Genomic DNA, 275,478 nt, shown 5'->3' on the forward strand with positions numbered 1-275,478 from the left:
TGTTCTCTTCCCCTCTGAACAACTAACGGAAGATCACTCAGAGGGTGATCAGATGAAAGCACAACAGCTTTGGAACCCAACGATACAACCAATATGCTCATGGGAGGAGAACAGAGATAAAGAGAGATACAAATTGAAAAAGAGAAAGAAATATGGGAGACAATTGGTCAAGCTGACTGTCTCTATATGAGGGGTTAGAATAAAGACAGAATATGCGTCCCAAATGGCACCCTATTCACTACATAGTGCCATAGACACTACTCCATTGGCCTTGGTCAAAGGTAGTGCACTACATAGGGAATAGGGTGCCATTGGGCACACAGCCAGACAACTGCCATTGAGGGAGAGGTTTCGAGTCTCTGGTGTACCAGTGCCACTAGTGTGTCCTAGTTTTTGTTGGGGGTTGATTCGACTGAACGTTTATAAGACACATGCACATGGTTGTAGATGTATTTGCAGGGAACATTGAAATTCTTAAGCTCCGAGCTCCAACAGTGCAGGTCAAAAAAAGAGAAGTGAATGAGACAATAATAATAACAATAACAATAATACATACACATTTACATCTGTAGCAATGATACAGTGGGGCAAAAAAGTACTTAGTCAGCCACCAATTGTGCAAGTTCTCCAATTTAGAAAGATGAGAGAGGCCTGTAATTTTCATCATAAGTACACTTCAACTATGACAGACAAAATGACAAAAAAAAAATCCAGAAAATCACATTGTAGGATTTTTAATGAATTTATTTGCAAATTATGGTGGAAAATAAGTATTTGGTCAATAACAAAAGTTTATCTCAATACTTTGTTATATAACCTTTGTTGGCAATGACAGAGGTCAAACGTTTTCTGTAAGTCTTTACAAGGTTTTCACACACTGTTGCTGGTATTTTGACCCATTCCTCCATGCAGATCTCCTCTAGAGCAGTGATGTTTTGGGGCTGTTGCTGGGCAACAGGGACTTTCAACTCCCTCCAAAGATTTTCTATGGGGTTGAGATCTGGAGACTGGTTAGGCCACTCCAGGACCTTGAAATGCTTCTTATGAAGCCACTCCTTTGTTGTCTGGGCAGTGTGTTTGGGATTATTGTCATGCTGAAAGACCCAGCCACGTTTCATCTTCAATGCCCTTGCTGATGGAAGGAGGTTTTCACTGAAAATCTCACGATACATGGCCCCATTCATTCTTTTCTTTACACGGATCAGTCGTCCTGGTCCCTTTGCAGAAAAACAGCCCCAAAGCATGATGTTTCCACCCCCATGCTTCATAGTAGGTATGGTGTTCTTTGGATACAACTCAGCATTCTTTGTCCTCCAAACACGACGAGTTGAGTTTTTACCAAAAAGTTATATTTTGGTTTCATCTGACCATATGACATTCTCCCAATCTTCTTCTGGATCATCCAAATGTTCTCTAGCAAACTTCAGACGGGCCTGGACATGTACTGGCTTAAGCAGGGGGACACGTCTGGCACTGCAGGATTTGAGTCCCCGGCGGCGTAGTGTGTTTCTGATGGTAGGCTTTGTTACTTTGGTCCCAGCTCTCTGCAGGTCATTCACTAGGTCCCCCCGTGTGGTTCTGGGATTTTTGCTCACCGTTCTTGTGATCATTTTGACCCCACGGGGTGAGATCTTGCGTGGAGCCCCAGATCGAGGGAGATTATCAGTGGTCTTGTATGTCTTCCATTTCCTAATAATTGCTCCCACAGTTGATTTCTTCAAACCAAAATTACAGGCCTCTCTCATCTTTTTAAGTGGGCGAACTTGCACAATTGGTGGCTGACTAAATACTTTTTTGCCCCACTGTACATGTCCATTGGGGGGAGGGGGCAGGGGTGGTAGAATATCCATAGGGGGAGCAGCAAGGGTAAGGGGGAGGGGTAGGGGTAGAAAGTCCGGGGAGCAGGAGTTGGACCGGTGAGCAGGTAGCTTAACATGGGTTATGAGAAATGAAAGAGATTCTGCTAACAGTTTATTTTGATTGTCCCTATATATGCTAAAGAAATAGTCTACTAGCAGTAACACGCATGTATTTTGAATTGCAACAGGGAAGCATAAAGTAACTGTTAGCATCATTTGTGGGTGATTACAGGAGGATCAATGGATGCACAATAGACTGTCAATATACAGAGAATACTGAATAGGAACATCAGGCAAATTGTAACTAAAGTGAAGGGAACCAATGAAGCCAGTTACCTTTAAACAATGAAGTTTTAGGGCATGTTCCCAATCTGCAAACTACTTGGTAAACCTCAGTACTTTCATTGTTACCTGGGGTGTTTTGGGGTGACAGTGTTTTGATTTCCACTGCTGCCATACTGAAATGTTGGATAATTCAAAACATATGGTCATTTTTACTAGATTTACATCCAGACAAGTTTTTTATTCGGTGTGCAGGTGAAGTCAAGAGTACGAGGCCTGTATGTGAGCGTGTGCACACACACTTGTACAGACACGTGCACAAACAAGTCCCCCAAGCTGGGGTGTGGTGGTGCCCACTGAATGGCAGGCACCTGAGCGGACGAAGCAGCCCTGTCAAGCAGTCTGTCACTGTAGTTTCATGTGCTCTTGATTTATGAACTTTTGGCTGTGCCCCCGCTGGCACTGTGGCAACACATTTAAAATAACATTTCTCTCTTTCTCTTCCACGCGCACGGACACACACACACACTAAGTAGCTCCCAAACACAGCGGGAGGGCCCGGCGCTGGGTTCATATCCCTGTGTTTAATTTGCTCTGCGCCGCCATTAACCCCACGCAAAACACTCAGCACCCCAAAAAAGATCTGAGGGTGAAGTGGCAAGAGCACGGCCCCAACCATTTTTCAATCATCACACAGCCTTCCACTGCCAGGGAAGCAGCCGGACGTGCTAGCTGTCAGCAGCTCCAACACTGTAATAAATTAGGCAGGCAAGGCCACTGTGGTGGCATGCTGATATGTCTCATATGGTTGTGCTATAAACATGCACTGCACACATAGGTCTGTTGATTGTAGGCATACCTGTAGACTATTCATACTATTGATATGACCTTCAATCACACACACACAATTACAAATACACAACGTACATATAACGTTGATTATCTATGCATTGTCACTTTACCTCTACCTACATGTAAATATTACCTCAATTACCTCGACTAACCTGTCCCCCCGCACATTGACTCTATACCGGTACCCCTAGTATATAGCATTGTTACTGTTATTTTTTCCCATTTGTATTTGTATTTATTTATTGTTTTCTTTAGTCTATTTAGTAAATACTTTCTTAACACTTATTATTTCTTAAAACTGCATTATTGGTCAAGGGCTTGTAAGTAGTAAGCATTTCACAAAAAGTCTACACCTGTTGTATTCGGCACATGACAAATACAATTTGATTTGACTTCCAAAGATCCATAGATGTACAAGGGTATAATACACACACACACTAAAACACCTACAGTCCATCTGCACCTTCACCCACCCCATGTACCACTCACATGTAGCCTACACAGAGCCGCAGAGAACAAGGGCCAAATTGGATTTCCGAGGATGATTGTGTGATGAAAGATTGTGTGTTTTTCTCATCTCCCCACCACAGTTAGTGTGATTAAATAAAACCTTGCCCAAGTTTCAATAAATGTATTATAACAATTGCATTGCCTTGACAAAGATTTAGGGACTGGCGTGATGGGATTTGATTACTTTGAAACGTTGAGGTTTTTTAATGCTATTTCTCCTTCTTTAAGTTGAATGTACACCTCCACTTGAAGAAGTTCAAAGGATTACTCTGCTTTTCAACACATGGTTAACAGTACTTTGATGACGACACCGGTGGCTTGAGTTCAGTCCCTCCCAACAAATTTGCCCAGATTGTAAAAGTACCATAAGGAACCATATCCAAAATGGGACCGTATTCCCTATATAGTAGAAAATATAGATTAGCAAGCTACCAATTACTTCACACTGGAAGAAGTTAAGCAACACTTAAGCAACCCTTAAGAAAATATAGCTTACTTAAAGTTACTTAGAAAAAAGTTACTTAAAGTTACTTCGTGAAAAATGATCGCATCTAAATCTGAAATTTCATAGACTACAAATTGCAAGAACAGATCACTCTGGAGTCAGATATTAAGAGAATGTGTGATTAGCATAATAAACACAAAGTGAGAATTAGGCACATATTTTATCCCAAAAAAGTGTAGTTCCAGTAGTTAGCTACACCACTACATGGTAAAAAAGCAATTACCTACCAAGATTTGAATTAAGTTAAACTACCACCAAGCTACTGCAAAATGTAAATAAATTACTATTTGAACAAAATGTAGTTCAATATTCCCCAACACTATACCTTGTCAGACACTGACTTAAGAGTACAACAGGCTAGTAATCACAGGTAGGGGGAAAAAGGGAAATGAATATGTTTTAGACTGTCTTTAGGTGTATGTATAGTGTCTATCTGAAAATAGTCTAGCAGTATGACCAGACAGGGTTACTAAGTCTAGATGAGTGCTGACACAACCAGAGTCTACTCTACTGTTCCTCCATATGGGGTGACTCACAGGTGGGCCTGACGCATGCTTTCCACTGCATCATGAAAGAACGCGAGAGAGAGTGGTATACCCAGGTGTGTACGTTGGTGTGGGAAGATTCCTTGGAAGCCCGGTTTGATTAAAAGTAATGTCGGCCTGCTCATTGATTTACCACTCCAAGGGTGAGAAGCAGACAGGTTAACGGGCAGACCCAACCCCAGTTTGTTCTTGGCAGGTGGTGACAAGCAGAAAAATATCTTCCACACATTTTTTCTTCTTACCAAGTTAACTTCTGGCGCAACACATGAGATTGAATATCAGTTGGGAGCCACAGATATCCTGAGTGATCGTCAGCTACACTGGGATCTGTTTTCACCTCTCTGTGTTCCCACACGCCACTCAACTCGCACTGTAATAGGCCACATCGCGTCATCCAAGAGAGGCAAGGACGGATCCTGCTGAGTTGTGTGGGCATCTGCCTGTCTGTCTGTATATATGCATACTGTATATGACTGTGTCTGTCTGTCAATACACACATACTCTATGGGACTGTGTCTGTCTGTCTCAGTGGATTTGTATGAGTACTAAGTCTACTGTGTGAGAGTGCTGGTTGCCCCTGATACTGCCTGACATAAGCCCACTACAGCAGTACAGAAACAGAGTGTGTTTTCCTGTCTGGAGGCACATCTGCTCCCACAGCTGCATCCCCCCTCACCTTGAGTCATAGAGCGGCTCTGCTACTGCCAGATCAGTGGCACCACTTCCTGTTGGCCATAAACAAATGATAATGTTAAAAACTAGCTTTCTGTGTTGGAATGGTGTGGCGTACACCAACAACAGAATGGTGTGGGCGTATATCGGTCATAAAAAAATATTAATCCGCGTAGACCACTAATTGGTCAGCTTATCCTCTGAGGAAATAGAAAATCAAATCAAATTATATTGGTTGCGTACACATTTAACACATATCGTGGGTGTAGAAAAAATATTTTGTTCCCTGCTTAAACAGTGCAGTAATACCTAACAATACAAAACACATAAATAACCAAAATTAAAAAACAATTATTAAGAAATATATAAATATTAGAACGAGGAGTGTCAGAGTCCGGACTATAAATATATACAGTGCCTTGCGAAAATATTCGGCCCCCTTGAAGTTTGCGACCTTTTGCCACATTTCAGGCTTCAAACATAAAGATATAAAACTGTATTTTTTTGTGAAGAATCAACAACAAGTGGGACACAATCATGAAGTGCAATGACATTTATTGGATATTTCAAACTTTTTAACAAATCAAAAACTGAAAAATTGGGCGTGCAAAATTATTCAGCCCCTTTAATTTTCAGTGCAGCAAACTCTATGTGTCTATCAATTTTGCACTCGAGAGACCAGAATTTCAGTGAGGATCTCTGAATGATCCAATGTTGACCTAAATGACTAATGATGATAAATACAATCCACCTGTGTGTAATCATCAGTCTCCTGTATTTGGTATAAATGCACCTGCACTGTGATAGTCTCAGAGGTCCGTTAGGGTGATGAGCGCAGACAAAGCATCATGCCAAAAAGTTCCAACAAGAGAACATGTCTCCCAGGCAGGTAAACAACACTTTTTAGATACTGTTGTGAAGAACTTTAAAGCCAGATTTGGATACAAAAAGATTTCCCAAGCTGTAGCTGCAGTTTAAACATCCCAAGGAGCACTGTGCATGAGCTGAAATAGAGGGAATATTGAAATGGAAGATGTTTAAAGCTTGGGAAATCAGACCACTGCAAAGTTCTACCAAGACCTGGCCTGCCTGGCCCTCTAACCTTTCAGCTCATACACAGTGCAGGTGAAGACTGATCAGAGATGCAGCCAAGTCATTTAGGCCCATTGATCACTCTGGATGAACTGCAGAGATCTACAGCTGAAAATGGGAGACTCTGTTAAAAAGGACAACAATCAGTCGTGATATTGATTCTTCACAAAAAATCTGGCCTTTATGGAAGAGTGGCAAAAGAAGAAAGCCATTTCTTAAAGATAGACATTATGGACAGTATATGAATAGAAAAGGTGTACACAGCAGTAGTTGCTAGTGGGGTGAAAAGGCAGTGGCTCGGTTTGCTGAGGTCCTTAATGATCTTCTAGGCCTTCCTGTGACACCGGGAGCTGTAGATGTCCTGGAGGGCAGCCAGTGTGCCCCCGGTGATGCCTCCATCAGTGCCCTCACCTTCCCCCTATAGGCTGTCTCGTCATTGTTGTTAATCAGGCCTTACACTGTTGTCGTCTGCACACTTGATGATTAAGTTGTAGACGTGCCAGGCCACACAGTCATAGGTGAACAGGGAGTACAGGAGGGGACTGAGCAGGCATCATTGTGGGGCATAGTGGTTGTGTTGTTGCCTACCTTCACCACCTGGGATCGGCCTGTCAGGAATTCCAGGAGCCATTTGCACTGGGTGGGGTTCAGATCTAGTTGATGAACAGATGGGATAGGGGAGTGTGCAAGTGCGATGGCGTCATCCGTGGATCTGTTGGGGAGGTATGCAAATTGTAGTGGGTCTAGGGTGTCGGGTAAGGTGGAGGTGATATGTTCCTTAACTAGCCTCTCAAAGCACTTCATGATGACAGAAGTGAGTGCTGCAGGGCTATAATCATTTAGTTCAGTTACCTTCAACGTTCTTGGGTACAGGAACAATAGTGGACATTGTGCCTCAAGTGGGGAGAACAGACTGGAACAGGCAGAGATTGAATATGTCTGTAAAACACTCCAACCAGCTGGTCTGCACATACTTTGCTGTATGGACGGAGGCAATATATCCAGAAACAGCCATGATTCCATGAAAGAGAATGTCACAGCAAGCATTGTTTAAACGTTCTGATTGAGATAAGTTTGCAGTTGGGATTTACAAAAACATTTATTTTCTCAAATGTTTGTTTCGGCCACAAATAGTATAGGATGAGTCAACAACATTCTTTGGGTATGAGTTAAAAGAATATGAGTTAAAATAAAACATCTTTGAACTGAACAGTTACTTTAATAATATATTCAATGAATACAGGTATGGAAGTTGAACAATGTACATTGAGGACCTTGTAAACAAACACACACACACAGTCACACACACGCACACACTTATTCCTCTGTTCAGGGGCCAAGAGCACGGGGACTGTGAGGAGAGGGCCATATTCATCATCCCAGAGCCAGGCTGGCACCCCCACTCAATCACACCGCCTTGTCAGAATGGTCAAACCTCATTCACATCTTTAAACATTCAATCACTGGCTTTACCCAGACCACAGACAGACAGATAGACAGGTATAGCCCTCAGCTATATGTGACAGGCCTCTACTTTATCCAAGCTCTCTACCTCTAACTTGCGATAGCACACATTATACCTATAGCTCATCCACTATCTATCTACATGTCTCTTGTATCTGACATCTGATCCACTGAAATTCACAGAACTGAAGTCACACCCAATGAGAGGTGACACAGAAAGACATAACAGAATAATAGATAGTATTCTAAAATATTCTTCATAATGGTGTTTCTGACTACTGTGTTTGAGGCGTAGGGCCCCGTTGCATAGCTCACAGTAGAGTAACTCTCTCTGCCTGAACAGGTCTCCTTGGAGGGAAAGGCAAAAGGCTTTCATTTATCCTGAATGGAAGACAAAGCACAAAACACAAGTCCCCAGTGGCCCCCTGCACTAGGAAACTACGCGAACACCTTGCCCCAAATATCTGATCTTGGAGGAGCAAAAATAGCATCCGCTGTATTTGTTTGCTGGGACGAATTCTTCCAATCCCCAGACATTGTCTTGTCATTGAACATTTGCCGCGGTGTGTTAGGAATATAAAAATGCGTTTCTATAACAAAAAAAAACACATAGCATACTGCTCAAGAACAAAAAGATAATTGTATTGATTTGGATGTGATGTGCAGAAGTTGAAAACTCTCACCTGGGTTATAATGTTTGCTGTCAGATGGGCTATATTGACTGAGTTGTTGACGCGGGAGCTCTGCTCAGAAATGGATCAATGAGTTGGTTTGAACTCCGCATGAAAAGAAGAAGCTCAGGTACGGTAGCTCAGAGTAAAAAACATCACCAAGTTCCAATGGATATGAGTTCAGTACCTTTGAACTGAGAGAAAGAGAGATGTGTGTGTGTGTGTTTCTGTTTGTGTATCTGTATGTGTGTTTATGTTTATGTCTGTGTCTGTGAGACAACAAGAGAGAAAAGTGTCTGGTATGGAGGCTGTGAGAAAGTGAAAGTGACTGCGAGCCCCTGAGCCATAGGACTGAACATAGCTGGTGGGTTTGGTGGGGCGGGAGGCTCAGTAAGCAAAAGCTGCACACACTGACATCAATTACACTGAAGTAACTAACAGTAAATGGCAGTTGTCAGTTTGGCTTGATGGCTTGGGGAAATATTTCCTCACCTGAAGGTTATTGGCCAGCTCTGAGGAAGCCAGGTTTTGCTTGTTGCAGAGCAGGCCCACTTTTTCTCTCTCTCTTTTTCACTCCTATCCCCTCTCTCCTCTCTAGCTCCGAGCTATGGTAAATCAAATAGATTTGCATGATGATAAACATGCTGGGGCAGCAATTTGAGTGGAACAGCACTCACATTTATAAAAAGCAGAGCAAGATGAAAAACACGCACGCACGCACGCACACACCTATTGCTACAGCAAGTGTACAGGAGGACTAGCAAGGCAAGAAATCCAAACGGCAGTCACAATCGCTGACATCTCCAGGACGCTGTATGCCTGCCTGCCTGGTTACACCCCGTCCAGCATGCCACAAAGTCAGCTAGCCTTCAGCCCTGCTCGTAAAACCAATGACTAATTTCCATTCTCTCTGCTGCCATTCAGCCTCAAGGTGGACACAGTCTGTGCTCCCTCAGCACACACAGATACAGAGGGGCAGGCAAGCTCTCTCTCTAGCTCTCTTTTTGCCTGGGAGGGACTGCTGTACAGTAGCTGGGCAGGTTGCTGTTGTGTGTAGAATCCAGTGAACACAGTGTGCAGTGTAGCACAACCTCCCTTTTTCTAGTCCCCCTCTGTCTGAAACAGACCCAGGAAAAGGGAGGCCCATGGGTCAGGCAGCCAGTCTCTCCCCAGAGGGGGTGTTCTCCAGGGGGGGCTGGGCTAGGTCGGCGTGTGGCTGAGGCAGGTGGTGGTGGGGGGGCAGTCAGCAAATCGGCACCTCGCTGCGAGGGCCCACCCACACAAACACACACACTGCAGACTGGAACGTTTTATCTACTGATCAACCCTAGTCGCCTCGCCAGGGGGCTTGTGGGACACCCCTGGATTTTGGCAGCAGGTTCCAGTTGCAGCCAGCCCTCTTTTTTTCATAGCAGAAAAGGCTTGTGTGTGTGTTGCTGTGACTGTGTGTAGTCACAGAGCATGTGTTTTTATTTATGCCTCCAACCCTTTTCCTGAGAACACACATGCATAGCCACTCCTGACCCCTCCTTTTATAGCCTCCTGTCTGGCTGTTAAGGTTGCCTGCTTGCATTAATTACCTCCCGCCCTGCGCTCCCTGGACACCCTCATTCCAAACCCACCTTTAGGGTCTGCCGTGTAGGAGTAGGCCTGACCAGGGTTCAAACCAATTAACAAACAGCTTTCCTTAAAGGAGTCTATGCCTTTATTCTCCCCTCCCTCCAAGACAGAGGCTAGTACCACCTACCTACCCTGAGAGCTGGCATGCCCTGCGTCTAGCTACCTCGGTTAGTTGAATTAAAGAAATGAATAATGAATCGACTTCACCACCCCAAGACTTTTTCGTGCCTCTTGCGTTTGCACCGCAGCTCATGTAGCCCTCCCATCAATTAAGCATGTTAATACAGCCACGGTTATTCATTTAGGTGTGCTATTGCCTACTCAGCATGTTGTTTGCAGTACTTTAGAAATGCCATGGTTTGCTTAGTGGCTTTATGCCCAGTGGCGTGCTGACGGTGGTTCCGTCTATGTACCAAACGTTTGATGGGTTTGATCTGATAGCGTGGCAATAGGTGCAGTCGGAACGTATCAAGTCCTCCGGTGTGAAGTTGATGTTGTGGTGGTTTATGGGTGTCATGGCTCGGTTTGTGTTCTTCTAAGCGCAAGCCTGTACATGCAAAAAAAATATTCCACAAGAAATGGGATGCCTGCTACACATACACGCACACACACCTTTCACCTCTACAAAAACTACAAATGACACCCATGTTTATTTTGTCATACCTATAAATAACACAAGACTGAGTTTAAGCACAAACCAATATTAAACAAGTATACAGTGACACTAATACATTTCCTGTTGTCAACACTTAAACTGACACAGATACCATATTTACTGTGTTTCTATCCCACAATTCCTGCTTCTCCCTCTAGCTCGTCTTTCAAACGCCGCCTGTGCTGCCCCATGCCCCCCTCTTATTTGGATTTCTTTGGGAGATAATATCATTGGTATGCACAATGTTAAAGGGGAGAGAGAAAATGGCAACCTTCCTGCCAGAGAGCCAAGAGAGGCAACATTTATGATTTACGAATCCTCAAATCCTCACCTGGTTGTCAAGACGATGTACCTGTGCAGTGGAAACTCAGAAGTTGAGTCATTGTGTGCGAGTGTGTGAGAGAGAGAGAGAGAGAGAGAGAGAGAGAGAGAGAGAGAGAGAGAGAGAGAGAGAGAGAGAGAGAGAGAGAGAGAGAGAGAGAGAGAGAGAGAGAGAGAGAGAGAGAGAGAGAGAGAGAGAGAGAGAGAGGCTAAGCAAAAGAGAGACAGGTGGAAAGTGGAGGCAATTGCTGATTCAGGATATCACTATTTATTTACACTCCAAAGATGTTTTCATCATGGTCTTGCTCTTCAACACAATGCACATCACACCCTAGTAGCCAAACCACAAATATCTCTCCCTCCACTTTCCACCTGTCTCTCTTTTGCTTAGCCTCTCTCTCTCAGGTACAAATAGAGAGATGTAAACAGGCACATGCATACACCATGTTTTCAGTTAGATGGAGGAGATAGCATTCACACAGAGCTGTACAGCAGGGGCCGATACTCATTCAGCTGACTCACTTGCTGTCCTGGGTGATGATGACGCTGGATGAATCCAAGACGACCTCACTTCTTCTTCCTGTTACGTAACCTCTGGATGACATAAGAGCCCTCTGATTTGGCAAGGCCAACTTCCTTAATCACAAACCATTGGTTGATGAATGCGACGTCCATTATCATTCTTGTCCAATGTGATATCAGCTTGTTTAGCGTGTTCGTTTTGGTGCTGAGGGGCCAGTGGTTTAATGTCCATTCCTTTCCACTCTGTCCTGTCCGACTACAAGGTTCCACTGAAAAACATCAAGGGGAGGAATGTGTGTAACGTTTTATGAATCCAACACAATTAAGCCCATCGTTTCCTGTAGCCCGGAGCGGCCTGTAGAAGAGCAACTGTCTCAGCAGAGCCCAAGTGACATGTTTTTCTAATTACCACACACACACACACAGCCCCTTCACATGGTTAGCGTTAGATTTTTAAGTAAATACAGCTGATCTTTATTGGTAATTTCATCAAATAAATTGGGCTGTATTAATGAACCACATCAGGTTTTCCGGCATCAGAAAGTGAATGAATGGACGTCCTGATTGAAATATCAGGTCCCTTCAAACTCCTCTGTGAGGTTTTTTTATGAGTACCATAAGGAAGTCGAGGATAAGACAAAAGTGCCTCCAGTCCAGTGGGACCTGGGTTACATCTTTCTTAATGTGTTGGTTTATCTAATCAAAACATCTGTATGTTTATTCTCAGGTAAAGCTCTGCCATTTCCCTCATATGTTTGTAATTTGACCAATTTAGTCCGTTCATTCCTCACGATTTGGTGTAATTTGTCATATTATTATTTTTTTCCCTCCGTTGCGACTGTTACATTATTGCTCAAAACCATGCCTCTCCTCTATCCCTTTTCTTCAGCTTCATTTCTGCCATACGACATCCGTTCAGACTGGGCCTACATGAAATGAACAAACAGAGAGTGTTTAATCTTACACAGATGACAATAACGGCTGTTGTTGTGACCACTCTACTGATGGCAGTGACCGGACGCTGTATTGATCAAAAGGCTTTTTTTTCTCTCTCCACATGCAGACCGTTGAATGTGTTGGTCTGTGGTGCTAGACAATGCTATTGACCGACAGCTCTCTCACTCTCTGGGTGTATTGGTGAGAACATCATATGTGAGAAAGAGAGAGAATTAGAGAGAGAGAAACGGACAGAAGGAGAGAATCAGAGAGAGAAAGACAGAGAAAAGGAAGGAAGAACAATAGAGGAACATCTAAGTTGTAATGTATCCTGACATGGCTTATTGTGTAAAGGTGAGGTAAATCAAGACTCCAGATATTAAATCAAGAAGTTTGACCTCGCCCACTCCAAGAAAATTACAAACCCAGAGAAGATGGAGGATGCTGTCTAGGGGGCGAAATAGCAGAGGGAGGCATCAGTCTCCAGTGTCTTATTAAACCCCTTTAGGTCTAAGTGCTTAGATCGCAATATCTACTAAACTACACTACATGGCCAAAAGTATGTGGTCACCTCTTCATATTAGTGTATTCGGCTGTTTCACACCGTTGTTGACATGTGTATAAAATCGAGCACACAGCCATGCAATCTCCATAGACAAATATTGGCAGTAGAATGGCCCGTACTGACGAGCATAGTGACTTTCAACGTGGCACCGTCATAGGATGCCACCTTCCAAGAAGTCAGTTTGTAAAATTTCTGCCCTGCTCAAGCTTCCCCGGTCAACTGTAAGTGCTGTTACTGTGAAGTGGAAGCATCTAGGAGCAACAATGGCTCAGCCGCGAAGTGGTAGGCTACACAAGCTCACAAAACAGGGCCGCAGAGTGACGAAGCGCAAAAAATGTGTCCGTCCTTGGTTGCAACACTCTACTGAGTTCAAAACTGTCTCTGGAAGCAATGTCAGCACAAACTGTTCGTCGAGAGCTTCAAGAAATGGGTTTCTATGGCCAAGCAGCCGCACACAAGCCTAAGATCACCATGCACAATGCCAAGCATAGGCTGGAGTGGTGTAAACCTCGCCACCATTGAACTCTGGAGCAGTGGAAACGCATTCTCTGGAGTGATGAATCACGCTTCACCATCTAGCAGTTCGACGGACTAATCTGGGTTTGGCGGATGCCAGGAGAATGCTACCTGCCTTGTTTTTCATGTTTTTCCCTTAGTTCCACTGAAGGGAAATCGTAATGCTACAGCATACAAAGGCATTCTAGGCGATTCTGTGCATCCAACTTTGTGGCAACAGTTTGGGGAAGGCCCTTCCTGTTTCAGCATGACAATGCCCCCGTGCAAAATGTGAGATCAATACAGAAATGGTTTTACGAGATCGGTGTTGAAGAACTTGAATGGCCTACACATAGCCCTGACCTCAGCCCCATTGAACACCTTTGGGATGAATTGGAATGCTGACTGCAAGCCAGAGCTACCTAATCACCCAACATCAGTGCCCGATCTTACTAATTCTCTTTCTATTTGTATTTTATTTAACTTGGCCGTTCAGTTAAGAACAAATTATTATTTACAATGATGCCCTACCCCGGCCAAACCCAGACAACGCTGGACCAATTATGCGTTGTAATATGGGACTCCCAATCACAGCCGGTTGTGATAGAACCTGGATTTGAACCAGGACCTGCAGTGACACCTATTGCACTGAGATAAAGAGCCTTAGACCACTGCACCACTCAGGAGCCCAAGTATTTGATTTCAAGGGGGCACCAGGATTCATAATATGAATTTCAACTCACTATCTGAATAGAAAACTGAATTGACCCCAACCTTGGTACTACTCAACATGGACCTCTGTAAAGGACCAATAGCCCTGCAATACCTGTGTTGCATTGTGTAAAGAGAAGTCTCAAAATACAGTATCAGCTCAAAATATCAGTATCAGCTCAAAATCTGGTATGATATAATCTAATATAAAATTGCTGAAAAAATGTTTTTTCAACAAACACAAAGGACTTGGCTACTGTAAACAAACCAATGGGGGCTCGCCATGAGAATCCTGACCAGCTGTGCTGTACATAAGTCTTAAAAACAGCTAAGTACATATACCACAGCTTATTGGATTGTGTTGTGTTCAATGATATACGATAGGAAAGTCACGTGCACAAGTACCGTGAAATGCCTTCCTTGCAAGCTCTTTCCCAACAATGTAATCATAATCATTAGCAATTTACATTATAGTACTATAAAATAAAGTAAAGTACCATAAAAACACACAAGAAATAGAAATAAGAAGAACACGAGAAAGTAAGTAAGCTATATACAGGGTCAGTTCCAGGGTCAGTGCCAATACCATATTTACAATGTGTAGGGATACTGGAGTGGTAGATACTGTATGTATAAGGGTAAAGTGACTAAGCATCAGGATATATGATATACAGAGTAGCAGCAGCATATACGATGAGTATGTGAGTGTGTGCGTGTGTAGAATCCGTATGAATGTGTGTGCATGTATGTGTGAAAAAAAAGTAAAATCCACCGCACTAGGCCGTTAAACATAACCAATTACAGTTGCTTTTACATGTTAGCATTCTAGTAAAATCCGGGTTTTAAACCGTCAAAAAATGCTCTTGCACCGAGCCGCCCACAGCCCAGGTAAGGCCCCTGAAATCCCCAACTCAACCCAGTTAATGACCATGAATAATGTCCACTGCTCTCCTCTTTGTCTTGTCTGGGTGCGCAGCCTAATCCGGCCTGACAGTCAGCTTTGCTCTTTTATTAACTCTGCGTCACTTGTAATCAGTGACAGTGAAGTCAGGCGGCAGGCAGGGCGTGCTTGTGTGAACTCCCACCACTGGCCCTGTATGGCTGTATCTGTATGGCCTGGGCCAGCCTGGCCAATAATGCAGCTACTGGGGCACAAACACCACGTAATGAAATAACCCTGGTCCGCCTGCTCTGCTGTATGTGGGTCAGGCCCATACAAAGCTCTATAGATTTTTGCTGTGTGTCCGACTGTGACCCTGTCGGAAAACCATCATCCTCTACTAATACGCACACTGCTGCTGCAGACTTTCTCCCGGATCACACCAGAGCTGATGGAGATGGGGTGTGTTTTTTTCTCTCTCAGCGTCCCCTGCATTGGCAGACAGTGGAGTGGTTTGATAAAAAGACAGGCTGACATTCGAACGGGCAATTTGTGCGCGAGTAGCAACGAGGAGGAGGGGGATCAGGAATTGACTTTACTCCCTTAAAATGAATATAGCGTTGCCCATATGTCCGTCTACCCTACTACATACTCGTCGGAGTGGAAGAGTTCGGATGGATGCTAGAGTGCGCTCTCTTCCTCTCTCACTCACTCCACCCCTTTCGGCAGGGCTGACGACACTCTCTTCACTGTCTCCAGTGCTGTGCTGCAGACCAAAAAGCCTTATGCTATTTTGTCTATCACATTAAACTGTGCACTGTCCATCTAGGACGGTATATAGGCCACAGCATGGTGAAGCAGAAGGAGAGATGGCCTCATTCCCAGCCGAGGTGAAAGAACGGGCGAGCGGCATTTCACACGGAAACATCAAACATTATGAACATTTATAATGGAAGGCTGGAATGTTACACATCCTGAAAATCCAGCATTTCTTCTCTCGAGTACAAAATGCCTGAAAGTCTGTTAAAGTGCTTTTTAGAAGAGCCACTATTCATTCTCTTAAGTACAGGTTTGAAACCTGTATTTACTCCTGCCGACCTTTTGACCCTAGGACTGGCTAACGTCTAATTTGTAAAATTGGCTAATTTGTAGAATGGCAGAAATTTTGGTAAAACTACTTAGAGGTAATGGGGGTCTCATTTCAATATATCAGCCATGCTGAATGGAGGGGAATATAGGGGCAGCAGAGTTACTAGAAGCTACAGTGAGCCAGGGAAGGTCCTAGTATTTGCTGGAATTGCCCATCTCTCAGCACACAGCTTTTTTCCCAACATCAATCTGAACAGGCTTTTAGCACTTCCATTAGCTTCCTATTCGTTATCATGTATGCTGTAGGCTTTTTCTCAATTACAGTCATTTATGACGGCGAGTAATTACATTAAACTCAGTTACCTGTAAGGTGGGTAACTATAAATTAATTTGGAAGTTTCTGTCTTTTTCTTTTCATTTGGAAGTAACTGGGGCTGACTGGTATTATGCAATGCAACCAGGGGGCAGAATTCTGATGCAAGACACTGACCTCATGAGGAAAAAAAGAGACAGAATTTAAAGTTCAGAGCAATTTCATCGTGCCAGGAGATAGAACACGATATGTGACAAATGATGCTAAGCATGCACATTGTCTACACCCGACACAGAAATGCCTGCAAGTATTTTAGAACATGCTGCCTCTCTCGCCATTATTCCTAATGTTAACCATTATGCACATGGTTAGCATTAGTCATAACAAATGATTTTGTAATTTTTAAACAGTTTAGGGCATGACATGAATATATTTCCTAATGAACCTCTCCGTATGTAGCACTATCACCTTCAACAGCTTTTGAAGTATGCATCATCCCTTCTATTCCAACATATTATCCTGTTTTAGAGGTGCTGGCTGACAACCGTTTGCTCATAAAAAGACATGGAAAATCCTCAGGGTCTAATACAACAGAAGTGATGTGTGAAAAACAGGTTTCCCTACTTTCACAATACATACGGTAACTTAACTCCCTTAGTATCAACTGGCTATGTGCTCTGCAGTTCAACTGAGCGCTGAGCCTAATTCTATAATTACTGATATTGATGACAATGGAATGGGAGTTTTTTTTTTTACTGGGCCTTACAGAGAGCTATCTGCAGTTCTGCATCTGAACTTTAACTGCTACTCTAAGGAATCTGTTTAGTGAACATCTTGTGTGAAAATGTGAAATTCTTTTAACCTCCTTTGTAAATTAAAACCTTGGTGTTTTCCTTCCTTTCCCTTTGCATGCTCTCTCAAACCAAGCTGATCATCATCCTACTGCAGTGCTGCTGCTACCCTATCACAGGTGCACTCAACACATTTAGCATAGCCCTTCATTTGTGCTCATCGTTTAGGCTAACAGCTTACTCAGCCTGTTTATTGATGGTTCCTGAGAGCTAAATTAATAAAAGAGGCTTTGGGGACCCAGAGCCGAGTCATAAGCAGGATTGTAATGATCGTTTGCATGTCGAGACACTCACAGCAACTAATTACCAATTTGCCTCTCTCTCAAATCCTATTTCGAAATATAGCTCTCAACATACTCTTTGTTTTTAGGTACCCTTGAGCTATGAACGACTTTAACGCAACATGTTGAAGGGTGTAACTTCACAACTTGTTTTGCGGAAGGAGAGGGCGAGCTCGATGCGTATGCTGTAGGCAAGCAGACGTTTAACACCTGCTCAAATTAGGATTCTTCAACGAGCACATCTGTCTCCTATGATTTGACTGACTATTCATTTTACGTCAGTCTTTGTCATTCACTTTGAAGGATGCTGCAGCGAGAAAGCCAGTCTTACTCTGACATTTAAAACCTTCCATGTAATCAAAAGCTAGAGTTGAGCCACTGTTCATGGATTGAAGGAGTATCATCTGATAAAATTCCTATGGGGTGAGAGAAGTCAAATACTGAGGGCCTTAAGAGCCTACAGAGGTGAATCGGCGGTAAAGGGAATGAATGATTGTGAAGGCAGTATTTGTCATTCACTTTGAAGTATGCTGCAGTGAACCAGCCAGTCTTTCTCTGACATTTAAAACCTTCCATGCAATCAACTGGTAGAGTTGTTCCCTGGTCAATCAGCACTTTCAGGGTTGTTACTGTCAAAAATATACAATCACAGAACATTGACTTGAATGGGGTTGTCCATTCCAGTAAATATATTTATATGAAGACAGTAGTAAGCTCCAACCTATTACCTACAGACCACAGGGAAAAGTGGCAACTGAAACAGCCTCAGTGTTCAGCCACACTGCATCTTACAGACCCACTTCCAAGTCAGTTATCGTTTATCATATCCGATTTGTTTTGCCGAAGGAACTCTATTTTGGTGACTTTTTTGATTGGAAACGTGTGTTTTGGTATTGTGTAGAAAGACATGACAATTTAAATTACTGAAAATCAGAAGTACTATTTGAGTCGTTTTTTGTGGGTATCTGTACTTACCTATTTGACAACTTTTACTTGTACTTTTACTCCACGACATTTCTGAAGAAACGATGTACTTTTTACTCCCATACATTTTCCCTGACACCCAAAAGTACTTGAAACATTTAGAATGCTCAGGTAGGACAGCAATATGGTCTAATACACGCACCAATCAATATAACGTGTTGTCATCCCTACTGCCTCTGATCTTGGGGACCCACTAAACAACAAATACTGCATAAAAACAAGAACATTGTGGTGTCTGGTTTGCTTAATATAAGATATTTGATGTATAGCATTTACTTGAAGTTTTTTATTTTACTCAACTATGACAATTTAGTATTTTTCCCACCACTGTACTTAAAGGGATACGAAGAGATTTAGGCAATTAGGCCCTGCATCTACTTCCTCAGAGTCACATGAACTTGTAAATGTTATGTATCTGTGTCCAATATAAAGGAAGTTTGAGGTATTTTCGCATGCCAATGCTAACTAGCGTTAGCGCAATGACAGAAGTTCTATGGGTATCAGGCTATGGGTATCTGCTAGTATGCTAGGTCCCTAAGCACAATCTATGACTAGGGTGGCTGGAGTCTTTGACAATTTTTAGGGCCTTCCTCTGACACTGCCTGGTATAGAGGTCCTGGATGGCAGGAAGCTTGGCCCCAGTGATGTACTACCCTCTGTAGTGCCTTGCGGTCGGATGCTGAGCAGTTGCCATACGAAACAGTGATGCAACCAGCAACCATGCTCTCGATGGTGCAGCCGTAGAACCTTTTGAGGATCTGAGGGCCCATCTCAAATCTTTTAAGTCTCCTGAGGGGGAATAGGTTTTGTTGTGCCCTCTTCACGACTGTCTTGGTGTGCTCAACCTGCTCCACTACATGTGGGGGCGTGCTCGGTCCTCCTTTTCCTGTAGCCCACAATCCTCTCCTTTGTCTTGATCATGTTGAGAGGTTGTTGTCCTGGCACCACACAGGCCAGGTCTCTGGCCTCCACCCTATAAGTTTTCTCTCTTCATTGTCGGTGATCAGGCCTACCTACCACTGTTGTGTCATCGGAAAACTTAATGATGGTGTTGGAGTCATGCCTGGCCGTGCAGTCATGAGTGAACAGGGAAATACAGGAGGGGACTGAGCACACATCCCTGAGGGGCCCCTGTGTTGAGGATCAGCATGGTGGATGTGTTGTTACCTACCCTTACCACCTGAGGGCCGCCTGTCAGGAAGTCCAGGATACAGTTAGAGAGGCAGGTGTTAAGTCCCAGGGTCCTTAGTTTATTGATGAGCTTTGTGGACACTATGGCGTTGAACGCTGAGCTGTAGTCAATGAATAGCATTCTCACATAGGTGTTCATTTTGTCCAGATGGGAAAGGGCAGTGTGGAGTGCAATTGAGATTGCATCATCTGTGGATCTGTTAGGAATAGAGGTCGACCGATTAATCGGAATGGCCGATTAATTAGGGCCGACTTCAAGTTTCCATAACAATCGGAAATCGGTATTTGTGGGCGCCGATTTGCCATTAAAATAAATAAAAAAATAAAAAAATGTATACATTTATTTAACTAGGCAAGTCAGTTAAGAACACATTCTTATTTTCAATGACAGCCTAGGAACAGTGGGTTAACTGCCTCGTTCAGGGGCAGAACGACAGATTTTCACCTTGTCAGCTCTGGGGTCCAATCTTGCAACCTTACAGTTAACTAGTCCAACGCAATAACGACCTACCTCCCTCTTGTCTCTTGAGAGGTTGGAAAGCTAGAGCCCAACTACTGGATAACCACTGAGGAAGTACAGTTCCCGCTCAGCCCAGTCAAAACTGTTCGCTGCTCTGGCCCCCCAATGGTGGAACAAACTCCCTCACGACGCCAGGACAGCGGAGTCAATCACCACCTTCCGGAGACACCTGAAACCCCACCTCTTCAAGGAATACCTAGGATAGGGTAAGTAATCCTTCTCACCCCCCCTAAAAAGATTTAGATGCACTATTGTAAGTGGCTGTTCCACTGGATGTCATAAGGTGTATGCACCAATTTGTAAGTCGCTCTGGATAAGAGCGTCTGCTAAATGACTTAAATGTAAATGTAAATGTATAACAGCTAGAACACAACATAACTCAAATATAACCACAGATGGAAGCAAAGAGAAAGCAGAGATTTACAGATTGATGGCTGGGGCTAATCCAATGGTAAAACTTGTAAAAGCATGCACGCTGAGTTAGCTATCAAGCTAGGAGGAGTGTGCTTCACCAGCCGATGGAGAGTCAGGGAAATCCAAAATAGATAGATTCCAGATGTCTGTCACCTAGCGCGCTAGCACTAAGCCAAGATGAAAAAGTTACAAAACTCCTGTAGCCTACTTCACAGAGAACATGACAAAAAATGTGCTAAACAAAAAGGAGAACAGACGAGGTACTACAAAATTAGAGTACGCAGGTAATTAGGCATCAAAGCCTGCCATGCTAAATGGTTTCCACTAGATAACATAGTCACAAAGTCCATAAAAAGCAGGCAGCATGGCCACACTTGCTCCTTGTTTACATCACACTTCCTGTGACTGGTGGATTGTAGCTCACCAACCGCAACACATGGTCTGGAATGTAATTTCCTGCTAGTATGGCTAGTGGCTAACGTTAGCCAGCTTGAGTTAGCTACCGAGCTAGAATATGAACTCGGTAGCACAAAGTAGATCCTCCATATGATGTTGAGAAATAGTACATTGTGGGCAGAAGATATCTGGAAATAAGTTAATACATATGCAATGACCCAAAAACATAACTATGTTTGCACTTATAGGTAACCAGATCGTGACTACAACTACATTACTATGTCGTTGACCACAGTGTGTTGTTAAATTGTTGAGTAAAATCTCATGCTTCCTACCCTTTAATTGAACATTATCATTCGGAAGGCCCTATCATTTCTTGCCTGATTGTGTTTAGTTCTTTCCCAAATTATGTTTTCTCCATTTTGTATTTCCAGGTTTCTGTTTTTTTTCTTGCATGTTTTTTGGGGTGTAGTTACCCTTTAATTTAAGTGAGCACCTAGCAAGAGGCTGTTGTTTTGCATGTTTTTGTAAGGCACATGTGATGATCGAGTTTGCAAAACAAATACCCACCGGATTAATGAAAATAACTATGATATCAGTCTGCCAGGTAAGCGTAGGCTACTTTGTAGTTAACATTTAACTGAGAAGGTTTTGGAATAACCCTTTCCATCTACCAGAAGACTGTTTTTTTTAGCATCAAAGCTAATGGCTACACAAAATGGTAGACTCGCACCCACCACAATGGTCGTTCTCATTGCTTCAGAAAGTTGCAGGAAATACAAAATCACTGATGCATTCTGTTCATGTCTTATGATAAACTTGGGCAAATTAAACCATGTTCAATAGGCCTACATTTAGTTGATTCCCTATTAACATTATTTTAGCTTATATGAGAGATTGTAGGCCTACAGTCAGTGTCCAGATTTCAGTTACTATTCCATTTCACCAATATGAACTTAAACGAGGAATATTCTGTTTATTCATGGATACAGTGATCCTCGTCGTGAGCGGGATATTAAAGGTGCATGTAAACAGCTTGTCCCGAATAAGACCTTAAACTGGATATAAGCTATTATCCAGAATACTGTGTGCATGTAAACTTGGTCAGTGTAGCCTACCGAATCATATCGGTGAGAGAGCAGTTTATTTGCGTTGTTACTGATAGGTCTAGGCTTTTTTGCAATTATCTGCAGAGAAATTATGAAAACATTTGATGAAGATGGTGAATCATCACTGCAGCAATAGATAGTGGAAAGCCTCATTCTGGTCCAATTGTGATAATTAGGGCTCTCACGGAATCCAGGCATTAAAACAGAATTTAAAAAGAATAAAAAATGTTTTGACCTTAACTCCTGCAGAATTATGCATTTCATGCAGTAAAATGATACAACAAATGTTAATTGTCTCAGGAACAGGAGTGGAAATATGATTTCTTTCTTTCAGCATCTCTTGAGAAAATGTGAATGTGTGTGTAATGTGTTATCTTTGACACTGTCATGCAAGCAAACAGTATTTCAACCACCTAAAATATGCACCAAAGACAAACTTAAGTCTTATCAGAAACCATTTTTCTCAGCATTACATTTCCTTAAAACTGGTCAAACTGATGACATTTTGAACAGACGTTTTCCACTGTTTTGAAGTTATTGCGTTTTCTCCCAAGTCCCTAAACGAAACAGACAACTTTACCAGTGTTAACTATTACTAATGCATTGCGTTTTCTCCCAAGTCCCTAAACGAAACAGACAACTTTACCAGTGTTAACTATTACTAATGCATTCATTCTATTAATGTAAGACATTATTTTGGTGAGCACTACTTTATTTAGTCTTCTGGGGCAACAAGTGATGACAGAAGGGAAGCTGCACGTATCTAACTATAGTTGACAAACAAATGGTCTACAAAATGTCAGAACTTATAAGCAGAAAGCTGTCTAAATTAGGGGTGAAAGTAGTGGTAGATCGAACTTCGTAGGTAGCCTACTTCTTGAAGTCATTTAGTTGACAATCAGATGAAAACATCATCACACAACACCCATGATATGCGAAACTGAGCCTGCGCAGACAGCGAAAAACAACGTTAAACGGGATGTTTACATGCCACAGTATCCCGTCAAAGATCAGCATATCCCAGGCATCTTAACCGGGTTTATCATAACAGGGATACACGCTTTTCGGGTTATTGTAAACGGGATATGATGTTTACGTGTCAACTCAAAAACAGAATGCTTGAGTATCCCGAATAACGGGATATTGGTGTACATGTAAACGTGGTCACTGACTGACTGGAGTCGCTCACTTTAACGTCACTGTCTGACATCTACGAAAGGAAACCTAGGAAATATTTTGCTTTACTTGTCGGGATGCGATACCATGTAAATCAGCGGAGGCTGCTGAGGGGAGTACGGTTCATAATAATGGCTGGAAACCGTTGCATGATTTATGAATGGAAAAGGGATATATGATATCGACTTTATTCAGTAAATTTGACACATTTTATAAACTAGTCAACACTTACTGTCCAGTTGTCAATAAAAGCACAGTAGGCCAAAAATGCCTATGTGCCACAACTCTGCATGGCTGGCTATGTGAAACACGCGAAATAAAATACATGAATGTGCCAGAAAACAATAACTAGGTTAAGTGGATTTTGACATACAAATTCACAAGCATCCTCCTCTACGTAAAGGAATTTGACTGCAACGAACTAAGAGCACACAAATTGTACCGGGAGGCGGGACAGACAGCAGATTGCGTTTACCTGACATTGCTCGCATTGTGACCAACAGGCACCTATCATATCAATAGATCACTAGAATATGTATAACGTACATTCTAGCATGAGAGGGCTCGACGGACTAGCGAACTGAAACTTTTAAACGAAAAGTAGCCTAGTTAATATGAAGTGGAAAAAGTAGACTGTTGAAAAAGAGTTTAACAGGTTGATTAGCCGACGGCTGGCGCTAATGGCAAACACTGCAAAATGATCACAACAATGGCCATATATACAGACTACACAATCCTAAATATGACACTGCCTAGTCTGAGAGATTGGGGAATGTATATCCTGCAAAATGCTATAGTTCACCTCATTGTTCATGTGTATATACAAACAGAGGCCTGTGATCATAGTGGTCATGCTTGAGCTGCTGTCTGCAAAAAGCTCTTGTGCCATGAGAATGAACAAATCTGCTTGACACTGACAGCATGCATTAACTGTACATTTTCCCCTCCCTTTTATGTACTTTCCTTCTCTGGTTAAACAAATACTGCACAATTACTGCACATCTTTACAGTAAAAAGAGTTTTCATCCAACCTCAATCTTATATTAGGAATTTAATTCAGAGCTCCCCTTTTCAATGCAATTAAAATAATGGAATAAAAACCTTGACTTGACATGTGATGCTTCATCCAGTCTCTGTCAGGACAGATAATGAGTGATGGATAAGAGGGGAGAGAGAGAGTGAGAAGAGAGATGAGTGGATGGAGAGGGAGAGAGAGAGATGGGTGGAGAGAGAGAGAGATGGGTGGAGGGAGAGAGATAGGTGGAGGGAGAGAGAGATGGGTGGATGGAGAGAGAGAGATGGGTGGAGAGAGAGAGGGTGGATGGAGAGAGAGAGAGAGAGAGAGATGGGTGGAGAGAGAGAGATGGGTGGATGGAGAGAGAGATGGGTGGATGGAGAGAGAGATGGGTGGATGGAGAGAGAGATGGGTGGATGGAGAGAGAGAGCGAGAGGAAGTGAAGGCAGACCTTCAGTTTTCCCCACTTACGGTAAGTTAATATGGTAATACAACACACACAGTAGTAAACGTAGCCTTAAATCATTAACTTGGGGAAAATAGATCATTAAAAGTTTAAAAGATACTGGAGTTAAACACACAGGGTGAACATTACACCCCTTTTAAACTTAAAAGGCAGGTGACGGTCCACTCTGATCTTTAGGTCAGTGTAGCATGTCTAGTTGAGGATTAAAGCTAAGGGAGTCACTTGAATACATTTCAATTCCAAACACACTGCTGAAATCACACAACAGTTATCCAAAGAGATGATTAACTGAGTTTAGCATCAGTAGATTGCAGTGTCCGTCAAACGACGACAACCTCCAACTGTCATTACGCCATCTCTGTGGAATTCTTGCTAAGGGACAGAAGGGGTGTCAGGGGGTTTCATAATTATTGTAATCACTGCACCCCCTTCTCAGCCAATTAATTGCATACTTACTGAATAGATGGGGTCATTGTCCAGTGGAGGAAGCTAAATCCAACCAAGAGCTGATTGAATCTACATTATTTCAATCACTAGGCCGAAGTCTATCATTTTTACATCACTATTTCAATCACTAGGCCTAAGTCTATGATTTCTACATCACTATTTAAGTCTATCATTTCTACATAGCTATTTAAGTCTCTGATTTCTACATCACTATTTCAATCACTAGGCCGCATTCTATCATTTCTACATCACTATATTAATCACTAGGCCTAAGTCTATCATTTCTACATCACTATATTAATCACTAGGCCTAAGTCTATCATTTCTACATCACTATTTAAGTCTATCATTTCTACATCAATATTTAAGTCTATCATTTATACATCCCTATTTCAATCACTAGGCCTAAGTCTATCATTTCTACATCACTATTTAAGTCTATCATTTCTACATCAATATTTAAGTCTATCATTTATACATCCCTATTTCAATCTCTAGGCCTAAGTCTATCATTTATACATCACTATTTCAATCTCTAGGCCTAAGTCTATCATTTATACATCACTATTTCAATCTCTAGGCCTAAGTCTATCATTTATACATCACTATTTCAATCACCAAAGTGATGTGTGTCCTAGCTCTATATAGAATAACTGCATAGACTATCAATGGCACTGCTGATGATATTCGTAACTCTATCTGCACAATAGACTCTTGCCTGTAGGATAAGGAGCAACAACCATGTGTTAGGTTCCAGACGAGTCAAAAGCAAGCACTGCATTTGTCAATCACTGAACAGGCAATATGGTCCAATGAACAGGGCCCTGCCACTGCCATGGAGCAGTAGTATATCTCATACATGTCACCCAGTCAAGCACTATGACACACTGCAGCCGATGGCACTTGACCCGGCAGGGACGGTCCCCGCCATCAAAGCGCTGACGCTGTAGCCTATTTTTAGCATAAAGTTTCATCATTCCTATTTCCTACAGTTGTCCAATTGTTCTTTTCCTAAAGCGTTTGCGAGAGCTCACAGTGTGCTAATCAAAAAGGAAACTTGCTGCCTGTCAAGAGACGCATAATGAATCCTTGTCAAGAAACGCGGCTGTTGCATGCTAGAGACAATCCTTATTGGTGAACAATATGTTCTCTAAATGGTCCCCATGGTCCCAATTTTCATAAGATCATGCCCTAATGATGACCCAAGGCCCATTTTTAATAATTATTTGCGGTGCCCTTTTAACAATCATTCCACTTCTTTGCACAATTTGACTCTGAACCCAAGATGGATTCCTTGCGTTCCCTTCCCTGCCTCGTAGACATAATCTTTTGAGGACACATTAGTTTCTTGTTTTATCACAAGCAGCAGGCATGATGCATTCAAAGAAAGCAGAACATTCTGGTAAAAGTCTTTTTCTTTCTTCTCTATGCATATTAAATATATCATGCTTGACAGACTTCATTCCCCCTTTTTTTCCTCCCCTACACGTTCCGAGTGCAGAAAAGCTCTTTCCCAAAAGCTATGCTGAAGCGGAGCACAATCTCACAAAACATTCAAACACCCACCACCCTTCACTCCTTACGTGCAGTACAAGTCTGCATGCACTCAGAGGTTCAAGGGAACTAGTGATGTTTAATACTTACACATAAATGGAAGTGCAGAACTAAGCAAGCAAGCTAGAAAATACTTTGTGACAGCTTGAATTACAGAGATTTCAAGATGAACTCTAAAACATTCTTAGATAAAGCTATTCTAAAATAAACAAAAATCAACTTTATTGGGCAAGTTGGTACAGTGATCTTTTTTTTCATAATAGTGAGACTGAGATTTTTTAAAGAATCATCTTTCCATGTTTGTGGTGTGAACCACTTCCCGTCACGATGACTGAAAATGATGTGTGTTCTTTTGACAACAACCTACTCGGCCAATTTACTAATTTTATATTTGGTCTTTATAATAAATATCCAAAAATATTGCTCAAGACATTAGCCTAAACCTAAGTTGACATGATCAAAGTGTATAAAATAGAAATACTAGGCTTATGATGAGTGCATTTCTAGGTTTCAAAAGAGATTAAGTTCATACAGTGGCTTGCAAACACTGCGACACTACATTCATGTTTGAGTAATCTAAATGTGAATAATAAAGTAGCCTTCAGGTTTATGTATTTTCCCTTCACCGGTCTGGTTATTTATAGCTTCATCTATCTTACAAGATTAAATACACTATATGACTAAATATTTTGACATTTTGATGGCAGAGAGAGCTATAGGTCTACAGTAGGCCAACATTTGCTTAATCAATCATTTGTTTATGAATAAAGTCAACTTAAAATGATGTGTTTGCTCAAATTGTCTCAGACATTATGGCATAGCAGGAAGATCAGAATACCATGAACCTAGAGGTTGTGGGTTCAAATCCCAGGTGATGACATGTTGAATGATATTTAGTGTATAAATGAACAAGCACAATGTAATCATGTGTGTCAAATATGTAAGTTGAAGACATTGTATGTTAAAATTACTATAACTAGTTCCACAGCCTTTTTTAGGTAAGATGGCCAAATAATAATTTCTAGTTGAATTAACAATTTCAACAAACACATCATTTTAAGTTGACTTTGTTTGCCTATGTTTTTTCAAGTTGGAGTTAAGTTTGGGCCAAGAACGTTTTTTTGTTTGTTCAGGTAACACAAAGTTTAGTAAATAAAACGAAAAAAGGCTGTGGAACCAGTTACTTAATAATAATTACACTGAACAAAAATATAAACGCAACAATTTCAAAAATGTTACTGAGTTACAGATCATATAAGGCAATCAGTTAATTTAAATAAATTCATTAGCCCATAATCTATGGATTTCACATGACTGGAAATACCAATATGCATCTGTTGGTCACAGATACCTTAAAAAAGGTAGGGGTGTGGATAATAAAACCAGTCAGTATCTGGTGTGACCACCATTTGCCTCATGCAAATAGAGTTGATCAGGCTTATAATTGTGGCCTGTGGAATGTTGCCCCATTCCTATTCAATGGCTGGATATTAGTGGGAACTGGAACGTGCTGTTGTACACGTCGATCCAGAGCAACCCAAACATGCTCAATGGGTGACATGTCTGGTGAGCATGCAGCCCATTTACAGCTTTCAGGAATTGTGTACATATCCTTGCATCATGTTGCCGCGCATTATCATGCTGAAAAATTAGGTGATGGCGGCGGGTGAATGGCACAACAATGGGCCTCAGGATCTCGTCATGGTATTTCTGTGCATTCAAATCGCCATCAATAAAATATAACTGTGTTCATTGTCCGTAGGTTATGTCTGCCCATACCATAACCCCACCATGGGGTACTCTGTTAACAACATTGACATCAGCAAAACACTCGCCCACACGATGCCATCGTGGGCAATTCAAGACCCTGATGAGGATGACACAGATGAGCTTCCTTGAGACCGTTTCCGACAGTTTGTACGGAAATTATTTGGTTGTGCAAACACACAATTTCTTCAGCTCTCCGAATGGCTGGTCTCAGAAGATCCCACAGGTGAAGAAGTGGGCGGACCCAAGGTCGAGTCCTACGGTGCGTCACCGTCCTCTTCCACTCGGTGTTTGATCATCCCGTGGAGCGCCTACTCCGACTACGCCAGGGATCTAGGACCGCCTCGGAGTTCGCTCTGGAGTTCCGGACCATCACGGGCCTCTACCGGATGGAACGAGTCGGCTCTGAGGTACAGATGGAGTTAGCCTGCCACGATAACAACCTGTCACTTGACCAGCTCATCAGCATGGCGATTCGTTTGGACAACCTCCTGCGGCCCCGACAAAGACCTGCGCGGAATCCGCAGCCCATGGCTACACCTGCTCCGTGGCCAGAGCCGACGGAGGTGGGATCTGCACGTTTGCCTGAGGCAAAGCGTGGGAGGAGGAGGAATCTTGGCCTCTGCTCCTATTGTGGAGAAATTTCTTCCCGACCTGTCCTCTATCCACTAATAGGCGAGGAGGTGACAAGCCAGGCAATTCTCCTGCTCCAACCCAGGTAGGATACAAGATCCCCCCTCCTTTTCTGTCAAATCAACCAGCGTGTTTTCCCATTAAATTGTCATAATCTCTAGCCCCTCACTCCTGTTAGCGCTGATTAATTCTGGAGCTGCCGGGAATATTTTAGATAGCGCACTGGCTACTGCAATACGCATTCCTTTGGTTGCCCTACAGTCACCCATTCCGGTTCGAGCGCTGGATAATAGTCCAATAGGGGAAGGGTTCGTACATCACATCACTGTTCCCGTTTCTCTGCTGACCCATGGCACTCCTTCAGAACAGATCAACTTTTTGATTATAGACACCCCCACGCACCCCGATGTTTTGGGTCTCCCCTGGTTGAGTTGGCATTACCCTGTTATTACCTGGTCTGAGGGGAGACTGCTGGGTTTGTCGCAGGAGTGTCACGTGAGGTGTTTCGCGGTGTCTATCAACACCACAACGGTGGAAAGTCTGGACCACGCCCCTCAAGTGGAGTTACCGGAGGAGTACCAGGATCTGCACCGGGTTTTCTCAAAGACCCAGGCTACATGCCTGCCTCCTCATCACCCCTGGGACTGTTCCATTGACCTACTGTCTGACGCATCCCTCCCGAGGACATGTCTATCCCCCTCCTATGCGGTGACCGAGGCTATGGAGACCTACGTACAGGAGAGCCTCCAGCAGGGTTTTATCTGCCCCTTTACATCACCAGCCTCCTCAAGCTTCTTTTTTGTTAAAAAGAAAGATGGGGCACTGGCTCCCCTGATTTGATTATAAAACTCTGAATAAAGCCACCATTAAGTTCACCTATCCTTTACCCCTCATCCCAACCATCATCGAATAAATGCACGGGGTGCAGTATTTCACGAAATTGGACTTGAGGAGCGCTTACAATCTGGTGCGCATTCCTGCAGGCGACGAATAGAAAACTGCCTTTTCCATGACCACGGGCCATTACGAGTATCTCTTAATGCCTTTTGGCATGTCTAATGCTCCTTCAGTCTTCCAGGCCTTTAGTAACAAAGTGTTTCGGGACATGCTGGGACGGGGCGTAGCGGTTTATATAGACAACATTTTGGTCTATTCTGTTGACCGCGCCCAGCATGTCTCGTTAGTCAGGTCTGTGCTGGGAAGACTGTTGGAGCATATCCACGGCGGGAGTGGAGATGGAGGAGCAACGCGTCAGCGCAGTCAGGTCATGGCCCATCCCCCAACTTCGTGAAAGCAGTCCAGCAATTCCTGGGGTTCGCCAACTATTTCCAGAGGTTCATCCGGTGCTTCAGCATGGTGGTCGCGTCTCTTACCTCCCTGCTGAGAGTATGTCCCCAGCAGCTTCATTGGACGGTGGAGGCAAAGAGGGCATTCGAGACACTGAAGGCACGCTTCACCACTGCTCCAGGGTTGGCACATCCCGATCCCTCACTTCAAATCAAATCAAACTTTATTTGTCACATGCGCCAAATACAACAAGTGTAGACTTTACCGTGAAATGCTTACTTACAAGCCCTTAACCAGCAGTGCAGTTCAAGAAGAAAATATTTACCAAGTAGACTAAAATAAAAAGTAATAATAAAAAGTAACACAATAGGAATAACAATAACAAGGCTATATACAGGGGGCACTGGTAGCGAGTCAGTGTGCTGGGGTACAGGCTATTTGAGGTAATCTGTACATGTAGGCGGGGGCGAAGCCACTGCATAGGTAACAAACAAACAAACAGTGAGTAGCAGCAGTGTACAAAAGGGGTGGGGGTCAATGTAAATTGTCTGGTGGTGATTTTATGAATTGTTCAGCAGTCTTATGGCTTGGGGTTAGAAGCTGTTGAGGAAACTTTTGGTCCTCGACTTGGCTCTCCAGTACCGCTTGCCATGCAGTAGCAGAGAAAACAGTCTATAACTTGGGTGATTGGGGAATCTCTGACAATTGTTTGGGCTTTCCTCTGACACCGATTATTATATAGGTTCTGGATGGCAGGAAGCTTGGGCCCAGTGATGTACTGGGCCGTATACACTACCCTCTGTAGTGCTTTACGGTCAGAAGCCGAGCAGTTGCCATACCAGGCGGTGATGCAACCGGTCATGATGCTCTCAATAGTGCAGCTGTAGAACTTTTTTAGACACATGCCACATCTTTTCAGTCTCCTGAGGGGGAAAAGGTTTTGTTGTGCCCTCTTCACGACTGTCTTGGTATGTTTGGACCATGAAAGTTTATTGGTGATGTGGACACCAACTCTCGATCCACTCCACTACAGCCCCATCGATGTTAATGGGGGCCTGTTCGGCCCGCCTTTTCCTGTAGTCCACGATCAGCTCCTTTGTCTTGCTAACATTGAGGGAGAGGTTGTTGTCCTGGCACCACACTGCCAGTTCTCTGACCTCCTCCCTATAGGCCGTCTCATCATTGTCGGTGATCAGGCCTACCACTGTTGTGTCGTCAGCAAACTTAATGGTGGTGTTGGAGTCGTGTTTGGCCACGCAGTCGTGGGTGAACAGGGAATACAGGTGGTGACTAAGTAAACACCCCTGAGGGGCCCCAGCGTTAAGGATCAGCATGGCAGACGTGTTGTTGCCTACTCTTCCCACCTGGGGGGCGGCCCGTCAGGATGTCCAGGATCCAGTTGCAGAGGGAGGTGTTTAGTCCCAGAGTCCTTAGCTTAGTGATGAGCTTCGTGGGCACTATGGTGTTAAACGCTGAGCTGTAGTCAATCAACAGCATTCTCACATAGGTGTTCCTTTTGTCTAGGTGAGAAATGGCAGTGTGGAGTGCGATTGAGATTGTGTCATCTGTGGATCTGTATGCGAATTGTAGTGGGTCTAGGGTGTCCGGGAGGATGCTGTTGATGTGAGCCATGACCAGCCTTTCAAAGCACTTCATGGCTAACGAAGTGAATACCACAGGGCGGTAATCATTTAGGCAGATTACCTTCGCTTCCTTGGGCACAGGGACTATGGTGGTCTGCTTGAAACATGTAGGTATTACAGACTCGGTCAGGGAGAGGTTGAAAGTGTCAGTGACACTTGACAGTTGACCGTGCATGCTTTGAGTACACATCCGTCTGGCCCAGCGGCTTTTAGAATGTTGACCTGTTCAAAGGTTTTGTTCACATCGTCTACCGAGAGTTATCACACAGTCATCGAGAACAGCTGGTGCTCTCGTGCATGCTTCAGTGTTGTTTGCCTCGAAGCAAGCATAAAAGGCATTTCGCTTGTCTGGTAGGCTCGCCTCACTGGGCAGCTCGCGTCTGGGTTTCGCTTTGTAGTCCGTAATAGTTCTCAAGCCCTGCCACATCCGATGAGCTTCAGAGCCGGTGTAGTAGGATTCAATCTTAATCCTGTATTGACGCTTTTCTTGTTTGATGGTTTGTCTGAGGGCATAGCGGGATTTCTTATAAGAATAATACAGATGAGAACTATCTTGGTAGATAGTGTGGTCTACAGCTTATCATAAGGTACTCCACTTCAGGCGAGCAATACCTCGAGACTTCTTTAATTTTAGACATTGCGCACCATCTGTTATTGACAAAAAGACACACATCCCCACCCCTCGTCTTACCAGAGGTAGCGTCTCTGTTCTGCTGGTGTATGGAAAATATATTGTCTGTATCTTCGTTCAGCCACGTCTCGGTGAAACATAAGATGTTACAGTTTTTAATGGATAATAGGATAATCTTAATTGTAGGTCATCAATTTTATTTTCCAATGATTGCACGTTAGCAAGAAGAATGGAAGGAAATGGGAGTTTACTCGCTTGCCTCCGGATTTTCAGAAGGGTGCCTGATCTGCGTCCTCTTTTCCGGCATCTTTTCTTCACACAAAAGGTGCGGATCTGGGCCTGTTCCAGTGAAAGCAGGATATCCTTCTTGTTGGACTCGTTAAAGGAAAAAAGTTTCTTCCAGTCCGTGGTGAGTAATCGCTTTTCTTATGTCCAGAAATTATTTTTGGTCATAAGTCTCTTAGCAGCAACATTGTGTACACAATAAGTTCAAAAATAAGTTACACAAAACGCAAAAATAATAACAAAATACCACAAGTGGTTGGGGGAATGTAAAACGTCAGCCATGTTTTTTGGTGAGATTGGTACCTCCGAAGTTGGATACCTCCGAAGTAGGAGTCAGGGCAGTGCTGTCCCAGCGCACCGGAACCCCTCCAAAGCTGTGACCCTGTGCCTTTTACTCCAAGCAGCTGAGCCCTGCCCAGAGGAACTACAACTTAGGTGACCGGGAACTCTTGGCGGTCAAGAAGGCTCTGAAGGCATGGAGGCACTGGCTGGAGGGGTCCAAACACCCTTTCCTGGTGTGGACGGACTACTTCAACCTGGATTACATCAGGGCAGCGAAGAGGCTAAACCCGAGACAGGTTCCAATTCACACTTTCTTATAGGCCAGGCTCGAAGAGTGTGAAGGCGGACACCCTGTCTCCCTCTGTCCCGTATCATCGTAAGAGTAGTGTGGGACGTGGACGCCAACATACGGAACCCGTACCTGCACAGTGGCCGGAGAACTGCGCCTACGTGCCCACGGGTGTGGGGGACCGCCTCCTTGCCTGGGCGCACACGGCACCTGTGACATAGAGGTCCTGGGGTGGCGTCGTTTCACGTGGTCTGCAGTTGTGAGGCCGGTTGGACATACTGACAAATTCCCTAAAACGACGTTGGAGGCAGAGAAATTAACATTACATTCTCTAGCTACAGCTCTGGTGGACATTCCTGCAGTCAACATGCCAATTTCACGCTCCCTCAAAACTTGAGACATTTGTGGCATTGTGTTGTGTGACAAAACTGTACATTTTAGAGTGGCCTTTTATTGTCCCAAGCACAAGATGCACCTGCGTAATGGTCATGCTATTTAATCAGCTTCTTCACTTTACATGTTGCGTTCATATTTTTGTTCAGTATTGTTAAAACAACTAGATTTTTTTTTACAGTGTACTGTTTGACCTTGTATATAAACTACAAAAAGTGCAGAAATCAATTGCTCCTCTCTGAAGATGCCGCAATATAATATTTTGGAGCTGTGAACAAAGAAAGTAAGTAAGATGAACAGCTGTATTGTGATAAACCGTCACCCCATATGCTGAAGGAAAACAATTTCTATGAAGTGGGAGAAAAAAATATGCTTAATCAACTAACATTGATATTACTTCTGGCAATTAGGAGCATGCTGATAATGATATGAGTTTTCAGCTGTAAATAATTATGCTGCCTGCAGGCCATGCTTTAATTCTCCTCTGTATCTATAAACAATAATCAAACCACTGGGCTAAAAAGTTGGATTTGGCGGTTGCGGTGCGTACTGTAGTTTGGGGAAATGCTGCTCAGTGGGGCCCTGTGATGCTGCCTGTGGCAGGCTTGACCTTCAGGTGCTCTGAGTGCTAATGTGCTAGCACTATCGATCAGCCTGCAAGCAAACCCAACCAGCTCAATGCCCAGGCCAATGCCAGACATCAAACAGCCAACTGTCTGCGAGCCTCTGTGCTATGACAGGAGGGTTGGGGCCGGTGGCTGCTACTGTGGCCTCTGTGGTCCGCTAAATGGGGACATTATAGGGGAAACGCTGCAATTGCAGCAGACCACAATTTGTTAATGAGCAATGTATATTTGGGCCCCATGCAGCTTCATCTTAATTGTTTATACAGTTTATACAGTGCTGCTCGCCCATGTTGCTGGAAGAGTAAAAAAATAACTCCAATGAATGTCACAGTCGGGGTTTGCCTAATTGCTATAAAAAATACATTCAAAATGCATTAACAGTATGTGACTGTGTTGACTGCTGTTTGAGTATAGCTGGTACAATGATGCTATGCCACCCTTATATTGTAGATCATGCAAGCAACTATTAAATGCAAGTAAGCCTATAAAACTATTTCACTAGTTTCAAAGAACTAAAGTATATGGCACAACAGGGAGAACCTAGTTGCTTTGGCAGGGAGAGTAAAAAAAAATACTAAAATGTACGTAGAATGTATGCACACATGACTGTAAGTCGCTTTGGATAAAAGCGTCTGCTAAATGCCATATATATAAAAGCCTGACAGCTAACTTTACTCACTGTCTACCACGAGGCGTATGTCTGCCAATGTCAGAGGACTAAGATGAAGAACATAATTAAGGAAACATATGAAAGCTGGAGCTGGGCTTGAGATTAATTAGCCACATGTCAATACTCTCATCAATACCCGATTAACAAATGACACATGGCCCAATGAAGGCTATTGATTCCCCTTGCATTCTGCAGCGTTAATAGGTTGAAGCTGATTCTGAAAGCTGACAAAAAAAAGAGAGTTTTCAAAGTACAGTTTGTTGCTGAGCCTCGCCGGGAACAAAATAGCAAATCTAAAGTCTGAAATCACCCAAAGTAGCAAAAATCGCTTGCAAATCTCACGCTATCCCTGTGATTGTTTTGACCGCAATTGAATGTATTTGAGAATTTCCATATTTTCAGTCTTTACCGTAATTACAAATGACCCCAAAGCAAAACCAAAACGAAATGAAGCAAAAAAGGACTCAATCTAAATTAATGGTGCCAGAACGGCCAACATCATAAGTTAGTCCCTTTATGGTAATGATAGTAATGAACACTTAGATGAGGGATGAACAATTCCTGTTCTAGAGTCGAATCCCTATGCAGGTTAATTAGGTAAGATAACATCATTAACCAGTCTCATGCCTACATTGAGAATTAATTGGATAAGATAGAGCCAGATCGTAGATTTAGGTCTATATTTAATCATTTAAACGATCAAGGACAACTAAGCTGGAAAATGGGCAGTCCAGATCGGTGAATGTCTTATTTAGATCACATATACAACCAGTTTATTAGGCACAGAGATGATGCTAAGCTCTGTAGTTTGGTGATTGTATAAGCATAATTATGTTTTACTGAACAAAGGACTTTATTTCAGGAATTATATTATTGATTTGGTTCCCTCTGTTTTGTTTAGATGTTTTGTTTTCTTTCTATTGTGCATGTTCTTCACTTTAAAGGTAACCTGTACATCTCTGGAACTAACCAGTTGATGTCTAATGTACATTGTCTAATATAAATGAGGTGAATGTTAGTTTATCATATTATTCATGATCAAACATGATAACATGGATTCAAAATCACTAAAAGAAACAAACAAACAAAGGTATTTCTCATGCAAGCAATCTCTCTCCCTCAGATGAAAAGGCCACCGACGGCCTAGGTAGTTCCTCAGTAATAAATAACAAAGCTAGGGCTGTTTCTTCTTGTGGAGACATTAGCCATGCCCTGTGCCTATTGTGAAGGAAGCAATCTGCTGTGTTTTGTACCTATTCTTCACACCAGGTTGTAATGCACTCCAGGTTTTCTTTGTGACAAGAATGTTTATATGAACCATCCTAAATAATTCATGGGGAACCTTTGTGTAAATTGTCATACTGCATAATGAATGTTTACAAAGCTGTATGATGGCTTTACCTTGGATGGGACCTCATTACTGTAATTGATGTTGAGAAGTAGCAAAGTCATAATATCGCTCCTCCCTGGAAATACAGTGGTGGTGAAATCTCTTTGAAAGGTTGTCTGAAACCATGCAGATCTGCTCTGCATAAATAATAAATCAACATTTAAAATACCAACGGTGGTGCCATCTGGCAGATGTAGCCTACCCGTTGCTGAAACCTTATCTTTGCACTCAACAGTTACACCAAACAGTAACAGTGTTGCTCACGTGCTCATAATTTGCTGTTGTTTCCCGTTTGCCCAAATTTTGAATTATAGTATCAACGTAATAGTTACAAACACCAACGTTATAGCCATACTGCCAGATGAAAGGAAATATACTTTGAATTCGACACCTGGGATAATGTAATTTAGGCCCTTTGTACGCTATTTAGACACAACACCGTTCTCAATTAATTATGTTTATATTTTACGAAAAACTCAGGATACATTGATAAACATTTGAAAGCTCAAGCAGGACATTTTGATACTCACCTGTAGTAATGACCTCAGCATGTGGGAAAGAACGTCACCATCACCTTGGCTACAGGATCCTGTCTTGGTGAAGGCCGGGTAGAGTTCGGGGGGAGAGAGGCAGGCAAAACCGTGTCAGGTAATTTATTCTAAAATCCTATTCCTGTTGCATATTCGCATGTTTTAACATTTACTCGACGTAATTTCAATGTAAGATAGATCTGAGTGATGCTATCAACCGACAAATATCAAGTTTTATCCGTTTGTATCATGAGTTGACCAAGGTCTTGGCTTGTAACGTTAGACTTCTGCAGGAAATGTGAGCTTTTATTCGTAGACGTTTGAAGTCATGAAGTAGGCTACAAGCTTTATTTCGACATGTAACATAAATTCCACTCACATTAACTTATTTCAACGTATTTAAGGGTACAGTTTGCAATTCTTGTGCTACCTTTGTCTGATGTTTTGAAATTGCAGGTGCCTGCCAGACTCAAGAGCGCGGTCCCATACCTTTGGGTCGTTACTATTTACGACATCCACAAAGTCTTATGCCGCGTTCAAAACAACTGGGAAATCGGAAATCTTTGACTTCCGATTTCAGTGCGTTCCGAACTCCGACTGGGAAAATCGATTTGAACGGTCATTCAACTTAGAATTCCAACTCGGGAATTCGGACCTCTTCACAGAGCTCCGTCTTTGCGACCTGTAGATCACTGACGTCAAGTTCCCAGTTGTTTGGAACGCGGCAATATACCCCACAAAGTCTTCTTAAAATGTGATTTCAAACTTTAACCCTAACCACACTGCTAACGTTATGCCTAACCTTAAATGAATACCGAAAAGCTCATTTTCCCCCCCACATTTTTGCGATAGCCAATTATGACATTGTGGCAGGTAGCCTAGTGGTTAGAGCTTTGGGTTGCTGGATCAAATCCCCGAGCTGACAAGGTAAAAATATGTCGTTCTGCCCCTGAACAAGACAGTTAACCCACTGTTCCTTGGCCGTCATTGTAAATAAGAATTTGTTCTTAAATGAGTTGCCTAGTTAAATATATATATATATTGTGGGAACCATACCTTTGACTTATCTTTGCATGCTTCAGAACTCACACAGGTAGGTAGCGCTAGTGGAAAACAGTACGGCTAATAGGCATATACGTTTCATACCAGTTTATGTAAGTCTAAATAATGCATTAGTAGATGGCCTATTTCACGACTTTTCTACAAATAATAGCCTAGCTAAGCTTTCTGTAGGGTAGTCGGCAAGGCCTTGGTCAACTAACTCATGATACAGATTAATAAAACGTCTTATTTGACGGTGGCATATGTGTGTGCAATGTTTCTGCATTTGCCTGCTGCTCAATCAATCCAATAATGTGAACTGTATATGGAGAATATTGTTTACGGGGCAGACAGCCTGTTGTTAAACAAACTGAGAAACAACAACAATATTGCACCTCAAGTGAGGCCTTGTCGACTACTGCAGGAAACTTCAGCTATTATTTGCCTACTATACATACATTTTTTCTACATTAACATATAAATTCCACACACATGAAGTTGTTTGCATATTTTGTGAAACAGTTTGTCATGCTAGTGATATATTGTTGCTCTCAATTTGCAGGCATCCCACATCCTGAGTAGGCCTACTGTATGCACTCACAGATCAAGTTCCACATGCAAGTGCTAGGTTTCTCCATTCAGCTGTTACTCATTCCATCCAGTTGCCAGGAATGTGAACTTCATAAGAAGAAACAGGTAAATACAATAGAAGTAGTTGTTAAGTCATCTATATTGATAACAGGGCAGGTAGATAGGCTATTGTCAAATAAACAACTGGGGAGCAACAATCAAATTGCACCTAAATGGCATGCAGGAATTGTGGCCCCTGTGTCCAAGACAAGATAAAATACATACTTAGGAAATAATTGTGGCCTGTGCCTCTGTGACTATGAAATTACATCCTTTATCCCTGTTGGTGGAAAACAAAGAATGTCAACCAAAAATGTAATGTCACACAAAGCCTTAGTGAGCGGAAGTTCTTATGCATAGCAACATAGAACAGAACACCCTCTCATTCAGGATTAAGGGTTGATTGAGCTTTGCTGAGTAGTTTACCTAGGAGATGATGCTTCTCAGGGCAGAGGAAAGGTAGGGGGTCAAATAAGTTATTTGTATCACTACATCCTGTTGAAACCGTATAGAACTGGGTTTCATTTTCTGTTAAGGTAATTTCACACTTTTCATAAGCTCTCTTTGGGTCCATTATTCCAATGGAGCACAAGATTTATTGGAAGAATGGTACATTTAAGAGTTGTAGTAACAGTTGTCATGACATGTGTTTTCTTCAAAGTCTGTATTTAACAGGATTTGATGTTATTGGTCAACACTGGCACTGTATGGCATGGATCAATTGTTTACTAAGCATGAGATAATGTAAGACGAAGCAATGAACTCATAGCCAGTCATCACTGGATGGGTGCTTGTGTCGTTAACTTCAACCCACAGAGTGTGTTAAACTCAAAGACTGTAGGGCGTTGTGTACATATATTTGCATGGCCTTTGCAGAGCCAGAACCCGAAGCAGTAATGAGTCAGTCATTTCTGTGGTTAAGAAACTGTTGGCAATCACATTACTTGGAGAACAGCGTTTGGCAGATAGAGGCTAACAGCTTTTTACAACCAATTGTCTGGGGCTCTCACAGCATCTCGTTTTATGACCTCTATAAAACATTCAACCACCCATCTCTATTAATAACTAAGAAAAACAAATCACCAAATGAAAAACATGAATTTGAAAACTGCCTTTAATTCAATAAAATGCACATGTACAGGAAATGCTACAAAGTAGCTCTTTATCCGAACATAGCCCTAATCTTTCCCTTATCCCAGTGATAAAGAGGAATGGAAAGGAATAGATGCAGCTGGAAATATAATTAAATAGTTCCAACAACTGAGAAAAATAATAACTATTTAGTTATAGCCCATATTAAGGTGTAAGGATATCCCGTGGTCTTTCCTTTCTAGTGTGTGTAATGTGGACTACACACTGGATCGTTTTCACCTGGTTATTACGCAGAGTGTCATTTGAAATAATTACAAAAACATAGGCCCACTTGTTACAACATACATTTTCCCTCACACATACAACACACAGATTCAATAGCTTAATGTTTTTCAATCACACCCAGTGGAGCAGTGTTTAGTGTGAAAAAGTGTAGCATTTCATCCTAACTCACATGGTATGGGATCATCTTTCACATTTTGCCTGGGGTTTGTTTAGCTATTTCTGCAGAAAATTGTGGAAGCCATGTGAATTACCATAGGAAAAGGAGATAGAAAATACCAAATAGTATTGTATCAGATGTAAATGAATAAACTATTTGAATAATAAGGGCAAATAATTTGGTATCTCTGATATAAATAAACTGCACTTAGCCTGTAATTCTCCTAGACGCATTTAAAAGATTATAGTCTGTAGATCTAAACACAAACAACAGAGGGAAATTAAAGATATGTTTAGTACTGTATGAAATGAAGCATTTTGTGCTATAGGGTCTGCATAGGCATACAGTAAGAACTTTCTGTAATAACAGCATACAAAAGTTTACTATATTCACTCAATTCATTTCCAACTTTTTACAAATATATTTTTTCTTTGCGATTCATTTAGCAATTTTCGTATGCACAGGTTCCATCACTGTCCAGGGATCAGAGTCAAATGCTCCAAGATCGGTGCAGTGAGCAGTCATGGACACTTCTGGCAGCGTGAGTAAAGTTTTACCACTAGCCCCGTAGCCAAATACAGGGGTTAGGCCTTCATACCTCCATTTTCTCTGAAGGTGCTGGGGCAGGCTGACCATTGACATTTAGCATTCCTCCAAGCTGCCTCTGAGATTTCAATGGGGATTGAGGGGTGTAGAGGGCAGAGCTGGGGCTGTGGAGAGTTCTCAAGGAGAGGGAACAAAAAGGCTCTTGGAAATCCCAAGGAGTTCCCATGATCCTTGGTGAAACCTTGATCCTTCTGTGTTAGATTTCCATTATTTGGTTTAGGGCGCACAAAAGTCCATATTTCAGTGATTTATTTTGCCTCTTGCCAAGGCGTTAAACAATGAATTTGTGAGATTTCCCCTGTTTTGGGAGTGAAATGTTTAAAATGGATTTGATAGTTATGATCTTTGTTTTTCTCATTATTCAGGCCCGGGAATGTCTGGTCCGTAATCATTGTGTATTCTGGGTCTGCACTGACATTTCTTTCAGCCTTTAGAGTAGCCTGTGGTGACATTTTGTCATGAAAAGTTTTCAAAGTCATATTTCAAGGTTCTCCCTGTAACATACATAATCTGTTAGCATCAAAGGAGCACACATGCATAAATAATTGACAAATTCACTTAAAGGGGCCGGCATAGATGAATTAAGCCTGAATACTAATTATGTTTTTCTGTCTACACCAACTGAAGCTGTTGTTTAATGTGAAGCTGTTTGGTGGACAACAATTACCACAAACCTATAAGACTATTTATATCCTCTAAATGAAAATAGGTTTAGTTCCGATTTAATTTGAAAGATTATGTTTTAATGCTGTTGTAGGACAGAAATGTCAGCTAATTCCTATAATGTTTTAAGTCAGGGGGGTATTGTAGTATACACACTTTTAAACACATATACCTCTATATACTGTACCTTGTATTTCCATCATTCACATTTTGCTGATATGACTTTTATCTCAAACTGATTGAAAATAGCTTTTCATGCGGTACAATTTTTGAATTGGAAACTGCATATGTATTTGAAAGTAGATAAAGCGGGCCTACATAAAAGATGACAACAAAAGCAATTTCTGCCAGCATTGATTAAGCAATTTGTTGTTTAGTTCAGTCCCAGCCTGCAGAAACCTTTCACTACACGACTATATACCTGTCACACACTTGCATATAGATTGAAAAAAGATTCAATTCCATTGTCAATTTAGATATGCATCCATTTACTCTGTGTGGCAGTTGTTTTCCTTTCATGGGCTAGATTGGGAGAATAGCCTGTAAACTAATGCACTATCCTAATGATTTTAAAAACAGTTGTTCAGATTTGGAGCTCTCTAATATAATATAAGGATAGAGACACAAGACGTCAGCATCAGTACGGGCCTAATGTATTCGCCCCTTTAAACCCCAGTAAAACTCTGTCATTCCAAAGAAGCTCCTCTCGTTGACTCTGTGCCTGCTGCACAGACTGCTGTCTGGAAGTGGTAGGCTTTAAGTTGCTTGTTTCTGACACAGCGGACTTGGGCTGTCCTCGCTCCCCTCGTAAGCAGATAGGGATGAGGGAGACAGCTCAAAGCGGGGTTTGTTTACAGCCGGATAGAAGAAAACAGCCAGACGTAAATTAGGGTTGACGGTTTCATGAAGCACAATTGGTTGATGGCAGATTCAATGTGACTGGCCTGAACTGGGCGATGATCCGTACAGTATGCAAAATTTACTTTCTAGCTGGTCTGTGCCCACCAGCCTAGCAGCAGTCTTCTCCCCGAGCCCTCACAGCTCCGGCTTTGAATGGAACCCGAACTGAACAAGGCATTGTTGTACCCAATTCCTTTTGACAACAATCACATTCTTTTAAAAAACTTCATAGATTTTTCTTGTCACCAGTTATAAATGATTTTTTTCTCATCTTGACCACAAAGTAAGCATTTTTTTAATGTGCAGATTCAATTAGGGAAGGAAGGGGCATGGTTTTGAGCAGTAGATTCCTTCAAATGACAACACAATGAATTCAGGGCATTTTTTACTTTGGTATTCAGGGCTTGTTATAATACACTAGAGCTTCTTGGCACATGACTCCAATACAGCAACATGCATTTAATATATTTATGTTCATTGGAAAGACATGTCAGAAGATATTTGCCCCTCTGTAGTTTATCCTGCTCGTGATGTTGTTAGAATTGGAACAGTTGTTCTGATTCCTAAAATCCAAGCTGGCAGAATCGTCAGATTATGCCACCGCTATTACCTTGTTTTTGTCACTTGCATGTTTTAGAAATGAAACATCTGCATGCTGCATCCTGTTAGGGCACACTGGGTGACTGTTGTTGTGGAAACCAAGGAATTAAAAGAGAAACATGGATTCTGTTAGCTCTCTAAATGGAGTGGATTAAGTTAAGTTTTCTGAATTCGATTTTTACTGACAATGACCAAAAGCGTTCTGCCCGCAGCATGTGGACTCTCCATGTGTATGTTTACTGAAATGGTCTACTGAGGTTTATCTTTAACAGGAACTGAACTCAAGACAATACATTCATGCAAATCTCAAAATGTGTTGACATTTTGTGGAAGATAGAGCTAATTCATAATTTGAGGAATAAGACCAACTTCCATTTTTAATTTAGCCACACCTGATGTGCAGATGTACATTTCAACGTCATGAGTTTGTCTTTTGATGTTGGTTTTAGTGTTACTGACGGCAGACTACAGTTTGCCTTTCTAAGCAGCAGATTGATGCACATAATACAGAACGTCCTACGACATAACAACAGACTCAGCTTGACTCATACAGATAGGGAAAACATGTCTGGAATAAGCCTGGGCAATAATGCAGCATTATCAAGAATCACACGACAACAGTACATGTAAATGCACTGAATAAGATGTCTCTTTAAAGGCAGTGTTAAAGGGATTGGGAATGCTACATTTTTATATTTTCTATAGGGAAGGAAGCAAATATGGATATTTCATAGTAATACGAAGGATGTATAGTTCATTTTATTCTGGCCTAAGATAAAACATAATGCGCGATAATTAAATGGGATTTATGTGAGTTTTTTTGCCTTCCTCTTCAAAGTGCCTTAGTCTCAAGGGCAAAAACAATGATTTGAAAAATAAAGGCGTGCTATCCGCCCACATTGTGCTAATTTGATGATTAATTACACTAGCTAACTAAAGACCAGCCCCAAAAATGTCTCAATGTATCCTACAATACCACATACAATTACATGCCTACTGTCATTTACTGTCAATTGCTCACCATGCTGCATTACTGCATATTCTATACAGTGTTTTTGAAACGTAAACAGCAGTTTCATAGTGTATTCATCTCAAATTGTCCTTCAATATGATGATGAGTATGGTTTGTAGGTTACCATGAAACTTAAACAACAAAAACCCAAGCACTATTTTGCATGCTGCTGCATCTTTTTTGAATGACTAACTCAGCCTGTTACAGAATCATATAAACTGGTGTTCATATACACAAGGCGATGTTCATTATGTGTCATTTTCCTATTAGCAAACTCATTACTTGCTTCTCAAGTAGCGATACTATTATAACTTCCTCATTTACTTTTGGATATGAACCAAAAACTGTACAGTATGTGTTTAAAAAATATGTTCGACACTGGAAAAGGAAACTGAATCTCATGCTACAAACTCTGGTCTCTGGTCAGTGTTTTAAATGTTACTGTTCTCTACAACTGGGAGAAATTGATTGGAACTCAGTGGAAAGAGAAAATGGTTTTTAAATAAGTTACAATTAGATAACCATTCATCTCTATGGTATAAATGAATGTCTTGCTGTAGGGCTTGTTGGATGTAAAAACAGATTTACAAAACTCTTCTTTCCAGATTGGAATGTGTCCTCCACTATTTTAATTGCTCTGTCATTTAGAATGAACTCCCCCCCTGCCCTCCCATACCCCTGATTTTGTCTTTGAAATTAAATATTGTATACATATACATGCTGTTCATGGGCATGGGCACCGTTCATCATCAGAATCTGCATAAATGATTTTTGAAATTGAAGTTCCAACTAAATGCTTTGAGGCTATAGCTAGAGATCTTAAACATAAGGATATGCATGTACAGGGAAATAAACATCCATAACAAAAACAACTACTAATGTGATTTACCTGGGCTTTTCTTGTTGTTCTTCTTGTCCACAGAAATTAGAGGCTCATCATTTTGTTCCACCATTTCTTGATTTCAAAGGGGATTTCTACATTTCTAGTTTCCATTTTCATTAGTATACCACTCTCTGTTGAATGTCATTGCCTCCAACAGTATATGGAGCATATAGAAATAGCTATGAAACATGATGTCAAAATCCTCATTATTGCATTGAAGTGCTCATAGCGAAAGACCCATTATAGGCCTACCGTGCATGTACTCCTGTAGGTGGCTTTCAGTGATCACGGTTTGTATTTCCCTCTTTCATGTATTATCTAATAATGTTATATTGTGGCCATGTACTGTAGGCTATTGAATGGTCTTATCTTTGGAAGGGGAAAAGGGATGCTTCATCAAACTTCTTTGGAGCACACTGGATCTTAGCAAAACTATTTTCGGGAAGAGTCACAATATGCTGTGATTAAGTGAAAATGTTCCATGATGCTTGGGGTTGTACATCAAAGTTAACAAATGGCTATGGAGCCCAATTACTATGGGGCATTCATAGGATATTATGAAAGGTTCGCTGCAAGTTGGGTTGTGTTTGGGCTTTGCTATGCAATTTGCTTTCTATCACATAAGGGATTTTTTTTTGCACTTCCCATAAATCGAGTATTGAATATTTTTCAAAGCAACACAAAAAAATAGCAGAATCCTTGAACTCTCTGATTTTAAGGACCATTTTTCTCCAGACTTTTTAGGATGTGTTCATAAGAATGTACGTAATGAGCAATGTGCTTGGATTTCCATATTCATTTGCACAATGAATCTCCTCCACACACTCACAAAGCCTGTGTAAAAATGCATCATTTTCCAAGGGAGAGAGTGTTGTTTCCCATTCATTTGGAAAAAGGAGGAAGTATTTTAATGTGACCTTCATTACGCATTCGTGACAACTTTTCTTATTTATTTATGATTAAAAATGTTTCCACTCCTGTTGTTCAATTAGTGCTTGACCCCTTTAGCGGCGATGTAAATTAAATGACATTTCGGTGTCGTCCCATATTTAAAATACTGCGTTAGTTGCGGATCATAAATGATGATCTTCATTCTGCAGCTAATTTATTCATTTAACAATTTCCCTCCAGAAGTTACAGCAGAAGGCTCTGCAGCAACCTAAGCAGAAGAAATCCAAGTCGGCTGAATTTCTGATGGGTGAGCCCTGCTTGATGAGTTATTGCTCATAATTTGTGTAAGGATTAATTAACTAATTACAGACAAATGGCTTTGGGCTAAATTTTGCTCTTGCTTGTCAGGGCGCAATTTGTAATTATTTTAATCATTTCTTCTTCTTCTTTAACCCCCCCGCAAGATTCAGATTTAATTTGAACCTAATTGTGTTTTAGTGACATTCGAGGAGGATGCACATCAGTATTTAGGGGGAGAGGAATCACTAGCAGGAATGTTCTGGCGCCATTAAATGTACTTTGGTATAATGCGCCACTTTTGACCTTCCTGTTGTGTTATGGTGTTTTTTCTTCTCTTTTTTGCAGGCGGAATGGAGGAGAGTGCTGTGGTGGAAGGCATTGAAAACCCTGTATTCGATGGCAGCTACAGCACAGAGCTTTCAGCTTCTCAGGCTTCAGCAGGGAGAGAAATTCAACGTGACAGGCAAGATAGCACCCTTGCAGCTCACCAACAAAAAATGGAGCTGCGAGCCCCTGCCAAACCAAGAGGTGAAGCTTCATTCTTCATTAGCCTCAAACCCGTTGACAGTGGATTTGTGGATTTGTTCCCGATCTAACCTTTTGGGTTTCTGAGGGCCTGGTCCTCACATTCCAAAGCTAGCGTGTCCTAACAAGTACCCCTCATATAAATTCCACCTAACCGGAGAATGTCACAAGAGTGGGGGTGCCAGAGCACCCTGACGGAACCAGCCTCTCAACTCACACTAACAGTATTCTGCCTTCTGGAGGGCTGGAGTCATCGAAGAGAGCATTTACTTAGCATACCACTACCAGCATATACACACTATCTTTATAACGTATAGTGTACATAACGTCCCTGAAACAGAGCTGATGGCCCATCCTGCAGGAAAATATGCCCCCTTGTAATTTACTATGTCAGTGAGACTCTTGAGCGATATGATGTTACACACACTGTGATGTGTTCAAACATTAAAAGAAATGCCGGTTTGGTCTTGATAGGTCACACAAGTCAGGTATTTTGAATTAAGAGATGTTTTTATTTATTGAATTAATAATCTAGTAATTAATTGAAGCTTAATGTTAGTGGAGAGAACTTCCAACATTTGGCCATCACTCAAACATACACATACATTTTCTGGAGCTGTTGAGAATATTCATTGTCTCCTGGCTAAGCTTAGGATAATCACTATTAACGCCTCTTGGTTACTTTTTTTCATGGTTGTGTCTGTTCCTTGACAAAGTTAAGGGATATTAAGGGATCATTCTAAAATATTTTCAAAAGGTAATACTGCCAGGTGGAGTGAGACACAGAGAGAAAGAAACCGTTGGGGTTTAAATCACACACAGAATGTATAGACACATGATCATAAGCACTATAGTTCTCTTGGTATCTTTTTGAGTTTCCCATGTACCAAATTGGTGTATCCCATGATCACCGTAAACTCATTAGTGTCTTTTATACTGAAGAACATGGAATATTCCTTAGATCTGTTGTATTACAGTAGTTTTGATTAGTGGCATTTTATTGAGGGTAGCAAACCTCATTCAGGTCTAGTCCATTTTGCCCCCACCCAGTGCTGGGTAGAGTAGCACATTCGACGACAATGGTGCTACTGAGCTGATCCATCTGATACAGTAGATGTGGTGTCACCCATTGGCACGCCAGGCAGGGAGCAGGGCTTTTATGAATCCCAGGGAAGTCTTCTCTCATCAGAGATTAAATCGATAGCATCTGCCCCGCACGTCTCTGAGTTGTCAGGGAGATATCTTATGACTTGCACTTATTTAAAAAAGAAAGAAAGAAAAAGGAGAAACAGTAATACTCTGAGGCCCCCTGTGTGAAATCAATCATTCATGGGAAACCTTCTCATTGGATGTGTCTCGTGTGGATGGTGTGGTGTGTGTGTCTGCCATTGTGTGTGCATGTGTGCAAGTGCATGCCCCCAAGACTTTCAATGTGTGTCAAAGTTAACACTGAAAAAATACCTTATAGTTGAAGGAGCTCTAAATGAATGAGTAGTCTCATCAGTTATGGATCAAGGCTTCTTTAGAAATGGTACATTTATATGTAGGGCTAATAAAATATGTGCATTACTGAGATAAAACGTTATTTCTACAGAAGTGTATCGTAAGCAATGCTACAATTGTCATTGATTTTGTTTTGATATTTATGTCATTTCCTCCCCCTAGTAAATGTAACATTACGTCTAGAATACGATCCTATGTATTTGATAAATTTAGAGTTCTAAAATTTAATTACAAATTGAAATAGAGCAACCAAACATGTGGTCTATTTCTCCAACAGGCACTGCAGTTATTTTCATATTCAAAAAAGGCATATATTAAATCCCATTGCCAGTGCACTGACACACATAGCAACAGTCTGTAGAGCCTGTACCTCTATATAATAGATGCAAGCAGCAGCTCTCTCATGTTTGTGACACTTCTATTTGGTTATCCTCAATATCTTTCATCAAAACTGCCTGTTAACAGTAGATTTGAATGGAGAGAAGTAGTGTGGGTTATTGATAGCTTGCATGTAAGAACAGGGAATTGCTATTTTTATTAGAGGCGAAGAACTGGAGGACAGCCAGACTATTTAGGTAAATCAAAGATATGATTCAAAGGCAAGATCTTTGAGAGCTGCCGCCATTATGCAAATGTAGATTGAAAAAAGGCTTTCATAACCTCAAAGCTATTGCAGCAAAATTGTTAAAACTGTGTTTACGACGTAAAGGGACTTACTTGTGAATTTTACAGTTAATTTATGGTATCACTAAAATTCATAAGTGCAGCAATGAATATACAGGACTCCAGCCTAATAAGTGTCTCTATTTGACAATTTGTAACTGGCGTTCAACAGTGAGGAAGGTATGTAGAAAAGCTTGTACAATATATTACATAAACACAAATAGAAGCCTAAAGAACTCTTGGTGGGTGGGTCCTATGCAGAGTAGAGGTCCTATGCAAACACACTTACTCCACATTTTTATGCATCCCAGCGTTGATCCTCTCCCTCTAATATAAATGTGATCCTTGTGTGCAAAAATGTTTTTACACACACCTCTTCATTTAGCCCCACCGAGTAATACAAGTAAAGCAATTTAGATTGAGGATATAGTCTGTGAAATATTCAAGCCAGGAGAATGATTTCAGGTTAAGAAAGCAACTCGGTGGGGTGTACCTGTTTTATTAGAAACACCCCTTGAGGTGCTGGATTCCCATAAATTGTAGCAGAGCAGCTTTGATGCACATAGGTCAGCGATTGCTAATAAGAAGTCAATGGGACACGGGTTAAGTTATTTTCCTTCTCTGCCTTTACTCGGCCCAAACCGACCGGGTTCTCCCAACCGCCGACCCCAGAGCATTTAGAGGGGTATTGTCTTTGAAATTCCAGGTACTTTTCGCTTGTACAGTTTCTCATTAGTTCCTTTTGAACACAAGTAACATATGGCAATCGTATTTAAGAGATTGCCTGGTGTGACCTTTCGCGGCATGCTAATTAGGCCCCAGAGCTCCACTGGGCCCCGGCGAGCCGCACTCATGTGAACGGACTGACCGGCCAGGGCTTATCAGGTAGCAGACGCTGGCTCTCTGGCCAGCCTCAACAGTGTGGCTTTCAAAATTAACATTTTGCTTCATATGCTTCTAATAAACACTGACCTCCACCAACCTGCCGCTCCACCACTCCCACCTTCCTCCTCCTCTCTCACTCTCTCTCGCTCTTCTGGCGTAGTTTCCACAGGAAATGAGCGTGCCCGAAATTACTTTGACCCAGCGCTGGTGCAGGAAACCAACCCAAGGCAGTGCGGGATGGCGGAGGTCGGCACAGAAGATGAGCTGGAATTAAGTATGCCATTTCTCATCATAATAGTTCTCCTCAGTTCATTAAAGTGAGGTGAGAAAGATCACTCATTGCCAGCCAGTTTCTGACGGCAGGGGCGGTACTATGTAAATACATTTACTACTGATGGTCCACGAGATGGCTCATACATAGGACAGTGTGTTAGTATCCAGCTCGTTGTCATTGATGAAGGTCACGTATCATTGGTCAGTTTAATTTCGCTCCAGCTTTTCTTGCGCTCCCATCAAATGACAGACACCAGACAGAGCCATATCAATAGTTGCACCCCCTCCCCCCCATGCCTATTAAAACCATGCTCTTGGGAGTCAAGTAATATGCATGTTATAATGAAACATGGCTATTAACAGAGGAGCCATTTCACCTGTATCTTTTGGATATCACTTCCTTGTAATATCAAAGGAGTCCTAAAGCTCAATCCCATCAAATGATGCCAATCAACCTAAGAGGCATATTCCTGCTCCTTTTTCATTACCTTTGTAGAAATGTTATTCCCTACCTGACCATTTGCTATTACCCCATGAATGAGAATGTTTTGCATGTTTGCATATATATTGACTAGACTTGACAATTTGAATGTAATTTCAAGCACAAATATGTGTAATTTCAAGCACACATGTATTTATACTGAACAAAAATATAAACCCAACATGCAACAATTTCAAAGATTTTACTGAGTTATGGTTCATATAAAGAAATCAGTCAATTGAAATACATTCGTTAAGCCCTAATCTATGGATTTCAAATGACTGGGAATACACATATGCATATGTTGGCCACAGATACCTTAAAAAAAAAAGGTGGGGGCGTGGATCAGAAAACCAGCCATTATCTGGTGTGACCACCATTTGCTTCATGCAGCGCGACACATCTACTTCACATAGAGTTGATCAGACTGTTGATTGTGGTCTGTAGAATGTTGTCTCACTCCTCTTCAATTACTGTGCGAAGTTGCTGGATATTTGCTGGAACTGGAACACGCTGTCGTACACGTCGACCCAGAGCATCCCAAACATGCTCAATGGGTGAAATGTCTGAGTATGCAGGCCATGGAAGAACTGGGACATTTTCAGCATCCAGGAATTGTGTACAGATCCTTGCAACGTTGGGTTGTGCATTATCATGCTGAAATATGATATGATGGCGGCAGATGAACGGCACGAAAATGGGCCTCAGGATCTCGTCACGGTATCTGTGCTTTCAAATTGCCATCGATAAAATGCAATTGTATTCGTTATGCCTGCCCATACTCAAACCCCTCCACCACCATTGAGCACACTGTTCACAAAGTTGACATAGGCAAATCACTCGTCCACACGATGCCACACACGTAGTCTACAGTTGTGAGGCCAGTTGGACGTACTGCCAAATTCTCTAAAACAACGTTGGAGGCTATTTATGGTAGAGAAATTAAAATTAAATTATATGGCAACAGCTCTGGTGGACATTCCTGCAGTCAGCATGACAATTGCACGCTCCCTCAACTTGAGACATCTGTGGCATTCAGCACAAAGTGCACCTCTGTAATGGTCATGCTGTTTAATCAGCTTTTTGGTATGCCACACCTGTAAAATAGATGGATTATCTTGGCAAAGGAGAAATGCTCAGGGGATGTAAACAGGGATGTAAAACACATTTAAGCTTAAAACTTGAGAGAAATAAGCTATTTGTGTCACACCCTGATCTGTTTCACCTGTCCTTGTTATTGTCTCCACCCCCCTCCAGGTGATGCTTGTTTTCCCCAGTGTATTTATCCCTGTGTTTCGTATATCTCTGTGCCAGTTCGTCTTGTATGTTCCAAGTCGACCAGCATTTTTCCCCTGTACTTCTGCCTTTGCTATTCTCTTTTTTCCAGTCCTCCCAGTTGTGACCCTTGCCTGTTCTGGACTCTGTACCCGCCTGCCTGACCATTCTGCCTGCCTTGACCTCGAGCCTGTCTGCCACTCTGTACCTCCTGGACTCTGAACTGGTTTTGACCTTTTGCCTGTCCACGACCATTCTCTTGCCTGCTCCTTTTGGATTATTAAACATCTTAAACTCCAACCATCTGCCCCCTGTGTCTGCATCTGGGTCTTGCTTTGTGTCATGATAAGTTGTGCGTATGGAAAACTTCTGGGATCTTTTATATCAGCTCATGAAACATGAACAACACTTGACATGTTGCATTTATATTTTTGTTCAGTATAGTTCGATTTGAAAAAGAAGCGAGCAATTCTGAGTTGAAGTAATAGTTATCAGGAGATTGTGACATTTTATGTGACATTATTTGTTTGATTTGTAGAAATAATGAACCAAGATGAAAAGGGCCTATATCAGAAAATGGCTGAAATGCTGGACGCTGACGACGACATAACCATCATAGAGTTACCAGGTATGTTCTCAACATTCCAGACCCTAAAAACACATGTAAAACAAATTCCAAAATGATTCAACTGCGACTATAGAGTAAATATGCAGGCAACTGCTCAATCGAAAACATGCTGTTTATTTTCAGACAGAACAAAGAACACTTTAAAGGGACACAGAGTAGAATGACTTGTTCCTAGCTTTCCAGGCACAGGCCTATTGTGGTGCAGTAGGCGTGCCTTTTCCCATTAACAGAAGACTCATTTGAATATGTACCCAAACAGGGGGAAACTGGGGTTGGTTTAAGCTGGCATTGTTCTGGGGGGGAGACAAGACAGTCGCACCGGCTCCTGTTGACATGACGCATCTCTGTTGTAATTCCAGTGCAGAAGTGATGGGCTTAGACCTGCTCGAACATGGAAGAATTTTGCCTGCTTGTATTATTCGGCATTGTCATGGATTTAGCTGTAGCAGTGAGATTAGCAGGCCCTTCCATTGTCTCAGAATGTACATGAAATCCGGTAAAAAAAAAAGTAGAGGATCTTGGATTAACAGTTTTATGCAATAGGCACAGGCAGAGCCCTTCTCTCGCCTGCACTGCAAGCGCCCAACAGCATCGACTGCCAGAGCTCTCCGGTAAACCACAATAGACTTTAAGACAATCACCTTATGCTTTTCTATGGATGCCTCCCACCGATATAGGCCGCAGCCTGACTAGGCAGGCTCTCTCTCTCCTCCTGATCCTGATGCATTGTGACTGGAGCAGGGTTTACTCTTTCTCTTACAGTCGTGCACAAAGCACACGCACAACAAAACGAGGAGAAAGAAACAGAACATTAATGAAATGGAAAAGGTCCAGTAAAAGTAATTTCCGGAGGGATTCCTGGATAAATCCCCCGCAGTGCGGTTGTCATCTCATCTGTTTACTTCTTGAAATATTGTATCTCTTTGGTTGACAAAGAAGAAAATAATCACTTTAGGCATTGATTGACTTCATCTGATTCACACATTGGACTGCACACGTTGTCTTTACCTATAAGGGGCACTAACAATACCTCATAATCACTATTAACGTGGCTATGCAGTAGCGTAGAAGATACGTTTGACTGTTGAATCCATCCTCTATTTGTAACAGAAAACTATCTAGCTTTGATAAAGGCATAGTTCTACTCTTGTTTACTTTCCAACGATGACCAGAGCACAGAAGCCAGCATTCTCAGCCCAGCTTAATATTTATCCCTGTATTGCAACACAATAAACTCCCTCAGAATTTTGAGACCAAACTTAGAAACATCGATACGTGGTGGGTATAGTGGCAGTTTCTATCTTGGAGCTGTGTTGAGTCTGTTTGTTGACCTCAGACTTTTTATGGAGAAAGTGCTGCATCAGTGGCCTCTTGAAAAGCTAGCTAGGCTAATCCACCAGCAACAATTCATTGATGTACTGTAGGAGACTTGCAGTAGCACTGGTGGTGATTTAGTGATGGACATTAGTCAAGGCTTTGCCTTATATCCAGATCCACACTGAATGCACACTATTACAACATGTCATTGACATGGACATAGATGGTCAGTGGAGTGTAAGATGTGAGTTTGTCCTGCTTTTTTGCCGGTGCTTATAAGAAATAATGTTTCAGGCAAGTGAATTTTTCAGATGGTGTTTGGTACTTTGCATGTGAAATCTAAACTGTCTACTACTTGTGCATAACAGTATGTGTGTGCGTGCATGTGTGTTGTGTATGTGTGTGTGTACATCCATCTGCGTGTGTGTGTGTTAACTCCACACACTCCCCTGTGTGTCCAGGTATGGCGCTCGCCCACAGGGAGGAGGAAGAGGTGTGGAAGGTGAGGGCCGGTGATCCAACGCTGCGTGTCGATGCCGGTGCTGCAGGCCGTGGGCGCTTCATGGCGGCAGTGGAAGAAGGGGAAGAAGAGGTGATCCCCCGCTACGCTCAGCAGCTAAGGGAGCGCATGCTGCCTGACATGATCACGCTTGGCAGCCTTTCACTGGAACAGGTCAGAGCCACAAAGAGGAATATCTATGTCATCTCCTATATTCACCAGCACATGAGCCATGTCCATTACACACTCCGCCTAATGGACAACACTGGGTGCTTCGCTTCCCGCCCCTCACAGACATTTCTGTCTGTGTTGTGCTTCCTTTTTTAAAATTATTTTTTTAGTGGCCCTTTTAAAAGTTGCCCATTTGGTTCCTAATGTAGTTCATGTAACTTTCAGATTGAACTCTTTTTATGCACCGAACTCTGAACTATTTTTATGTAACTTTGATGAATTGTAAGTTTCTTAAAGCCCATTCGATTCATCTCGATCCCCAGATTTGCCTATTTGATCGTATCATACATTGTGTGTGAAAATAGGATATCGTCCAAACTATTAATTTGTTAGCGTTTGTTGTTTTTGGGATTATTCATTACTATGCATTTGTCATTGAAGCCTGATTTCCGCCTTGGTTTGTCAACCATCTCTTTTCAGGAAAAATAGAGCGTGACAATTTTTTCTCCCCACCTCTTGTTTTGGGAGAAGGGGATTTTGTGAAATAGCATAAAGATCTGAAGAAGCTTATGAAATGAGTGTTGATACTCCATCAGTCAAAAAATGGGGTGAAAACAGGAACATGGGGTTTTCATTGTTCAGCGCTATTGAGGTAGCCAAACCCAAACATTAACGCATATCTAAACAGAAAATAAAAAACTATCCAGTATATTTATAGCTGTAATCTGACTTGAAAGGGAAGAAGAATTAAGGAGTTCCAAATTAACACCAAGAATATGGAAGGAAAGTGAAAAATGGATAGATCTTGTGATGGTAAGACTTGAGTCATCGTTTCATGTATTGATAATCAGTTCCATCTACGTAATATTGTATACTAGCGGGGTTCAGTGTTTTATGCTATCATAATGTGTATTCACTCCCCAACTGTTTGTGCCCACTTCTCATTGAAAGAACATTAGGCTATGCACCGGAGATTTCCTCATCTATTTTGAAGTAATAGGACTTTTTTCTCCCGTTTGTTACACACAAAAGCTTTCATGGTTGCTCGCGAGACGCTGTCATTTAACAGTGTCAATGCGACTGAATAGCGGTGTAAACTTGCTGACTGAATGGTACCGGCTGGAAGGATTCATCAACCCGTTACATGTCTGTAGGCTCCAGGCTGGCTGCTATTGATTGCCTGCAGATTGCATTACCACGTTGTTTCAGAGTTAGATGCTGTGTACTTAATTCACACTACACCTCCCTATCACAAAGCTAAGCCAAACTAAGGGTGTGTCTGAAACCCTATTCTCTAGCACACTACTTTTGACCATGGCCTACGCAGGGTGCCATTTTGGATGCACACTAAGTGTGTGATTTTATTTTTGGCAGGATACACATCTTCAAAGAGAAGGGATGTCTCAGGAAAATGAGTGGGTGAGGAAGAAAAGACTAATGTCCTTCTTAAGGGGAAATGCAAAGGTACTTTGCTGTGTCCATAAAGGGAAAGATTACTTTGTGCTATGTAAAATTATATTTCCTGAAGTTGTATTGTTAGTATTACTGGGATGATTTGAATACATTGTGCCAGGTTCGCTGAGAGGCATTTTAATCTTCTTCCTCTTACTGTGTCATAGAGTTGTACATGTAATCGAAGCTGTTATAGTAATAAAAGCCAGAGAAATCTCAGTGAAATGGTTGTAGTTCAAGTCATGCACTATTTCATCAGTATCACGTCTTCATGCTTTTGTTTTGTGAGTCTATTTCTTTTTACTGGCTGCAAAATGCCCATGTTGACAAAAAGTTGGCTCATTCTTTCAAAGGAACCCCAGGCCCAGTCACACAGAGACTGTGACCAACAGGAGAGGATACTGCAAGACAGGCTGTATGCAGCGTTCCAACGGTATGTTTCCACTAATGTTACATGAATGAAATAAGCATTCATTGTACAGAACGTTCACCATATTTATTTAGCTGCCATTTGAGAAAACATGTAATGTGACTGTAACCTATATGGGCTCTATGTTGCAATGCATTGTGGGTAAAAGGCTGTGAGGCATGAAAATCTGCCCGTGTCACTGGACTCAGAGGAGCATCAGTTTGTGTTCCATCCACATCAGTCTGGAATCATGCATCTCCTCCCTCAGCCCAAAGGATATAATAGCATGTAGAGTTTTTTTGTTGTAATTATGGCTTACCATCCAGCCTGACATTATACAGAAAAAAATCAAGAGAATCTACATGAGCCTGTTGTGCTCACTGTTTACTATGGGTGTTGGTTTGGACACCATGCCTGTCAGATGAATACCGTTTGAGTTTAGCAACGATGACCTTCTCTGCGCAGCCTTGGCCCTTGCAAATTCCTTCTGATATCATTGGTGGGTGGCTATTAGACATGAGAGGTTTTAATACACATCACCTAGGGCTACGTTTTCTGAGATTCAATGAGAAATGATCTCCTATTCTCTAGAATGGGAACGGGATGCCAAGCTGACTTTCTTTTTTTGTTATGTGTAATTTATTTCCTTTCACTGTTTTTGATTTAACAGTAATTTCATTAGGGAGAGGGCCCCCATTCTGCTGCGTTGTTAACTGACGAAAGCACATGTAATACTTTTGATCGGGCGAGCAGAAAATAAAGTTGGTGGCTGGCTTTGATGCCGCACCGATGAGCATTTATTTGCTGAATTATTCTTACTTTAAAGCCATCTTATCCACTTTAGCAGGCGGGCCTATGATATTGCTTTATTTTGAGGAATTAAGAGAGGTGGCTGGGAGACGGAGCGTAGCAGCAGTTTATTACATTACCCCAGATAAGATTGAAAGGCCAAGCGGGCTGAGGAGAGAGAGAGAGAAAGAGAGGGAGGGAGGGGGGAAAAAGTGGAAAGTGTTTGTTGTTGCGTTATTAGATTCTCCGCTGTTGGCTACAAAGTGGGAACAAGAGAGCACAATATGCAGGTGGCTGGTTAACAGGGTTACCACTTGTGTTTCGCAGCGCAGAGAGCCAGTTGCTGAAGGCGCTGAGGGAGCGCAAAGGTGAAGTGATCGCCAAATACGGCGAGATGACAGAAGCCTCCGCAGCAGCAGAATCACCGTGGGCCAGGGAGCCAGGCCTCGGCTGGCAGGTAGGATCTGTTAACCCAGCCATCAGACATAAACACAGGAAGTAACATGGCACATCAACAGGAAGTACCACTTCTATATCGGAGACTTATTTCCACCAGGGTTCAACCATAGAAGAAATTATGATATCTCGCAAAATATGTTTGTGGCCCGAGAAACAGATAGAGGAATGTTTTTTTTAAAGTCAAATGATGTAATTATATGAAATCCTTGCTGCCGTGAATGGAATCTGTCAGCAGAGTCTCTTTTGCAAGCACACTCATGCACGTGTGAGCATACTCGCACGCACACACACACACACACACACACACACACACAAACATAAAAGGCTTCCCTGTGTTTACCATGGAACACTGGGAAAAACCGCCGTCTCTCTTTCTCCTTTATTTAGGATGTTTTTCATCCCCCAGTGTGTAAAAAGCCGTCTGGTGTCTTAAGGAAAGTAGAAAGGGAAAGAAGGGAGAGTGAGGAGGAAGGAGCAGCATCAGGCAGCAGCCTTAGCATCCGTAGGAGTGTGCTGTTGTTAGGCTGGGGATGAGGCTGCTCTGCCACCATGCAGGCTTAGAGATGTAATGAATCTTCTATCAGCCCTTCCTGCCAGGGTGACAACTCGCTTTGAGGAAGGTTGTAAATGTGGGAGAGATTGTGGTATAATTCCTCAGACTGGCATTTCTGCCCCCCAGTCACCATTCGATTATCTCCCAAATTGCTGTGTTTCAGAGAGATAAAGATTTTTTATGGCTTGCTGACTTGAAACAACCGGCACAGCCAGGAAAAGCAATGGCCAACCTGCCATGCATAGTAATTCCATTGGTAAATGACAAAATCTTTGTTTATATGACATTTCCAAAATTACTGCGGCAGATGAATCTAAAATATAAAATGTCACATTTGGCATGCAAAACTATGAAAATATATTTCTGTGCAAAATTCATGGAGGCATTTAATTTAGAACGTGTTTAATAACTAAGTCTGCCTGCATCAGTAATCCTGCCTGGAGGTCCCAAAAAGATTGTCATATTTATTCACTCGTTTTCTCCCCCCCCTTTCCTTCATTCCGAAGCCAACATTTTTAAGGGTAAATGTTCATTGTTAATTAAGATTTACTAATTAAAATGAAAATAATTAACGAGAAAGCTTAATCTCCGAATATTAGGCTATACTTAGAAAGAAAATATGTTTTTGTATGTGGCATTTCCTGTGTATTAAAGAGTTCAATTTGTGGAGCAGTCAATGTAGGAACCTTGAAAAGATGTTTCAGCGAAGGACGCGCTGCGTGCCAAAAAAAGCTGCTGAGGATCCGTGGCTGAATGCTTTGATCTCATCTGTAGGAGTGGTGTAATGTTATGGCACTTTAGGCACAACTAAGGCTCCGGGCAAACAAACCACCTTCTGATATGGAAAATTGGCTCACTTTGCCTTTTACCTTCCCGAATTTCTTGACTTTCCGCCATACACTTACCGGTCCATGCATGAGAGACAAATAATAACAATCTCTAAAGACATATATAGTGAAAAATTAACACTGGTGTGCTGTGAAGTTTTTATTGTTATTTTTTTACCCTTTCTTTCTCCCTCAGCAGTGTGGGGGCTTAGAGACTTAACCTCCTGGATGTGCGATGTGTGGGCTAAACCGCTTTACCACCAATTATACTAATTTCACTTCTGCCTAAATTGTTTTGTGTTGTGGCGTATGCAAAGATGCTCAGCAAGGAGATTGCCGGGCATAACGGCAGGGCTCGTCAGACACCCTCTGAGGGTGGCTTTGCGCTGGGCACTGCCAGGCACCGGCATGCACGTGGCGCTGGGTGTGTATCTTTTTACATGTGTGTGTGTGTGTGTTCCAAATGGTTAATATGGGCCTTTAACAGTCAAAAAGCAACACTGCCAGGCACACAGTGCTGGGTAGGTGAATCCCAATAGTGCCACCAGTATACACCGTTTATGTAGAGTGGCAACAATCAGAGAGCGGAACATGCAAATTGAGTTATATTTTTGAATATAATAGATGGTTTAAGATAAGGTGACTGTGTGTTGAACTGTCATCCCTGTGCTGTTTGTGGACATGTGTTTGTTTTTGTGGTAGGTGAATAACACCAGGATATGTCCCCTAGGCTTCTGGTCAACCGCCACTGTCTAGCTCCCGGGTAGCTGACTGTATAATTCAAGACCTGCAGTATCTTTTTACACATTTTATTACATTATAGCCTTATTCTAAAATCGGTTAAATCTATTTTTTCTTCATCAATCTACACAAAATACCCCATAATGACAAAACAAAAACAGGTTCAGCAAAGTTATGAAAAAAATTGAAATATTACATTTCCATAAGCATTCAGCCCCTTTACTCAGTAATTTGTTGAAGCACCTTTGGCAGTGGTTACAGCCTCAAGTATTCTAGTGTATGATGCTACAAGCTTGGTACACCGGTATTTGTACCAAGCTCTGTCAGGTTGAATCTCTGCACAGCTATTTTCAGGTCTGTCCAGAGATGTTTGATTGGGTTCAAGTCCGGGGTCTGGCTGGGGCACTCAAGGACATTCATACGCTTGTCCCCAAGCCATTCCTGCATTGTCTTGGCTGTGTGCTTAGGGTCGTTGTCCTGCTCGAAGTTGAACCTTTGCCCCAGTCTGAGGGCCTGAGTGCTCTGGAGCAGGTTTTCATCAAGGATCTCTTTGTACTTTGCTCCGTTCATCTTTGCCTCAATCCGGACTAGTCTCCCAGTCCCTGCCGCTGAAAAACATCCCCACAGCATGATGCTGCCAACACCATGCTTCACAATAGAGATGGTGCCACACATGACACATGGCATTCAGGCCATATAGTTCAATCTTGGTTTCATCAGACCAGAGAATATTGTTTCTCATGGTCCGAGAGTCCTTTAGGTGACTTTTGGTAAACTCCAACCGGGCTGTCATGTGCATTTTACTGAGGAGTGGCTTCCGTCTGGCCATGCTACCATAAAGGCCTGATTGGTGGAGTACTGCAGAGATGGTTGTCCTTCTGGAAGGTTTTCCCATCTCTGCAAAGGAACACTGGAGCTCTGTCAGAGTGATCATCGGGTTCTTGGTCACCTCCCTGACCAAGGCCCTACTCCCCCAATTGCTCAGTTTGTCCAGGTGACCAGCTCTATCTAGGAAGAGTCTTGGTGGTTCTAAACTTCTTCCATTTAAGAATGGAGGACACTGTGTTATTTTTGACCTTCAATGCTGCCAAAATATTTTGGTACCAATCCCTAGATCTGTGCCTTGCCATAATCCTGTCTCGGAGATCTACGGACTATTCCTTCGACCTCATGGCATGGTTTTTGCTCTGACGTGCACTGCCAACTGTGGGACCTTGTATAGACAGGTGTGTTCCTTTCCAAATCATGTCCAATCAATTGAATTTACCACAGGTAGACTCCAATCAAGTTGTAGAAACATCTCAAGGATGATCAATAGAAACAAGGTGCATCTAAACTCAATTCAGAGTCTGATATTAAAGGGTCTGATTAGTTATGTAAATAAGGTATTTCAGTTTTTTATTCTTAATACATTTGCAAAAAAATTCTAAAGACCGGTTTTTGCTTTGGGATTATTAGATATTGTGTGTGTAGATTGTGTGTAAATACATTTTAGAATAAGGCTGTAACATAACAAAATGTGTAAGGGGTCTGAATACTTTCCGAATGCACTGTATATTGTTTGTTGTATGCTTAATGTTTTTGAATATTAATGTATAACTAGGTACCAGGATGCACTTTTCCATGGAAACTTTTTTGGTTCTCTGCGCTTCTGTACTAGATAGATACAGTGCCTTCAGAAAGTATTCATACCCCTTGCTTATTCCACATTTTGTTGTTAAAGCCTGAATTGAACATTTATAAAATTCTTCTATTTTTTTCACACCCATCTACACACAATAAATACCCCACAATGGCAAAGTGAAAACTGTTTTTTTGAATTGTTTGCAAACATATTGAAAATGAAATACAGAAGTATTCACACCCCTGAGTCAATACTTTGCAGAAGCATCTTTCTGTCAAGTTCTGTCAAGCTGGTTGTTGATCATTGCTAAACAAGCATTTTCAGATTTAAATCAAAACTGTAACTCGGCCACTCAGGAACATTCATTGTCTTCTTGTTTAAGCAACTTCAGTGTAGATTTGGCCTTGTGTTTTAGTTCATTGTCCTGCTGAAAGGTGGAAAGCAGACTCAAATCAAATCAAATCAAATGTATTTATATAGCCCTTCGTACATCAGCTGATATCTCAAAGTGCTGTACAGAAACCCAGCCTAAAACCCCAAACAGCAAGCAATGCAGGTGTAGAAGCACGGTGGCTAGGAAAAACTCCCTAGAAAGGCCAAAACCTAGGAAAAAACCTAGAGAGGAACCAAGCTATGTGGGGTGACCCAGGTTTTCCTTTAGGATTTTGCCTGTGCTTAGCAACATTCCATTTGTTTTTTTATCTGGAAAAACTCCCCAATCCTTAACAATTACATGCATACCCATGACATGATGCAGCCATCACTTTGCTTGAAAATATGGGTGGTACTCAGCAATGTGTTGTATTGGTGCTGTTCCAAGCATAACACTTTGTATTAAAGACAAAAAGTGAATTGCTTTGCAATTTTTTTGCAGCATTACTTTAGTGCAACAGGATGCATGTTTTTGAATATTTTTTATTCTGTACAGGCTTCCAGGCTTCTCTATTTGGTTTGGTCAGGGTGTGATTTGGGGTGGGCATTCTATGTTTCGTTTTCTATGATTTGGTGTTTCTATGTTTTGGCTGGGTATGGTTCTCAATAAGGGACAGCTGTCTATCGCTGTCTCTGATTGGGAGCCATACTTAGGTAGCCCTTTTTCCCTCCTTTCTTTGTGGGAAGTTGACTTTTTTTTTAGGTCACATAGCCTTTGAAAATATTGTCATTTCACAAAACCATACCAAAACGTAGCAAAACTAACTGGAACAAGCTAGCTCGCTAGCCAAGTTGCTAGCTAGCTAAGTTAGTTAGCTAGTTTATATTAAAAGTAATACAAAATGCAACTAAACGTTTTAAAACATTAGCTGACACCTTGAGGCTTGATAGGGGGTAAAAATGTTTTTCCCAGAAGGTTAGACATTTTCGTTATTTGTTAGCTATCTAGGCTACCAGTTAGCATTTACCCCACACATCAAATTAAATTATATTTGTCACATGCGCCGAATACAACAGGTGTAGTAGACCTTACTTTGAAATGCTTACTTGCAAGCCCTTAACCAACAATGCAGTTTTATGAAAATACAACAAAAAAGTAAGCGATAAGAATGACAAAATTAAAGAGCAGCAGTAAATAACAATAGCGGGGCTATATACAGTGGGTGTTGGTACAGAGTCAATGTGCGGGAGCCCTGGTATTGAGGTCAATATGTACATGTAGGTAGAGTTATTAGCTAGCTTACCCTACTGTGTGCTGGACAAATTAGCTAATGTTTCGTCATTTTAGTTACTAAGATAAATAAAACATCTCAAATTAGCTACTCACTGTAGCATTAACTTCTTTTGAGTTACTTCTTTCTTTCTCCAGTTGTCAGTTCGACCACACACTGTTTATGCACTCATTTGTGTAGGACAAATTCAGAAATTACAGTTGGAACTCCACAGCAGAAAATATGTGATTGTTGTTGCTAGGTTACCAGTTACAGTGCTTGCTTTTAGCTTGCGGTTTGCGCACACCTTTATCCAGAGGGAATACAACAATTATAGCTAGTGTCTGAAAGAATGATATGGATTTAATATTTGTCAAATTATTGAGCATATCCTCAAAACTCAAATAATCATCAGAAGTTGTCCTTAATTAGCATATCAAGATCCTGATATGGACCACAGTCAAGAGCATATGCATTGTATGTGTGGAGAAAATGGGTAGTGTAAGGGTTTGGGTTAGGTGCTACCCAGTATGATGAAGAAAGGAGTGTCTTTTTAGTGTATTTATTTTCGTGTGTATTTGGTGGGGGGGTGGGCTTAAGGGTAGGCTTTGTCAGATAGGTGGGGCTTTAGGAGGGCCTGAAAGATAGTGATGGTCTCAGAGTCATGGATGGCTGGAGAGAGTTCCAGAGCCTAGGAGCAACCCTAGAGAAGGCCCTGTTGCCGAAGCTCTGGAGCTTCGACCTGGGGATGTCAAGGTGCTGTGGTGCAACGGAATGCGCATGTGGGTTGGTAGAGGAGAAGGTCTGAGAGGTAAGGGGTGCTGAAGGGCTTTGTAGGCCAGAAAGAGGATATTGTAATAAATGCATTGGGAGACAGGGAGCCAGTGGAGCTCACAGAGAACAGGGGTGATGTGCTGCCAGTACTTGGTGTGGGTGAGTTTTGAACAATTTGGAGTTTATGGAGGGAGCTTGAGTTGATGCCGAAGAGTAATGAGTTGTACTAGTTAAGACGGGAGGAGTTGAATGCATGTATGAGAGTTTCAGCAGCAGGACGGGAGAGGGAGGACTTGACTTTGGCAATGTTGCGGAGTTGGAAGAATGAGGATTTGATAGTTTGTCTTATGTGGTGGCGAAAGGAGAGGTTGGAGTCCAGAATGACGCCAAGGTTGCATGCATGGAGGGAGAGAAAGAGAGACAGTGGTCTCGTTAATGGTGAGGTTTCCAGCTTTGGTGAGGGTGGATTAGGTGCCTATGAGTACGAGTTCCATTTTATCACTATTGTGCTTGAGGAAGTCTTGTTGCGTAAATTTTTTATTTCAGAGAGGCAGGATTCATTGTGGGTCAGAGGTGGGTTGAGGAGGGTTTTGGTGCAGAGGAAGATCTGGGTGTCATCAGCATAGCAGTGGAAGGTTGAAGTGGCAGAGGATCTGACCTAGGGGGAGGAGGTAGATAATGAAAAGTAAGGGACACAGCACAGAGCACTGGGGGGCACCATGTATAACTGCAGCTGAGTCTGAGGTGTGGCCATTAAGGGAGATGTAGTGGGTCCAGTTTGTGAGTTATGATTGTTGCCAGGAGAGTGCAGTGCCCTCAACACCCAGAACCTCAAGCCTGGTGAGAAGGATATGATGGCTCACCTTGTCAGAAGCGGTACTCAGGTCAAGGACAATCAGGATGTTGAGGGCACCAACATCAGCAGAGGTGAGAAGGTTATTGATAACTTTGAGAAGGGCAGTTTCAGGAGGGGTGGAAACCAGACTGGACGGGCTAGAACAGGTTTTTGATTAGCAGGTGGGTTTGTAATTGGGAGACAACAGTACGATCCAGAGTCTTGGCAAGGAAGGGGAGGTTGGAAGTTATTGAGGATGATAGTGTCCAGTCCTGGCTTTGTTAAGATGGGGGTGACTCACAGATTCAAGGACCCTGCTTTAGCGGCCAATTTCGTCAACAAGAACGTGGAAGCAGCTTTGTACCACATGGTGTGGAACAAATGGTTAGCTGGTCTTCTTAGCAGGCAAGTTAGCAGGCCGGCTGGCAGACTGGTTGGCTGGCAGACTGGTTGGCTCGCGAAGCCAACTTTGCTGGGTTCATCGACACTTGAATGTCATTCTCTTTTTTAATTTATTTTTTAATTTCCATTTTCATTGGTGAGTATACAGTTGACGCTATAATGTGTGTGTACTATTCCACTCACATTATTGTTTTTTGTTTGTATCATTAATATTTTATTTTGATCTAATGCCAATATCTGGCTGTTTTCAGTAGTTTTACCATTTGTATTGCTCTTAAACAAGGTTAGTTTTCCGTAGACTCTGCTAGGGACCAATCTATGTATGTTTACTCTGGTTAAATAGTCACAAATCTCAGGTAGCACAGAGTTATAATGCTTTGCTCTAAACTTTTTTAGTATTTAGGGTTTTGCTTGCATCTCAGTTGGGGAGATGCTTCGGCAAGGGAGGGAAGGGGTTTTCCCTCTTTATTTGTATATAGTTTTTATATGTTTTTTTTTGTGCCTCTTAGCTTTTCTTTGTTTTTTAAATTTGCGCTATTAGGTTCAACTAAGATCTTTAGTTTACATTGTACCTTGTCCTTTACACATCCTCAATTAAGACATTTTAAAATTATTTTACCTTTATTTAACCAGGCAAGTCAGTTAAGAACACATTCTTATTTTCAATGACAGCCTGGGAATAGTGGGTTAACTGCCTGTTCAGGAGCAGAAAGACAGATTTGTACCTTGTCAGCTCGGGGGTTTGAACTCGCAACCTTCCGGTTACTAGTCCAACGCTCTAACCACTAGGCTACGCAGCCTAGTGTAGCCCATCCAGCTGGAGGGAATGGCTTTAACTTTCTTACTTGGAACTGCAGTGGCATAAATAACCCAGTTAAAAGTAGTAAGGTGCTACACCACCTTCATCAATTAAAACCTCACAATCTTTCTCCAAGAAACTCATTTGAAGGTATCACAACACTCAAGTCTTAGGTGCAGATGGGTGGGTCAGGTGTTCCATTCCTCATTTCAGAGTAAGGCAAGAGGGGTGGCTATTTTACTTCACAGATCGGTACCTTTTACATGTTCTAATGTGATTGCAGATCCCCATGGTAGATACATAATTGTCAGTATTAGGCTGCTCAATACGAATGTACTTCTTGTTAATATTTATGCTCAATGGTGGGACAATGGTGATTTTTTTTCAAATCGGTTTTCTCTACACTGCCCGATATGTCTTCTTATATGTTGATATTAGGTGGTGATTTTAACTGTTGGTTAGACCCACATTTGGATCGATCCTCCACTAAACCTACTACCTTGTCAACCTCAGCTAGAGTTGTCCAAACCTTTATGTCTGAATTTGCAGTTTCAGACCCTTGGAAAATATGCTTTTCCAGATAGATTAAACACTCCTTTTTTTCTCATCGGTTCACCACACTTTTACCCGCATAGACTACTTCTTTGTAGATGACAGACTTCTCAATTCCATATCTTCATGTACATATAATCGAATTGTTGTATCTGACCACGCCCATGTTATCATAGAAGTCTTTCAAACTGTTGACAATCTGCGACCGCCTTAGCGGCTAAATACTCAACTGCTCAGTAATGAACACTTTGTCAATTTTGTTTTTGGTCTAATCGACATTTTCACGAGTATAAATGGAACCCCAAACATCTCTGCATCTACTCTCAGGGAAACTTTGAAAGCTTATATCAGGTGAAATTATTCATGCACCGCACATGAAAACAAACTGAAAAGGGATAGGCATTCTATGTTAACACGCTGTATTGCCCAATTAGATGATATTTATGTCGTTTCACCATCTACGGATATTTATAAGGAGTGTTTAACTTTGCAAGCAGAATTTGACACATTATTAACCTCTCTGGGATATTCGAGACGGTAGCGTCCCACCTCAACAACAGCCAGTGAAAGTGCAGGGCGCCAAATTCAAAACAAGAGAAATCCCATAATTAAATTATTCAAACATAGAAGTATTTCACATCATTTTAAAGATAAACTTGTTGTAAATCCAGCCACAGTGTCCGGTTTCAAAAAGGCTTTACCACGAAAGCACACCAAAGGATTATGTTAGGTCAAGGCTTAATGCTATGCTAGGCTATCAATACTGTTACACAAATGCTTGTTTAGCTATGGTTCAAAAGCATATTTTGAAAATCTGAGATGACAGTGTTATTAACAAAAGTCTAAGCTTGAGAGCTAATATATTTATTTCATTTCATTTGCGATTTTCATGAATAGTTAACATAGTGTTATGCTAATGAGCTTGCAAAGAGAATTACACTCCTGGATACATTTTTTTTTCGTAGCTAAACGTGATGAACAAAACGGAGCGATTTGTCCTACACAAATAATATTTTTGTAAAAACTGAACATTTGCTATCTAACTGAGAGTCTCCTCATTGAAAACATTTTAAGTTCTTCAAAGGTAAATTATTTTATTTGAATGCATTTCTTGTTTTTGTGAAAATGTTGCATGCTGAATGCTAGGCTAAATGCTATGCTAGGCTATCAATACTCTTACACTTTGGAAAATCTGAGATGACAGTGTTGTTAACAAAAGGCTAAGCTTGAGAGCAAATATATTTATTTAATTTCATTTGCGATTTTCATGAATAGTTAACGTTGCGTTATGGTAATGAGCTTGAGGCTGTATTCACGATCCCGGATCCGGGATGGTTAGAATGAAGAGGTTAACCTCTTTAGGCTAGTATTTTGATGTTTGGATGAAACATTTCCCCAAAGTAAACTGCCTATTTCTCAGGCCCAGAAGCTAGAATATGCATATAATTGGCAGATTAGGATAGAAAACACTCTAAAGTTTCGAAAACTGTCCAAATATTGTCTGTGAGTATAACAGAACTGATATGGCAGGCGAAAACCTGAGGAAAATCCATCCAGGAAGTGCTGTTTTTCTGAAACTACTCTTTTCCATTGCAAGCCTATCCTCTGTCATGACGTTGGCCTGAGGGGTAGGTTTATGACAGTCATAAATACCTCTTCCCCCCTTTTTCCTCTCTCTACCCTACTGATGTTACATTTGCAAAAACGTTGGTTAACATAGAGATTCTGGGAACATCAAAAGGTGGGGGGAAATTAACTATATTCTGGTAATCCGAACAATTGAACATATGCGGTGGTACTTAATGAATATGATGTCAGTTCGGTTGTCATCTGAGACATTCTCATCAATGATAAGATGACTTAAACTCTACAGTGGAAAGTCTACACATCAGAGTTATCGGATTCACATAGAATTGTTGTTTAATTGAAATGTTTGAATATGAAATGATTCATGATGGGATGAAATGTGATTTTAGCTTCTAAAATGTGAGAAGGGCTGCATAAGATAGGGCTGCTCAATCAGTGGCCCGCCCCTGTGAAGGAACATGGGCTATAAAACTTTTCAAACACGCCCTCCTCTCCCTTCCTATATAAGCCCTTGACGACAATATAACTTCCTATTCCGATGACGTGAGGATGACGGTCCAGTGTCAGAATGGTTCAGATAATAACTACAGAACGAAGCCAACATCAGCATGAGCTTGGTTGCGAACGGTATGAACTTTGAACTCTTATTCACTAAAGAAGTGATACCTCCTAGCCGTTGAGTGCGCAACAGCAGATGCAACGAGGGTTAGGAAGGAACAGACTGTCACGTTCTGTCCATCGTTCGTATGTGTTTTCCTTGTTTTAGTGTTGGTCAGGACGTGAGCTGGGTGGGCATTCTATGTTGTGTGTCTGGTTTGTCTATTTCTATGTTTGGCCTGATATGGTTCTCAATCAGAGGCAGGTGTTAGTCATTGTCTCTGATTGGGAACCATATTTAGGTAGCCTGTTTTGTGTTGGGTTTTGTGGGTGATTGTTCCTGTCTCTGTGTTTTGCACCAGATAGGGCTGTTTTTGGTTTCCCAAGTTTATTGTTTTTGTAGTGTTCATGTTTATCAGTGTTTATTAAACATGAGTCAATATAACCACGCTGCGTTTTGGTCCTCCTCTACTTCACCACAGGAAAACCCTGACAGAATCACCCACCAACCAAGGACCAAGCGGCGTGGTAACGGGCAACGGCAAAAGCAGAAGCAGGAGAAGGAACAGAGGCAGCAGCAACAGGAGCAGCAGCAGCAGCAGCAGTGGGAGATGCTGCACTCTTTGGATAAATGGACTTGGAGGGAGATCCTTGACGGAAAAGGACCCTGGGCAGAGCCATGGATGGAATTGGAGCTGTCGGCGAAGCAGAGTGCTGAGTCTGAGAGTGTGGAGGATGTATTGGACAGAGTAGAAAGAAAGCTGTTGGTTTGGCATAGTATGCACGGCATACCAGTGCCAGCACCACGCATCAGGCCTACAGTGCGTCCCGCCTGTCCAGCGCTGCCGGAGCCTTCCTCCTCTCCAGCGCAGCCAGAGTCTCCCGCCTGTCCGGCGCTGTCAGAGCTACCGCCCCTCATGCCAGAGGCGCCAGTGGCCCTCATTCCAGAGGCACCAGTGCTCCTCAGTCCAGCGCTGCCAGAGCCTTTTTCTCCAGTCTGCCCAGCGCCGCCAGTGCCGCCAGTCTGCCCAGCGCCGCCAGTGCCGCTAGTCTGCCCAGCGCCGCCAGTGCCGCCAGTCTGCCCAGCGCCGCCAGTGCCGCCAGTCAGCCAGGATCCGCCAGTCGGCCAGGATCCGCCAGTCTGCCAGGATCCGCCAGATCTGCCAGTCGGCCAGGATCTGCCAGTCGGCCAAGTTCTGCCAGTCGGCCAGGATCTGCCAGTCGGCCAGGATCTGCCAGTTGGCCAGGATCTGCCAGTCGGCCAGGATCTGCCAGTCGGCCAGGATCAGTTAGATCAGCCAGGATCAGTTAGAGCCGCCAGTCAGCCAGGATCCGCCAGTCAGCCAGGATCCGCCAGTCTGCCAGGATCCGCCAGTCTGCCAGGATCCGCCAGTCTGCCAGGATCCGCCAGTCAGCCAGGATCCGCCAGTCAGCCAGGATCTGCCAGAACTGCCAGTCAGCCAGGATCCGCCAGTCTGCCAGGATCCGCCAGAACTGCCAGACGGCCAGGATCCGCCAGTCGGCCAGGATCCGCCAGTCGGCCAGGATCAGTTAGATCTGCCATTCAGCCAGGATCCGCCAGTCTGCCAGGATCCACCAGTCAGCCAGGATCCGCTAGAAGTGCCAGTCAGCCAGGATCTGCCAGATCCGCTAGTCAGCCAGGATCAGCCAGGATCTGCCAGTCAGCCAGGATCTGCCGGAACCACCAGCCAGCCGTCCAGGATCTGGTAGATCCATCAACCTGCCTGAGCTTCCTCTCACTCCTGAGCTTCCTCTCGGTCCCGAGCTTCCTCTCGGTCCCGAGCTTCCCCTCGGTCCCGAGCTTCCCCTCGGTCCCGAGCTTCCCCTCGGTCCCGAGCTACCTCAGTCCAGTGGGGCCCATTGTCAGGTTTCCTAGGCCAAGGTTAGCGGCGAGGGTCGCCACTCAAGGGACACTAAGGAGGTGGACTTAGACAATTATGGAGTGGGGACCACGTCCAGCGCCAGAGCCGCCACCGCGGAGAGATGCCCACCCAGACCCTCCCCTATAGGTTTAGGTTGTGCGTTCGGAATCCGCACCTTGGGGGGGGCTCTGTCACGTTCTGTCCATCGTTCGTATGTGTTTTCCTTGTTTTAGTGTTGGTCAGGACGTGAGCTGGGTGGGCATTCTATGTTGTGTGTCTGGTTTGTCTATTTCTATGTTTGGCCTGATATGGTTCTCAATCAGAGGCAGGTGTTAGTCATTGTCTCTGATTGGGAACCATATTTAGGTAGCCTGTTGTGTGTTGGGTTTTGTGGGTGATTGTTCCTGTCTCTGTGTTTTGCACCAGATAGGGCTGTTTTTGGTTTTCCAAGTTTATTGTTTTTGTAGTGTTCATGTTTATCCGTGTTTATTAAACATGAGTCAATATAACCACGCTGCGTTTTGGTCCTCCTCTACTTCACCACAGGAAAACCCTGACACAGACAGAGTATCCCGTCCATCACCCAACAACGTTACTACAATGTATCCAATTGACAACCAGAGACATTCTTCAAAGGACTCGGTTTGGCAACACGGCTCAGAGTAAATATTTATTGCATTTTCCTTTTCCAAATGGGCGGTAATTTAGAATGCATCAGATACTGTATTTACGATAGCACAGCTTCTCCCTGTGTCGCTCAGTCTTCCCGCTCTTTCACTCAAACCCAGCCCTTTTCCTTTGGGTAACAAGCTGTCATATCTGTTCCGCCCGCTAGGGACGTTTTCCTTTATGACGTAATTTGTAATCAAGTTATGATTTGATTACATGTGTGTGTAATTCTGTGTGATTAGTTAGGTATTTAGTAAATAAATAATTAAACCCAATTTTGTATTGCTGATTCAAATTGTTAGCTAGGGTTCGTGCAGATAACCAAGAATGTACAACTTTTAGATGAGACTGAATTAAGATGAGGATTAATATTGACTGCTATTGATGTAAAATATTACTAGGTCTTTAAGAGTTTATTCGGAAGATAACAGCTCTATAAATATTATTTCGTGGTGTCCGACTCTCTAGTTAATTACATTTACATGATGAGCTCAATCAGGTAATAGTAATTACGGAGAAATTATTTTATAGAATAGCATGTCATATTACTTAATCCGGCATAGCCAAAGACACGACACCGGGAGCGAGACCTTTTCTTTCTCTCTTCTATTGAAAAGGCTGAAATATTATCGATTATTTATTGTAAAAACAACCTGAGGATTGATTATAAAAAACGTTTGACATGTTTCTACGAACTTTACGGATACTATTTGGAATTTGTCTGCCCGTCGTGACTGCACGAGCCTGTGGATTACTGAACAAAACGTGCCAACCAAATGGAGGTTTTTGGATATAAAGAGAATCTTTATCGAACAAAACAAACATTTATTGTGTAACTGGGAGTCTCGTGAGTGCAAACATACGAAGATCCTCAAAGGTAAGTGATTAATTGTATTGCTTTTCTGACTTTCGTGACCAATCTACTTTGCTACTAGCTGTTTGTCATATTTGTCTGCTGAGAGCTGTCCTCACATAATCGCATGGTTTGCTTTCACCGTAAAGCCTTTTTGAAATCTGACACGCCGGCTGGATTAACAACAAGTTAAACTGTGTTTTGGTGTATTGCACTTGTGATTCATGAAAATTAAATATTTTTAATAATTACATTTTAATTTGGCGCTCTGCAATTCACCGGATGTAGACAAAAATAATCCCGCTAAAGGGATCTGAGTGGCAAGAGGTTTTAATATGGCCGCAAGAAAATCCCCTTTACGTAACTTGCCATTTAAAATTGCTCACAGTAGCTTTATTTATCTCGGGGTACATCAGATTTGAAATAGTTTTTCAAGCCAACTTTGCTCCTCTTTCAACCCTCACTAAGGACGATTTGGAAAGCTGTGTTTGCTACACCTAACCTTAGTCACAATAATTAATTGTATTAATATGAATTACTCTCCCTAAATTCTTTTATCTCTATCAGTACCTACCGATTTTTCTTCCCAATACATTTTTCAAAAAGATCGACGGCCCAATTGTACCTTTTTATATGGGACAAAAAGCCCCCTAGGATACGAAAACAGCTTTTGCAGAGGCCCAAACCAGATGGCGGTCGAGCTCTACCGGATTTCAGATTCTATTATTGGGCCGCTAACCTTAGGCTCATTCAGTACTGGTTGCAGAGAGATATTCCCACCCCCAATTTGGCTATAGATGGAAGCCGCCTCATCTATACCGGCATCATTGTCTTCACTCGCTCACTCCTCCATTACAGGCCCTTACTCTTCCTTCACCAAAAATATGTGTCAAAACAACATTGAACATCTGGAATCAATTTATCCGCCACTTTGGGTTTCAGACAACCTCTTCTTTTGCTACTGTAGCCTCAAATCCAGCTTTTCCCCCATCTATGATTGATGGTGCTTTCTCAACATGGTCTCGGCATTAAAAGATTCAGAGATCTCTATATTAACAATACGTTTAGTAATTTGAACAATTATCAGATAAATTTGGCCTCCCCAGACATAATTTTTTGAGGATCTTACAAGTCCAGAGTTACGTCCACAGCATAGATCCCTGATTCCCCACCCTTCTTATCCCTCTTCCTACTCCGAAAGACACCTTGTCAATAATCTTTAGTCAAATTTTCTCACTACAAATCAGCTCATTAAACAATATTACCGTAAATCCTCATGGGAGGAGGAAATGTCTGATGAACTATGGGAAGGGGCACTCAAAAGAGTACCTACCTCTTCTATTTGCGCTCGACACATTCTCATTCAATGCAAACTCATTCATAGGGCCCACTGGACCAAAGCAAGATGATCCTAAATTTAAAAGGATGTGAACCATAATTGTGTACGTTGTAACCAGTCTCCTGCTAATCATGTACACATGTTTTGGTGTTGCCCATCTCTTGTTGGTTTCTGCAAAGACACTTTAACACACTCTCAGAATTAAGTTGCACAGAGATCGAGCCAGATCCTTTTATTGCATTATTTGGGGTTTCCTTACCCACAACACAATTGACCAAAATGAATAAGGATGTAATTGCCTTTGTCACTTTGTTAATGAGACGATTAGTTTTACATACATGGAAATCCTCTGCACCCCCTTCTCATGCTCTTTGGATTAAATCCGTTTTGAATTGCATAAAGTTGGGAAAAATTAAACACGCACTCAATGGGTCTATAGACAAATTCTATGCCATGTGGGCTCCCTTCTTTTCTTATGTTAAATGACTACATTTCCCTGCAGTGCCAGAGTGATGTATATTTATATATTGGTGATTTATATATTGGTGATGTAAGAGGCCTGGTATGTATATACGTGACATCTCGGATGTTAAGGAGTGTATGATCTGTGCTACTTGACCTGTAACAACTGTATCAAAATATATATAATTTCTTATGTTTTAATTTTTTATATTTGTTTTGCTCTATTGTCTTTGATGTGTTTTATATTACTACCAAATAACTTACAAATGCAACTATTTTGTAAATGCTGTTGTTGAAAATTCAATAAACAAAGTAAAGATGGGGTGACTGTAGCTGTTTTGTAGTTGGAAGGGGAAAGTTCCGTGGGAGAGGTTGTTGATGTGTGTGATATATGGACAGAGAGCCAAGTAGGCAGGCTTTAATGAGAACAGGGGAGTCTTGGATGGCATGGTGAGTTTTGAGATATATGGAGAGTAAATGGGGGCAAATTCGGAGAGCAGGGGTGACAGTTTGGAGGTAGACGGGGGAGGGGCGGTTAACCTGTCTAGGACTGGGACTCCGCCAACAGCCAATAAAATTGCAGGGCTGTCACGTTCTGACCTTTATTTCCTTTGTTTTGTCTTTATTTAGTATGGTCAGGGTGTGAGTTGGGGTGGGCAGTCTGTGTGTTTTTCTATGTTGGAGTTTTGAGTTCAGCCTAGTATGGTTCTTAATCAGAGGCAGGTGTCGTTAGTTGTCTCTGATTGAGAATCATACTTAGGTAGCCTGGGTTTCACTTTTGGTTTGTGGGTAGTGTTTTCCGTGTGTGTGTTTGTTGCCACACGGTAATGTTTAGTTCGTTTCACATTTATTGTTTTGTAGTGTTCAATTTATGTCTTTAAATAAACATTATGGACACTTACCACGCTGCGCATTGGTCCTCCGATCCTTCTCGCTTCTCCTCCTCAGAAGAGGAGGAGGAATGCCGTTACAAGGGCGCCAAATGCAAATCAACAGAAATCTCATAAATCACATTTCTCAAACATACAAGTACTTGGCACCATTTTAAAGATAAAATTCTCGTTAATCCAGCATCAGTGTCTTATTTCAAAAATACTTTATAGCGAAAGCTCCACAAACTATTATGTTAGGTCACCACCAAGTCACAGAAAAACACAGCCATTTTTCCAGCCAAAGAGAGGAGTCACAAATAGCACAAATAGAGATAAAATTAATCACTAACCTTTGATGATGTTCATCAGATGACACTCATAGGATTTCATGTTACACAATACATGTATGTTTTGTTCAATAAAGTGCATGTTTATATCCAAAATTCTCAGTGTACATTGGTGTGTTATGTTCAGTAGTTCAAAAACATGCTGTGATTTTGCAGAGAGCCACATCAATTCACAGAAATACTCATAAATGTTGATTACAATTCAAGTGTTATGCATGGAACTTTAGATACACTTCTCCTTAATGCAACCGCTGTGTCAGATTTCAAAAAAGCTTTACCGAAAAAGCATAATCTGAGTACGGCGCTCAGAGCCCAAACCAGCCAAAAATAAATATCCGCCATGTTACGCAGTCAACAATAGTCAGAAATAGCATTATAAATATTCACTTACCTTTGATGATCTTCATCAGAATGCACTCCCAGGAATCCCAGTTCCACAATAAATGTTTGATTTGTTCGATAATGTCCATCATTTATGTCCAAATGGCCTCTTTTGTTAGGGCTTTTGGTAAACAAATCCAAACTCGCGTTTAGGTCCAGCCAAACGAAAAGTTAAAAAAGTTATATTACAGGTCATAGAAACTTGTCAAACTAAGTATAGAATCAATCTTTAGGATGTTTTTATCATAAATGTTCAATAATGATCCAACCGGAGAATTCCATTGTCTGTAGAAAAGCAAAGGAACGGGAGATACCACTCATGTGAACACGTGTGACTGAGATCAAGGCTGCTGCCAGACCTCTGACTCAATCAGCTCTCATTCTGCCCCCCTTCACAGTAGAAGCCTGAAACAACGTTCTAAAGACTGTTGACATCTAGTGGAAGCCTTAGGAAGTGCAAGATGACCCATATCCCACTGTGTATTCGATAGGGGCTGAGTTCAAAAACTACAAACCTCAAATTTCCCACTTCCTGTTTCGATTTCTTTTCAGGCTTTTGCCTGCCATATACGTTATGTTATACTCACAGACATTATTCAAACAGTTTTAGAAACTTCAGAGTGTTTTCTATCCAATACTAATAATACTATGCATATATTAGCATCTGAGTAGGAGGCAGTTTACTCTGGGCACACTATTTATCCAAAATCGAAAATGCTGCCCCCTATCCCAAAGAAGTTAAGAGCGATTGATCAGTCAGTAAGGTTTTTTTTGGTGATCTTGTCCTTGAAAAACTAAAGGAAGGAGTTTTAGAGTTCAGTGGAGGAAGTGGAGAAGGTGTGGTCACGGGGCTGAAGTGGCTTGCTGACAGTGGATAACAGAGTCTGGGAGTTCTTATTGGAGCTGCTGATGATGTTGCAGAAATAAGTGGACCTGGCAACACTGAGGGCATCACTGTAGGTGGTGTTTGTAGGCCAGACTTCCTGCTCAGCCGCTCCAGGTGGCGGCCAGCATGCTTCTGGGCGTGGAGCTCGGGTAAACCAGGATGGGGAGGAGGGGAAGGAGCAAAAGAGAGGTTTAGTTTGGAGTGGGCCAGAGAGTTGAGTGAGACAGAGCATTGAATTTGGCAACTAGTTCATCAGGTGAGTTGGAGGTGTGGTCAATGGGCAGGGCGGAGCAGATGGCATCAGAGCTTTGATGTTGTGGAAGGAGATGAGGCATTTGTCAGTGTTGTGTGGTGAGTATGAGGTAAGATAGAAATTAAGAATCTTGTGTTCAGACAGCGGGAATAGGGAGGGGGAAGTATAAGTTAGGTTGAGGCCAACAAAGTAAACAAGGTCAAGTATGTGTCCCTTGATGTGAGTGGGAAAATTGACATGTTAGGTAATATTGAAACAGTACCTAACGGCCATGAAATCAGAAGCGAGTTTGTGTGCACGTGAGTAATTCCGACAGTTCAGAGAGGAATGATTCGTTAGCTTTACACCCTGACTACACTGCTCGCGTCGTGTGTTGCAAAATGAATGTAGAAATCTATATTATATATAGATATATATCTATATATCTATATAGGACAAATTAGCTAGCAAGTGCAAGCTAGCTAGAAATGCACTGAATTTTGTCTCATGTATAATAAATTCTATACATTAGTTTATACTGATTTTATCATGCATTTTCGTTAACTGTAATTTTGTATTTTTTTCTAAAAGATTGTCAGTTGGATATGCTCTCTGCAAGGTTTTGTATATCTTCCCTATCATATGAACATCCTTTTCTGACTCAAAAATATTCCCTCAAGGTTGCTCTGATGTCCAAAAGATTTCATATCAGAATTTTGTGATATGTAACTTTTAAGTTGCATGTAATACTGAACAAAAATATAAACACAACATGTAACAATTTCAAAGATTTTACTGAGTTACAGTTGATTGAAGGAAATCAGTCAATTGAAATACATTCATTAGGCCCTAACCTATGGATTTAGGCTCACCGCTGGGGAGCCAGGCCCACCCTCTGGGAAGCCAGGCCCAGCCAATCAGAATGAGTTTTTTCCAACAAAAGGGCTTTTTTTGGCAGAAATACTCCTCAGCACCCCTTCCTCGGATGATATCGTAGGTGAATAAGCCATATGGGGTGGTCCTGGGCTGGCGTGGTTACATGTGGTCTACGTTTGTGAGGTCGGTTGGGTGTACTGCCAAATTCTCTAAAACAATGTTGGAGGCGGCTTATGCTTGAGAAATGAACATTCAGTTCCCTGGCAACAGCTCTGTTGAACATTCCTGCAGTCAGCACGCCAATTGTTCGCTCCCTCAACTTGAGACATCAGTGACAAAACTGCACATTTTAGAATGACATTTTCTGTCCCCAGCACAAGATTCACCTGTTTAATGATCATGCTGTTTAATCAGATTCTTGATATGCCACACCTGCCAGGTAAATGGATTATCTTGGCAAAGCATAAATGCTCACTAACAGGGATTTTGTGTACATTTGAGAGAAAAGCTTTTGGGTATATGGAACATTTCTGGTATCTTTTATTTTAACTCATGAAATAATTTTTGTTCAGTGTACAATGTTGTTGCTCCATCTTCAGTTTTCTACTGTAGCAGTCATTAAGCTCTGTAACTGTTTCAACGTCACCATTGGCCTCATGGTGAAATCCCTGAGTGGTTTCCTTCCTCTCCGGCAACTGAGTTAGGAAGGACGCCTTTATCTTTGTAGTGACTGGGTGTATTGATACACCATCAAAAGTGGAATTAATAACTTCACCATGCTCAAAGTGATATTCAATGTATGTTTATTTTATCATTACCCATCTACCGATAGATGCCCTTCTTTGCGAGGTATTGGAAAACCTCCCTGGTCTTTGTTGTTGAATCTGTGTTTGAAATTCACTGCTCGACTGGGAGACCTTACAGATAATTGTATGTGTAGGATACAAAGATGAGGTAGTCATTAAAATATAATGTTAAACACTATTATTGCACACAGAGTGAGTCCATGTAACTTATGTGACTTTTTAAGCTAACCTTTACTCCTTAACTTATTTAGGCTTGCCATAACAAAGGAGTTGAATAATTATTGACTCAAAACATTTCCTAAAAATTATGGGGCATTATGGGGCATTGTGTGTCGACCAGTGATTCAAAACTCACTTTAAATTCAGGCTGTAACACAACAAAATGCGGAAAAAGTCAAGGGGTGTGAATACTTTCAGAAGGGACTGTATATTGTTTGTTGCATGCTTAATGTTTGAATATTCATGTATAACTGGGTACCAGGATGCACTGTTCCATGGAACCTTTTTAGGCCCTCAACACTACTGTACGAGATAGATAATGTACTTTAATAATCCATGAAGGGAAATGTAATATTAATGCCCCATGTTTGTGCACGTGTGTGTGTTTTATGGTGGGTGAATACTAGGTACCAGGATCTCGCCCTTAGCGCTCTTGAAATAGGCTCCTGGTCGTCTATCACTCTTCAGCTACCAGGTTGCCAAATATGCCAAATTTCCCTTTCACTGGCACTATACATTGAGTATACAAAACATTAAGAACACCTGCTATTTCCATGACATAGACTGACCAGGTGAAAGCTATGATCCCTTATTGATATAATTTGTTAAATCCACTTCAATCAGTGTAGATGAAGGGGAGGAGACAGGTCAAAAAATATATTTTTAAGCCTTGACAATTGAATTGTGTATGTGTGCGTGCCATTGAGGGTGAACTGGCAAGACAAAATATTTAAGTGCCTTTGAACGGTGTATGGTAGTAGGTTTCAGGTGCATCGGTTTGTGTCAAGAATTACAACGCTGCTGGGTTTTTGACTCATAACAGTTTCCTGTGTGTATTAACAATGGTCTACCAAAAGAACATCTAGCCAATTTGACACAACTGTGGGAAGCATTGGAGTCAACATGGGGCAGCAACCCTGTGGAACGCTTTCGACACCTTGTAGAGTCCATTCCCCGGCGAATTGAGTCTGTTCTGAGGGCAGGGGGGGGGAGTGGAGTGCCTGGATACAGCCTTTAGCTGTGGTATATTGGCCATATACCACAAACTCCTGAGGTGTCTTATTGCTATTATAAACTGGTTAACAACGTAATTCTAACAGTAAAAATGCATATTTTTTGTCATACCCGTGGTATACGTCCTCATATACCATGGCTCTCAGCCAATAAGCATTCAGGGCTCGAACCCCCCAGTTTATATTGTTCTCTGTATGCTGAATGCATGCCAATTTGCAAAAAGTTGTGAAAAGGTTGTACATAATTACATAAATACAATAACATAAGCACATAAGGGTATGCACACATCTACTTTCGTAATTAATGATGATGGCTAATTCATACAAAATTGTATTTTGAGGATGCCATTCAGGAAGGGAAACTGAATGAGTGTTTTTTATTGTTCAGTGATCATCTAGAATGAATTCCTTAACAGTCCAACGATCTTCCCCTATTGCTCATCATATCTTTGAAATGAGGCCATTCCAACAAAACAAACAAACAACAACAAAGCTCATCCCGGAACCTCATTGTGATTAGCTACAGTTTCGTCACAGACTCAGACACTAACCCTCTCCCCTCAGAGATGAATTGCTTCCTGAATTAATCCAGAGTGTTTGTCCTTTAACATTTTCAACTGAATCCCTCCCCTTGATGGATTTCCAACCTGATATGCTCCCCCTTTTAACAGCCAATAACTGAAATGTGCAAATATTGTTTTAATTTTGTGAATAATTCTCTCAACTGTATACAGTTTGGTGGAAATACTGTACCAGGCTTTCCTTTCCAAATTAAACAGAAATGACTCTGAGTTGTTAAGTAGCAATGCTTGTGTTACAGTACAGGATGTACACATGATATGTTTAAGGTAATGAATTTCCTTTGTGAGTGAGAATGATGCACACTGTCTGCTGTCTGGTGGAGAGGCAGGCAGTGGCACGCTGGAGGAAAGGATAGAGAGAGATACAGAGAGAGAGCGTGAGGGAGGGGGGAGAGAGTGAAGGAGACGCCAGTGCTGTGTCTGTGAGGGGTGAGTTCCTTGACCTCTGGTTTCTTGCTGCAGTGACAGTAACCGTAACACAACCTTCTCTATGTAATGCAGGTGGAGTGGTCGCAGAGTCCTCAGCCCATGGAAGTGCGTGTGCGCTGCCTACGGGCAGTCAGGGACAAGCTGCCCAGGGGCCTTTACAGCCTCAGTGTGGCCCTCCACAGCCGTCTGGGAGGCCCCGCCCTCACCTGGTCCTGTCTGAAGGAGGAGCAGTGGGCTGGGACCACAGAGCCTGTGGAGCACAGGGGCCACTTCTACGACACAGAGCTGCACGTCAACCAGAGCCTGTTCACTGTACGTAAGCATCACAGGGATGGGGACTGCTCCTCCGCTCCAATCGGGTGACAAACACATTTAGTTTAGCCCCCCATCCTGTCCTTCCTCTATTGAGAGTAATGTGTTTTTATTCAGGAGGGGAAGGACAGGATGTGATTTGTGGCGATGGGAGTTCATTCAATAAGACCCTCTTTTATTGAAACGATGCTCGGGGAAGCCGCTCAAGAAATAGTCCTTGAGATATGTGCAATGATGGAGGGAAAAAAAACCAACATATTCTTCATCTGAAAGCAATTCTGACACTGAGGGGCTCTGGATTAAAACATGTTCACTTCCAAGAGGGGGAAAAGTCTTTGACATGAAACCCAACACTGAATTAGCTAAATACTATCTTTAAAAACAAACAGGAGTTATCTGTCAGATAAAAAAATGACAATGCACACATGCGGTATTGAAATAACGGTTACAGCACGATGTAGGTTTAATTTGTTTTCCACCGCAATAATTCCAACTTCTCTTCTTTCCAATGGTTTACTCTTTGGCTGCAGTGTAGGCTGTAGATTGAAAGGGGTTATGAAAATTTATATTAAACAGTAACTGTGTATATGAGGATGGAGAGACATTGTATTAAAATATGCCAGTGAGAGCCTCTAGGTTTGACTTGGGGGAAATCCAATATGAATAAAACAGCAACTTTTCAAACATGACATTTAATCCATGCATGTAAATCAAAAGAGAGATATATTATTCATTTATATAAGGGCATAGTGTTTTATTGGAATGAAAATGAAGTACAAATGCACTGAAAAATGTAGTGTATTTTCCAGAAGTCTATATGAGCAGCCATCGTGCAGTATGCCCGAGCTGCAACGGTGACTAAAGTAGGCCTCTACAGTGGTATTTTTAGACGTGGAACTTGGCAAATGAAACTATTTCCACTGTAACACCCTGGATAAAGTCTTGATACTTATTACTCAGTTTGACTAAAACATTTCACTCCAAATTCTATTGAACGTTATTAGTTCAGCTGCGTTTTCAGAGGATGGTTAGCATAGCAGTAGCATGTGCCACAGTTTTAGGTCTTATAAGTATTTTTTATTTAACCTTTATTTTAACAGGGAGTCCCACTGATGCCAAGGTCTCTTTCACAAGAGAGCCCTGTGAACATTTTACATTTTTAAAAGGGAGCCCTTCGAAATGTAACCTAATCCTAAATCATCTCTGTACTGTTCAAAGCACTTGTTGGCACTACAACAACAAATGCAAACAACAATAAACATGTCAGATAGTGGATGATGACCAGAAAGTCATGTTTATTCATTGCTATAAGATGCCTGATGCAATGCTGATACCAACATATGAAAACTATAAAAGCTAATCCACAATTTGTTTCCCTCCTGATCCGTTTTTCCAAAGTGTTAAGATGCAGAAGGACTGTCTAGATAGTCAGTGTTCCAATGGCAACTCTAAAGGGCCTTATCACATGTGGCCACTGTCAATGCACTGCTACAGTAGGTGGGCGTATTCATCAAGCCTCAGTCTCCTGATTATATTGTCTCGGGCTCCATCTGACATAAAGGACGGCGTAAGCCACCGAAACTGAATGCGGACCTCGCTGGGAAAGGCTGTAGGATCTGATTCAGAGGTATAAGGGTTTAAGTACGGAACTGCAAACACCTTGTGTCACTCTCAATCCTCTAGTCTCTCCCCAACCCTGGCTCTTATTTATAGATGTTGTTGTTAGCTGTGGAACCACTGCTGATCAGATTTGTCTGAGACTATCTGGATTGGCTCGAGTGTTTTTCTCTTTGCCCACGTTATCGTGCGATTTTGGGAGTGTGTTTGCGGTGCCTTCTGAGAGGAAATGAGGAATTAGCAACAGTAGGAGGAAGCCAGGAGCTTATTTTTGTTTTTGGTTCCCCTGTTCTTTGTGTGTGTGTTTGGGGTTCGTTTTACCAGGAACACTGCACTTCAATTTGATCTGTCTTAAAGATTCTTGCGAGGAGGCTGCACACATGAAGGGTGTCAGGCCCACGGTCTTAGCACAGTGTTTACTTCAAGTGGGTAGAAGCATAAGATCCAACATCTTAATATTGAAGGGGAGGAAGAGGATGGAAAGCATGGCATGATAAACTAAATCTTTGGATTTTCACCCAATCTTGTCTTTTTTCCCCCTCAGCCCTTCATCTTTCTTTTTTCCAGTCATTGTTCTAATTCCTCAACTTTTTTCTTCTCCGTTTTTTTCCGAAAGAAAGTGTTTTAAATTAATTTCCCAGAGACGGAGGAACGATAGATAAAGTTCTAAAATTGAGTCATCTTGAGTGTTAGTTTGGACAGTCGTTCTTTTCCCTCTTTTTCCTCCATTCCTTTTTTTCTCTCCTTTCAAGATTGGGGCAGCAAATATCAGTCTGTTTTTAATGAAATGTGATAGTTGAATGGTTTAATAGGCGGTTCCACCAGGCCAAGGCAAACTGGAACACTGGACCATATGTTTCTGTTTGCTGCACCACCTGAGAAAGCCTGTCGTGCATCTCATCCAGACCTGGCAGGCTCTCTCAGGCAACTGTGCCTTCCGCTCCCTTCTCTTTCTCTTTCCTTACCTCCCACCTCCCTGTTTATGTGGCTTATAGTTCTGTTACGGTAAATGAACAATATGAAATATTTTTCAATATCCATAATATGCAATATTATGCCATAAATTGTGTCTTGAGTCAGACACTTCCACCATCATTTCTCTCAGGTAGGTACCAAAAGCAGATTAGCGGGGGATACACATGATTTATGTGATAAAACAAGTCTTCACCGTTTTCCATTACAACTAATAGAGGGATGAAATATTCCCCCCTGGTGATTGATGAAGTGGCGTGCTCCTCGTTGTCAGTTCATTTTTTAAGCAGAAGGTAAGTCTACTGCTCTCTGGGTAAATAAGAGTCCCTGTTTTGTCATCTGCTAATACAGCCCAAACTGCTCTACCTGCTGCTACATGTGTGATTTTGTACCGTTGCTCAGTATGCTAAGGTCATGTTAGGCATGTTACTGTAAAATGTACATACTTGGGTTCACAGGGAAATGAACGTTAATATCTCCAGGGTGTCCGCAGGTCCTTAAAACTGTCTTAAGTCTTAAATGAATTTATCTAAGATGGGATGATGAACCAAACATTTTTGACACCGACATTGGCCTCTTACCAAAGCAATTTTGCTTTAGTCGGTAATTTCGCTTCTGGCTCTCACTCCCGCTCCCCCAATTGCACATGGAGTAAAGGGAGAGAGGCATTCTGATAAGCACAAGCATTGACTATTGACAAGTTGAGCCACATTTCATGTTTTTAAAACAACTACTGTTACTGTTGTTAAAAAAGAGGAGAGTCCCAGCTTTATGTGAGTCGAACAATAACTTCTCAACAGTCAATATAGATGAAATAACACCGCTTTACAATCAAGGTATGTAATTGAGATGATTGAGCGCACCATTTGTGGTGAATACATCAAGTAGCCTATGCAGGCCTACCAATGGAAGGTTTTCTCAGGATGTTCCATTTACTGTTAGATCAGTTGCATGGCTATCTAGCAACAATATCATATTAAGAGTTAGCAATCTAGCAAAGGTGTTTTTTTGTGTTCCCACTTCCTCTGCCGGTAAATTATGTAGCATAGGCTATAGCCGAGGCCAATTTTCACACAAAAAACATGCAGGCAAATTAATCTCTAAATATACATGATTATTCTGGATCCTATTTTGACATGCTTTACCTCAAGATATCCAGCATGCATTCCCTTGAACATGTTAGATGAAATAGCTAATTTTTCCATGTCTGTCTTGGCACTGGAAAAAGTCAGTCTAGAGCCCTCCTGCTTAGCTAACTTGCTTGGAATTATAGCCATTTGATACCTGATTTACTGAATGAGGGAAGGACCTTGTTAAGCTGGATCAAAAGCCTGCACACCCAGTGGCCCAGCTCTCCAGATGGAGAATTGACCACTGTTTTGTACAGTAACAGTGCTGTATGTTTGACTTTAAGACATTTCTTTCACAGTTGTATCGTTGTGGTATTGGTATCGATGCCAAAATTCTGAACACTTATGAGTTTGTGATCTAGCTAATGATTAGCCGGTTGGGATAGCCTAAACAAATGCATGCTTCAGCCATCTATATCTTAGCCACTATGCTACATCATCCATTAGGCAGCAGGAGAATGCCCATTGCTAAAATAGCACACCTACCTGATATGAGCCATGTAGGCTATACCCTTTGGTGAAAGGTAGTATCTAGCAAATACTACTTTTTTTTGCCAAAACTGGCAAGTTTCTGGAGGGAAATATTAGTAGGTGTGTGGCGCGCCCAGACTCTCAACAATCGAAATATGTTGATCACCTCCAGTTGCTCAGCTAACTCTCTCAAACCAGTCTTTATCATTTAATCTCTTCCCAAACCTTAGTTTAATGCCAACATTGTTGTGGGACCGGTTAAGACCGTTAATATAATCTATTGTAGGCTGTCATGCAGAGACAGTCTGCATAGCGTAACATGGAAAATAGATTAGTAGAGGACACAGAGGCGGATTTGGAGGAATGATGATCTAGGTTGTGGTTTGAGAGTTAACAATCTCCCCTGAGGGCTCCTGTCCTATTTGCCCCCCTATGTATGTGTGTGCGTGTGTGTGTGTGTGTGTGTGTGTGTGTGTGTGTGTGTGTGTGTGTGTGTGTGTGTGTGTGTGTGTGTGTGTGTGTGTGTGTGTGTGTGTGTGTGTGTGTGTGTGTGTGTGTGTAGATCCTGCCTGCGTCGTGTGACATGCTGCCCTCCATGGTCCTGCTGTTCAGGCTGCTGGGCCTGACGGGGGAGCGGAGCCCGGTCGGCACCACACTGGGCTGGGCCGCCTTCCCTGTTTGCCACGCCACCCTCACAACTGTCCAGGGGCGCTTCAAGACCCCCATCCTCAGGGGGCTCCCGCACCCCCACCTCGACCAGTTCCGCAAGATAGAAGGCCTTATGTCAGCCGACCTGGACAACTGGCTGTGTAACCTGTACTTCCAGGTGTGTGGGCGTGTTAGCGTGTGGGTTGATGGTAGCGTGTGTGAGGGAGAGTGGGCGAAGGAGTTGTTTCCGTGTTTGTGTTTGTGTGTCCCTTTCAGTTGGGAATGTTGAGCCCAGGGGCTATGGACAGTCACCTGATTTGAACCATTATCAGAGAAGCTGGGTGGTTGGTCTGAGGGGACATTATGTGTGGTAAATGGTTTTAGCTGAGAAATTGTAAATTGGCCCCAGATTGTAAATAAACCACATATTTACTAAACATATCCGGATGCATTTGAGGTGATGCATTGATCCAATTACTCAGCAGCTTAATTTAATTAAAATACAGAACAAAGGTTTCTCTAGTTACAGTTCCTCTGCATTTTTTTGTCCCAAGTGTATTTTTCCTATCAATAGGAATAATTATTGCAACTAATATCTAGTGGTTTTTAGACATAAAGGAGTAGCCACTCTGTATCTCCCCCAACCCCTCTCCCCTTCTCGTAATGGCTCTACAGGTGAGGAAGCTCCCCAGTGGAAGCTCCAGAAGGGATGAGGAGCACAGTGTCACCCTGCAGATCCCACCTCTCCTCGTCCCCCCTTCGCCCCCCCAGGCAGGCCCAAGCGGCACCAGCCCCAGCCGGGGGAGAGGCGGCATCAAGCCGTGTCACCGGGGGTCCCCTCTCCACCTGTCTGCCTCACACTCCTCCTCTGCCTGCTCCTCCTCCACTCTGCCAGGTAGGGCTCCCCCACCGTCACCCCCATCACCCCCTACTGCCAGCGGCCACAGTGGGGGACAAATTTCACCTAATGTCACAGAAAGAGTGGCAGGTCTCCATGGCTGTCAACGGAGGTGATTGTGCTCTGAGGCAGGTCCTTGGTGTTTATCATGTGCTATTATTAGTTACTATGTATTGTCAGTATTGCTATTGTATTGCTAGATATTGCTGCATTGTTGAGCTAAAAACATAAGCATTTTGCTGCACCTGCGATAACGTCTGCAAAATTGTACGCGACCAATAAACTTTGATTTGATTAATATATTTTCAAAATACATTTCAACCAGTTATAGTACCAGAGTGTATTACTAACATTGCCCATTTCAAATTAGATTGAACATTTCATTCCATTCTACACAACAAACAAAACACTCATAACTAGAAGGATGTTATGCAATGGGAACTATGGAATAGATCAAATGTTTTATTAAAACGAGGAAACGGCTAGTTCTCTAGCAGGAACTCATATAACCTCTCCGTGTGCCATTAGCATATTCATATTTTGTTCTTCTGTGGATGTGGATGTGCTCAATGTGTTTGCGAAACAACAGATGAGAAAACCCCCAGCCTCATGCTGAGATAAAAGTCATAGGACATGTTGCATGTATTTAAAAGATACACTAAGTGTGATTTGAATTCTAGTGGTAAGTTCGTGCTGCACGCGAGTACAAGCAAACAACAACAACCACCTAAAAACACATTTCATAACACTTGGTTTGACAGCACAATGCTGAAGCCAGTGTGGTTCACACATTTTTGTTCTCCTGAAGTATTTGGCATTTTCTATGCAGAGAACTGAATCTCATGGCATGGGGTGTTTGTCTAGTACACAGCCTGTCCAGAAGACACCACAGCATTGTGAAATCTTTGAACAGTTTATTGTTGCCACTTAAGCTTTACTTTAGATATGAGGACATGTGATTTATTATAACTCATTGATGAAATGCAAACATATGGGAATGTCCTGGCACTACAGTCTTAGCCTGGTCCCAGATGAGTTTGTGCTGTATTGCCAACTTCTATGGTCCATTTGGCATGACAATGACCATGGGAGTTGGCTATACAGCTCAAACCGATCTGGGATGAGGCTACTAAAGTCCCTCTTCAGTACGGTCACATGGATGTGTTTCTCAGCTGAAAGGACAGACAGGTGGAAAAGAGTAACATCGTCCATCTGTAGAGAGGAAGTGAATAATACCGGCCTGCTATTACCAAGGATAATGCGGCCAGTTTCTCACTTAAAACACACTTCTCTTGTTTCCCCTGGTTTTCAGGTCAGGCAACATCCTGGCCAACGTCAGAAATCAAACATAGGCTCATTTGGTATTGATCTAGTACAAAGACGACCAGGCCTCTGTTATTAATACATCACTTTTTTTGGCAGGGCGCTCATCTTTATTTAACAGTCCTCGAAAAAGTTTCTGGGGTAGTGCTGGAGCTTTAAACATCAGACGGGCGTTTTAATTACAAATGAGTTGTGACAGGTCTGCTGGGTAGCAACCTGGCCCATTTTAAACGTGATGTCGGCTGACAGCTCGAGCCGTGTTCTCCGAGTGTTCTTCGAGCGCCTCAACATGTGGAAGAAATTGGTCTTTTACATTTCACAGCTTGTCACTTCCTCTGCAGTGCGACCCTTGACCTCCCACTGAGATCCTAACACCCCACAAGGGAAGTGTCCCCGACAAGAGCATTCTGGGAGATTTATGTTCTGCCACACAGGCAAAGTACCAGTCCTCCACACCCACCTCCTCCACTCTACGAAAAGAAAGAGGGGGGAACAACAGAGAAAATTCAGGTGAGGAGGTGGCTGGAGAAGAAGTGAACCTGATCCGTACCTTGAGTAACGGATCAAAAGGTGTCCCTCACAGCACCTCGCGGAGGCCTGTTAAGGCACCGCTCCGTAAGTCTAGCTGACGTTTGTGTCACATTTGCATATGGATCCTTTCACGTTGCATTACTTCTCGGAGCGGAGTTATGATATTCAGATGGAGAGATTACGTCAAGCTCTGAGGAGAGAGATTGGATAGACAACTTTAACCTAGCCCACAACTGGAAATCAAATTCAGCGAGGAAAGAGAGGAACAAATTATTTCTGTTATCCAGCACTCTGTCAAAGTCGGGGGCCTCAACCATTTCCTTCCATTTGGAGGAAGCTTTTTGTTTTTGATGTATAGAGATTCCTTTTTCTTTCTGTGCGTGTAACGCCAGAGCTTTTCTCATTATGTGCTTCCCTCAGAATCAGGACAAGTATATGGAGACCTCTTGTCATAGGATAACACACACATAGTCTTACTTGACAGTCAGACTGAAAGTTGTGCGTTCCTGGGGCCTTAAATTAATTAATCTCCCTCGCATTATCACAGCCCTGGATGAGGTGTCTATTACAGACAAGAAAGTGACTGACAACCCCATCCTTGATGCCTATACCAAATAATAGATTTGACGAGTTTGGAGAAATTATGAAAAAAAACGCTGATGTATAGCCATTTTTCACTGTTGACTTTGTTGTGTCAGAAAAGTAAACTTACCATATGAGAATCATAATCCGGTTTTACTTTGTTTGCTCCATGCATATCGAAGTCTATATGCCTTTTTGAACACACGAGAATCGCCAGAGGCGGTGTGGGTTAACTGACCTTTCACATTAACTGAATGATCCGGTTACACTTGAGTTTGTTTGAATCCAAATGACTAATTAGATTAGGCCTGTGTTCTATGATTGCCGTCAGTGGATCAGTAACTGGATGCAGCGGATCAGAGTTGAGAGGGTTTAGTTTTGTGTTGTTGCTTTTCTCCCCCTCCTTTTGCCAATGCATCATACTGCATCATAATACCCCCCTTGAGCACAATTTCGAGGATTTTTCATCTGTCTCTGGAATGCTGCCCTGAACATTCAGGATAAAGGTCCCTCAGGGTTAGGGTATTGGTCATTCCAGTCAAACTTTACCACTTCGTTATATCGTTATAATGTTATATCTCTACCAGTCTGCGATGGTCCCCCAATTAATGTTGCACTGTCCATATTCTACATTGATGTTTTATTGTTATGTCAAAGCCTGTTTCTATAGATACAAGAGTAACCCCACAAAGTGGATGTTACAGATTGGGACAAACGGAACCCAAGGGGAACACTGCTTAGTTTAACCCCCCTCCCCCATCGCATACATACAGCATGTCCTCTATGCTGATGAATGAACAGAGATGGAGATGTGAAGAGTACTTCAACAAGATCATTTTATTAATCACCGCTATAATATTCCAACATGTTATCCAAGCTTCAAGTGAGACTGCAAAGATCTGTGATCCTACTTCGAGTTGCGTCATTGAGTAAACAATGCTACGTTCGAATAACCACATCGCTGTGAGTCGAAACAATCGCTGAATATAAAACCCCGCCACCGAATACCGGCAGCGAGGGCACTCTCGGGTAATCAATGATTCACTGACCTTGGCTCCACGGTCAACTTTGGACCAATCACAGGGCAATTAGAAGCCCAGGTGAGTGGAAAGGGCTCGGCTGGTCGGCTTTCACTAGCAGTAACGGCGCCCTGGACTTCTCAGTGTGGTGGACCCGGGGCCATGTTTTCCAGCCGAGGTCTCTCTCGCTCTCTCTCTCCCAGCTCTTTCTTTCTCTTCTCTGTCTCTCTCCCTCACGCTGTCTGTCTCTATCTCTCTCCCAGCTCAGAGAGAACCAGCTGGATAACAAGGAAGCTGTTGTTCTACCCTCGGAGCAACACTGGGGTTGTGGCAGCAGCCCTCCAAGTTCATGGACATAGCCTATAGCTGTCAACACTGTGCTAATTCTGGCCCAACACCATCTGAGAATCAGGGTTGGTGAATTAAACCCGAAGCTGCAGTATGGTGCTCTCTCTTCTCTTCTCTCCTCTTTCTCTCTCTCTCTCTGTCCACAGCGGCACTGGTGTTTTAACACACAAACAATGACAATGAATGTCCTCTAACAGTTAGTGAGCTTATATCAGACCTCAGCTGTACCGCTTAACTGCATGCCTGTCACTTTCTGCAGTACTTCCAACCCGTAAGCTAGGTACTTCTGAGTTTGTATTATTTCGATGTACCTACTTTGTTTAATATATTCTTATTTTTCTGGAATTCATTATATTTTTAGGACCTATAGCAAAAAATTATACTCATTGTCTGTTGAATGCATTTGAAAGAAAAAGCATGTTAAACACACCCAAGTTTGTGAATAATGTTTGTACATTTGACTACAAGGGTCATTGACTCAGTGCCATTCTGTTATTGATTCTCTCACACCTTCTCAATCTCCATCTCTGTCGGTCTCTGGCTTTTCTATGAGGAGACATTTTTACCTTTATTTAACTAGTCAAGTCATTTAAGAACAAATTATTATTTACAATGACAGCCTACCCTGGTCAAACCCGGACGACGCTGGGCCAATTGTGCGCCGGGAGTCCCAATCACAGACGGATGTGCTACAGCCTGGATTCAAACCAGGGACTGTAGTGACGCCTCTTGCACTGAGATGCAGTACCTTAGACCACTGCGCCACTCGGGAGAACTTACATCTCATGTTTGACTTACTGTACAGTAACTGTCACAGTAAAAAATACATCTGAATTCGGTATATACTGTAGGATCTCTTTAACAGAACATTTTATGATTTTGAATGTTGACAGCACACATAAAGACTTAACTTTGCAAGCCAGAGTTAAATAGTTATGCAATCACATGACAGATCATGGAAAAAATAACATATTCTTCACTCTGAAAATAACAGATATAAGCTTATTACCTTGTAACTGTAGGCATTCCTAATGTTTACCAGCAAAGCCCTGGTAATTAAGAACTACATCTGGGTTGGAATGAAATCTGATGTCAGTCTCCGAAACCAGGAGGAAGCTGAACAGTCTTGCCATTAAGTACACTTTAGCCGTCAGACGGATTTGCTGATATGTCGCCTATATTTAAAGGTTATTATTACTGATATATTTAATCCCGCAGCAAGAGAGAAAAATTATATCATCTCAGAGGTTTCCATATTTATTATATAGATGTGACTGGCTGCAGAAGAAGACGAGAAAAAAAGCGTTGAAAAAAGTTTCACATAGTGAAATTTTTACATGTATCAAGCTAAGGTTTACTTAATTAGAACCTCCAGGCAATGCAAGAACCCTTTTTTAAATTCTGTGAATGTTAATATGCTAAATAATGCAAAGCTCCGGCTCTTCAAGCATGAGACACACATCTGGCGGCTTACCATTTAAATTACAGCAAAAAAATGAGAGAGAGAGTGAGAGAGAAAAGAAAAAGGGGAGGAAAAAAACACTTCAAAAGTAATTTTCCAAAGGAAAGAAGAATGGAGAAATGTATTACAACCAAATTTAATTTCTTTTTCGATTTTTCATCATGTCTAATTGCATGCATTAGAGCGTTCAGGCTCGGAAGGTTTGGCTTCTTAGATTGTGGGAGATGTGTGTGCAGGGACGTTTCATAAGTCTCTCTCTCTCTTTCTTTCTCTCTGAGGAAAATCAGCCTCTTAGACTTTGTTGCTTTTGCAAACTCTCCTGACAGAACAACGCAACAACTTTACTACCTGCCTCTGACTACGATCACTACACACCACACATGTGCAGTATGCACCACTGGAAGTGGGAAGAAATATTTCAACAATATTGCAATCATGTGTTGACTGTTTTATTTTAGGAATAATCTACATGATTTTGAAACATGTATTTGGTAATTATATAGTCAATTATGCATGACTATTTCATTGATTGGTTGCTTAAATTAATGATGTCCTTTTGATTGCTAAAAATAGTGATTTAACAAATATTTAAGTGTGCATTTTTTGTAGTATTTTCTTTACATCCCAATTAAAATTGTATTTACTTTTTCTTATTTCAGTTACTAGATACTGTATGTGACGAAATGGTGTTAGTCAATATGTACGTTACCATATATATAGATAGACATGCTATTTGTGTGTATAAAATCATTGTTTCATCCTACTGTTTACTGACGGTTTGAGATATTTTTGCTCAAATATGTTTTTTTTTACAAACTTTTTATTGCTTGTTTTCTTTTTGAACAACCTACCTGGTCAACTCCTACCAGCACTCCTACAGGAAGCAGAACCAGGATAAAAAATGTCTTCATAAATCAGACATAAATAATGATTTATGGTTACAGTACTTTCTCTCTCTTACTGTTGTTGCCAGATGTGCTTTGCTAATGAAGATATACATGAATCTTTCTTTTCTTTCTTTCACTCTTATATGACAGGGAAGAACTCCACAGTAGTGGTCCCTGAGAAAATAGAGGAGATGAGAGATCCCTACACAGAGAAAGCAGAGACATGGATGCACTACAAGGTAACAATGTGATTTAGGAAAAATAATTTCTATCCCCCCCCACACACACACACACACACACACACACAGAAACCGTCTCCAGCCCTACACACTCCCCCCGTCGTTATTATCTCAGATTTGTCCAAATATATTTCACACTAACAGGTATTTTTTCGGTCTTCAAAGCCAGTTTTGATCTGCTTGACAAGCCAAAGCAGCTGAAATTCTGTGAAATCAGCATTGCCAGCCAGGCCTTTTTATTGCTCCGAACACGCCTCTGCCTGAGCTACAGAGGACTTAAGCTAAATGAACCAAAGCCTAGTATGTTACCTGCCATACTTTGAAGTGGTAATTGCAGAACTACTTTTCTTTGCTGATCTGGCATTGCTGTCTCACGTTCTGCTTTGTGCCCTCCTTTGTTGTTGTGATGTTATTGTGGTGACGTTATTGTGGTGACGTTATTGTGGTGAAGTTATTGTTGTGATGTTATTGTTGTGATGTTATTGTGGTGACGTTATTGTGGTGAAGTTATTGTTGTGAAGTTATTGTGGTGACGTAATTGTGGTGAAGTTATTGTTGTGATGTTATTGTGGTGACGTTATTGTGGTGAAGTTATTGTTGTGAAGTTATTGTGGTGACGTTATTGTGGTGAAGTTATTGTGGTGAAGTTATTGTTGTGAAGTTATTGTGGTGACGTTATTGTGGTGAAGTTATTGTTGTGATGTTATTGTGGTGACGTTATTGTGGTGAAGTTATTGTTGTGATGTTATTGTGGTGACGTTATTGTTGTGATGTTGTTGTGTGATGTAATGGTTGTGATGTTGTGGTGTTGTTGTTGTGATGTTATGGTTGTGAAGTTATTGTTGTGATGTTGTTGTTGTGATGTAATGGTTGTGATGTTGTGGTGTTGTTGTTGTGATGATATGGTTGTGATGTTTTGGTTGTGATGTAATGGCTGTGATGTTGTGGTGTTGTTGTTGTGATGTTATGGTTGTGAAGTTATTGTTGTGATGTTGTTGTGATGTAATGGTTGTGATGTTGTTGTTGTGATGTTATGGTTGTGAAGTTATTGTTGTGATGTTGTTGTTGTGATGTAATGGTTGTGATGTTGTGGTGTTGTTGTTGTGAAGTTATTGTTGTGATGTTTTGGTTGTGATGTTGTTGTGATATGGTTGTGTTGTTGTGATGATATGGTTGTGATGTTGTTGTTGTGATGTAATGGTTATGATGTTGTGGTGTTGTTATGGTTGTGAAGTTATAGTTGTGATGTTTTGGTTGTGATGTTGTTGTGATATGGTTGTGTTGTTGTGATGATATGGTTGTGATGTTGTTGTTGTGATGTTATGGTTGTGGTGATATGGTTGTGATGTTGTTGTGAAGTTGTGGTTATGATGCTGTTCTGGTGATATGGTTGTGATGTTGTGGTTGTGATGTTGTTTGTGATGTTGTTGTGATGTGGTAGTTGTTGTAGCAGATGATGCATAAACACCACATAAGCTAATATCCACCTCACACTCTTCCCAAGCCTTTATTCCTCAAGCTCCCCTCTACAGCCGTGTTACAAGTGGCTCTTAGTCTCAAGACGGCCAATAATCAGCACTGCTGACCTCTTAAATGAATAAGTTTGTTGATATGAGGTGTTCTTTTTTCTGAAGCCACAAAGCTGCAGGGTTTTAAATGCCGCTAACTCTGTCAAATGTCACCCGGTTGAAGCCAGTTGTCTAATGATTAAGTGCGGTGATCTCAAACCTGCCCCAACCTGGGCGCGGGGGATCAAATTTCAGCCCCCTCTCAACCTACGGTGCCAGGCTAATTAAAATGTATTTTCTCCAGGCGACCACTTCAGCCCAGAGGGCAGGAATCGCAGTGGAAAATCTGGCTCTTAAGATATTGCATTAAATGTATTGTAGAGACACCAGAGAACATTGTGGTTTATATGTCTCCTGTGTTTTTTCTCCTCTTTTCTCTCTCTCTCTCTCTCTCTCTCTAAATCTCTCTCTCTCTAAATCTCTCTCTCTCTAAATCTCTCTCTCTCACTAAATCTCTCTCTCTCTCTAAATCTCTCTCTCTCTCTCCGCCTTTTTTATTGTGATCATCACTCTGGAATTCACACTTTCTTTGGCAAAGATTGCACTATGAAAACCAATGGGGCGTTTATAGGGGCCTTACCCTATTTACTACATCCTGGGCACAGTTCTCACAGGTGGAGGAGAGAGAGAGAGACGGAAGGCTCTTTTTCAAACTAGGGAGCTGATTAACATAATCAGGAAGTATTTCACAATTCTAGCTAGCAGACAGCCTAAGCCCACCCAAGGGCAAGGCAGCACTAGTTGACAGGACAAGGTAAAGCAAGCCGTTAACACGTTGCCGGGCTTAACATATATCAGACGCTGAAGTACCTCTGCAGGTGAAATATTTAAAACCCACTTCCTACCATTATGACTGTGTTTAGTGTAAATAACAGCAACAGCTGCCCTATACGTTCTGCTGCATTTCTCCATCTATGCCTTGTTTCTCCCTCATCAAAGTTGCTCCTCTCCAGAGATGTGTTATTTGGGTGTCATTCAGTTCTGAGACTGGAAGAGAACAGTGGCTCAAAAGTGTGATGCACTGTCTCCATGTGATCCACAGATAGATCGGGGCCCGTTTCCTGCTCTGCCTGCTTTGATTACAAACGACATCTGCATGTGTTGTGCCCCCCCCAATTTGTGCTCTACCCAACAGAAGAAGCCAATCAACAAAATAAATAGCTCGAGCGCCCATGTGAGAGGGAGCGCGGCACCTCCACCGCTTCTGCAGGGCCAGGCTGACAAACAGGAGACAGCAGCTCCGGCTGCAGCATCATCGGAGAAGAGGGAGAATCTCTGGGCTAAGGAGATGGAGGAGTATACGTTCTCCCTACAGTAAGTCTCACCACTCATTATACAACTTCCAGTCGCAGCACGGAGGAAATGTGTGTGAGGACAGCTTTTTGCCTCGCAGAAACGGGGCCGCGATAGCCCCATTTTAGCGCAGAATGTCTCGGTAATAACTACTATAGAAACGATGGCACACTCACACATCTTAGGTAGTGCATTGTGAAGAAGACCAATTTTTTTTTTTAGGGAGTGGATCAGCTTTAATATTGCAAATAGATTGTGGCTTCTATCAAAGTAATTGTTTGCGTCATTTCCAGTCCACCATATATATTTTTTGACATCTTTGTTTATAAAAAGTGAGTGACGATATCTCCAACCCCATTGTGGTTATGTATCTCCCCTGGTGCTATGGTAAGATCTTTTAAAGGGATGCGCATGGCAACATTGGCTCATCACACATACCTCTGTCACTGTGTGCTTAGTTGTTTTTCAATTCCCCTGCAATACTAACTGAATAAGAGGGTTGGGCAAATGTTTTCTCTTTATTGTGGCTTACAGCATTTGATTTTAATGAGAAAACAGGGATGTATCAAGCACAAACAGCCCAGGATACACATGGTATAAAACACCTCCGCCAAACACGTTTGAGAAAAAAATATTATTAAAAGTATTAAAATAATATAAAGTGAGTATTGCTTATTTCAACGGGAAACAATGTTTTTCAGGTATTTGTTTTTATTTGAGATTTGAGAACATAAATTAATACAAGGCGAATCTGCAACCATCACAATGAGAGGGAAAGCCTCACACTCTCAGGGGATTAAAAAGGGGCCTTGTGTTTCCTCATTTCAGAGTAGTTTGTAATTTATAGCTTCCGGTGGCATATTAAACAAGATCAGAGACTACACTCTGGCATCTCCCGAACACACCAGGGGAATTAAAATCATTACCACGACAACAAAAATGAGGCCACAAACATGACGACACAATGCTAAGTGAAGGAAGAGAAAAGCACATAATGATTCTAACTTGTATGGGCAGACTATACGACGGGAAACATGTAAAGTGTGTTTTACTTTTACTTTAGGACACTTGGTTGATTATTCAAGATGTGTTAAGCTGTGGAACATATTGCAATTTTGCCTTTATGCCCTATAATGAAGCCTTAGAAAGCTACTCCCATATTTATTACGTTTTAAGACCGAGCTCAAACTTCAAGCAGAGCTCACTCGTCCTACATTACATCTGTTCATCACAGCAATCAGAGGCACTGATGTTGTCTTTCCTCAATATCCCAAACAGTCCTGCAGTGCTTTTTGAGTTACGCTGGGCATGTCTAGCACCTGAGGACTGTATGGGGAACAAGCATACGGGGATACTTGTATTGTTTTATTCACCATTCCACTCTTCTTACTGTAATGATGTCATCTGTGATGCCGTGTGCTGGAGCTCTGTGTTCTATTCAGAATTTCTGGATTCATATTGGGGTGATTGAGGGATATTACTGCCATCTAGAGAACCACGAGAGACTGAGCCCATTGATGAGAGCCTTGTTTTTATGGCAAATCAGATATACACACCGCGTTCACACTGGCTACTGTGAATAATGTTCAAAACATACTGTATTTTCAGGTTGCAACTAACCTCAAAATTCTTATCCTCTCGACCATAACCTATTTGGTTTATGAAGGCATCTTGATGAAGCTCAAACAATATTACCAGGAATATCATTACCATATCAAATTGCAAATCATATGCCAATATTGACCTTTCCTTTAAGATAATACACAATGCTGGATATTAATTCTACAAGAATGTCATTTACCCACACAAGAGCAAACACGCTGTGCATCATCGCTAACAAGAACTAGAGAATAAAGTCTTCCCTAAGATGAACCACTTTACTGGTTCTAACGAGGTAGAAATCAGTAACACCTTCTGGCAGATGATAAAAGACATTGAATGTTGTGTATTGTACATAATATAGCGGGCCTACATAAATAATATTTTCCATTTGAAGTTTTAGCTCTATGGGGCAGTATCTGGTTCAACCCTCTCTTTCTTGGAGTTTTGATTATATTCCCCTCTCAGTTTTATCCCCTTCGATTTGCATATCAAAACGTAAAAAGGTATTAGTTGCCAACCTCAAATGCAACTCATCCCAAAACATACGTCGCTGCACGATAATAACCGTTAACCATGAATTACAATTTCAAAGGAAAACACAATGCTCTTAAGTGCAAGTATTGACAATAACAGACAATTCCCCGCAAATAAAAAGGCAGGAATTTCCTGCTCAGTTGATATCTGTTTGAAGAAACATGAAAGACACTCACCGACCCTTCCACCTTATTTGATGTCTGCGAGTGGAGACTTCTTAAGCACCTTTCTCAAAAGAACGTGAGTGAATAAAATCAAAGTGTTTGATTGGTGTTGTAATTTGAAATGGCCAATTTGCTACTGGATACCACTAAAAACAACTTTTACTAAGGTAAACATATTTGAATTCACTACTATAGCCTACTGTACTGCCCGATAAACAATGTAACAATCCAACAAAGCATTTTAAAGTCAATGGTGATCTGCATTCTTAGGACTTTTCTGATTCCATATAAAATAGGAAATTAACAAGAAAGTGGTAGCTGCATTTACATGTATCTTTTAACAGCCTCTTATTACCAACTTTAGTGGGCCGCGCAAACTCCTCCTGATTTCATTGTAGTGGGTTTTGGTGTAGTCTATTGTGGGAGGAGTTGCCTTTTTATCTGTTAGGAAAGTTTTCATTGAATTTGTGAAACCCAACTTGAACTTTAAGATGATAACAGTACTTGAAGTTTAAACTGTGACCTCTACACATGAGCACCTCTAATAATATTAAAGACCCAATCAGCATTGACACAAGGGGCCAGTACTCATGAGGAGCCAGTACTCAGGAGGAGCCAGTACTCATGAGGAGCCAGTACTCATAAGGGGCCAGTACTCATTAGTCAACTATATTGGTCTGGAGGACTACAGGTCATTACAGAAAACATATTTGTTCACAATCATCTGTCCCTCAAATGTGTTTTGCTTTCCCCCTCTGTTTGTGCATTAATTAGACTGCCGAGTGTGTCGCAGCAATGGTATCCAACTAAATATTTTTTTCTCTCGTTTTGGGGAAACCTGTTTTAATCAAACTCACTCTCACATAACAATTAGATCTAATTAGCCCAATTATCAAGACTCTAATTACACTGAAATGTACCCCCTAAATCTCATATCAATTATATCTGTGACTTTTCTGTTAGAGAAAGAGAAAGGGAGAAAGATAAGACAAAGTGTAGCGACACCCTTCGCCTCCAGAGGCCACAGGATGATGCAAGTATCCCCATAGTAGATTCAGTCCATGCTGAAACTGGTAGAGGAGAAGCTCTACTGTCTGATAGCATTGTGTATGTCTCCTTATCGCTCGTTTGGATTTTGCACTGTCACATACTGTAATAGAGGATTGTTTCGACTTCAGTTTTATTTCTGTCGCAAATGATTAATTCCGACATTTTGAAGAAATACTGTATGTGCAGCTTTAGAAATTAGGTCGGTTCTGTTGAATCGATTTTTGGTATTTGAACTGTAGTAATCATTAATTTAAAGGCATCTCTCTCATGGGTGGTCAGAGGCCTTAATTCTTTCTAAGGTCTTTATGATCCATCAGAGCATAGTCGACCCAGTGCAGTCTCTCTCTGTTCTCGTACATTTATCTTCCATTAGCTTCCTTCCATTCATTCAGTCTACCATCAATGGAACAGTTGCACTGTTGCAGCACAAGACCAAATGCTGCATGCTGCAGTCCATAGGGCATACGGGGGAAATCGTAGAAAATCTGTTTTGTTCCTCTGTGAGACTCGGAACCCTAACAGTTCTCATTGTGGCATTCCGTGGAGTCACCAGGAAGTCGGGAACACAGTGACCTACTTTCCCCTCCAGCCTGATGGGTTGGAGATCCACGCTTCCCTTCCACCCGTTCCCTGGCAGGGCTTGGCAAGGCCCCGCTTGAGTCCCTGCCTCTCCGGCTGTGTGTGATGACGAGAGGGGCTGGCCAAATACCGCTAGGTCACGAATCGACGACGCTCACCTGTTGGCGGGGTAGGGGGCAAGCCCCTCTCTCCCTCTGTCGGCAACGCCGCTCTGCTTTTGGAAAGAAAAAGAAAAGTAAGTATTTTTTTCTATGCCTGTCTGTTTGGAAATGGCTATGAAAACACATTGTGCTTTGTTATGGGTTGGTTATCTAAATATTGCACTGAAGTGCATCGCTGATTTGACAGTGCATTGACAAAAAAGACTAGTGCACACTGATGTAAACAACAACCAGAGAGGAACGCCTGGAACCTGAAAGAGAGAGAGGGAGAGAGAGAGAACCACCTGAAACAACAACAACCTTCCTCAACGATCCCACATACTGCGCTACTCCAATCCAGAACCCAGCAGGGGTCAATCAAATCTGATGTAATGCTCGGTGGAGTTGTGGGTAGAGGTGACGAGCGGTCACCCACCACAGGTTCCCAGAGCCCTTTCCTGCATCCGTGGCCTGGGAGCACATGTTGCCTTCACCCCTCCGGGTCACGCTAGATGTTGCTCCCACTTCAAGGAAATCAGCGCTGTCAGCTTTCTAACAGGCAGGTCCCTGCCCTGACGCCATTTGCTCGTCCCTGGCAAAGTGGCCATACGATCAGAGAAAGGCCCTCCTAGGCCTGGCAAGTCTGGTATCGTCTGGTCTGGGTCAGTGAGCTGTGTTTCCCACATCCCCTTTATGGGGCCTTGGAGAGAGAAAGAGAGAGACGGAGAAAGAGAGAGGAGATGTTCACAGTGCACAGAGGGCAGGGGCAAAGGACATTGGGGGGGCTGCTCTGCCACTCTTTTCCCGTTCATTTGTCTTCACATGTTATCTGATTGACATGAACACTGAAAAAATAATGCCATGTCAATAAACATCTTGAAAAAGTTTGACTCATTCCAGTAGTTTTCCCAAAATAGTTTTTAAAACAATAAATGATGCTTGGATGGAAGTGACTTTTACAAGACAGAGACATACTGACTAATGTACTGTAGTACAAACATACAGAACACACTCTCCTTGTACAAATAAACACGGGATCCTGATTTTCCATTAGAACAACATTGCTGAAGAGTTGCTCTTCTAATAAGCTGACAGGCTGTAACCGTTGATTTTATCAGCTGTCTGACAGACATGTTTGTATTTCTAAATATGACGTTGGCCGACCATTTTGGGTATTGTCAATTTTAACCAAAGCACACTGTTTGAATCATCGCTGTCCGACTGACCTGTTGTTACCTTTCCCTGTTCTCTGGGTAGTCATTGGATTCAATTATTTGCATAGGCAATGGCATGTGTGGCAATCGCTATGTTTTGTAGGGTAGACTGTTCCAGCATCCTTTCCCCACACCAGTCTTTTACGTGAGTACATGAGCTTTGTCGGTATGGGCTAGGTTGCTACTGTCAGTCTCACCCTTCGTTGGCTGGCCCATTCCCAGTGTAAATCCTGTGCCTGACACACACACACTCTGGAGGTTTCTGTGGGCCTGGAGCCCCATGGCTCTGGGATTACAGTCTGCCAGTGGGCCCTGATGGAAGGATGCAGTCTTAGTTGGCCAATCATCACCCCCATCTCCTACCTACACCCCCTCCATCCCTTACCTCTACCACAACCTTCCCCTACCTACAATCCCTAACCCAGAACATCAACCATCACCACCTTCCCCTACCTACACCCGCCCCCCCCTAACCCTGAACATGTGGTGAGATAAGAGAGAGAGAAAGTGAGAGAACAAGAGGGGAGCATGATGGAGCTTTGACACACTAACATGCCTGCTGGGAGCGTGTGCAGTGGCATGTGGGGTAGCGTGATGTGCAACATGCCTGGTGCAGAGAAGAGCCTCACACATGCATGCTGGGAGTGCAGCAGTTCTTGTTGCTTCTCTATCTCACTCTCTTTCTCTCTCTCTTTCTTTCTCTCTCTCTCTCTCTCTCTCTCTCTCTCTCTCTCTCTCTCTCTCTCTCTCTCTCTGGTGACAATGTCCTGCAGTTATGAAGACAAGGTCACGAGTAGAATGAAACTACCAAGTTAAATACTGATGCAATTCTCAGGAGGCTTCTTGGGGCCTCCCAGTGTACATCACCCAAATAGATCTCTCCAGAGCACTTGTGATTAGTTGTTTCCCCTGCCATAATCAGAGGGGTTATTAAACTGCAGCGATACCACACCGCAAAGCATTGGATTGTTTTTTAAAGGTCAGAATTATACTGAGGTGATGGAAAACAACCTGCTTTGGGATGCTAAGTGCTGTGTTTATAGAGGGGGAGAGTAAGGGTAGCCCCTTTGGTTTGTTGATCCCAGGTGCATGCGAATCCTAATGTTTCCACCGCTATTTATGGTTCGCTATGGGACTTACCATTTCCATGTTTTAATCCTAAATCCATCAAGTCTATAAAAAGGCCACATGTTGCATTTTGGGTTGAAAAACAGGGAAGAATGGCTACCTCATGTAAACAGGCAGGCCTGTTCTCATGAACGAGGCCAAAACACGTTTCGGGGGATATTTGGCTTGGGTAGAACCTTCCTCTGACTACCCGTTCTCTCTGCCAGTTCTGTAGCAATATTACAGTGCTAGCGTTTCATTGGTTCTCCTACACTTGCCTTGCATGTAAGAGCCTCCTCCTCACATTAAAAAAAGGCCCAGGCAGCTATTAGTCAAACAAGGCCTCCTAATTAAGTGGAACATATTTTTTCACTACTTTTGATTAGGTTAGAGAGCCCAAGCTCCCAGTCCCTCTCAGCTGCAAATAATTCTGATAATTTGGCAGTACAGGCATTATGCTATTCTAATTATATGATGTACTCCAATTCTACAGCTGAGTCACGATGCCATAATTCTCTTTACTATACCCCAAATACCTACTGCTTTCCCATTTTCTCAATGAAACTCATTTATGTGTATCTTTCTTTGCCAGTGTCCTGGAAATGGGGCAACATATAAAACTGAAGATGTTAAGGTAATTGTAGGGGTTGGGAGAAAAAGAAAACCATGTTAAGTTAAACCTCGAGAAAATTGAGCACATTTAAAAAATAACAAATAAAACTTCTCATAAGATGATATCAAGATGACTTAATTAACCGAAGCCTCGGTTATGGCCTCGTGGGCATGCTGTTGTGGGCTTTTTTACGTCCCTTTTTTTGGCGGCTTTTGGAAAAATACCACCACTGCTGGACCATATGATTATCATTTAATATATCTTATGGGAGAGAGTGTATTTGGGATTTTCACTTTGTTTTTGTTAAGAGGTTTCATAGCTTCCTGCTTGACTTCATCCCACCTGCTCCAGATTTTTACATGCCAAGATTGTTCAATCTATTACAGATACTTCTACCCCAGAAGTAGAAACACCTAGATATGTCTAGTGATAACTATTTTTGCCATTACAAAGGCTCTTTAAAAATGTGTACACAGTGATGTAATGTTGTCCCATGGCTTGCAGAGTTACCTCCTCCCTATTGACCCAGGGGACACGGCACACAGTGACAGTGATGCCAGCCTGACTACAATATTGTCCCTAGTTAATTGTCAGCAGCATTAGAAAGGTCAGGCTGTTGGAATCACATAGTGCCCCTCGCTGCTTTGATTGAAGCATTCATTCCCAGCTCGTGTTTTACCAGGAAGTGTTTTTTTAAAGCTATCAAGGGTCAGATTAACTAGGTGACTTTCTCTCTCTCCTACAGTTGTAGGATCTTAATTTGACCTATATTGTCACAGTAAAATAATCCTGCAGCAACAGGATTTGAACCTTTAGTCCATAATGTTGTTTGATAGGTGGTTAGGCTATTAGCTGTCCAAAAGTAGGTTACATGAAAAGTGCAGTACTGTTAATATATGTATGTTAGTGTGGATTTTCAGTGAATTTATGTAAATCACAAAGCTTACCTGCATTTCCTGCGAAATGTTTCAGCAACAAAATAGTGATCAAATTAAGGTCGAGCATCTGTAGGCCAGGTTTAGTCTGCTGTCAATTATAGATAACAATCTTAGTTTACTGTCACTGTAGAAAATAAATGCTGTTCTACTGCGCCTGTGTGTGTGTGTGTGCAATGAGCTGCAGTGGTGTTGAGGAGCATATGCACCCTTCACTGTGTGACGACCCTTAACTTAAGAAAAAAGCCCATCAGCTGTTGAGGAGGAGACAGTCATGTCTTGTCTCTCTCTCACTTCAAAGAACCAGGTACTGTAACTCAGTGCAGTGCAGGCCTGTGAAATCCTCCTTGAAGTTCAGGCACGCTTTGGATGTGTTGTGTAAAACACGTCGCTATAAAGAAGACATACACTGTGATATTGCTAATCCCGCGATTTACCATCAATCACCAAAAAAGCACAGCTCTCTTTCCACCACTCAGCGGCTTGACGCTCGCTTTAAGTGAGACTGCTTGAGTAAAAAACATAGAGAGAGACGGAAGGAGAGGGAGCATGCTTGCTTTGTTTGAAAACTGGGAGTTAGGAAGATACTTTGACTTTGAAGATATTTGCCTGTAAATCTTGTAAAGTGAGTGTAGCTGCTGCACCAGTGGAGCATAAAAGCTCTAGTGTTAATTTATGCATGTATTCTCTAATACACTGCAGAGGAGCAGCAGGCCCGTGTGTAATGTGTGTGGTTGGGGCCCTTAAGTGGAAGTGACATAGTACTTTGGTTCCAGGATGGTATTATTACATTCTTAGCTGGTTTTTGCTCAGATAACTTTGAAAACCCATGTTGTCCTCAGTTGTAAGCTATAGAAACTGATTGGAAATCGGTCTGTATATGGTTTGCCATTATGTCAGACAAACCTTCTGAAACGCTAAGGAAAAACAGTTCCCTTGTCCTGGCCTTGCTTACAGAACATAGAATGTAAACAAGGATGATATGTCTTTTTTTTGTCAGTCCTATCTTTCCACTTTGCTTAAAAACTCCAGTATTTTTGACTTACATCACCGATTGGGGCGGCAGCGTAGCCTAGTGGTTAGAGCGTTGGACTAGTAACCGGAAGGTTGCGAGTTCAAACCCCCGAGCTGACAAGGTCTGTCGTTCTGCCCCTGAACAGGCAGTTAACCCACTGTTCCCAGGCCGTCATTGAAAATAAGAATATGTTCTTAACTGACTTGCCTGGTTAAATAAAGGTAAAAAAATTAAAATGCATTCAGCTTGTGAAGAAACAATAACATTATGGGGCATTTGGCGAACTGTCTAGCTAGCGTTTCTTAAAAAAAATACATCTGCAGATAACAATCCGTTCCCCAACAATGGGGCTTCAGAAAAAAAGTGGTTTTGGTACATTTACAAAACAATGCCCCCCAAAAAAAAAAAAGAAGTGACAGCAAATAACTTAATCCTACAATAAATGATAAATCTGGTCTTTAAGTGGCCCCAGATTTAGAGCCTTAACTGACGGGGAGGGGGGATATTTCTCAGGGTTACCTTCTTTCGTGCTCCCACCCCTGCAGCCATCTCCGCATAAATCAGCTTTAAACTCCATGCCACACTGTCTCCCTGCAGTACTGCCATCATTACCCATGCCAACTTAAAGGCTTAATACCTGTCCCTACTCGCTGCTTACTTTATACTATTTTGCTATTTTTAAAGAGCATGGCGTTCATGTCCGTGGTATATCATATATGTAGAGAGAGATGTTCTCTCAACATTCAACTGGAGAGGGGTGTTGCAACATTATCCAGATTTTAGTTAAAGATATATGATTTCATTCATGGAGAGTTGTTTCCGATTATTGGTGTATGCAATGCTAATCTTCTTTGAAAACTGAGAAATAAACTACAATGAACTCCAATAAAAATAACCTGGGGGGAATATATATGGACATTCCTGCTGACTGCAAGCCCCCTCCAACATTGTTTTAGAGAATTTTGTCCAACTGGCCTCACACCCACAGACCACATGTAACCATGCCAGCCCAGGACCTCCACATCCGGCTTCTTCACCTGTGGGATCGTCTGAGACCAGCCACCCGGACAGCTGATGAAACTGAGGAGTATTTTTTTGTCTGTAATAAAGCCCTTTTGTGGGGAAAAAGTGGGTGTGCCTGGCTACCAAGTGGGTGGGCCTATGCCCTCCCAGGCCCACCCATAGCTGCACCCCTGCCTAATCCATAGATTAGGATCTAATGAATTCATTTCAAATAACTGATTTCCTTATATGAATTCTAACTGAAATTGTTGCATGTTGCATTTATATATTTGTTTAGTATATATGGAATAGCTTTTTTACATATGAAATAGTATATACATTATGTCCACAATATGTCTCTTTGAATGTATGGCACTGTATAGCTTTGCAATAAGGCGTTACATTGGAGTGAAAATCCTTCTTCTCATCACACCCCCTCTCCCTGCTATTTAAATATTGTACTTTTGGTAATTGGAGGTCCCACAATGAAATCAATTCAGTGGGTGATAACAGATTTCACATTGCGTTACCCATTTGGCTTTGAGTAGCCCCCTTGTGTGGAGACAGCTAAAAATATTCCTATTCATGCATCATCAATATCTTCATTACAAGAAAGATGGGAGTCAGGTTGTATTTGCAGTTCCTCCGTAATGCCTCTTGACAGGGTATCATCTTGCCTATGTCTGTGACACATAGCTTTTTTGTCTACTTTGTAATTTTACTTTTGCCGACGTGCGGAAAGCCTTTCTGTACCACGCCACGAAGCCAGAGTCGTGATAAGGCCTAGAATGATACAACTGACCTTTTTCCAATGACAAAACAGCAAGTAGAGACAAAATACATGCACTTTGTTAAAAACTCACCGCATTTAGGTTGTAACACACTAAATTTTACAGTATGGGCTTCATGAATAAGTGCACTGACAGAATGCAGTAGTATTTTTTTCCAGTAATTGACTTGTATGCTACGTAGTTTATCCTCACTGTACCAGTTTGTTTCAGAGTGCTGCATGAATATTTATCTACAGTCTATAACTGTTGACTGGGCATTTTCTGAATGAAAGCGAGCTCTCCCACATGGAAAGAACTTGAAGCGATCTCTCGTGTTTATCTGCAAGGAAACCTGAGAACTTAACACAAATAATTTAACACTTCACAGAGTGCCTTCCTCCGGGGTTTGGTTGATGATCACTTTTAGTTTATTGTGACTTGATTTAGGAAATTACCAGCCACATCCGGTGACTTAATATTGGGTGAATTGCGCTCCACTGGACTCAAATCTAACAGTACAGTTGGATGAGGGGATGGAGAGAAACAATTGATTATTTTTGCTTTTCCTCTTTAGGCATCATATGCAAACCATTTCCCTGGGTACACACTACAAAGTGAATACCAAGCATCTTTGGGAACAGAAAGATGGCTAGACGTATGGATGTCCACGGGCCGTTGCCTGGAGAAATATTAGGATGCACCTTCGCCTTGTTTGACTCTTCTCACACTGACAAGGGGACATGTTGTGTCTTTAGCCGTGTGTGTGTGTGTGTGTGTGTGTGTGTGTGTGTGTGTGTGTGTGTGTGTGTGTGTGTGTGTGTGTGTGTGTGTGTGTGTGTGTGTGTGTGTGTGTGTGTGTGTGTGTGTGTGTGTGTGTGTGTGTGTGTGTGTGTGTGTACTAAGTTTGGAGATGGTAGGGGAGACTAGAGCCCTGTTGAGAGAGGCTCTTATGCTCTCAGTCTTGTCCTAATGTGGCGTTCCAGTTTTCCATGCCAGGTCATTACTGGCCCAGCAGCACCCACTCTCTCCTCCGCTCCATCCAGACTCTCCATCTGTGCCCTCTATATGAAAGAGAATGGCTGAGGAGCAGGGCTGCACTGGGGAGAGAGAGGTGCACTGTGGAGAGAAGCTGAGCAGGGGTAGGAGGGGCTGCTGAGATAGGCGAGAGAGAGGCCTGTGTGGAGAGAAGCTGAGCAGGGGTAGGAGGGGCTGCTGAGAGAGGCGAGAGAGAGGCCTGTGTGGAGAGAAGCTGAGCAGGGTAGGAGGCGCTGCTGAGAGAGGCGAGAGAGAGGCCTGTGTGGAGAGAAGCTGAGCAGGGGTAGGAGGCGCTGCTGAGAGAGGCGAGAAAGAGGCCTGTGTGGAGAGAAGCTGAGCAGGGGTAGGAGGGGCTGCTGAGAGAGGCGAGAGAGAGGCCTGTGTGGAGAGAAGCTGAGCAGGGGTAGGAGGCGCTGCTGAGAGAGGCGAGAGAGAGGCCTGTGAAGAGAAGCTGAGCAGGGGTAGGAGGGGCTGCTGAGAGAGGCGAGAGAGAGACCTGTGTGGAGAGAAGCTGAGCAGGGGTAGGAGGTGCTGCTGAGTGAGGCGAGAGAGAGGCCTGTGTGGAGAGAAGCTGAGCAGGGATAGGAGGGGCTGCTGAGAGAGGCGAGAGAGAGGCCTGTGTGGAGAGAAGCTGAGCAGCGGTAAAAGGGGCTGGTGAGAGAGGCGAGAGAGAGGCCTGTGTGGAGAGAAGCTGAGCAGGGGTAGGAGGGGCTGCTGAGATAGGCGAGAGAGAGGCCTGTGTGGAGAGAAGCTGAGCAGGGGTAGGAGGGGCTGCTGAGAGAGATGAGAGAGAGGCCTGTGTGTGTGTGTGTGTGTGTTTGTTGTTTCCAGGCCCTGCACTCTCCTGCTGTCGTCTTTCTAAATCTCTCTTGTGTCTCCCTTTCTCCCTGTATATCCGAGTATATACTGTACATACTGTATGTGTGATGTTTTTCCCAGGCCTGTGCTCTCCTACAGAGGGCCGGGCGGTGGCGGCACCGGCAGTGGTAGCAATGGTGGGGCTGCTGAGCGTACACATTTGGCTCTCCGCATGATCCCGTCAGAGCTGGGCCTGTCACCGCGGCGCTGGGGCTGGCGCTCCTCCTCAGCAGCAGCAGCAGCACAGCTCTGCCTCATTATGCCGCTCCTGGCTTTGATCTGGTTTGCAAGGCTCTACCTGCATTACTGCAGCCAGTGGCTCTTCCTCCAGGCCATCGCAGTTCCTGTCAACAAGTGAGTGTGCTTCCTTTGATATCCTCCTCTCTCCGAGGAGGTGGAGGAGGAGGAGTGATTGTGTGTGTGTAGAGAGAGTGCATGGGAGAGGAGAGAAGAGGCGAGAGCTAGCACAGTGCAGTGAAGTTGTGTGTGTGTGTGTGTGTGTGTGTGTGTGTGTGTGTGTGTGTGTGTGTGTGTGTGTGTGTGTGTGTGTGTGTGTGTGCACACACATAGATGTACATAAGTACTCACATACTCCCTCCCACTTGATACTGTATAAAAATATGCCCATTACCAGTTTAACATCTCTAGGATAGGGGGCAGCATTTGAAATTTTGATGAAAAGCATGCCCAAATTCAACTGCCTGCTACCTATCCCCAGAAGATAAGATATGCATATTATTAGTAGATTTAGATGTGTGTGTGTGTGTGTGTGTGTGTGTGTGTGTGTGTGTGTGTGTGTGTGTGTGTGTGTGTGTGTGTGTGTGTGTGTGTGTGTGTGTGTGTGTGTGTGTGTGTGTGTGTGTGTGTGTGTGTGTGTGTGTGTGTGTGTGTGTGTACATAGATGTACATAAGTACTCACACACTCCCTCCCACTAGATACTGTATAAAAATCTGCCCATTACCAGTTTAACAAGACTTGCCTAAGCATTAATGAAACCATGTGGGAGAATTCATTGATTTCAACAGGCATTCTTGCGTGTGCATTATTTGGAAAGAATATTGTTTATTATTTTGTAGACAGTATTTCAAAATAAACAAAGTTGGATGCCATTGAGAGGCTGTTACATATCAATAGCACATGGTGTTGATTTAATTCATCACATTAAAAGCTAGACTGTGAATATGCTTACAAGCATTAAATCATAGAAAAGCCATCTGACATCTGACAGAATACGGGAAAAATGTGCATGAGTAAAAATGGAGTGGAGGGAGGGGGATGGAGGAAAAAAACATGGAAATCAAGGGGGTCACCAGCCACCAACGGATGACAAGTTCCACATGTCTGGCCGCTTCCTCCTCTGAGCATTTCTCCCTGTAATGGGCAGTCCCCAGCAAGCTCTCTGTCTCCATCTCTGACAGTCTGGGGATGGCCAGTGTGCTGACAGCCTCCCCCCTGCCCCACCCCCTGTGTCTAGCCCCCTGTCTCACCCGATACCCTCCCCCAATAGTGCCTCTGGGACATCAGCGGGCAGCAAAGCGGGCCCTTCATGAGCGAGACACTCTCACTCAGGCCCCACGCGGCTCTCCCATCACCCCCAGCACTCTCACGTACACACACACACAGACTGTACACACACACACATCATCACCAGTCAGGTGGCCAAGAGCCACTTTGCCAGCATATCACACCACCACCTCACAGGCCCAGTCATTAAAGAGCACCACATGCACATTAGACATTACACCACTCTGTGGCCCGCTCAGAGTACTAAATCAGTATTATTACTCCCCATTTTATATGGAAAGTCTTTGTCAACATTCAACAATATATCTTTCTGTAAAAATGACATTTGTAACACCTGGTACAAACCACAGATACGGTATATTGAAATACAGGGATATGGATATAATGACTGTTTATAGAATTGTAAAGTTGCCATGGAATTTGAATTAAACTGAAGATGGAAACCTCTAGACATGTCAGGACAGAATTGTAGACAAATCAAAATGAGCGTAGCATATAGACGAACAGATGAATTATTGAGAATACAGAAAGTGATAGTAGGTTTAGCAGTGTTGTGTTGGTTCAGAAGGAGTACAAATGGACCATCAGTGGGAGTAATGGCAAATGGCTGAGAGTGGGTTGTTTCTCTAAGCGAATCACATGTGAATTAATGGGCAAAACAGGCACCTCTTTACTCACACAAGCACTACTCGCAGATGGTAGATTAAGAAACTCATGAGCCATGACGTGAATTGTTGAGTGTAGGTACAGTACATCTTAACTTACCTTTTGTTATCGAAAACTACAGTTTCACAACACTTAAGTTGCATGCTTAGTTTTATAGAATTTACTATGAATTGACTGGTACTGTAGATCCATCATCTTTTGTCGCAATGTACTTTATTCATCATGTGATCCCCATCACAAACGGAAATTAATCGTTTTTAGTTATGATGCACACAAAAACACTACTAGTATGTTCTTTATACAATATATATTTAGACATAAATGTTTTGCTATTTCAGTGTGCTATCACATGTACATGTGTTCTGTCTTGGAGTGGATGGAGCACCCCAAAGAGCTGATGTAGGCTAACACTTCTCTTGTCCCCCCCCACTTCCAGATTCCAGTTCCATGCTCACACCGTGGAGCTGGTCTACCAGAATTCCTTGCTTCATACCCGCGAGGAGTTGGCTATGGTCGTGGTGGGACCTCTGACCTTGAACGCCGTAACGTTGCTGCTGCTCCTGATCAGATGGGGCTGTCAGCTAGCGTTTGGCTCACTCCCCTCCTTCACGTCAAACTTTATCATGGCTTTGGGAGTGTGGACAGTGCTGGACCCGCTGGCGGTCTTTGTAGTGGATGCCGTCCTGGGGGTAAGTCACTTAAAATAACTTGGACACTTGTGTTCACATTAAATGGGAAGTTCACTTTATCTTAGCAAAGTGACTTTAGAAGTTAGGAAAAAAGCACACACAAGGTTAGATCCATGTCTTTTTGCATCAGGGATCCCGTTTTGTCTGTCCGAAAGAACTCCACCGTCAGATGACTTTCAGTTGTTTATGCGGAATGTGGAACCATGACATAGAGGTTGATAAGAGGCTATTTGAAAGCCACACAGTGTATATGTGTATTATTATTTGGCCTGGTATTTGATCCATCTATAATTTCAATAACCACCATATACCTCAATGAACATAAATGATAATCCAAGGTGAATGTCCAGTATGTGTCTAATATACATGTGTACTGTCCAATCATATCCTATGGTTAATCATATGGTTATTAGTGAAGAGATATTAGCACAGTATAATATTTCCTCACGTAATGGAATACCACAGAGGGCCTTGATAAATGCATGTCCAACCAAACACTTTCCCCGGTTTTCTCTTTGTCGGAGACCTCTTATATTACCTGTAGATTACATTGTAGATGTACTGTACTGTCCTTTGCTTCAATGTATTTAATCCAGTGTATATACAGCGCATTCGGAAAGTATTCAGACCCCTTGACTTTTTCCAAATTTTGTTACGTTACAGCCTTGTTCTAAAATTGATTAAATCAAAAAATGTCCTCATCAATCTACACACAATTACCCATAGTGACAAAGCAAAAACAGGTTTTTAGAAGAAAAAAAACAGAAATACCTTATTTACATAAGTATTCAGAACCTTTGCTATGAGACTCGAAATTGAACTCAGGTGAATCCTTGAGATGTTTCTACAACTTGATTGGAGTCCACCTGTGATAAATTCAGTTGATTGGACATGATTTGGAAAGGCACACACCTGTCTATATAAGATCCCACAGTTTACAGTGCATGTCAGAGCAATAACCAAGCAGTATGGTCGAAGAAATTGTCCGTAGAGCTCCGAGACAGGATTGTGTCGAGGCACAGATCTGGAGAAGGGTACCAAAACATTTATGCAGCATTCAAGGTCCAAAAGAACACACTGGCCTCCATCATTCTTAAATGGAAGGAGTTTGGACCCTCCAAGACTCTCCCTAGAGCTGGCCGAAAGGGCCAAACTGAGCAATCGGAGGAGAATGGCCTTGGTCAGGAAGGTGACCAAGAACCCGATGGTCACTCTGACAGAGCTCCAGAGTTCCTCTGTCGAGATCGAAGAACCTTCCAGAAGGACAACCATCTCTGTAGCACTCCACCAATCAGGCCGTATGGTAGAGTGGCCTGGTGGAAGCCACTCCTCAGTAAAAGACACATGACAGCCCGCTTGGAGTTTGCCTAAAGGCACTTAAAGGACTCTGAGACCATGAGAAACAAGATTCTCTGGTCTGATGAAACCAAGATGGAACTCTATGGCATGAATGCCAAGCATCACGTCTGGAGGACGTGCCAAGCATCATGAATGCCAAGCATCACGTCTGGTCACAGCATCATGCTGTGGGGATGTTTTTCAGCATCAGGGATACTTGTCAGGATCAAGGGAAAGATGAACGGTGCAAAGTATAGAGAGATCCTTGATGAAACCCTGCTCCAGAGCGCTCTGCACCTCAGACTGGGGCAAAGGTTCACCTTCCAACAGGACAACAACCCTAATCACACAGCCAAGGCAATTTAGGAGTGGCTTCAGGACAAGTCTCTGAATGTCCTTAAGTGGCCCAGTCAGAGCCCGGACTTGAACCTGATCAAACATCTCTGGAGACACCTGAAAATAGCTGTACAGCGACGCTCCCCATCCAACCTGACAAAGCTTGAAAGGATCTGCAGAGAAAAATGGGAGAAACCAAATACAGGTGTGCCAAGCTTGTAGCGTCATATCCAAGAAGACTTGAAGCTGTAATCGCTGCCAAAGGTGCTTTAACAAAGTACTGAGTAAAGGGTCTGAATACTCATGTAAATGTGATATTTCGGAGGGGGGTTTATGTCAAACATTTGCATTTCTAAAACCTGTTTTTGCTTTGTCATTATAGGGTATTGTGTGTAGATTGATGAGGGGAGAAAAATAATTTAATCAATTTTGGAACAAATTGTGGAAAAAGACAAAGGGGTCTGAATTGTAGGCTCTATGCGTGTTCAGCGTCTGTCCTACAGTGCAGAGTCTCCTGTTGCGGATGCAGCCAAGCTCTACTGGCACTTCTACCGGACCGACCAATCAGGGGCAGCTGGAGTGGTCATCACCCTCTTCCTCTATACCATCCTCTTCCTCCTCTCCACCACCATCCTCTACCTCTACTTCCTCAGGTCAGCACAAACATCCAGAGGCATTATGCACAAAGAAACTAATTTAATGCATTTGTAGGATAAAATATAGAAGATAAAGTTGATTTAACTCTGAATTCATTCTAATATTGAAATTGGCCATCGGTGCTGATGAGGCTAGACATAAGAAACACGGGAAAAATGGGACTCGCTAATGCCAATGAAATATCAATTGAGCAGCACTGAATGCAGTACTATGCTATAAGCTTAATGTGTTTTCATACACATTACTAGGGTTTTCATGGTGTGTGTATTGTAGTACTGTAGTGCTACTATTATAATAATATTGGCATCTCCCATTGGTTCAGAACCCATGTCGTAGTTGACGTCTCAGTTCCTCGAAACAGCCCGTTTCGGAACGAGAAATGGATCTTGCTCCAGACCTGTCCTGTCACATTGGGCTTTCGTGTCGACTTTGAGTCCTCCGTCTCTGACCTTCCTAGTGGCTGAAAAGTGTCACAACACTGGGGAAGCACACAGGAAGAGCGACTAGCGAATTAGGAATTATCATTGGGGTATTTTTAGATGGTCCAGCCTATGGGGACACCCTGCCAATGAAGAGTAAAAACCCTCTAACACCCAGTCCTGTCCACTAATTCCTATACCCGCTCCCAAATAACCAACCCCCAGACCCCCTCAATCCGTGTGTGTGTCTGTGTTTTCACTCAACTATGTCCTCAGAAAACAAGTGTTGATCTAATCGGTTGTGATTTTAGAGTCTCATGCAATTACTAATGCAGTTATGCATTAAGTGAACTGCCACACAAGGTTGTCGAATTGAACGCAGCTCCATAGTCGGTAAGAGAAGATGTAAAGCGTGGCTAATTCGGAACTAGGTAGATTTGTTTTTACATAACGTGAGTATGTAACATCCTTGCATAATACGATTAGTTGATATGGTGTATGGTGTATGTTTCATCTTTGTGCTGTATCCACATTGAAGGGCCTGCTGCTAGAGTAGATGGACAACGTTTGAGCTGCTCATCAGATGAAGTCTATCAGATTGAGGTCACCCCTGCTGGAACGTTAGTGGAACGTTAGCGCTTGCAGTGTTTGTGTTGTGATGGGGCTCTGCAAACCACTTTTAGCACTCATCTCTCCCATGAGTCGCTCTGTCCTGTGAAGAAAGCAATGCTCCAATCTGATTGGCTCAGAACAACAGCCAATGAGAGTGGTTCCTTTCAATGGATGTTTTACTAAGGAAGTTGGGGTTTGATGGTGATTAGTGATTATTGCAAGCTGAAGATGTGTTTTATACAACATGTACTTGTACCCAATCTTCCTACATTTTCTTCCCGAAAGGCAATTCTCTTTTACATAATGGAAAGATTCAGTTGTAGGCCTAATTTTGGGGGAGTGGTGAGGTAGGAAAAACGTAGGGTATGTGATAAATACTGTACCACATCCCCATCAAAAGGTGTGTGTTTTCGTACCCTGAAATTAGACCGAATCCCATTAACATTTTGAAATGTAAAAAGTCCACAATTGAATTAATCAGTTTAGAATCGGTCCGAAAGGGGGAAAAAAGGGTACCATTTCATTTTCCGTAAGCGGCCGCTTATCGGCTCAGCACTAAATGGACAATATTAAAACAGCAGCCAGTATTAATGATTTCTGCCACTCAGTCGCAGGGTGGATTGTATTGAATATAGGGCACGAGGCTGAGGAGGGCTGATAATTTTATGGGTTACATGTTCTTATTGGCTGTCAGAGGGAGAGCTCTGACACAGCTCGTGACCTATTTCTAAAATAAAGCCTGGGGCTATATGTATAGATAGAATGAACTGTTATCCTTTTTTAATTACATTTTAGGCTGCCTTGATTCATTGGCTGAAAAATATATATATTTCAGTAATTTTTTATTCCTTCACCGAAAAACTTCACAAATAGAGGTGGTGACATTGATTGTAGTGGTATTACATTAGAATGATTACAAGGTAAATGAAAGGGTCTTCAATTTTGTATTGAGAGGGACTGGTCTCCATCTAGTACTTTGAATGAGTCTGTCTGTCTGTCTGTCTGTCTGTCTGTCTGTCTGTCTGTCTGTCTGTCTGTCTGTCTGTCTGTCTGTCTGTCTGTCTGTCTGTTTGTTAGGGGTTCTGGGGATGAGACAGCCACACACACACGTTTGTTTCACTATCCTTGTGAGGACCAAACAATTGATGATTCTGATTCAAAATCAAATTTGTTTACATCCCTGACGGTGTGCAGGGGACAATAAACGGCCACTCTAAAATGTGCCGTTTTGAAACACAAAGCAATGCCAAAGATGTCTCAAGCTTTGAAGGTGCGTGCAATTGGCATGCTGACTACAGGAATGTCCACCAGAGCTGTTGCCAGAGAATGTAATGTAAATTTCTCTACCATAAGCTGCCTCCAACGTACTTTTAGAGAATTTGGCAGAACGTCCAACCGGTCTCACAACCGCAGATCACGTGTAACCACACCAAGCCAGGACCTCCACATTCGGCTTCTTCACCTGTGGGATCGTCTGAGACCAGCCACCCGGACAGCTGATGAAACTGTGGGTTTGCACAACCAAATCATTTCTGCACAAACAGTCAGAAACCGTCACAGAGAAGGATATCTGCTTGCTCATCGTCCTCACCAGAGTCTTGACCTGACTGCAGTTCAGTGTTGTAACTGACTTCAGTAGGCAACTGCTCACCTTTGATGGCCACTAGCACGCTGGAGAAGTGTGCTCTTCAAGGATAAATCCCGGTTTCAACAGTTCCGGGCAGATGGCGTCATGTGGGCGAGCAGTTTGCTGATGTCAACATTGTGAATATCGTGCCCCATGGTGGAGGTGGGGTTATAGTATGGGCAGGCATAAGCTACGGAAAACGAACACAATTGCATTTTATTGATGGCAATTTGAATGCACAGAGATACGTGACAAGATCCTGAGGCCCATTGTTGTGCCATTCATCCGCCACCGTCACCTCATGTTCCAGCATGATAATGCATGGTCCAATGTCACAAGGATCTGTACACAATTCCTGGAAGCTGAAAATGTCCCAGTTCTTCCATGGCCTGCATACTCACCAGACACCAGACACCCATAGACTCCCAAGTGATGCAGCGGTCTAAGGCACTGCATCTCAGTCCTAGAGGCGTCACTAAAGACCTTGGTTCGATCCTGGGCTGTATCACAACCGGCCGTGATCGGGAGTCCCATAGGGCGGCGCACAATTGCCCAGCGTCGTCCGGGTAAGGGGAGGGTTTGCTGGGTAGGCCGTCATTATAAATAAGAATTTGTTCTTAACTGACTTGCCTAGTTACATAAAGGTTAAATAAATAAAAAATTATAATAATATTTGCATATCTTTATTCCCAGTCATGTGAAATCCATAGATTAGGACCTAATGAATTTATTTAAATTAACTGATTTCCTTAAATGAACTGCAACTCAGTAAAATCTTTAAAATTGTTGCATGTTGCATTTATATTTTTGTTCAGTGTATATAATTGACACTATTGATTCATATTAATTAGCAGCTACCATTTAACAGATAAGGGTCTTTCTATAAATAAATGGGCCAATGTGTGACATCACGGTCAACATTTCTAAATGGTTTGATATACATTTAAATAGAATTTTCTAGCAGAATTAAAGTCTAGCTGGGCACAATGAGACCATAACACCACATACAGTAGCAACAACAAAACATCGACATGTCATTCAAAATGTCACAAGAAACATGGACACCGCATGTTTCTTTGTCATGCCTAGTTGCATGCCTGTGCTTTAGTCAACTTCTCTATCATTTATAGCCATGCTAAACATCCTTGAAGAATGAAAAAGATAAACAACAACATTTCTATATGTTTTAATAGTTGATATAATACAATAGCATAATACAATGGATTCTGACAATAAAATCACGGACAATAATAATAACCAATAATGAAATCATTATAATCAGTAAACTCTTCAAGCATTGTGTGTATGTGAGTGTGAGAGAGTCTGTGTCTGAAAACTAGCTGTCAAATTCTTGCTTCCTCTGTCCTTGTTTCCTCCACTGCTTGCCTCTCCTTGAGAGTGCATTGTAGCCTGAGGGGAGGAACCTTCACTCCTCTCCCCCAATGTGCTTTGAGAGGGAGGTGAAGAATGGGGGAAACAAGGGGAGAATCTCAATTACATTTCCTTGATCCCTCACGTCCTCTCTTCTCGCCTCCTTCTCAAAACCCATTGGAAATGAAGGTGAGAGGGAAGGACCTCTGACATTCTCATCCAGTGGGTTTTGAGAAGGCGACAAGGAGAGAAGATGCAATGAATCAAGGAAATGCAATTGAGATTCTCCCAAGGACAGAGGAAGCAAGTATTTGACAGCTATTCAAGAATAGGAAGCTGAAGACCTGCTGTAAACAGTGAAAGGATATATTTACATGTCTACTATTTACATCCTTGCTCCATCCCAGCTAGTTAGATGTGCAAACAATGACTAGGGGAATAGCTCTAGTCTAGCAATAGAAACCGTTGTTTTGGCTATATGGTATCATTGAAAAATATTACCAATGGTTAATTAGGTTGCTCAGATAAATCTGTCCCCCAACCATTTGTGATTGCAAAATGTGGATTTTGTTTACATGGGATAAAAGTAGAGCTAGAAATTGGTATATCATATACTACAGTTGAGGAACAATGGGAAAGTAACTTTGCTTTGAAAGTTTATAAACTTGTAACCCAACTTTTGAGAAAATGTCCCTCTAAAGTGTTGATACACCTACTGGAGAGCTCTTCTTTGTCTACACCCATTTAGCATCGCTCACGTTCACTTAAGCATTAGCTCCACCCATCTATTTTAGGATTCACATGTGAGGCCTTCACATGTGAGGCCTTGTCCTTCTGTAGCTCAGTTGGTAGAGCATGGCGCTTGTAACGCCAGGGTAGTGGGTTCGATTCCCGGGACCACCCATACGTAGAATGTATGCACACATGACTGTAAGTCGCTTTGGATAAAAGCGTCTGCTAAATGGCATATATTATTATATTATATTATTATTATTATATTATTATTATTAGGCCATGTGCTAAACAGAGTGAGTACAGTAGTGTACTAAACAATCAAAGATTTAAAGACTAAAAGCTGGTTTATACTACGGCTATGTCTGTAGACAGTTGTCGCAGTGACATCATGAAAATTCTACTGTCGTCCTACATCAAACTTGTCGTTGTCTTTATGAAATAACACACAAAAACGACAGGCTGCATGACATCAGCAGCTTGGTGGTATAAAATAGCATACCTGGTGTATTTTAATATCAATAAACCCATCCGTTTAAAAAATAAATTAAGTATATGTCAATCTAGCAAATCAGGCAACTAAAAGCAACTTTTTTTCTAAACATTGTTTTGGTTTGTTTCTAGCTTGTTAGCTAGCTAGCCAGTGTAAATAATTACCATATCATAGTTGACAATTACTTAACTTTAGCTCATTTTTATTAATGATTACATTTAAAAAAACGCACAACAAGATCATTATTTAAAAGTTAATGGCGAGCTAATTACAGAAAATAGCTGAGAGTGTGACGGAAAAATTAGCTAGATAGCTAACAGTACGCTTTAACTTGCAATGGAAACAACTTTCTGTCAAAATTTGAAGCGTATAATATCTGAAAATGTAGATATCTAGACTCTCTTACCCGTATACATAGATGAACTCTTGTCCCTCTCTGTCACCAGATGCCATGGTTGCCCTTGGTTTGAAGATGTAATCCGGAGAGAGGTGTTATATACAACAGCCGTGTGTTCTCTTTTCAACTCCCTCCGTATATTTGCAATCAAACAAAATACTTTTCTCCATCTCTTTAGCTATCAATACTCTGCTTCCCCCGGGCATCCCATAGATTATTTTGGATAATGTGTGCCCATCAAAACTGTTTTCACACCGTAACATAGGGGGATACGAAATGTTACGAGGTTACAGTGCACTTCTGAGATCGCCATACAAAAAAAGAGTCTGACAGCAATATCCAGGAATTTTACAGGATCAAGTTCAATGTGTAATTAATTTGTTAAATGCTTAGTATATGATATAACGACAAACAGCAGTATCATACATGTAAGGAAAGAAAGGTAGTGTTTTATGTCACATGATTTTTGCCAAATCTGTGAAGACTCCAAACATGAGAAAGGGTTTAAACATAGATTTTGATTCATCTCATAAATTATATTTGAATGTATAGTTGAAGTCGGAGGTTAACATACACTTAGGTTGGAGTCATTAAAACTAGTTTTTCAGCCACTCTACAAATTTCTTGTTAACAAACTTTAGTTTTGGCAAGTCGTTTTGGACATCTACTTTGTGCATGACACAAGTCATTTTTCCAACAGTTGTTTACAAACAGATTATTTCACTTACAATTCACTGTAACACAATTCCAGTGGGTCAGAAGTTTAGATACACTAAGTTGACTGTGACTTTAAACAGCTTGGAAAATTCCCGAAATGATTTCATGGCTTTAGAAGCTTCTGATTGCTAATTGACATAATTTGAGTCAATTGGGGGTGTACCTGTGGATGTATTTCAAGGCCTACCTTCAAACTCAGGGCCTATTTGCTTGACATTATGGGAAAATCAAAAGAAATCAGCCAAGACCTCAGAAAAAGAATTGTAGACCTCCACAAGTCTGGTTCATCCCTGGGAGCAATTTACAAACCTGAAGGTACCACGTTCATCTGTACAAACAATAGTACGCAGGTATAAACACCATGGGACCACGCAGCCGCATACCGGTAAGGAAGGAGATGCGTTCTGTCTCCTAGAAATGAACGTACTTTGATGCAGAAGTGCAAATCAATCCCAGAACAACAGCAAAGGACCTTGTGAAGAAGCTGTAGGAAACAGGTACAAAAGTATCTATATCCACAATAAAAACGCGTCCTATATCAACATAACCTGAAAGGCCGCTCAGCAAGGAAGAAGCCACTGCTCCTAAACTGCCATAAAGAGCCAGACTACAGTATGCAACTGCACATGGGGACAAAGATCGTACTTTTGGGAGAAATGTCCTATGGTCTGATGAAACAAAAATAGAACCGTTTGGCCATAATGACCATTGTTATGTTTGGAGGAAAAAGGGGGATGCTTGCAAGCCGAAGAACATCATCACATCCGTGGGATGGCGGCATCATGTTGTGGGGGTGCTTTGCTGCAGGAGGGACTGGTGCACTTCACAAAATAGATGGCATCATGGGGAGGGAAAATTATGTGGATATATTGAAGAAACATCTCAAGACATCAGTCAGGAAGTTTAAGCTTGGTCGCAAATGGGTCTTCCAAATGGACAATGACCCCAAGTATTCTTCCAAAGTTTTGGCAAAATGTCTTAAGGACAACCAAGTCACAGTATTGAAGTGGCCATCACAAAGCCCTGACCTCAACCTCATAGAAAATGTGTGGCAGAACTGAAAAACTGTGTGCGAGCAAGAAGGCCTACAAAACTGACTCAGTTACACCAGCTCTGTCAGGAGGAATGGGCCAAAATTCACCCAACTTATTGTGGGAAGATTGTGGAAGAGTACCCGAAACATTTGACCCAAGTTAAACAATTTAAAGGCAATGCTACCAAATACTAATTGAGTGTATGTAAAATGATGACCCACTGGGAATGTGATGAAGGAAATAAAAGCTGAAATAAATCATTATCTTTACTATTATTCTGATTTCATATTCTTAAAATAAAGTGGTGATCCTAACTGAACTAAGACAGGGAATTTTTACTACGATTAAATATCAGGAATTGTGAAAAAGTTTACATTTATTTCGCTAAGGTGTATATAAACTTCCTACTTCAACTGTATCTTTGTTCCCACTTTATATCTTAATTATTTCACATGATAAAAATAGGCAAATTATTATTGTCTATGTAACAGCTCCAAACAGTTTTCCACTAAAATAAATGCTCACTGGTACCATAGTTTAGAACTGTTGAACAGCACTTCTGCCAAACATATTGTGCATATCCAAGGCTTTTCCGCAATGAAAGACAGTGAATCCCACTAAGAGAGAGGGGCGCATAAATGAATGAAAAGAGCACATCTGATGATGAATGCAAGCTATTCTTATGTCTGAAGTCAGAGTACTACAGAAGAGTAGCAAACTCTCCTAAGAGCTCTGGATAGGAGTGATGCTGGGTTCAAAGCTCTGTCTATCCAGTATCCTTGTATACAGCTGGCTCTCCTTGATGTTAGTTTTAACTGATTACCCCCTGACTGCGGAGAATCTCTTTGGTAGGGGAAAAGGTTGCGCACGTTTGATGATTGGCCAAGGCATTTGTTTGTTTGTGTAGATCTGGTGTCTTTGTGGGCTGTTGTCTGTGTTGCTTGTGGAGAAAGCTAGCCGGCTGATGCTCAGTCACCTCGAGACTCCGATCAATACGCATTCTGGCGTGGCCGCATGACTCAGACCCACCTCATCAGACGGCCACTCAATCAGCAGCCAATAGCAGCCAATCCCCTGGCGGCTATCTTTGAAGCGCCTTGTGGAGTCCTCTGGAGTCTCCCGTGATCTTGATTGTTCCATACCGCCCACTTACTGCCAGCCCAGCTCCGTTTAACTAAAAGTAGCCTCCCTCCCACTCACCAAGGCCAATTTGCCTGTATTCTTGTCCTCTGTGTTCTGCGTTCTGTGGATCAATTCAGATACTCCATTTTAAACGGCATACTGAGTCTGGAATGAGATGCTTAATTCTATTAATAGAACGTTAGGGATGTTTTCTGGTACACTGGACACCATGATTTGGGTTTTAGTTGTAAGCACCAGACAACATCGAAACGATAAGCTTCATTCAATGCCGCCGAGACTCGTCAGATGAAATGTGTCCCAAAGGTCAGGAAACCGGTTTGTGGAACTCTAGCCGACGTGACACTAACGTGAATATAATTAGGATGTGACATTGGTTTGGCATCCGACTAGCCAACAAAACCATGAGTACAGTCATGAACTTTGACACCGTTGGGCTGAGTAGGGCAATATTGTTCCTTGTTTTCACAAATTACCCTTGGTGGCCTTTTACGAAGGCAGAGTGGCAGACAATGATGGTTCATGGCTCGTCTCCTCCACTTTCCCTCCCTCCACCCTCACGCCCTCCCCCCAGACTCCACAACGAGGGGCGCATGCTGGACATCTTCCAGCGTCTCAGCGTGACCGAGGGATCCTTCTTCGTCCCCCGGGACCTGGAGGTGTCCAACCAGGAACTAGACTACATCATCCAGAAGGCCGAGCAGTGGAGGGGCTTCAACGGAGAAAGACGCAAGGTGAGCCAACTAGCTTGCTTAATGTCCCTAAACCCTGACCCCAACCAAACTGGGCTGGCTCGGATATTTTCTTTCCACATTTTCCTTTTCAGCACTGTTCCATTAACTATGGTGGGTGCCTAACCAGGCCAGCTCAACTCAGTGGTGTGAGAAGGCCTTTCTTATGACCACACTACTGTAGCCATGCTCCCTGCTCTCTGCTGTCCTCAAGTCGTACGTGTTTAATTGGATTAATGGTTGTTTTCTTACTGAGAGGATGAGCAGAAAGACCCTGTTGATACTAATCCATTAGATTGCTCCATCTAACAGGCAGAGAAATTGTGGTTGGTTGTCTGTAACCGCGGGTCATGCCCGCTAGGGTCTAGGACCAAAGGGATATATTCTGTGGGTGAGCTGATTGGTTAGCGAGGGACTTAGAAGAGTGGTCAAGATAGACTCCAGTTATTGTCCATTACTAGATTTAATTTGGACACTTTATTAACGAAGATATTAAGTTCTAAGAAGATACATAGAATAAGCTTATTTTCTATCATTACATTTTCTTTAGTTACATTTCAGAAAGCCAAGGAATTCATCTCAAAGGTCTTTAGCTTCATTCTAATTAGTACAAGATAATTACCAAAACAGAAACTCAGCTAGCGGGCTGCCTGATTAGTCTGTGGAAACCAATTTCCAAAGATATTTCATTAAAGAAAGACTACTCAATCAACACACACACACACACACACACACACACACACACACACACACACACACACACACACACACACACACACACACACACACACACACACACACACACACACACACACACACACACACACACACACACACACACACACACACACTGCAACAGGCATTTGGTTAATGTGAACTTAGCATGGACAAGTCGATGTCAGAAGGTTGTGGGTGCAGGAAATTCCAACGTCCCCATGAAATGATTCTCATCTGAGGGAAGCTGTCATCTTCTGACAGGCACTATGGGTCGGTGAGGATGACACAGCGATGACACTGTATTAGCATGTAACCACGGCGGTGAGGAATCTATGCATAGTGATTGAAAATGTGACTTCTGCAGATAAGAAAATAGAACATAGCGATCCAACCCCATTTAAATTATTCTGTACAATTTGTTAGTGGCATACATCTCTTATTAACTTTCCTGCTCTCTCTCTCTCAAGTTCATACACTCCCAAATGGCTACAGCTTGTACTGTACTGCAGCCTCCCTGTAAAAGCCTCCCAAACTATTTAGTGACTTTCTGATGAGATATTATAATACCTGTCAACCGAGGCGAGTGTAAGTGAAAGATAATTGCCACCTCATCGTAAATGCAAAGATTTTGTTCAGCTGTTTTGTGGTAGCACACCATTTCAATATAGACTATGCTGAAGCCAACTATGTACAGTGGGGAGAACAAGTATTTGATACACTGCCGATTTTTCAGGTTTTCCTACTTACAAAGCATGTAGAGGTCTAATTTTTATCATAGGTACACTTCAACTGTGAGAGACGGAATCTAAAACAAAAATCCAGAAAATCACATTGTATGATTTTTAAGTAATTAATTTGCAATATCTTGCATGACATAAGTATTTGATACATCAGAAAAGCAGAACTTAATATTTGGTACAGAGACCTTTGTTTGCAATTACAGAGATTCCTGTAGTTCTTGACCAGGTTTGCACCCACTGCAGCAGGGATTTTGGCCTACTCCTCCATAAAGACCTTCTCCAGGTCCTTCAAGTTCCGGGGCTGTCGCTGGGCAATACGGACTTTCAGCTCCCTCCAAAGATTTTCTATTGGGTTCAGGTCTGGAGACTGGCTAGGCCCCTCCAGGACCTTGAGATGCTTCTTACGGAGCCACTCCTTAGTTGCCCTGGCTGTGTGTTTCAGGTCGTTGTCATGCTGGAAGACCCAGCCATGACCCATATTCAATGCTCTTACTGAGGGAAGGAGGTTGTTGGCAAAGATCTTGCGATACATGGCCCCATCCATCCTCCCCTCAATACGGTGCAGTTGTCCTGTCCCCTTTGCAGAAAAGCATCCCCAAAGAATGATGTTTCCACCTCCATGCTTCACGGTTGGGATGGTGTTCTTGGGGTTGTACTCATCCTTCTTCTTCCTCCAAACATGGCGAGTGGAGTTTAGACCAAAAAGCTCTATTTTTGTCTCATCAGACCACATGACCTTCTCCCATTCCTCCTCTTGATCATCCAGATCGTCATTGGCAAACTTCAGACGGGCCTGGACATGCACTGGCTTGAGCAGGGGGACCTTGAGTGCGCTGCAGGATTTTAATCCATGACGGCGTAGTGTGTTACTAATGGTTTTCTTTGAGACTGTGGTCCCAGCTCTCTTTAGGTCATTGACCAGGTCCCGTGTAGTTCTGGGCTGATCCCTCACCTTCCTCATGATCATTGATGCCCCACGAGGTGAGATCTTGCATGGAGCCCCAGACCGAGGGTGATTGACCGTCATCTTGAACTTCTTCCATTTTCTAATAATTGCACAAACAGTTGTTGCCTTCTCACCAAATAAATATATTTTACAGTCCAGTCTAGCAATGTGCCCATTTCACTTTTAGACATACCAAGTTAGCTAAGGATCTGTGCCATACCAATTTAGCTAAGGATCTGTGCTATACCAATTTAACTAAGGATCTGTGCTATACCAAGTTAACTAAGGATCTGTGCCATACCAAGTTAACTAAGGATCTGTGCCATACCAAGTTAACTAAGGATCTGTGCCATACCAAATTAACTAAGGATCTGTGCCATACCAAGTTAACTAAGGATCTGTGCCATACCAATTTAGCTAAGGATCTGTGCTATACCAATTTAACTAAGGATCTGTGCTATACCAAGTTAACTAAGGATCTGTGCCATACCAAGTTAACTAAGGATCTGTGCCATACCAAGTTAACTAAGGATCTGGGCCATACCAAATTAACTAAGGATCTGTGCCATACCAAGTTAACTAAGGATCTGTGCCATACCAAGTTAACTAAGGATCTGTGCCATACCAAGTTAACTAAGGATCTGTGCCATACCAAATTAACTAAGGATCTGTGCCATACCAAGTTAACTAAGGATCTCTGCCATACCAAATTAACTAAGGATCTGTGCCATACCAAATTAACTAAGGATCTGTGCCATACCAAATTAACTAAGGATCTGTGCCATACCACGTTTACTAAGGATCTCTGCCATACCAAATTAACTAAGGATCTGTGCCATACCAAATTAACTAAGGATATGTGCCATACCAAGTTAACTAAGGATCTCTGCCATACCAAGTTAACTAAGGATCTCTGCCATACCAAATTAACTAAGGATCTGTGCCATACCAAATTAACTAAGGATCTGTGCCATACCAAGTTAACTAAGGATCTCTGCCATACAAAATTAACTAAGGATCTGTGCCATACCAAGTTAACTAAGGATCTGTGCCATACCAAGTTAACTAAGGATCTGTGCCATACCAAGTTAACTAAGGATCTGTGCCATACCAAGTTAACTAAGGATCTGTGCCATACCAAATTAACTAAGGATCTGTGCCATACCAAGTTAACTAAGGATCTCTGCCATACCAAATTAACTAAGGATCTGTGCCATACCAAATTAACTAAGGATCTGTGCCATACCAAATTAACTAAGGATCTGTGCCATACCACGTTTACTAAGGATCTCTGCCATACCAAATTAACTAAGGATCTGTGCCATACCAAATTAACTAAGGATCTGTGCCATACCAAGTTAACTAAGGATCTCTGCCATACCAAGTTAACTAAGGATCTCTGCCATACCACGTTTACTAAGGATCTGTGCCATACCACGTTTACTAAGGATCTGTGCCATACCACGTTTACTAAGGATCTGTGCCATACCACGTTAACTAAGGATCTCTGCCATACCACGTTTACTAAGGATCTGTGCCATACCACGTTTACTAAGGATCTGTGCCATACCACGTTTACTAAGGATCTGTGCCATACCACGTTAACTAAGGATCTCTGCCATACCACGTTTACTAAGGATCTGTGCCATACCACGTTTACTAAGGATCTGTGCCATACCACGTTAACTAAGGATCTCTGCCATACCACGTTTACTAAGGATCTGTGCCATACCACGTTTACTAAGGATCTGTGCCATACCACGTTAACTAAGGATCTCTGCCATACCAAGTTAACTAAGGATCTGTGCCATACCACGTTTACTAAGGATCTGTGCCATACCACGTTTACTAAGGATCTGTGCCATACCACGTTAACTAAGGATCTCTGCCATACCACGTTTACTAAGGATCTGTGCCATACCACGTTTACTAAGGATCTGTGCCATACCACGTTAACTAAGGATCTCTGCCATACCAAGTTAACTAAGGATCTCTGCCATACCACGTTTACTAAGGATCTGTGCCATACCACGTTTACTAAGGATCTGTGCCATACCACGTTAACTAAGGATCTCTGCCATACCACGTTTACTAAGGATCTGTGCCATACCACGTTTACTAAGGATCTGTGCCATACCACGTTAACTAAGGATCTCTGCCATACCAAGTTAACTAAGGATCTGTGCCATACCAAGTTAACTAAGGATCTCTGCCATACCAAGTTAACTAAGGATCTGTGCCATACCAAATTAACTAAGGATCTGTGCCATACCAAGTTAACTAAGGATCTGTGCCATACCAAGTTAACTAAGGATCTCTGCCATACCACGTTTACTAAGGATCTGTGCCATACCACGTTTACTAAGGATCTGTGCCATACCACGTTTACTAAGGATCTGTGCCATACCACGTTTACTAAGGATCTGTGCCATACCACGTTAACTAAGGATCTCTGCCATACCACGTTTACTACACTCTTGCAAAAAAGGGTTCCAAAAGTGTTATCCAGCTGTCGCCATATAACCCTTTTTGGTTCCAGGTAAAACCTGTTTTGGTTCCAGGTACAACCATTTTGGGTTCCATGTAGAACCCTCTGTGGAAATACTTGGAACCAAAAGAGATCTACCAGGAACCAATAAGGGTTCTTCAAAGGGTTCTCCTATGGGGTCAGCCAAATATCCCATTTTTTTTAAGAGTGTAAGTATCTGTGCCATACCAAGTCAACAAGTCTCTTTTTCTTTTTTTTTTCTTCACCTTTATTTAACCAGGTAGGCCAGTTGAGAACAAGTTCTTATTTACAACTGCGACCTGGCCAAGATAAAGCAAAGCAGTGCGACACAAACAACACAGAGTTACACATGGAATAAACAAACGTACAGTCAATAACACAATAGAAAAAAATCTATATACAGTATGTGCAAATGAGGTAAGATTAGGGAGGTAAGGCAATGCATAGGCCATAGTGGCGAAGTAATTACAATTTAGCAATTAAACACTGGAGTGATAGATGTTGCAGAAGATGAATGTGCAAGTAGAGATACTGGGGTGCAAAGGAGCAAAAAATATATAACAATATGGGGATGAGGTAGTTGGATGGGCTATTTACAGATGGGCTATGTACAGGTGCAATGATCTGTGAGCTGCTATGACAGCTGATGCTTAAAGTTAGAGGGAGATATGAGTCTCCAGCTGCAGTGATTTTTGCAAACTTGTGGTCTGTTTAGGTGTGAGATCTTCCTATAGACCAATTGCATCACAACAACTTTTGTGGGTTAAGCCTATTCATTCAAAGCCAGTCTTTCCATACAAGTCAATATAGTTCAATATACAGTATATATATATATCAAAGTATGTGGACACCCTTCAAATTAGTAGATTTGGCTATTTCTCCCGTTGCTGACAGTTGTATAAAATCGAGCACACAGCCATGCAATCTCCATAGACAAACATTGGCAGTAGAATGGCCTTACTGAAGAGCTCAGGTACTTTCAATGTGGCACCATCTTAGGATGCCACCTTTCCAACAAGTCAGTTCATCACATTTCTGCCCTGCTTGACCTTCCCCGGTCAACTGTAAGTGCTTTTATTGTGAAGTGGAAACGTCCAGGAGCAACAATGGCTCAGCTGCAAAGTGGTGGGCCACACAAGCTCACAGAACGGGGCCGCCGAGTGTTGAAGTGTGTAAAAATTGTTGGTCCTCGGTTGCAACATTCACTAGGGAGTTCTAAACTTCCTCTGGAACCAATGTCAGCACAAGAACTGTTCGTCGAGAGCTTCATGAAATGGGTTTCCATGGCTTGAGCAGCCTCACACAAGCCTAAGATCACCATGCATAATGCCAAGCATCACCTGGAGTGGTGTAAAGCTCGCCACCATTGGACTCTGGGGCAGTGATGAATCACGCTTCACCATCTGGCAGTTCTTTGGAAGAATCTGGGTTTGGCGGATGACAGGAGAATGCTAGATGCGAACTGTAAAGTTTGGTGGAGGAGGAATAATGGTCTGGGGCCGTTTTTATGGTTTGGGCTAGGCCCCTTAGTTGCAGTGAAGGGAAATTTTAACGATACAGTGACATTCTAGACAATTCTGTGCTTCCAACTTTGTGGCAACAGTTTGGGGAAGGCCCGTTCCTGTTTCAGCATTACAATGCCGCCCGTGTACAAAGTGATGTCCATACAGAAATGGTTTGTCGATCGGTGTGGAAGAACTTGATTGGCCTGCACAGAGCCCTGACCTCAACCCCATCGAACATCTTTGGGATGAATTGAAATGCCGACTGCGAGCAAGGTCTAATCGCCCAACATCAGTGTCCGACCTCACTAATGCTCTTGTGGCTGAATGGCAGCAAGTCCCCTCAGCAATGTTACAGCATCTAGTGGAAAGCCTCCCAGAAGAGTGGAGGCTGCTATATCAGAAAAGGAAGGACCAACTCCATATTAATGCCCATGATTTTGGAATGAGATGTTCAACTAGCAGGTGTCCACATACTTTTGGTCATGTAGTGTAGGTCATCAATCGTTGTCTTCAGCATGAGATGGAGCTAATGTGGAGGTGAGACGATACTCCCCACCTTGAACCGTCCTCATGCACCTCCCTGAACATTACATGAGATAGAGTCTCAGTTAATACAGTTGGTAGTAATACTAATTAGTTTGGCTTGTTTATTGGATAGAAATTGGGCCTCCGTTTTTCTGGCGACTTTGAGAGAAATTAGGGCCCAAAGTTTATGATTTAAAAAATGCTTAATTTAGCCTGATGGCCTCTCACAGTTGTCCTACTAAGTCTTCCCTACATTACGTAGATTTCCTCGCTGCACTGCAACAATTACAGCATACTTAATATTGTCCCTAATTTGGCTTTATTAAACTGATAAAATGCTAACGCATTAAACACATTTGCCAGCAAGATTAAAATATAGGGTTATTGCATTTTATGATTTTTACATTATTCAGGCCGGCGATTTTTCACAGAAATAAGATTGGCCGTGCCATTATTTCATCATTATTGGAGCAATTTCTCCTGTGCAAAAAAGGGTCACTTTCCTAACTCAGCAAAGACATATCCCTATTAAACTAATTTGCCTACATGCAAATTTTTGTCATTTTTCCCTCGTTAACTATTTATCAGAGACAGGAAAAAAATATATTCATGAAGGAGAGAGGGGAGCAGCCCGACAGAGCTGAAACTAATATTTTGCAACTCTAATGATTTTTTGCATCCTTAATTAGATAGAATAAGGTTGATATGATTAGGTCAGGATGTAGTGTTTTTCATTAAAAATACATTTCAGAAACTGTATTCCAAATGTGCCCTTGCAATTAAATAATGAATCCAACGAGTTTCTTATTACGGACCCAATTAATATGAGAGGGAAGGGCGTAATTTTAATAACAATGGGCCACGAGGCCTTCATTAACCAAGAGAGGAGGGAAGAATGGATAAAGAAATAGAGGAGAAAAGATATTCACAGGTACAGTATGGTGATGGTGTGACGGGACATAGAAAGTTTTAAGGGTCAAGCAAGGTGATGACAATGGGTCAATGATTTGATATGACCATTTATCTTCGAGTCCCCAGTCACAGTTCGTGCTAGCAAGAATATCAAACTAAACAAAGACAGCCTCAAGGGCAGCCATATTTAATTTACTCTCTGATAGAATGTGTGTTAAGTACACGGTTGAACACTCACTCTTAACACAATCCAACACAAGGAAATGAGAGAGGTTAATGACAACGTTGACTAAAACCAGTTTTCTCTCAGGGTGCCCTCTGCCATAACATGGGACGCGATCCTTCCTACCTTTTTACTGTACATGTGATGTTTCCCTCCAGCTCTGAAACAATAAAAGAAGAATCCACATTCAATAACAAATCTGAAAATGGCCCTATTATTATCAAACTTGTAATTTTCATGATCATAAAACATAATCTAATTTTACTTTCTTACTTACCAATTAACTTTATATTACACCTCACTATTCTTCCAGGCCTTACAGTATACGATCAGTTCCATTGCTGTAAGCTTTGAATATGACTTAAAGGTGGTGGCATCAGATAAAAGCACCAGCTGTTGAGCTGATCCAAAGTGGGTGAGTAGGCCTACACTCATACCTGAGTTGGAATTCGATCTGAACACTTGCGGAGGAAGCAGTAGGATGAGTTTTCATTCAATTCTTATCATCTAGCTAGTGTCAATGATGGTGGTTGATAGATACACCCACTCGCTGATGTCATCGCTTACGATCGATTAGATCATCTACATCGGCACCTTTCCTCGTTCTAGTTCTCCAGGGAAGTTACAGCCAGGCTAACTGCCTACTGCATTAGTTGGTTAGCACACCGTTGTGGGAGTCTACTGCAACCGAAAACTCATAGTGGAGCTCAGTTGGTAATGAGCACATTAATTATGGAAAAGCACTGATGCAGATGGACCTAATTAATTGTCTGCCGTCACCCTCTTGATTACTGTACCTGGAAGGGAGGTGTTAATTTCGGTAATACTTAAGCAGGTACGCAAACAGTTGTGTCAGAGTGGGGGCTGTGACAGTGACTGAGGAGAGCCCTACCTCACTAGAGTCATTGTCACTGTCGTTATTCACCAGAAGTTTCCGGGTGACATTGTGCTAATGGAAGTTGTCGTCTCGACGATGGCCCCAGAGATGTTTTCGCAACTGAACGGCGGTCGACAACATCGTGGCGGCGGCGTTTGTCTCCATATGTCTAGGTAATGGGTTACCTTGTGCAAATTTGGGGAACACCCAAGGTGCTTTGCAAAACATGCTTGTGGGGGGTAAACCTGTTGAGGTTTGGATGGCACAGATTACAGCTCTAATGATAACTGGGACTGTGCTTCTCTTTCCTTAATCATGTGAGAGGGGACTATGTGTGGTCTCCCTAATCTATACTAGTCCCTCATGTTACCACTTGATTTCAGCTTCACTCGACGTAACTTCTTACCCATTGGAATTACCATAACAACCTTTTGAGTTGAGCATTGAAATGGTTATTCTCTTTATCCGGTATCTGAACCTCTGGTAAAGGTTTTAGCCAATCTGTTTTACCCCTCAACAATGTCCTCTGCATGATCTACCTCAAAACAATGCTGCAACCCCTCTCGATTCAGAAGACTCCAAAGCAGACGGTCAGAAGGTACGTGACATTGTTGATGTTCACCACACTTTCTGAACCTTGCCATTTTGGCTCCCCATTCCTGCTCCTCACTTATGTACAGTAAAGTGAGACGTTAAAGGAGCCCCGAGAGACGACCGACTCCACCGCTAAGGGAACAAGACCATCACCCCAAACCAGGGGAGCATTAGCCCATGACGAGAAGCCCAGGAACCGCTTGTCAGTGGAACAATGGCCCAGAGAGCCCCCCTACAGGAACCCAAAACAGGAACGCAGGAAGTGGAGAGGAGTTGATATGTCACCGCGGTAATATAGGAGGGGTCATCTGGAGTCGATGGGGGTAGTGTTGGGGGCAGGGAGATATGGGGATCACTGAGGGCAGTTCCCCCATCACCCCTCACCCCTCTCATCCCACACCCGACCCTGCCATAGAGTGGGGGCTGTATGTGTGTGTGTGTGTGTGTGTGTGTGTGTGTGTGTGTGTGTGTGTGTGTGTGTGTGTGTGTGTGTGTGTGTGTGTGTGTGTGTGTGTGTGTGTGTCTGTCGCATTAGGTCCGAGAGTGGCTTCTTCAATTACAGGGGGCTATTAGTGGACAGTGCTGTGAGCCTCCGTGGCCCGGGGCTACAGCAGCCAGCCATGCAGGCACAGGGAACAGGAGCACAACCACTCCACTCGCCGCTGCATTAGAGTGCTCAATATGAGATGTGACTGCAAAGGGTACATGCCTGTGTTGGTGAAAAGGTCACAGACTTTGGGGGGGCAGTAATGTGTGAAAGCGGTGCAGTCGCACAATGGTTAAAGAAAGAAAAAAATATATAGAAGCACTCACTCAGCACCCCCCTTCTACTCACAAAACGCTGCAGCCCTGTCTCCATTTTTTAGTATCGCCACGTTCACCCAGGGCTACTCAGTGATTCGCCGAAGATCCTCGGAAAAAGCATCTGCTTTGCTTCGCTTTTGGAAATTCTAGGCGTTTGCCTAAAAAGAGATGCAGCCATTGTTGTAATTGTGTAACACCTCAAACTGAAGAATGGGCGGTCAGTTTGTGTGTCTCTGACACTGAACCGTCTCTGTGTTGGCTTTTTGTGCTCCCCATGTCTCCTCCCAGGCCCATAGAAACAGAGGCATCGGTTCGCGTTTGAACTCGTCCGTGTGAACGTTTAATTACTGGGAGTGTCAGCCTCTGCTTAATATGTCCCTCACCATTAATCCAGGAAGAGGATATTATTATCTCTTCTCCTCCCTAAACCCTGGGCAGGCTTTTCTCTGGGAGTCTGAGATGGAGAGAGTAATAGAGAAGGAGAGAAAGAGGGAAAGAGAAGAAGAGAGAGAGACTCGTCACATCATAAGTAGGTCTGTATGGTTAGCACCCCCCATCACATGCCAGACCGATGCAAACTTACACGAACACAGTTTTTTTTACAAAGTGGATGTTTTCTAGTTAGTGGTGTCTTTGCACTTGTAGAGATTCAGGGATGTTGTATGCCCTGTCAGCTGTCAAAACAACGTCCAGCTGGAAGCCACACAATTGAGTCCACATGTTGAAGTCCTGTCTCTCCCTGCTTCTTCCTTCCTTCCTTCCCTCCCTCCCTCCCTCCCTCCCCCTGGTTCTTTCCTCCCTCTGCCTGCCTCTCCCTGCTTCTTCCCTCCCTCCCGGCCTCTCCCTGCTTCTTCCCTCCCTCCCGGCCTCTCCCTGCTTCTTCCCTCCCTCCCGGCCTCTCCCTGCTTCTTCCCTCCCTCCCGGCCTCTCCCTGCTTCTTCCCTCCCTCCCTGCCTCTCCCTGTTTCTTCCCTCCCTCCCGGCCTCTCCCTGCTTCTTCCCTCCCTACCTGCCTCTCCCTGCTTCTTCCCTCCCTCTGCCTGCCTCTCCCTGCTTCTTCCCTCCCTCCCGGCCTCTCCCTGCTTCTTCCCTCCCTCCCGGCCTCTCCCTGCTTCTTCCCTCCCTACCTGCCTCTCCCTGCTTCTTCCCTCCCTACCTGCCTCTCCCTGCTTCTTCCCTCCCTACCTGCCTCTCACTGCTTCTTCCCTCCCTCCCTGCCGCTCCCTGCTTCTTCCCTCCCTCTGCCTGCCTCCCTCTGCCTGCCCCCTCCCCTCTGCCTGCCTCCCTCTGCCTGCCTCCCTCTGCCTGCCTCCCTCTGCCTGCCTCCTTCTGCCTGCCTCCCTCTACCTGCCTCCCTCTCCCGCCGTTCTTCTGCCTGCCTGCCTCTCTCTCTGCCTGCCCCTCCCTCTGCCTGCCCCTCACTCCCTCTGCATGCCCCTCCCTCCTTCCCTCTGCTTGCCCCTCTCTGCCTGCCTGCCTGCCTGCCTGCCTGCCTGCCTGCCTGCCTGCCTGCCTGCCTGCCTCCCTCCCTCCCTCCCTCCCTCCCTCCCTCCCTCCCTCCCTCCCTCCCTCCCTCCCTCCCTGCCTGCCTCCCTCCTGCCTGCCTCCCTCCCCCTCCCTCCCTCCCTCCCTCCCTCCCTCCCTCCCTCCCTCCCTCCCTCCCTCCCTCCCTCCCTCCCTCCCTCCCTCCCTCCCTCCCTCCCTCCCTCCCTCCCTCCCTCTGCCTCCCTCTCCCTCCCTCCCTCCCTCCCTCTGCCTGTCTGCCTCTCCCTCCCTCCCTCCCTCCCTCCCTCCCTCCCTCCCTCCCTCCCTCCCTCCCTCCCTCCCTCCCTCCCTCTCTGCCTGCCTGCCTCCCTCCCTCCCTCCCCCTCCCTCCCTCCCTCCCTCCCTCCCTCCCTCCCTCCCTCCCTCCCTCCCTCCCTCCCTCTGCCTCCCTCTCCCTCCCTCGCCCTCCCTCTGCCTGTCTGCCTCTCCCTCCCTCCCTCTGCCTACCCAGCTCTTATGGATCCCGGCCCGTTCACTTGCCATCCATAATGCAAACCAGAAGGAACAAATTGGACTGTCGGCGAGGAGTGAACGAGTGTTCTTCAGCGGCACACAGAAGAGCAAATGGGATTTTTAAAGAGCTCATCTTGCACCATTTTTTAGCATTTTGCACACTGGCTGAGTCTAATTTGTCTTGTAGTTTGAAATTATTATATCGGAGGATTAGCAGAGAAAGTTTGCCTCGGTTGGAGTCCAATGGGATGTGGTCACTAATCTAAATAATAACAGTTTGCTTCATTGAAGAGTATTTAAAGAACCAACATTTTGGCACAATTGACAAGAAGCAGGAATGTAACTCTAGAAAGTGGTGGACTTGGTGGTGGAGAGTCGGTTGTCTCAAATCTGGATTTCATTTTAGCATTATTAAAAGCAGTACTATTAATAAAAGTACATATCCTTCTTTGTGATCCTACGACACTATGAGAACCAGCCTGCATGTGAAACCATCTGCCCTTTTTACTTTCTGACCATACGTTTGTTAGTCTTTTCCCTCCTCCTCCTCCTCAGTTGCTTTAAAGAGTGTGACCTTGAGTGTTTCCTGTGGCCCAGGGGGGAGCAGGCCTGCTGATTGTGACAGGTGTCTCGTCTTAACAGGATGGATGATGACATCCTCTGGAGAGATAGGTTGGAGGGACTTTAATATCTCTTATCTCTCCCATAACCACATAGATGGATATACAGCACTGCACTGTCAAGGTGGCCCCGCTATAAGCAGAGAATCCCAGGTCTAATTTTGTTATCGGCAGTTATCATCCTCTGAAGCCTTGAAGGGCCGATTGGAATGAAGCCACTTGTAAGTGGCCGGAGAGAAAATCAAGAGAGATGTTTCACTTTGGCCCCTTTTTGGGGGGCATCTCAATATCCAATGGTATGAAGTACAGTGGCATTGACTATAGGTATGTGGTACATCATGAAGAAATCTTCAAATTAACCATTGTGTTTGTCATCACTTAATGCTTCAATGAGGGGTTGACTTCCCATGTAGCTTCTATGGTGTGACTTTATTGGGATAGTCCCCTTATGGATGATCTGTAGATCAGTTAATGCCTTTACACCACCACAACAACACAACAAACCTGGAGAAACTGTCTTCCTTCCCCCTCAAGGCCCCAGTGGTTGAGCCTTGGTACTAAGTGGGGGGTTGCTGCTATTGGAAGTGGGGCGGTGCTGCGACAGGAGTTGTTTGTGGAATGAGTTGCCGTTATTTACCCCCTACCAGATAAAAGGAGATTAGTAACAGTGAATTATGCATATCTTATTTCCTGGATCATCTCGAGCAAGAGATGCTATCTCGCTAAGAAAGTTAGTCTGCATAAATTGAACATGTAAATATTCATTGTTGCTTGTTTACCTTTTTCTAGAAGTCCAATTTGAAAAGGAGCTGATATTGAGTGTAGTTTTATGACCATACTGTAGTTTATATGCACCTAGGTATATCCAAGTAGATAAAGACAAAAGTGCCCCTTGCACCATACGCACAATAATGAGGGTGAACGGACCAAAATAAACAAGTACTGTACTGAATCAGCCACAGTGTAGTTACTGTGTGCACTACTGTACGTAATACCAATCGGTTGCCTGTCTTGGCCGTCTGTGCATTTAACCAGACACAGCGTGTTTGAGCCAAATCAGACGAGCACCGGAGATGCGTCCGTACCATTTTAAAGCTGTCCCAATTACACAAACAGACTGGCCCTGTATCGAGGACGTCGCCGACAATAATAGCGGCTCTATTTCCATTCTAATGGCTGGCGTTAGCGTGGGTTATCCATGCGTATGTATGGCCCCTCTTTGATTCCTGCTCAGTGACTCTCTATGAGACCTTCAAATTCGATTTGATCTACACAGCAGCAGTAGCAGCAGGCTTGGAGGCCCCAGTCTTCTGCTGCCTACCTCTCATCTGGGGAAACGGGCCTTGAACCTGAGCCAGCTCTGTGCCGAGGCAGGGAGGTATGGGAGTGACCATCCGCAGCTCAGAGAGCCTCTGCACAGAGAGACAGCCCCCCTCCCAGACCCAGGCACTGGGACTGCACACGTGTGTGTGTCTTTCTGTGTGTGTGTTTGTATGTGCATGTGCACATACATGTGGCTGGATAAGGGTCTGTGGACAAAGGAAACAGACATGGCTGCCACCTCAATAGTTGTCACTGTTCCTCCATCTGCACAGTATGTTCAGTACATTTGTGTTCATACGCTAGTACCGCTAGCTAGCCTGCCACGCCTCTCTGGACGGTGGTACAGTAGTCTGGCTCAGCCAGGGGGTTGAGCCATGCAGCCCGATGGATTAAGCCTGGGGTAGGGGGTCAGGAGCTGCCAGAGCACCCAGCCACTGCTGCCCATCAGCCCCATGCAGCCAGCCTGAGCCTGGGCAGCCCAGCCTGGGCTTCCATCCTCCATCCATGTGCGACTGACAAATAAATAACCCAGCCTGTCCACCACCCAGGCAAATTCAAATGCACCTGTCAGCGTGATGAAGCACTCGCCCGCAGGGAAGCATTGTTTACATTTTCACTCCACTCTTCGCAAAAGTGAGATTCTAATTATTTTCCCACTGTAAATTAAAGCCAAGTGGGACAGAACTGAAAACCAAAAGGGACCCCCAGTGGATGGAAGGAAACTGGCGTCACTATATATAAAATGCGTTCTGGTAAAAAAAAAAAAGGAAAGGAAATGCGGGTGGATGGTACTGAATTGGAAGGTCAGCGGCTTTCGTCTTGATAAAAAGAAAGACAGAGGGAGGAGAACGAGAGACAGAGAGAGAGGTGAACTGCTCACACAGGCTGCAGTGCACGTCGAGTTTTGTTGTTTTGCTCATTACACATGGGTCTTGAGATATTCAGCCGAGTGGAATACATTATAGCCCCACATTTCATACATAATAATGTGCCAAAATTGCACCGCGTTATTTGTCATCCCGATGACAAGAGAGAGAGAGAAGGGAGAGAGATTTAATTAGTCCAAAGGAGCATGCAAATGGGAGGTAAAATTAGACTAGAAGAGGGAGAACCTAGGGATGAGTGTGGATGGTAATGATGGCTATCTAGTTTGTATCAATCATCCAGGGATCAGGGAAGGTGACAGGCCGGCTCGTGCCCAGGCCCCAGGCTCCCTTCCTGGACCACGGCCAGCACAGCTCAGCCTGTCTGTCTAGATTTCTATGGAGGCCTCTCCTCTCTCTCCAACCTCCAGCCCCATGACTCATACAGTACACCACTACCTGGAAAACCTTCACCATTCGCTGACACGCACCACCTAACCTGTTGACACACTCACCACTCTGCGGATTATTTAGCTCTGTGTTGTTTATTAGTGATGCATAGCCTATGGCTGGGGTTTTCAAAATGGAGGTTCTGGGCCTACTGGTTGGTTGTAGCCAATTCCAAATGAGTGTCAGCTTATGACCAGACTGTAGCTCAAAACATTTTGATTGCGGAAGTGTCGTATGAACATTTTGATACGGTAGGTCAGGGGGGTAGAATGTTTGGGGGATCAGTTGTGCAACAGGGACAGAAAAGCATGAGGTCATTAAAGAATTCCTCTTGTTTTAGACAACCATTGACACGTCACAAAATGGAGTGAAAATGTCACAGTGATATTTGTAAAGAGTCAATGTCGAGTTACCTAAATACAAAACCACTCTGTCCACAGCCATGTCTCTTGCTGAAATAGTTTACTGAAATAGCTTCACCCAGTGGAAAGTTTCTATTTCTGTCAAATATGTCTGCCCTCTTTTTAGTTGTTAGTTGCAAGTTTATATATTTTTTTTAGGTATGCATATGGGTCAATTTTAAAAATTAAGCTGAAAGGCATATTTTTTGGGGTATGTAGTGCATTTAGTCATTTTATTTAGGGGTAGAATTATTTCAGCCTCAAACTGTTGAATAGAAGAGCTTTATTAAAGTGTCTTGACTTCCACTCTCATTATGTTCCTTATCTGAACACTGACACGTTTTCAAGCTTGCTCTTTTGTAAATATTTTTTATTGAATGCAAATAATTGATATACTAAATATTCCTTTACTTGTTTGAATACTCACTTCGCTGACTATAGACACTGTCATACTGCATAACCATGGAGTTACATAAAAATACAGAGTGTTACATGCAGACTTGTTTGTGAACAGTGACTGCTGTTAGATTCCCTACCCACTTCCTGGATCTACCCCTCTGTGCATTTGCGGTAATGTCTACATATACCACAATTTATGTCCTTGCTGGGAGACATGGCTTGCTGTTTATAGTCCCTAAAATAAATAATGCTTGTCTCTTCCCATGCGAGTCAAGAGACTGATACGGACTCTATCAGATTTCCTAAATGCAGACGTCAACGATAAATCGAGGCAAGATTGGTCGGAATTAGGTTAGCTCACTTGAATGCTATCTGCTTAACCCACAGCTGTTCGGCCTGCTACACCCAGGCATTGAATGTAAATCAGTCACTTAGTGCTATCAAATGGAACAATGGGGAAGAAGAGAGCACTCAGACTTGGGCTCGTATAGAAGTCAGGCTGGCCAGAAACGGAACCAACCTCCTAATGCTCTCGCTGGCTCGCTCTCTCTCTCTCTCCCTCTCCCCCCTCCCTGTAGCTACAGCTCAGAATATGATTCACCCTGAGAACCATAATGCACTGAGTGAAATGGCATCCCCGTCATCCGCACACAAAAATGTTTCTATGTTTGTCTCAATGTGTTGTCACAGGGATTTCACCAGCAAATTGGCCAATGTGGCCACGGCACAGGAAATGTTATAGACAGGAGAAGGAAATGTAGTATTAGTGAGAACAATTGAAATATCTCCTGTTTTGTGTCATCTGATGCATTTCTTACGTTGTCCCTCAACAGCTGTCAAATACACTACTCAAAAATCTACAATGAATCAATTCCTGTTATCGTGAATGGAAGATTATTGGGGAAGTATGTCACCAGATCACACCAGTCAAGATAGTATGGACCTAGAGGGCATAGCTTTACCCTAATGAATACTGAATTGGCGTTAAAGAGATGCGTCCCCCTGCGTTTCCTTCCTTAAATGTTTGTGGCTGGTCTTCCCGCTTTCGAACCAAAGCGACTCTTTGACGTTTGTGACAATGAGGTCGTTCTCTCCAGGCTGTCTGCAGTGTGTTTAGAGCAGTTGTCTAATTACAAGTAGGTAATGACTTGGGTGTTTTCGAACTGCCCTGAGTTGTTTGGCTAACAGTTTATGTAGTTAGAAGAAAATCAGGACATCGATACACTTCCCAAAACGAAGTCTCTCCTTCAGCGTGACCCTGCCACTCAGGCCCTGTGAATGAGTTGGCTTTCTGGCTCCGTGTTTTCTTAGACAAATCATAATTACGGAGCCAATTAGGGGGTCACCTTGAGTTTATAAACTCTGCTGCCGGGAAAAAATTCCTGGTGCCTTTCACCCAGCCTTAACCTTCACTGTGTGTGTGTGTGTGTGTGTGTGTGTGTGTGTGTGTGTGTGTGTGTGTGTGTGTGTGTGTGTGTGTGTGTGTGTGTGTGTGTGTGTGTGTGTGTGTGTGTGTGTGTGTGTGTGTGTGTGTGTGTGTGTGTGTGTGTGTGTGTGTGTGTGTGCGCGTGCGTGAGAGAGATTGTGTGCCTCCACAGAATGACTCATGCCTTAATTAGGTCCTTGCTCTGAACCTGGCAGGATGCGGGCCTGCCTCCGCCTGCCTGGCTCCCCCACCTCCACACAGACAGTCAGTCCCCCAAATCTGGTTTCCATCTCAGAGGATGAGTCCTTTCACTCCGGCACGGCCGCTCGGTGCTCTGTCTGTATTTTTTCTCGCTCTCTGTCTCCTTGGTAAGAGAGGCCTAGAGGACCCTTGAAGCAGAGGCCTTGAATTACAAGAGAGAGTTGTTGTTGAGCTTGTCTCTGTCTGTGCGTGTTTGTCTGATATTGGAACATGTTTTAGTGTGTGTACGTGCCTGTGTGCACAAGTGAGGGTGTGTCCGTGTGTCGACCATGTCTGCCTGTGTGTGTGTTACCTCAATGTTCTCCCGTGTTGTACCTGCGTGTGTGTCGTTCAGAGGCATTGTGTGTGATGCGGTGGGCAAACTAACACACAGGCCTCTAAAAACAGGCGTTATCAGCCAGAGAGGCACCATGATCTTCACACATGGATGCCGTCGAGTTACATGACCTATATAACATGTTACACGCTCTGCTAGCTCCCTGTGTTGCCCTAATAGAGGAGGGCAGTGCATTACAGGTGCAGCGGCAGAACAGGCAGAAGCGGCACGCACAAACAGCACCGCCACCATGGTTGTGTGTATGCCCTCGCCCTGGTACAACCTGATCCCTTCTCCCTTACCTGCTGCACGATCACTCCCCACAGGACTAGTGAAAGCGTAGTTGGCTTATAGCAGCTTAGCATACAAATTCTCTCTCCTTTCCTGTGTCCATATTTCTTGACAAAAAAATAAGAAGAGTGCAGCCACATGTTATAAGTCAAGGTCTCGATTGATAATGTGAGTTGTGTTTGTGTTTGGCAACTTGATCCTCAGCATTCTTACCTTCTTTTCCTTTTCGGACGGTGCTCATCTTTGGATGTGAGGCTCTGCAAATTACAGAGGATTACTGTCAACTGTTTGGGTTTTAATTCTTTAAGAGCGCTGAGCTGTGGTCACAAGCAGGGCAAGGTATAATTACGTTGAAGTGAGCATTTGTGCAGGTATGCGTCACTAAACCCTGTGTACTCTGTTGTACTCTCCCTCTTTCTTTCTTTCTTTCTTTCTTTTTCTCTCTCCCTCGCTCTCTCTATTTTACACGCACACATCTATTTCCCTCATCCCCATTCCCTCCCCCCTTCTCTCTCTCTCTTTCTCTCTGTTGGTGTAGAGAGGGAATGAACCCTGACTGCTTTGACAAGCTCCTGACAGTGTCTAGTTAGTGTGTTCATGTGTGTCTGTGCGTGTGCATGCCTGCATTCATCTGTGTGTATGTGCGTGTGTGTATTGGGGAGTCTGTAATGAGGCTGACGGGGCCCATGTGTGTGTCTCACTAGGTGTCAGTGTATGACTACATCTGGACAGAGGAGGGCCCCTTGGCGGGCTGTGCCCCCCCCAGGTGTGACCCTCGTGGGGCCGTGCCCGCTGCAGGGGGCGAGAGCAGTACCCACGTGTCTGTCTACACCCTCTACCTGAGCGGGCAGCGCCACCGTTACAGGCACTTCCTACGCCAGCCGGACGGTGCCATCCTAGAGGTAGGTTAACCCTGACTGTGCTTTCTGTCTCTCTCTCTCTCTCTCTCTCTCTCTCTCTCTCTCTCTCCCTTGTAGTCAGCTGCCTCTCTCTCTCTTTCATTCTTCCTCTCTCGCACATTCTCTCTTTCTCTCCCTCTTATATAGAGAGGAAGAGTGAAACTGCACTGCATACTCTCCTCAGTGTGTGACCTAGCAGAAGCACACACGCACACCATGCACTCACACACGCAGGGGTGAGCGACATTGAGGGAAGGGAAAAATGCCACTCCTTTCCTTTGTGACTCAGAGTGAGAGGAAAGGAAACGTACATTTCTCACTACACCTCCCTAGCAATGCTACACACACAGACAACAAGATGGTGCTATGGCCATAGGAAGGATTCTCCATTCTCCTTTCAAAGTAGCACCAAATGAGCACTGGCATGACTGTTATGATTCTCCCAGCTAGCACCAATGCTAACTCCCCATTTGTATTTTTCACCAAATGAGCATCCGCCACAACTGTTATTCCCTTATTTTGCACCCATGCTAACCGCCGTCTTTATTTGGTTTCTAGAATACTGGGTGCTGCACGCATTCTCCCACCTCCTGCTTTCCCCTGCCCTCGGCCACGCACACTCCTACCCTGAGTCAGTCAGGACGGAGCAGACTGCCGCACAGATTGGCTGTCTAATTAAATGTACCACTGATTCGGCTTTGTAACAACTGCAAGCACATGAATGAACTCCCCCGATCCCCCCGAGAGCAACCTGGATCATCACCATCCCGAAAAAAGTCAAAAGAGAGGAAAAAAGAGATTAATGCCGGAGCTGCATCAACAGTTAGCTCTCGGGCGGTGTGGCGTCGTCCTAATGGATCCCGTCATATTTTGACTGATGAGAATGTGTGTAAACACACAACGTGGCATATCTATTCGTTTTTGGTGTGTGTGCGTGAGCGCGTGCACGTGTATGAGTTTGTGTGCGTGGTAATGTGTGTCCCTGTGTGGCCTCCAAACCTGTGTGTCACAAATGAGACATCTGGGTAAAGTTGTTTAATGAGGAATTTAGAAAATCACAGCAGAAATATTAATTTTCACCATCTCTCAGACAGAAATACAGTCACTGTAATTCCTAAAAAAAAGAATACAATTCACTCTTGGCATTTCTGCTGGAGAAAATAATTTGGCCCCGGACCTACCTTTAACGGTAAGGGTTGAGGAACCAAAACAGAGAAGAATGTCCTGTGGTATCACCATCCACCCCATAGTGGCATGACGGCCACGCCTCTACGTCGGGTGGAACATGAGAGTGACGCCGGTGGCAGCCGTGTCCCCTCACCCCCGGCTGTGGTGTGTGTACGATAATGCCAGCTCTCCAGCCCTGCTGAGCTTTCTGCTTTCCACCCTCATTTCCCTTCTTCCTACAGCACGGGCCCTCTTTACATATTTAAACGAATCCTCCCTTGAATATATAGACTAGTTTTATGTATAGAGTGACATCCAGGAATCACCAAAGGGCATCCCCAGCCCTCGGAAGAACACTTGAGCTGATTTTATTAGTGCTTTATGTAATTCTGCCAGCAATATAGTCAGTGTATGCGACGGGGGGCTGTGTATGCAACGGGGGGCTGTGTACAAACTGGCCTGCAGATTTAAGGTGACAGCTCCTTGGAGAGGAATAACATTCAGGCAGTCCTGCCTGAGCAAAAAGAAAATATTTCAGACTGCACAATTCAAGGGTATAGAGTAGAATACCTTGTGCATATGGTTCCTTTCTCCACGAGTATAGTATTCTAAAGCCCCCTATGTAAGTTCATCATATTAATGTGTTCATTTTTGCACGAAACAAATCTCTATTTTGAAGTGAGGCTTGTTTCCATATCACAATATATAACATATAACATTTGACCATTCAATGATTTTGCTTTATCATCTTCAAATGTGATATGTTATTGTGATATGGGAACAGGTTCCTGTCTCCTGTAAATGATTGCCCATTAACCCTTAGGAATGACTACTTGCTGTGACCTACAGTGTCATCATTATTCAGTCCTGATGCTCGGAGAATGAGACAACTTACAATAGCAGTATTTATTTGACTTCTTTGAACTGTGAAAAACAGTCGGTCTCCCCTCTGCTTCCTTCGGTTAAAGGATTCGTCCAACTACTTAAGGAGGCCTTCCTTTGTTTACTGAAGCAATATTGACGGATGCTTCATTTCCACATAAGAGGTCTGTTTTTCTCTGGCAATGTCCTGGACAGCCAAGCCCTCGAGGACCAGGGAAAGCCTTAGACTAACATGACCACTGCTCCAGGGTTCTTATTTTTGCATATTAACCACAATTTACACTCAAAATTAATATAAACGAACACCTAAGAAAAGAAAGCCCTCCGAGAGGTGCCCTGAGCTATAGACACTTTCAGTGTAATACAGCAGTTTGGTGTGTATATTTGTATTGTTATTGAGGGGCAGCGGTCCATGACTAAGCAAAAAAGAAATATCATGCACATATTGAATATTCATTTGGCTAAACCATGTGATTCCTGCACCTGTATCAATCTGGTTTTTAGTATTAAAGGTCATGTACAGACAAACAAAAGGGTTCCCAAAGTGTTCTTTGCCTGTCCCCATAGGATAACCCTTTTGGGTTCCATGTAGAACCCTCTGTGGAAAGGGTTTTTACATAGAACCCAAAAGGGTTCTACCTGGAATCAAAAAGGTTCTACCTGGAACCAAAAAGGGGAAAAATCCTTTTAGGTTCTAGATAGCACCTTTTTTTCCTAAGAGTTTATGTTCAGGGCCCATCATGCATGGCATTTAAATTATGGAAATTGGTCGAACCATGTTTATCTGGAATATTAACCTGGAAGACATCTACTATTTTACCTTTAATATTGACCAAGGCATGCTGGGATATGGTAACAAATGTAGTGCAGCAAGAATAGTAAAAGCAACAGTCCCATTGGCATACTTAGCCAAAAGGATTTTAAAGGTGGTGGAGTGTTTAAAAAAAATAAAAAATGTACTTCTCAAACAATCATGAATAAACAGATGTTTGCCAGCTGCAAACTCACAATGCATCACTCTCAACAACCGTTGAGATTCCAGTAGGGCCCTCATAACAAAACAACTTCTGAGATGGGCCCATAACAGCTCCATCTGAGGGAAACAATATGGCCGACGAAATGAATGTGGGCAAAGTCATTATGTTCCCTACTAAAACCACAGTAGGTTTATGTTTCCCTGTCTTTTTCCTCCCAGGCTAGCATTTAAGTGTCTACGGCCTGCCAAAAAAGAGCGATTTGAGTAACCAACTGTGCTGTTGTACCATCTCCTTCTTCCATATGTGAGTCCTGGATCAGCTTCTGTGAAAGTCCCATTAAAGATGCACAACTAAAGCTCCAACAGCTTGAATATTACTTCTCCGCAGATTATTTATGGCTTGGAAAAAGGCTGATAAGCATCTAAACTACGTTGTAAATAAAAACACTGTTCCGTGCAATTTCATCATTGTGTTTCTTTTGCTTTTGAAGTCTTTTTCCACTTGTGCCCTTTAACCATTGTTGATGTTAGACTTCCTCACTCACAATCAACTTATTTCAATACTACATACTTAATTAACTTAACGTAGCTAGGTATGACTATACTGTTCTTGAGTTATAACTAGGAGGGGTGATTCCCATATAATTACAATCCGCCGCAAGCCCATGTGATGAACAGAGACAGAAAGAGGGAGAGAGATGCCATTTCAATATTGGGCCTCCTCATTGGTGTAATATGCCATCAGACCCCCATTACCCAGAACCCTTTGTCTTCACTTTCCATGACTCAGCGCTCCTTGTCCACAAATGACTCCGCGCTCGCCAATATTGACCTAATTCCACATTCGGAATATGAAGAAGTTAACCTTTAAGAAACACCTCGCAGCAACATTAATTGACAAACTGCATCAATTCTCCCTCCTGCACCCCCTCTTCCCCCCGGCCGCATGTTTGATTGCCGCTTCGGAGCCTCGGAGCACGCTTCATTGGCTATGAGGTCATCCTGAGCCTTCAGAAATATGAACATGATTTATACAGGAAGTGAGTTCTGCTATCTGCCGTTCGGTGCCGGGGAAGGATACGTCCTTGGTCTTTGTATGTTGCATGAAGAGATTAATGCTTTCCCTGCCAGCCATATCGGCTTTGCGAGAAGACCTTTTCCAAAAGTGTATCGCGTCTAATTATCCAAACGCGTTTACACTAGTTTGGGGAGATTTGTGGGAGATTTTTTTAAAGTTTACTTGAAAAACGTGGAACTGTGTTAATTCTTTCTGCACAATCTTTTTTTTGCAATTCCCAGGCTTAAATATTTTGTAATTGTATATGACTGTATAAACATTAAAACAATGGTAGTGAACTTGCATATAGAAACATTTAACTGTTGAAATATCTTCCGCACTTGAATGTGTCTGACAGTTTGTTTTTGTCTATGGTGTGTCCTTGAAGGTGATTGGTGACATGGATGGGGCAGAGCCTCCTCTCAGCACTATGCCCCGCCCAGGTCAGAGGACGCCAGAGGTGAACCAGGAAGACGAAGGCACAAGCTCCACCCTCCAACTCAGGGAGAGGAAAAGGAGGAAGCCTGTTTGGCGTGAGTCCAACACTCCTATGCACTGTTTAATGGCTGTTTGTGTAGTGTGGCGTTTTAATGGTTGTCGGTGTAATGTTGTGTGTTTTAACAGTGTTATTGCCTAATCCGTGCCCTCAGGTACTCATCGCGTTGAGCCAGTAGGAGACAGTGGGCATGGCTCGATCTGCACTGCAAGGCCTTAGCCACTAATGTCACTGTGAAGTGAAACAAAGCAGGAGAGGACACCCAGGTACTGTCAACTAGCACCTACAACGACCGCATCAACTGAAGGGACAGGGACTATAGACATACCCCTGGCAATAGACAACTAGCACCTAAGGCTCAACCGACCACACCAATTGACAGGACAGCGATTATACACATACCACTATATAGACAATAGACAACTATCACCTCAACCGACCACACCATATGAATGGACAGTGACTATAGACATACTGTACCTCAGTGATGGACAGTGACTGATGGATCAATTCAGAATGTGTTTATTATGAGCTCTCTATAGCATACTCACATAATAGTTAAAATTGTTCCTGATGATACACATAGAGATGGTTCAGGTAGAATCAGGCTTCTACAATAGCTTTTTCCACGTGTGGCACTGGTGCTAACAACCTTTTCACTTGGGGCACCAGCACATGATTTGATCGTACTAATAAAAAGAAATAGATAATCGCTAATGACCTCGCCTGTGTCCCAAAATGTGCCTGCATTCCTTACAGAACCAGGCTAATCATGACTAGCCACCTTTTAAATTAGCATGCCCTTGTGTTCAAAGAAAATATACTTAAAATAATGTGCAGATTTCAAAGTGCCATGTGTTATTTTCTGCGAAATCCTCTATACTAGATACCAAAAAACTATACTATACTAGATACCAAAAAACTATACTATACTAGATACCAAAAAACTATACTATACTAGATACCAAAAAACTATACTATACTAGATACCAAAAAACTATACTATACTAGATACCAAAAAACTATACTATACTAGATACCAAAAAACTATACTATACTAGATACCAAAAAACTATACTATACTAGATACCAAAAAACTATACTATACTAGATACCAAAAAACTATACTATACTAGATACCAAAAAACTATACTATACTAGATACCAAAAAACTATACTATACTAGATACCAAAACAACAAAAAAACGGGGAGGACTGATTTCACCCAGTTTTTCAGGTTTTGGTTCTTAAAAATCACAAAATTGGATGTTCTAAGTCCACAACAATGCTTAAACCACATCAGGGGACCATTTTTGAGGTCTGTGAAAAATAGTTCATGGGTGCACCAGCCAGACCGGTGTGTTTGTTTCTGTAGTGCACTTTTGATGGACTTTTCAAAACAAATGGCTGCTGGATTGATTCTACCAGGTGGTATAGGCAACTTTTTAAGTTACCTTTTAATTGCCTTTACATCTACCTGAAAACGGGAGGCTATCGATAACATCACTAACAGCTACACAGTGTTAGACATATAGGCCCTATGCGCACCGCGCACAGCAGGGCTTGTCATTCAGGTAAATTTGCCAGTGGCACACCAGGCCAGTGCCACCTGAAAGCTACTGGCCCGAATGGAAAAAAATACTGGCCTGGGTCAAGATCTGACAAAAAAGGGAATGATGCTGTCATGTTTTGTCTTATATTGTCTTGTCATTATGCTTTCCCTTCTGAGTTTCCCCTGCTGGTCTTATTAGGTTCGTTCCCTATTTTCTCTCTCCTTCCCTCTCTCTCCTCTCTCTATGTTCCGTTCCTGCTCCCAGCTGTTCCTCATTCTCCTAACTCACTCATTTAGTCTTTTCACACCTGTCCCCTATTCTGTCCTCTGATTAGAGTCCCTATTTCTCCCCTTGTTTTCCGCTTCTGTCCTTGTCGGATCCTTGTATGATGTTCGCTGTGCTGTGTCTTGGTCTCGCCCTGTCGTGTCTTGTCTCCTTCAGATGCTGCGTGTGAGCAGGTGTCTGAGTCCGCTACGGTCGGTGCCTTCCCGAGGCAACCTACAGTTAATGGTTAAGTCTCCAGTCTGTCCTCGTCACTAATGGATTTAAGTTTTTATGTTTTGTTTTCTGCTCTGATTGTCCAGGAGTAGTGCTCTTATCCTTTACTGGAATAAAGACTCTGTTTTCGCCAAGTCGCTTTTGGGTCCTCATTCATCTGCATAACAGATGCATACATCATTTCAATAGAAGATGAGCAAGTAGCATATACAGGGTTTGTACAGACATTGGCAATTCAAATTCAAGGGCTTTTTATAGCACTTAATTGTAATTTTCAGGGACCTACATTTTATATTTAATTGTTGGAAAAAAACTCCCTCCAAGATGTATGCCAAAGAAAAGAAAAATGCCAAAGAAAAGTAGGCATTACCACATTAAGAATAATGCATTATTTTTTAAATATAGGCCTACCTAATGGAATTATGCATTGACATTCACATAAAATGTCAGAATAATGTGGACACAAACACACTAATGGATTCTGTCCATGTGGTAGCTAGTCTGTCTGACACAAACACACTAATGGAGTCTGTCCATGTGGTAGCTAGTCTGTCTGACACAAACACACTAATGGATTCTGTCCATGTGGGAGCTAGTCTGTCTGACACAAACACACTAATGGAGTCTGTCCATCTGGTAGCTAGTCTGTCTGACACAAACACACTAATGGATTCTGTCCATCTGGTAGCTAGTCAGTCTGACACAAACACACTAATGGAGTCTGTCCATGTGGTAGCTAGTCAGTCTGACACAAACACACTAATGGATTCTGTCCATGTGGTAGCTAGTCAGTCTGACACAAACACACTAATGGATTCTGTCCATCTGGTAGCTAGTCTGTCTGACACAAACACACTAATGGATTCTGTCCATGTGGTAGCTAGTCTGTCTGACACAAACACACTAATGGAGACTGTCCATGTGGTAGCTAGTCAGTCTGACACAAACACACTAATGGAGTCTGTCCATGTGGTAGCTAGTCTGTCTGACACAAACACACTAATGGATTCTGTCCATGTGGTAGCTAGTCAGTCTGACACAAACACACTAATGGATTCTGTCCATGTGGTAGCTAGTCAGTCTGACACAAACACACTAATGGATTCTGTCCATGTGGTAGCTAGTCAGTCTGACACAAACACACTAATGGAGTCTGTCCATGTGGTAGCTAGTCAGTCTGACACAAACACACTAATGGAGACTGTCCATGTGGTAGCTAGTCAGTCTGACACAAACACACTAATGGATTCTGTCCATCTGGTAGCTAGTCTGTCTGACACAAACACACTAATGGATTCTGTCCATGTGGGAGCTAGTCAGTCTGACACAAACACACTAATGGAGTCTGTCCATCTGGTAGCTAGTCTGTCTGACACAAACACACTAATGGATTCTGTCCATCTGGTAGCTAGTCAGTCTGACACAAACACACTAATGGATTCTGTCCATGTGGTAGCTAGTCTGTCTGACACAAACACACTAATGGAGTCTGTCCATGTGGTAGCTAGTCAGTCTGACACAAACACACTAATGGAGTCTGTCCATGTGGTAGCTAGTCAGTCTGACACAAACACACTAATGGATTCTGTCCATGTGGTAGCTAGTCAGTCTGACACAAACACACTAATGGATTCTGTCCATGTGGTAGCTAGTCAGTCTGACACAAACACACTAATGGAGACTGTCCATGTGGTAGCTAGTCTGTCTGACACAAACACACTAATGGATTCTGTCCATCTGGTAGCTAGTCTGTCTGACACAAACACACTAATGGATTCTGTCCATGTGGGAGCTAGTCAGTCTGACACAAACACACTAATGGATTCTGTCCATCTGGTAGCTAGTCTGTCTGATGGAGTCTGTCCATGTGGTAGCTAGTCTGTCACACAAACACACTAATGGATGTCTGTCCATCTGGTAGCTAGTCAGTCTGACACAAACACACTAATGGAGTCTGTCCATGTGGTAGCTAGTCAGTCTGACACAAACACACTAATGGATTCTGTCCATGTGGTAGCTAGTCTGTCTGACACAAACACACTAATGGAGTCTGTCCATCTGGTAGCTAGTCTGTCTGACACAAACACACTAATGGAGTCTGTCCATGTGGTAGCTAGTCAGTCTGACACAAACACACTAATGGAGTCTGTCCATGTGGTAGCTAGTCTGTGTGACACAAATACACTAATGGAGTCTGTCCATGTGGTAGCTCGTCAGTCTGACACAAACACACTATTGGAGTCTGTCCATGTGGTAGCTAGTCAGTCTGACACAAACACACTAATGGAGTCTGTCCATGTGGTAGCTAGTCAGTCTGACACAAACACACTAATGGAGACTGTCCATCTGGTAGCTAGTCAGTCTGACACAAACACACTAATGGAGTCTGTCCATGTGGTAGCTAGTCAGTCTGACACAAACACACTAATGGATTCTGTCCATGTGGTAGCTAGTCAGTCTGACACAAACACACTAATGGATTCTGTCCATGTGGTAGCTAGTCAGTCTGACACAAACACACTAATGGAGACTGTCCATGTGGTAGCTAGTCTGTCTGACACAAACACACTAATGGATTCTGTCCATCTGGTAGCTAGTCTGTCTGACACAAACACACTAATGGATTCTGTCCATGTGGGAGCTAGTCAGTCTGACACAAACACACTAATGGAGTCTGTCCATCTGGTAGCTAGTCTGTCTGACACAAACACACTAATGGATTCTGTCCATCTGGTAGCTAGTCAGTCTGACACAAACACACTAATGGATTCTGTCCATGTGGGAGCTAGTCTGTCTGACACAAACACACTAATGGAGTCTGTCCATGTGGTAGCTAGTCAGTCTGACACAAACACACTAATGGATTCTGTCCATGTGGTAGCTAGTCTGTCTGACACAAACACACTAATGGATTCTGTCCATGTGGTAGCTAGTCTGTCTGACACAAACACACTAATGGAGTCTGTCCATGTGGTAGCTAGTCTGTCTGACACAAACACACTAATGGATTCTGTCCATGTGGTAGCTAGTCTGTCTGACACAAACACACTAATGGATTCTGTCCATCTGGTAGCTAGTCTGTCTGACACAAACACACTAATGGATTCTGTCCATCTGGTAGCTAGTCTGTCTGACACAAACACACTAATGGAGTCTGTCCATGTGGGAGCTAGTCAGTCTGACACAAACACACTAATGGATTCTGTCCATGTGGTAGCTAGTCTGTCTGACACAAACACACTAATGGAGTCTGTCCATCTGGTAGCTAGTCTGTCTGACACAAACACACTAATGGAGTCTGTCCATGTGGTAGCTAGTCAGTCTGACACAAACACACTAATGGAGTCTGTCCATGTGGTAGCTAGTCTGTGTGACACAAATACACTAATGGAGTCTGTCCATGTGGTAGCTCGTCAGTCTGACACAAACACACTATTGGAGTCTGTCCATGTGGTAGCTAGTCAGTCTGACACAAACACACTAATGGAGTCTGTCCATGTGGGAGCTAGTCAGTCTGACACAAACACACTAATGGAGTCTGTCCATGTGGTAGCTAGTCAGTCTGACACAAACACACTAATGGAGTCTGTCCATGTGGTAGCTAGTCAGTCTGACACAAACACACTAATGGAGTCTGTCCATCTGGTAGCTAGTCACTCTTGCCATTTGAGATGCTGAAGTATGACTGAGGTGTTATTGTACCTTGTTTTAAACTTCCCTTTGTAATGGAATGCATTGTATGGAAAACCAATTTGAAGCCAACATTCGATGTTGTCTTGCTCATAATAAGTCCTGTGTAGCTTGAGTTGTCGATTTCCACGGGGGACCAGTACGAACAAATTACGAAAATATAAGTCGCTCTGGATAAGAACGTCTGCTAAATGACTCAAATGTAATAACTGAACATTGTTTTACCACAACAGAGTAGCTCAAATCCCTTCAATTGAAACATTGGGGAACAAAGGAAAGCAGCTACATATCTCATAGAAACTGATCAGAAATGGAATCACAGAATAATTGAATTGGAGCAGTAGACCTTCTAAATTGACAACCGTAACTTCAATGACTTTCCAAGGACCAAATAGCCTAAAGGAAATGTCTGATTTTCAAGGTAGGCTCTTCCATGATTACTGAATTGCGCATTGCAAATATTCAACCAAGACTTTGAACTTTTTAAATACCTGGTTTGCATACCCATTCTTGCCTTAGCATTTACTCTCATAAATTGGAACATCTTTTCTACCGCTGTTGGTCTTCTGTGAATTGCTCCATGCAACAACCAGCTGTTGATGAGCTGCTTGCTCTCTCTGCCTGACAGATCATCAATAGGCTATAAAGTACAAGTCAAAAGTTTGGACACACCTACTCATTCAAGTGTTTTTCTTTATTTTAACTATTTTCTACATTGTAGAATAATAGTGAAGACATCAAAATTATGAAATAACAAAAATGGAATCATATAGTAACCAAAAAAGTCTAAATATATTTTAGATTTTAGATTCTGCAAAGTAGCCACCCTTTGCCCTGATGACAGATTTGCAGACTCTTGGCATTCTCTCAACCAGCTTTATGAGGAATGCTTTTCCAACAGTCTTGAAGGAGTTCCCACATATGCTGAGCACTTGTTGGCTGCTTTTCCTTCCCTCTGCGGTCCAACTCATCCCAAACCATCTCAATTGGGTTGATGTCAGGTGATTGTGTAACGTGTGTAACGTGTACGCTGTGAGTCGGGAAGTAAGTACAGGTGCAAATGTAATAATAAATAGAACAGAGTACAAAACACGAAAAGCGTACAGGCATGAAAGTGAAACAGAGTCAATAACACTTAAGGAAAGAATCAAGGGAAGTGACAGATATAGGGGAGGTAATCAGGAAGGTGATGGAGTCCAGGTGAGGGTCATGAGGCGCAGGTGCGCGTAACGATTGTGGCAGGTGTGCGTAATGATGAGACAACTGGCGACGCCGAGCGCCAGAGAGGGAGGGGGAGTAAACGTGACACCAGGTCTTCTGATGCAGAACTCCATCACCCTCCTTGGTCAAATAGCCCTTACACAGCCTGGCAGTGTGTTTTGGGTCATTGTCCTGTTGAAAAAAACAAATGATAGTCCCACTAAGTGCAAACCAGATGGGATGACATATTGCTTCAGAATGCTGTGGTAACCATGCTGGTTAAGTGTGCCTTGAATTCTAAATAAATCACTGACAGTGTCATTAGCAAAGCACCCCGAAACAATCACACCTCATCCTCCATGCTTTACGGTGGTCATCCGTTCACCTACTCTGCGTCTCACAAAGACACGGTGGTTGGAACCAAAAATCTCAAATTTGGACTCATCAGGCCAAAGGACAGAGTTCTACTGGTCTAATGTCCATTGTGTGTGTTTTTTGTTCCAAGCAAGTCTCTTCTTATTGGTGTCCTGAACAGTTGATGCTGAGATGTGTCTGTTACTTGAACTCTGTGAAGCATATATTTGGGCTGCAATCTGAGGTGCAATTAATTCTAATGAACTTATCCTCTGCAGCAGAGTCTTCCTTTCCTGTGGCAGTCCTCATGAGAGCCAGTTTCATTATAGCGCTTGATGGTTTTTGCGACTGCACTTGAAGAAAGTTTCAAAGTTCTTGAAATGTCCCGTATTGACTGACCTTCATGTCTTAAAGTAATGATGGACTGTCGTTTCTCTTTGCTTATTTGAGCTGTTCTTGCTGTAATTTGGACTTGGTCTTTTACCAAATAGGGTATGTTCTGTATACCACCCCTACCTTGTCACAACACAACTGATTGGTTCAAATGCATTAAGAAGGAAAGAATTTCCACAAATTAACAAGGCACACCTCTTAATTGAAATGCATTCAGTTGTGTTCAATTGAAACCACCTCATGAAGCTGGTTGAAAGAATGTCAAGAGTGTGCAAAGCTGTCATCAAGGCAAAGGGTGGCTAATATAAAATATATTTAGATTTGTTCAACACTTTTTTGGTTACTACATGATTCCATATGTGTTATTTCATATGTTTTTTTGATGTCTTCACTATTATTCTACAATGTAAAAAGTTAAGAAAAACCCTGGAAAACTTTTGACTGGTACTGTATGTGTGCAGCGTGCGCGTGATAAAGAATTGGCATAACAAGTTAATAGCTTTGTGTATCCATCTGTTTATTTTTTATTTTTTCAATTATATAGCCTAGAATCAAAATGTCATTATTAGAACATTTTTTTCACTGACCTAAGCGGGCCACTGACGGGGATGATCAACTGGCCCGGAGGATTTCCAAAACCTCCTGTGTGTCAAGCCCTGACACACACAAACAAGGGCATTTCTGTGCATTTGCTGCCTCTTCAGAAAGTAGGTCTATTTTTTGTCAATTGCACATTACTGTTTGAATAAAACATGATGATAAAAAAAATTCTAATGTGACCAGGTAGAAGATTTTCACTGGCACCCTTGCGATCAATTAAAAAAGTGTGTCACACTGCCAAGTCAAACGGTCGCAGTATGTTTTGGTCTCAGTATTGAACCCTGAGGATGCTCGTCCCTTTTGTGATGTATAGCTTTGTGACATAGTTCATGTCATAGTAACACAGTTCCATTGGGCTGTGTGATTCACATCATCACACATACAGTACAGTCACAATCAGGAGGCATAAATTGGCTGCCTATGCAGATAGGGCTATTCATTATCCAATAAACAATGTGAAGTGGAGTAATGAATCCGTGTGCCAAATGAATGAGGGTCATTAGGTCTTCATTACTGCCCCAACACAATGAAAAATGACAATTCTAAAAGTCACCAATCAGGGCCCAAGTGATAAAATATCAATATTGGGCCCACATTAAGCTGGATGATATTCAGGCCCGGGTTGATTTGTATTGAATATGTGTCTGGTGGCCGGTGCTTGACGTAACAAAGTGGGCCACAAATCAGCCAGTAATGGCCGTCTACTTATACATATTGCTTAATTAAAGGTTGTGAGCTTATTAACATGTGTCGGTGGCACTGGGCGCTCGAGATGGAGTCTGTTGGCGTGGGCCGGGCTCTAGAGGTTTTATAGATAACCTATCATACTAAACCATATAGGCCCTAATATCAGATCTTAATAACCTGTCATTTTCATTGATAATGATTCCTTTTTATGGTCGGCCGTTATCGCACCTCCAACTTGTCGAAGAGCCGGCCGCGTCCTTTTGGGACTGTGAACCGGCCTGGGTGCTCATTATACCTTACTTTTGGCCTTGAAGTTGCTCCACACCTCTATGTATAAACCATCATAGCCATGACTTGGGGCCGCTGCAATACACACGGTGCAGCAGACTGACAGACACAAGCAGCCGGCTAGCGTTCTCTCTCTTCTCTGGTACACCCCAGAAGCTGTTGGACCACTGCCTTATCAAACCTCTTTCACCGAGAAAGAAAGGGCCACGTTTAGTGTACAGAAATCATTATTTGTAGTGTTCTGTTAAAACAGTGTCTTACACAAGCTAAAGGTCTGTATGAATGAAGGAATGGTGTTGGGAGTGCACTGCTCCAAACTGTAGTGTTGAAAGAAAGATGGCTACCCCCACACTGTTTTCTTATCCAACGTTTTGACCCTAAGGCCTTCATCAGTCTTTGCTGTATAGTGTTCTAGTCTACAGTACAGGCGGCTGCAGAAGAGGCTCGAGTGGTGGTGATGTACATTCTAGCCCCTTTGTGTGATCCATACACTGTCCTCTTACAGCCTCTCTGCTTTCTGGTTTCCTGCCCCAGACATTACCCAGAAGCCTGTGAAGCTAATCTGCTCCAATTAGAGATCACTCCATTAAGAGTGACAGCGCCACACCCCCCAATTCAATCAGCTCCTCTAATGAACGCTGAGCAGAGCACCCTGTCACTGTCTGTCAATCAGGGAACAGGAAGACCCATTCACACACACGCACATGCACACAGGCACACATACATGCGCACGCACTAAGGCACGTGAACGCACACAAGCGTTTACGTACACAAGCGCATGCACACACACAGGCGCACGCACATACACACACACACACTCCTTTTTCTCTGTCTGGACTATCTTCGGTTCAGTTTATCCACCATCAGGGTCTGGTCTGGCTTAGTCCCTATCTGCTCTATAGATCCACTGACAGTTGTTTTGGGTCTCAAATATACAGAAGTTGAAGTGGTGTATACAGTGACTGTTATTTACTGTCATAATGATGTCATTATTTAAACAATGTGAATTCAGGTTAAATTAGATTTCTATTTGATCAGTATCTGAAGATGTGTTTGTGGTGTCATGTCTATATTGTGTTGTTCTGTATTAGTGAACAACACTTAGTTAATACAGTACATACTGTATGATTGGTTTGCATATGATGTATTGCAACTGTACTGCTCATGGGCATTAAACCGTGCACGTCCATACATCAAATAATCATATTGTATTTGTCTAGCTGTATGTTTTGGTTCATACATATTCATTTCTTATAAACGCGATGACAAATCTTTTCCCCTACCAGGTCTGTTTTTCCTTTTTCATTCATTTGTTATGGCCGTTTGTTCTGCTTCAAAAGGGGATGCTGAGCAGTATCCACACCTATATATAATTCATCAACAAACTCATATGCCCTGTGCAATATTTCTCACCAGAGGACAAAAGGTATTCCAACGGTTCAAATATTTGATTGCTAATGACAAACACTATTTCACCACAATTTAAATTTCAAATCGATCCCTAGGAGCAATTCTTTTTCAGGGGGAGAAAAGAGAAAAAGATGCCCTTAGGTCTGCGCTGCTTCACATTTGCTGATTTAAGTTAAAAGAAAGCCTTTTTGCAGAGCTATCATAAGGGAACTGCAACTTTTTGAAGTAGGCTCGTACATCTGCATAGTCCTCAAACCTGGGGATGTTGCTCGTGGGGGGGTGTAGAGAAAAAATAAATAAAAATAAATAACATTTTGTCTAATTCTATATTTATGTACCCCTCAGCTTGTGGTATTCGCATTAAACAGTTTGTGTTCAGAAGTTCTGCTGTGATCGTTACTGTGCACGGTAGACACCGGGCAACTCTGCAGGCTGCTGTGTTGCTTGCCTGCCATTTGCTCGATTAATTTGAATTAAATAAAACAGATTTAAATATACACTTTTCTGTCAATAGGTGTTTTTGATTATCTCGCTCTCTTTTGATGAAAAAAAACTTTGCATTTAATCGTGTATGACTATTCTCGTGTTTTGACAACTTCATCTCCGCTGAGAGTTGTTTGATGTTAAATATAATTGTAATGCAGTAAGTAGAAGGACTTTTCTTTGTGGTGAGCCCTCTTAGATCAGAGAGAGAACCTGTGGCTTACAGCAGACATCTTTTGAAGGCATATTCAATTCATATAAATATTTACATGGATATTGTTTGTTAGACGATGTCTCAAACCACTGTGAAGATACCTTACGAATCTTAAACATCATGTGAAAAAATGGACTGTGAATTTTAACGAGACTGTTTTTCCCCACATATACTGTGGCATTGTAGCACCATGTTAACATGTCCACTGTAGATCCACAATAGTATCAATGCTCAACTAACTAAGGTCATTGGGGAAGTTTATTCATATAATAAACATAATAAAATGTTGAATAAATATACAGTTAGGCCGCTCTAAAATCCACTGTAACACATAATAATTTTTCCTTTTGGCTCATACCGATATTTTCTAAAAACTAAAAAGGTTAGTTAACAATCTCACTGAACCATGGAAGAACTCTACTGTGGAAATGTGCAATTAGGCCACTCTAAAATCCAGAATAACAAAAAACGCATAATAGACACCATTCTGAGGATTATGGTTCTTCACCATATGGCTACTGTTATGCGGACCATTTACATGTCTTGTGCCATTTGCCCACTTAGCTTAACTCCACTTGTTAAAAAAGAGACAGATCATATGGTAACCAGAAACACCCGTCTACTACCATTGAGATAAGTCTGTGTCATGTGGTGTAACAACAGGATATAGAGCATAGAAATAGAGTTAGTAGAATGGGTATGTGCTTTAGACCCTTTGTAACCATGCATTCTACTCCACTGGCACTGACCCTTGAAACAACTCTCTGGTGCTTAAGCCATAACAAATACAAGGTGTATTTTTGAAGAGTTGCAAGCATCTGGATGGATCGTGTGGTTTTTGAAAATGTATTTATTTAATTCTTTATTTATTTCCAGAGTGACGGAGGCAGATGTCCTGCTCACAGGGGGAAAAAAAATAGCTAGGGAGGAAAGAAATATATGAATATGCAAATCGTGTCACAACGTGGAACCTTGTAATGACTAGGAAATGTTCTCACCATCTTTCATTATGCAGAGGTCATTGCTTAATGCAGGCAGCTGGGACCGACCGGCTCTCTCTCCTTTTCTCCCCATGTCCCCCCCCTGTCATCTCACAGCAACTTGAACAAAACTGCAGCCTGGCACGAAACACAGGGCCAGGCTCGCCACACACACATATTCGCATGCCACACACAAACAAACAAACTCACATGCCACACACACACACATACAGACAGACACACACATATGTGAAAGCTCGCAAAACCACACACACACACTTGCACGCCACACGTGAGAGGAGCTGGGGTCACATGACTCAAAACACTTGACTGGGCAGAGATGCATGTATCCTGTCTTGTCTTTCTGTGAATCCTTGGATGTGGGCATGTAAACCACACGACCATCCCTGTTTGTTTGTCTTCCTTTTGATCAACTCTCATCCGTCCCTACTCCTCTCTCTCATTCTGCTGAGGAAGCTGTTGAGATCTGTTTCTAGTGTACTAACATCTCTACTGAAGGCTAGCTGGCAGCTACCCTGCTTCACACAACTAGCGTTAATCATTAGGTATAGCATCCTCTCCTCCTCAAATAATCCCAGCGTTTGAATGCTAAAAATGTAATGAACTTCACGGTTCATTGTATCTGACATTGCTTAATTAATGGGTGCATTTAAAGTACATAGGCCCCGGTAATTGATTTATATGCATGATTTGCACATACAGCTGTTAGTTCCTGTAGGAAAGTCATCACTCAAAATGGGCACGTTTCTACTGATACGGCGAGGTAATGATAGATTGTGTTCACCGCAGTAGCAGCCCGTGGTGAAGGAGAAACAACGCAGTTCAATTTAGTCTTATCTTTTCTTCTTGGGAATACTGTTAGATGACACCAGTAGCTTTATTCTCATGTTTTTTTCAAATGGACGGTAGAGTATTAATGAATCCACTGCATCCCCGCCACATTTTTTGCATAAAGAATTTTATTTCGACTCCCTCCACATAATTATGTACAATGACAGGCTTGTCAGGGAGGCCATATTTTCAGTAGACGGTGCAGTGGCATGTCGAAACCTGGACCGAATGCCCATAGTTGAGCAATTAAAAACACTCACGCTAGCTAATGCTGCCGCCGCGGCTTGGCTGTCGCCCCGTATTCATCAGCCCCGCTCTGCAACGACAGCTTGCATTTTTCCCCTGCCAGGCCTGAATGAACGAGAGACAAACATCAACAAAGAAAGTGAAGGAGCCAGCATGGAAAAAAGAGACACACCACAGTTTTACTTGATGTACATTACAAGCCTTCATGATATCCCTCGCATACATTCTCCATAAGTGTTAGTCAACGTACACTGAGTTGACAAAACTCTTTCCAGGACATAGAGGGACCAGGTGAATCCAGGTGAATCCGGGTGAAACCTACGATCCCTTATTGATGTCACCGGTTAAATCCACTTAAATCAGTGTAGATGAAGGGGGGGAGACAGGTTAAAGAAGGATTTTTAAGCCTTAAGACAGAAGAGACATGGATTGTGCAATTCAGACGGTGAATGGGCAAGACAGAATATTTAAGTGCCTTTGAAGTGGTTAAGAAGGTGTTCTTAATGTTTTGTACACTCAATGTATATAGCTATATAGTATTTTATTACTTAGATTTCATGTAACCCAGTACATGGTCTATTTACTGTAATGCTTGGTCCAGTGCTGTAAGGCTCAGGCTGGTCACAGGAAAGGTTAAGGCCATGATTATCGGTAGAATGGGGGGTGTTGTGGGGAACTTTTGGGGTCGCTGGCCTCTAACCATTATTTGGAGTTTGGACAGAGAACCTCAGTGGAACTCAGATCAATCTCTCACCTGGGGAATGACTCCAGCATATTTCTATCACCAACCTATTGATTTTTCCATGCACAAGCCCCTCATGTGTGAGGTGTTTTCATGTGCATGGCGCAGAGGGGAATGCTGCCTGCAGCACACACACACACGAACACACATATGTATCCACCTTGCTCATACACACACACATGATCCTGCACACACACACACTCATGTATTAATTTCTGGAGACACCCATAGGCATATACACACAAAATGTACACATCGGCATATTTAGTGCTTTAGATCTCTCCCATACATACACACCATCCCAACACCTCGCCTCTCAGTAGACCCTGCCCCCCAGCTCCTTGTTAAAGCAGTTGCCAAGTGAGCCATGTCCACAGTGGGGCCAACTGTCTCGCTCTCTTTATTACACACACTAATCAATAGTGACTGAGGTGATCCGGGGCCCCTCCCCGGCCCCTGCTCCACCATGCTTCATCACGGGGGCCACATTAAGATCAGTGGATATGATTGCTTTGGTCCATGTCACTTTGATTCAGAACTGGGACTGTTTTATTGTCATCCATAACCAGCACAGACAGGAGAGGGTGATATGGTATTTTAATAATGTATTAGTTTTGCAGTACTATGTCCACAATGCTTTGCAAAATATGAAATGTAATAACTTAGCGTTGCGCCTGTGTGTTCCTGTGAGATGCCTGTCTAGAATTGCATGTATTTGAATGCAAATCTCGTTGTGTAACTTTTGATGTAGTCAGATGTTGAATGATTAGATTTAGATTTTATTTGGAAGGCATGCTACGGTTTATTGATAAGAACAGTGGTAATATGGTGATAAATGTGACCCTTTGTGTGATCAAAACACTGGAAAACACATTCAAGTTTAGTTTGATTCAGCAGTGGCACTGGCGCAGGGAAACAGGAAAAAAGAAACGATTGCGTTGGAATTTGTCAAAAGCCAATAATCATCCTCGCTCAGAGAGGAGTAGTATGTCAGAGGGAACCAATCAATATCACATTACTTTGAGTAGAGAGTATATACAAGACTCATCAAATTGATTCTTACAATGGCAGTTTCATTTGGTCTCCAACAGAAACCTCGACCTGTGTGGCGTGAAGGCGGAAAAAAACACAACAAACAAGACAAATGGGTATTTATTTGACTAAAATAACGCCTTGGCCATAAAGAGAAATGAGGAATGATGTGTCATATTTGTGCTCTGGTTAAAAGATGACTTGTTTCATTGGACATTGAAATTTCATGAATATATTTCCAAATGCCTGGAAAAAGAGAATTCATCATTAAGTTTGTGCGGGCTATAATGTCACGTTAGGGATTATTCAATTTCCTAATGTATTGTGCATGTCACTATGGCTAGTGATGCATACCTTCCTGTGCCCCTTGAGAGGGAAGGTGTGGGGTGTACATTACTGGTTGGCAAAGATGGATGCCAGAGTTTTGGGCCTCATCATAAAACTACTTAAGACATAAAACTACTCCTAATCCTAACTATGTTAACATTTCTTCAACTTAGACTGTCTCCCTAAATATTACTGTTCTTAACCACGACTTTCCCAACTAGGACTTTTCTGTTTGCGGAGAACGGCCGCTGGATCCTAATGGCTGAATGTCTTCAGCACAAAATCATCTGGAGAGACAAGGCACAGCGGCTTCTTAGATGATTAAAAAGTAATTTTCTTAACTGTCCTCATAGGATTTGTAAAAAAATAAATGTTCAAAAATAACATTAAATTGCTCCAATCAAGCATAAACGTCTCCTGCTCGTGGTGAAATTTGTACTGCTGTTCGCATGGTGTGTGGTTATTTGTCATCGTTTTCCTTTGGCGCTTTTCCAAAGGCGCTTTTGCCCTGATCAACAATTAATGGTTGCGATTGTTTCTCTGTTACTTATGGTGGATGAGACAGATGCAGGTTTGCAAAAAACTGGAATAGTAATGAACAAGAAGAAATGTGGGACAGTGAAGGTCAAAATGTTGGATATTCTCTTGGTGCTGTATGTGACACAAAGGATATAACACTTCTCTATTGACTTACCTGAGTGTGTTTACTTCTGTTTTTCTAATCATTCCCGAATGCACTTTGCAAAAGTACTACTAATAGTAGCAAAATCATGTTTACAAATAGAGGAGAAGAATGGAGAAGCACAAATAAAGAAGTATCAAATATGGCATCAAGTCCATGGTCATTATAAAGGGTTAAGTCATGTTACTTTCATGTTTGCACCTTCCATAGAATATGTACAGTACTGTAGTGTATAGCCTATTTCTAACACACATTAACACAATAATCCCCAGTGCTCGGCAACATGTCTATTATAGTCCCCCACCAAATGACCTTTAGTGCTCTCCCCATCCGAGGACAGAGGGCCCTGGATTCGGATAGAATCAATATTCTATTATGATAGTGCGTTGAGTGTGTGGAGGTTTACTACTTCACCGTAATAGTCTCACTATTTCATCCTCTGGCAGGCGGGCGAGGCATGGCCGGAGGGGCTCAGTCACTGCAGGCTGTTGACTCCCAGCATTAAGGCCTAACACTAACGCTGGCCACTAACACCAGCCTCCAGTCCTATGCCATTTGCTACATCCTCTGTTCTGCAGTCCGAGCAAAGGGAACGTTTATTTGGAAAATGTTTACTAGTGATAGAAATGTCTTGAATAGGACTGATGTGATTCTCTATTCTACAATTTAGAAAAGGTAGAATTGAACTTTGTTTATTTCTATCCAAACGTTCCACAACGTTGTGACCTGCTGTAACGTAATGGTTGTTGATGAGGGGAGGGGCACGGGGGGTATGGTGTGGGTATTCCTGGCAGAAGGGAGTGCTAAATGTAAATGTTAAGTCATTAGAAGGGAGGGAGGCATAGGAAGGCTAGGCCTTATAAAAGATTAATTCCATTATGCCCGTCGTCTCAAATAATTAACTAATGTGAGTATTTTACACAGCCAAACGTCGGTACCTTTTAAAAATCCTGCCGTTTTTTTAAATGTCATCGGGGCCCCTCAATTTTTAATCTGAGGTGATAAACATCAGGTTAAAAGGGCACTGTATAGTAGGGGAAAGGTCTAACTTAATATTGTCTTTCTGATTTCTGTTCAATAAAACCTATCTCCGAGTCAAAAAATCTATTATCATTCCAAACTTTGCTGTGACATGTCCTCTATATATACTTTCTGCTGTGGAATAAATAGGCAAGGCGGCCAAGTGGTATTTTTGCATACTTCTACGAAGGAAATAATTAAATCAATTGTTATTTGTCACATCCACCGAATACAACAGGTGTAGTGCAGTGAAATGCTTACTTAAAATCTTGTTCCCATCGATGCAGAGTTAAATAAGAAGATTAAAAACACAAGAAATAAACACACAAGAATGAAGCTATATATATACATGAGGTACCAATACCATATCAATGTGCAGGGATACGAGGTAGTTGAGGTAGACATGTACATGCCATACCAATAATTATAAAGCAATCCCTACTTGGGAGGAATGCAGCAGTGCCCTCTTCAGACTTCCTCTAAACTCAGAACACTCTTCACTATTTCCACATTGTAATTTATAGCAGATGTAACGTCAAACTTTCTCTGTTTGTTTGAACACATTTTTTTTGCTGGGATTGGTGTTTTTAAGGGAAGTGTCCCTCAGCATTTGTCTTTCTCATCCGTCCCCTCCCTCCCTACTCGCTGATGGAGGGCTGGGTGACTGCAGGTGCACGATGGCTCTATACCCGGCACATTCATCATGATGTAACCGTGAGCAACTGGGATCTAAATTACCTTCGTCTGGCATCATTCCAGCACATGCTATAAATGAGGTAATCGTCCTTGACTATAAAATTTGCATTTCCAAGACTTAATTGCTATCATTACATTTTTTTCGTAATTCTATTAATTTAACAGAATGGGGTATTGGGTTTTATGGTTTATAATTTGCATTAAAACAATGCATTCCTGAATAGAATGGGCAAAAAAAATCCCTAACATGGGAATAGGAACATTGCATTTCCTTTCTCTCGTTACAAACTTATATTGTTGCGTGTACAATAGACAGGCAAGAAAGACTGACGTGGGATACCCAAACAAAAATCTGTCAACTAAGTGAAAGTGGTGTTCTGAAACCATACAGGCACACAGAAGCACTCTGGGTAAGGGGTAGGCGGGGGGGGGGGAATCAGGGCAAGGCAATAATAAAGGAACAGGAACAGGACTTATCACATTGTTTGGAATAAGTGAAGCTTGTGTCTTAATGGATGTTGGGACGAGCCGGTCCTCTTTTTAACTCCCCTCTCAGCCTTTGTGCATATATGTACATGATGTCAGCTGTGCTTAATACTGTCGTCCCCAAATAGTATGGCGGAAGAATACGGAGGATGACACGGAACAACGGAGCCATCAGCTCCCATTTGTTCCCCTGATGTCGACCTCGGACTAGACGTCTGTGAGGTTTAGAAATGCGTGGCCCTGTAAGTGCAGACAACATTCTGCAACCCGCTGCACTTCCTGCACTTTGCTGACCTTAAAAGTCAGGCCTCAATTCAGAGAGATGAAAACCATTACACACTAGCCTAGTTTTCTCCATTTCTTAGTTTTAACAGCAAAAACATTTTGAATACTTAGCGTTGTTCAACCCATTAACACATTTCTATGTCATTTAACATGTTCACTCAAGACATAGCTTACCCATCAGCTTCACAGATATTGGTGCAGAGTAACATGACCACCGCTGACACAGACCAGGTTGCTTGGTCACATGGGGTTTGTGTGGAGTGTTCGGCACGTCGGTGCAGGTAGGGCCTGATGCGTTTGCGCGGCGCATGGCATAGTGGTAAGACGGTGAGCCGTGTTTTGACTGTGTCAGCCAGCATCAGCTCAGACAGAAGCGTGGATGGCCATCTCTCCCTTTAGTCTCCATTGCGGTCATGTCAGCAAGACACATTCTTGGGGTCCTTCAGAGCACTAGTGACAGGAGAAACCTGAGATTGCACTGGAATATGTACACCCTCAAGACGCTTACGATACAGTAGAGGCTGTAGCTTTTACACTACTCTAGCTAGGGCCTTTACATAGGGGCTGTAGCTAGCACACTAGCTAGGGCCTTTACCTAGGGGCTGTACCTAGTACACTATTGTAGCTAGGGCCTTTACATAGGGGCCGTAGCTAGTACATCACTGTAGCTAGGGCCTTTACCTAGGGGCTGTAGCTAGTATACTAGCTAGGGCCTTTACCTAGAGGCTTTAGCTTTTACACTACTGTAGCTAGGGCCTTTACATAGGGGCTGTAGCTAGCACACTAGCTAGGGCCTTTACCTAGGGGATGTAGCTAGTACACTACTGTAGCTAGGGCCTTTACCAAGGGGCTTTAGCTTGTACACTAGCTAGGACCTTTACCTAGGGGCTGTAGCTAGTACACTAGCTATGACCTTTACATAGGGGCTGTAGCTAGCACACTAGCTAGGGCCTTTACCTAGGGGATGTAGCTAGTACACTACTGTTGCTAGGGCCTTTACCAAGGGGCTTTAGCTTGTACACTAGCTAGGACCTTTACCTAGGGGCTGTAGCTAGTACACTAGCTATGACCTTTACTTAGGGGCTATAGCTTAAAGAACCTTTAAAGGGAAGCTTAGATAAAACAGTACAGAGTAGCGCGCTCTTAACACACAGGGTTGAAGAGTGAGAGGAAACCAATGCTAAACTGAGATATACCAGTTAGGGACTTCCTCCAATACCACAAGCATGCAAGTGATGGAACTAAACTGTGGGCCCACATCTAGAACTAGCTCCTTCTCCCTCCAGCAGACAGACAGTAGTGATGCGCTTCATTTCCCCTTGTCCCACGACTCCAGCGCTGCCTCTCCGCACACGCTCCACCGCTGTCGTCCATATGTCGAGCGCTGTGAGATGGTCATCCCGTAAACGAGGCCCCCTATGACGTAGACCAGAGCCCATCTGCCGGGAAGATTACTCGCTCGTTTTCGGATGCTGTTTTCTCTCCATCATTGCTCGTAAACGTAGTGAGGAAGTTTGGGTGGAGGACACCATTGTGATTGGTAATTTGGAAAAGAACACAAAGAAACCGCACACATTTAGCTGCACCACCACCACTACCAGGGTCTGATGTTAATGAGTTTGAGTGAAAGTTATAGTTGTTTTCTTTTAAATGATACAGCAGCGCTGACTTAACTTTTCTGTGCTTAACTTAATACTTAACAGAGGCCTGTTCCTGCCGTAGTCCTCACACTGAAATACAGGCCATTTCTTTGATGAAGCACCACACTTTGCCTTCATCTGTTGTGTAAATTAACATTTAATAGCTGTACACATTTGAATATGTTCATTCCTGACATGGTGCGAATTGCACATTCCTAACATTGCGGGCAAGAGATGGTTTTGGCTGCAAGCACTTTTGGCCACTCGGAGCGCCATTAATTGTTTACCAAAAACTAAAGGCACCATCCATTTCTCAATATCGTACTCTCTGTAAACAAGAAAGCCTGCAATTTGTTTATCACAACAACTCCGCGCTGAATGGCAGTGAGTGACATTTTGCACGCCCCCAGGATACTACATCTCTAAGAGGCTGACGACCAAATGAGGGATGATGAAAGACGATGGAGATCATCTATTTGTCACACACCCCACATTAAACAGACATATTTGGAAGCACAGCTGACCGGCATGTTCCGCCAAAACGTGTCATAAAAGGGAAGGCTGACTGCAGAGCTCCAGCCAAGTCAATGAAATGGGCGGCACGGAAAGAGAGAGTGTTTTGACCATAACTGGCATCCAAATGCTTTGGCTTCGTTTCCTGTTCCTGGTTTAAGTCCGGCACCATCTGTTGCACAGCCTCTGTTTGTTTGGAGCTGCTTGAGCTGAGTTAGAGAGGAAGTCACTCGGCAGTGGAAGACTGGGCGACCGTGGACGAGGGTTTTAAAGAAACCGATGTGAAGCGTGCAAAGGAGGGCGACACGATGAACAGGGACATCAACAGGACTTTTGATTCTGTCATTTCGCCCTGAAGATAGGGCTTTGTCAACAGCGGAGTGGAGATGAGAGAAGAGAGGGGAAGGGTGGAAAACCTTTCTGGGTGGAGGCTGGAGTTTGTGTTTGTGCTGGTGTTGATAACCTGCCATCCCTCAGGTGTGACAGAGCTGACACCACTGTCAGACCGACCGCTTAGCACCTGGAGGTCAGGCAAGGGATAGGGCCAACCGTCCCCTCTGTTCCCCTCTCTCTGCCCCAGATCAGGTGCCCACGGTGGGGTGATTCTGCTCAGTGTTGGGGGTAGGATGGAGAGTAATAGATCTATAGAGTAGGTGTTGGGGCATCTCACAGGGCCCCTCTCTGATTGAGCCTGATGCATGCTGATTGGCGGCGAGGCTGTGCTTGTCAGCAGCGAGGCGGTGTCAGGTGAAATTAGCTGCTGCGGATGGAGGGCCCAGGGAGGAATTCATTAGGCCAGCCCGGCACAAAGGCAGAATGACAGGGCATTCACACTTCACAGACACCACCCCCTCCAACCCCTTTACCCCTCTGCCCCTGTCTGAACCCGCAGCTCAAATTAACCACGCATCCCACAAACCCATGCACCCTCTCCCCCACATCCCCCATCTCCCTCTGCAGATGTGTGACGCTCCGGGGACACATGTTCACATACACCACGCCGGGGCCACCATCTCCGTTAGACAATTAAAGTCATATTTACCCCAGAGCAGCAGCAGCAATGATGGTGGAAGTAGCAGTGATGATGGTAGTAGCGATGGTGGGGGTAGTAGTGGTGGTGGTGGTAGTAGCGGTTGTGGTGGTGGTAGCGGTTGTAGTGGTGGTTGTGGTGGTGGTGGTAGTAGCGGTTGTGGTGGTGGTGGTGGTAGTGGTAGTAGCGGTTGTGGTGGTGGTAGTGGGGGTGGTAGTAATGGTGGTGGTACAGTGTAGCGGTAGTGGTGGTAGTGTTGGTGGTGGTAGTAATGGTGGTGGTGGTAGTAGCAGTGGTGGTGGTAGTAGCGGTGATGGTGTTGGTGGTGGTAGTAGCTGTGGTGGTGGTAGTAGCTGTGGTGGTAGTAAGGGTGGTGGTGGTAGTGGTGGTGGTGGTAGTAGGGGTGGTGGGGGTAGTAAGGGTGATGGTGGTAGTAGCGGTGGTGGTGGTAGTAACTGTGGTGGTAGTAGGGGTAGTGATGGTTGTAGGGATGGTGGTGGTAGTAGTAGCGGAGGTGGTGGTAGTAGGGGTGATGGTGGTGGTGGTAGTTTTTTAGTGATGGTAGGGGTGGTGGTGTTAGGGGTAGTAGGGGTGGTGGTGGTAGTAGTTTTGTAGTGGTGGTGGTGGTGGTAGTGGCGGAGGTGGTGGTAGTAGGGGTGATGGTGGTGGTGGTTGCGGTGTTGTTATTTGGCCCTGACAGAGGATGCAGATCGAGCAGATCCTGAGTGACATAATTGGCTAATACAAATGCCCTGGAATGACTGGCGGGATCAACCGACAGGTCGGGAAGCGGTGAGGCCCTGGTTGGTTTCTCTCTAGCATTGTTTCGCAGGCGTTCCCCAGTGGGGCTATGTTAAACAGCAGGAGTGTGAAAAGCACCGCCGCTGCTCCAAGGGGTGTGTTTGTGGGTGCGTACCTGTGTGTGCGTATGTGCCCACTCTTGTCTGTGTGTGCATGCATGTGTGTGTGTTCATACGTGCGTATGTGTGTGGTTTCTCGCCCCTCTAATTCCAGTCCCACAGGTAGTGTAGGTAGCCGGCGGAGGAAGGCAGGTTTCACTGCTCAGCACATAATATGCTCGGGGACTGTGTATTAACACTATTTGCATTAGGAGAGCCTGTTGTCCCCAGCTGGGTGCAGTGCTCCGCTCACACTACCTGTGAGTTTGGCTTAATCCCAGATTTGCTCTGGCAGGTGAAAAACTGTTTTCAATGGCAGCCACAGTAACCTTACCCCCCCATCCTGTCAGTGTGAGTGTGTGTGTGAATTCCCTCATGCTCACCTCTCACTTACTCTGCAACACAAGCCAAAAGGATTGTTTTCTTTCTTTCTCTTCCCATTTCATTGACAAATCGTTTGAGGAAATGCCTTGACTCATTGGTATGTCACTCCACTTTTTCAGTCAGCCCTGACTTTTGAAATCCCAAACTATTATGAGTCAAAGATCATTTAACAGAAGTACAATAAGCGTTACGCTATACTTTATTCATCATCATTACTAATAGGGGATTATGACAGCAGTGTGTGTGTGTGTGTGTGTGTGTGTGTGTGTGTGTGTGTGTGTGTGTGTGTGTGTGTGTGTGTGTGTGTGTGTGTGTGTGTGTGTGTGTGTGTGTGTGTGTGTGTGTGTGTGTGTGTGGGTGTGGGTGTGTACACTACACACAAGTATGGTCGAGTGAAGGCTTTGACTCGCTTGAGTCCATTCACTCCCCTGAGATCTTCTCTAATCCACTGTGTCCCGTTTTAGGACCATAAGGCTACATACATGTAGCAAAATACACTGTAGCGGCTGATTAGCGACATTACTTACGAGCAAAGGAACACTATTTCACGCACATCTCCGCCCGGCTAAATGAGGCCTTTCAAATCAGACTCAGCTTTTAATAGCTGTTACTAATATTACAGGTCATAAATGATGGCTCTTCCGACTCTGCTTTGGCTGATCACACACGGATTATCTCTGTTATTTACGGTTGTATATCACTTTGGCATAAACACGTACTTATGGAAATGCGATCACTATTCTCTACGGTAATGCACTTTATAATGATTTATACTGCAATGATTCATCAACAAACACACTGCACGCATCCAGCAATGTGTTTTTGACTCACACATTTTTTTCTTCCTGCAGAGTAGTAGTGTTTTTATTCTTGATGGGGGAATTTTACTTGTAAATTGGTGTTGTTCTGTGTACTCACATACATCATTGGAAGCCAACCTAACCCACTGTTTGAAATGAAACTGCAGCTTGTCACATGATGGCTCCACATGTACAAATCAATTCAATTCTGCAGTAAACAATCTGACGCATGTCTAATTACTCGCAATCCCGACCTTGCCAGGGAAACCGAACGAACCCACACTCACACACACATGCACGCACACACATAGTCTCAGGTATTCAACATATTGGCCAATTTAAAAAAGGGATTACAATGTTGACTGTGTGTGTGTGTGTGTGTGTGTGTGTGTGTGTGTGTGTGTGTGTGTGTGTGTGTGTGTGTGTGTGTGTGTGTGTGTGTGTGTGTGTGTGTGTGTGTGTGTGTGTGTGTGTGTGTGTGTGTGTGTGTGTGTGTGTGTGTGTGTGTGTGTGTGTGGGCACCGCTACCGCACGCGCAGCCCTCACATTGCCCTCAGCAACTCAGTAAGAACTCCCGATAAGGAGAATTAGTCAAAACTTGGGAGCTGCCAGTCAGCGGCAATTAAACTTTAATCTTGGGCTGAAACAGGCACAAATAAATTAAACCCTTGTGAGAGGCAATGTGCGCTCCCCTGATAATGTGGGATTGAAGTTGTCTCTGAGGCTGTGGAGCAGCCTCTACCATGGTGCTGGTGCAGACTGAGGGAACAGAGACTGGGGACAGTGGGGAACTGAAACTCACAAAAGTTAGGTGTCTGGCTCACACGCGCACACACACACACAGCTTTAGCTAATACCCAATGCACTGGGTATATTTTAATAATGGCAGCCAGGAGCATGCAATTGACCTGTGCAGGTCCAGCACTTGGAGCTTGGCCCGCTCACAGCTTGCTTTCGGGCTTTAAGATGATGTGCATAAGGAGAGTGCTCTGATTGCAAATGTATTTCCACAATCGTGGGGTTGTATCATATTGGACCTTACAGTGTGGGGGAATTTGATAACCAAACCGAGCATGACGCTCCCAGTACAAATGGAAATTATATTTGGAATTATGCTCTAGCCAACTACAATAGACCGAATCTAGCCATCAGCCAGAGGAGACACTTTAAATGCTGTGATATTCCAACGTGTGGTTGTCCGCGACGCGCGCTGAGGAGAAGGGATATTTCATTAATATTTTTAATGAATTAATACTCTTATCTCCTTCCCCCTGCCCAACCTGTAGACTGGTGTTTAATTTCAAAGTAATTTTCTTCATATATGAGCATGGCGTTTATGTATTAATGTCATGGCCCAAGTCTGTGAATGACATGATTTATTCCAGAATGGTGGCGGCCACTTGCATTCAATCTCACCACAAAAAGCCCCAGAGAAACAGAGAAGAGAAGCAATGATATTAACAATATTAACAGTAATAATGGAAATAATTGCGAGGAAAACAATGGCGACAATAGTAATCACACATAGGGAAATAGCTCAGTGTTTGACCGAATCGTACACAATTATCATGCATGTGTATATAATATAATTAATTCTATGTCTGTGCCTCCTAGCCTGCGGCAATCGGTATAGAATCAGTTTTGCATGTATAATAGATCAGAGAGTAGGCTATTCATGAATAATCCAGAGGCTGGAGTGTGTACCAGTGACTGTGGATGTTTGTCTTTGGACAGAATCAAAGTGAACATGTAATATTGTGATAATCCATATTTGATGAATTCAAGGCTGACTTGCCTTAGCTAAGTTCTGCTAATTTCCAGACATGGGCTTGCCTCGGTAATTGAGTTTCCAATAACATTGTGATTATTCCCCTCTACATGATAATTGAATCCAAGGTATTTTTTTCTTAACATTGCAATATTGTAGACGTGTGATTATTATGCATTTGCATGTAGATTTCAGTGCCTCTCTGGAACTCATCACTTTCCTCTTAACTTAATTTACTATATTATTATAGCATACATTTGGCTCATAACAAATGACGGAAAGCTCTCTAGTTATGAGAACAGAGTAAATTATTTTTGAAGTTATTTTTTATACCAATTTCCTCAGTCTCTTTCTTCCAGTACTGCAGAGCCCTCAAAAATGCTTCAAATTCTATCCAACCTTAACTTGTTTATCATTTGCATTATACGTTCAAAAGTTCATATTTTTACTGTTGAACTCATCAAATTAAGATTTGATGCCGGCCCATTCACAGTTTCAGTGTGATCCTGCCTAAGAAATGCTATCAAACTTAGATATCCTGGCCCCATTTCTCACCAGTTGCATAATGCAGGGAGTGGTGTGATTATGAATGTAATTTTCATTAGACTGATAGGCCCCCTACATCCTGCCAGTACAGAGAGATACAGATAGGGGGTACAACGCAGTGCTGGCTCCTGAATATGGGAGTACAGCTGATCTTTTCATGCACAGAATGCATGAAACTCTCTTCTCTCTCACCCATGCTTTAGGTATGAACCGGGACTTGGCTTCTCTCTTCCTCTAGTGAAAAAATATATTTCTTCACAATAGCACAAGAACAGAGCCAGACGTTACGACGCAATGGATCCCTGACGAGCCCCAGAAGTGGGGAATTATTTACCACCGCCTGCGTACATCTGACAACTGCTGCCTTCACATCACGCTGGAAACCAAGCAGCCATAGCCTTTTGTCTGTTCATCAGCTCAACCCTGCTAGAATAGTGATCAGTGGGTGGTTTAGTGGCTGGGTAGCGTTAGCTCTGACACTTTGAGCTGTCCTCGCTGTCACATTGAAGATGACTGGTCGACTAGTCGACACTTTGAGCCACTGGGCAAGGGGGCTATGAATGGAGCGGGGGAGAGCGAGCGATCCCTTGTCGTCATTGTCGTAGCCACAGGGCGCAGTGTGGAGGGCACCAGCCAAAACATTATACTGGGAGTTTAGGCTTGTTGTTTTGCATAAATGTTGAATCACTCTAGCGTGTTTTTATTACGGCCCACCATCACTGCTGCTAATATTGATTTAATTCTCTATTTATGTTGAAATAGCCTCACAGGACATTATTTGACAAACATTATGAATATGAATACAACACAGCTAAATGAAACGACATTGATTGATTGATGGATTGATTGCCTTGTTCGCATAGCATCTTGGGACAGTGGTTGTGAAGCATATTTCTCAATGTGAGAAAAAAGAGAAAGCGAGAAACGGGTAGAAAAAAAGGTTGCAACAACTTTAACAAAACATCACATGCGAACAGGGCCCTCGGCTTCATTTGCATACGCTGACATTTGGCGAAAAAATATTTCAACGTTAGACTGAGGTGTAATGAAACGCTGCCACCAGCCAGTCAAGGAATAATGTTACCATAAAGGTAACATGTCCAGATTCCCTCCCGGAGAGGGATGTTGGAGGGGAGAAAATACCCATTCTTATCCCCTTCCTCCTTCATGTTACGACAGTACAAAAGGATATTTTTCTTTCCTTTCGCTCCATCCGTCTTGCCCAATACTGATTTAGTATATTTCCCCGCTCCCTTTTATAGGCTAATTGCGTGCAGTGCTGGTGAATTTGTTAGTGGTGACACCTCGGCAACCCATTGGGAATGCATCTCATTACGGGACCAATGTCCAGGAACATCAGATATTATTAGCTGTCATTAATCTGCCTTATATAGAGGAAGTGAAAGGAGGGGGAGAAGGGTAACAGAGGACACAAAGAGACTAGTATGATGGCTGGTATAGACTAGTGTGTTGAGGTCAGAGGTCACTGGAAATGTCAAAGGTCAAAGGAGGAGCCCAGGTGGGCTACAAGACACGATAATATCAAAGATGATGTCATTTTGGTTTTTCGTTCAGATTTGATACGAGTTAAACGGTATCTTGTTAAACACATTTTCATTGTGTTGTGAAGGGCTATGTGTTATGGAGGCTCATATTTTAGTCATAAAAAGGTTGAATAAAACATTATGAAAGGCATAGATACTGTATTTACATTATTTAAATGCTTGCTTGATGTAGTTCAACCTTTTAGCATAGATATTTGGAATAACATGAGATGTTTTCCTGTTTATTTTCACTCTTCAGTGACAACAACAATACATTTACTTTTGACGAATGGTCCTAAGCTGGTTGAATTACATTTTTGTAAATAAGTCAATTCTAAGATTTGTTTTTGTCATATCGTTATAGTACCTTTTTGTTCCCAAATCCGATTTAAATAAAATCAATATGACAGCCCTAAACTAGATTCCCAGTCAGAATTCATTTTCTTTTGCTGTGGACTCTGATTCTGGTCCAAAACTGTGTTTTTCTTCTACACGTACATTTAATTTGATACAGCATCTTTGGATGTTTTTCCCCGCGCAACCACGCCTGAAGATGCTATATGCATACTAGATAGGATTACACCTTCTAAGCAGATTTTGTTGGAGAAGGGGTTAAAACACATCCCCTTGCCTTAGCAAAAAACAAACATGGCCATCATTTGAAGGAGGCACAGGAAGAACCAACCTAGTTCTCATTAGGGCTGTTCGGTGCCCTGCTTTTGTGGAAGCAACACGCGGCATCCCGCCGCTTCACCCTGCTCTTTGAGCCAGGCAGTGTATATGGCCCTAATGACTAAAAGTTCCTCTATAAAAAGTATACAGCGCAGCTCCCTGCAAATTGAGTTTCCTCTTTGTGCCAATTGAGTGTGGTTTATGTAAGCTGCGGGGAGTTCCTTTGAACCTCTCATTCCAAAAGCCTCCGAAATCCGGGGTCACCCCCGGCCCCCTCTCTGCCGGTAAAGATGGAGGAAGAGGAGGCCGCATGTCGCAGACGCCCAAATTCATGCCACATTGTGCAAAACAGCTCTGTCGTACCGAGGGGGGAGAGAGAGAAAAAAAGTAGACATATCTCAAAATGAGTTTAAAGGCTATGAGGCAGGTGTTTCTCCTTCCTTTATTGGTAATAAATGAGTTTGTAAATTGGATTTTATTAGATCAAACTTTCAAACTCTGTTTACATTAGGCCAAGTTAAAGCCATTAGGCGGGCAGGACTTTCGCTATTTAAAGTGGCATCTTTATATAGGGCTCAGATCAGGTTTCCTTTATTTCTTAACTGGAGGATTTGATATCCCTTAAACATTACTAGCTTACCCAAATGAAAGTTAGGTACATGATACCTGTGTGTCTCTAGGTACACGTGGATATATTTAATAAACCATGTTTGTCTAACGCCGAATGAGTTAACAATTATTTGTCTGGAACAATAAAAGTAAACATGATTTAACTAGGGAAACGAACCCTCAGAAGATGCAACAGACATGACGCCAGTTAACATCAAGAAATAACCTGGTAGGAAAACCATTGCGTTAAGTAGAACAAATAATAACGATATAACAACAAAATGGTTCCAATAACTTTTTGCCTGCAGAATGTCTGCAGTGGAGGGGAATTCTTTTGTCCTCCATCCCTTCCTTAGCCTATGTTCGTGCCAGCAGAGAGAGCATGTTGGCGGGCTCCCATTCCCATGCAATAGGGCCGGGATGCCCAACTCCTCCAGCCTAAGTGAATAGGATTGTTTTCGATGTCAGAGGCATGAAAGCAGGGCTCATTCTGCAGTAATCAAAGCCCCCAAAAAAGGTCTCTCTATAAATCCCAACACTTCTCCCCCACCCCAACTCCAACCCCTCTCTACACTGCCATAAATCTAATGCGCTTTCATGATCTGTGCAAGCCGAGTACATAAAACGTGTTCGCGGATTTGCATACAAACATACTTATTCTAAATCCCCCTCAGAAGTTGTAAATGATTGTCTTTTCCTGAAATACATCTCAACAAATTGTATTTGGGCATGTTTATGAATCCTATTACGGCATGGGTTTTATCATATTTTGTGGACAGCGATGGCTTCCCAATCGTAGCTGTTAAGAAGCACAGGGCCCAGGGCGATAGATTTTGTCATTTGTTTCAAGATGGGCTTCGGATTTCTCCACGGCGCTCGACGACAGGTCCACACTGGCAAGATGGATCCTCATAAGTCTCCCCGAGAAGTAATTCTATAACCACTGTCATGGGCAAAGAGGGCTGCACTGAGGCTCATTTTAGAGTTGTTTCATTCTGTGCATTTGCATGCATTAATTGAAACGGTGCTTGTTAAGTTTCCACAAAATACCTATATCGGAAGTAACAACAGAAAGAATTACGCTTTGTTTTTTAGTCTTTGAAAATTCTGTATTTGTATAACCCAGCCTATTGAGTGACAGTAGAATGTTGCATAATAATGCCTCAAATACTATTTATCTTCCAAGGCTATCATTTGTCAGGAGCTCCTTTACAGTGAGGTGAAAGTACTCATGGGTAAAAGGAAGTAAAAAGTGGTCCTCCTGACTGAGTTACCGACCCCTCACCTGGCGCCGGGCCAGCTGTGGCCCCACGTGCCCCCATCCTCCATTAATTGGAGGGACAAGCTGGTGAGTGCGGGGGGTCATAAACATTTCAAGAGTTATAAAACTTTCATTAAGTTCTCACGATATCGCGCCAGAGGATGACCTTCCCTGATCTCTGCTCTTTTTTTTGTTGTGTTCTGGTAGAGGGGCTAAAGAGGGGAGCGGGCTTAGACCCACAGCCCAGGATTCAGGGAACAAGCGTCTGCTTTGTGGCAAGGAGGCTTTTTCAGAACGGTCTAGGCCTCTTGACTCCTCCTAAAGCCAGAGATCAGAGCTTAGAGAGTGGCAAAACAAAGGAACCACTTGAATGAGATTGTAAAACAGAGCAACGACGAGGGAGGAGGGAAAAGGGGGGCGGGGGGGAGTGTGGTGGGGTAGGGATGCACTGAAAACAGCCAGGCTAGACTCTAGTCCATTTCAAAAGGTCTTTTCAGGATTCGTTCTAAGCCTCCTCGATATGAGCAAAAAGAAAATAAATCAAAGGGCTGCCATTGCTCCAATAGATGGAGGACATGAGGAAAGATGTGAAGTGGGTTGGGTCTGCTATTGTCCACACACAAAGGCCATAGAGGCACATTCCCCAAATGTGTTCCACATAGTTCACATTCCTTGAAGGTTCCGCTATTTATTGTCAAATTAAAAAGTTTGAAGTCTCCGTTATTTAAAATGATTGGCATTACCATTGTAATTATTACAAATTACTTGGTTTTGATAGGTTGCTTTTTACATAACCACTCTAATTATTGTGCTTGATTGAAAGCAAATAAATTAATGGAAAAATACATCAATGAAACATTTAAAATACCCAAAAAATTATACTCTTTGAATGGTCTGTGATGATTTAATCTCAAGATGAAATGGACAGCGAGAGGAGGGAAATAGGCCTGCTCTCCTCTACTTGACCGATATAGTGATCTTGACTAAATAAACGACCCAATTATCATATTCGTTAGGCGTGACTGCTTGGTATTTACTATAGCCCTCTATAAATAAAATTGGCGAACAGCACAAAGAGGAACAACATTCTCATTCATGTCCTAGCCTTTGGAGTCCTTTTGGATTGCCAGTGTTTATAATGTTACAGCAGTCACGTATCCCCTTTCCCGAAGATCTCGGTGGAATTGCCTTTGTTGGACCCCTCCCAAATCACCATTAAAAGAGGGAGGAATAAAAACAACTCAAAGTTTTGGCTGATAACCATCAGGGTCCTAACCCCATTATCAAGCCCCTCTCCCTTAGCCAGTGTGCCAGGAGTCACACCCTGGTCACCAGTAGCCCTGAGCTGTTGACCTGATGGAACCACCGGCATTCTAATTCAGATGAATTACTCCCCTTAACGCTAGGAAGTGTCCAGCTTGACCTCTCCCTGCCCTGGCTGCCCCAAGACCACTCCTATTAAACGTGGAGGAGCCCTGTGCCTAACCCTGTATCCTAACAGCCCTTTCAGCCAGAGACACCCTTTAGAATAATGGATGAAGAATAGAGCCGGGCTTAATGGTGTTGTTTTAATGACACCACCTTTTGTGTTTTTCATTGAGACGGAGGCAGAGAGAGAACCGCGAACCACAGCACCACAGTATAGTGAAACCATGGCAAATGTACCCCATTTTAATGTTATAGGACACAGTTAAGTTCCTTCCGTGGCCCGGGCGTCTATAATGGGTGTCTGCTGTCAGTGCCATACACAGCTGTTTCTTTTATGTTCTATAATTTGCTTCAAGGAGAAAATAAAGTGTGTGTCTTTAGGACCAAGGACTTGAGACCAAATGAGACCCAAATACCAAAAGGACCTTCATAGGTGCACTGTAGTTAACCATTGTAATTAACAAGAACACAAGTAATCAGCGAGGCAAGTATGTCATTAAATGGCATCCCCGATGATTAATTTGCCACTCGTAATGGTGAAATGAACCTCTCTCCGTGTCCTTAATGACCCTGGTTAATCTTTTAAAGAAACAGAGGCGAAGAGTGCAAGGGTATCAGCCTCTGACATCTATAGCACCCGTCACACTTACATAGTCTCAAACAAAAAATGTCCCGGGTAGAAGCATCCGTAGTAGTGAATTGGTATTTGGAGGGCCACCAAGAGCAGTTGAATGCACATTTTTTGTTAATACACTTTTCAGGGTTACAATCAAGTGTTTGAGTACCCTTTCGATGTTAAGAGAGAGTGGTTAAGTACACTTCAGTCTGCAGAGGATCTGTCCACGTCACACTGGAATAAATCCCTTTTAAGAGTCACGGTTACAAAAGCAGTAGCACATGGCTACTTAGAATCTGACACCGTGTACTTTAAAGTGAGGGTAGAATAGGACATTAGTTGGGGAGAAAGGAGCCCTATTATATGGCCTGTTGCATAATTTAATTCCCCTGTTAATTTATTATTCAGTGGAATACATATTTGTCTTGGTAATTTTATATCTGAAACCGCGATAATGCGGAATTAACCATTTGAATTAATCATGTGAATTAAGTCTGATATAGCCCTGGCGTCCAGCTGCATTGGTCTGGTTAACACCAGAAGTGTTGAGCATATGCTTGTTGAAGGAGGGCGGAGGGAGGTTGGGTGGGCAAGTCTCTGTGGAGTTGCCCCAACAATGAAACACAATATCCCCTCCTTCAGACGCGTGCAATGACTTAAACACTCCATTGTATGAAATATGAATGAGGTGCCATTGTCCAGCCCCGGTGTGCGTGGGGAGACAGTGTTGTCGATTAGCCACATGATTAAGCAGATGACACGGTGAGGTCTGCTGAAGGTAAATAAATGCGGCCTTCTGTCCTCCCCAGCGGCCCCACAACTAGCTTAGCCCTGTTAGAGCCAATTGAGTGAAAAAGTGATAATGTATACCCGTGAAAACAGCTGAGTGAAGGGGGGATAGGCATTGGGTGGGAGGCGAGAGGGGGAGTTTGATTAAAAAGGATGAATAATGTAGTCATGGTCCATGTCAGGTGTTTATTGTCACATTGTTGGATTTGCATGTGAAAAAGAGGCGCTAGCCTGTGCCTCGCTAGGCTCTCTCTCTCTCTGGGATGTGATTGGCTGTCGGGGCGGCTGTGCAGCACTGTCGCAAGCCCCCTGTGAGGAGTGCATGAACTCAGCCTATGGTTCCTCAGAATGGGCCCAATGTGTCAAATGGTTATTATTGGCAGACACACCAAAGAAAACAAATAGAGGCAGAATGGATCCTAATGAAAGGAATAGGTCAATTTTAATAAATATAATCATTCATCATTGTTATCAATTTCTACAGCGCAAAGGACTCAAAGACAATCATTTAACCCTCCCATCTCAATAGATACATACTGAAATACTGTACATCAGTGAATGTCAAGAACTATTATCCTACAAAATAATTGTTATGCTCAAACCAGATGAGACATTATTGATGTAAACATCATCATATCGGTTATTTCCAACAACAATATGTACACCTTGCTTTAGAACACTATAGTTCAGCTTTCACTATTCAACCCCGTTTACTTGCTGTGTACAGTCTCAGTCATACATAACTCACCAACAGTAATCTGTTTTCCATGTTAATACTTGCATAGCTCTTAGAATGCACGTCCAATATTTATTCATGCTAAGTGGTATTCTAGTGTGGCTCCCTAACACTAGACTCCCTAAGTGGAGGTGCACTTTCATTGAGGGTTATTTAGTAGTGACTGTAACTATTCTAATTCTTGCTTTAACAACGACAAGCTGTTAACCTTAGTGCTCTCATCTTGTCTCTTTCTCGCCCTCCTCTATTCCGTGGCGGGACATTCAGGTAACTAATCTGCCTTTAAATATGTCTCAGAGGGAACGCCAGCGCTAATTAGTATCGGAATTTACTGCCTTCCATTTTATTGACTTGTCCTACTTCTCCGATAATTAACTAATGAGTAAAGTAATGAGCTATGTCGTTCAGTCATGCTGTTCAATTAAAGTACAGAATCAGTTGTTGAAAATAGTTTTGGATACCATTGCAAGCCCGAATCCAAGTGCATGCAGTCGGTTGATAGCATTGAGGTATTGGCGCATGCTAATGTCCAATGAAAGAGAACTCCTGACAACTTTTGGTACTCACAGATAAGAAGGCAGAGGCCTAGGAGGCTGTTTGCTACCAAATCATTGTAATTGGATATGACGTTATGCTATTGTTGCTACTGAATTTACCCCCCTATATGCTTATCATATGGAAGTTTAGATATAGCAAATGCAACTGAGGTATCCTACATTAGCATAACTGTCATAAAGGGCAATGAATAAATTAATATACTCTGGGGTGCTAAACTACATTTCATAGGTAGTCTTTGACCTCACACATGCCACATCACAGAGCCCAATGGGTCTAAGATAATGTATCTTAGTAAACAATGTGTCATTGAAGGAATTGGACGCTTTAACGAAAACACAGGCTTCATTATAGAAAATTAATTAGAGAATCACACTCCCAAGTGTTTTGGCAGATAATGAACTCACTATCTCATCAGACCAATTTACTCTGGCAGGGATGATAATTATGTTTACATCAAAATCAATGCACTTGTTGATGGAATGTATTTTTGTTTATCATGTTGTTGTTTTTTAAAGGAAATCTGATAACTTTATTTAAAACCCTTTTGTACACGAACATAATTGTCCATTTTGATTTCCGAGGCTTGTGTTCGGGATAAGTATAAGTTCCTGTGCTATGGCCCTATAAATTGAAATGATTATTTACTTATCTTCAGTATTTCTGCATTTATTTGTCAGTCAATTTTATTCCACATCAACATCCTGAATGACATTAAGCATGCTACCGTAATGTGAAAACTGAACCGGTCTAAAAAGGAAGCAGGCGTCAGCCTAGTGACATTATTTGTTGCCTTCTAATGCGAGTGTGGGTTATGACAGCACTAGTCGATGTAACGAGAGAAATACAAAAAAGGTTGCTGGATCTTGGCCCAGTTACTTGGTAGCTCAGCAAACTGACACATTTTTTGTCTCGCTCCTGTTGTTTTGCAGTTCTCTTCAATTAAGAAAGAATGTCCACAAGAAGGTACTTGCATATGTGGCTTACATAAGAGTGAGTGTGTGTGCATGTGTGAGAGCGAGAGAGAACAGAGAGAGACAGAGAGAGAGAGAGAGAGAGAGAGAGAGAGAGAGAGAGAGGGAGCGAGACTGGACAAAAGAGAAATAGAGAAAGAGGACGAGAGAGAGAGAGATGGGGGAAATGGAGAGAGGGAATGAGAGTGAAGGGGGGCAAAAGAGAGAGAGGGGGAAAATAAATAGAGAAATAAAGAAATAGAAAAAGAAAGGTAGATTGGCATTTCACGCTCTCTATCTCTTTCTCCCTCTCTCCCAGATATTCTTCAGCTGCTGAACTCCACTGACCATAAAACCTCGCTCGGATAATTGAAGCATTAAACACGCCTATATTTTTTACTTAATTAATAATTAATTTAATGAGAGGGCGAGGTAGTAAAAATCACTAATTAAAACGCTCTGCATCACAGGAAATGGCATCGGGATTTATTAAAATAAAAAAAGGAGCAGAGACAAAATGCAATGAATCCCACAACAGCGTTTTGGCTGTATCAATATTCTATTAATACTCACAGCATGCCAGAGGTCTTGGCTGGTACGCCAGTCAGCCCTGAGTGGATGTGACAGGCTTGCAGAAAGACGCAAAAGCCAAGGACATAAAATTCATCCTGACAGCAACCTTGGAGATCATCCCGGGCCAAAGTCGGCTGCGGTGCTAAATCAAAGAAATAAACTCAAAAGAACAGAATGGAGTCGACTCTTGTCATTATTATGACAAGCTGCTGTATTTGCAGTGCTGTATGTGGCTGGGCCAGTACAGTGTGGCTGCCTGGCAGGGCCCTCAGAAAGATCAACTGGGGCACTAGTATAGACTCAGACTTACTGTATACAGTCAATGGGACCTGAACAATGCATCTGTTAACAATGCAACACTTAACACTTTTTTAACACCCCTAACACTCTATTTTTAATACTAACAGTGATGCTGTGATAGATGCGTGATGACAGCGTTACATATAATTCCACATGTATGACAGTGTGTTGTGTGGATTGAGATTTGAACAGTGACCTGATGCCAAGACATTTGTGTTACTGATTACAACCGCGACCCAAGAATTAAAACAAGGGCTTATGGCACTATCCATTTAGCCTGAAGCTAGATTTCTGCAGGCTTTCAATTTCTCAAAGGAAAGGTTGGCAACACCTTATCACTGTTGTTTCAATTGGAATAGTATATATTACTTACAGAGAACAGGGCAGAGATATTGTGAAACATTTGGCTGTTCAACATGTAACCAATCAGCAATCAGAAATGTTGCAGCTCAATTTTAAACACATTCAGTGTCATTTTTATGATATTTGTCATGACAAGACGTCCAGTTTCATTTAATTTGATATGACGGTGGGACTGATCCCTCTGTGTCCTGTAAACTCCCTCTTACGCCTCTCTCAGGGATTTCTGACATAGCCTGGTAAACAGTAGGCTTCTATGTATAGCATATGACCTTGCTGTCTTGACCAATGACCTCCGTACAGTTCCAGCTCATGCTGTCAATGGTGACTGGTGACACATTCACACCTCCGAGAGACAGCACCAATATCCACACGCTTACGTTATCCCCATCCCTACGCCTCTATGTGTGTGTGTCCACTCTGAGCACGTGTGAGCAGGTGACAGCATTTGTGGACTTGTGAGGGTGTGTTTACCTGGAAGTCTGTTCATCGTGGTCTGTCAAGTGTCAATCAGAGGGAATAGGATTGTATTGGGGGAAGAGGGGGATGAGGTTTGGTTGGGGGTAGGGGTGGAGGTGGAGGTGGGGGGGGGCATTGGTAATACCCAACTCTCCTCACAGAGCACAGCCAGGTCACAGCTGGTGCCCGCCGACACTTCCTGTTCCTGGCTGGTCTCGCCCACCCACCAATCGAGACTCAGCAAAACCTTCCCGAGCACCAACGAGGCTGTCAGCACAAAGAAAAGAGGGAATCAGCATGTCCATTCGCAGGGCAACACCTCCAAAGACAACTGTCCAATGGGAGCAGATTGGTTCTCTCTCTCTTTTCTCTGCTTTGTGTTGTCAGAGGACGGAAGATGAGTTAGAAGAGCTGGAGTTGCATTTTGGGGCTAGTTTGCCTCCAGGGGACCAGCCCTGACTCCATAAGGGTGGTGACATGACAGGCTTGATGCCCAAATATCTGGGGGCCTGAAATAACCAGGTAATGAATGTAGTGTCGTGTACTGTAAGCATCATCACTCTGCCTTGGTTAGTTTGTTTGTAGTTTTGTTGTTTCAATATTCCACGTGGTTCGCTGTTATCGCTGATCCATCCGCCGCTAATCAACGCAAATAGCATTACAATTACCACACGAGTCAAACATCCATCTCACTGGCTATCTATCACTGTTTTAGTCGGCAATATTCCCCAATTAAAGCGTTATTGTACCCTACTTCATCAACAGGGTTAAAGTAATCAAGATTAATCTCAGCTAGGCTGACACACGCTGTTTGCTAAGGAACACACAGTACAATTGCTTAGGGCAAGCATCATTAGGAAACGCAATAAAATTAGGCAAACTGATTATATTTCCAAACTCGGTGGCAAAATAAAACACAATTTGGTGGCCGCCAATTAACGGAGTTGTACTCGTTGAATGTCGGCCATTATGTTGTATTGTTGTAATGCTCGGGCACACGTGTGTATGGGGGTGTCAGGGTGAGTGGTGAGGTGGGGGGGGGCAGCCTGTAGCAACCATATAAGGTTCCCAGACAGCTATTGACATGAAGTTAGACCTAGCCAAGGGGTACTCCAGCCATTTTGTGCTCGGTTGTCAATTGGAATCTAATAGGGGTTAAGTGTTTTGAATTCTGTCTTCTGAAGGGAGGGGGGGATAAAAATGCTTCCGGAAGGCAATTTTCATTTAATTACAGTTCAGATGGGATATAGTATGTGTTTTATACTGTGTGTGTATGTGTGCTTGCGTGCCTGCCTGTTTTTGTGTGTGTTTGTATGTGCATGTGTGTGGTGTGTGAATGTGTCTGCCTGCCTCCTGTAGCTAGGTTTTCCAGGGCAATCTATTTATGTCATTCATGACCAGTCTGCGGTGAACAATAGTCTGAAACACACACTGTGATTTGCCGGTTAGCACTGAAACCGTTTTAAATGCTTATTAATCTTGCCTTGAGCACTTTTCTTCCCCAAAATGGAAAATGAATGAAAAATACATGGAAATATGAAAATACCTTTTCTTATCACTCTGTGGAGGTAATACAGTATTATGTGTTCTCTCCCTGAAATAGCTATGACATTCTATGAATATATTTGGAATTATTCCTTCATGTAGAATTGACTTACAGTATACTGTATGCATTCTTGATGCCTGTCCCCAGACTGTGTGTTTGTAAACCCATATCAATACACGTTCTGAATCGCTTTCAATTTGAGGCAAGAGGGCACTTGTATCTGTTCTGATTGTGCCGTCTGAAAATACTGCATTATTTTCATCAGATGCAGGTAAGCTTCCTCACAGAGAGTAACATATTACACTGTGTCTCACACATTAGATAGAGGCTAAGATGAAATGACAGACAGACATGATAGCAAGGTAGACTAGAGGTATGTCATTGGACATCGGTCTCCCTTAGGTATGTGTGTGTGCGTGTTTGTGTGTGTGTTCTCAATCCCCCAGCTCACCATTGTAGCTTTCAATGGCATTTGGATACTAAGACAGACAAAGAGAGCGAGAAGGAACTTTTGGTTGAAGTGGCCCTTTGCAGTCATTGTCCCCAAGAGAACAGAAGTCACCACTGATCTCCTCAGTAAGGCCTGACCCCCAGATCCCCAAGAGAACAGAAGTCACCACTGATCTCCTCAGTAAGGCCTGACCCCCAGATCCCCAAGAGAACAGAAGTCACCACTGATCTCCTCAGTGAGGCCTGACCCCCAGATCCCCAAGAGAACAGAAGACACCACTGATCTCCTCAGTAAGGCCTGACCCCCAGATCCCCAAGAGAACAGAAGACACCACTGATCTCCTCAGTGAGGCCTGACCCCAGATCAGATTAGTCTCTCATGTAGGACTTTATACCCCTTCATATGACAGGAGGGCCCATTCATAGAGCAGAATTACTGTATATATTTTTCGATGTCCAGTAATACTGGCTTCATACTGAAACAAAACAGGTAGTAATTTTATAAAGCCAAGTTTGAATGTCACTGACATACATAGCCGTGGGAAGTAGGGGTGTTGCAGCACCCATGGATAAGTAGATTTAAAAAAAAAAACATAATAATAAAAAATAATAAAAGAAAATAAAAACTTCCCGCGGCCATGCTGACATATAACAACTGAAATATGTTTTTATAATAATTATGCATTATATTATAATCAATATTAAGATGATATGCAGGCCTCTAGGCTGACAGATGGGTGACACACTACTGGATCAATTCAAATGACACACACATGCTGCTTTAGGATATTCACAGTTGTGAAAACATAATCAACGGGCTCATAAAATGTATAAACCCTTTTGATGCACGATGACCTTTTGAATTCTGATTAACCTTGTCCTAATGGCCGTGCTGACCTGTGGCATGGCTTCATGAATTATAAATGTGATTGATTATCATAGTCCATTCATTTATGAACACCATCCCCACATGTAATCGTTTTTTCCCTTTTCTCTCCCAAGCGAAGAGATTCCGTAGACATTTTACATCTAAAGCGTTTTGGCTGGGTTATCAAACACAATTTGTCCTCTTTTTTTCTTCTCCCCCTCATCCCTCCTTTAATCGTTTTTGCGTATTCTTAGACCTCCAGTGTTGGGGGGGCGGGTGGAAGCAAGAGTACAGAAAAATAGTTAACAAACTCCGCAATGATTGATGGCCTAATTTCAAGCCCTGAATAAAGCAGTTTTCTAAGTCTGTTGATTCTCCATTTATTAGCTAATAGAAACATTTATCAAAAAAGTCGCATTTTTTTGCTTAAGCAATAATTGCATTTTTAAACCCTCATTAGGGCTCCCATGCATACATAATCCAATTGAATAAATACAGTGTAGGAATGAAGAATTAATACTCTGTCCTTCCTTCCCCTGCTAAAGTGCAAGTTGGAAAAGCTTCTTGCATATAGGGTCTCGCTTCACTTCCTACATAGGAGACGAAGAGTTTAGGGCTGAGTAGAAAAGACCCGTGGAATAGCTTCTGAATTCCTGCAGACCAAAATAGGCGAACATCTTTGAAGGTCTGAGAGATGAAAGACCACCAAATGATTACATTTGTGCATTCTGTCCGAGATTAAATCACACATATTCCCACGTATGATCTTCTTTCTCATTATAAGAGAACCATGAGAGAACCTTTCTGCCTGGTCTTCTTTGTTGTGAGCTCTACAGTACAGCAGCAGAGAGAGAAACGTGAATAAAAGCATAGTCTTTTGTTGCCTGCCTGTTCAAGGGGGATGATAATGGTTGTACGGTTGTTCGTTGGCTAGCCTTTTGCCTATGTAGCTATATCAAACAGGAGTCATGTCTTGTTACCTGGCAACCATCCCACTAGCCCCGGTCTCGGTGTTCCAGCAGAAAGCCAGTTTTAATCACCTAGCAAATTTCCAGTGCAAGAAACAGACAGGGGCTCAGCTTAATCTTGTTAGCACGATGAGGCCGTTTTCAGATAGCACCGCAAATCAAATCATCCCAAAGGCTTTTGAGCTGGGGGTTTTCAGCGGTGGCAGTGGTGTTGTGTGTCGGGGGGGATGTTGCCGTTTGTAATATGAGGTGGAGAAAGAAAAAGAACGGAGGAAATGCCTGGAATTGTAATGACCATATTTAACTGTTTATCGCTTGCTTTCTTTTTTCTTTCTTTTTTACTCCTCCTCTCCAACTTCCCTCTCGAACCCACCCCTCAGACAACGCTCTAACCACCGCTGCCCCCCCCCCCTTTTTTTGGTCATGAGCTCACTTCAATTTAAAGCCTCCTTTTCCCTATAGATTTGCCTTGGTTTAGCCCTGAGCTATGTGTAACACCCAGAAGACTCCCCACTCTGGGCCCAGGAGAACCAGGGGAAAGGAGAACAAAGGGAAAACCTGCAAAGTATGAAACTTAAAAAATTTACTTTGATAGCCTCAGCTACCTATTGGAGCGCTGATCCAGAACCCGTGGAGACGCGCGGTATCAAGGAGCCGAGGAGAGCGGAATAAGAAGTGGGCCACAGAACCCAAACGCTCAAACTCGCATCCACAATCTCTATCTAATCTGATGGTTAATTCACCTCACCCAGTCAGCCTGTTTACACCTTCTCAGATCTGTCTTTAAAGGAAGTATAGTGTATGAGACAAATGAGAACCAGACAATATGTTTCGCAATCCAAGACACAACATAAGATTACACAAGATATCCTCCCATGTGCACTAACTAGAACTGTGATTTATGTAAAGGTTTGAGTTACGCATGCTTATCTCAAGTTCTAGGATTGTTCTAGGATTTGGCTGGATCATGATGCTATTGTGTCCAATAGTATCCTACCCCACCCTGTAATGGTGAGATGAGGGGATGAGTGCTTCGACTAAAGATTAGGTTCCCTACTTAGGTTCCTTACTTAATGCTGTATTGTTCTCCAGCAGACTGGAAAGGGCCACTGTTCAGTTCAGTTCTGTTCCATCTTCACCTCAGAGGAGAAGAGACAATTCATCTCCTAATTGAGTCATATCAAAGTCTCTCTATATCTTGAAATGCTTCATTACAATTCCCACCAGAAAGATGACAACCGCTCTTAATACTAATGCTGTCTATGGCTGTGGTGTTTTCATGCCTATGTGATTATTTGATTAGCCCAGACCCCCGTGACCTTCCATGTCAGGAAGCCGTTGACTGGTGACAATAGTGGCAATAAGCTCGGAGCGGTCCACCCTCACAATAGTGATGGGGGACAATAACATAACACTCCTGTGTATGGATTTCGACCAATCCCCCCTTCTTCCATCCATCCTCCGGCCCTCCTCCCCCTATTAATAAATTTACCTCTTAATTTTCTCTCTCGGTTCAGTGTAATTAATGGATCAGTTGAAAGAGGCGAGGAGGCCCCAGCCACAACCATTGGCGGGCGTCAATGTCCCCACTGTCCCCCCAGCCCGTGCTGTGTTGGGGCCCGCCGGGGTCTCCTCGTACCCGGGCGCTGGGCCGTCACTCAGAGCTCCGACCATGGGAGGGGGGCCTGTCCGTCAGGGTGGGGGCGTGGGAGGGGTGTGGAGAGACGGTGGAGGACACTAGCTGCCAGTTTCCCCCCAGTGGCTGTAATTGTGCTCATTTCTGCCCATTTACATTTCATCAGTGGGGCTAGCTAGCCCCGGTTAGCGGCTAGTGCAGGCGGCGGCTCATTAGCACTGAGGACAGACGGCTGGGCAGGGGACCACACAACACCACCCTCTGAAGGAGAGCAGAGAGAGATAGAGAAAGAGAAAAGCAAAGGGAGAGAGGCCTGGAGAGAAAGAAACCCTGCCTCAGATCAGATTAAACAGAGATGGGATTTAAATCGATATCTAATAAAGTCAGCCGCCGGGTCTCTGGGCAGGCAGGCGTGAGGCTTCCCGTATGAGAGAGAGATAGAGAGAGAGAAAGAAAGGGAGGTAGTCTGGTCTGACCCAGACACATGACTAGAACTCTTTCCCTTTAGTCCAGTCAGTCCTCACAAAACAGGTTAGATCCCCACAACGTTCACACTTACAGAGAACAAGAGGCAAGTGCTGAGACAGTGACTAAACACATTAGCTAGATTCCAGAGTCCAACAATGAAAATGAAGTGTAGAGACTCCCAAGAAGGGTTGTGTTTCTCACTTCCTTTCTGATAGGTCTAGCTAACAGTCACAACATATAGGAAGTCAACTGTATGTTGCTCTATATGACTGCAGGTAAACCAGTTTAATACTGTAGCTCATTGTACATTATTTTTGTCTTTGTTTTGTTCTCAGTGATGGTGAAGGGTAGGTTGAATAAATGAATCAAATGAACATAGGGTTAACAGATTGTCATGTATTAGCTGACTGGTACTACCTGTATACCCATGTATTTACAGGATGAGCCAGATTATTCCGATGACTGACATCAGATGTGTTTTTATCCGTGAGGAACAGTTCCTGTCCTTATTGTGGCTAGTGATGCTAACGGTATTAGTGCAGAGCAGACAGAGCAGACAGACAGGCTTTCTGTCCAGGCTCACCCAGCAGCCTCTGACAGCCACAGCATCTCAGAGCTCCACCTCACACTGGTAAGAGAGAGAGAGAGAGAGAGAGAGAGAGAGAGAGAGAGAGAGAGAGAGAGAGAGAGAGAGAGAGAGAGAGAGATAGGCCATATCCACACTATATGAATTCAAATGAGATTAAATACAGTGTGCCTGCCCTCTCCTGGCCATCACCACCACAAAGACACTGTCACTCCCCTACGAGGAGCGGAGGAGAGTGGGAAAGGCGAGGAGAGGTGAGAACCAACTCCCTGCAAGGCAGAGGCATACACCCACCCCAGGCTTATAGTCGAAGCAGGCTTTGACTACAAAATGAACTTACTCCTTCACAAAGGATATGTTGTTGTTATTGTTTATTATTATTAGTAGCAGTATTATTTATATCATTTTTATTATAATTATGAGTGAATAAGCGATCAATGAATAGTGTTCGCTATAAATTTGCCTTGTTGCTCTGATAGCACATTTTTATTCTGGATGTACCTCATTTAATTTGAGCCATTTATTCAATATCATGTGTAATAACTGCACATTTCTCGGAACAACATAAACTGCACAGTATATTTAACATGTAATTAAACAGCGCTGCCACATACGGCTATTTTCATCATTAATAAACCAACAGCTTGATTATTGGAAGGAACCTAACAAAATGGAAATGATTCGCAGTTCGAAACAACACACTGTTCTTTGACTGACAGCATTGTTCCATAATCTCATTAGCAACAGAAAATTGACTGCAAATGATGAGCGCCACATTCCTAATATTACTAATTGACTTTAGCGATGCGGTGGAGAGTGTTTTCTCTGGGCCCTGCCGTGTGTTTGTTAGACCGTAATTGGCATGGCTCCTGACAAAAGGACAGTGGATGAATGACACACATGCTGTAGGGCTGTGGAGAGGCCCTCCCAAGGGCCTTAGGGCCACAACGCTACCTCTGCCTCTGGGTGCTGGGAGCAGGTGCATGCCCAAGAGGCTGGAGGGATGGCCAGTTAGTAGAATGAAAGTCAGGGGGGAACTCAGTAAGAGTTAGTGAGAGGTAGACTGGGCAGTGTTCTCTGTATCAATATCATGCTATGTACTGTATGCCGAGACAGTCCTGTAATGGCTTAGATTGTCTGTGGCAATCTCATCCGGTTACATGTTTGATAGCTGCCAGGCCCCTGCCAGGGCATACCACCAGGTCTGTTAATGTTTACATGTGTGTGTTTGTTTGTGTGTGTGTGTGGGTGTGTGTGTGTGTGTGTGTGTGTGTGTGTGTGTGTGTGTGTGTGTGTGTGTGTGTGTGTGTGTGTGTGTGTGTGTGTGTGTGTGTGTGTGTGTGTGTGTTTGCCTGTCTATTTGCCTGTGTGTTTGTGTGTGTGTGTCTGTGTGTGTGTGTGTTTGCCTGTCTATTTGCCGGTGGGTGTGCGTGTGTACTCATTCTCTCGCGCATGTGTGTGACTGTGTTTCTGTGTGTGTGTGGTACGTTCCCTTGGGCTTTGTGGGTAAGCCGGGCTCTCTACTCCTCATCAGTGTGTATGTGTGTCTGGGGGCATGGCTCTGGGGTGGGCTTCCACCATGGGGACCCAGAGACCAGGGGGACAATCACTGCTGGCTCATAGCTCCAGGAAAGAGACACGGCAAGAGAAAAAAGAGCATTAATTTATATTTACTCTCTTCCCCCTCCCTTTCTCAAATGCATAAAGGGGGGGGGGGGACTTCTGTAACGAGTTTCACAAGCTATCGGCTTTCACAAGATAGCAAGCGAGGGGGGCTTCTGTCAACACTTCCTCATCTGCCAGACCCAGGTCACATGACCCGGTCTGTCACACGGCTCCGCAGAGACTGGCTTCTTCCTGTCAGGAGATCCCAGAGTGCTGGGAGGATAAGGCTCACCTTCCAGGACCATTGTTTTCCCCTCTATTCTACCCCTCTAGTTAATCACCTCTAAATACCCATACTACAGCATATTGGGATGGCCAGTGGGTTAGACCAAGTTTGCCAAGTTGTGGGTATAGCTAGGCAAACATGCTTCATATATGCATAAAACCAACCTTTCTGAATCACCAACACTATGTCCCTTTTCATGGTGGCGCCTTGAACAAAAGGGAAATGCTCTCCCAAAGTCAAAATTCAATTAAACATATACGATTGTCAGACACTTGTGTGCTCAGGCAATTCCCAGGCCACCTCCCAGGCTAGGCTGATGATCTCTTATGATCTCTATACCATTGTATTTCCAGAAAGCGTATTGAATAGGAGGTTAATGAACCTATAGCTGTATTATTCCTGAACAGTCAAGTGAATTTGGTCACATGACTGAAATGTCTCTAGATAGTTGCATACACAGAATCAGAGGACTATCCTAGTGATCTTTTATCATAGGCTTCAGTATCTCATGAAAAACATCATCAGCATTCGGTTGCAGAAGACATAAATGTGGGATGAAGACATCGGCTTTTCATAACATTCAGGAGACTGACTGGCCAACCAAGATCTTGTCCAAAATCTCCTTTTAACCTCAATTTGGCTCTAGTGCGGCTTGAGTTCATACGTTTCTGCATTGCACTCCTTATTGCAAAATAAATAGTCTTCAAGTTGTTGTTCTAACTCTATGGTGGACAAGACGTTATTGTTGATGCTAATGATCTCCCTGTGCAAACAATGTAATATGGGAGGTTAATCGGGTTACCATGATTTTCTATTAGTTGTGTTTACAAAGGCTGAGAGGGCTTCGGGGGGAGTTTCATCTTAATAAACAAAGGATCAGTCAAAAAATCTGGAGCATTTGTTGTACAAACCTATGAGGGGGCCGCTGAGTAACTATGATACTCCACAATAACTCACGTTAAAATGTTACTCAAAGGAATAAACCAGAGACAGGAAATATTTGGGCAAAATGGTGAAATTGTTAAGTTTCAGTAACTAGATAAGTTAAAGCACACCAGAGGTTGAATTTCTCTCAACCGATTGTATTGAAACTGAATATTCTACAATTGTAGTGTAGCGCTATACAATGTTCAACCAAGTACATCCTCCAACTTCTATTATTCCACAGTGTGAGTTCTCTCTCATGTTGTGACCTCATAATGACCGACCTTCTTCTAGGTGTCTCTCTGCCACGTCTTTTTGGGTCGCGCTCTGACTTTGAAAGTGTCCCAAAAGTCACGCAATTGCCGAGTCATCCGACGCATGACAGGTTGAACCGCGCTCGTCAAGATATTTTGGGCCACACCCTGCTAGGACAATGGCTCCCAAATCTCAATGACATCACCCGGATAAGGTTACCTCTCGCTCATAAGAGAGTCAAAGTTGACCTGACCTCTGAACTTTAGACGGAGATGACCGGTTCACACGTCAATTCAAAGCAGCATGGGTATTCACCTCACGTTCTTAATTCTTATAGTGCTATTCTTATAGTGCAGATTTGGAAAGATTATAAACGGTTAATACTGTCTAAGGAGTATCTATAGTATAAATTCCTAACTGTCATATGAACTGATTAATGCAGCGGATGACTTATTAGAACGAAGTCTCATTCTTGAGCTCTGTATGATGTTTCCATTCTTAAAGTCTTAATTTTCCCATAGCATATGTTTTGGTACTCACTATCATTACCACCATCCTTATTATCAAAAGCCCTCAAAATACACTCACTCAGTCAGTAGGGAAGCTTACTCTCTGTCTGCACTCTCTTTCTCACTTTCTCTCCCTCGCTCTCTCTTTTTCTCTCTTTCTCTCTCTCTCTTTCTCTCGCTCTATTTCTCTCTCTCTTTCTCTCTCAGTGATCGTCTCTTGTTTATGTTGGTGCCTGACAGTCCTGGCCTTGACTTTCTGTGAACGTGTGAGCGTGAACAACACTTTCTAGTCATTACCGCCTCGCTTTCTCACCCCTGCCACTCTGCCATGGGCCTCGGAAAGAACAGGGGATGGAGAGAAAGAGGGAGAGAAGGAGGTGCAGTGAGATGGAAAGAGACTAAGGACAAAGGGTGCGTGTCATGTGTCATGACGGCAGCGGCTGTTTGACGGCTCGGTGCGGCGGCAGAGATAGAGAGCTCAAGACGATGAAGCGATGATCAAAAGGATTGCAACCATAATGATGGAGGCCGGCTGCGACAGGACTGAGCTGTCTTCTCCCAGTTTGCTCTCATCAATGTCAAGTCTTCCCTGACAGACAGAGTGAGATGGAAGATGGAAGGACCCCCCCCCCCAAATCGTACACCAACACTCCATTTAAACAAAAGGCGCTATAATCCATTCTATGACGACGTCGTACGCAACCGTTTCTACTGTAGATTAGCCTCACTGTGCTGCCTGAGCGTCTGCGGTTGTTGATGTTTGTTGGTGTTTGTTTCTCAGCTCCTCTTGTTTGGCCAGGTGATGTTTCCTGCTGGAGAGGCTGTCTGCATTGAATTCAGGCCTCATGCTCCTGCTACAGTGGTCTGTCTCAGTAGAGTCTACAGTTATCGAGCTGCCTTGTGGCCTTGCTGGTAACTATTCACCATCTCTCGCTTAGGAAACAGAGAAAACACACAAATTACAGGCTATCCATTACAAACACAGAAGGCCATGTCAAAGTGTCATCCAAACTAGTAGCTGTGTGAATAATACTTCCTCTGTGTTTGTTACTGTTAATATCTTTTACAATTCAACTCTTAAGTTTACCACCACTGACATAACTAATCAGGCACCTTGGCTGCACTGATGGCACCAGATATCATGTTCGAATGGTGAGCACAATACTCAGATCCATTTCCTCGTGAGACCCGCTCTGGAAATCCCTGTCATATCTTCGGCTGCATCTCAGTCAGACAAAATTACATTTAGGACACCCGGGTATTAAAATAGTAGCCACCATGGTGCCAGTTTAAACATATTTAAATATTTACTAAGTTGGGCGTGGGAATGACAGACAGCCCAGAAGGATTGTGCATACTGGGAGACTGTCAGATGAAAGGCTACAGACTGCATGCTGGCCAAACTATGTCAGGAGCTACAGAATAGGACAGTGGTTCCTAACCTGCAGTAACCCCAGGTTGATGTGTAATAAAGATTCATCGTTAACTGAATAGAAACACACATTTTTGCAGCCTGAAAAACAGGTAAGCTAGTTTTATTGAAAAGCCCAACATCTCTTTATGCAAAAGGTAACTAATACTTTTTTCAGACTTGAGGAATGGATTAAGACTCCCTTTTATTAAAGCCACTTTTTCCTAATACACATAATGCACCAAACAGTAGAGTATGTTGTCTACTGGTCTCATTTTATCTTCCCTCTCCTCCTCCAGACTTCTAACCTTACTGTGTTTACATGCTAGGCAGAGCCTTAACCTGGCTGTTATTTCCTTGCCTTGGTAATCCATCTTTGTGACTCTCAACTTCACATATAGACCTACCCCTGTAATGACTTACTGGTGTCAGGCCTCTGGTTTCAGCTGCTGAGCCATCCAAAAATTCAGTTTCAGCATTTTTACAGCCTCCCCCAAAAAAGAAGATTAGGTAGTAATGTATGTTGTTAGGCAGCTCACCTCGTTGGGGGGATATGACAGGATTAATATAGCGTAGTGTCAAGGTCAGGCTGGATAATCTGCCCAGGGCTGGGGGGGGGCAAATGGGGGAACAGGAGGAGACTGAGTCTACACATTTCCCAGGTTCCAGATTCACATTTTTCCCCCGGTGAAACCTCTCTCTGATGATGAGTGGGTTTTTTCTGTAGCCAAGGCAATGCCCACCTACTTACTGCATTCTTCTTGGTATAGAGTGAATCTTTAGTGACTTAGAGCACAACATTATTCACCTACAGTACCAGTCAAAGTTTGGACACACCTATTCATTCCAAGGTTTTTCTGTATTTTTACTATTTTCTACATTGTAGAATATTAGTGAAGACATCAAACTATGAAATAACACATATGGAGTCATGTAGTAACCAAAAAAGGGTTAAACAATTCCAAATATATTTTATATTTGAGATTCTTCAAAGTAGCCACCCTTTGCCTTGATGACAGCATTGCACACTCTTGGCATTCTCTCAACCAGCTTCACCTGGAATGCTTTTCTCACCGTTTTGAAGGAGTTCCCACATATGCTGAGCACTTGTTGGCTGCTTTTCCTTCACACTGTGGTCCAACTCATCCCAAACCATCTCAATTGGGTTGAGGTCGGGTGATTGTGGAGCCAAGGTCATCTCATGCAGCACTCCATCACTCTCCTTGGTAAAATAGCCCATACACAGCCTGGAGGTGTGTTAGGTCATTGTCCTGTTGAAAAAACAAATGATAGTCCCACTAAGTGCAAACCCGTTTGGATGGCATATCGGTGTGGAATGCTGTGGTAGCCATGCTGGTTAAGTGTGTCTTGAATTCTAAATAAATCACTGACAGTGTCCCCAGCAAAGCACCCACCCATGATCACACCTCCTCCTCCATGCTTCATGGTGGGAACCACACATGTGAAATCATACGTTCACCTACTCTGCATCTCACAGTGGTGAGGTGATTGGAACCAAAAAAACGATGGTTGGAACCAAAAATCTCACATTTTGACTCATCAGACCAAAGGACAGATTTCCACCTGTCTAATGTCCATTGCTTGTGTTTCTTGGCCCAAGCAAGTCTCTTCTTTCTTTTGGTGTCCTTCAGTAGTGGTTTCTTTCGAGCAATTTCGACCATGAGGCCTGATTCACGCAGTCTCCTCTGAACAGTTGATGTTGAGATGTGTCTTTTACATGAACTCTGAGAAGAATTTATTTGGGCTGCAATTTCTGAGGCTGGTAACTCTAAGGAGCTTATCCTCTGCAGCAGAGGTAACTCTGGGTCTTCCTTTCCTGTGGCAGTCCTCATGAGAGCCAGTTTCATTATAGCGCTTGATGGGTTTTGCGACGGCACTTGAAGAAACGTTCAAAGTTCTTGTAATTTTCCAGAGTGACTGACCATGTCTTAAAGTAATGATGGACTGTCGTCTCTGCTTATTTGAGCTGTTCTTGCCATAATATGGACTTGGTCTTTTACCAAATAGGGCTGTCTTCTCTATACCACCCCTACCTTTTCACAACACAATTGATTGGCTCAAAAGCATTAAGAAGGAAAGAAATTCCACAAATGAACAGGCACACCTGTTAATTGAAATGCATTCCAGGTGACTACCACATGAAGCTGGTTGAGAGAATGCCAAGAGTGTGCAAAGCTGTCATCAAGGCAAATGGTGGCTACACTTTTTTAGGTTACTACATGTTTCCATATGTGTTATTTCATAGTTTTGATATCTTCACTATTATTCTACAATGTAGAAAATATTTTTTTAAATACAGAAAAACCCTGGAATGAGTAGGTGTGTCCAAACTTTTGCCTGGTACTGTATATTCAACTACAACTTTCCACCTCCAATGCAAATAGTAATTTACTCAACAAGTGCATGAACAAGTGCAACACATTTAACCTATTCAGTTCTGGGCTGTTTTAGCCCAGTATTGGTTCAACTCATTTTCAAGAGAACACTTTCCTGTGGAAATGGACATTGTCAGTGAACCAGTGCACATAATGAAGTGCTTTGGCTATTAGCCATTCATGGCTTGACGTAGGATGTATAGTAAACCGCAGCCCCCTTTCACATTTTAACCACAACGATGGCGTTTCCATTTAACCCCTTAATGTATGTTAATCCAGAGATGTCAATGGGTTCTCTTAACCTAGCCCTATAGACCACAGCTGAAAGGCAAATGGATAAATGAGTTAAACTAGACGGACAAAGGATGGCTTGAACGAGGCCTCTGATATTTTATTAAATAAGTAGAAGCCCCTAAAACAAAGGCACATTGTTGGCACTGTGTTGTATCTGCCCACTCGCTGGTCCGTCCAGAGTTAGTCCCCCCTCCTCTCTGTTTTGCCAGTTTGGGGTTCCTAGCCTCAAACGCTCCACCATACGGGTATAAAGGTAGAGTGAAGGAGAGGGAAAGTGATGAATATTTAGGGACCATTGAAATGAAAACCCCAGTGGCCCCTGGAGACCGGGGCTTAGAAGCCATTGCCTGGGGGATCTCCATCTGTTTGTACCTTTAGCTTTCTCTTTCAGAAAACAAACTTCTGCCAGGCCTCAAAAAGACCTCTGCACATGCCAGGCTGTTAAAGTACATGCATAGCTCACACTCGCAAATAATAATAATATGTATGTGATAGTTATGCTAATTATTTTTTTAGGGACGCTTTGACAGAGAGTACTAGAAAAAGGACCCAACTTGTTCTTTTAAACTTGAACAAGGGGCTTATTTTGGATATTTTATTATCGTCATTTGAGGTTGATGTTTGCATACAGTACAGTATGTGTGTGCGTATACATGTGTGTAACACGTTTGTATGTGCGCCTGTGTATGTGTGGGTGCACCCGTCCCATGCTCACGTGTACGCTTGTATGTGTGTTCATTTCTGCATTTGTGTGTGTGTGCAGAATTTGGGGAGGTCTGGGGCTCGGCGCTCTGCGCTCGCCGTGTATGTCTCACAGGCAGGGCAGGGCTGAGTGGTGCTGGTTTTGACAGAGCCAGCCCACAAATCAAGAGTAAATAGGGACCCGGAGGCATGCCGGCTTCACTGAGGGGGAAGTGAAACATATTCACTTAGAACAAATCACCCTCAATCTGGCTGGAGAGAGAGGACCCTAGTACCACCACACACACACCAACCAACCACCCAACCACCCAACCAACAGCAGACTCTTGTTTATGTATTATAGCATCAGAGATGGGCAGGCAGCCCACAGGCCCATTAACAGGGACCAGGGAGAAGGGGAAGAATTCAATTAATGCTTTGTGGTGTGCTACGCCTCAGTCAGACAGACAGCAGTATCTTCTCTCTCCTCTCTCTCTCTCTCTCTCTCTCTCTCTCTCTCTCTCTCTCTCTCTCTCTCTCTCTCTCTCTCTCTCTCTCTCTCTCTCTCTCAGACAGGGTTCACTGGGTTAGCTAACTCTCACACACAGTCAGGATTTGTATTAGGGTTGTTTATGATTGGGTTTAGTTTCTAATGGATTCTGGTGGCAACGCGGCAGTGTAATTTCTTGTTGATTTGATATTCATGTGTTGTTCCTTGGCGTGTAGCCATGTGATCTATGTGATGCTGTTCACTATTGAAATACTTTTTATACCTCCTTTTATATGGACAAATAATTTGCTAGATACAGACTAACCACATTCAGTTTTGTTGCAGGGGAGCATGTACATGGAACACACATTCACATAAGGTCCTTTTTCTAAACATTATATTGCTTAGCAACTGCACACCACTTCATAGGTCTGTTGTGTTTTCCACCTGCTGAGTGTGAGGATATGAAGTGTGTCCAAGCCCAGATTCACACGACATTTGGTCCCTTCTACCCCCTCTCCTATCCCCCACCATCTCCCATCGACTGGGAATATGAAGCCTAATGATCCTGTAGTGGCTATATTGTGCTGATGAATGTCCAGCCATCAGTGGCTAAGCTCTGCTTCAACTGGACTGTGTATCATAATATCACCACACAGTAGCCTTGCACGTCTTTTCTTGAAAAATAGCATATTTTCAAGACCTACATTAGAGCACCTGCATAAAAAAAACACAGAGCTTATTTTAGAGACCTAGCATAGAGCTAAGTTCTTTCTTGAAAAAACAGCACATTACAAGTGAGATGTCAGATATGTATTTACATATCTTGTTTTTGGCTAATAAAGACTTTATTTTCCTCAGTGGTTGTATGTGATATTAACTGACTGTGGCATATTTTGAAAGGGAAACCAGGCGAGACACATGAGGGTTCAGTTAATTGGGACACATCATTTTTTTATGTAGTTTACAGCCAAGAAGAGGAGGGGTGAGGTAGTTTTGGGATCTGAAAACGAATCTACCAGTTTAGTACTCATTTCACTGCCAAGCAGGAAAGGCAATGTGAAAAGACTCGTCAACACCAGGAAGTTACCACCAGATGCATTGTGGGTATCTGGTAAATGAACTTGTTTTCATTTGAGATGTGAGGAAATAGCACATGACTGTAGAAGGAACTGGCTTCTTTTGGAAATAATCTGCCCTTTTGGATTAAATAATTTAAAAACCTTTGATAGTACAATTTTTACATACAATCTAGAAATATACAGTCTGTTGTTATTTTGTGTATCATATCAACAAGTATGCCTGTTGGGCCCTGCTGTCCCTGATTTAAATTAAGAGTGATATGGCTTAATTTCTGACCTTGTACTGTCAGCCTGCCTGTGCTTTTCCGGAGGGAGCCAGGCTCATGACACATTTGGTGCCCTCGTTCTAGTCTGCTTCCTCTTACAGAAAGACCATCACCCAGTGTTGTGTTCGAGACCACCTAAGCGAGACCAATTCAAGACCAAGACCGGAGCAAATCAAGTCCGAGTCAAGACCAAGACTGGAGTGGGGGCGAGACCGAGTCAAGACGGAGACTGGAAGGGGAACAAGGGGTCCGAGTCAAGACCTAATACAAATGTATCCGACACCTAGACAAGACCGAGACAATCATAATTTGGTCTTGAGACCGGACTTGAGACTGAGACCATCACCACATTTTTGTAGATGTCAGACAATGTAGATGACTCCCTCTTCCCCCGCTCTCCCTAACCCCTACTCTTCTCCCTCTCTTGCTCTTTATTCTCCCCTCACCCCTCTCTCTCCCTCTATCTCTCCCTCTCACGCTCCCTTTCTCTCCCTCTATCTCTCCACCACTCCCTCTCCCTCTCTCTCCTCAGATCCTAAGTGTTGGATTTTGACACCAGCCCGCAGGAGCAATGACCCATGAAGTAATTAGAGGAGGAATTCCCCCCGTTCTGCCCGGCCGTTGAGCCGAGCCGAGGCCGGGGATCATATAAAAGCCAGTTGTGTTTACTTCCTGATCCATCTAATTTCTGTAACGAGGGGGGCTGCGTTACGGCCACCTCATCTCCTTACCGCTGCCTAAGCCACGGCGGGCTGGAGAGCCTGGCCTGCGGGTATACCGTTGCATCCCTTTCCCTCTCGCTGCGCCTGCCTCCACCTAACAGGATTAGCTGAGCTCTCCTCATCCACAGCACAGGTGGAGGGACCCTTCCCTTCCCATTACACTTACACGCTGTGAGATGCAACTTTACAGTTAATGCATCATCAAAAAAGTCCAGGGGAAGCGATGTGTGTGTGTGTGTGTGCGCGCGCGCGTGTGTGTGTGTGTGTGTGTGTGTGTGTGTGTGTGTGTGTGTGTGTGTGTGTGTGTGTGTGTGTGTGTGTGTGTGTGTGGCAAAAGAAGAATCAGGAAAAAAGCTCAGCTCCTGCAATATGAGATGAGAGAACACAATTATGAATCGCTCCGGAGCTTACGGCTTCTCCCGCTCCCGATTATTCACGAGTGTTGTGATAGAATTGCTACGGCGTACAAATTCCCCTCATTTGAAACTATATTTGCCTCTGGAAGATGAATATAATATGTGCGGTAATGGTTGATGTATAATGCAACAAAGCAAAGTCCGTTGGCCATCGCCAGACATGATAGGGCTGGATGTCAAATGTTTTGCTGGGCATCATTAGAGTGTTGCTCTGTCCTAATTGAGGTTATTCATTTAGTGTGTGATGTTGCCAGGACCGAGGGTTTCCTGACTGGTTAGGATGGCTGGATGTGGGACCGACTACCTCTCACTGTTTCCCTGCTGGAAGACATCATTACAGCATTAGTGGCTTGTCGCAAATGTCTCACTTTCAGAAATGAAAGTTTTTGTGGGGCAGAAGGTGGTGAGTGTGTGTGCATGTGTGCTTGTGTCTTTGCTTCCTGTCAAAACTGTTTGTGTGTCTCTGATGGCATAAGAGCACGGCTTTCCGGTATCCCTGAGATGTTCCCCAGCAGACAGATCCGGTCCAGACCAACACTGCTTTAACTTGATTGATCTTCAATTATTCCAGATTAGTCTTAGTGCCTTCTGTCACAGGAAGCATTTAACCAATATATTCTGTCGGTGACATACGGCAGCATAATGAACTGTCATGTGTCAATATAGTTTAATGGCCTTATTGGATTTTTGGCATATTAAAAAGCCTCATGCTTTTTCGCTAATGGAATGACTAACAAAATGCAAAAGGACACATGCAGCCAATTTGAACCAGTAAACCAGCTCTCTCAGTTCTCAATGTCTCACAGTCTTTGGGCCCATAGGGGTCAATGACCTACATATTAGGGAGACTTTCTCTGCCACTAGTACAAAAAATGCTCTGGGCCAAAAAACAATCCAAGAATGTTTAATGTCTTATGTACCAAGAGAACAAAGAGAGGGTATGGAAATGATTTAATTGCCATGACAACAACAAAAGCATCCTAGGACATTGTCATTTCCCCATTTCCTGTTTGACTCGAGGCCTCATCAAACTCTCCACATTTTTGCTCCCATTTATTCTGAATGAGTTTTGTAATAATGCTGTAAAAATACATATTAAGCTCTTGGTAAAGGGTTGCTCAATAGGCTGTTTATAGAGCGTATTTACCGTGTCAAAGCAAGCCTTGGGAACCCAGGGGAATAGGTGTCAGTCAGGGGTGTAGAGTTGGTAAAACAATCTGTCAGTGTTTTGACAGCCATGTCACACACCGGATCACTCTCTGGGGATCACAGCGATGAGAACTCCTGATTATCCTGCTCTGCATTAGTCCTATATTTAACCAACAACCTTCCTACCTTAGCATGGATCACTTGTTTTGGCTGGCAAATGATTTTGCAGCAGGTGCAGGGGAGGTTGTACAGGGCATTGACAAAGTTTTAAAGTGAAACTAAATGTTACTCTAAAACGATGACAAGTCACTAGATTAAAGTGCTATGTTCCTATCAAGTATTGAACCACATTTTAAACACTAAGATTAAGCATAGACCGGGTAAAAAAAGAGAATACAAGCTAACTTTAGCTCATTTTAATGATGGTAAATGTAAGCTTTGATATTCTGCTTATAAACTACTTAGAAAACAGCATTACAAAGTTTGTTAACTGTTAGACTTAATGATTTATATGATCACAGGTCCAAGTAATAAATACACACAGAATACGTGGATTCACTAATGCATTATAACGATTAACAAACAATTAACTAATGGATAGTAATCTGTTTGATAAAGCTTTATAAACCCTTTATAAACTGACCTTCAAAACTTTTATTTCAAAGGTTTCTGCTGTTCCCAAGAATAGGTAAGGGCCTCTGCCTCTCAATATAGCCTGACAGGTAGAGAAGGGCAGGTGTTTTATGCCCAGTGAGACAGCCTAAGTTGATGGTAGCAGAGCAGAGGCCAGAGTATTCAGGGTATTCTGGGCCTTCAACACACAGGGGGCCTGTAGGTGTGATGTTAGCTGAAGGAGAGACAGGTCACCGGAGGTAGAACACATGCACGCTCGCACACTTGTCACTCACACACACACACACACACACACACACACACACACACACACACACACACACACACGTCCGTGCACTGTTTGTTTGCTGTTATATTAGTGCTATTGCCAGTCTCTTCTGTCTGTGTTGTCCGTTTTGTCTTACATTGTTTTTTGTTCTTTTTATCCCAGCCTCCGTCCACACAGGAGGCCTTTAGCCTCATTCCAGGCCGTCATCGTAAATAAGAATGTGTTCTTAATTGAATAGCCCGGTTAAATAAAGGTAAAATAAAAATATTATACTGGTCTGGTTGGAGGATCTACTGAAACACAAGCCTGCACATCAGAAGCTGTGGAAAAAGTTGGGAGTTTTCCCATGCCTGTGTTAATGGTTGTGGCGGGGTGACATAACTGTTGATTTATAAGGCTATTTGAAATGCCATCGCTCCCGGGGCTGGACGCGGTGAGCACGGAGAGGATCGCTGACAGCTTGCTGTGTGCAGGATGGGGAGATGAAGAAGCCCGGTGCCTTGTTCTCTCGCTCTCTCTCTCTCTCTTTACCTCTCTCTCTCTTTCTCTCTCTCTCTCTCTCTCTCTCTCTCTCTCTCTCTCTCTCTCTCTCTCTCTCTCTCTCTCTCTCTCTCTCTCTCTCTCTCTCTCTCTCTATCTCTCTCTCTCTCTCTCTCTCTCTCTCTCTTTATCTCTCCTCTCTCCCTATCAAGGTGGTTGAGAGAAGAGGAGGATCCTGGGAGGGAAAATCCAAGATTGTTTATTTCACCCACGAATGCTCATTTTAAGTTCAAAAGAAAGACCTGCGAACCTTTAGCTCGGGTGAAGTGATACTGATACTATTTCTCTAAACGTTTAAGCTCCTCTGAAAATGCGGGTTGTCTAATTACTATATTCATTACTCTAGCCGTGCTACTCATATCACCTGCTCGCCTGTCAGCTACAGGGCTTTTCTGTTGCACTGAGTGATATTCAATTCAAAAGTCTGACATTCAGATGATTAAATGCGACATGTCTGTAGAAGCAATTTGGGCATTGGTAGCTAAATACTTTGGGTAATGGTTGAGAGGGGGAAGAGGTGGAGGTCAAGAGATGGAGGTGTGTGAAGGAATGAGAGTGATGCTTCAGTGAGCCTCCAGGCCTAGCAGCAGGTAGGCAGAGAAATCCCAACACACTCTTACATTGAGCTCAATGCTTTTAAAAGCATAGGTATGCCTATGTACTCCACAAAGGGAGATGGACGGCGCTGAAAGCTATGACAGAGGTGCTTGAGAAGAAAACACTGTCGTTTGTGAGACGAACCAAACATCTGCAGCCTTTACGATAATGTCCCAGGTGGAGCTGCTATTGTAGTGCAGATAAGTGGACATACACTGAGTGTACGAAACATTAAGAACACCTTCCTAATATTGAGTTGCACCCCCCTTTGCCCCAGAACAGCCTCATTTCGTCGGGGCATGGACTCTACAAGGTCTCAAGCATTCCATAGGGATGCTGGCCCATGTTGACTCCAATGCTTTGTGTGGTGGACCATTCTTGATACACACGGGAAACTGTTGAGCGTGAAAAACCCAGCAGCGTTGCAGGTCTTGACACACTCAAACCGGTGAGCCTGGCACCTACTACCATACCCTGTTCAAAGTTACTTAAATATTTTGTCTGTCTCAAGACTTAAAAATCCTTTAACCTGTCTCCTCCCCTCATTTACACTGACTGAAGTGGATTTAACAAGTGACATCAATAAGGGATCATCATAGCTTTCACCTGGATTCACCTGGTCAGTCTATGTCATGAAAAGAGCAGGTGTTCCTAATGTTTCCTATACTCAGTGTATACCTCTCTGATTCAGAGGGGTTGGGTTAAATGCGAAAGACAACTGACTAGGTATCCCCCTTTCCCAATATCTGTTTGGAGATGTGTTCACGTTTCAGGGGACCTTTTCAGGAGTTCATATTTGTAACATGACCACAAATCAAGAAAAATATTGGGGACAGGACATATTGTACACGCCAGTTGAAGGACAGAGTTCGAGGCGGGAAATTCCCAAATGAAAACAATATGCTGGGTTTGTCAAACAGACTTGGGTGCTTCTGTATTTTGGTACAGTATGCTCCAGGAATGCCAGCGTACATAGTCATTGTTGACGACGAAACCGAACGCCGCATTCAACGACTTAGGCACATTAGGCTCGGGGAATCAAACACCGAGTATCATTCAAACAGGAATTCAGCTCCTGAAAGGAAAACCAAGAGGACACCTGACATCGATATTGTTTCACCGCAACCCTTTAATTTCACCACCAAACATCACTAAGTCAGCTTGGGAAGGTTTCAGGTGTGCTCTCCATTGTCTCTCTAGCTCCCCCTTCCTCCCCTCACAGCATTGTTAGATGTTATGGATACTCCACCCTCACCTTCTCTGTCAATGTCCACGCTAACCATGTTGTCAACTTACTCACTTTTCTACTCTCTTTACTAGCAGCTTTGTCATTATTACAGAGAATGATCATTAGCGCGTTAAGTTAGTGCCAACTGTCCCAGTACACGTGTTTCAATACTGCTGTGATGCAGTTTAATGTGTACTGAATCAGTGCTGCAGTGCCAGTCTCATGGGCTGGGTTACAGACAAACGGTGGGAATTGTGGGACTTGTGTCTGCTTGCGTGTCTGACTCACCCAGCCACTCATTCCTGTGGTTTGGTTTAATGGGGTGATCCCAGCATCAGTCATCCTCAGACCAGAGAACTGTCTTCCTTCTCTTTGTCTGGGAGATGTAGTGCTTCATAAAGGAGACATTTCACAGGACTTGTTCAATCTGACATGTTATCCAACGAGTTATTTGACTGCACCATACGTTTTGTGAGGATGGCTCCGTAGTGGATATTTATGAATGTCAAGTACAAGTGGATATGTATGTTAAGTATTGTCTGCACAGCTCAAACAAAGCAAGCAAATGTAATCAGTCCCATGTGAGTATCTTTGATCTTGGTGGTTATTGAATGGGTCAGATGGGTAGTTGATATGATTCTGAAAATCATATCAGTGATTAAACATTTTGACATAGACTTGCTTTGTATGTGTTTGGAACACTTTGTTTTGAGGTGTCAAATATCAAGACCTCAACTTTATCCTGAGTATCGTGAGTTGTGTCCGTTACTTCAGACAGTTTGCAGTGGGCAGCCCAGTCCTCTCAGGCTATTTGCTGCCCTTGGCCTTCAAAACATGCCCCCCTTTTATCACCCTTGTTTCCTCTTCTCCTCACCCCCCTTCCCTCTCTCTCTTTCTTTCTTTCGCTCTCTTTCTTTTTTCAAAGCATGAGAACCGAGCGATTAAGGAATCCTTTCCAGCTAATCACCCTGGACTCCAGCACTTCCGCTGCGCTGATTACTGAGGAAATCATTAGAAGAAAAAAGTGCCTGGATCTTTCATCGTGGCCAGCCCGACTCCAGGGAGGTCAGTGAGGGGTGTGTTTGATAGGCCATTTAGTCTTGCTGCTCCTATTATTCCAGCATTTCCTCTATCTGCACGCTGGATGTGGATGTCTCGCCTCCCCCAGACCCTAATCATTCCCATACTGGTGTCTTGGAGTTTTGAGTTCACCCCAGACCTCCGTCTTCTTAGGGTTAGAGGGGCTCCTAGCTCCCATCTCGCCCTCTCTTCCTCCCTCTTAGTCACCCCCCCATCCCCCCAAAACTGTCTGATCCCAAGCACCATGCAGCCTCTCATGGGTACTGTCACAGATGGCACTAACGACGTGGTCCCGAGCAGAGGAGGCGGTTCGCTGCTAGACTGGTGACATATGCTTGGTCGCAGGACGATCAGCCGAGCAGAACACTGCCCCGACGTCCAAAAAGACGATCCCTCCTACACACACCCCAAACACAACACAGCCCCCTCTAAAACAGACACTCACTGTCTTCTACTTGCAGCCAGTGTTTTGTTTTGTTTATCATGGACCAGGCCCCCTCATTGTCTCCGCAGAACCCCCCTCTTGATGGATGACCTCCTAGTTCAGTGTTTAGGGTCCCTCCCCAGTGTCCCCTCTGTCCCCCTGGGAGGGCTGAGGAGGATGGGGGTGACAGAACAAGTTAATTTCCCAGCATGCCGTGAGTGCGTACAGAGCAGATATCATGAGGATTTGCACAGAAGGGTGACAGAATGTATCAGCCATGCTGAATCTACTGAGATATAATGGGAAGAGAACCAGCCCTACACGACTGTGTCCTGTGGTCATTCTGCAGCTTTGTCTTGTCCAAAAAAAGAATCACACCAAGTCCCAGATTAAAGGACACAGCGAATCTGAGATTAAAGGAGATTTGCTATTGTGGATATATTTTTCCTTCAAGCTTAAAATGCGTATTGGTATTAAAATATTTTGGGAAAACTATATCCGTTCACTGAGTAGATCAACGCAAACCAAAATGCCCGATACATTATATATTTTTTCATATGTATCATAACCAGAAGGTGATAGCTTTCCATACATGGAATTCAGAGCAGTGACAGTTGAACAATTGCCTTCCAATGGGGGAATTCCTACAGCAACGAGGACTACCAAAGAGGACCATTGGCAGTCATTATAGCGAACCCTGACCTTGGTTGTATTGTTGACAGGGAATGAATATACCTCAGGAGAGTTGCTTTACTGTATCATGCCTCACCACTCTTTTGTTCTACCACATTCTTTTGGAAACATGTAAAATACCAAGAACAAATGACTATTACACTCCAACGCAAGGGGAACCTGATCCAGATAAGTCAAAACTAGCTTGGTGTTAAAAAAAAAAACATCTCACATGTCTGTTACAGTATACTGGTTTTAGTCCTGGTTTTAGTCCTGGGAGTGCAGAAACTTGATTGTTTCACCACTTGTTTTTATGACATATTTTGCTGCTTAGCTCACTCTGCTAGGCTTTCTTACCATGTAAGCTGATTAACTGTTGGAAGGCCTGCTAGAAATATTGAACTCAGCAATAAAATAACATTATTCAGAGAGGTATGCATGCACAACAAGAAAAAACTGTCAAGTTTGGAAGGAAATATTTGCATTAATAATCACTCATTTTTTGGGGAGCGTTCAATTATGAATTGTTTGCTCTACATTTCCAAAGTGCTGCGCTTTGCTCTTTTCCAGCCAAAAGGTCTCGGAGCTACATCGACAAAAATTGAAAGGCTGACCAAAAGACTAAAACGAACAAGTCAACAAACACAACCATGACTTACATTTGGAATTACAACACAATCATTAGCCAGTTAGCTGGGTTGTCTTCCATTGAGTTCAAGTGTACATGACTTCCACTATAATGATCCCTTTAATAAAACAAAGTAATACAGACTTATTATGGTATGCTCTCATCCAAACTCAATTAATAGACAATTCAAAGCACATGGGGGAGACCTGGCACTGTGTACATGACTTAACAAATATTATATATCAGTCATTTGTAAAAAATAAAATAAAATAAAAATAATAATAATAATTATATATATATATATATATTTTTTTTAAAGAACTTCATTGTGTAGAGCTAACATGAGCAGAAAGGCAAAGTGACTCATGGTAATAAATCTTCTGACTTGACAGGTACAGTTTTAGTAGCATTTGTCTGTTGTTGGATGGATGTCCTTTGAATGCTATTGTGCACCCAGAAATGCACGGAGCAATGAGCCACTGTCCAGGTCTTGGCTGTGTGGTTTACACAAGCATATTTCATTTCCTTTGGGGCGAATTCAATCAAAAGTGCCTTAGCAGCGTTAAGGTTGTATCTTACTAAATGTGTGCCCTATCTTGAAAACGGGTAGCATCAATACATGTGAGGATTCTCTCTGTTATTCCTGCAATACCCAAAGCCATTCTGCAATTTCATTTGACCATGGGGGGAAATGTATTGTAGGTATATGATACTACATAAATACTCCAATGCAGTTTCTATTGAATGGAACCTTAGGAGGAAATGTCATGCCATCACTCCCTTGTGTAACCAGTGTTTCCAACCTGTTCACGTCATCATCAGCCTTTTAATAGTAATGTGAGAGAGGTGAATTCCTGAAAGCATAATACTGCATGATCTCAGCAACTGGATGTGTCACTCGGTGTTATGTTGACTGTCAAAAAGGGACAGACAATGGCCGACGTCAATGTTCACTATAGTGCTACATTGACCTCCTTTACGGTGTCCATATTAGAACAGACGGGTGACTGTCTTGACATGTACACCATACATGATTGATCATTGTCAAAGGTAGGCCTACCTGCTCAATTTGCTTCATATTGTATCGTTCCACAGGGAATCTTGTGTGCCACCCACAATGATCCAGAGACACAACCATGGCTGATCCCTTAGAGGAAACGTACGACCATTGAACCCAGTCGAGATGTTTCTTTTCTGTTCCCAGTCTGTGTGATACATGGTGGTCAGACTATGAAGTAATCGAAACAAACAAATACACAGGCACTGTGGCCTCCCAACTAGATTAACAAGAGTTTAAGATAAGTATGTGATCAACAGTAAGATGGCCGACTTAAATATCACGATTTTCTTACTTAACGTTAATGGACACCATGTGAGGCCGAGACCCAGTCACAGCCCATGCTGAATAAAATACAAATGGGGGAAGAATTAGAGATATTTATGTTTCTGAGGCTTATGTCCGGGGATAATCTGGTCTATCCTCAGTGAATGGTTTGGTATTTTATGCACCAATTTAGCTGGTAATTAATAACAGGTACTTGTGTGGCTAGATGACTGAATGACCTCTGATGTTTGTCCCATCATTTAAGATCATTCATTTCCAATAATGGCCCTCTGTTTATTAGATACTATCTGCAGCCAGTCTATTAGAGCAGTGTTGATCTCCTGGCCCAAAATGTAGGATTACTAACAATATACACCACATGTCATTCTCATTCCACGGAGGGCCGAGTGTCTGTGGGTTTCCTCTCCTCCCTTGTACTTGATTGATGAATTAAGGTCAGTAATTAGTAAATAACTCACCTGGTTGTCTAGGTCTTAACTGAAAGGAAAAACCCAAAACCCGCAGACACTAGGCCCTCCATGGAATGAGTTTGACACCCCTGGTATAGACAGTAGACACTATCTAATCTCAACTGCAAAGTCAAGGTAATATGTACAATCCCAGTCAATAGTTTGGACACACCTACTCATTCCAGTGTTGTTCTTTATTTTAACTATTTAACTTTCTACATTGTAGAATAATCAAAACTATGAAATAACATATATGGAATCATGTAGTAACCAAAAAAAAGTGTTAAACAAATCTAAATATATTTGATTCTTTAATGTGGCCACCCTTTACCTTGATGACAGCTTTTGCACACTCCTGGCATTCGCTCAAACAGCTTCATGAGGTCACCTGGAATGTAGAAAATAGTAAAAATAAAGACAAACCCTTAAATGAGTTGGTGTGTCCAAACTTTTGACTGGAACTTTGGACACACCAGTTTGGACACACCAACTCATTTAAGGGTTTGTCTTTGTTTTTACTATTTTCTACATTGTAGAATAATAGTGAAGACATTAAACCTAAGAAATAACACATATGGAATCATGTAGTAACCAAAAAAGTTTAGTGACATTTTTTAAATATTACTCTGTTTTTTTATAACGTTTTGCTTTTCTTGAAATATATATGAAGTACCAACTGCAAAGTATGTAGTGCTGAAACTGAGGTTATGGTTCAATGTGTAATTAAGCCTCTACTTTTCACATATCCACCACAATATCAGAAGTGACGAGAGTAGCTACTGTTCCCCATGTTAGTGGGTGACTTTCCGCAGCACAATGAGATGTGTGGGAACACCTCACCTCGACTAGGCATGCTCCTCTCATCCCGTTTCCAGTGTCAGCCATGTCATTATTCACCCCACCGCAGGATCCATTATTCAGAGGGGGTGGGGGTGTACTGGGAGCACACCTGGTCAGGCAGACAGGATGACGGGCAGGGAAACCTGGAGCCCCACCCTCCTGTCTCCCTCCTCCACCCCCTCACTCCCTCTACTGCTGGAGGGCCAGATGGATCTGTCTGTGGGCGGTGATGTCACCCGTGGCCCAGGGTGCCAGAGTATAGCCCTCCCAGAATCCTCCTGGTGTTTATGGTATTTACTGTGGCCACGTGTAAACAACAACAACAACTACAGCTAGACAGACAGAGGGGGTACACGAAGACTGTTTTGAAAACCTGATTTGGACTGAGCTGACAGTTAATAATAATATATGTGGCAAAGATGTGCTAGGCTACATGCTATACTGTATCATCACAACATAGATGAAAGACTTCCAATGCTTCTGTCTTTATGCCAGTGCTTTACAGTATGGAGTTGAAGTCTTTGAAAGAACAATGGCATTGTCCTATCAAGTGGAGTAACATCAATGTCGCAGGCCCGCTGAGTGCTTCAACTATATACAGTCAAAGTCAAAACAGACTCCAAGTGATACTTTAATGTCCTCCATGAATGTGTCAGCGCGTCTTGGAAATCCAGCCAGACTTTGAAAAGTCAACATCAGTCCGTGTGTGTGTGTGTGTAGGTGTGCGTGTGTGTGTACACGTGTGTGTGTGTGTGTGCCATGAATAACTCTCTCTCTTGGTGTCAGATAAAAGCGTGAAAAATGAGTCAAAGTAGAAAAGGGTGTGTCGCCCCCGACGTCCTCCACATTAGTTATCAGATCAATACCTTGCAATTACTGAGATTTATGTTGTCAAGACATTCCTGCTGGAGTTCATCCTATAGCCACCTGTGGTAAAACGATCTGTTTTTAACTCATCTAAGAGGGGGAGAGAGAGAGGGAGGGAGGAAAGGGGAGGAGACGAGGGGGTGAGTTTAACTGATCTCACACAAGTTTCCACTATAAATACTAGCACCCAGAAGACAGGCGTATTTACTGTGATTCTCCCAGCCGTTTTGTTAATGGCTGTAACAAGTGCTTCATGCTATGCCAAGCCAAACGCTTTGCTCAGGGACATCAAACAGCTTTGTGTGATCCATTGCTAAACTTGAAGACACATTCTACTTTAGTCACTTACAGTAAAGGCTTTTGGTATTTCAATACTTGTCAGTTCTAGGTATGATTGAACATATTTGTGGCAGACACTAATGCGTTGAAACTGCTACTTCGTTCTTATTCTTTATGTGGTTGGTATTACATTTCCCAATGGTTTGTTTTGCCTCTATGGTTAACCCACTGTAAGTGCGTGTCAAGAGGCATGTCATATTGTGAGTAACCAAACCAACTCGATGCCATCAACACGTGTAGAAGGATACTAAACATGCTAGGGCATACTATGCAACACAACAATGGTCTGTAAACTACACCAATCCATACATTAATTTCAATCATTGGACTGTAGGGGTGTTCTGACATTCTCTGAGGCAGGACATAACCATGAAAGAGAATGGACCTGTGCTTTAATACTCATCCACATAACACATTTTATGTGCTTTTAACACTCATCCACTGTGGCTGTCCTCTCCTCTCCCCTGTGAGCTCCACATGTGATTCAAGTGGATGGGCACACTGGGAGACCAGTGGCTTTTGACTCCCTCGCCTCCCAGAGCTATGGCTGTGAAGGCCTCATTCTCACGGCTACTGTTCTGTTCGGACTACGATCCCATTCTCGCTCACTCTCTCATTCTTTTGTTCTCTTGTTCTGCCTCGCACTTTCTCTCTCTCTGTTCTGACTCACCTAGTCCCCTCCGTTAATGGTCAAGTCCTGTTCTGCATGCTCAAACAATATTTCCTACTACTTCAACAGAGCACCGTAGCAGACTGCATGGCTTGTATTGTTGTGTAGACAGCGAGTCTGTTCTGACATACTGTAGGTAATGCAGTCCAGAAGAGGCTTGTCAAGCGGGGCTTTCTTTGGAATCACCTGATCTGTGATCTGTTTAAGTTTGATCACAATCATATGCAAAGGTTAGACCATCATCATACCTGACCAACTCCAATAGGGACGAGGTCAAAATAGTTTACAGAATAAATACAATGACAATAAATACAATGTTCAAAATGTCAGGTTGCACAGAGGACTGAGGAAGACCTATAGCTATGTTTAACTCACCAAATCACTGCTTACAGTGAGAAATATTCCCCTAATAAATTACCAATCTTGACATCCTAAAAGGCTTTGTGGATCCATCATATTCAAACATTCCGCGGAACAATGCCCCGGTACACGATGACACTACAAGGGTCAAACCATTCCCGGATTGTGTAACACTATCACTCCCAATGGCTCTCCTAACTGAATTTGCTGCAATGTGATCTGGGAGCAGGTATTCAGGAGGGTGTTTGGGTTTGGATGGTTGGTTCGACTCATCCCGAGCAGGAGAGGACACTGGGATATGGGGAGGGGGTGGGGAGGGGTGCTTATTCTCCTCCTCGGTGTTCAATGGACCAAAGGAATGCCAGGATGGATAAACAACGCTGCTAGCTACGAAACAACTGCTGTACAACTGAAATCAACACTCAGCGTCCCCGACAAAAGAGAAGTCAATCCAACAGAGAGAGAGAGAGAGAGAGAAAAGAAAACAAACATTCCACAGGGTGCCTTGCGTAGCCCAAAGGGGTTTCTATGTAATGTCACAGCAATGTTAAATGTGGACTATGGTGTGTAATGAGTTAATGTAATAACACATAGACACCTTTCTTTTCATTATTTAACAAGGACAATTCATAACTCCTACAAATATCAAGTGTGGGTCAGTGTCAGCTAACGGGAGAGAAAGTAACCCAACCAGCCATAAATGCAGTTTCAAGATCCATTCCTTTTGAGAGGATATTAATGGTGAAGATTTATTTATCGTATCTAATAGGATCTTTACCTTAGGGAACGTCATTTCACTGGCTTCGTCTTTCAGTTAACTCTGGCAGTGTTGAAGCTTGATGCTTCTAGTGACAGCCGCCATAATGTAATGGTTTACTATTCTATTATACAGCTATCCCTTTTGGCGAGATCTTTCTTTGACAGGAAGGAACTCTTGTCAGGTTGTGTGGAAAACATTGGTGGTTATATGTCATGCTGTGCTACAGAGCAGGACCGATGTCACTTCTTTTCTCACTTACCTTAAGATACACTGGGGTGAAACATCCAGTAGGCCTCAAAGGAACCAACCACTGCCAGGTTGACTTCTGTAGTCATTGCTCGGTTCTAGCCATTGTAAGGTTCTTTCACATTACGTATATCCCAAGTATTCCTGCTGTCCCTGGAGCAAATGGGTGAGCAGTGTAATTTGTGTGGATAATGAACTTGTTGCATGCATAGAGAATTAAGTAGGGATAACGCCGCATGGGAAAAGGCCATGGTGTTCTGATCCGAAATCATCTCCGAAATATTGTGTTCCCTTCTCTGCTTAGAAAATACACAATTCAATGAGACGCCTAGCTGCTCGGCAAAAGCTTTACATGTAGACTTACATGAGGGCTTTTCTCCTTCCACTCCTCTCCCCAGATAGCATTACCATACCTCAGTGCATCCGCAACATCCACTGACAATACTTGTGTACTTCTAATAATTGGTGCACGGCTTTGCGGGATATTAAGCGGGGCTTAGGCGTGTGAGACGAAGCAATTTGAACCCGCGTTGGTTGTTAGAAGGCGTACGTTCCTAGTAAACCTAATTGATGTGTTTATTTATGACAAGGATGCATAGCAATTCCTTAAAAAACTGAGATTTGCCACCATAATGCGGCTTCGGATCGGAGGGGGGTTTAGGGGAAATATAGAGCCTCTGCCGAGCTCCACCAAACCTTCCAAGAATGTTGATAAGCAGATCCCCGAAAATGAAATCTCCCCAGCCTCCTCGGCTGGATCTGCCCCTAATCGTTTTATTTACAGTTGCAATAAAAGATGATTCTCTTTAATGGTTCGGTGTGAAATAATAGGCAGCCGTGGAACAATCGGAACGAGGCCTAAGCGCATTCCAATTTTCGCATTAAGCTAATCGAGGGAAAAGGAAGGAAATAGAGACATCAGTTGGATGAAATGAGCGTAATTGGAGAATAATGTAGTTAGTTTGCTCTAATCTTCTGCATAATATTAAAATGTTCTCAATGCGCCCCAGCTGCAAGCAATCACCCGCTCCAAGGGGGAAGTAGAGTGGGGTGAAGGAACGAGGAAGCTAGAGAGGGACTCCGACACATGGAGCTCCAGACTGCATCCAGCCGCACTGCAGCCTTGCAGCCTCACACCCCACTGACGAAGGTCTAATTTGTACACTGGGTTATTGATGCCAGCCCTGGTTATGGTGGGGAGACCTAGTAACAGCGGGGCCCAGACGTGTCAGTGTGGGGGGCTTCAATGGTTCATTTCACTGCATGGTGTTCAGGCCTGCTTCACTCACTCAGGTTTGGAATGAGGCTAAAGTCAGGATTCTCTCAAGTCAGGATTCTCTATCCCGATGTGTACCCTTCCTGACATGAAGGGGAAGTTGTCTTTGCAGACAATTTTCAAAGATTGCTCTCCACTGTAGGTATCTTGGTTGTTTGTGGTGTGTGTTCAGGTGGAGCGGCCTTGAGTTTGTAGATTAAGAGCTAATTTTATAAGGGTATTTTTTCAGCGTTTGTCTTTAACAAATGGCCATGCCCTCAACTGCCTGCCACACAAAGGAAAATGAAGGCTAAATTAAGTTCTGAGCATCCGTCATCCAATTATCCCGGTTAAAGTTGTAGCCAGAGCAGCCACCAGTAGCCTCATAGTGGAATTAAGACAAGGTTATTTGTTCCCCCCTTGGCTTTGACTCGCCTGTGATTTCAAGGCGAAACTCGCTCTGAGGCAGTTTTTTAGTGATGTTATTGTGCAGGAAATTGACATTAGTCAGTGGAACCAATAATGTAGAACCGTCATGGATTGCCTTTGCTCGGCATCGAAACACAACAATGAATTAATCAAATTAAAATGCCTTGTTATGCGATTTTGTTTTAATTTCCACAACCGAGCCCCTATTTAGTGGTTGACAAAACCAGAAAAAGACAAGTCACAGTTTAGGGGCTCAGTAACAGTGTTATATTAGTGAAGAATTATCAATCCTTTAAGCTAATTTGGATAACTTGGGGACCATAAAGTAAGCTATGAGAATGTAGTGTGTTAAGCTCCCACCCCCTCCACAATCCTTAACAACCACTTTGTTTCCTGTGTTGATCGCCTGCCATTTAAGACACATTAAATCCAGAAAATTAATATAAATCTACAAAAGCTATTACAGATTTCCGCCCGTGTCAGACATGCATTAAAATCCAGCTATCAGACCTTCAACTAAGGGCCCAGAAATAATGCCACAGCAGTAGCTGCAGTGTTGCTTCTGCTACTGTTGTTGTGTTGCTTAGTGACGGTTTCTCCGTGTGGCCGGGCCTGTGTATGTTGACTTGACTTGGTGGCGGCGGTGTCGACCAGAAGCTACTGTGCCTTTAACTGAAGAGCCTCCTCTCCCTCCTCAGAGGAGCCAGGCAGTTTTGGCAAGTGCCATATGCCCTGACTAAACCTAGCGGTGGCCCCAGAGCATGGGGGGCTGTTTTGTCATTAGCCCCTCGCGCGGCGGAGGTGGAAACTCATTTAGCCCCATGCTGGACTTTCATTATGATAGACTTGTATCAGATGGCATCTCTGGCTGGGCGGTGGCTCCTGGCTAACGGGAGGAAAGCTGTGGCTCTCTGGACCCTCTTCCAGCCCCAGCGTGTGTACCCCAGCACTGGGCCAGCTACAGCTGCTCTTCACTCCTCGCTCCACTGGCAGATGCTGCTGCAGCATGCTGGATGAAAAGACCACCATGGTGGCCGGGTTATGGCTGGGGCTGGAGGTGGAGCTGAGGCTGGGGCTGGAGGTGGAGCTGAGGCTGGGGCTGGGGCTGGGGCTGGAGGTGGAGGTGGAGCTGAGGCTGGAGGTGGAGCTGAGGCTGGGGGTGGAGCTGAGGCTGGGGCTGGAGGTGGAACTGGGGCTGGAGGTGGAGCTGGGGCTGGAAGTAGAGCTGAGGCTGGAGTTGGAGCTGAGGCTGGGGCTGGAGGTGGAGCTGGGGCTGGAGGTAGAGCTGAGGCTGGAGGTGGAGCTGAGGCTGGAGGTGGAGCTGCAGGCTCCTACTGCAGGGTGACTCTGATAGGCCAGACCCACCACATCGCTCCCACCCTCCTTCCTCTTTTTAATCCACCCCTCCACCACCGCCTCTCCTACTTACAACACACACACACTCCCATATACACACAAACGGAAAACAGAAATGTCCAAGATTCAAATGTTCCAAAGCAAATGGCTGAAACAAATGTCTCCCTGTTTGCTGACAGTCGTTTTACCTCAGGTCTGTAATAAAAACTCAATGAACCAAGGGAGTCAATATATTCCAATAACAAAGGCAGGGGACTTGTCATTTCTCAGCTCTTAGGCTTTTATGAAAACATGCCTTTCTCCTCGAGATTGAGGGGAAGGGGCAAAAAGTTAGTTAAAAAAAATACAAATCGGACAAAATGCACACACTCTTGGAAAAAAAGTAGAGAAGAGAGTCAGACTCTAACAAACCAAATATGTACTGTAATAGAATTCTCTGTCTCCGAACCAATAAGGAAGAAATAACAACTGCCAAAGCCAACGTCGGGGAGAGTACAGTAGTAATCTAAAAGAACAACACAGCCATCTCTTGATGCTTTCCCCTGCTGTAAGATCCCTGAATCTGATATAAATATGGCCTTAACCGGTGTGATGTATTATTAATCCTTTAAAACACGATATAGAGCCAGGAAACGTGTTGAAGGAGAGGAGCGTCCTAGCACCCCAGGAGGCTGCCTCAACACCATTATCAGCTTCTGCTATTGGATTTCTGACTTTTAACTGGGTTAGCCTACTTTAGTGTGAATACAAATTCAATTGCCACCACAGCTGTTTTATTTGCCATGTATGCGTGCTTCTCTCTCTCTCTCTCTCTCTCTCTCTCTCTCTCTCTCTCTCTCTCTCTCTCTCCCTCTCTCTCTCTCCCTCTCTCTCTCTCTCTCTCTCTCTCTCTCTCTCTCTCTCTCTCTCTCTCTCTCTCTCTCTCTCTCTCTCTCTCTCTCTCTCTCTCTCTCTCTCTCTCTCTCTCTCTCTCTCTCTCTCTCTCTCTCTCTCTCTCTCTCTTTTTCTCTCTCTCACTCTCTCAATAGACTACTGCACATAACCACATAGAAACAATTTCCCTCCGTGGAGTACACACAAACCATAAAATTAAAATGAAGTGCCATTACACGTACGCAAAAGGCGATGGGGGGATTTAAATTCTCCCACTGCTGAGAAATAATCCCTGTACTTTCTTTTTCTTTCTCTCCCTCCTTCCCTCTCCCTTTACCAGCACCATTTAATGTTGATATTTTTACACGGCCTACTTCCTGTAGAGGGGCCATTTGTAATGGAGATGACCTCACCTTTAGCTCTAGCCTGTCTTTCAGGGCCTGTGTGTCTGGCTCAATGGGGTAATGGCTTTCTTGGACGAGAGGTAGAAGAGGAGAGGAGAGCAGAGGAGAGGGGCTACTACTAAACAAAGCCATATGAGGGACTCAGAAAGCCTTTCAGGACTTCATTAGCCCAACTGGGAGAAGGGAAGGTTAAGGGCCCCAGCAAGCTGGTACTGTTTAGCTGCTTAATGTCAACAGGAACGCTCAGGCAGCTGAAGAGCACACACGCACGGATGCATGCACACACACTCACACATACCCATCCCATCCAGCCCCACGCCCCTGTCGGTTTCCCCCCTCCATCCTTTGGACTGGAGAGGCCACACGGGGACACTCCCACTCTCCATTCAGCCTCATCATAGCACAGCCGTGGGCATCACACACATGCCGACTGGGACACCTCACACACACACACACACACACACACACACACACACACACACACACACACACACACACACCTCCAAATACAGTGTGCACGGTTTAAACAGAAGGTATTGTGAGGAGAGGAGAGACAATGCTCTCTCCTGCTGAGTCTCTCTGCCAGACAGGTCTGATCCAGGATTGTCTGTCGTTCACATGAGATCATCCTCATTTGGGTCTGTACTCTTAGAGTGACAAAGGCTGTGGTGAAATATGGCATGGGATGATATCATTCATGCTGTCGTGGGTTATAACTCACCCAATTGATGTTACCACATATTCAGACTTCTCTTTGTGGAGGAGTAGATATGCAATTTCTACAGAATTATTAGTGTTTGGCTACAATACAATCAGTTACACAACTTTGGATCTAGAAGTGGGGAGGACATAATTATTATTCTACATTTTTTTATACAATCGGATAAACACTCCAAACAGCCTACACGACCGCTCGGAGGTGTCCACATAGTCCTAAAGCACACCATTGCCCTGTTTTCTATCACAATCCAATGATAAAACTGTGGGGGGGGGTGCAAAAATGTCCCCGTCCCTGTGAAAGTGAAAGTTGTGCCTCAGAATACAATACAACATTCATCTAATCCAAATGTGCGTGTATGTCTCTGCATTTACATATCTAATGTATGTCAATGTGTACATGTCTGTGTGTATGTTGATGGTCAGCTCCACTGAAACCCGGATCATATCCAAAATCTCCCGCACCAAAAAAAAGGACATACATTTTCAGTCAAGCACAATAACTTCCTGGAGTAACTATGATGTCAGCTATAACAGACAGAGAGTCAACTGATACGAAGGAAGCTATTTCATTAGGGGCTGACATTTCAACTGTACAGAGACTGGCAGTAGCTACACTCCCACTTTAAATGCCCTATCAAATATCATCTCCATAACATCAGTGTGTGATTCTGTTTTGCTCCACTCTGACCCCTTAGGCCTGCTGGTGGTGTGTATTTACCACACACACACACACACACACGGACAGACACAGACGGACAGACAGACAGACAAACTGACCACATGCCGAAGAAGTGCCGTTGCAGAGCATCACCTGTCTCTTCCACAGAGAACTGATCCTACTCTCTCTCTCTCTCTCTCTCTCTCTCTCTCTCTCTCTCTCTCTCTCTCTCTCTCTCTCTCTCTCTCTCTCTCTCTCTCTCTCTCTCTCTCTCTCCGTTTGTATTGTGTTGCAACCCGACCCCCATCACCACTCTGGCTCTACTCCCCTGGAACAGAGGACCATTGGTACAGGCCATACGTGCGGCTGCTCGGCCCTGAAAGAGACACAATAGAAATGGCGATTGAAATCAGGCTCGGGCCACGTGTATCTGAGATGTTGGGGGGTGTCGGTGGAAGATGGGGGTTAATTTCAAAGCTGATGAATATCAAATGAACAAGAGAAAGGTCGGTAACCTGAAACCGGCAGCTTCTCTTTCTCTCTCTCTCTCTCTATCTCTCTCTCTCTCTTTTCTCTCCTCTCTCTCTTGTCTCTCTTCTCTCCTCTCTATCTCTCTTTTCTCTCCTCCCCCTCTCGCTCTTTCTCTTTTCTCTCTGTCTCTTTTCTGTCCACTTTCTCTCTGTCTCTCTGTCTCTCCTCTATATTTCTCTCTCTCTCTCTCTCTCTCTCTCTCTCTCTCTCTCTCTCTCTCTCTCTCTCTCTCTCTCTCTCTGTCTCTTCTCTCTTTCTCTCTCATTCTCTCTATATTTCTCTGTCTCTTTTCTCTCCTCTTTCTCTGTCTCTTTCTCTCTTCTGTATTTCTCTCTCTATCTCTCTCTCCACTCTCTGTCTCTCTTTCTCTTTTCTCTCTGTTTTTATGGTGTAAGGTTGGGTTTTTTGTTATCTTTTGAGTGTGAATAGAGTGTGATGGGTGATGGTGAGGCATGAGGAGGAGAGGACTGTGTTGAAGCGCCACCTAGTGTCACGGAGCTGAATGTCACCTGGAGCACAGAGGGAGGAGAGAAAGGTGAAAACAAAGGCCTTGACCAGTGTTAAGGCCTTTGTTTTTTACTCGACCTGGAGAGAATATCCATCCTATGAAATATTGCTCTATCACTTCAAAAATATAGATTTATAAACAAATACAGACGGTTTATGTTTGTAATTAGAGGTACAATGACGTCTTGTGTCAGAACTAGTTTTAGCAGGAACAGTTGTCATACTGTAGGAAGTGCGTTTCTATTAGCCTTAAGAACAAGTGTTCCAGTGTTGCTGGAAACGTTTCGTGCACAAATTAAAGTTGTATAAATATCTCCTTGGTTGCCATTATGTGTAGAGTTACAGGTAAAAGAGCTCAGCTTGGTCTGCAGTCATTTGATAGTCACCAGCCACCAGCAGCCACCAGTGACAATAGCCTTGGATAATTACTACAAGTCAATGAGTAAAGTTTTCCCAATCGTTCAATGTGCCCTTGAATCCAGCACTGTCAACACGGATTCATCGTTGACATTTGCTCCGAGTTATACCCATCGCCATCAAGCCTCAGCTACCAGGAGACTGACAGTGACATGATGCTGTCACAAAGCATAACGGTAACATCCACTGAGCCCCCCCCTGTCACTCCGACCCTTGGCCTCAGGGCTGCTCCCTAGCCCATTTAGGTTTATCACAACAATGAAAATTAGCATTATACAGACGCCTGTGCACATCGCCCCTTCTAGGGTATTTGCCCGGGCTGGAGTGACAGTGTCACCTTCTTATCTAAGATGATGTTGTATAGACAGAGACATTTAGCGAAGAGATAGCATGGGGATTTGGTGGGACTACCGTCTGTGGTGCTTTGTCACTTTAGATGAATTGTGGAAGGGATTATTATCATGATCATTTTTATATTATGTTTCCTGGCATGTAGCCAGCGCCCTGTCGCTTGATGTGTTTGTGGATTACATTTACCGATAGGCCTCGTGATAGTCAATGATTCAACTGCATTTTTCCTGTTATGAATCAAAAAACATTTTGGATAATACGGTCCCTTTTCCCTTTATCCTGTGTGTTATGTGCTTACAAATGTTCTGTGTAACTACATGAATTAAGTCTATAGAGACCCATGAATCTTAGTTGGCAGAACTTAAATATGGAATGCTCATGGATGTGTACATTCCTTAATAATGTGCTTTAATGCAATTGGTCCCAATAAACCTCAGGAATGTGTTCAAATTTGTGCTGTATGTTTCAAGTAGGTAATTGGGGCTTGAGCACATCTCCAAACCATTTTTTTGACAATTCCATGTTAGCTCAAGAATCTATGTTAGCTTCTGTTGTTGACTGCACTGTCAAAATGAAAAGTCTCAGTCTGTTTCAAAACAGCCACAGGTAGAACATGGAGGGCAGTAAAAACAGATATTAAATAAAGATCAGTAAAGGTAGCGCTAGGGAGAAAATGGAGGACGGACCTCCGCAGAACTTTTCTCCAATTATAAAACATATTTAAAACAACATCCTTGTAAATAAAACTGTACTAAATATACTCAAATGTTGTTTTTGTATTTTTTTGGCACAGCCTTTTTAAAAGGGTTCCATATCTCTTCACTGTACTTCCTGTTGTCAAGCTGCCCCATTGGTCAACTAACCCAATCCCAGAATGCTCAGTGGCATGGCTGGCCTGCTGGAGGCAACGAGAAATGTAACCTAACGTGACACCACTAAAAACATTAAATGATGTTTCTGTCTGTCTGAATGTGTACAAGAGTGTGTATTTGTGCGTGTGTGTGGGTATCCGTTTGTATGTATGTATGTGTGTACATGTGTATGCATGCAGGCCATCTTTGTGTGTATTCGTGTGTGTATGTCATTCCGTGTGTCTGTCTATGTGGCTGCGCATGCATGTGTATGTCTGGGTGTGTTTTGTATTGCACTAGTAAACATTTAGTCTTGCCAGAGGAGTCTTCCAGAAGAGCAGGTTTCAGGAGCAGGGGCTTGTGAAGAGTTCTCGTTGCTGACTGGAGCTGGGACAGATGTTCACTGCTTGCCTGCTCACACACTCGGTGAGCAGCATCGGCCCTAGACAAACACACACGCACGTATGCACACATGCACGTATGCATGCACACGCACAGTTGAGGAATGCCAAATGTTCTGAGTGGCAGGAGTGATGCAGGCAATGATAAGTGTGATTCATTGGGAGTGTGGTTCACAGTTTGTGTAAATCTACAGAGAGGCTAACCTCATTGTGCAACTGTCTTCTATGGGCATCGCATGTCACTACAAAAACAATATGTGTCTAGGTTCTGAGAAAACCTCTGATAGCGTTTGACTGAAACCATACCTTCCGTTTCATAAGTGGGTTTTGTTGGTTTGTCATTGCGGAAAAATAGGCTTTCAGAATTGACTTTGACACTAGCGCTTTTGAATGCTGTTGTTTTTCGTAATCTCTTGTACTGGTCATGAGGGAAAATGTACTGTTTCATAGGATGCAGACACCCATATCAACAATTAGTCCAAAACTGATTACACATCTGCTTTGTGTTTAGAGAAACATGGAGGAGAGAAACATGGAAGTGAGAGACATGGAGGAGAGAAACGTGGAGGAGAGAAACGTGGAGGAGAGAAACATGGAGGAGAGAGACATGGAGGAGAGAGACATGGAGCAGAGAAACGTGGAGGAGAGAAACATGGAGGAGAGAAACATGGAAGTGAGAGACATGGAGGAGAGAAATGTGGAGGAGAGAAACATGGAGGAGAGAGACATGGAGGAGAGAAACGTGGAGGAGAGAGACATGGAGGAGTAAGACATAGAGGAGAGAGACATGGAGGAGAGAGAAATGGAGGAGAGAAACAGGGAGGAGAGAAACGTGGAGGAGAGAAACATAGAGGAGAGAAACGGGGGGAGAGAAACATGGAGGAGAGAAACATGAAGGAGAGAAACATGGAGGAGAGAGACATGGAGGAGAGAAACGTGGAGGAGAGAAACATGGAGGAGAGAAACGTGGAGGAGAGAAACATGGAGGAGAGAAACATGTAGGAGAGAGACAAGGAGGAGAGAAACGTAGAGGAGAGAGACATGGAGGAGAGAAACGTGGAGGAGAGAGACATGGAGGAGAGAAACGTGGAGGAGAGAGACGTGGAGGAGAGAAACATGGAGGAGAGAAACGCGGAGGAGAGTAACATGGAGGAGAGAAACGTGGAGGAGAGAAACGTGGAGGAGAGAAACATGGAGGAGAGAAACATGGAGGAGAGAAACCTGGAGGACAGAAACCTGGAGGAGAGAGACGTGGGGAGAGAAACGTGGAGGAGAGAAACGTGGAGGAGAGAGACATGTAGGAGAGAAACATGTAGGAGAGAGACAAGGGGGAGAGAAACGTAGAGGAGAGAAACGTGGAGGAGAGAAACGTGGAGGAGAGAGACGTGGAGGAGAGAAACGTGGAGGAGAGAGACATGGAGGAGAGAAACGTGGAGGAGACAGACATGGAGGAGAGAGACATGGAGGAGAGAAACGTGGAGGAGAGAAACATGGAGGAGAGAAATGTGGAGGAGAGAAACATGGAGGAGAGAAACGTGGAGGAGAGAAATGTGGAGGAGAGAGACATGAAGGAGAGAGACATGGAGGAGAGAAACGTGGAGGAGAGAGACATGGAGGAGAGAGACATGTAGGAGAGAAACATGGAGGAGTAAAACATAGAGGAGAGAGACATGGAGGAGAGAGACATGGAGGAGAGAAACAGGGAGGAGAGAAACGTGGAGGAGAGAAACATGGAGGAGAGAAACGGGGGGAGAGAAACATGGAGGAGAGAAACATGGAGGAGAGAAACATGGAGGAGAGAAACGCGGAGGAGAGTAACATGGAGGAGAGAAACGTGGAGGAGAGAAACGTGGAGGAGAGAAACATGGAGGAGAGAAACATGGAGGAGAGAAACGTGGAGGAGAGAAATGTGGAGGAGAGAAACATGGAGGAGAGAAATGTGGAGGACAGAAACATGGAGGAGAGAAACGTGGAGGAGAGAAACATGGAGGAGAGAGACATGGAGGAGAGAAACGTGGAGGAGAGAAACATGGAGGAGAGAAACATGGAGGAGAGAAACGTGGAGGAGAGAAACGTGGAGGAGAGAAACATGGAGGAGAGAAACATGGAGGAGAGAAACGTGGAGGAGAGAAACATGGAGGAGAGAAACGTGGAGGAGAGAGACATGGAGGAGAGAAACATGAAGGAGAGAAACATGGAGGAGAGAAATGTGGAGGAGAGAAACATGGAGGAGAGAAACGTGGAGGAGAGAGACATGGAGGAGAGAAACGTGGAGGAGAGAGACATGGAGGAGAGTGTCACAACAAAGTATTATCACTTATCTATTTTCTTCCTTTGAAACGTTCAGTATCAAATTCTCTAGGAAGAAAGAAGTTATGCTCCAGAAAGAAGGGCAACTCAATTCTCTCAATCCGGATTAATCCCAAATGTGTAAATGTAATGTCCTGATTGGAGAGCAGAAAAAACATCTCATGAAGGGTTCATTTACTTGAAGTGCTTGGCAGCTTGAAAGAATCCTACTTCAGTTTAAAAGAGAATCCCTCTCGGTGGACTGGACTTCCTCTCTCTCTCTCTCTCTCTCTCTCTCTCTCTCTCTCTCTCTCTCTCTCTCTCTCCACCGATAGTAATTGCTGTCTGTTTCCAATGCACATGTCAATTTAATTGGCTGTGAACGCAATTATAGTAGATTGAGATAAAAAGGGACTGACTTACCCCATAACATTGTATGTACCAATACAATTCATTTTAGTAGTTTCACATTGATTTGGGCATCAACTCAATGGGTATCCCAGAGAAACGAAATGCTCTATTCAAACGCGTATAAAAACAAAATAGGACACAGACGTTGTGTGAGTGGTGAACATGTATCCTGTGAGAGTGTGTGTGCCTGAGTGCGTGTGTGCGTGTACGTGCGTGCGTGCGTGCTTTTTGACATTAGCATTGAGTACGTTCCAATGTGGTAACGAGCAAAACATTCTGGCCTCCCAATGCCCCCTGGGAGTCACCGATATCTTGTAATCAAAGAAAGAAATATGGCTGGAGAGTCACTGAGTCGGCGGCCACTTTGTTCACCCAGAGGATTCTTTTCTTTTTCTTCTTCTTCTTTCACTTGTTCGTTCTGTTTGTTTCTGTGCGGTGTGGATCTGCCCCCCAAAAAAAAGCTGAGTCTTTTATTTGACTTGCGGTAAAAACACATCCTGGTGAAATTACATCCGCATGGTTATACACTGGCTGCTCAGAGGAGCTGGCATGGAGCAGGGCATGTTAGAGTGACAACAGCAATGACAACAACAACATCACCTCAGCCTCCAATACAAATCTCTGATGACAAAATAATAGACACTTTGGAATGTGTTCGAGTAAAATCCCTTATCCACGGTCATTTCAAATGCGTTAGCAGTAATTCCTATCATTGTGGAAGTATTGAAGATAGTGGTTGGAATGATGTTAATCATCCCGATAACTGACACCACACCGTAGCCTACCTACCATTGACATTTCTCTTTTTTTCCTGTGAAGACATTTCAGCCTACAGGAAAGAGGCCGCTGTATGTTCACGTCTTCCGAAAGCAAGGATTAGTGAGTTGAAAGGTTAGGCCGTAAGTCAATGTTTGCTTTGCAGCTTACCTCCATGATTGAGGTTTGTAATTATCGAACATTACCTCTAACCTGCCTTTCACTGAATGCTTATCTTTTTTTCTAGCCCCGTTTGAGAAGAAAATAAACCTCGACCGCAAATTTCTTTTCATAAGTGGACGGACCGTGTTTTCACTCATAATGAAATATGCCTTGGTTCATTTCATTATGTGCTATATTTTTAACTGTGCTTGAGCATCGTGTGCCCTCAGCCCTAGCCCTTCTGTGTTTATTTGTGTTGGGGTGACAAAATAAATGTCCTTAAAACCACAACCTATAGGTCAGAATGGGATCCAGTACATTAAGAAGAGAAGGAGTGGGTTTGTGGTTCTTTACAGTGTGGCATAATAGAAATGTGAGTGGAGTTGCCTTATGACAGTGCAGCAGTGAGTCTAACCCTTCTCTGAGCCCTTGTGAGACCATCATCCTTGAGAAAACAGACACAGTGAAAATTGAATCTATTCTATTGTTATGTTTTGCCATTCAATTGGGCCTTACTTTTCCCTGACAGTAATCCACAATAAATTGGGGTATTTTTTCTTAATATTTCCTAAAGTCTCAGACGGATTCCGTCGCCGCCCATCTGGAACCAATAGAGGTGGATGGTTGGAGCCCAGGAGCCCAGACCAGGACACAGTCAATCGGTTGATGGAAACCAGTCACAGAACTCTTTTCCCAGAGAGTTTGTTTATTGCACTTTGTTTCCACATGATCAAGGGATACAGCATATCCTCCATTGGGATTGTTTAAAGATGGCTGACTGTCATTCTTTTACTTTGTGTCTTCATATTTCCTCCGTTGTTGCTATATGGTTTATATATTTGTGTCACAAAGATGTGTTCAGATGTTAGAGTATGGGTTTATTTGGTTAGCATATGGTATGCTTTATATACATTGTCTGGTTAGCATATGGTGTGCTGTATCTACCATTGTCTGGTTAGCATATGGTGTGCTGTATCTACCATTGTCTGGTTAGCATATGGTATGATGTATGTACATTATCTGGTTAGCATATGGAATGATGTATGTACATTGTCTGGTTAGCGTATGGTATGGTGTATGTACATTGTCTGGTTAACGTATGGTATGATGTATGTACATTGTCTGGTTAGCGTATGGTAGGATGTATGTATATTGTCTGGTTAGCGTATGGTAGGATGTATGTATATTGTCTGGTTAGCGTATGGTAGGATGTATGTATATTGTCTGGTTAGCGTATGGTATACTGTATATACATTATCTGGTTAGCGTATGGTATGATGTATGTACATTGTCTGGTTAGCGTATGGTTTGCTGTATCTACCATTGTCTGGTTAGCGTATGGTAGGATGTATGTATATTGTCTGGTTAGCGTATGGAATGATGTATGTACATTGTCTGGTTAACGTATGGTATGATGTATGTACATTGTCTGGTTAGCGTATGGTACTGTATGCTGTATGTATATACATTGTCTGGTTAGCGATCTACATAGGTGTACAGAGGCCCATTATCAGCAACCATCACTCCTGTGTTCCAATGGCACATTGTGTTACCTAATCCAAGTTTGTCATTTTAAAAGGCTAATTGATCATTAGAAAACAATTTTGCAATTATGTTAGCACAGCTGAACACTGTTGTCCTGATTAAAGGAGCAATAAAACTGGCCTTCTTTAGACTAGTTGAGTATCTGGAGCATCGGCATTTGTGGGTTTAATTACAGGCTCAAAATGTCCAGAAAAATAACTTTCTTCTGAAACTCGTCAGTCTATTCTTGTTCTGAGAAATTAAGGTCTCGTACAACGCTGTGTACTACTCCCTTCACAGAACAGCGCAAACTGGCGCTAACCAGAATATAAAGAGGAGTGGGAGGCTCCAGTGTACAACTGAGCAAGAGGACAAGTACATTAGAGTGTCTAGTTTGAGAAACAGAAGTCCTCAACTGGCAGCTTCATTAAATCGTACCTGCAAAACACCAGTCTCAACGTCAGCAGTGACGGGGCGACTCCGGGATGCTGGCCTTCTAGGCAGAGTTGCAAAGAAAAATCCATATCTCAGACTGGCCAATAAAAATTAAATATTAAGATGGGCAAAAGAACACAGACACTGGACAGAGGAACTCTGCCTAGAAGGCCAGCATCCCGGAGTCGCCTCTTCACTGTTTACGTTGAGACTGGTGTTTACACTGTATTTCTGATCAATTTGATGTTATTTTCATGGACAAAATAATTGCTTTTCTTTCAAAAACAAGGACATTTCTAAGTGACCGCAAACCTTTGAACGGTAGTGTACATTGTCTGGTTAGTGTATGGTTTTTTGTATATACATTGTCTGGTTAGTGTATGGTTTTTTGTATATACATTGCTGTATGTACATTGTCTGGTTAGTGTATGGTTTTTTGTATATACATTGTCTGGTTAGTGTATGGTTTTTTGTATATACATTGTCTGGTTAGTGTATGGTTTTTTGTATATACATTGTCTGGTTAGTGTATGGTTTTTTGTATATACATTGCTGTATGTACATTGTCTGGTTAGTGTATGGTTTTTTGTATATACATTGCTGTATATACATTGTCTGGTTAGTGTATGGTATGCTGTATATACATTGTCTGGTTAGTGTATGGTTTTTGTATATACATTGCTGTATGTACATTGTCTGGTTAGTGTATGGTATGCTGTATATACATTGCTGTATGTACATTGTCTGGTTAGTGTATGGTATGCTGTATATACATTGTCTGGTTAGTGTATGGTATGCTGTATATACATTGTCTGGTTAGTGTATGGTTTTTTGTATATACATTGCTGTATGTACATTGTCTGGTTAGTGTATGGTTTTTGTATATACATTGCTGTATGTACATTGTCTGGTTAGTGTATGGTATGCTGTATATACATTGCTGTATGTACATTGTCTGGTTAGCGTATGGTATGCTGTATATACATTTCTGGTTAGTGTATGGTATGCTGTATATACATTTCTGGTTAGCGTATGGTATGCTGTATATACATTTCTGGTTAGCGTATGGTATGCTGTATATACATTTCTGGTTAGTGTATGGTATGCTGTATATACATTTCTGGTTAGCGTATGGTATGCTGTATATACATTTCTGGTTAGCGTATGGTATGCTGTATATACATTTCTGGTTAGCGTATGGTATGCTGTATATACATTTCTGGTTAGCGTATGGTATGCTGTATATACATTTCTGGTTAGCGTATGGTATGCTGTATATACATTTCTGGTTAGCGTATGGTATGCTGTATACACATTTCTGGTTAGCGTATGGTATTCTGTATACACATTTCTGGTTAGCGTATGGTATGCTGTATACACATTTCTGGTTAGCGTATGGTATGCTGTATACACATTTCTGGTTAGCGTATGGTATGCTGTATACACATTTCTGGTTAGCGTATGGTATGCTGTATACACATTTCTGGTTAGCGTATGGTATGCTGTATACACATTTCTGGTTAGCGTATGGTATGCTGTATACACATTTCTGGTTAGCGTATGGTATGCTGTATACACATTTTCTCATATGGAAAGTCTTTTTCGTTATAATATCATGCTGGCAGACAACGATTGACCAACAAGTATGCGCTATCCAAGAGTAGCTTTTGCATAATTAATCTATTTGCAGGGTTTACAGGTTATAATGTATTCTCAATATATATAAATCTGTCGTAGCACATTGTCACAACATAATACTCTCCCAGCATTATGATGTATGACCTTCTTACAAATAACACATGCTCAGTCAATACTCCTAAATCCTAAACTGATTCTGAGTGAATAAAAACATATCTCAATAGGTAATTACAATATAGTACCTATCATTGTTTACATATATAACACATACATTTCCTACCTACTCACATTCATTTGTAATTCTTCGTTGAGTCCTCACCTCTACGTACTGTATGTTTCATTTCCCTTCCATTGAACATACCTCATTAAATCTTACTTTTCCATACCCCTTGTCCCAGTAAATAAAGTTGTTGTTGTGGGAGCCATGCTCTGCTCACTGCAGTTTCAGAGGTAATTGAAAATGTGATAAGTCACTAGTGCAATTTAACTTGCATCCTACCCATGTTAGTGTCTCTGTCTGTAACAGGTCAGAAGGAAATTATATTTTTTTAAAGGGGACCCATGAAATTGCACTCAAAATAGATGGAGTGTAAAAGCAATATTTAAATGCATTTGCGCTCATATTTCTCACTCACTTGACATGACAACAAAAAAATGCACTTCCATTCATTTTGAAAATAAGATTGAGTACGTTGCGGCAATATGGAAGAGTCTATTGCCCATTGGAGTTGCACTGGTGGGGAAAATCAGCAATTCATCATCACTTTCTTTGTTGTTTTGGGTTTGATGTAGGAAATGTATTCAGCTGTTCAAGGGCTAAAATTACATGGTTGTTCATCAGCAATAAAGGGAAAGTAAGCATGCTTTTTAATTATAATTTAAAATGGAGTACTACACAAAATGTTATCAAGTAGGTGTATAATTATGCTCCTACATCTCAAATGCTCATGTAAAGATTCAACCGAATGCTCTTGTGCTTCCTTAGTTCATGAAATAATCCAAGTTCCTTGGCCAACTTTTGGCTGACTTGTGCATATCTATAGCGCCACTATGGGACCGGTGTGTAAAGCTACTGCAGTCTGCAGCAGGCCTTGCTCTCCAACGTCCCCGACCAACTGTCATCCCTGCACCACAGAGAGAGTCCTGCGTTCGCTCTGTGTGGGAAGACGCTCTCCTTTGAGAGGGCAGCTGCCTTCGCTTCGGTCCGAGGCCTGTGACCCACTTAACCCACCATTTCAACCTCCATCTCAGATGCTGAGAAGTCCCCCTCTGCCACCCTCTCTCCCGTTCTCAGCCACTCAAGATTGATGGTGTGGGCCTAAACCTGCTGGCAAACTGCTTCTTTGAGGCCCTTCTGACAGAGCATGGAAGGTTGGGAGCCAATCGCCAGAGCTGAAAGTGGGTTTGCTTAAAACCACGGCGGGCCCACTGAGACCATCCGTATGATGTGGACGTGTACTAGATATCGTGTAGCTCGATGTGGGGAGAGGACAGAGGCTTTTGCCTCGTGTTTCAGTCTTTCGGAGCTGCTGCTGTTCCTGATGAACTCTCTCTGCCTGGAGGGGATCGGGCACATTCTCCAGGCCCAGAACTCTTTGAGAAGAAAGGGGTTGGCGAGAGGTTCAAGAGAATTTGTGTTTCAACACGAACTGTTGTTTGTGCTTATCAGCAAACCTGTCATACAGCATTTGATGTTTTCTATGGATAATGGCCTCGGGCGGCCTGTTTGCTAAGTTAGGATGCTCATAACTTCTTTCTTACCGACGATCATCCATTTAGGAGATTCAGGACAATCCTACACTAAAACTCCATTATTCTAAACTATGGGTAATTCGGAATAGTTCTGGAATCAGACAGAGGGAGAGGTTAACCTCTCAAGTCTGGGAATGAGTGGCAGTGTACGAACGCAGTGGAATTCATCACTATAATTACTCCTGGGAAAAGTTTTTGGAGAAAGGAATTTTCCAGTCACTGCTTCCCTGCATAATTGATACAGCCCTCATGATTAAGTTGATGAAACTCACCTCTAAGGTCCGAGGACAACTCCTAATTAGATATATGTAATATCCCTATGGCTTCAATTAGCATTAGACCAGAAGGTTAGGAATCATCTAGAATTCATGTTGATGGTGAACTTGAAGGTTGTACCGACCGACTGGTAATTTAACCTGTATTGAAAAGTAGTTGTCATCAATTGTCTGTGGTAAGAGCTTACTAAATGGGCCTACACTCTGAAATGCTTTCCCTCTGCTTTAAGCAAGGAGCCAGCTCCCTTTAAAAGAAATTGGTGAGACAACACACTTGATTGTTACAGTAACTCACATAATTCAAACAAGCATTTCAACACGGCAGAATACATTTCCCTGTCAAGGTTTTGATATCAAATGTCAAAAACACGACTACAGTATGTGTGCTTGTGTACGTTTGAAAACAAACTAAATACCCCATTGCTTTTAGACGGGTAATATCCCATCAGAACTCAACAAGTGTGTGGTGACGTAATGGTGGATCGGAGGATGTCAGTGAGTGAGTGCTGCTGGAGGATGATGTACGTATTTTGGTGATTGATGTTTCTCGAGGCGGCAGACTTAATGATGCTTCCTGGGATGGCAGGCTCTCTTCCGACATGTAAGGACTCCACCATTATGTGATGAAGGCCCTCCGAAGGGATCAAGTGGCAAGGTGTGTTAACAGCACACGGGAGGCATGGAAACCTCCACAATATGATGCTTCCTAGAAGAAAGAAGAGCGGAGCCCGAGGTGTGATGATGAACATGAGCTCTGCAAACACCGCTGTGCCTCCCTGCTCTTAAAAACACCCCCGTAATGACACCTGCATGAGACTAAAATGGTGTGCCTGCATGGCGTGCGCGTGTGTGTGTTTGACAGAGAGAGAGAGAAAAAAAGACAGAGAGAAGAAAGATATACACTGTATTTATACTGAGATAGAGATAGATAGAACAAGATACAGGGAGTAAAAGAGTGGTAGAGTGAAAGAGAGTGGTAGAGTAAAAGAGAGATAGAGAGTTAGAGTAAAAGAGAGGTAGAGTAAAAGAGAGATAGAGAGGTAGAGTAAAAGAGAGGTAGAGTAAAATAGAGATAGAGAAGTAGAGTAAAAGAGAGGTAGAGTAAAGAGAGATAGAGAGGTAGAGTAAAAGAGAGGTAGAGTAAAAGAGAAAGGTAGAATAAAAAGAAAGATCAAATAAAAGAGAGAGGTAGAGTAAAAGAGGTAGAGTAAAAGAGAGAGGTAGAGTAAAAAGAGAGAGAGAATAAAAGAGAGGTAGAGTAAAAGAGAGGTAGAGTAAAAGAGAGGTAGAGTAAAATAGAGATAGAGAGGTAGAGTAAAAGAGAGGTAGAGTAAAATAGAGATAGAGAGGTAGAGTAAAAGAGAGGTAGAGTAAAATAGAGATAGAGAGGTAGAGTAAAAGAGAGGTAGAGTAAAAGAGAAAGGTAGAATAAAAAGAAAGATAAAATAAAAGAGAGAGGTAGAGTAAAAGAGAGGTAGAGTAAAAAGAGAGGTAGAGTAAAAAAGAGAGAGAGAATAAAAAGAGAGGTAGAGTAAAAGAGAGGTAGAGTAAAAGAGAGATAGAGAGGTAGAGTAAAAGAGAGGTAGAGTAAAAAAAGAGAGTAAAAGAGAAAGGTAGAATGAAAGAGAGTTAGAGTAAAAGATAAAGGTAGAATAAAGAGAGGTAGAGTAAAAGAGAAAGGTAGAATAAAAAGAGAGGTAGAGTAAAAGAGAGGTAGAGTAAAAGAGAGGTAGAGTAAAAAGAGAGGTAGAGTAAAGAGAGGTAGAGTAAAAGAGAGAGGTAGAGTAAAAGAGAGGTAGAGTAAAAAGAGAGGTAGAGTAAAAAGAGGTAGAGTAAAAAGAGAGGTAGAGTAAAAGATAGGTAGAGTAAAAGAGAGGTAGAGTAAAAGAGAGGTAGAGTAAAAAGAGAGAGAGAATAAAAAGAGAGGTAGAGTAAAAGAGAGGTAGAGTAAAAGAGAGAGGTAGAGTAAAAAAGAGAGAGAATAAAAAGAGAGGTAGAGTAAAGAGAGGTAGAGTAAAGAGAGATAGAGAGGTAGAGTAAAAGAGAGGTAGAGTAAAAAGAGAGAGGTAGAGTAAAAGAGAGGTAGAGTAAAAGAGAGAGATAGAATAAAAGAGAGAGGTAGAGTAAAAGAGAGGTAGAGTAAAAGAGAGAGGTAGAGTAAAAGAGAGAGAGAGAATAAAAGAGAGAGGTAGAGTAAAAGAGAGGTAGAGTAAAAGAGAGGTAGAGTAAAAGAGAGAGAGAGAATAAAAGAGAGAGGTAGAGTAAAAGAGAGGTAGAGTAAAAGAGAGATAGAGAGGTAGAGTAAAAGAGAGGTAGAGTAAAAAAGAGAGAGTAAAAGAGAAAGGTAGAATGAAAGAGAGTTAGAGTAAAAGATAAAGGTAGAATAAAAGAGAGGTAGAGTAAAAGAGAAAGGTAGAATAAAAGAGAGAGGTAGAGTAAGAGAGAGGTAGAGTAAAAGAGAGGTAGAGTAAAAGAGAGAGGTAGAGTAAAAGAGAGGTAGAGTAAAAGAGAGAGGTAGAGTAAAAGAGAGGTAGAGTAAAAGAGAGAGGTAGAGTAAAAGAGAGGTAGAGTAAAAGAGAGAGGTAGAGTAAAAGAGAGGTAGAGTAAAAAAGAGAGAGTAAAAGAGAAAGGTAGAATGAAAGAGAGTGGTAGAGTAAAAGAGAAAGGTAGAATGAAAGAGAGTGGTAGAGTAAAAGAGAGGTAGAGTAAAAGAGAAAGGTAGAATGAAAGAGAGTGGTAGAGTAAAAGAGGTAGAGTAAAAGAGAAAGGTAGAATGAAAGAGAGTGGTAGAGTAAAAGAGAAAGGTAGAATGAAATAGAGAGGTAGAGTAAAAGAGAGGTAGAGTAAAAGAGAGGTAGAGTAAAAGAGAAAGGTAGAATAAAAGAGAGTGGTAGAGTAAAAGAGAAAGGTAGAGTAAAAAAAGAGGTAGAGTAAAAGAGAAAGGTAGAGTAAAAGAGAGGTAGAGTAAAAAAGAGGTAGAGTAAAAAGAGGTAGAGTAAAAGATAAAGGTAGAATAAAAGAGAGGTAGAGTAAAAGAGAAAGATATAATAAAAGAGAGAGGTAGAGTAAAATAGAGGTAGAGTAAAAGAAAGGTAGAATAAAAACAATCCATAGAAAAACAGAGAGTAGAGGAGAATAAGCAGCTTTCTGATTCTCAGTCTTCTCTGCCTCCTCACCACTCCTGACCTTTGAGGCGGTGCCGAGTTGGCCCTGTGTCAGTGGTGGACGCCGTGGCTGGAGCCTGGGCTGGGGCCGAGCAGTCGGCCTGGAGCCTGAAGCCCAACCAAGCCCAAGCCCAGCACGACCACTCCTGGCCTGGCCTGATCAGCCTGTTCACTCCCTGTGTCCTCCGTGCTCCTGCAGCAGCTGCGCTCTTTTGGCTCCAGCCGCTAGGTGTACGTCTCTCCCCCCCTCCTTCCTTCCATCTCTCCCTCCCTCCTTCCTTCCATCTCTCCCTCCCTCCCTCTCTCCTAGGCTTCGCCAGGCACAGGGGTTGTAATAGTGCCCAGCAATTACTGAGTTGGCATGTGTTGTGTTGTTTACTCACAGTCATATTCCTACTGGACTTTATTAAAACACCATCTGGTGTCAGTTCGGAAATGGTAAAGTAGGAAGGGGAAGAAAAGGAGGAGGAGGAGGAAAGAAGAGTGGGCTGGCTACAGGATGGCAGGAGTAGTAGACTCGTTTCAAGGCTTCTCTTGGAGAGACAGAGAGAGAGAGACAGAGAGAGAGAGAGAGACAGACAGACAGAAAGAAAGAAAGAAAGAAAGAAAGAAAGAAAGAAAGAAAGAAAGAAAGAAAGAAAGAAAGAAAGAAAGAAAGAAAGAAAGAAAGAAAGAAAGAAAGAGCGGGCCATCATGTGTGTCTAATGTCGGGAGGACAGCATCTAATGAGATTTCCGTGCTGCACAGTGGCACGATGATCGGCAGCCAGATCACCGGCCAAAAATGGATGGCACCCGTTTCAATAATGTGCTCCACTCTATTCCTGGCTCAAGTGGAAGATGATGAGATGAAGGCCTGTCATTAGTTGTTGATGTCGCAGGAGGAGAATGTACAACAGTGTCAACGTGATCTTATTATAATCTCCCCGGTCCATTCCATTAGCTGTGTAAGTACAGTGAACAGTTGGTCGTGGTCAGAGCTTGGGTCTTCACCAGGACCACACGGTGAACCTCTTTCATTACTGTCCACACAGTCCTGCCGCGTGGTCCAGGTGCTGAGTGGCATGCTGGGTAATCAAGGTGCGGGCCGACCCATGTAATGACATTCTGATGGTTATTGCATTAGCCCTAATTTGTTAAGGGAGATGTCATTTAGGATGAAAGTCTGGATTGATTGGGTAGTTGCTGAAGGGGGAGGATTGGACTAGCTGCAAATTGGATGAATTTAGACAGAGGCTTGGACCAGAGTGCTGGCAGTCAGTATGTGTGTGTGTGTTTGTTTGTTTTACTATCCTTGTAGGTACCAGAAGTTCTCATAATGATAGTAAAACAAGGAAAATTCTGACATTTGGGGATAAAGCCTATTTTAGGGTTAGGTCTATGATTAAGGTTAGGGTAAAGGCTAAGGAAAAGATTTTGAATGGAGATCAAATTTAGGACCCCACAAGGATAAAATAACTGAATGTGTGTGTGTGTGTGTGTGTGTGTGTGTGTGTGTGTGTGTGTGTGTGTGTGTGTGTGTGTGTGTGTGTGTGTGTGTGTGTGTGTGTGTGTGTGTGTGTGTGTGTGTGTGTGTGTGTGTGTGTGTGTGTGTGTGTGTGTGTGTGTGTGTGTGTGTGTGTGGTGATTGGGTTTAGGTTTAGGTTTTTATTATTCATGCTCTACACCTCTTTTAATTTATATCCTTGCTTGAAATAGCAGTTATATTCCCTGGAAGCTTCCTGTTCAACCAAGCCTTAACTATTTCTCCACTCCTCTGAATGTGCATGGTAGCCTGTACAGGCATATTCATCGGGAAGAAATGTTTACTTCTGTATTCTAATTCTCTCTAATGCACATGTGTAATCATCATCACGGCAATATATTACCATAATCACATGCTGATTTGTTAACAGCCTCTACTTATGCTTCATGTTTTCCAGGGGACGTCAATTGGCTTCAATTGGCTTCCAGTGGATCTATTTTCTTCTGGAAAAAGCAGCCATGGGAACCGGTGAGGTGGAAGACTTCCACAACACGGCTGTGACTTGACGTAGTCTTCTTCCGGTACGACTGCTTTGCCTTCTAATTGGACTCATATGTTGGGGAAAATAAAGGCCAGAGTGCAGAGCACATGCTCACTGGGTTAAGCTTTTGTGCTGTGGACTGGGGGGGAAGCATGGCGATGGGGTGGTTAAGCTGTCATTTTGCTCACCTAAACATGAAGCTGAAGCCCAACAGATGTAATTCATATACAGCTGTAGGATCTTAATTTGAGCCAGTTTGCTACATATATTTTTGTATTTTTCGTAAGGAAAAATCAAATCTGAAATTTCTAAACGGAAATTTCTAAACGAAAGCCGTTGTAAACCTCAAGTACACTACACGTTTTACATGTTCTGCATTGCAGCAAAGTTCTCCTGCAACAGAGTGATCATTAAGATCCTACATCTGTACAGATAAAGAGAGAGAAGAAGGAGACCCTTTAGTTTGGGATGAGGCTGTAGGAATGGGCTGGCCATACATACTGTAACTATGTCGCCCTGCATTAGATCTGAGACTGTCACTGTTCATCACACCACGCCAGGCTCACCTCACCCCTGGATGGGCGCGTGGCTGGGCAGAGGGAGGAGGTTTTGTTTATTTGTTTATTGGGGAGGGAGGGAGGGAGGGCAACTGGGGTAAATTGGTTCAGAGGAGGTGTGAGGTGAGATGACTAGGGAGAGAGAGAGAGAGAGAGAGAGAGAGAGAGAGAGAGAGAGAGAGAGAGAGAGAGAGAGAGAGAGAGAGAGAGAGAGAGAGAGAGAGAGAGAGCTGTACACGGTTGTATAACAGGAGGGTCACTGGCGTGACAGCTTCATTGTGGGGGGAAATAAGGAAATGGTTGTTGGTAAAGACAGGAGACCTGAAGGGAAGGATGGGGCTGCCCTCAGCTGGCAATGGCGTGAGGGTCAGGGGTCATCTCAGAACTCATTACACTTAGCCATCTTTCAGCAGGCAACTGTCATCAGCTAGCGAGCGTGGAGAAAGTGATCAAATGAAGGATAATAGTAATTTAGACACAGGGTTAAATTAATAAGAGTATGCATGTCAAACTAGGCCCTTGACCAGGTCATTAATATTAAAAATGCATGTTTCATTACATTATTGTAATGTCAAACCTAAATGGCATTTGGGGACACATGATTAAAGAATTGTATTCACTGGTTTCGCTGAACGAGGACCACACTAACTTCAAGGGACCACACTAACGTTCATGTAGCCTGGCTTTTTCTTCATAACTCAGACATGTACTTTTCAGGGTAGGATGGAAGTACGGAAGCATACTCTAACAGTTGGCACAGCAGCTTGGTAGTAGGCTAGTAGTGTGAACTCGACATGAGCACATGGGGCGTTGTTATTTTTAATGAGAGTGAAATTGCCAGTCTTTAACCAATGCACACTGTTTTATAAGTCTCCTTGGTGCGACGTTCAAAGCAAGCATCCGCCTCTACAACAGGATGCGCATTTTGACATTTCCTTTCTGGTTTTATTCTCTTCCTCTATTAATTCATTTATTTACAACGGGTCACCATGGATACGGCACAAGGCTCGAGCAACTTGTGAAAAGGGTAAAAAACTGTTTGGCTGTGCTGGGCCACGACAACAAGACAAGGACCAAAGTCACGACAGCTACTTCTACTACAACAGATGTGACGTAGTAATATGTCAGCCATTTTGACGTATTTTAAAGAGACCATATTGACAGCAAATCCAACTGATTGTAAGCGAACATAAACACAAACAAAAAACAAATGCTTTCCTTGTGCTCATTGGTGAACATAAAGGTACTCAGTCGCTAAAAATCTAAGCTCAGAGAGTGCAAGAGGAGAGGGGGTCCTCCTCTTGTGAGAGGAGCAGGTCGGGGTGTCTAGCCCCGTGTCAGTGTGTCTCTATCGCCCTGGTGACGGAGTGGCCAGCTGAGGATGCCGCTTTATCGCCTGTGACATGTTCCCCCACCACAACGGCCCTCCCCTCAGCTCGCCTCCTACAAGCACCTTTTGTGTTGGCTAAATGGAGTTGGATGCACCCCTTTAACCTTGATTTCCATTCCCCATTGTCCGCCCATTGATGGGGAGGCTGACTCCATCTGTGCCTGCATTGCATGGTGCCACCCTTTCAATAGACATATGCTCCATGTGTAGGCCGTAAACTTTCTGAAGAATGGACGGGGATAATGATATACAAGACTGGGCCCTTCGTCTTAGCAGAGTGGGGGAAAAGAGAAGGGGACAAAATGGATCTACTCCATTCATCATGTTATTGTATGGTCTTACCTACATCTCACGAGCCTGTTTCTGTATATTCCAGAGTGCCAAAGTGTTTAGACAAAAGCTCATGCTGATTGACGGAGGTTTAAGTCACAGTCAATCTGCTCCTCTCTTGAACTGCGGTAATGTGCACATGTATTTTACATTACCAATGCACAGCTTGCCCCACACCGTCCACAATAGAGCACAACGACACAATTTATAACTGTTAACTCAACTGCGCCAGGTCCCGTTTTGAAATGGAAATGTGCAATATGCTGTGAAAACAGGCCTTGTGTTCTTTCTTCCTCCAGATCGTATCACCGCGTGTGATAACAGTAGTAAAGGACACGTACAGTAACAGACATTAAGTCATTTCCTAGGAAAAACACACCCATGGGAAGAGGTTGAATTTCACTATCAATATCCCCAGTATTTTCCTGAGATTTTATCTAAAACCAGAATCAAGATCATTACACATCTTATCTTAAATCCAACTAAATGAAGTAGGACCACAGTCCAAGAATGAGGGAAAAGGAGTTATGGTTCATTACGGAGTTTGGCTTTCTGCTCAGTTCATTCAGATAGGGATGAACCTGGGGCCAGACTTTTTCTCTTTCTCCCCCTCTCATAAGCGACGTAAGGAGGCTCTATCGATTACAAGGCCTGGGTACAAAACGACCTAATGAAGGGCCAACAATAATGGAGGAGGCGGCCCCTTGACGTTGCGGGGTCCCTTGGCTTAGGGAACCCCCCTGCCGGGCCCCTCCTTGTCCGGCTTAGCCCCTCCATCCCCAGTGCCGGCTGCCGAGGGCATGCGGCCCATGTGAGAAGGGTAGTTAGTGGTCTGAAAGGGGGAGCGTTAGATCACATGGGAGGGAACAGAAGGAAGTCTCCCGGGAGGAGCAGAAGCCCTGGTCCATTTTATAGACTCCCCTGAAAGAAAGTGATTACAGATCATTATCCAATTGAAGCAGATTGATGGAGCGAGGTCAAAGTAATATAGCTCATAGTAGCTAGGGGAGGGAGGGTGGTGATGGTGAGAGAGAGAGGGAGGGTGGTGACGGGAGGGGTAAGATGGTACAATGGCTGGATTGTAACCCCGGGAGAAGAATGGAGGGGGGAGGAGGGTGGATTCAAACTGGCCAAATGAAAGCTCCGGCTTTTCTCTTTCAGGAGTAGGTTGAAGTGGTACAACAAGTGCTGATGGAGAGCAGAGATGAGATGGGTCTGCCTGCCTGCCTGCCCACGCTAACTGGTAGATTGACCTGCTGTTAGCTCAGCCTGCAATTACAGAGCAAAGATAAGGGGATCTTTATGTAGGGGGACTTAGGGAGAATTTGTTGGAGTGGAGGAATGATTTGCCTTGTCTGTGGGCAGGCGGGTGGTCGTTTGGAGGAATTGTTAGCGTTGGCGAGTCATGGAGATTTCTCTTGTGAGGTGATTGTGGTTGGACAGGTCTACTGGCATCAAAGAGGTGATGTTTTAACATACAAAGGCAAATGAAAATACATCCATTATAGCCCTGATCCATCCTCCCACCACACACATACAAACACACACACCTCACTCACACTCCTCTGTCCCCCATCCATCCATCCCTCCCTCCCACACACACACTCCCCCCAACCCCACACACCGGACAGTCCTCTGATATTGCTCTCTAAGCCCTCGTCGCATTCTCTTTGAATAATACAATAATAATCATTACACATCTTATGAATAATATTGAATAACACAATCCATTACAATGTATGATGCTCTTGGCCTTAGCTGTAAACTGCCAGGGTATCTCAGATCGATTCCACTGCAGCACTTTGGGTTCAAATGCCAGGAGCATGACTTTGGTTTTACATGATGGTGGCTTGACAGAATAGAGATTTAGAAAACCTTCTCTGCTAGATGAGTAATTTAATGAGTTATATAATCGTGATGGGGATGTTGGGGGGGGTTTACTGTAGTATTTGGTGTCATGAAAATCTGTATGTCGGCTCTGTAGGTCACTATAGGTCAAGGCTGTTGAATTATTCACTGTAGGACAAAACTAACTTTATGTATATTGTAGCATATCAAATTTGACAGTTTCTGCCTCAGTTGATCATCAGTATTCGAATAACTCACATTCCCCATTGACAATATTTCCAACTTCTTCCAGAACAAATCAGAGAATCTCTTGTACTGTACAGCAACATGCCATCCATTGTATGTCATCGTGGTTGTGTGTGATATTAATGAAACTGAACCAGTCATTAATGGAGTGTAAGCAGGATCTGTGGCTGTCTAGCTGGTGCCATTGGACGCCAGTCCTGTGACAGGAAACGCCTCCACTCACAATGAATGGCCTTATGGGAAACCAGTGCCCACTCATGTCTCCTTGAATTTCCCCAGTGTACAAGTCTTAGACCAATTAGAGAAACCCCTGACAGAGAGCATATTCTAGTTATACTTCTAACGACTCTGTGAGATCTTCTTTTGGTACTGGGGTTCTTTTCACTGAAAAGACTCCAAACCAGTACATGAGTTTGGGACAGGTAGCGCGGCCTTGACAAGCAAAGAGCATCAAAAGGAGAATCCGAATGGCATGCAGCAATTACAGTTGAAGAGTGCATGCGTCAATCAGCTTCAAAGATCCCAACTGGAAGAGAGAGTCTGTTTGTCTGTGCCGTCTTTGTGTAATTATTGGATTATGAAGGATGTGCTGTTAATCGAAGACCATGACCCATTTATTTCCGACAGTAAAAGGTTAGAGGAAGCTCTTTACACATCTCTATCTCTGGCCTGGTGTCAACACGGCAAAGGAGGAAGTGGGATTACGTGGCCAGACACACACACACACATTGCCCCCCACCCCAACCCCCCTCCCCCCTCTTGTGATCCCTTGTGCCATCTGTAAGGAATCCCAGTAATGAATGAGATGTCTATTAAATGCTCCGCTCGGACAGTGGGGCTAAACCAGGGGCTTTGAGACCCACTTCCTGGCCCTGTCTGCCGAACTGTGGAACCCAAACCCCATCCCGCCACCCACCCCACCCCGTCCTGGGAACCCGCCACTCCAGGTGGATCTCATTGAAATTCATTCATTTTGCCAGCTGCATGGGAAAACAAAACCCAACCTATTAAACTGTAATAGGTGCAGTAGGTATGGGAGGATTGGCTTTGAATGTTGGATTCGGTTGGCTATTCAGACATCAGGAAAGGGGTGGAGTGGGGAGAGACTTAAGCATCTAGTGTTGGCAGGGCCAGCTTAGAGGTAACAATACTACTGTAACTCATTTTCATATTTACTTCCTTCTACAAGCAGAGCACTGAAGACAACATGCTCCTGTGACGCGTAAACCACCCCAGCCAGGGATTCCTCACTACCGATTCCCTCCGCGTTACACTTAGTTGGATAATTGGAAATGCGAGGGCATTAACTCCGACGGGATTGAGGAGGGAATTAAATATGTTAATCCCCAAAATAGGTAAATAGCCTTGGCGATACAATAACCAATTTCTAGGGATTCCCCCCAAGGACACGTTTGTCTTTGAGGCAACACGGTCTCGAGTGTTCCACAGTGTTCCACCAAGTTCCCAAGGTCACCCCCGTGGTGCGGAAACCCGGTGGCTGACTCTTAACCTGTTCTCCCAGGTCCTTTGTTCCACACATCATTCCATTCCACTGTTCCACAATGTTCTCCCCCTGAGATGACGTTGTTGCCATGTGTTCATCTGCCTTGTAATCATAGCATGGGCTTGAATGTCACGGATTGGGGACTCTGTGAGAGAGACCTCCCTCTGCGCAGAGGTGGCAACTCCTACAGTGTGTGTATGTGTGTGAGTGAATACATGTACCATAGACACACATAGTCACAATATTGGTGTGCATGTGCACGTGTGTGGGTGTGTGTTCAGACTACAGAGACAAAAGATCACTTGAAGGGGCGTACTCGTATAATGAATATACTGGAATGTAATCATACTTGCATACTGTGTCCGCAGACGCATTGAGTCTTTGGAGACACAGTACCAAAAAGCATTTCCTTAAACTACTTGTGAGGGGACATGAAATAAGTTCATAATAGTGTGTATTCAAAACATTGGCGTAAACACCACCAGACAGAGAGAGAGTGCCAGTGAATCAGTTGAACCAGGGCAGAAATCAAGTCAAATTGCCTCATGGAGATCAAAGTTTTTTTTAAATGTATGTACAATTAGAGGACTACAATTTCAACTGGAACTGAAGCATTACAATAGACCCCAAGGTCAATTACTAGTCGCCTCTGAGAAACTTTTTTGTTTTGTTTTGTGTCAAAAAGCACCACAGTCAAATTCAAGAATGTTATTATTCCAGGCTTAGGGTTTTGTAATAGTATTTTTCCTGGATATCCTATACAGCAGATCCTCATCTCTCTCCCCCCAACTGGCAACAGGGCATACAGGTTGTCATCGATACTCCCATTCAACATTTTAGAATATGAGCCTCTCGATTTACCAGGAATTGGGGCTTATACTCGAATGTCCACTTCAACAATAGGAGAAAACAATACATCATCGCTGTCCTCCACATATTACTAGTGACGTTTTCCATCATGCTGATTACACTTGATGATGCTAAACAACTGTTACATGAAGAACAGCGAGTTATCGCTCCCTGATGGAGGAGATAAAAAGCCACGTTCCTTATATCTCTGAGCTAAAGGAGAGGAACCACACATGCAGTGAACGCTGCACTTATCTGTCATTACACATTTAAAGTAAGAAAACTTACCCCAAGAGAACCCAGATTTTAAAAGGATTTATAATACCAATAAGCCAGGCAGCTAAAGAGACTACACAGGACTTGCCAATAAACGCTGGGCACAATGTTGTTTTGCCTATGGGGCTGCCAGCGGAGCAAATTGCGGAGCATTACCAACTTTATTTGTTTTGCAAACAAGACCCTGTGCCCATAGATGTGGCGAGGATATGAATTTAGGGAGATGAGGACAGGTTAAAGAAAGACTGGGCTTAGACTGTTGTGGTTCCGACAGGAAGCATGTTGGGGACCAGCGCACAGAGGGGGGAGGGTAAAGAGGGGGGTGGGGGGTGAGGGGGGGGGGGGGTGGAAGGAAGAAGCTATTATGACCTCATTTAATAGTCTCTAAAGCTTCTTCCAAAGCAGACCCCAGAATGGCCCGGAATGGAAGCCCTCATGGGGGGAAAAACCCACAAGTCACCTCCGAACATGGAAACATTTGGGCTAAATGTTTCCTGTTGCAAGAAAATGTATGTCATGTATGTAAATTCCCTACTTGTCCGAATTTTCCTTGTTTTTACTATCCTTATGAGGACTTCTGGTCCTCACAAGGATAGTAAAATCAAAACACCCATCCCCACCAAACATCCCCACCAAACAATGTTTTGGTTAGAATCTTCCGCAGCCCAGGTGAGTTCCATTATGAGACCATAATCTATCTGTGCACAATCACAATGGCGTGATTAAACCAGCCGTAGTAGACGTCCTCCTTTCAGGGGGAAGGGAAGAAGGAGGAACGAAGGAGATATGAAACGCTGGCTCTGCTTGCCGGGATATGATAAGAGTTTGGGAAGTCATCGCGTGGTGATCGCCACAGGCGGGGAACGTGCAAGGCTGGAAGTGCTAATTTTATTCATTTACCTCCCTCTCTGGATAATTGTTTCTGTCAACCAGCGACAGCTCGATAAAGGATTTCACGGCGTTGAAAACAGTTACACGGCTACTTTGGAAAGGCGATCGGCACCGATGATAATATTTATCACCTGCTTTAATATCCCTCTTGTGTGCAAATTGATTCCTCCTCCTGGTTATCTCCTTCGCAAGGAGCCTTCTTTCCAAAGCATTCAAATGATTTGACTTCAGAGGTATCAGAGGTTCATTACTGTTCCTGATCAGAGGCAGGGCAATACATTTAGCAACTGTAGCTCAGACATTTCTGATGCACTGTTCACACTGTTCACACTGTCGCGTAAACAAAGAGGACGTCTGAAGCATGAGGGCAGACAAGATACAGGGGAAGGCATTGTAAGAAATAATGTCAGTAAAATCGCATACAATAATCTGTGCATGTGACACAGTACTGTACATAAAGTATCTTACTATTGGAAATATTGTTCGTACTGCATTGATGTTAAAGTATGTATAGTACTATGTAACACACTGTAGATACTGTGAAATAAACATATTGTCGAGTGTGAATATATAATCATATAGTCTCGTGATAGCCTATACAACAAAAAGTTATTGGAAATTGATGTAGGCAAGCAATTGTTCTTAAGTCATATAGTTGCACCCAAAACGTTGTGGGTTGGCCTCTAACTTCAATAGAATAAATGCTTTCAATTCCACTGTTCACCTAAAAAAATGTGACAGGTTTACCTAATTCAAAAGATTGTCCCGGAAGCCTTTTCCCCGAGTTCAAATGCGTTGAATCACTCCAATGATTCCAGCTTAGGAGCTTTACTTATGATCCTTTGTGAATAGCCTTTTTCCCTCTCATCAAAAGAAAAAGTAAAAGCCAAGTGGCTCCTTTTCCCTTCTTATTATTATAATAATACTTGAGATTTTTTTTCACCTACTTGTCCCCTTCATCTTTTTAATGCACTCATTGAATTTATGTACTTTTTATGCTTAGTGGGCAACAACACCGTATTGGCCCTGTGTTACAGGCTTCAGTGAACTTAATGTGCTGAAAAGATGCAACTCCACTCAACTCCACTCCACTCCACATGCCCTGGCCAATTCTTTCTCTCCCCGTACCTTTCCTGGGTCTCTTATAGTTTAGAACCCTTGTTCTGACCAGGGTCACTTCAGCTGCTGTGAAAGGGATAAATTGAAAAAAGAGAGAGAGAGAGATAGAGAGAAAAACTGGAAAAGATTCCTGAAATAGCACCTTTCAAAGAAGGGACTGGAGAATGGGGGAGGGGGGGGTAGACTTGTTAAGCCACACAGTAAGGGGGGGAGCAGTTCCCATCGCTGCTGGAATGAATGGTATGGAGTAGTGACCAGTCATGCATGCGCCCGTCTCACTCTTTCTCTCTCTCTCTCTCTCTCTCTCTCTCGCTCTCTCTCTTTCTCTCTCTCTCTCTCTCTCTCTCTCTCTCTCTCTCTCTCTCTCTCTCTCTCTCTCTCACTCTCCGCTGTGTGCCTCCCCATTCTGTGTGCTCGGTGAGGAGGAGAGGACACTTAGCCGGGCCAGCGGAGTTGGGGGCAGCGCAGCGTGAAATAAGGGAGAGGAACAGCTGAACCAGAAAGAGCAAAGAACCCGGGCTGCTCATTACAGAGCCCAGGCCCTGACTTATCCCCCCCTAAACACTGACGGGACACCTCAGATCCCAATGCAGCAAGGCAAGGTGGGACAAACCAACAGGGCAGGACGGGGAACAGAGGCGTCTCACACTCACCTGATGAGGGGAGGTAGGGGGGTTGGGGGCGCGTGCCATGCACAGGTACAGTACACCCTACACCCCATCATTTACCTGACGCTGTGACCCAGAGTATCAGGAGGGAAGAAGGGAGGGGGGGGGGTGCTCAGGCAGAACATTTGCATCAACTTAGGTAAATGCCACCATCTTTGTTGAAGGATGCACTTTATGTCCCTAATACAATTTCCTTGTTGTGGTGAAAATATTATCCTTTAAAGTACCTTCAGTATGACTAGCTACATACTTTCACTGTGGCTACAGGATTCCTGCACTGTCTACATGCTGAAGTTCTAGTCTAGTGAATATGTTTTACTCAGATTTGTGATTCACACACAACCATCTGTCTCGAAGTTAGGACTCCCCTATGCAGAGACCACTTTAACTCTTAAAGGCTGGCAACATGGAAAAAATAAATAATTATTTTTATTGTGTAACCTTCCCTTGCACGACAGCTGAAGAAACATTTGCTGCAATTTGTTTATTTCGTTTTTATGTCCTCTCTTAACATACGAGCAGCTGCCTCTAAAAACACGGTTCACAAACATCCAATTGAAGGGCAAGGATATGTACATGCCAGACGTTATGACATTAAAACCACAGATGATTAAATCAAATCAAATATCACAACTAAATCGTTTCTGTAATTAATGTTGTGTATTTTGTTCTGGTGTTAAGATTCTTCTATCTACAAGCCGTTACGGTAGAACTGAAAATCACAATTGAACAAATCCTAATGAATACCGCACTGCAAAGCGTGGTCTGAATCTTACAGATGTGATGTATTACATATAAAGTATATTATGATACATTACATCTTGTGATATTATTCTTGGAAGTCGAACCCCATTCAGTGAATACATTCATTTGTCATTTGTAAATAAACCATCTGCAGTCGTCTGATATTCATGGTTGATCACGCCCTTGTCTCATATGGAAAGAGCAATGAACCACTGTCTTTTACTCATTTCTGATGCATGGATCACACATTCAACCAAATTGCACTGACACGTGTCCCTCTGTTATAACAAATACATATGCTGTGTTACCTACATCTACAAGTCCATTTGAGCAAGCAAACATACACCATAAAAACGGCACTGGCATTTATAGTCCATACATATGTGACATATATATAGATATAATGAAATGTAAAGTAATGTTTGGAAATAATCTTCTGTGATGCTCCTTTACAAGCTCCCATCTGTTGATTTAAATATAAGGAGCTGTAAATCTGCTTCAGTGGTGCATGGGCTCATTCCAACCCCCTCTAGTTGCTGTTTCTGTCACATGTTTTGGGAAATACTGCCATCTATTGGTCGGTGAGAATCCAAACTGAGAGCTGTCAGACATTGTGGCCCTAAGCTGACTGAGGAGGTACATAGAGTGCAGGACTCCACCAACCTTGTCTCTTTCACCATGAGCATGTATTCAGGAAGGCATTCCAGCCAACATGAATGTGCTGTTGTAAAACTCAGTAGTGACATGTATTTTAATCTAATCTATGACGTCACACTGGAACTCTAGTGAATTAAAACAGATGAGGATATTCCCTCTAGAATAGACATGGTCTGGAATGTCGTCATATATATATCATGTGTAATAGGAGTAAAATCCGCATGTCAAATCATCATATATAGAAAGAAGTACAACCAAAGGGAATTAGACTAAAAGCGCAGATAGTTTTCTCTCAACGTACATTGTAGTGGTTTGTTGCATGGCTGTCCCAGTTAAGAAGTAGCCAATCAAGGTTGAAAAGTGCAGAGAGGAATGACAACGTTTGGCAAATAGGAGAGAGAGTGTATTTCACCAGCGCCACATCTGAGGCCATGTAACTGTGACAACACTATAATCCCTCACTAGTTCCTTGGAGAGGCTCTACAGAAGGCTGTTGTGTTTCACCAAATGTATTCCCCAGCATCGAGCAGGTTGTTCGTCACAGGCTCTGTTGAGCTTAAACACATACACGCTCGTTGGGAAACCTTGAAGTGTAAAAATAAACATCTGCCACCACTAATCTTTTTTTCTCCCTGGTTCTCTAAACCTCAGAACCCGATCTTGCCATTCGGTACCGCGTTTCATTTGTAACTTTCATTTCAATTTATTTGTCCGTCCATTTGTTATTGTTGCGGAACCCATGCCAAGGACCTCTGGTTAGTGAAAATGCCATATTCTTTGATTTGATTTTATATGATTTCATTGGGGACCGCTGGCCATCCAGGACTTGGTCTAAGTGCTAGACTACTGTTTGCATTTAAACGTCAATTTGGGATATCCCCTGTGGATTAATTTGTTTCACCGAGGTCCAATTACGACCCCCAAACGCTCGTTTTTTGTGTTGCAATTAAACAGATTTTTCCTGTTTATGTTCGGTGTCCTTAGGAAGAGAGTTCGTCGTAGGGGTCAGTGTTTTAATTAGCCACTATTTAAGACCAATAACAAACTGATTATTTGCCAAATGGCTCTTGCAAACCAAGTTTTGAAGCTATGCATACATATTAAGTCTCACCATTGCCATTAAAATTGTGCCTAAAGTGTTCTGCTAATATGACATAAATTTGCAAAATCCTGGTTTGATTAAGGTTACTATGGATACCAAATATGTCCCCACTGACTTGGCAAAGTGTCTTTTCTTTCTGTCTGTGCAATGTCAAACGCCTAGCACTGAATGCCTGTTCTTTATGATATTCCCCCTTTTCAATATTTGGCAGAACATCCACAGGAGATCAAAATGTGTGTGTGTCTGTTAAATGTCAGAACTCAAATGGTGGTTTAGAGCCGCAGCGCACCCAAGAACACCTGCTGTAGAGGGAGCAGCAGGAGAATTTGCATGTTGGTTTGATCCAAAATGGAAAACACTATTCAAACGATGTTTACACATAAATAGGATTCTCTACCTAAATATAATTTTGGCATTTTTGAACCCGTTAGCTCATTGAATACATTATTATACTTTGTGTCAAAGTGCCAACGTAAGAAATGTATAGTGCATTAAACCATTAAGCATTTTCTTATTACAGTATGATCGTGATCATTTGCATTAAAGCTGAACATTGACACAACACTGATCATCATTCAGTGAGAGGAACAAGAAGTACATTGCTTACAGTATGATTAACATTTTCAAAACACACTTTGAACGTCTCTCACAAGCACCTGAGAGCACCCTCTTGTTTTAATCCACTCAAAGAAGGCAATTTCCTGTGTTTATATGGATTCTACCTCTTTCTTCCCTCCATCCATCCCTCCATCCAATTCATTCCACCTGGGTGAAGTGATCTGGATGAGCGTGACCCCTCATGGGAAGTATCCTGCCCTCTGGAGGGTTGGCAGGCTGGGATGCCTCTGAGAGCCACTGAAGGCCTTCTCCACTCTCCTCCAGTCTCCACGCCACTGGGCCTTTTGTCTTCTTCCTTGATGTCTCTTTGGACACGGGGGGAGGTGGGGCGGACCCTTCCTGTCCCCGGCCGTCCCAGCCTGCTCCATTGGAAGCAGCTGATGCTATCTCACGGCAGCCATTGTAGCAACCCCTGCCGTGACAAATCAGATGCAGCTGTTTCAGGGAAAATACCAGAAATGCCTATCAAGACATTGATGCACCCCCTCCTGCCCACCCACCCCTCTTAACGCCCATTTCTGAAATTAAATTGAAATGTGCTGCATCAATATTGACTGCCACGATGACTGGCATCCTCTAGCCTTATGTTAATGTTGGGGGGGGGGTATGAATGTGGCCCCCCTTTTCGCGTAAATTACGCTTAATTTTAATTTTAATTTTAATAATTGTTTTATTACGTTTAATAATAATTGACATGACAGACATATACCTTGGTCTCAGAGGGCAGTGTATAAGGGGAAAGGTCTATTATTAGGAGTATTTTAATTGTGACCAAGGCGGCTTTGGGTTTGATTGTGTTTTGTTTGAACAAGTTCGCTAATGAATGCCAATCCTAATGCTTAATGTATATCTGTCGATCTCTTAGTCCCCGCAGATCTTAGCCAAACACTGGCATCGCAAAACAAATCTATCTGTCAGAAAAAGGTTACACCTCTAATTAGGGTCCTGACTCTGTGTCCTTAATTCCAAGTCAACCGTCGGATTCCCCTGATTGGTACAAATCTTTTTGGGCCAAAAAGGTTACAAGAATGGGTCACAAGTTCACCTCCATGGTGATTTGCTTGTACATTTAAAATACCATTGATTACGTAATTAAGGAAAGGAAAATGTAAGGCGTAGAGTTTGAGTGGCTGTATTCTTTAAAGACTGGTGGGAACTGGAGTGTTGAGGACACTCATGAGACAGGGGAATATTTCACATACAGCCCATTCATTTTCCTGGTACCTCAGACCTTACGTACAGTAATGACCAGACCTCATAGTGGTCAGCCTGTATCCAGGGAGTACCTGTCTTGTTATGTGATCAGCTAGAGTTAGCAACAGATGAACATTGTGACACTTGTTTTTGCTTGAGGTCCTATCACCCGGCCAGGTCAAACACGGACAAAATCCACGGTCAAGTCTGGCAACATGACCCTGTTGTAGGGCAGTTATGGATGGATTGACCAGTGAATGGTCGATGTGCAGAGGCCACATGCACCAAAGCAAAATAAACTCAAGGGGAAGGAAGTGGTTAACATTAACAAGGGTCCAATAAGAAGATGAAATGTTAAACGCTAGCCTGTAAATTGATGTGTTCCTAAGAAAAATGCCGGCTTGCTGTTAATTTGTGTGCTGTGGACATAATTGCTCCCAGATCTGCAGCGTAACTCTATGGGTGATGTTGATTAGTAAACGTCTTTACAGTAAATAGTTGCAACTAATCATGCTACGTAATGGCTATTAGCAGAGGAAACCCAAACACAAGCAGAGGCAACAGGAGACCTATGCCTGCATGCTATTTACACTACCTTTGAGGTAACCACAGCTTAGTTTTCCTACAAATATTTTCTCACACTGTATACAAGTAAGAACAATGCTCAAAGCTGCTTTTAAAAGGAAATGGCCGATCGGTTCCGAAGAGATTACTCCTTGACGTAGAAACATTTATCCCCACTCTACCCTTGGACACATGTCTACTCAGTACTGAATTATTGTAAGAAAATCTTTAACCCAGTAAATCAATTCAAATAAAAGCTTATTGGTCGTGTACACAGTTTAGCAGATGTTATTGCGGGTGAAGTGAAATGCCAATGTTACTAGCTCCTAATACTGCAGTATAATGTCAAACAAGTACACGAATAATCAACAATACATTTAAAAAAACTAGAAATCAAGAACTGTCGGGAACGAATCCAATTAACAACCCAAATAGCACAGTAACAGTAATTCAAACGCAATCCATATGTATCTACGCCAGATTAATATACACAAATATGCTAGGAATGATATGTACAGCAGTAGATTAGAGTGAGCTATGTATGTCAGGAATCCAGTGTATAAAGAAATATGCAGTGTGTATAAACGCTGCAACTAAAATGCAATATACTGTAGTAAAACTATTAGAATCAGCTATGTGGAGAATACAGTATTTAAATACACAGTACAAACCCCATAGCAAAATGGATAGAGTTGCAGGAAATTAGTGTCCAGACCAGAGTCCAGAATATAAATATTTCTATGTCTGTGAATGGTGTGTAGACAGTATGGACACTATGTCTGTGAATGGTGTGTAGACAGTATGGACACTATGTCTGTGAATGGTGTGTAGAAAGTATGGACACTATGTCTGTGAATGGTGTGTAGACAGTATGGACACTATGTCTGTGAATGGTGTGTAGACAGTATGGACACTATGTCTGTGAATGGTGTGTAGACAGTATGGACACTATGTCTGTGAATGGTGTGTAGACAGTATGGACACTATGTCTGTGAATGGTGTGTAGGCAGCATGGACACTATGTCTGTGAATGGTGTGTAGACAGTATGGACACTATGTCTGTGAATGGTGTGTAGACAGTATGGACAGTATGTGAATAGAAAAGGTGTGTACAGCAGTAGTTATACTGAGCCATCGACTAGAATACAGTATCTACATATAAGGTGGGTAAAACAGCATGTAAACATTATTAAAGTGACCAGTGTTCAATGACTCTCTGTACATAGGGCAGCAGTCTCTAAGGTGCAGGGTAGAGTACCGGGTGGTAGCCGGCTAGTGACCGTGTCTGAGGTTCAGGTCAGTACCAGCATTGTCAAAAGCTAATCAGAATCCCAAAGTAAGGCTACCATTCCCTACACATTTTAACATAAACGAGAGACACCATTTTGCTAGTGTGCTACAATTATTCCAAAACCTTTCCTTGTGCCAAATCCACGAGACAGTGTTTTATGTACTGTATATACCTCCTATTGACAGTGATGATTGTCTTCTACATTAAACTACACGTCTGGGCTTGTTCTCCTCAAAGCCTCTGTTTACAATTAGCGACCAATGCCATTCCCTGTTAATCAACTATAGTACTAGACAGTGTACTGTGCCAGTGCTTTTAATGTGGCATTTGTAGCTGTTTTCAATACTGTCCTATAGTGAAGGAAGCCCAAGGCAAAGTTAGAAAGCACAAAAGCTACACCATTATGTGCCATAAATTAACATAATCAAAGAAGCACTCAGATTATCTATTGAGATGCTGTCAAAGGAGGATAATGGCTGCCATCGACGGTCCCATCGACTCTGTGCTACCGTCAAATGTATACACCTCTGTGCAGAAGGAGAGATGGGAAATGGGGATAAAAATAAAATAAAATTTAAAGCAGGACCCGAGGGCAAGGCGATTGATTGCATTTAAGCAAACGTTTATTCTAATCAGTATTTCATCCTCATACTGTACATTTGGGATCCCAAGGTTTGTAACACTACATTATGTAATGTAATGGTAGGGAATGGATAGTGTCCGAATGTTCACGGTTTTCCCATAATTACCTCTATCTGTGGACCGCAATCATTCATTTGAGTCCGTCTTAAACAAGAAATGTACATCTGTTCATTTTCACTTCTGAAAGCTCAGTCTCAGTGCAAAGTTGATAGGAGTTTACAGATATTTTTAAAAATAAAACTACGGTAATCTCTCTGACCCTAACCCTTGAACCATGTCCTACGTTGAGGGAATGTCGCTTCGGGACCAGCAGATTATTGGGAATTGTTATTTCTCCTGCTCCGACTTTGAGTCGTAACGTTTCGTAATGTTATAGACACATCTGTAGAACAATCGAATACATTGAATCTGCAATTCCAAAGTGAGCTATTAACAAAAGTTGAAGCCAAAGAACTGTGTAAATATTGAATAGATTCACTTGTTTATGCTCGTGTATTTCTTGTGTGAATTCCAAAAGGTATGGATGTATGGAAGCTCTAGCCCCAGTGATCCCAGACATTCATCTAATTCCTCTGCTATTGCAGATCCCATGCGGCTACTGATCAACGGGAGAAACTGGAGACGACATGTTCATATATAAGCTTGTCCTCAACAATACTCCATACACCCCTTGTCGCCACCCCTAACATGTTTAACCTTTGGGAGAAGATTGCCCATTCAGTTTGGTTTGCTCTGCTCTCAGACCCTATTTTACACTAGTTCTAATGAGGACAGGAAAATCAATAGATTGACACATGAAGGATTAGCCTATAGACAGAAAGGTAATTAGACCTGTTAGGGCAGATGGAAGAGCCAAGGCAAATGGATGGATCCCACTGCAATGATAAGGATATGCTTCATTTGACACCTCGAGGACCATAATTGAAATAAAGATTTTATTGACTTTTTTTGGTAGCTTTTGATGTTTGCAATGATACGCTTTTATTTATTTGTATGATACTCCACGCCCTACGTTGAATTAAACTATCGTACAGTTAGCAAAGGACAGTATTATTGTTAACTGGAAATATTATTTTTTTAAATGATAATTAAACAGGTGCTAATATTGAGCCTTGCGGACCATTTGTTTTAGCAAAGTATTTGGAAATGCTAATTATATATTTATTCTGGTTATACGTATAAAGACATGTTTTGCGTCTTTCACAAAACAACCCTGCAATATACTGAATAGATAAGATGGTCTAGAAGATAGAAATGTCCAAATAGCTGAACATTACCGCTACAAATCGCATCCCACATGCATCTCGTGTTTGACTGCACCCTCTACCATTGCAAATGTACAATATGACTAACCACACTGAGGTTGATATACTGTAACATACTGTAGCTCGGCTAAGCATGAGTAATTGATTAGGAGAATTATGGTTGTTTTAAGTCCTTCGCCTGTTCATCAATCACAGAGGCATTGTAGAGTGGAACAATATGGTGAGTAATGATATTGATGAAGTCTTGCTGTACACAGTTGTCTGGGGAAATGTATAGTTTAGCATAGCAAGATGTCTCATAATGCAGGAATTATGTGATTGGGTAGTCACCTTTGTTCAACTAATCTAAATGACGACATCTGCTCAGCCATATATGACTGTGTTCAACTGAGAAAACACGGGAAAGTCCCCTTTCATTGTTTCAGATAATTTCCCATAATCCTCTCTGGTATGACCCCACTGCCCTACCTACGTGGCACAGAGAAGTGATGCACATTAGTCAATTAATGGTGTGGTAAATGACAACCGTTCCAGTCAATTGACTTACTGTTGGGAATAGGGTTGCCACAATTCAAGGCACAGAGACTCCACTGTGGCCTAGTCTCAACATAAGCAACATTACTGTATATGTGCGATATACTGTAAATGAGTTAACTGTAAGTATTCACACCACTTGACTTTTTCCACATTTTGTTGTGTTTTGTCACACAATACCCCATAATGTCAAAGTGGAATTATGTTTTAAAAAATGTTAACAAATTAATAAAAAATGTAAAGATGAAATGTCTTGAGTCAATAAGTATTCAACCCCTTTGTTATGGCAAGCCTAAATAAGTTCAGGAGTAAAACTTTGCTGAACAAGTCACATAATAAATTGCATGGACTCACTCTGTGTGCAATAATAGTGTTTAATATAATTGTTTAAGGACTGCCTCATTTCTGTACCCCACAGATACAATTATCTGTAAGGTCCCTCAGTAGAGCAGTGAATTTCAAACACAGATGCAGGTCAATATTGAACTTTTCTTAAATCTTAGGCTGCGTTTACACAGGCGGCCCAAATTCTGATATTTTTCCACCAAGTGGTCTTTTGACCAATCAGATCAGCTCATTTGTTAATAATTGTGCAGAATAATCCGAATTGGTCTCCCTGTGTAAACGCAGCCTTATTATCAAGTTCCAATTTAAAAGCATTGTTCAGTGGTAGCATGTTATTCTTCTACGAATAGAATCACTTACTAGTATGAAGTCTTCTTCATTGACAGCATGCAAAAGGCATGCGTGGTATTAGTGATCGGGACTAACTATGAACGTGAAACATTAAAATGATCCACTTTACATGATACACTTTATCAAAATGAGCACCATAGTCTTCCACTCAGTGGGAAGGATGGCGAGCTGAGCCACATATCAAATGGTCCTCTTTAGAGCCCAGCATTCCCACTGGGGGTGGGGGAAAATGGTTACCTATTATGCGGCCCTCTACCGAGGTCGTACCTCCTGACAAGGGTATTAAAATGAAATAAATCAGCCATTAAGAGCTAGGCGCTGGCAATTGAAACCCTATTAATGCGCCAAGCGGAGCGAGCCGGCATGATATGACAATCGAGGACCACGGCACCTTTAATTGCATTCGGTCAGTTTTATTTCTGTGACTGTGTGATGAAAGGTAGACCTGATGATGATCCCTAACCTCTCCTCCACCTGCCCACATGGCCATTAGTTCATCTCAGTGTAAGTACAGCTGGAAAACCCTCTTCGTATCCCTCCCTTCCCTCCCTCTCCAGCCTGGTCCAGCCTCCACTGGTAGCCCCATACACTGAGTCATTAGTAGCAGTGGTCATTCACTCAAGTCAGGCATCAATATCAGCGGTCATCCAGCGACAGTCCGGGCACATCAATGTTGCATAGGTTCTATTCTCATTACAGCCCTGGTTCTACAGACAGCCATGTGATGGATCAGGGCTCTAATGACCGGGTGTAATTTGGGTGATGTATCACCATCGTTTTCCCATGAAGTGTTTATGTGATTATACGTCCACAGACAAACACACGCGCGTGCTCTCACACACGCACACACACACGCACACCAAAGACGTCTGTAAACTGCGTCCACTTTCTGAATCAGTTTCAATATAAGGTCCGGACTTTGTTTTCAGGCAAATCAAATCATATACGTCAACAATGCCGATGAATGTCAAAAATAAAAACAGCATATGACTTAAAAATCGAAGACGTTGAGAAAGTCAACCCTCTATAATTGTCTTTATCCACCAAACATAATTAACCAGGTTCAGTCAGAGCTTCCTTTGGCAGGCTGGAACAAAACAAATGGCGCTACCTCAAGAGGTGTTGGTGCTTATTTTTCGAATTTTGTGTGGGTACTCTTTCAACTGTCAGTGGTTATTGATATATTCATCAGAGGATAACCTCTCTTATCAGTTTCTTTTGACAGTGGCATGTTGTCACCATCCGTCAACGAATCAATTTACAATTATGATTCTTGATGGCCCATGACACCAACTTGGAGGGAATGTCATTATAGAAACATTAAAGTGATACACAATGCTGGGAGACAGACTGGGGTTCTGTTCTGTTTCTCCTCCCCCACCCCTATGGTGACATCTTCATCCATACCAAGGACCTCCTGAATACTGAGGTGTATGCTTTGCAAAATGGGTCTGGTTTCCTGAAAATACTGTATGTACAGTATTTGATACATTATTAACATGAAGTGTATTATTAGCTTTCTGCAGTTTGTGTATACAGGCTTCATCGTGTCATTTCTTTGTGTCTACTGCTACTCAATAGTATTGGTGAAGCGCAGTACTAAAGGATTTCTTACAGACGTATTTATTGTCTGTGTATTTTATGTTAAACCTTTACAACCCTTCACACTGGATTTCCACCAGAGAAGATATTTTTTTTGAAATGGACGTTTCATTCCAAAATCTAAGTCTGTCAGACGTCCAGTAGAGCTATTCCAGTAGACTATATATACGGACTGAAAAATCGACCACATTTTGTGAGGAGAGTCTTGATGCGGTGTGTGGTGTGTGTATTTGGCCTGTTTACTAGGCTAGCTTTGATGGGTGGCCTCTGAGAGATAGCACTGACTACTCCCCGTGGCTCAATGCATCCTCTCGTTGGATCACTGACCTCGTTGCCATGGCAGACTAACGTGGCAGTGTGGGAGATTTGATTGCCTGCCTCCCGCTGAAGTGAAGAAGAGGAGACAGGACTAAATGAAACTCCATCCATCTTAATGAAACACAATTATTTTCCACTTATTAATCATTGAAAAATCAATATGTCTCTTCTTGGGCGAGTGTCGCTGGGATTTGTCATCCCGCGCCCAGTCTCTATGTATCATCGGCTGCGAGGACAGTCATAGGTTCAGTCACCTGTGTCCTTTAGAGGGGAGGGAGAGCCAGTGAGAGGGCCAGGGGAACCAGACATCACTTGGCCGTGTAGAGAGCCAGTAAGAGAGCCAGGGGAGCCAGACAGGACTGCTCTCTCTCTCTCTCTCTCTCTCTCTCTCTCTCTCTCTCTCTCTCTCTCTCTCTCTCTCTCTCTCTCTCTCTCTCTCTCTCTCTACTCTCTCTCTCTCTCTAAATATCTCTACCCCTCCCTCTCTCTCTCTCTCTCTCTCTCTCTCTCTACCTCTCTCTCTCTCTCTACCTCTCTACCTATCTCTACCCCTCTCTCTCTCTATCTCTACCCCTCTCCCCTCTCTCTCTCTCTCTCTCTCTCTCTCTCTCTCTCTCTCTCTCTCTCTCTCTCTCTACCTCTCTCTCTCTCTCTCTACCTCTCTACCTCTCTCTCTCTCTCTATCTCTACCTCTCTCTCTCTACCTTTCTCTACCCCTCTCTCTCTCTCTCTCTCTCTCTCTCTCTCTCTCTCTCTCTCTCTCTCTCTCTCTCTCTCTCTCTCTCTCTCTCTCTCTCTCTCTCTCTCTCTCTCTCTCTCTCTCTCTCTCTCTCTCTCTCTCTCTCTCTCTCTCTCTCTCTCTCTCTCTCTCTCTCTCTCTCTCTCTCTCTCTCTCTCTCTCTCTCTCTCTGCTACTGAGATGGATGGGAACTCATTAAGGTGGACTGTTGATGATTGTCTGTTTCCCACAGATCAATTCACTAAACACATTGTATAATAGGTCATTATTAAAGTCTAAGGCATTATATTGACTTGGAGGAAGCATGTCACTAGGAAAATGTAACATATAACTGGAACGCTATCACTCTAGTATGATGACTTGCACTCCTACAAGGCATGTGTATGTGTACTGTATCTGAGATGGTTAATGTAACGGTCAGAAAATTGCACGTCCATGACGAGGTCTTCATGCTTGAAAGTGTCGACATCACTCACAAGTGCATAAAAAGCTACTTTCACAAGTGTAGAGGAATGAAATCCGTCAATCTATTCAGCATGTTTCATTGCTGATCCTCTCGTCCACAGCCCCCCAAAAGGAAAACTTTTGGTGTTTTTTGAAAAATTGTCAAAAATAAATAATGATTCCACTGGCTCAACACTCTGTTTTCCCTTTCAATAAAGAGAGCAACAAGAGCGGAGCATGATGTATGTATGTTGGGCGCCGGCTTGGTACAGCAGCACAGTGCATAAGCAAAGCCATGTTTCACGGCAAAGAGACCATGCCTTACAGCCGCGGCGGCGGTCGCCCTGATGAGAATATAATGTTCTACAACGAGTAAATGCATCAGGTCAATACTTGATTTGTTCCAGCATGTTGGCCCACTGAGCAGGGGGTCTGGGGATGCATTAGGAGCCGCTCCGACAGGGCCAGAGCGAGGGGGCCCCATGTCAGGGAAAGGGCCGGCACTCTCCCAGGTGTCCTTAAACAATTTCAGACATGTGGAGGCTGGGGTGAAAGGTGGCTCTCTGTGATGAAGGGCCAGGTAGAGGAGGGTTCCCATGCTACCCACACACACATACACACACATTCCCCGTTTGAAGATGAGTTGATTAGATCCAGGAAATGCAGCAGGTCCCCAAAAGGGACTCACTGCACGCAAACATGCTGTCTGTGTGTCTAGGTGTCTGAAGCGAAGACGCGGAGGAGAGTAATGTTCAGGGATGGCGGCGGGACAATGAACTCTATAGATAGACCAGTGTTCATTTCTCTCCTCCTCCCATCCCCACTCACACACACTGTACATCACAATCTATGTCCTAACACAGGCCCCTCTCCACCAGTGCACCAGTCCCATCACTGAGAGAATGTACAGAGGCACAGGGGAGGCAGAGTCCCCTCGCTCACCACTGTCTAGTTCTCAATCATGTTCATTTAGATGCAGACTGCATTCCATCCACCCAGAGATAGAAATCTATGTCTGTATCGAGGTGCCAAATAATGGATGAGGTTGGACCTGCTCCTCTGATAGTTAAATATTCATGTGTAGACTGCAGAGTTTGGGTAAACATCCAACTCAACCCTGCCATTCTGGCAAGGAGTATAAAACCTGACACATTTTGTCACATCTTTGTGGTTTCCTGAGATGCATTTGAACCAAATATTAGATTGAGCTTTGTGATGCTGAGAATTCTAGGTTCTGATAACACTGTGGCGTCCAAGTTAAGCACTTTACTCTCTATTCCATTTTATTGAGGCCACTGGCTTTACTGTAGACACATACCAGCATATCCTCATAATACTCTATGTCCTACAGGAGAAATATTCAAAACAAATCATCCCTAATCATTAGCCTGGCTGCTAACATCACAGATGTTCAGATGTTCGTTGGTGGCTAAATAAGGCCGCGGGTCAAGGAATCGCCAGCCGCACAAAGAAAGCCGACATAAGCATTACGAGGTCAGATTGTTGGGATGTTTTAATGCTAAATTAATGAGTGGTTCTCCAGAGCTCCAGAGTTTGTCTTCTAACAGGAAACAATTAATTTGGGGCCCGGGCTATAACAGCTTTTAATGCTTGTCACGGAGGCTAGATGAACTGCTTAAAAGGCGCTATATGGGAGCCGTTTTATCATGGCGCTAATCCAGTGACGAGGCTGTGCCCCAGGTTCCCCCGCTGCCCGCCATGGCCAGACGAAAGGGTTCATACAGATGTTTATGGCTTGTGAAAGTTGGCGGGGAGCTGGTGGGGAGGCTGGCAGAGTGCCGCTACAGACACAAATGAGGCCGTAAAGTTTCACACTGTTTACACGTTTTAAAAAAGAAAGGAGAAGCGAGGGGAGGGTGTCGAAGTGGAAATGCAGATTTGCTTTTCGGATGCAGTGGTCTATTTACCGATGCTGATGGTGTTTCAGGGAGTGCTAGAGAGGAAGAGAAGATGGTTGTTAATGTTTAGCTTGTAGGCAAGCGCAGTACAGAACAGTACATACAGTATGTAGAGATGGAAAAATGTTCAATGATTGAATGATCAGTACAGATGTAGGATCTTAATTTGAGCCAGTTCGCTACAGATGGAAAATAATTTTTATGTGTGAATTATTATGTGGATTCTAATTAATGGACATTTTTGTAGGGCTTGATACATTTTCCCGAAATTTCAGAAGACTTTATAAACCTCAAATACACTATAAGTTACACATTTCCTGCAACAGAGGGATTAAGTTAAGATCCTACATCTGTACATAGGCCTGCAGTAGATGTCAAAAGTTGCTGAAGTGCAGGGCGGACAATAACATCAAGTTCTGTACTGCAGTAAATCTGCCAACTTAGTCTGCGCTGTTGGCACGAGCTAGAGCTTCTTCCAGTAACCTTGACCCCAGTTGGCAGATGGCACAGTGGCACCTCCTTGGTTTGCACAGTGACCTGTGTGATCCCTAGGAATGAGCTTGCGCTTATGCCGGTCTGTGGTGGATACCATCTGGTGCCCTCTCACAGCACATTCATTTAGGTCTCCACACACATTCTCTAAGAGATACAGGAAGCATAGCTGAGGTCATTCTAGGAAAAGTAATATGACCTCAAAGGTGCTTACCAGGTCTTTTGTTTGGACAGTAAAGTGGATAATGTGGTGTGCTTTATGTACACGCACAGTGCCCTACACACTCACGCACACTGTCACTCCAACACACACATAATATGCACATACATTTATATTGACTCCATACACCCACACACACACACTCATCATATACGCTGCTACTACTCTGTGTATCGTATATCCTGATGCCTCGTCACCTTACCCCTTTACATATCTACATATCTACCTCTATCACTCCAGAATCCCTGCACATTGTAAATATGGTATTGGAACGAACTGACCCTGTATATACACTGGATGCACAGACACCTTCCTAATATTGCACCCCCCGCACCACCCTTTTGCCCTCAGAACAGCCTCAATTCGTCGGGACATGGACTCTACGAGGTGTTGAAAGAGTTCCACGGGGATGCTGGGCCATTTTGACTCCAATGCTTCCAACAGTTGTGTCAAGTTGGCTGGATGTCCTTTGGGTGGTGGACCATTCTTGATATACAAGGTAAACGGTTGAGTGTGAAAAACCCAACAGCGTTGCAGTTCTTGACACAAACCAGTGCACCTGGAACCTACTACCAAACCCCGTTCAAAGGCACTTAAATCTTCTGTCTCGCACATTCACCATCTGAATTGTACACATACACAATCCATGTCTCAATTGTCTCAAGGCTTAAAAATCCTTCTTTAAACTGTCTCCTCTCCTTCATCTACACTGATTGAAGTGGATATAACAGGGGACATCAATAAGGGATCATAGCTTTCACCTGGATTCACCTGGTCAGTCTGTCAAAGCGCAGGTGTTCTTAATGTTTTGTATACTCTGTAGTATGCTTACTTACTTTCTCGTGTTCTTCTTACTTCTTATTTTTATCTCTCGTGTGTTTTTGTTCTACCTTCTGTTCTTTTTTGTATTACACTGTTATGTATTACTGCATTGTTGGTTTTAGAGCTTGCATGAAAGGCATTTCACTGTGCTTGTGCACGTGAAATAAAAAACTTTAAACGTATTTATTGGAAAGAAAACAAACACTATTTGAACCCAGGTCTGATGCCTTCAGATTCCTCTTTTGAGTGTGACCCTTCATAAATATTGTCTTGGTACAAACATATGCATTGTCTTTCGGGGATTCCCGCAATTAAGATAAAGATACATTCTAAGCTCCCTGGCCAATTAGAAACCTGCACTAAATGAATGGGCTCTGGTGGTGCGAGCCTGTTGGTGATGACCTAATCCGAATTGAGTCAACAAGCCTCTTATTGGGTTAACCGCGGCCGCAATGTGTCTTGTCACTTTGCGGAGACAAGGCCAATACCATCTTGTGAATGGAATTAGATTGTCATTGATGTGTCAAGGCAGAGTGGGAACAACAGATCGATGGCAAATTACCTCACGATATGTGGAGATCTGAGGAGAGGAGAGGTGCAGACAGGATCAGAACAGTAGTGTGTTATTGTGGGTAAAGTTGTGGGAGTCCTACACACTCTACCGAGGCCCTCGCTTAGCTTGGAGCTATCTCACAAGACTGAGGAGAGAGGGAGAAAAAAACACACAAACCAATTCCAATACAGCACTAATGGGCCACATCATGCCAATACAATACAAAATGGGCCTTTCAGCTCTAGTCAATAGTGAGTTAATGAAAATTTAACCTTTCATTAAATGTGGTCGTGTTATTTCCTTCAACTTGTATGCCGGGTCTTTTTCAGTTTGCCACTTTCTTTCAATTTACTGACAAATTTACTGTGAGGTCTGTATGGAAATGATATGATAGAGCAATATGTTGAGTTAAGTGGTGTAGACTACTGATGTGATGCTGCTGCTGCTGCTGTTGTTGTTGTTGTTGTTGGCTACATACATAGAAGGCATTGCCGTGTTAGAGGACAACGAAAAATACTTTAAAAATGTATCAAACACAAATTTGAATGCGCAAGTTGCATTGAAACAAAAGGCAAACATTCTCAAATGAAACATTCATGGGAACTATTCGAGTCAAAGAGGGAGGGGTGAAACACACAACACACAATCGAGATCTAAAAGAAATAAGGAATAGTTGTGTGCTGAACCACATTGCTGTACAACAAAGCGAGAAAGCAGCCTACCTGTAGGAAGCTCCATTGACTCCTGTGCTTTGAACAGTGGAATGGCATTGGAGTGAGGTGATAAATCTCTAGGCATCCTGTCTGCACTAGATGAAAAGGCTCAGGGCCCACTTTCCACTGTGGGCAACCTGCCCTTTTAATTAATTAGCACTAGCAGGAAGTGCCTGCCCACGGGGGGTGGCGGTCCGGCCCCTCTGTGTACTGCCAAGGTGATAATGTCCGTAAGGTGAAAGGAGTGCTCGATGCCTCACTAGATATACACTAAATGTATGCAAGCGACTAAGCGAGCCCCTCTGACTGACGCAATACCAAGAACAATACCAAGATCAGTCGGTTCCTGTGTGATATCTGGGCTTCTCTCACTGTGCCCTTTAAGCGAATGGGGGTCCCTAATAAATACAAATACAAATACTGTGTCTTTAACATGAAAGCCAACCCTTTTTGTACAAAATGGAGTTAGCTACTATCAAAGGATGGGACAGGCCTATTTGGACTTTTTTTGAGACTAGAAACATGTCACGATAACCCATGACCACTATTTACTCTCATAACCGTCATATTATTTAAACAATGCTACCTAATATAATGTTTACATACCCTACATTATTCATCTCATATGTATATGTATATACTGTACTCTATATCATCTACTGCATCTTTATGTAATACATGTATCACTAGCCAATTTAACTATGCCACTTTGTTTACATACTCATCTCATATGTATATACTGTACTCGATACCATCTACTGTATCTTGCCTATGCTGCTCTGTACCATCACTCATTCATATATCTTTATGTACATATTCTTTATCCCCTTACACTTGTGTGTATAAGACAGTAGTTTTGGAATTGTTAGTTAGATTACTTGTTGGTTATTACTGCATTGTCGGAACTAGAAGCACAAGCATTTCGCTACACTCGCATTAAAATCTGCTAACCATGTGTATGTGACAAATAACATTTGATTTGATTTGATTTGATATCTGGGCCTATTGTCTCACGTTGTTGCTTTAGGACCAAACATCCTCCTGATTTGCACTGTAAGTCAAACACTTTGGACATCACCTTTTTATGGGTGCCTTCTCTCTTTGCCTATGTGTGCATGTGTGCATGTGACCATGTGACCAGGCTCTTTGCGTATGTGTGCATGTGTGCATGTGACCAGGCTCTCTTTGCGTATGTGTGCATGTGACCAGGCTCTTTGCGCATGTGTGCATGTGACCCTCTCTCTTTGCGTATGTATGCATGTGTGCATGTGACCAGGCTCTTTACGTATGTGTGCATGTGTGCATGTGACCAGGCTCTTTACGTATGTGTGCATGTGTGCATGTGACCAGGCTCTTTGCGTATGTGTGCATGTGTGCATGTGACCAGGCTCTTTACGTATGTATGCATGTGTGCATGTGACCAGGCTCTTTACGTATGTGTGCATGTGTGCATGTGACCAGGCTCTTTACGTATGTGTGCATGTGTGCATGTGACCAGACTCTTTGCGTATGTGCGCATGTGACCAGGCTCTTTACGTATGTGCGCATGTGACCAGGCTCTTTACGTATGTGTGCATGTGTGCATGTGACCAGGCTCTTTGCGTATGTGCGCATGTGAGGGGCTGAAAATGGCCTTTGTTGTGTGTGCAAACTTCTCTCTCTGTCTCAAGTAATGAGCATGTGCACCTTTCCGCCTGAGGCCTTCATACACAATTTAGCCAGAAAGCCACGGCTGATCATGATTTAGCTTTTGACACCGTTCGCCCCCAGGCGTGGGGAGACTAATACAGATATCTGACTTCCAGTGCGCAGCAGAGGGAAAGGAGAGAAAAAGTGAGAGGCCTTTTATTGACTAAATGATAAAGAGGTTTGTAATGATAAATAACAGTCATTTTATTGTGGAATTCCCAGAAAAGACACATTCTACACAATATATAAAAGAGAACTATTAGGGGGTTGCTGGCCTCGCTCTCCCCAAAGAACGGCATCTGGTAGACTCCAATATTCTCGTGCTCGAGTAGAGGTCACAAATTGTGTTAAGACCTTAGCTATTAATACTGCATAAACATGATGCCTAATGGCACTGGTGTCCTCTTTGGCTCAGGGAGGAGGCTGAGCCAGTGAGTGGTGATCATGGGCATTTCCCTGCCTCTCTCTCACAGCAGGCTCCACACATTGTTTCACCAACACACAAGGGTGGCTGGGGAGAGAGTATTTGCCTGGTGCGCATACTACTACCTCTGCCACTAGAGATTTTAGCTATCACTTAAGCTATGGGATGGCTGACCCTTTCACGATATTCCCTTTAAAGCTGCAATATGCAGAAATCGCGCAGCCATTTCCTGGTTGACATTTTTTTAAATAGTTTGCCTAATTTCAGTTTATGTGATAAAACAAGCAGTCAATGGAGGGAGAATCATTGTACAATCTAAACTTCTGTGAAATATAGTTTCAATAACCAAAAATATTGTATTTTCAGCTGTTTGGAGCTGGTGTAAAAGAACAAAAGTAAAAGACGCAAAAATGTAACTTAAGAACAGGACACATAGAAATAGTGCACATAGAACTGATCTACCGCTTCACAGACTTGCATTCAATTAGAATGACAGATCTATAATTCACATTTCTATGTGAATTTGGTCAGGTTGCCCAAAAAGTGACATGTTGCAGCTTTAATATTTACTGCTCTGCACAAAGATGTAAACCAACCAGATGCTACAGTAATGGTTGTGCTGTGAATAAGTCACGGTGGAGAAGGATAGTGTGCAGACCATCTAGTTTCAGGTGCTGTGGTACATAAACCATGTGATCTACTATAGTTCAGGTTAGAGGTTCTGAAAATATGTTGACAGGAGAGAGTGGAAGTGTGCGCAGTATGTGTCCCTGCAGTGACTGTTAAGAGCCGGTTGTTGAATACTGAATGGAGAATGGCCCAGAAATGAACAGTCAAATCCAATTAAATTACTCAAATTAAATTGTACAATGGTTATGGAACACCTGATCAAATTACTCACATTCAGGGGAATTCGACAGCAACCAATTAGTTCAAAGTATAAAGTTCACACGATCAAATTAACACCAAGAGGACGGGGCCTTGATTTGAGCAAAATGATACATCATAATTACATCATGTAAGAAAAATCACAAATTACGGAGCTTTTAATAAGAAAATGGAAATGGCTAATAGGTCTTGATATGACAAATGTACCCCTGTCTACAGTATGCTTGCACACATAGCAATGATTATTTTAGCAATGGGTGATTGCTATGAAGTACTGGGGCTGTGGCCCATCGTCATTAGATCCAAATTGGTTAACATGTATTTTGCTGCTGGAAAATAGGGATGTTTATACAATACACATTGGATGCTCTTGTCTGATTGGCTTGTGCTGAAGATGGTATGTTGGTCAGAAAGTTAACCCCATTTCGTTTTTAAGTCTCTTTCAATACATTTACTGAAATAGACAAGTTTCTCGATAATGATGTCATTCTGTACCAACTCCGGGATTAATTGTGCGAGGGACTTTTTTTTTTACATTTTACATGTAGCTTCTCAAGGTGCTTTTCCAAGGTGAGATACATGAGTAATGAGATACAAAATAAGCCTTTTAATTGACTTTCCGTAAATTTGACTTCACAAGTCCAACATATACATTTCCTTCTTTAAAAGTGAACCATTTTCACTAATAAAGTTATTAATCTTGGCCATACAGTAATTATCTGTGTAATTATAGGGTAATTGCACATAGATCAAGGACAACTCAAATAGTGCGCAATAGGTTGGTCTTGATTATCCCCACGCCATGTTAAGACATTACTCCTCCTGTATTATCTTACTTATTCTACAGTGGAGAGTGTGTCTGCATGGGCCGTATATCCTGCGAATAACCATAAATGCTGTAACATGATAATACTGGTTTAATTACCCTTGGTCAGCCCACTTACAAACCTATTGCTGCTGCAGTCAATATCCCCCAAGATCCATTCATGCTTCAGCTGATGGTTAACTTGGGAGCTTTTGCCGAGTGCTTTACCCTAATTGATATCCTTATTTAGCTAGAGAGAGAGAGCCAGTGGGAGACAAATGGAGTTAAATTGAGCAGTTTACAGTACTGTAAACCAGATCGCATACCACCATTGCTGACTGCGGTTGGACATGATTTATCCTGCTAATTTGCTGTTTTAAAGTATTACGGCTGTTTGGCCTTCTTTCATATTTAGCCAGCAAGAGCAGGTTTCGCTGGGTTTCTACGGAAGCTCTTGTTGGGATATTGTTTTACAGTGAATTAAACCTGATTATGGTTTCAGTATTCCCCATCCGCTCAGTCTGGCCTTGGTCAAAGAGGCGAGGGAGCCTTTACCATGTACCTGAGGGCATGCGGTACGGCCAATACACACTTAACACTTACTACCCTCTCAGAGCGAAGCATGGAACGTACCCCTTAGAGCCTGGTAGTCCTGCCGTATATTTACAAGAATATTTTCCCAGCGCTGTATCGCTGCCATGCAGCGTGCTAACCCAAAGCACACTTGTCAGTCTCTCCAAGATTTCTCAGGGATTTTTTGTGATTTTTTTTTTTTGTGGCTGCAGCAATTCTGACATTTGTCTAGAGAAGTGGGTATACTCTAATTTTCCCCAACATTTTCCAAACAGCCCGCCTGACGAAGGAAAGGGGGAGAAAATGTTATGAGAAACAGTGGCATACACTCTGAATGACCTAAAATGATAAGCCCCACATCGTTCCTTAACTGTCAGGCCAAGCCACGCTGTACTGTGCTAGTAGTAGACCCACTACTGAAATAGAAAAACGAGGCTGTCAACTGAGTCCGACATTTTTAGATGATTTTCATTTTTTCCAGGTTTTCAAAGTGACACTGGATTGATGCAAATAATCATGATATTATTCTGCCAGGTACTACTACTTTGTAGCTAGTTAACATGTAATTGAGCAGGTTTTTGGGCCAAGCCTTTCCATCTACGGTTCAGCCTATCATTAACATAGCTATACATTTCCTGTTCCTTAATTCTTTGAAATCTCTACATTTTACTTCATATTATGAGGCATGTTGCTACAAAGTAGCCTAGCCAAAATCCCACCATAGAAACGTGGAGACAATTATTTTATAAACTCTTCCAATGCGGCCTCCTGTCTATTGGTTTTCAAATGACATTTTAAGCTAAACATTCCAATGTGTTCCATTAGCCTCATTAATTGATACGGTGTATACCTCCACTACACTACTTTGATATGCATCATAGGGATTAAGACGTGAGTATACGCAATGACCACAGAAAATAAAGTAGGTAGGACAATATGACATATACCCTCCACTACACCACTGTCAATATGCAATGATTTGGTCCAATTTGTAGCGAAAATGTTCTGGCGAGAGAAACCGTTTGTTGAGGTGTGGCTTGATTTAACCATATTATGTGGTAAATATGCGAAGATTGGTTGATATTGCCAGCTCTCTTTTTGTGCTGCGGTGATGGGTCAGTTATATGTGATAATAGTGTGATGATTGGGTTGTTTTATGGGGAAATAGTGCCGTGATTGGTCAAATTTGAAAGCCCTCGCACAGGGATGTAGTGGTGCTGGATCACTTTTTTCCGTTTGAGAATACATAGAGCTGGTTAAAATATTTCTGGAAAATCATTTCTGAAGATGAATGTCCCGCAAGATCACATAATAATGAATGAGTATTTTACATAACAGAACTGAATGTAATAACATGGCATAGTAGGGAAGGAAGGGGGGAGGTAGGAGGGAGAGGGGAGGAAGGAGGGAGAGGGGAGGAAGGAGGGAGAGGGGAGGAATGAGGGAGAGGGGGGTGGTAGGAAGAAGAGGGGAGGAAGGAGTGAGAGGGGAGTGGTAGGAGGGAGAGGGGAGGAAGGAGGGAGAGGGGGTGGTAGGAAGAAGAGGTGAGGAAGGAGTGAGAGGGGAGTGGTAGGAGGGAGAGGGGAGGAAGGAGGGAGAGGGGAGGAAGGAGTGAGAGGGGAGTGGTAGGAGGGAGAGGGGAGGAAGGAGTGAGAGGGGAGTGGTAGGAGGGAGAGGGGAGGAAGGAGGGAGAGGGGAGGAAGGAGGGAGAGGGGAGGAAGGAGGGAGAGGGGAGTGGTAGGAGGGAGAGGGGAGGAAGGAGGGAGAGGGGGTGGTAGGAGGGAGAGGGGAGGAAGGAGGGAGAGGGGGTGGTAGGAAGAAGAGGGGAGGAAGAAGTGAGAGGGGAGTGGTAGGAGGGAGAGGGGAGGGAGGAGTGAGAGGGGAGTGGTAGGAGGGAGAGGGGAGGAAGGAGTGAGAGGGGAGGAAGGAGGGAGAGGGGAGTGGTAGGAGGGAGAGGGGAGGAAGGAGTGAGAGGGGAGGAAGGAGGGAGAGGGGAGGAAGGAGGGAGAGGGGAGGAAGGAGGGAGAGGGGGTGGTAGGAGGGAGAGGGGAGGAAGGAGGGAGAGGGGAGGAAGGAGGGAGAGGGGAGTGGTAGGAGGGAGAGGGGAGGAAGGAGTGAGAGGGGAGGAAGGAGGGAGAGGGGAGGAAGGAGGCCTATGGCGTTACTGTTACACCAAAAACACCTACATCCTAGTGTGATTTTAGGAACTGATGCTGAATAGTTGCATTTCAACAGCGCCACTAGTCAACTCAACAGCGCCACTAGTCAACTCAACAGCCACTAGTCAGGATATATGCTTTGATTGAAACCAAATACAAGAAAGGCTAATAGTTTAACACCATCTGCTGTAATTCACTCACCAAACAGTCATTCAAGAAGATATACATGCATATTCTATTCTCATTAAACTGATTGAGATCAATCAAATGACTGGCATGCAGATGCAGTTTGGACACTTCACTAGTAAAACGTGAAGAATTATCATTCATGATTGACAGAGATGATGGCCTATTTTGAAATGAGGTATGCCTAACTTGGTGTTTAAGGGTATTAAAAATAGAGCCTTTTCTTGAGAGAATAATGTGGGGATAGGCAGACATTGCAATTGGAGGATACATTTCATGCATATTCTGTAATAATATTCAATAAGATACACCTGTCGATACAAACTTTGATTGAGAAACTATGATGTAATTGGACAAAACATTTGCTCCTGCACCTAAAATAAAAACACTTCACCACTGCCATCGCATAATATACAGGGCATTGTTGATTTAGCCAAAAATATGCCTGGGAGGACTGACCTATACCTGCGACTCCAACTCAGAAGCCCTCACAGCTTTAAAGAGAGGAAGCTAGCTGACATCTTCAAACTGTCCATGACACTTGACCTGCAGCACTTGTTGAGAAACCCAAACTGTAACCAACCCAATGGTTCCCAATTCGAACCCATGGTACTGTGACGCTTTACCATACACACTACACCGTGACCCCATATTAATAATGTAAGTACATTGTAATACAAAGGAATGACTACAGTATAAGGTCTATGCATTAGAAGTGGGTTTGAAACAATGGCATAGCCAACAGGTCAGATAAGATGTAGCTATCGAGAACAATTTGAAAATAGGATTATGCTTTAAGTGGGTTTGTAGGTCTTTCTCTCCTGTCTAGTTCCCCAGATATGTTTCCCTTAACAGCTCAAAGTAATTAGCGAAGACTACATGCCAAAAGTAAAGTAGCTACAGAGTAGGCAGCTCTCATCTTTAATTTGAAGAGATGAGACACTCTGTGGGGGCTTTGGGTCCTTCCACCTACGTTGGGTCCTTCCACCAAGGTCGCCTTGGCAAGATGAACAAGTCTTTGTAAACTCTGCCATATATACAGTATGTGAACCAGACTAACAAAATAACTGTTTTGGCAGTGTTGAAACAGGCAGTGTTTCAAATTACCCTGTTACAATATCCATAACCCAATATTGCAAGTGAAAAATCTTCACTTTGGTAATTATTTTAAACAAATATCTCTGTTCCAGTTTTTATGATATGATCCAACAGAGTCGTAGTGATTTTTTTCTCTATCCAGAAAAGTTTATTTTTGAGTGATACCTCAGAAAGTCCTCTAGGGTTTGCCATTAGTCACATGCTTGAGCACGGAGTCAGCCACAAATGGCCTCCAATTTCCAAAAGGCACGGTCAGCTCATTCTTTACTGTCAAGATGAAGAAGAGCATAAAAGTTGAGTCAATAAAGTAATATGAAATGGTTGGTATCGAAATGTGCCGCAGTGACTGATTAAGTGCTCAGGTCCCTGTTGTGATGTTCTCTGGATTCTGGAGGGAGAAGGAGGGAGGGATGGATGGAGTGGAAGGAGGGAGAGGGGAATGAAGTGAGGAGAGGGGGAGGGAGAGGGGAGGGAGAGGGGGATGGAAGGAGGGAGGGAGGGGGAGGGGGAGGAAGGAGGGAGAGGGGTATGGAAGGAGGGAGAGGGAAGGAAGGAGGGAGAGGGGGTGGTAGGAGGGAGAGGGAAGGAAGGAGGGAGAGGGGGTGGTAGGAGGGAGAGGGGAGGACGGAGGGAGAGGTGAGGTGAGGAAGGAGGGAGAGGGGTGTGGAAGGAGGGAGAGGGAAGGAAGGAGGGAGAGGGGGTGGTAGGAGGGAGAGGGGAGAAGGAAGGGAGGGAGGGAGGGAGGGAGGGAGGGAGGGAGGAGGGAGGGAGGGAGGGAGGGAGGGAGGGAGGGAGGGAGGGAGGGAGGGAGGGAGGGAGGGAGGGGGATGGAAGGAGGAGCGATGAGGGTAGAGAGCATGCCCCTGGAGTTTCGTTTGTGTTGTTTATGTTTCTCAGTCTGAAAGGTAACATGTTTAGATTATTATTTCAAGGGGGAAGAAGCCATAGGTCATAACTTCCAGAGACTACAGGATTTGTTACAATTATGATATAGTATATCTAACACAAACTATTCAATTTAACTGGACTATAAAATAAAATACTTAGAGCATCTGGATGCTTCTAAACCATTTAAAAGAAGCATCAAAGTGCACACAATAGTTCTACCATACAAAAGCCTACCAGCCAAGTCAACACAGACTCTTCACACAGGTGAAGAAATAAGAGAAAGGGAATAACACAGATAAACAAGTACTTTTCCCTCTCTCTCTCTCTCTCTCTCTCTCTCTCTCTCTCTCTCTCTCTCTCTCTCTCTCTCTCTCTCTCTCTCTCTCTCTCTCTCTCTCTCTCTCTCTCTCTTCAGAAAGTGGATCCCCTACAGCAGAGTGCAGGTCTTCCCTCACTGTTCTCCTAATTCAAAGTGGTGACAAGGATGGTCACCTCTGTCTCTTGATTATGACTCAAATAATACATAAGCAGAGCATTAAGCTGGGAACATGCTTCCTGGGCCCTGGGGGAGGGGACAACGAGGTCAATGTGTACTAATGAGCGTAACAGGTTTGGTGACCAGTCAGGAGACAGGGAGAGTGGGTTTAAAGTCTGGAGCTCTACGCAAAACTCACAGTCTGCCAAAACACAGAACATAGACACACACTACCTGTCCTGGGGGTGTAAAAATGTCAATGTTTCTTATTCATTTGGACTTTCGTATATTGTTGAAACTTTGGGTGGTGGATAGTAATATAGTGACATTGTTACATATAAATCATACTGTAGGCTACAAGACATTTTGTAAACGCAGAAAGTGTAACTTGATCTGTAGAGTGAGCGTTGCACATCCATGTGGTATATTTGAGATTTAAAGAGTACAGTTTCATTAGAATTTTTGCAGTAAAGTGCAACTATATCTATTGTACAGTCTATAAATATGAAGCAGATAGCCCACATGCTTGTATGAATTCCATATAACTAACCCATGCAGCAGTATTAGAGTTGCAGTGCCAGAGGTCCATTTCTGTATTTCACATTCCTACAGTAAGGAAGATTAAATACATTTAGTGATTTTCTGCATACTTAGTAAACACAATCTGTCAACCTGCAACTCCCACTTGCCACTCAACCTCCCCATCTCAGTTAACCACCAGCAAACTTCAGAGACATGTACGGGTGGAAACCGATGTGGTTTGCACCGTGTTAAGATCATGGCTCTGGGCTACACAAGGAGCAGGTTGCTATGCGCTGCAATGCTAATAGGTTCCACTTCTCAGCGCGGTCCGTTAGCCTGTGCTGACACGTCTTGACAGTTCATACACCATCTTCCACCCTTTTTAATCATTTCTGATAGGCTCTCTCCGGGACGCCATCTATTTAATTTGGAACGGTGAGCCACTAAACATTTTTGTGTCTCTAAATAGATGTCTGTCTCAACACGTTTGAGTACTTCAGCTCTATTGTGAACCATTGATGGAAGCTCAGTAAATCATAATTTGGGCTGAAGACA

The 275,478-nt window shown here is 43.1% G+C and overlaps 1 protein-coding gene across 5 annotated transcripts; it reads left to right on the forward strand.

Moving 5' to 3' along the window:
* Nucleotides 1–37,370: 37,370 nt before the first annotated feature.
* Nucleotides 37,371–223,477, forward strand: ofcc1 (orofacial cleft 1 candidate 1). Of its 5 annotated transcripts, XM_035756707.2 has the most exons (24): nt 37,373–37,507; nt 38,993–39,126; nt 41,059–41,135; nt 46,390–46,456; nt 46,795–46,977; nt 50,186–50,299; nt 52,593–52,682; nt 54,461–54,672; nt 56,044–56,133; nt 56,475–56,554; nt 57,647–57,776; nt 80,633–80,872; nt 85,625–85,888; nt 86,386–86,605; nt 92,911–92,999; nt 95,703–95,881; nt 111,106–111,358; nt 113,522–113,685; nt 122,806–122,965; nt 142,366–142,563; nt 147,031–147,175; nt 147,293–147,404; nt 162,420–162,476; nt 162,909–163,034. In XM_035756707.2, exons 3-22 carry the CDS (start codon nt 41,118–41,120, stop codon nt 147,355–147,357), a joined length of 2,961 nt encoding a protein of 986 aa, XP_035612600.1. In that variant the 5' UTR covers nt 37,373–37,507; nt 38,993–39,126; nt 41,059–41,117; the 3' UTR covers nt 147,358–147,404; nt 162,420–162,476; nt 162,909–163,034. The 5 variants fall into 5 exon arrangements, with proteins under 5 accessions (XP_035612607.1, XP_035612579.1, XP_035612586.1 ...); XM_035756686.2 differs by lacking the exon at nt 41,059–41,135 and having other exon boundaries at nt 37,372–37,507; XM_035756714.2 differs by lacking the exons at nt 41,059–41,135; nt 56,044–56,133 and having other exon boundaries at nt 37,371–37,507.
* The last annotated feature ends 52,001 nt before the right edge of the window (nt 223,478–275,478 follow it).

This window comes from Oncorhynchus keta, chromosome 4 (assembly GCF_023373465.1).
Source record: "Oncorhynchus keta strain PuntledgeMale-10-30-2019 chromosome 4, Oket_V2, whole genome shotgun sequence".
NCBI lineage: Eukaryota > Metazoa > Chordata > Actinopteri > Salmoniformes > Salmonidae > Oncorhynchus > Oncorhynchus keta.

Coding starts and splice junctions, on each gene's coding strand:
- ofcc1 (XM_035756693.2), top strand. CDS start 39,022: ATGCACTCACAGATCAAGTTCCACATGCAAGTGCTAGGTTTCTCCATT. Junction 54,673..56,043: donor GCAGCCTTTCACTGGAACAG/GTCAGAGCCACA, acceptor TATTTTTGGCAG/GATACACATCTTCAAAGAGA. Junction 56,134..56,474: donor TCTTAAGGGGAAATGCAAAG/GTACTTTGCTGT, acceptor ATTCTTTCAAAG/GAACCCCAGGCCCAGTCACA.